Source organism: Panthera pardus, unplaced genomic scaffold (genome assembly GCF_024362965.1).
Source record: "Panthera pardus isolate Hobbes unplaced genomic scaffold, ASM2436296v1 HiC_scaffold_24, whole genome shotgun sequence".
NCBI lineage: Eukaryota > Metazoa > Chordata > Mammalia > Carnivora > Felidae > Panthera > Panthera pardus.
This window is the reverse complement of record NW_026526810.1, coordinates 103,212,707-103,499,513: the sequence shown is the minus strand read 5'-3', so window position 1 is coordinate 103,499,513 and position 286,807 is coordinate 103,212,707. Positions and strand designations below refer to the sequence as shown.

Sequence of the window (286,807 nt, the reverse complement as noted above, 5' to 3'; positions counted from 1 at the left end):
CAAGTTTCTTCTTCCAACTTGCCAATCGGCTCTGTCATTCCACCTCCCCTGGGAAGGAGAATGTGAAGGGATGCAGGGAGGGCAGGAGTATTGCACTAACAGAGCTCCTCCCATATGGAAAAATGCACAACAGAAGCACCCTCTTGAGATGTGAGATGAGACTATGGTCCACTTTGTCTGCTGTTTCCTGGTAAACGTGGTTGGAAGTACTGGACCAGTACCCCATCGCCAGTTTCCTGGGTACAGAGAATCAGGAGTGGGCACCCATTTTTGCCTACACAGATCTTGCAGGCGTAGTCTGGCTCCAGAAGTGATTTCCTGATCCCTGCCGGATCCTTTCTGTTTGTAAAGGTAAGGGCTGTGTTTGTTTGAATCATTTTTTAATAGTTAACATAGCTAATCTGTAAACTCACAAAAGCAGGGACTTGATAACACCACTCACCTGTGTATCTGCAGTTGCCCAGCCCATTCTAGATGCCTGGCAAAGACTAATAGATTCAGGAAAGAATGAAGGAACGGGTGATAGAGCACAAGACAAAGTACTCAATACATGCTTCAGATGGAACAGTGTGACCTTCACCTACCCTGTTCACCTTGACCACGGTTATTACTTCCAGCCACGTTCAGCCATTACACCTGTTTCCATGTCATCAGTAGCTTCTGATAATATTGAAAATCCTTTGAGGACTTCCCACCTATGAAAATAAACTCCTGTAATAACAGACAAAACGGTGATTTGGAGGAGAGATAGAACTTTCAAAATTCTTTAAGCCAACATGAGATTTTCTTTTTAAGCATTTCACCTGATGAGCTCCCAGTCCAATGCATGGCAGTGAATCTGTGTACATGATAAAACCTTTCAATGTCAATGGGGGGACACCATTAATATCCAAGGATGTGACTGGGATCCTTTTCATGTAGTATAGGATAAATGGGTCCTAAATACTTGTTATGTGCTGAATTGTATCCCTCGAATTCATAAGTCGGAGTCCTCACTTCAATGTATGAATTCCCTCAGACATCTGAGTTACCTCAAAAGGTAACAGTATTTGGAGATAAGTTTTTAAAAAGGTGATTAAGGTAAAATGAGGCCATTAGGACGAGCTCTCATCTAATCTGGGGTCCTTAGAAAAGGAAATTTGGACACACAGAGACATCAGACATATCCACTCACAGAAGAAGACCATGTGAAGACAGCAGGAAGGTGCCCACCTGAAAGACAAGGAGAGAGGTCTCAGGAAAAACCAAACCAGTCCACATCTTGATCTTGAACTTCTAACCTCCAGAACTGTGAGAAAATATATTTCTGTTGTTTAAAGCAGTCAGTCTGTGGTATTTCATTACGGTAGCCCTAGAAAATTCATACAACACTTATTGCAGAATTCTTCGTTGTGGTGTTACTACAAAGATGTGTTTGTACAACACACCCATGTCCACATTGGGCACTGTGTAATGTGGATTGCATAAGAAAGCACAACTGACAGATAACACATGAGACCAGGTTTTGCAAGAAGGAAGCAATTAGCAAGACTTTAGAAGTCTCAGGAAATTGGACTCTCCTTGACACCTATAGCTAAATTTTCTTACCCCTAAAATTATTCTTTTAAAGGTGTCTTTTTCTCTTCTCTCCCCACATCCCCTGCCTTCCACTCTCCCCTATCAACCACACCCCTACTGCCACCACATCCACTTGCTGTCCAGCCAGACTTGACATCCCTTTCTGCCTTTGAGTCATAAAAAATAAAACAGCTGTTTTGTTTTGTTGGTTGGTTTGTTAAGGCTTCAAGCAGGTTTCCCCAACTGAAAGTTGGGAGCAAATGTAAAAACCTGTTTGTGAGGGCAAGATTTTCAACTTGGCCTCAAATCCGGGAATATGGATCCAGAAACGCAGCCAGTCCTTCAGAGGTATGGAGAGGGATTTCCATTCTGCAAGAAAAGCAATCGCAAGGCTTGGTTGGGAGTCCACAACCCAGTGTCCTTGATTGGGACATTGTTTTGGGAGGACCACCCATCTGGGAGGAGCCCTGAAGATGGCTCCCATGAGTGTCTATGGGAGCTGTCTCCCGCTATGAGGAGCCCCTCGTGTTGGCTCCCTCCCATAACTCAGTGGACTAGGCTTTGCAGGACCTAGAGCAAGTCACTTCCCTCCTCTGGATCCAAACTATAAAAAGTTCCATTTCCTGAACTGTAATTAGTCACTTTCCATTATTTTTAATTGTGGAAAGAACTTTACTCAGACAAACTTTTGTATATAAGTTTATATTAAAAACAAACAACTGTGCCGTTGGCCTAGTTCGGGGCTGGGGCCATGGGGAGAGCCCCACCTGTTCTCACTTTGCCCAACACCTCCTCTGCTTCCTCATTCAGGCAGCAACCAAAGACTCTCAGGGGATCTCCTTGGCTGAAACATAGTGAAATTCGCCAGATGTGATTATCTCTAGGGGCAGTGTGCAAGGAAATGTTTAATTATAGTCTGGGGAGTGGGGAGTGCTGATTTGTAGTGTTTGCTGATTTCTGTGGTGTAAATACTACCACCATGGCTACACTCAAGCCACCAATGTCACATCATTGAATGCAGAGTTGAGCATGCCATAGCATACCATGTGGGGAAGTAATTATGAAGCAATGAGTTTTGAGTATTCATTACCTTTGCTTTTAATATAATTTATTCACCTGTAAGTTTATGTGATGTAATTTTTGATAATGGCTGTGTTAGCAATTGGCTTGTTAAATTCTGGAAAATTTAACAATCAATTCTTACAAGTTACTATGAGCCAGCTCCAGGATACCACTATCTAGAATCTTTTTAGTGCCAACATTCTAAAACTTTATATCAAAGCATAAGCCGTTTAAAGCTGGGAAGGACTAAGTGGAATAATCCTAGAGATTTGGGAAGTGTGCTCAGGAGAGGGGCAGAAAAACATGTTTTCAGTGTAGTATCCAGCACAGCACACGGAACTAAAAAATAGATAGCCAGCCAGTGAATGATTCAATGACCCAATGGGGCAATGACCCAACCCATACGCAGGAGGCTTTGTACTTTGAGTTATTTTTTCAACCAGTAGTGGGGTGGGTTTATATACCCAACCAATCACATTATGTCATCCAGCCTCATGGGACAGGTGGCACCGACTGTGGCCAGGAGGTATCAGCAATGCACTAAGTTAATGGGGTCTTGGAGAGTCTACAATAGGGATGTCATCTGATACACAAGTTGGTCACAGCTGACAATCCAGGCACGTCCAGAGGCCTACGCGGGTTCTACCTAGACTTCCAGGCAGCATGATCCCCCTCGGGTGGGTATGATCTTTTGTAAGTATCTTGTCCCTCCTCCTGGTTACTATCTCCCTGCAGACTGGTGTTTAATTCATACTTTGTCCTTCAGTTCTTCCCAGAGTCTTTGAAAATAGCATGGATGTCCAACAGCCAAGGAGTTAAGAACCCGGAATCTGAACCAAATTCCTTGGAACCAAAATTCTAGTTTTGCACTTATGAATTATGTGACCTCGGGCAAACTGCTTAACTTCTCTGAATTTCAATTTCATCCTAGATAAAATGTGGATGATAATAATACCTACTTCAAAGCATTATTGGGAAGATCAAATGAGTTTCACATATATTAAGTACTTAAAACAATGTTTGACATAGAATATGCTATTTAAATGTTACCTATTATTATATTATGATTATATATAATCTATAATATGTGCACTTATGTATAATTATTACATATATGTACTAGTGAATGAATGTAGGTGAACAAATGCATGGGAAAGGAAGGCCTGGATGAATGTGCAATGAGATTCTTCTGGAAAACAAATGCCAAATATACATAATAAATACTAGCAGCAACCTTAGCTGGCATTTATTGTGTGTTTAAAGTGCATTTTATAAGCATTATTTTGTTAATTCCTCATAAAAATTCTAATAGAAAGGAACTGCCTTTAGCTGTATTACACAGATAAGAAAACCCAGACCTGTTGAAGGCAAGAAACTTTCCCAAGATCACATAGTTTGTTAATGACTCAAATCCACATCCTTTGACTCCAGAGCTTGAGCTTTTAACCACTTAACCCACCAGCCAGCTCCTAACCTAATGCCGTCTCTCCTCAGTGTTGTACCCCACCCCTGCCTTTCTTCCCACCCTACCCCTCCATGTCCTCAGCAATCCCTTCAGGTCTATCCGAGACGTACATGCTTTCTGAAGATTTCCCAGACCGTTCCCCTTAATATGATGCTCGCAGCACTTCCATATACTGTGTGCCCCTCACTCTCTCCTGTCCCTGGCTGTTATCTCTCTGTGTCACACAAGTAGCTGTGTGGAGATTTTGCAAGATCTAGGTTAAATTCATGCCCAAGCTAAGACGTGGTCCCAAGCTCCATGACACAGCCAATTCCTGCTGAAAGCTGCCCTATATATGCATCATGGCTCCCCAGAAACTGCACTTTGCTGTTAGCCTTAGTGTCAGGGACTGTAAAATGGGAACAATGGGAAGTTTAGCTGGCTAGATCAAGCCCTGCTCTAACCAAGCACCCTTGACTTCTCAGTCACGGGCTCAGTGGTTCAGAGAGAAGAATGGAGAGTCGAAGGCAGCTGTTTCTATGGAAGAGATGATCCAGCCTCTACCCTCAAGGTGCCTACTGCATATTCACAGATGCAAAACCCCTCTAAGAGCATCTACAGAACAACTCACAAGAGAATGCAAGTGGAGTACAGAGCACAAAGAAGTGCCTAGTGGGACAGGGAGTTCAAAGGAGTGCTCAGAGTGCAGTAGAACACTTCAGGGGAAATTTCTAGAGACAGCAAGCAGATTTTATAAAAATTAAAAATAATATTGTCTTGGTACAAATGCTGCACATGCCCATGGCAAACAAATCAGAAAATACAGACAAGCAAAGAAAGGAAATTCTAAAAACCCACCTACAACCTCGCCCACCCAAAGACAACTTCTATTAACACCCTCAACACCTTGACAACCAGTTTTTACAGGAGGCAATGCACAGAGCTGAAGCACAGGTTGTGTATGTGCGTGTGTGGCTGAGGGGTGGTGGGAGAACAGAGACAGTCCTGGCATTTCAGTCTATCCTGGGGAGTAAGAGATGAGAAATCTATCTGATAGGATTGGGAAGTAGATGGTTGAAGAAGAGATCTCCAACAGATCTCTCAGACCAGGCAGAGATTTGAAGCAGGCAGCCATACCAAGGAGCCTAGCTGAACAGTGACCCAGTTAAAATAATCATAGCAGCAATAACAGTGAACTTGTGTTGAGTGTTTCCCATTGCATGATATTGTACTAAAGACATTACATTCCATCATCTTATGTAATCCTCACAACCATGCTATGAAGTGGATATTCTCATCCATATTTTATGGTGGGTAAGGGGTTTGCCCAAGCTCACCAGCCCAATACACAGAGTTTCTTAGATCGTGTACTCTATAGGTTACCTGAATCAGAATTCCCTGAGGTGTTTGTTAGACCAATCAAGACAATAGGAGTCAAGAAACCCCCGACTTGTTGGCTCCATGGTTTGATTGAAGGTCATCTTCAGGCTGAAATGCTTCTGGTCTGAAAGTCACCAGTGAGTATGCCCAGAAGATACCTGTAAACTGAGAAATGCCCAGAGCTATCTTCTGAGTAATCCATAGTCCCATTTCTTTCCAAAAATACTCTGAGGATGACAGTGAGAAGGAGCAAGGACCCAGCCCAAGATCTGAGTCCCGTGGGCTCTGCATGCCTTTCTTCTCCTTGGATTAATCATCTTACAGCCCCAAAGCCTGGAGAGAGCCTTCTGAAGGAGGTGTGCTGCCCTCAAAGGCAGCCACAAGATAGTGTTGGTCAATCATTCGAAGGCACCAGAGGGGACAGTCAGGATCAAGGGGCAAAAACCGTATTGGGAGATTAGGATGACAAGGGAAGGCTGGGAACAAAGAGCTCACACCCTAATGTTGTCCCTTTATGTCTTCACCTGACTTTAGCCAAGTCCCCTGGCCTTCTAACCTCAGGAATCTTATCTGTAAAATTAAGGAGTTGCCCTTAATGGTCTCAAAGGTCCTTTCAGCTAGGTGGGAAGATACTGTCTAAATCCAGCATGTACTTCTGCTGGCCTTGTTTACCTGGGGGCAAGTCCAGAAGCCCAGGAGTCTCACAGCCACCTGGAGGGCCGTGGAGGATACCTGCTGATGGGGACCACCAGGGCCATAAGAAAGGTGACCTTCACAAAGGAGGCTGGGGAAGACCAGGAGTGGCTCCAGCCCTGGGTGAGATGCCGGCACCTCCATACCTGTTGAACAATTCTAAGACCTTTCATGTACATTATCCCCATTTGATCCTTCCCACTCCCTCGTAGGTGAGCATTTATTGTAGCTCCATGTGTGATCACAAGGCAGACAGAATGCTTTGGGAATGAAAATGTATTTTCAAGAACACCCAGGGACAAGGTAGAAAAGTGGCAACTGGGAAGAGGCAACTGGTTGCCAGGGTTTCAATTCCAGACTGTGAGGCAGGTTTTGCAAGTTACCAGGAAAGTTTCCCCATCGGTGCTCAGGATCCACCTTCTTTCTCTTTGTCCCACTCTCATTGGTTGGCTGGCTGCCACTCAGCATGGAGCCAGCCCTCTATTGGGCTGAGTTCTCCCCTGTCACCTCTGAGGTACCTGTGACAAGATAATTGCCATATTAATAAATTTGCTGTATTTTTCCACTGCCTTCTCTTTACAAGCAGGCACTGCTAGTCAGGCTTTTTGTTTTTTCTTGCCTTAGGAATTCTTGCAGGACTGAAAACAGAAGCTGCTTAAAGCTAATAGATCTTCTTGTCTTTGCTAAAAAGCCCTGGCTCATTTATGAGATGGTGCAGACACCCTGAGGGAGAAGAGGGTGGACGAAGGAGGGCTTTGAAGGGCAAGGAAAGAGAAAGCAGTGTGCTCAAAGACCAGAGAGTTAGAAAACAACTCTGATTATGAGAACAGAGTCCATCAGAGTCTTGGGTAAGTGCCAGATCTCAGGGGATGCAAGGCCTTAGGCATTGGGTTTCCAGCCTCAACAAAGATCCCTGGGCCCTAAAGTATGACTCAGAAACACTAAAATCACCAAATTGGATGAGACCTGAGGCACCAAAGTGTGGACTATCGGCCGATGAGTGAGTGAGATGCCTCTACACTTTTGCCCAATTAGGCACAATTTTTCAAGGGGTTGAGCTCCCACAATGACCGATTAATAATCTGCCCACTGAATAGGATTGGGAGTTTAGAGTCAGATTTACTTTGATTAAAGGGAAAAAAGCAGAGGAGTACAATATTCCTAGCTCAGCTGGGCTGTACAGTAAGAGTCACGCCTGACACGTATAGAAGCATGAATGACCCCACTGTACTGGTGCCACCAGTCTGTGAGGATACCAGTTACAGCTTGTTAATACTCAAATCTTATTAGCTCTAAGCTCTCCTCAGCTAATGTAAGAATTCCAGTCCAGTTCTTGGACTGTTGATTAGGATGCATTAGCCGCAAGTAATAGAAAACCCAGATTCAAACATATAAGGAAATACATTATTTCACTACAGGGAATTGCAGCAGTTGTGGGCTCCAGGTGCAGTACAATGAGCAGCTCAAGGTATTAGGGACCCAGGTTGTCTTTATCTCTCTGATTTTCTGCCCTCAAGATGTTGGCTTTGTCCTCCAGCTGGTCCCCTTTGTAGTAATAAGATGTCTTCACCAGACACAATAATATCTAGAGGAAGAAAAGGACACTCTTTCTGTATCTGCTTCTTAGAAGCACAGAAACTTTCCGAAAGTGTCCTGTAGAATTCCATTCATATCTCATTGGCCAGAATTGGGTACATGCCTATTCTTAAGCCAATCTCTGGCAAGGAGAAATGAGTCGCTGGCTTGATGGGAAGCTGAAGAGTCCATCACAACACTGATACTTTCCATCTCTCAAATACAGGCTTGCTCACTGCAAGGTCACACAGACACCTCCCCTTCCCATGGTTGGGTTTGGGTCTTTCTTCATTTATGTTAAATGCTTTCTCAGGGACCCTAGCATCTCCTACAGAATGGAAAGCTCTCAGACTTACTTATCTAATTCTGAATCCCAAATGCGAATGCTGCTCAAGCTTTGGTAGAAATTCAGAATTCTTTGGTAGAAACAGGTTCTTAGAGGAAGTGGGGAGCTGGGGGACCCATACTCCTTTTGCCAGACAAATCCAACTTCAGCTCTGGCCCAGCCAAGGCCTCCATTGTGTGGTTGAGTCCAGCTTGTGTCCCAGACCTTATCTTGTCCCAGACCTTATCTTGACTCCCAAGGGAGTCCAGTTGGGCCACTAGCAAAGTATGCTGCACAAGGCATGGCAGCCACATTGGGGAAAGACTAGTGGTGCTACTTTTCTCAGAAGGAGGCTGTGTATACGGCATTTTGATTTCCCCTTCAGATTATTCACCACATTGATATTAATGCCATTTTACTTTAGAGGAAAGAGGTACAGAGTGGTAAAGTACAGGCTTAAGGTCACTCAGCTAGTTAGGCAGCAGAGCCCAGAACATTCTTATATAAGTCTTTTTGTGGACATATGTTTTTATTTCTCTTGGGTAAATGCCTAGAAATTTAATTGCTGGTTCAGAGTATGAGTACGAGCTCCTCTATGAAAAACTGCCAAACTGTTTTCCAAAATGGTGTATGAGTGTTCCAGTTGCTCCACATCCTCATCAACATTTGGTGTTGTCAGTATCTTGTTTTTAGCTATTCTAGTGGGTGTGTTTAATTTGTTTTAATTTGTATTTCCCTGCTGACTAGTGACAGTGAGCCCTTTTTGATGTGCTTACCAGCCATTTGTATATCTTCTTATATGAAGTATCTGCCCATTCTCTTTAATTGGGTTACTGTTCTTATTAAGTTTCAGAAATGTTTTATACTTTATTGATAACATTCTTTGTTTTGCAATACTTTCTCCCAGTCTGTGGTCTACCTAGTCATTTTTCTCAAGGGCGCAGAAATTTTTAATTTTGATATGATCTAATAGATTGATATTTTTCTTTTATAGCTATTGTTTTCTGTAAGCTGTCCAAAAACACCTTTGACTACTCAGAGATTGTGAAGATATTCTCCTATTTATCCTTCTAGAAGCTTTATGGTTTATCTTTTACATTTAGGTCTATGATTTCTCTCAAATTAATGTTTATGTATGGTGTGAAGTGCTGGTCAAAGTTCATGGTTTTTTTAAAAATTTTTTAATGTTTATTTATTTTTGAGAGAGAGACAGAGCACAAGTTGGGGAGGGGCAGTGAGGGAGAGGGAGAGGGAGACAGTACAGAGCCCGATGCAGGGCTCGAACCCACAAGATGTGAGATCATGACCTGAGTCAAAGTTGGATGCTTAACTAACTGAGCCACCCAAGTGCCCCAAAGTTCATGTTTTTAGTATGGAATCCAACTGTTACAGCATCATCTGTTGAAAAGCCTATCGTCCCATAGAAGTGAGTTGGCCATACTGTCAAAAATTACTTAGCCATAAAAATATAGGTCTTTTTCTAGACCTTCTTTTAGTTTTGATGTATATACCTATCCTTACCCCAATACCCTAGCTCCTCAATTACTGTAGCTTTAAAGTAAGTAAGTTTTGAACACAGCTTGAGTTCCCTCATTTTGTTCTTCTTTTCCAATATTGTTTTGGTTATTCTAGATGCTTGGCTTTCTTATACACTTTAGAACTGGTTTCCATACACACATACACACACACACACACACACACACACACACACATACACACCCCTACTAGGACTTTGGGATTTCACTGAGCTAGGTAGGCATAAAAGGAAAAACCCAATTCTTCTACTATGTCTTTCTTCCCTGTGAGTCTACTTTACACAGAACACTTCATGTCTGACACTTCTGGTCACCAAATGTGTGGTTTTTTTCCCCCACAATAACAAGCAAGTCTTGGATACCAGCAGAGTATCCTACAATTTAACTCAATTCTGACACTACCTACCTGGAGATAACATCAGGTAAGGGCTCAATCTCAGAAGACTGCCCCCCCCCTTCAGATGCCAGTTAAAACCTGTGCTTCTTAGTGACCACTATGAATCAGAGCTTCCAAAGACCCCTTCTTCAGGTTCGATTAATTTGCTAGAACTCAGGGAAACACTTACTTACATTTACCAGTTTATTAAAGGAGACAGATGAACATCCAGATGAAGAGATACTTGGCACAAGATGTGAGAGGGTCCTGAGGGCAGGAGATTCTGTCTCTATGGAGTTGGGATGTGTCACCCTCCTAGCATGGACATGTTGGCCAGCTTAGAAGCCCTTCAAACTCCATACTATTGGGATTTTATGGAGGCTTCCTCACATAGGTATGCTCAATCATTAACTGTTTCTAGCCTGTCTCCCCTCTCTGGAGGACAAGGGATAGGGCTAAAAATCCAAACTTCTAATCAGGGCTTGGTCTTTCTGGTGACCAGCCCCCACCCGGGAGACCACCCAGAATTGCCTCATCAGAACAGACAATGCTCCCAGTTTTCTTATCACTTAGGAAATTACAAGGGTTTTAAGAGCTCTATGCCAGGAACCAGGATGAATTCCAAATACATATTTCTTATTGTAAATTATAAAAACATGCTTCACTTCAGTTTGTTTCTCTGCTTGTATACCAATCCTCTCCAGCTTCTTTCCCGTCACAAAAGGAAGGATTTCTCCACATTTTGAGGGCTAACTCCTCTGCCAAACTTTTGATTTCATCTCAGTCTGGCTTATCTGTCCTTTTGTTCTTTCTCCAACATTTCAAGCCCTCCTTCACCAGTGGCTCCTGCCCTGTCTTCACACTTTCCTGTGTGTGTGTGTGTGTGTGTGTGTGTGTGTGTGTTCTTTTTAATCTTGAATTAAATTCAGGGGTGCCTGGGTGGCTCAGTCAGTTAGGCACCCGACTCTTGATTTCATCTCAGGTCATCATCTCATGGCTCATGAGTTCGAGCCCCACACTGGGCTCCGTGCTGAACCTGCTTGGTATTCTCTCTCTCTGCCTCTCCTCCACCTCTCCTCCGCTCATGCTCTCTCTCAAATTTTGAATTTGAATTATTTATTCAAAAATAAATAAATAAAATTTTTTTACAATCTTGAATTAAATTCAAATGACCTTTAGTACCCTTCCACCCCTGTCTTCCCCTTCCAGATTCTCTCTGGTCACATATAACTGCTGCCTTCCCTTCCCACATGTCTGCTTATTTCTTTAAACCTTGTAGTAGAGGGTCCACCTTCTATCAGTTTCCAGAAGTTCTCAATTATGAATTCCAATCTACCAGACCCAATGATTCATCCGTCTTCAGGTTCTCCTGTCTGTGGTGCTGTGCTCCGGTGACTTGCTCTGTCTCCTTGGTGGCCCTCTCTCTGCCTGTGACTGCTTCTCCTTCCTTTATAGCCATTCCTGCCATTGTTTGGTGGCTTCAAGAGAGACTAGAAGCCATCAGACAAATACCCCCAACTTCCCACCTGCAGATCTGAAAAACCATCAATTTCCTGGTCAAAATGGAACATTTGTCTCTTCCTTGATCCACAGCAGTTGCTCCAACTTGAAGGAAATCCCATCTTTTCCCACCTTCTCAGGGACCTCTCTCTAACAATTAGCTTCACTTGTTCTTGAATCTTAAACCTCTGCTCTGCTGTTCTCTCTCAACATCACGAAAACACTGTCTCCATCTCTTTTTTTAAAAATAGCCTTATTTTCACTTCCTCTTATACCTAGTTTACAGCGAAACTTTCTAAAAGAGTTGTGTGCGCCCACTGTCTTCTCTTACATCCTTTTTGGTCACTCTTCAGTCCTCTAAAATGAGACCTTTGTTTCCAGTGTGTCAGTAGAAAAACCTCACCAAGGTTGCCAATGATCTCCTTGTTGTGAAAATCCCTTGGACCTTTGTGGCCCCTTGACTTATTCTTGATAGCGTTGACATTGTTCACCACTTCCTCCTCCTCCTGCATCCCCCCTCCCATGACAGCTTCCTCTCTGCACCATGGACAAGTCTCTCCTTTGGATTCTGTCCTGGGCTTCCTTCTTTTCTCAGTTTCCCTGAGTGATCTCACCTATTCCTTCACTCCACGACTATTTATTTAAAAATTATTTTTCATTTTATTTATCCGAGAGACAGAGAGAGGGTGTGCACACAAGAAAGAAGGGACAAGAGGGGGAGAGAGAGAATCTTAAGCAGGCTCCACACTCAGCTCATCCCATGACCCTGGGATCATGACCTGAGGCAAAACCAAGACTCAGACACTCAACCAACTGAGCCACCTAGGCACCCCCACAAGTATTTATTGAGCACCCACTGTAAGTCAGGCACTGATCTAAGCCCTAAAGATACACGAGTGCCTGCTCTCATGGACTTGACAGTTGCCAGTGGTATCAATTCCATCTGGATACTGATGACATATAAATTGGCCTCTAGCCCAGATATCTCTCTTTTGTCTACTTGGTCTGCTTGGCTATTCCACATACATCTCACATTCAGTATTTCCAAAGCTAAAATTTCTATCCTCAGCCCACCTCCAGACCAGCTCCTCTTCCTATCTCAGTCATACAAGCCACAAAGTGCTCATCATCTTTGTTCACTATTGTTGATTCTTCACTTTCCTTCTCCTCCTAATATAATTTATAAGCAAGTCCTATCAATTATACCTTCTAATCATCTGAGGTGCCTCTGGAATCCATTCACTGATCTTCATGCCCAACACCATTGCTCTAGTTTAGGCCAACATCCCTGCCCCTTTGATTCCCAACAGGTCCCTCCAGTCTTGATCATCTCCTCACCCCACCCCATCTTTGATCCATTGTCTGCACTATGGCCAGAGTCATTTTCTAGTGTAACTCTGATCACAAGACCTCCCTGCTTAAAATTCCTCGTTGCCTTTAAAATAGAAGCCGACCCCTTTAACATGGCCCAGAGAGCTCCTGCCTACCTCTCCATCCCATCTTTTCCTACTACCCTCCTCCATCTCAACTCTCTTGCCACACAGACTTTCTCTCCCAGGGCCTGGGTATGCCATGGTCCCTCACACCTCCTAGACTTCAGAAGTGCTCCACTGCTAGCCTGAAACACTTCCCCACTCAGAAGCCCACCCCTTCACCTAGCTAACTGCTACCTACTCCAGTCTCAGTTTAAATGTTACTTCCAGAACACTTTCCTTAAAATCTCTAGTCTGTATTTCAGTGCCATCCTGTCCTATCCATCATAGGATGATTTTTTTATTTCTTTTGTTGTTCTCTGTGCCCTTTCCCCTCCCCTATTGGACTCTAAGCAACAGGAAGGTAGCGACAAGGTCTATGTCACACATGTCGTGTTGTATTCCCGACTTTTAGAAAGTACCAGTCAACACATATTTGTCAAATGAATGAATAATTTCTTGCCCTTCTCCTTCTGCCTTCTAAATACAGACATTGTTTAAGATTCATGTCTTAAACATGAATCTTTGCTCAATTTTCTTCTTTCTCGCTGATTCCTATGACTTCAATGATCAGGTCTGTGTGAAGAAGTCTCAAATCTACCCACATGCTGGATATCTCTGAGCACCAAGTCTGCATTTCCAACATTATGCTAGACATTCATGCCTGTAGGGTTTTTTCATCACCTCAGATAAAGGATATAAAACATTAAAAGCATGAAGGATATATATTCAAGGATGTGTAATGTAACACTGTCTATAATATTGAAAAATTGGAAGCAACACAAATACCCATCAAGAGAGAATTGGGCAAATAAATTCCAATCCTACTGTAGAGCCTTAGAAAGACTAAAAAGATTTATATACTGACATGAAAAGATGTCCTTGATATACTGTTAAGTAAAAAAGCAGGTTTCAGAATGATATAGTTTCATTTCATCTTATTCAATTATTCAACATGCATAGATCGAGCATCTACTACGTGCCAGTGTCTATTCCAGGTGCTAGGGGTGTACAAAGACCAAGACAATGTCTTTGCATTTAGAGAGCTTTCAAGACAGACAATAAACCAATTATACATATATGAAATGTCAGGTGATGATAAGTGCTATGAAGAAATAGCATTTGGGGCACCTGTCTGGCTCATTCAGTAGGATATGTGACTCTTGATCTCAGGATCATAAGTTCAAGTCCCATGTTGGGCATGGATCCTACTAAAAAAAGAAGAAGAAGAAGAAGAAGATGAAGAAGAAGGAGGAGGAGGAGGAGGAGGAGGAGGAGGAGGAGGAGGAGGAGGAGACAGAGGAGGAGACAGAGAAGGAGAAGAAGGAGGAGAAAAAGGAGAAGGAGAAGAAAGAAAAGAAAACAAATAGTGTTATGAGATGTGCTATTTTAGGTGGGTGGTCAGGGAGGGCCCTTCTGAAATAGTGACAGTTGAGCAGAATCCTGAAAAGAGTGAGGGCAGGAATCTTGTGAATATTTGAGGAAAGGACATTCCAATCAGAAGCTCAGCTACCATGAGGCCTGTCATAGTAGCAAATTTAGGTGGCCCTAGAAATAGCCAGGAGACTTGTGCAGCTGGGACAAGTAAGGGGAGGAGAGTAATAGGACATGGGGCCACACAGCCAACCTGGACCCAGGCCCAGGCTCTGGAGTCAATTCTAAGTGTGATGGAAAGTCAGTCTTTGGAGATGTGTCTGTTACAACATGTCGGTGTCTCATTGAAAAAAGTTAGGAAAATATATACCAACTGTTATCAGAAAATATTTCTGGGACATGGGATTACAGGACACTTTCATTTTTCAAAACCATACCCTGTTGTGTTTGAATATTTAATAGTGAGTATATATTAATTCAGTAATCAGAAAAGGAAATGATGATTTAAAACATTTGTGCATACCCTTGACTCATCAACTCCCTTTCAAGATAAACATCCTTTAAAAAAGTTAAATTCATAAAATGTATGTATAAGGATGTTCATTAGGGTATTTGGGTGGCGTAGTCAGTTAAGTGTCTGACTCCAGCTCAGGTCATGATCTCATGGTTCGTGAGTTCGAGCCCTGCGTCAGGTTCTGTGCTGACAGCTCAGAGCCTGGAACCTGCTTCAGATTCTGTGTCTCCCCCTCTCTCTGCCCCTCCCCGACTCATGCTCTGTCTGTCTCTCTCTCTCAAAAATAAATAAACATTAAATTTTTAAAAAAGGATGTTCATTATAGTGTTATTTACCAAAAACTGGAAATAACTTAAATGTTCAACAATAGAGAAGTGCTTGACTAAATTATGGTAAATTATACAATGAAATAGGATTCCCTGACAAAGTACATCAGAGAATATCACCCCAGGCTCAAAGCCTAGTTCAATACTCAACTCTGAAATCTTTTCTGGACACATCTCCCTAAAACGACTTCTTCCTCCTTGAACCTTATTTGTGCCTATTGTCTATTGCACTCTTCTGGCCCTTCCCACATACTATTCCATTATGGAACAACAAATTTAGTCCACACTTGGCTCACCATAAGCTTTGCTAATGGAAGGAGAGCAGGCAGAACAATTCCAAACAAAAGATAATTCATTCCTTTATAAACACATCACACCATTTATTTTGCAGTAGATTCACCATTCTAATTAGCTTTCCTTATGCTAATATGAAAAGTAATGAGCTTCTCCCAACACATACACAGGTGGCAAAGACCAGAGACCCAGAAAAAGACTGAAGAGTGAAGTTCTTCTGGATGGGCCCCCGGAGTCAACAACCAGCCCTGGGGTCCAGAGTGTTGTCAGGGCCCTTCCCCTACACAATCACCATGCCCAAATCACTGAGAGACTGGAATACACCCTTCTCCTCAGGTTTTTGTGCCCTGGGTTCTGGGCTTGCAAGGCTGGGCTACCTGAGCTCAGTGATGAGCCCCCGTGTGTGTGTGTGTGTGTGTGTGTGTGTGTGTGTGTGTGTGTGTGTGTCTGTGTGTGTCTGTGTTTCTCCTGGCCTGGCCTAGCCTTGGAGCAGTGAAATAGCCCCTACTGAGTCAGGGGCTCAGTCAGGGGCAGGGGGAGAGGGCTTCTTGCACCAATCTGTGTGGCCTCACAGCTGACTTAGCAGCTCCCACAGAGGCGAGGACACAGTCTTTCCACCCACCCCACAGTGGGCAGGGTGGGAAGGGGGCAGGACTGCCCTCAAGAAAAAGGAGCCACAGTAACTCGCTTATCCCACAGCCATCCCAAACTTTCTTTTGTGTGACATGAGGGCATACTGGGGAAGCCTCTTCCTCCTGGCAGCCCTGAGAGGCAGGCAGGATTTACTACCAGGTAGGGCATTTGAAGGGGCCTGTCCATAATACCCCTCTTTCCTGCCCAGGCTTCTGCCAACTGACAACTCATGGGTTACACAGGAGTTAACCAATTGAGGGCATATTTATTCCTGCTGAGCCCTGGCACTGGTGGTTGTGTTTTTCTTAGGGTTGCCTAATTGTTGTTTTGTTTTGTTTTGTTTTTTAGGGCTGCCTAATTCTGAAGCCCAGAAAGGTCCTCTACATGGATGGTTAGTCTCTTAAACTTTTTATTGATCCCAAAATGAGTGGTTGGGTGCCCTGTTCAACACCCTGTGCACTAACTCATCAGCTCTTGTTGTGAAAAAGAAGGGGAAGATATTTGGGGTTTGTGGGTTTTTGTTTTAGGGGGTTGTTTGCTTTTGAAAATTCCCAGGAGAAAAAAAAATCTATTGCTACAATGAATCTTTTTCCTTTGCCTCTCTCCCCCCACCCTCTTCTCTCAATCCCTCCTTTCCCTTCTCACATTCCTACCTCTCCTTCCCCATTTGCCAGTTCAGCCCAGAAGTTCTCTCTCCCCGCTCCGGGCTTCCTATCTCACCTCCCCACCCAGACAGGAGATGGGGGTGGTTCTAACAGGAGAGGAAGGGCTATAATGCCCCACAGATCCAAGGAACCAGCACTCTTGTCTCTTGTCACCTGACTTGGGCACCATCACATGGTCGCAACTCCCTCTGAATAGAAAGAATTCTCAATTATTTTAAACTCCTTAAGAAGGCAGAGTTCACAGCCCCACTGGCTGAAGCACTCACAATCAATCCTTTCCATGAGCCAACATGGTGCCTCTCACAGTGGGATCTGGGAGGCCAGAGTTAAAACAAAACAAAACAAAACAAAACAAAACAAAACAAAACAATACAAAACAAAACAAAGCAAAACAATCCTTCCCTCCATATAAAAACAAAACAAAACAAAACAAAACCAAAAACCCCTCATTCCAGAGTCCCTTTGTTCAGCTAAACAAAGATTTAGGTGCCAGACTCTATGCCTGGGCAGAAACCCAAAGGTACAGACATCTTGCTCCGAGGGAGTTCAGTCTGGCTTCTCATAGCTAGACTTTTCTGGCGCACACCTGGTCACTGGCCAGCAGCATGAAACCACCTTCCTGCCTCAGCCTCCGATAGAAATGGCAATTCTGCTTTCTTGCAGAGTCATAGGATCTGTAGACATCCCAGTAACAAAGATGGAAACTGAGGTCCAGAAAGGAGAAACATCCCGAGCAGGTCGCACAGCTGGTGGCTGTGTTGGGCCTGGGCCGGGGCCTGTTTCCTGTTTCCCCGACATCACCCTGCCTCCTGGGCATTCCTTTGAGCCGATGAGCCAGGCAGAATCCATGACAGCTGGCTGCTTCTGGGTTTGGCCTGATTGTACCCTCCCCTTGGAAGTTGTCCAGATAAACTTCCCAGCATGCCGAGAGGCTCAGCAACTCCCAACTTGGAAGGACAGGAGTTCTCTGTGAGGACCAGAGCCAAAGAAACTCAGTCAAGTTAGCACTGATAGTGGTTTTTGGTTATGTATACAGATACATAAATATTAGACCATGGTTAATGTACTGCACTGAACCAGCAAAATAAATGTGTTTTGAGATGTGCTCAAAACTTTGAAAGGCACTGATGTAGTTAGAGCGTGATTCATCCAAGGGGAAGCAGCCATTCCTGGAAGAACCAAAACTGGAATCCAAGCGTCCCTGGCCAATGCTCCCTCTGTCATACCACACTGCTTCATGTAGTTAGGAAACATTAATTCCATTTCTTAGAGGAGAGAAGAGTAGAAAAGAGATGGATTATCCTGGTCAAGTCAGTTCCTCCTGAGTCAGGATATGGCCACCTCATGACATTCTTCTTTTGTCAGACGAACCATTCCCCCTGCTTCAAGTTCTGACTCACTATATGGTATTACTATGGGTTAAGTGCTTTGCATAAATGATTTTGGTTAATTCATGCATCAAGCAAATGAAGCAGACATTAATGCCGCTGTTTTCCAGATGACAAAAATGAAGCTCTGAGTTCAGCAAAACACACCCGAAGACACAGAGGTGGTAGTGGTAAACGCAGGATTCCAACTCATGCCTGCTGAATTCCAGTGCCTGAGTCCTTCACCCCATATTTCTGACCCCAGATTGTGTGGGTTTCCCACAGCAAGTAATTCTCCAGTTCTCTGGGGATATCAACTGGGTGTCCTATAATTCAATTCAATTCTAACTCTCACTACCCAGGTCAAGTACTCAGTCCCACAAGACATCCCCCCACCTCAGATGCCACTCACAAGTAAAGGGTCCCCAGGTGACCCACACTTCTGCCCATGTGGCAACAAATCAGAGGTTCCCATAACCCTCGATTTCAAGAACTTGCTGTAATAGCTCACAGAGCTCAAGGAAACACTTTAGGTACTATTAAGTGTTTATTATGAAAGATACAAATGGATAACCAGATAAGAGCGAGGTCCAGATCTGTCCTGAGTGTGACACCCTCCTGGCACCCTCCTGGAACCTGGAGCCTGGATTCCCCAACCCGGAATCTCTCTGAACCCGTTCATTTAGAGTTTTTATGGTTCCATTACATAATCATGCTTGATTAAATCGTTGACCTTTGGTGGATAACTCAGTTTCCAGCCCCCGGGCTCCTGGAGGTCACGAATGGGGCTGAAAATTCTGACCCTCTGGTCACTTGGTCAGCTTCTGGGGTTTGCAGCCTCCGCCCTGCAGGTGTCACCTCATTAGCATAGCTCAGCTGTGGTTGGATGGGGCTTATTATAAATAACAAAAGACTCTCCTGCCACCCCCATCACTCAGGGAATTTACTAAGCTTTTTAGGAGCTCTATCCCAGGAACTGGGGATGAAGACCAAGTATAAATTTCTGGTTATGCTGTAGCCTGGTGCAGGTGTGCAAGAGCGTGTGGCTCCAGAGGTCCCAAACAGACCAGGTTCGGCCGCTCTTCTGCTGACAAAATCCAAAGGCAGAGAGACAAGCAGTGGTGAAACCAGAAAGGAATTTATTTCAGCAAGGCCAGCACCGGGAAGACTGTGGACTAGAGTCTCAAAGACTGTCTCCAAAGTGCCGAAAACACTTCCAGGTTTATATGAGGAAAATGTGGGGCAAAGGTCGGTGGGAATGTGCAGGCGGGCAGTAAAGGTCAGGTCGGCCATTGTCTTGGGGCCAGTCAGGCAGGGTCTTGCTGGTTCAGTGCGGTACTTAACTGTTGGAGGGGGTAGTTTAGTTTCCTATCAAGGGATGCCTTGCCCACAGGGTCTTTTGCCTGAGTTAAAAGATAAGCCACAAAGAAGAACTTAATCAATTAGAAAGTACAGACTGAGGTCAAAATGGAGTTAGTTGAAGTCCTCTTTCAATATTACAAATATCACAGCTGTTAACTACTAAGTGCACTGTGCCTCACAGAAAATTTCTCTGCACAAACTCAGACTTTGTGGCTGGGAAATGTCCTAGATTGGGGGGAATCTACCCACAGATGGTAATACATAGCTAATATTTATTGAGCATTTATTCTATGCTGACCACGGTGACGGGCACTTTACATTCATGACCTCATTAAATCTTCACAACCCTATGAGAGTAAATACTAGTATTATCTGCAATTTACAGATAGCAAAACTGAACCTCAGAGAGAGGTCATCAAGAAATAACTTATTTGAGATTATGCTGGAAATGTGAGGATATGTCACTATTAAATAATCCGTTCATATAAAGCACCATTTGAACGGGTCTAACGAGAAAAACATGTGATTTCACCCTAAATGATAAATAAAGCTTTCAACGAAATCCAAAAAGTGGTGCAACCATCGTGGAAAACACCGTGGCAATTCCTGAAAAGGCTAAAGATAAGATCCAGTAATTCCACTCTTCGTATAGACTCAAGAAATCAAAACACCCAGGGGTGCCTGGGTGGCTCAGTCGGTTAAGTGTCCGACTTCAGCTCAGGTCATGTTCACACGGCTCATGAGTGTGAGCCCTGCGTCGGGCTGGGAACCTGGAACCTGGAGCCTGGAGCCTGCTTCAGATTCTGTCTCCCTCTCTCTCTGCCCCTCCCCAGCTCATGTTCTATCTCTCTCTCTCTCCTTCAAAATAAATAAACATTAAAAGAAAATTTTAAAAAAAGAAATCAAAACATACATCCACACAAAAACTTGAACAAAGATGTTCATAGAAGCATTATTCATAACAGCCAAAATGTCGAAACAATCTAAATGTCCACCAACAGATGACTGGGTAAGCAAACTGGGAGATCACCATGCAGCGGACTATTATTTGTATATAAGAAGGAATGAAGTTCTGAGACACAGTACAACATGGATGAACCTTGAATGCGTTATGCCAAGTGAAAGAAGCTGGTCAAAAAAGACCACATATTGTATGATTCCATTTATATGAAATACCCAAAATAGACAAATTCATATGGACAGAAAGTGGATCAGTGGTTGTCTGGGGCCGGAACAGGCATGAAGCCTGCCGCAGAATGAGAAATGACTGCTAATGAGTATAGGGTTTCTTTCTGGGATGCTAAAAATACTCTAAAATTAGATTGTGGTGATGGGTTTGTACAACTCTGATTGTACTGAAAACCACTGAACCGTGTGAACTTTAAATAGGTGAATTTTATGGCATTTGAAAGCTATCACAATAAAACATTTAAAAGGAGAAGAAGGGTGCCCGGCTGGCTCAGTGGGAAGAGCATGTGACTCAATGTCCAGGTCTTGAGTTCGAAACACACATTGGGCGGAGAGATTACTTTTAAAAAGAGAGAAAGAGAGATAGAGAGAAGAAAAAGGAAGAAAAGACAAAGAAGCAATCCAGCTCCCCTACTGAAAAGACCAAATGAAGAGGCCCCATGGAGAGAAGAGGACCTAGAACTACATGTGGAAGGAGAGAGGCCTCCCCAGTATCCAAATCAAGCCTTTTTTTTTTTTTAAGCTGTATTTATTTATTTTGAGAGAGAGAGAGCAGGGAAGGGGCAGAGAGAGGGAGAGAGAGAATCCTAAGCAGGGTCTGCACTACCAGTGTGGAGCCCGACTGGGGGCTCAGAACTCACTAACGGTGAGATCACGACCTGAGCTGAAATCAAGAGTCCAACGCTTAACTGATTGAGCCACTCAGGCACCCCCAAATCAAGCCTTTTTAAACAACTCCAGCCCCAGCCGCCCAGCACTGCAACCATACAGGAGGACCCAAGCAAAAATAGCAAAACTGCCCAGCTGAGTCAAATCTACACACGGAACTGTGGAAGCTAATAAAACAAATCTTATTTTAAGCCACTAAATTTCAGGGTGGTTTGTTATCCATCCATAGATAACCGAAACAGCCACTTGGGAAAAGGTATCACGGACTCCAAATGGGGCAGAGATCCGAATGCCAAACCTGAAACATGAGTACTAGAAGAAAACACGGGCACCACCTTCTACAACCTGCGTATGGGGAAAATCTTTCTAATTATGTCTCCAAATGAAGATGCAATAAAAGATTGATTCATTTAATTACTTAAAAAAATTTAAGGTTTCGCAGGGCAAACAAATCAACAAAATCAAAAATCAAATGACACATTTATGGAACAGATTTACATCACAATCCCACAGATAAGGCATCAAAATCTCTAATATATCAATGGTTTTTTCAATTGAGGGAAAAGGATCAAAAATCCTCCAGAAGAATGGGCAAAATTAACAACAGTAAAAAGATACAAAACTGATCCTGAAACAGGAACAAATGTTCAACCTCATTCATAATAAGGGAAAGGCAAATTAAAACCATACTAAGATAGCATTTCTCCCCCATTAGATGGGCAAAAATTCAAAATCCTGACAATATTTTCTGCTGATGAAACAGGCACTTATCTATTGCCAATGAGAATGAAAAATGGTACAATTGAGGGGCATCTGGATGGCTCAGTCAGTTAAGTGTCCAACTTTGGCTCAGGTCATGATCTCACAGTTTGTGAGACTGATCCCTCCATCAGGCTAGGCTCTCTGCTGTTAGCATGCAGCCCACTTGGGATCCTCTGTCCCCGTCTCTGCCCCTCCCACACTCGTTCTCTCTCTCTCAAAATAGGTAAATAAACTTAAAAAAAAAAAAAAAGATACAACTCCCATGCAGAGGAATTTGGCAATATGTAACAAACCAGGATACACTCTTTGACAAAATCGTCCCACTCCTAGGAATTTACCCTGAAGGTACACGTCCAACAATTTAAAAACTATTCATGTACTAGGTTGTTCGTGCAACATTATTTGTAATTTCAAAAAATATATATATATTAATACCTTAAATACCCAGACATGGAAGATTGGTTACATAAACGATGACATCTGGAGTACTATAGAGTACTATTTAAAAAAAAATGTGGTAAACTCTACGACCTGATTTCCAGAATATAGTAAATGAAAAATGCAAAGTGCAAAAACAATTGTAAATAATATACTTCTGCACAGAAGACCAAAGGGAATAAGAAAACATAAGTGTTAAATTTTGAAAAGCAAAAAAAAGAAAACCACACACACACACACACACACACACACACACATCAAACGCAAATCGGAAAACCATGAAGTGGAATACCTACAAGGGGTGGGAGGTACCGGGTAAAGGGGGGGGGGGGTGAGGACGCCTCTCTGGGTATACCTTTGTGGACAGTTTTTATTCTTGCGAAGTAGGTTAATGTGCTACATATTTAAACAAATGAATTATATAAAGGACAGGAGGAAGGAACACAGGCAAGGGCAAATAAACCCAGACGCACCTGTTACCCTCTCTCTCGGTTCCAAACCCACACTTTTCTACTCTGCCCCTGATGCTGGAGCGGAGGCTCTGCAAAGCACATTTCCGCCACGCCTGCTGCGCCTGGGAGCTGGTGACAGGCCGGAGCGGGGGCTGCGGGGCTGGAGGAGGGAGAAAGGGCCCGGTCCTTCCCGCTTGCCCCGGGCAGCTGCCCTTCCAGGGGCGCCTCGCCCCGGCCGCCGGTCATCCTGCTCACAGCAGCAGCCAGATGCAGCTCACGGTTTTCCCAAATGTCTCATTACAGCACTGCAGACTCACGGGCACGGACCGGAAGTACCCCTCTCGGAGCTCTGGTTTCCAGCCCGAAGGGCCCCTTCCTCTGCACCCACGGAAACCACCCCTCAGGGAGCACCTTTTCCTCAGAGGGGGTCTGAGACTCCACAGCTCCCTTCTGAGTTTCTAAGTTTTAAAAATTCAAACTATTTCCTTTTGTCCTCTCCAACCCTAAGCGATTATCTCAGAAGAATGAAATTTTGAGTGGATTTTTTTCTTTTTGCTTTTCTACCGTTTCTAAATATCTAAGTAATGAGCGTGCGCTACCTTTATAACAAGAGAAAGAACGATGCCCTATATTTGCGTGCCCCTCTTATTTGATGACACTTCATTGTGCCCTAGTAAAAATGCAGAGGCCATGGGTGTAACTGATGGCTGATGGTACTGAGCTCACCTGGGTGATGGCCAAGTCCTGCCCCTCCTCCACAGAGAACAGGCCTATTGAATTCAGATACCCTCCCTTCCCTCCTTTCCCCAACAAAAGATTATTTGAAGACTTTCCTTGTTCTCCAAGCAAATGATATCAGCCCAGAAAAACATTTCTCTCAGAAGCTTTTCCAGAAGGTTACAACAAAGCCAAGTCTCCCAAAGTAGTGCGAGTCAAGGAGCCGGGAGAAAGAGTAGACACTGCCGGGGTCCACAGGGGCATCAGAATGGTTGTGCCCTGGGCTCCTCCGCCTTCTATCTCCTTCAGCGCAGGCTAAGGACAGGCGGACAGAAAAGCCCTTCTGCCAGTGGGACTGACAGCCGTCTGCCCCCACCTCCCACTTCCCCTTAAAACAAAACAAATAAATAAAAACACAAAATCCGATCCTCAGAATCCAGACCAGGAACTCTGGAGACATTGCATATTCTGGCAAGCAGCCTGATGGCTAATAGATAACAGGTTATCCAGGAAATAATTAGAAGCCGGAGCCTACACAGATCAGTTGCAAACACTGACCTCTGTCATTCAGGATATGGCCCTAAAAGTAAAGAACTCTTTCTTCTTTCACTTCCACGCGGTGGGAAAACGTCAGGGCTCTCTCCCTTCTTTTAAACCTGACAAATTAACAAGTGTGGGATCCTCGATAGGCACTTAAGCCTGGTGAGGAGCAGACACCAGGGTGTCTCCTCTCCCTGAGCCCCCAGGGTGGGTGAGGAGGGATCAGTCCATAGGGCACCTGCCTCAAGGTAGGAGGCCAGAGCCGGGTTTCTTTTTCACCATTACTTGACTGTGTCTTCACTCTTCTCACCCTCCTCACCCACACTTCTGCCCCTGCCCTGCTCCTTCCAAAGTCCACGCCTGGCTGCCTGGGGCGATCATTCCAGCCCCGCTGTCTCTTTCTGGATTCAGCACATTGCATTCCCTGCTCCCTTCCCCCAGACACTATGCTTGTTTCTTTGTGAGGAGGGAGCTAGATTCAGAAATAAAAGCTTTGTTTATGTTTAAGGAATCCATGTGGGTTCACGGCTATAGATTATACTTTTGTGTTACATCATTGTTGCTTTTAATAATGGTTTCCAAAATTGCTTCCTCTTCAAAACTTCTTTATCATTTTCTCCAGCAAGATATATAGAATTTGAAAGTAAACAGGAATACAATGACAGATTGAGGCTTTCTCACTTTCTCTTAAGTAGATGGAAACAGTTAATAATTCTCTTCTTATATATCATGTCAAATCAGCCCTTTTTCTTCCTGTCTCTGGATGGGGCTCGAGTTTTTCTCTCATAAAACCCATAGTAACAACAGTAGCTAGCATGTTTTGAGCACTGGCCTGTGCCGGCTGTAGTAAGCTCTTTATGTGCATTGTCTAGTTAACCATTTCCACAGTCTTGTTTATTATCCCCATTTTACAGGTGAGAAAACAGAGGCCTGGAGAAATTAAATAACTTGTCCAAGATTACTTCCAAAAAGAAAGTAAAGTAGAAACAGTAAGGATTCTGAGATTCGAATTCGTGTCAGATTCCAGTTTCATCCTCTGCCACCCACATCATAGTAACTCCTTCAGGGAAGCAGCAATGAGAGCCCTGGGTCCTGGGAGGTGGGATAAAGGTGATGGTGAGATCTGTAGAGGACAGAGTTGGGAGCCTGTGGCCAATATCACAGCTTCGAAAATCGCCCATCAGGCTCAGAGTTTGCCCCAGGCTCCACAAGTGCCCTCTCATTTGAAGCTCAGCACCACCCCATGACTCAGACATAAGTTTTGTTTCACCAACCCCCCCACCACCCACATTACACGTAAGATTTAAACTGAGGGTTGGGGGGTGGGGGGGCGCCTGGGTGGCTCAGTCGGTTGAGCGTCTGACTTCAGCTCAGGTCATGATCTCGCGGTCTGTGAATTCGAGCCCCGCGTCGGGCTCTGTGCTGACAGCTCGGGGCCTGGAGCCTGCTTTGGACTCTGTGTCTCCCTCTCTCTCTGCTCCTCCCCCGCTCATTCTCTCTCTCTCTCTGTCAAAAATAAATAAAACATTAAAAAAAATTTTTTTTTAAATAAATAAATAAACTGAGGGTCAGGGAAGTGATTTGGTCAAGGTCACTCAGCTGGTAAGTGGGGTGGGATGTGGCTTTGATTTCAGGCTTCCGATCTCTGATCTCCATTCGTCTTCCTAGACCCTCTGTCTCTCAGCAACACTTGAGTTAGGCCCACCTCTCATGCACTGGAGAGTCTGCTCTGTCAGTGTTCAATAGTTCAAAAAGCACAGTGAGGAGACACGAGTGTGGTTTCTAGAACCAGATTACCAGAGTTGCAATCCCGGCTCTGTTGCTTGCAAGTTATGTGGCCTTGCACTATTCACTGTGTCTCAGTGTCCTCATCTATAAAATAAGAGAAAATAACAGCATCCACTTCTACAATTGCTATGAATGAAGTGTGTGAAGAGAGCTTAGGACCATGAAGGAAGCTATTAATACCTGCAAGTTATTATGACCACTTAACAATTTCTACTCAGTAGCAAGATTTACCGAGAAGCTACTATTTCAGTTAGTATAATTTACATTTTCCTGCCAAAGATAAGCCCTCCGGGCTTTTCTGCCTTAGCTTGAGTCACTCCCCTGAAAGCAGACTCGGGCAAAGATTCAGGTTGCGCGTAGTTGAGGTGGTGATCCCAGAATGCTCTGTGAGAGAAGGAGGAAGGTGAAGCAGGAAAGGGAGGCAAGGGTAGTGAGCTGGCTACCACTGCCAAGAGGGGGGCTCGATGCCGCAGGGACCCTCTGAGAAGTTGGAACACATCTCAGAATGGCCCCTGGGGACCCTCACACCCCCATGGGGTAAGTGTTGCTCCTGGAGCATTCATCCCTGCCAACCTCAGAGGCAGGCATGCTCCAGAGGCCAGAGAACACCTGCAGGCAGCAAGAAGCAGGAAGCTGTGGGTCACTGGGGAACAGGTGGCAGGTGACCCTGGGGTAAGCCAAGGGCATATAGGTGGGGCTCTGCCTGCCAGCTACACAGTAATCTCCCAATGTTGCTAATGTATACTCTAGGTGTATTTTTTTTTTTCCTCAGAAACACTTGCCAAATAGCCCCATTGTTTGCTCTGGATTTAGTTTTAATGAGCAAAATTTCCTCTTTGAACTGGAAGTGCCTGCTTAGAACTGTCTTGAGAAATTCTAGCTAATCAAGGCCCCCTTAAAGTATCCATAATCATGATAGCCCCCTGCATGTCCGTGCATCGTGCCTTCTGGTTTACCAAATTACAAAATTCTTTTTGCATATATGATCTCATGTAATCCTCATGGTAAGCCGGTGAAGTAGAGGACAGTCCTCTGGTGCAGTCCCAGAGTGCTCCCCCCTTTTACAAGAGGTTAGAAACAGTTCCGTGATTTCTGTTGGGAGAGGATTCCGAGGGCCTGAGGGAAGTTTTGCAGTATCTCTGCTCTATCTGAACAGTCCCTAACGGACCAAAAAAGACCCATCCCAGCCATTTTACTCAAGTTTGGAAACTTTAAGAATATTGATGCTTCTAGAATAATCACTCAGTTACTTTGTTCATTTTTCTTAATGTACACATGTAACAAGATATCACAATAGAAATTTCTGCCAAGACCTAAAGACAACAGAGATTACATTCCAAAATGGGATGCCAGACCACCAAGCAGGCTTTGGAAGGCAGGCAGGGAAAACCAGTTTTGTGACTGCTGTACCCCTCAATCATGAGGATAAGAGTTTGGAGGTGAGAGAAAAGGGTTTTTGAACAAAGTTTTTGATGTGCTGTGAGTCCCATTCTTACCCACAAGTGAAAGAAGGGAATATAGGGCCCTTGTCGCAAGCTTAGAGAAAGGGGATCCAACATGTCCCCTGAGAGGTTTAGGAGACACAGTGCACAGGTATCCAATATTTCACTTAGAAAATCTGAGGGACGAGTGGCCGGCTGACTGTGGCTTTGACCGTGGAGTAAAGGGAAGGCCAGTGACAGCTTGCACTCTCCAAATTTGTTACAACAGCGTGAGTATCTGGCTAGATATCAGCCTCACCCAAAATAGGGTTGGCAGTGAAGGGGATCAGAACATCCCACCCCAAAATATGCCTCTGTAACATAAGGGTTATTTTGAGCTGAAGGCAATGAAGAAATGACACACACTGGAGGAACTGTTTGCCCTCTCTCTTTGTAAAAGAGAGACGCCTTTCCCCTGTGCTGTGCCCCTTCCCCTCTTCGCATACTTGCCAGAGGCACTGAATCTAAACTAAAACAACTCTTATCTTCCATTAGTTTCCCCTGTACATTCCCTTCCATGATTTACCACCCCTAGAAGCCCAAACCCCTTAACTTGTCTTGTCACTTCATGATTCATCACTTTTTGTTAAAATGGTATATAAGCCCCCAGGCTTTGGGGGATTTTTTTCACTCCTTTTTGTGAGAGCCTCCCCCACCCCCCAGGCCAAACATAGACCATCTCTCCTGTTAATCTATCTTTTGTCATTTTAATTTGCAGGTTCCGGTCACTGAATGTAAGAGGGTAGAGGAAAAGTCCCCCCTCTTACTCCCCCTCCACGTTACTCCCCACAGCAGTGAAAGATTATCTTAGATCTAAGAGGGCTGCAGGGGGGACAAATAGATCTTCTCAGAGAGAAGCCTGAGGTATCACCACATTCACAGAGGCTGAAGAAGAAGTAAGCGAGTGGCTGGAATAGAGTATTTGTCCTATGAAACAAACTTTAGGAAAAAGATCCTCAGTAATTGGGAGTAAAGATCATCCAAAAGAGTCTGTGAGAGTCAGCTTAAAAACACCTGCCAAGTCCAAAGAGAGCAGATGATATAAATCACTAGGCCAAGACCAATCAAGCAAGAACTCCCCCACTCCTCTTACCTCCTCTCAATTCCAGAACTCCAGCCCTGAAAGAGTCAGGACTCATAGTTAGTAAGTATACTTAGCCCCCTTTCTCTCCATCTTTCAATAATCCCGAGGTGGGACAGGGCAGGGAGCTTCAATTTTAAAGCAAGAATATTTCAACTATTAAATTTATACTATACATTTTGAAGTGACTAGAGGAATCTTGGGTATTACTAAGTGTGACTAGAAAGTCATGGGGCTCGCCCTAAATTTTATCTGGTGCAGGGGAAGAGCTCATTCCCCTGAATGGATGAGAATGGACAGTGGGAGACCAAAACAAATTTGCTTTGATTACACTCCATGAGTCATGTTTTCAATGTTGGGCGATTTCCTAGTGCCCAAGGAAAGAGTGGGTGGGTGGTTGTGAGTTGGACTCTGGTTCAGAACCCCAGAAAACATCACTGGAGAGGTGACACCAACCACATACATAGGCCAGTGCCCACAGTCGCCATGGGGCTATGATCAAGAAGTACCATTGGTCCCCATCCGATTTAGAAACCCATCCTGACCAGAGATTATAAATGGTGAGAGCCACCACTGCTCCCGTTGCTGCACGACCACGGTCTAAAAATCCGCTATATATGCCCCCAGAAACCACCCAAGGATGAATCTATTAAGAGTTTGAATCTCTTGGGACGAACAGATTGGATGATGCCTGTGAATATCACAAGAAACAAAATGTTTTAGGAGACCTTTAGAACTTACCGTCTCTCAGATCCAAACCTGCCCTTCCGGGCTCAGCCTTGTGCAGTTCAGACTCTGCAAACCACATTGCGGGCTTCCCTGTGGGCTCCCTGTTAGCTCTTGGATGGGAAGCACCAGAGGGAGACAGCAAAGCTGGAGGAGAAAGAAAGAACGCGTTCCTTCCTCTCTGCATCCCGTGAGGTGCCTGTTCCTTGGTGGTCACTCTGATGTCACCTCTCCACCCCGGCACTGGCAGTTCCCAGCACTTGTACACAGTGCGGTTTTTCCAACGCTTACCTCACGAGCTTCCTTACACTTCCCTCTCCCCGGAGACCCCAGGTCCCCACGGGCCCCTCTCCAGCTCAGAGGTGCCAGCCCAGCCAGCCGTGCTTTCTCCTCAAAGTCTGGGTTTCAGGTTGCTAAGTTTTTAATAATTCCCACCTGCCCTCACACCTAGCCCCTCAGACAGCGGCTGCTTTTCCTGCAGTTCCTACCTCCGTGACACCCTAGTGTCCTGGTTTTGATTTTCAGTTGCCAAGTTAATAACTTCGCTCCTACTGAACAACTATTATACTACCTTCTCTGTTCAAATACCTGACAACGTTTCCCTCTCCTGGCCAGTCCCTGACTGGTACGCCCCTTGCCGAAAAAGTGAGAAGTGGAGTCTCTCAGGGGCCTCACTGGGGTAAAGAATCAGTGGAGCTTCAGAGCACCCGGCTGGCTTAGTCAGTAGACCGGAGCATGTGACTCCCAATCTCAAGGTCCTGAGTTCAAGCACCACGTTGGGTGTGGAGTCTACTTAAAAAAAAAAACCATAAAAAACACACAAAACAGTGGGGCTTCTAGGAGGGAAAGCTGCAGTTTTTTAGAGTAGTTTTTTAGTTTTAGCATTAGTTTTTGAACCGTTTTTGAACCATGGAGCTCTCTGAGAGACAGATGAAAACAATGGGCTTTCTCTCTAGGAACTGTAAATATCTATCAGCACACCCCCCACCTTCAACCCTTGAATACAGTTTTACACCCACTTACAGGGGTTGGTGGACCCCAAAGCCCAGATTAATCATTCCTGTGGTAGAATGCTGGCCAGGGTGGGTCTTCTTCTTGGAGGAAATCTGGTTGGCTCTCGGAGGCTGTTGTCTAAGCCTAAGAAAAGTCGAACAAAAGGACTGTCAGTACTGGGTTGCCAAGGAGCTGTCCTAGATTTTCAAACTCCCTGAATTTGAGATAAATTTCCTGACTGTGGACCTGCCAACCGTCCTGGATTCCTAGTCGCTCTGGCATCTGAAGCCTTAAAAATGTACCTTTTTCAGCAACAACTATTTTACTCATGGGGACCAAGCCAACAAGAATGAGGTCTTCTGAGGCAGAACCCTGTTTGGGGGGCTCTCCTGCCTAGGGGCCCCTGGTTGACAAGCCAGCTGACCTGGCCAGGTCCCCAGTTCTCTGCCCTTCAGCACCTGCCTAGAGTGTAGCCCTCCTGGAAAGAAAGGCACGTCGCCATCTCCTGGCAGGCCCTATTATCGCACGCCAATGTACCAGGAAGCAATCCAGGGTGCCCCGTTTGTAAGCAAGTGGAAGAACTCTTTTATTGTTAGTTATCCGGATGTGTTTGTTGAAGGATTATGCTCTATCCCATTAGACGGGAGAACACAGTTTGGGAGAAGTTACTACCTCTAGACCTCAATTTTTCCATCTCTAGGGCAAGGCCATTCTCTAAATGCAGAGGGGTCTACCGCTGATTTTCCTTTCTCCATTAAACTGCACCAGAGAGTGGAAGAGAATTCTTCCTCACATCACTTACAGTCAGATAGCCACCATCTATCTCTGCAAAGCTACCTGACATATAGTTGCTTTCTTAGCTGAATGTTGATCCTTTAAGTTAGTTAGACATTGCTCAAGATACAGATGGATTTTTTTCTCTGTTAATTAAAAAAAGGAAGTTTATTCATTCAATCTGCAAAATTATTCATTCATCCAACAATTTTTACTGAATGCCTACTATGTGCCAGGCACTTTTGAGGCACTAGGGATATCACAATAAACAAAACAAACAAACAAAAAATCCTTTCCTCATACAGCTTCTCATCTAGTGGAGGAGACAGACAACAAACAAAATATGTAAGTGGATGCATGCCAAGAGGGTTTTTTTTTTTTTTTAGCTGTTGCTCTTTCTTTATTTTTACTATCATTTTTACCTATTTATTTATTTGCTTTTTCAGACAGGCGAAATTATAGCATGTCTGTCTGCTGATGGGAATGATCCAGTAAAGGGGGGCGGGGGGATACTGACACAGGAGAGAGGAGGGAGAATTGGTGAATTGTCCTTGAGGAGGTGAGATGGAACGGGATCTAGTGCACAAGTGTGAGAATCTACTTAGGTGCTGGGGACACAGCAGAGAAGAAAACAGGCAACATCCCTGCCTTTCTAGAGATTTCATTCTAATTAGGGCAATGAACAATTTAAAAAAAAATGGATCTATGGTACCCATGGTTTGGGATAAAGGCCATGACTGAAAGACAGCAGTCATAGAAGTTCTCTTTGAGAAGTGACACTTAAGCTGAGTCCTGAAGTGTGACACGTGTCCATGTGAAGAGCCTGAGGGAAGAGGATTCTAAGCAGAAAGAACGGCAAATGCGAGACCTGGAGGAGGAAGAACTTGGCCCATTTGTACAGTTGTAGGAGGTGAAGCTGCAGGAGGGTAGTTATCAAGAAGAGCGAAGCATGAGATGAGGTTACAGAGGTTGGTCACTGATGGCTTTTTTTTTAACAGCCAACAAGTTTTATGAAAAAATTTATGGATAACTCAAGGCAAAGAAGGACAGCTAACATTGTAAAATGACAAAATCAGAATTAAGGCACATTTCAATAGATGGCATGTAACAAATCTCCATGTCAAATCTTACGTTTAGGTTCAAAAAATCAATTGCAAGAAACAGTAAAAGGAAGATCATACATGAACAGTTCTTATGAAAAGGGTTTTCGGCTTGCAAAGAGCAGAGTCTAGGACAGAGGCCTAAGTGCAAATTCCTTCCTGGGAATGTGATCAAAGGAGCAAAGGAGAGGAGGTGAGGCGGAGTGAAGAAGGAAGAAGAAAAGAATCAGTACAGAACTATGTTATGGAGGTGGCCATGTCTACAGGCATCTGTGTGTACAATCCCAGGAGGTCATGGCATTGCTGTCTGAAAGGTGTCTCAGCACCGACCCAGGGGGGAGGAAAGAAGACAGCAGCTCTCCATTGCCCTCATACCACTGGGCAAAGGTTCTTTGCATGGTTGTCTACCTTGCCCGTGTGTGAGTGACAAATGGGCTTCCAGGGGGGCCCCACCCATAACGACACTCAGAGGCCCAAAGGCAGAAAGCAAGGGGTACAAAAAGCGCACCTGAGGTGGGTCAGGGTCAACTGCACCTGTGCGAACTGGCTGGCACCCCACAGAACTGGATACAGATGGAATAAGGGACAGGAGAGACCTAAACCTTGGAAGCGACTCATGGGAGGTGTCTCACGCACATACATTGGTAAAGGAGGACGATTTCCCTTCCTTCGGCATTTTACCTCGGTCTTTTTAGGTTTTTTGTGGAGACACATGTATATAACTGAATCTCACTGGCAATGCTTTCGTGAAACTTGGGCCCTAAAGGCAAAGAGGTCCCCCAGAATGCTGTCCCAGAAGCCATAATAATCCCTTCTTTAATACTTCGCTAAGTCACAAAGCAAGCAGTCTTTATTAAATATTATCTAAGACTCCTGAGTCTTCATAAAATGTTAACTTATATAAACTATTTACTTCCGCTCCACCCAGGGCTACCATTGTGGGGGGAGGGGGCAGTGTGTTATGTTGAGGAAACCATTTATTCCATTCATCCCAGGCCAACCAAAGGCCTCAAAATTAATATTTTGACTCATCTCCGAGTGAGGTTCTATGTACAGTCTCAGGGCCACACTGACAACAACATTGAGGAAGATGCCGGTCTTCCTACGGCTAAAACATGTATCCCCACTACCAAGTCAGACTGCCTGCAGTACATTATAAGTTAATATTTTTCAAAACTCCTATAATTATCTTGTGAATAACTCAGTGCCTTTGGCATTAAATTATACCAATGTATTAAATGCAGAGTTTCCCAAAAAATCATAATTTTTGTGATTCTGTTTTGACATTCTTTTTAAAATATACTGGGAGCTTTTAAAAATGAAAATAGCCCATGTATTTCTTGATTTCTGAGAGATCCTGCCTAATCCCTACCAACTTGCTGGAAGTACTGTTTATGGAAGTTCCATATCCCTCCCCGCCCCCCCCCCCCCATTCTGAGGGCTTATTAGTCCTGCAACCTTTGGCTGCACGGGGGGGGGGGGGGGGGGGGGGGGGGGGGGGGCGGGAAGCAAAGGAGAATGAGCTAGAAGGTAAGTAAGGAACCCGTGCTCCTTTTCCCAGCTCTGAAGGTGTTTGTAAGCATCACCCGAGGCACTCTGGTATTGCACTGGAGATTGGTTTATTTTTCATTTCACAGTGTTAGGAGTCCCTTTATATAATTGTCGCTGCGGGGAGCCAGCACTTCTAGATACGTCTCTGTTGGGTCCCCAAAGGATAGTCTTCTCGCAGAGTTTCTTCAACCTATTTATTCTCCCCGCCAAATTTAAATTCAAAACTCGGGGCTGAGTTCTCTCCTCATTACATCCCTGCTGGCTCTCCAATGGTGCCTTTGGGGGAGGCCCTGTAAAAGTTCCGGGATCACTTATCTCTGCCCTGCAGGTGCTCAACTAGCTGGCTGCTGGCTGTGGTACGCCATTGTTCAACCCCTCAGTGAGCTCCTGGGCCTTCGCTCCCTGCCCTTTAGGTTCTAGGTACATGCAATTCAAAGAGGCTAACATGGGCTTGCAGAAATACCACCCAGGACTGGGGTGGGGAGTGTCCAGAACCTCGTGGTAGTCTGAATACTGCCTACCTTTAATAATACCTCCATCACTAAGAAGAAGAATGGCAGCGACCATCATTTACTGAATGTTTTCTAATCTCCAGGCTCTATGTTAAGTGCTTTACAAACATTATCCTTGTATAATCTTTACAACTGCTTTACCATGCAAATGGTAGTATTATCCCCATTTTATAGATGAGGAGGCTCAGACTTGTAAATGTTATTTGCCCATGTGGATAGTCACTGGTGGAAGCCAGGCTGGAAGCCAAACATGGACTCCAGAGCTGTCACATTTAACTACTGTATATATTATTGCACAGTCCTTATGTATGTCTCTGCCCGATTAGCAGTGGATGCTACATTTGTAGAGGATGGATTTACTCATCCAACTGTCCTCTGCTCTTCTTGAACTGGGGAAGCCTAGTTCAAGTCTCACATTCCCTCTGAGATCCTCCCCAACCGTCCAGCCTTCACAGAACACCTCTCTCCCTGAATTCCCCTAGCAAGTAGAATGTGTGCCACTGACTTGGCATTTTGTCATCCAAGGTCTCAGGTCATTATCTCATTCAAGTGGGAACATCTTTTCTCCCCAACAAGAATGCATATAACCACAGGTAAGGACATGTCTTACTTTTCAAGGCAAGAGAAGTACCTGTTGAGTAGGATTGAGTAACTCCTCTTCCTCCAGATCCTTCCTGTTGGCTCAATGGCAGGCCAGCAGCATGCCTTTGAGAGGGCCCTGCTCCAGACTTGAAGACTGGGGTGTTGGAATCTCAGTTATCTTGGCTGTCCGCCCCTCACCATATACCCCTCCTTCCTTGTCCCGTGTCAATATCCTCACTTTCTTGCCCTTTCTTACCTGGCAGTCATAAATCTGGCAGCTTCCCACTACCTTCCTGATGAGGCTGACTCTTTGCTGTCCAGAGAGGTCACGGCAGCCTATTCCCAGAGAACTCTTGGCCCTCCTCTAGGACCCTCACCTGGGCAAGAAGTGGCCTCCCCAATGTGCTGCCCTAGAATGTCATTGTGCAACATCTATTGTCCCCACCTCCTCAGTGTTTTCCCCGTAAACTGCCATCTCTGAGGAGGAATCAATCCACCCTGTAATCATTTTCTTGGAGGGCCCGGGGACTGATTGATGGGTCTAGTTGTTTTATTATTAGCCAGTGTAAGTTAAGTAAGTCCAATCAATAAACTTTATAGGTCTCCCCAGATTGCTCCAGAGGTGAGACCCAGTCGCTTTCACCTCAATAGATTTAGACCCCTGCCTAAATAAAAAGCAATACTCACCTGGAGAAGCAGTTTTATTTCCTTTTGAAAGAATCTCTTAGTGCCCTTGAGCCTGTCATGACTTAAATCAATAACCTTAACAGCTTCCAAGAAGAAATCAGTTGCCTTTGGAGTGTCTCCGTGCCACCGCCCTCTCTGCCTGACACACGACGATTTTAGACCCCTGAACCGAACCAGGCAAAGTGGTGAGGACTAATACCACCGCCTGTCACATCCCTGGGCACCGGGCCCCCCACCAGTGCTGGCAGTCCAGACCTTCCCCTCCTACCCTTCTCTCCCTCCTGTCCCAGACCTCTCTGTGCCTAAGACTCCTCGTAAACACATCCCTGCTCTGCATCCCTGGCCTCCAGGGCCCTGAGTGACTAGACTGGTCTGAGTGACCAGGAGCTGGTCTTCCTTGTCATTTTGAGGGTGAATGTGGTAGTCCTTCCAGGTGGCACTTTTGTGCATTCACAAGAGTATCTAGGGAGCAGAGTAAAATGGTGGTATTAGTAACAGGAGGAGGAGGAATAATACCTTGACAGTGAGAATTTCAGGACTTATGGGGGAGAAGAGCACCCGATCTGGGCCAGTGACCTTACCAATTATTCCTCGGAGAATGCCACCCTCTCTGCCCATTTAGGGCTGGCCACAATAGGGCTGATTTAAGGGTGATCCTCACTGTCTTCACTCTGCCCCTTCATCAGGCTGGCCAGTCTCCACTTCCAAATTCTGCAAAGACAACCATGATGGAGCCAACAGTGATATGGTCTGGCTAGGAGCCAGGAGCCAGCAGGAGAGGAAAGTCACTTCTATCTCTCTGCCCAACGTCAGAGCACTGTGCCTATGAAAGCCCCATATCACCTATCTAGAATGGTGGCTAGAAAGCCCCTCACAATATTTTCATTCTCAAGTGGGAACAAGACCACCCTCCTTGGCCATGAGATCAAACTTGCAAATTCCAGGATTTCCATGGTTGCTCCAAATCTCATTCTGTGCTGCCAAGATGGACTCTCCAATCAGGCCAGTAAATATGGGATCAGGTTGTCTCAAAACCATTCCTATATTGGAAAAAGCTTTTGTCTTTTTAATTTTTTTAATTTAATTTTAAAATTAAATGGAAGGTGTTTAAATGGAAGTTCATTTATTTATTTTGAGAGGAAGAGCATGCTAGCAGTGGAAGGTCAGAGAGAGAGGGAGAGAGAGAGAATTCCAAGCAGGCCCATGCTGTCAGCGCAGAGCCTGATGCAGGGCTCAAACCCACAAACCATGAGATCCTGACCTGAACTGAAACCAAGAGTCAGATGCTCAACTGACTGAGCCACCCAGGTGCCCTTAAGTTTTATTTGAGAGAGAGAGAGAGAGAGAGAGAGAGAGAGAGAGAATCTTAAGCAGGGTCCACATTCAGCATGAAGCCTGATGAAGGGCTCGATCACATGACCCTGGGATCATAAACTGAGCTAAAATCAAGTCATACACTCAACTGACTGAGCCACCCAAGCCCCCTGGAAAAAGTTTTAAATGAAATACTGGGATGGGAGGGAAACCCTCTCCCTATATATATCTATCCCAATAAAAATATATAAATGTTAAAATATAAAAAAGAGGAAAAGTAATGGATTTTTCTGTTTTAATTACATCAATACTTTTAAAAACTGGAACAAACATACCTACATATTGGTCTGTTGCAGTAACGAATAATAGTTTCTGTTTTCCAGGCTTAACCTCTACAAATTTGTTAATGACATTGTCAAAACTCATCTTCACATAATTCGTGTTCAATGGACAGTTCGTTGTTCAATAGACAGTCTTCACTCATGGTTAATTTTCATTTTGAAAAACTTCTTCTACATGAATCAACAAATATATAAATAGAAGTCTTAAATACAACAATAGGTTTGTCAAAGATTCATTAAAAATCCCATGTCACAATTCACTTTAGAAGTTGCAATACTGTCCATGTATTTGTTTCTTTGGGATCAATTTTAGATGCTTTCAAATGTCTTTGTAGTAAAAAAATTTCTGCTAAAATATGTCCACCAGAAAATTTACCATACATTTTTATTACAGTTGGTAAACTTCTACGGTGTTTCTTCTGTAAAAATCAGGGAAAATGGTTGAGTAACAGTGAATATTGGCATTATTTGATATGTTGCTTTAGAACAAGCATCCAGCTCTTTGAATGCCTTGAAAACAAGGCATTTAAACATTGCCCTTTTGATACAGGAGTACTGATGCATAGGGGCACTTGTACCCCAATGTTTATAGCAGCACTCTCAACAATAGCCAAATTATGGAAAGAGCCTAAATGTCCATCAACTGATGAATGGATAAAGAAATTGTGGTTTATATACACAATGGAGTACTACGTGGCAATGAGAAAGAATGAAATATGGCCCTTTGTAGCAACGTGGATGGAACTGGAGAGTGTGATGCTAAGTGAAATAAGCCATACAGAGAAAGACAGATACCATATGGTTTCACTCTTGTGTGGATCCTGAGAAACTTAACAGAAACCCATGGGGGAGGGGAAGGAAAAAAAAAAAAAAAAGGTTAGAGTGGAAGAGAGCCAAAGCGTAAGAGACTGTTAAAAACTAAGAACAAACAGGGTTGATTGGGGGTGGGAAGGAGGGGAGGGTGGGTGATGGGTACTGAGGAGGGCACCTGTTGGGATGAGCACTGGGTGTTGTATGGAAACCAATTTGACAATAAACTTCATATATTGAGAAAAAACAAAACAAAACAAAACATTGCCCTTTTCGGGCGCCTGGCTGGCTCAGTCAGAAGAGTGTGTGACTCCTGATCTCGGGCTCGTGATTTCGAGCCTTATGTTGGGTGTGGAGATTACTTAAATAAATAAAACTGTTTGAAAATTATAAATAAATAAACACTGCCCTTTTGAGTCCTTCTGGCATGGGCACATGGAATGACAAAATCCTACTAACTCTTAGTCTGTTTCTTCATGTTTGCAATCAGGCATTATCATTGTTTATTTTGAATTTATGGTTTAAACATAGGAATATGTGTTTCCACAGGGTTTGGAACTGAAGGGTTCCAAATCATTAGGTACTTATTCTGAAAACAAACACTTATGGGTGAATTCACTGGAGTCAGGGGTTAATTCTCAAATTAACTTCCATGTAGAATACAATGCTTGTTAATAGATAAGCTATTTGAATGTGTTCATTGAAGCTTACATATACATTAGTGAAACTCAACAGCAACCAGAGCGATTATGTAGAACTTAGACCGACAAAAGAATCTTTCAAGGAGGATATTTTTATCACTGACATTGTTCAGATTGGCCGGCACATGTGAACAATAAAAAAAAAACCAGACTGAATCTTAATTTTATGGTTGTTTTAGAATTTGCTGAATAATGCACCCCCGATAGCCTGCCTTCGGGATGGGTGACCCCACTGCCCTCACACCCCTGGTGTCCCACCGCTCACGCGAGGAGGGGGTGGAATTCAGCCCCTGGCAAGCCACGCTCTGAGTCTGGCCTTCTAAACCTTGCCAGGAAGCCTTGCTGACAAAACTCACAAAATGGAGGCCCGTATCCAGGTCACCGACCTATTTTGTTCGGCCTATGATGTTAACAAGCAAAACAAAAGAAGCCACGACCCGCCAGTGTCATTTGGCGGGGTGTGTGCTTACAGTTCACCACTGTGGCCGCCACTCCTATTTTTCATGCTTTGTCTCATTTGCCCACCTCAGTCATCTGCCCGGCGTCTGTAGCCATCTGACTTTACGGCTTTGTCTCTAGAGCTGTCCAGACAGGAACCTAAATGTTGTCCAGTCAGTTAGCCTGATGGCTCTGCTCTCTGCTCTGCCCTCACTGACCACAGCTCACCAGCCTCGCCCTAACGCCTCAACTCTAACGCTTCAGAAGCCCCTTTCCCTCTGGTTGAACCTGGTGTTTCTCTCCTCTCACCACCACCGCTCTGCTTCAGAAAGGAGAAGCTTTGCCCGGAAGCTTTGGTCTTCAGCTTCGTCTTTGATGCTCAGGAGGCCAGGGGGAGTGGCGAGCATGTGCGTACCTGTCATCCGGGGTGCCGCAAGGGGCTGGCTCCCCTGGTTAGCAGGTGGTGAAACGGAGGGGAGAAACCATTTCCAAGCCCTGAACACACGCGCCGAGTCCCGCCCTCGGTTGGCTTCACTGAACGAACTTCATGCAAAACGCATTCTTGGCCAAGCGGTGCCACACGGACACGAACAATTACTTTCAGCCGGGGGTGGTGGAGCCAGCTCGTGCCAACTCCTGAGATGCAGTTGCTAAGCACTCAGGAATTTAACCGGCGCGGTGTGTCTTAAAATCAGCCAAGGGAGAAGTATTTACACCAAGGACATTGGCAAGTGTTAGAAACAAGGGCTTTCTGAGGGGGGTTGACCAGCATACCACTGCCTTCGGCCCAACCCAACATGCCCTGCCCACGGACAGTGACTAGAAATTCTAAGTTTTATTTGATTTCTTTTCGTCCCTTATGCTCTAAGAGAAGTTGTCTAGTGCAGGTAAGAGGTGGGTTCTGGAGCCACCCATCTGGGTTCAAGTCCACATCCTACCTGTGGGACCTGGAGCCACTGCTTAATCTCCGTGCCTCGTGTTCCCATCTCTAAAGTCAAGGTGGTCCTAGCACCTTCTCATGGGATTTTTGTGGGTTTATACAAGTCAATAAACATGAAGTACCTTGAGCAGGGCCTGCACCTAAAAAGTGCCCCACAAACATTAGTTGTTGTTCTAAGACTGAAATGTCCTGTAGTTCTCTTATTTTAGCTGTGTAGTTAAAAGATGCAAATATCTAGTAACCAATTTAAACCGTGCACTGCTCTGACTATAAATATCACTGATGTACCATCTTTTCAATTGGGTATCTATCAGGTTAACCCAAGTCCTCTTCCCCTCAAAAAGAGAGCAATGACACATGGCAAAAAGCCTATCAACACTGTTATCCCAAAATGTGGGTGTTGGTTTTGCATCTCAACCCCAGAATTAGGAAAAGTCTCCTCTTGCTTTATTTTTTTTATAAATTCTTTTTTTTTCCCCTCAAAGTTTATTTATTTATTCTGACAGAGAGAGAGAACGCAGAAGGGGCAGAGAGAGGGAAAGAGAGAATCCCAGCAGGCTCCACGCTGTCAGCGCAGAGCCTGGTGCGGGGCTCGAACCCACGAAGCCATGAGGTCATGACCTGAGCCGAAGTTGGACGCTTAACTGACGGAGCCCATTCGGGTGCCCCTATAAATTCTGCTTTAAAAAAAAAAAAAATCATTTTTTTTTAATTTTTTTTTTTTTTTTACGTTTATTTATTTTTGAGACAGAGAGAGACAGAGCATGAACGGGGGAGGGGCAGAGAGAGAGGGAGACACAGAAACCGAAACAGGCTCCAGGCTCCGAGCCATCAGCCCAGAGCCCGACGCGGGGCTCAAACTCACGGACCGCGAGATTGTGACCTGAGCTGAAGTCGGACGTTCAACCGACTGAGCCACCCAGGCGCCCCCCCAAAAAAAATCATTTTTAAGGTGCACTGTATTTTTCAAATGCTCACAGTCCTGAAATCAGAACAGATGTTAGAGTTGATGTGTGCATTGGATGTGGCCGTGTGTTTCTTTTTCTGTCCCTAAAAGCAGTTAATAAATTGTTGGTGCATCTTACAATTGATGGTGCCTTAGAATCTGAGAAGGGTAATAATAATTGCCAAAGGCATAATCAGTTAAGGATGGGGATGCCAGCCTCCTTGTCTGATGCTGTGTCCCCAGGATCACAGTGTTTCCAGGGTGGGGTTCTCTTACTTGAGGCCGCCCGTCCCTACCCTGAGGCCCAGTGTTGGTAGGGGTTGGCCCAGGTCCAGACATTTTTTTTTAAGTGTGCAAAGTTGCTTCCTCATTCTTCAATTAGAAGCACAGTGCAGCCTTCCCCTGGGGCTGGGATCTGACCGCCAGCAAGGAAAGCACTAAAGCAATGTGAAAGCAAAGGTGGGGTAGGAACTGGGCTGCGGAATAAGAAGCAGGCCCAGCTGTGCCCAGCAGAGAACATACCCGCAGCACTGACATTCTGAGTCATCCCCTTCCTGGTTCCACATGGTTGGTCCACATGCCACACTTTCTCTATAATCTCAGTTTCCCCACCTGCTTTCTTGCCCCAACGGCTCGTGGAGTTTAAGAAGAGCAATCAATAAAAGGCTTGAAAGGACTATGAGAGAAATTCTGGCCATGGAGACTCCGGGGTGGGGGTGGGGGGCCCCTCCCCAGCTGCCCCCTGAGCCCACGCTCTCCGCAGCCAGTGCCTCTGGGCCCCGGAACTGTCCCTGAGCCAGAGACTCTGAGCCATAGCCCCTGGGGCTCCCCTGTGTGAGGCTGGGGCCAAGCTGCAGGGACCCCAGGGGAGCCGCAGCTAGAGCAGAAGCCACAGGAGTGACCCTTCATAGGAGCTAAGCTGCCATCCACACCCTGACCTCCTTTGTTCCTGTTTTGTCCCTGCTCTGTCCTGTGTGCGGGAGCCCTTACAAGGCTGCGGCAGGAGGGGAGCACAGTCTGGGCCTGGACCTCAACTGCCACTGCTGTGTCCAGAGCCCTGCGCAGATCCTTTTCCTCTTTGCAGGAGCCACAAGGCTGGGGGGCGGGGAGGGGGGGGTGGAACACAAACATGTCAGGCAAAGAAGCCTTGCAGGAAGACGGGGGGTGGGGGGGGTGGGGTGGGGGTGGAGGGGGACAGCTTCACCCAGCCGCTGCTACTACCGTCCCTGTGGCATGAAGATGACAGCCGCCACTCAGCATTCCTGCTATGGGCTCCACCCCCACATTCACACCGAAGCCACACTCCCTAGGCCTACACCCAGCCCAAGCTGAGCACTGGGGAACCGGGGATGGACTAACGCAGGTCATTCCTGAGAGACCCAGGACTCCTCCCAAGCAGCTTTGGCTCAGGGCCTCCCCGTGTATCTGCCTGAACATTTCTCGTACTACTAAGACTCTTCCCACTTGTGTAATAAAAAAATTAATCTAGCACAAAAGAGATCTGACGTTTACCCCTAACTCCTGGGAGATAATCTTCATTTGCCTGGGGGGGCATTGGGCTGGCCAAATAACAGCAGTGTGACTCAGGGTGGGGGCTGGCCACACCAGGAAGAACAATATGGTTTAGGGTGCAGCTTTGGGTCACCCAGAGACAGAGATCCCCTAAGTGGACAGTCAATCAACCATGCCTACATTACGGAGCCCCAATAAGCACTCTGAACACCAGGGCTTAAGTGAGCTTCCTGGGTTTACAACACTCCATGCATAGTCTCAGGTAGATTCCTGGAAAGTAATATGTCCTGACTCCATGGGGGAGGGGACAAGGAAAGCTCTGGGTCTGGTCCCTGGACTCCATCCTATGTGTTCCTTTCCTTGGCGGATTTTAATCTATATCCTTTCCCTATAAACTAGTCATGAGTCTAACAGCTTTCAGGGAGTTCCATGAGTCCTTCTGGCAAATCATGGAACCCTGAGAATGGTCTTGGAGACTCTGAACTTGCAGCTGGTGTCTGAAGTGAGGGCAGTCTTGTAGTCACTGTTCCCTCTAATCTGTACAATTGCCCTGAGTCTCCTCACTGCCTATTCTTCCCCTTCACTGGGGCCAGAACTGCACTGGGGTCCGAGCTCACCCCCTTCCTGGGCTCCCACCCTTTTATCCTTCATAGACATTTCCCTCCAAAATCTCCTTTACAGCCGATCCCATCTTGGCATCTGCTTCTCAGTGAACCTGAATGAACACAGGTGGTCTGTGAGCCATCGGTAGACTCCTGGACCCCACCTCGCACCTGCTAAGTGACACTCTCAGAGGCGAGGCCTAGGGATCCACATTGTAGATGAGGTGCCCACATGATTCAGGTGCACACCAAACTTGAAGGGCCACTGGCCTGGACGGTGGGTGGTTTCTGAGCCACTGCTCAGGCTCAGATGAAAGGCCGCCACCAGTGGGAGGTGGGCATCCAAAGCACCACCAGGCTGCTGCCCTGGGTGGGACGCTACGCTCCCAGCTGCAGGGTGGATGTGTCCCGTGATGGTCTCATGGGTGGCAGTGAGTGCAGTCATTGTAGGAGCTGGTCCCACGCATGAGACCAGGTGCTTCCTGCTGCCTGCACCCCCACCACCTTGTCGGAGACATCAGTCCATTATCCTCACACCCAACCTGGCTCTTTGAGAGCCCAAGCTTTAGAACATTTCCCTGCAGCATCTACTGCCATCTCCTTTTTCCACCAGGATGCTGGGATCCCTATTCCTCTCTAGGGTTTCTTGTCATCACAAAAGCTCATCATCACAAAAGCTCAATCGTTCCAAAGCCTGACAAACAAGGGCCACTTCCTCTTTGCATTTCCTTCTATGTATTTCCACTTTTGACAACGCTTCCATTTATTCATTCATTTATCCAACAAACGCTATAGAATGCTTAGTACATAGCATATACGCACTGGAGTCATCGTACCCATAACCCCCAAATGGGATCAGCCTAGACACAATGGACTGAAGAATCACAGATCTTAAGACCACAAAGTTACTTGATGTTATGCTAAGAATAATAAGGTGGTCAGACTAGTCAATTACAGAAATCATCTTAGAAATAAGCTGCCATGAAATACAACATAGGAATGTACCGCTCATGTGATTGAGGCGCCTCCGAACCTTCCCCGGAACCTTGGTTGGTGCGAATGTGTGCTTCTGACCTTGATGACCACATCTCCAATCCCTTCATCCAGGACCTCATCCTGGGTGGCTGAGGACTAGATCTTAGACAAGCAGCTCTTAACATCTTTTGAATTAGGAATCTCTTTGAGAATTTGATGAAGACTATGGACTCCTTTCTCCACAAACAGACTCCCCCTCCCCACCCCCCATAGAGAGCGTGGGCGTGCACAAGCAGGGGAGGGGCAGAGGGGGAGAGAGAGAATTTTAAGGAGATTCCACACTCAGCACAGAGCCCAATATGGGGCTGGATCTCATGACTGTGAGATCATGACCTGAACCGAAATCAAGAGTAGGACCCTCAACCGACTGAGCCACCCAGGCACCCCCAGCCTTTTATATATGCAAAATTGTGTACACATTCCAAAGGGTTCCATCCTCTACTCACATATTTAGCTACAGTAATGTAGCTAAATATTTGGTACAGTATTACTAATATTAGCAATTAAAAGAAAAACTATTTCTCTACTCACAACACTTCTGGCACCAAATATGGGGGGAGGGGTTTCCACATCAACCGATTCTCCAACTCTCCATGCACCAACTGTTCTAATTCTGACACAAACTATGAGAGTTGGCACGGACCACACAAGCTAAGGGTTCAGATCCATAAGACTGCTTCCACTTCGAACACCAATTGCAAGTCCCAGGCTGTGACTTACACTTCTTTTTTTTTTTTTTTAAGTTTATTTATTTTGAGAGAGAGAGAGCGCATGTAAGTGAGCATGCATGTGAGCAGGGGAGGGGCAGAGAGAGAAAGAAAGAAAGAGAGAGAGAGAGAGAGAGAGAGAGAGAGAGAGAGGAGAGAGAAACCCAAGCAGGCTCCACACTGTCAGTGCAGAGCCTGGTGTGGGGCTCAAACTCACAAACCATGACATCATGACCTGAGGCGAAATCCAGAGTCGGACGCTTAACTGACTGAGCCACCCAGGCATCCCATCACTTACACTTCTTTTTTTTTTTAATTAAAAAAATTTTTTTTTAAAGTTTATTTATTTTTGAGACAGAGCATGAGTGGCGGAGGGTCAGAGAGAGGGAGACACAGAATCTGAAACAGGCTCCAGGCTCTGAGCTGTCAGCACAGAGCCCGACACGGGGCTCGAACTCACGGACCGCGAGATCATGACCTGAGCTGAAGTTGGACGCTTAACCGACTGAGCCACCCAGGCGCCCCCCATCACTTACACTTCTAACCAACTGCCTATAAATCCAGGTTCCCATAGCCCCTTCCTCAGGCTTGATAATGTTATCAAGGCTTACAAAACGCAAAGAAACATCTACTTACATTTTTCTTATATTATTATAAATAATATTATAAAGGATACAAATGAACAGCCAGATGAAGGGGAACAGGGTGAGGTCCAGAAGGGTGCCAGGCACAGAAGCTTCTGTCCTTATGCAGTTGGGTGTATCAGCTTCCTCGTATGTGGATGTGCTCACCAATCCAGAAGCTCTCTGAACCCCGAAGTTTAGGGACAGAGGCTTCATCTCGTAGGCATGATTATTGACTATCGTTAACTCAATCTCCAGCCCCTCCCCTCCCTGGAGGATGAGAGGTGGAGCTGAAAGCTTCAGACTTACAATCATGACTTGGTCTTTCCGGTGACCAGTTCCTCTTCTTGAAGCTATCCAGGAGCCCACAGAAAATTACCTCGTTAGAACAAAAGAGACTCCTATCAGGAAATTTCATGAGATTTTGGGAGTTCTATGTCAGGAACTGGAAGCAGAGACCAAATATATTTTTTATCATGTCACAGTAATAAAAAAAACTAGAAGAGATCTAATAGTGGAATTAAGGTACAATATGACCAAATAATAACACATTATGCAGTGATTGAGATATTTTTTTTTAAATGTTAATGTCTATTTTTGAGAAAGAGAGAGACAGCACAACCCAGGGAGGGACAGAGAGAAAGAGAGACACAGAATCCAAAGCAGGCTCCAGGCTCTGAGCTGTCAGCACAGAGCCCAATGTGGGGCTTGAACCCACAAACTGTGAGATCATACCTGAGCCAAAGTTGGAGAGTTAACCAACTGAGCCACCCAGGCACCCCAAGATTTTTTAAAAATACCCTTGCTGACATGATGAGCCAAAATATACTGCCTATCCCGTGATGGACATGATTATAAGTTCTTTAAATGTATTAATTCATGCTTGTCACCAATGCCTTGTAAGGTATGCTTTAATTTTACTCTTATTTTGTAGATAAGGAAACTGAGGTAGAGAGGTTAAGTAACTTGCCCAAGATTATATAGTTACTAAGTAGAGGGGCAGGATTTGAATCCAGGAGATCTGAGTTTATAAACACAAAAATGTAGAATATGAAGTCCTCCATACCATATGATCCCATTTTAGTTAAAAAAAAAAAAAAAAAAATTGGACTAGTGACCCCTGTGGTGGCTTTACTATATACCCACAAGTTCTTGGATTCTCCTCCTTTCCAGAGTTAGAAGTTAAATCCTCTCCCCTTGAGGGTGGTCTTCACTTACTATCTTTCTTCTAATGAATAGAATGTGGCAGAAAGGACTTCCAAGACTAGGTCACAGAAGACATTGCAACTTCCTCCTTGTTTTCTCCCAGGTCACTTGCTCTGGGAGAAGCCAGCCCCTGTGCTGTGAACATTGTCAAGCAGTCCTGTGGAGAGTCCATGTGGGGAGGAACTAAGGCCTCCAGTCGACAGTCTCAGGAATAAGCCATTTGCAATCAGGTTTTCCAGTCCCATTCCAGTCCCAAATGAAGGTTTCTCATCTGTCAAATGGGCATTAATTCTGCAGAATTCATGAAATTAGATATTGCCAAATATTTATTGTCTTAATCCATTCAGGCTGCTGTAACAAAATGCCACAGACTAGGCAGCTTATGAACAGCAAAATGTTATTTCTTATGGTTCTGGAAGCTGAAAGTCTAAGATCAGGGTGCCAGCATGGTGACATTCTAGCAAGGGACTACTTCCTGGTTCATGGTCAGTCCCTCCTCACAGCATCTTCTCTTGGCGGAAGGGGCCAGGGATCTCTCTGGAGCCTCTTTTATAAGGGCACAAATCCCATTCATAAAGGCTCCCTTCTCATGACCTAAGTACCTCCTAACAGCCCCACCTCCTAATACCATCACATTAGGATTTCAACATATGAATTTAGGGGTGGGGGGAGAGCACAAATGTCCAAACCATAGCATTTACATAGAACAAATAACATGATTATATACAATGTGAGGCAGATTATGTGCAGTATAAAAGAGAAACAATACTTCCCGACAAGAGTGATTCCTGCAACCTATGGTCTTATGAATGTAAATTTAGGGACTGACAATTCTCATTTTATAAATTCCTTTTTTTTTTTTTTTTTTTTTTTTAATGCTGAAGTATTGGGCACCTAAATGGCTCAGTTCGTTAAGCATCCAACTCTTGGTTTCGGCTCAGGTCGCCTCACAGTTTGTAGGTTCGAGCCCCGCATTGGGCTCTGTGATGACAGTGTGGAGCCTACTTGGAATTTTTTCTCTCTCTTTCTCTCTCTGCTCCTCCCACATCTCTCTCTTTCTCTCTTTCAAAATAAATAAACGTTTTTTAAAATGCTGAAGTATTTTATTTATTTATTTTTAAGTTTATTTATTTATTTTGAGAGAGAAGGGGAAGGGCAGAGAGAGGAGATAATCCTAAACCGGCTCTGAGCTGTCAGCCCAGAGCCCTGACAGCTCAGAGCCCCACACAGGGCTCGAACTCACGAATGGTGAGATCATAACCTGAGCCAAAATCAAGAGTCAGACACTTAACCGACCGAGCCACCCAGGTACCCCAAAATGCTTACATATTTTAAAATAAATTATAGCATCATAATATTTCATCCCTAAATACCTTCTCCAAAAAGTGAGAACATGTTCCTGCATAATTGCCTGACCTTTGGCCAATGATACTGCAAGAAAATTCCCCCAATCAGAATTCAGGAACGATAGCAATCTCCTCACATGTACCTTGCATATAAGCCTCCACTATCAGGATCTTGTTTAAATGGCAGTAGCAATAGATCGGCCCTTTGTAAATGAATTGAAGCGGACCGATTAAAATGGAGAAATGTTCATACCTAGCAACTTACGATAGAATAGGTTTCACCCATCTACAAGGGAGGGAGAATACTGTGTGGATGGGTTACGCAAGAAATAGCCGTGAGCCAGAGACTTCCAGTATCTGCCACGTTGGCAGACCAGCAGGGCCACTGGCTCCCTTTCCCAAATTTCTGCTGGAAAAACTACAGAGGGAAACTGGGATTCCGGGAACCAACACCAACAACAGTAACTATAGCAACAAGGCTTGAGAAGCCCCTGGGAAGGTGGCTCACACCAGGGCCTTGCCTTGTGCACTCTCCGGCACACAGTACAGGACAGAGCCACCAGCGCTTCTGGGGAATGTGTGCTTCCTACCTGGAGCGCTGTTACTCCTTCAGAAGAACAACAGCAAACCACACAAGCCACCCATGTGATTTGAAGCAGAAGGATTTGAACAGGGACAAACAGACCAAGAATCTAAAACAAGCCTCAAGTAGAAATAAAGAGACAAAAGATATGCGGGATGAAGCAAGAAGTGTAAAGAACGGGGCCCCTGGGTGGCTCAGTCGGTTGAGCGTCCGACTTTGGCTCAGGTCATGATCTTGCGGTTTGTGGGTTTGAGCCCCGCGTCAGGCTCTGTGCTGGCAGCTTGGAGCCAGATTCTGTGTCTCAGATTCTGTGTCTCACTCTCTCTCTGCCCCTCCCTTGCTCATACTCTGTCTCTCTCTCTCAAAAATAAAATAAACACTGAAAAATTAAAAAAAAAAAAAAAAAAGAAGTGTAAAGAACACGTAGAAATATTAGGTATGAAAATGCTAACCATGAATAATAGACACAGGGCCAGGCTAGGACTGAATGACACCCAAGGACAAAGCAACGGAGAAAACAAGGTAGACCTGCACAGGCAGATACTGGTCTCACCACCCCCCACCCCTCCTGCCCCAGAGTCTGGGGTTTGCCTGGAGAGCTTTCTCATAAAAGGGACTGGTGGAGAAGTTGGATCCTGTCTCCTGTGCACCTGCTACACCACGCTTGCTGTCGCTGGACCTACAACTTGGAGGTCCCGGTCCCTTCCCACCTGATCCTTTGGCCCATTGCCTTCAGGTGGAATTTCTCCCTCTAATACCCTACGGATGGGACCGGCTACACAGTGTGCAGGTCCCCATGCAAAAGAAGAGTGTGATGCCCCTTGTTAAAAATATATGTATGTATGAAGACTTTCAAAATGGTGACAACACAACATTAAACCAGTGGTCCAGGAAGCCTACTCAGTCTATAAGGGTCTGGGGCTCCCCAGCCTGCCCCCAACCCCACCCTTGCAGGTGGGGGGTACATCAACGAGCTTTGGGTTTGTTACAGAGCTTCCTTCACCCCTTCAGCCACCCACTGGGTGGGATCTGTCAAAATCCATTCCCAGGCCATTTCTCCACACGGGCCTTGGGCTCAACCCCACCAAAACTCATTCCTCATCTCACCAGTGTCTTCCCATCAAATGAATAACCTTAGAGCAGTTTCTTTGGGAACCTCTTGAGGCCCTGAATTGTCCCCAGGCAGACACTCAGAGCCGCTCTCCCTTCAACCCCAGCAACAGGGACAGATGGCTGCTGGCAGCCGTTCTGAGGTGGGGTGGGGGTCTCAGTGCCAAAAAGGAAAATAAAATAGGATTCATCCCTTCCCCAGAGCCATCAGTCCACAAAACTGCACTGTAGGTGGCTCAGTGGGTCGAGTGCTTGACTTCAGCTCAGGTCGTGATCTTGAAGTTTTGTGAGTTCGAGCCCTGGACGGGGCTCTCTGCTGTCATCACAGAGCCTGTTTCAGATTCTCTGTCCCCCTCTCTCTCTGCCCCTCCCCCACTAGTTCTTTCTCTTTTTCTTTCTCTCTCTCTCAAAAATAAATCAGCATTTTTTTAAAAACTGCGTTACCAGAAAAGCCATGAGGCTTAGAGGGCCCCAGGGAAAAATTTAGAGTCAGGCTAGGGAATTTTGTTTTTCTGTTGGTTAAAAAAAAAAAAAGTGGATGATGAGGTAGTTCAAAGAGCCATTAAACCCCACAATGAAAACCTAAGAGTTCTGGCAATCTGCATCCTCTTAGAGCGAGTTCTGATTTGGGCAGTGGGAAGGCTTGTGTGTTGGGGGAAAGGGGACATAAAATATACATAGCATAAAATGTTAACCATTTTAATTATTTAAAAAAAATTTTTTAATGTTTGTTTTTGAGAGAGAGACAGACAGACAGAGCATGAGTGGGAGAGGGGCAGAGAGAGAAAGGGACACAGAATCCAAAGCAGGTTCCAGGCTCCGAGCTGGAGCCTGACGCGGGGCTCAAACCCACAAGCCATGAGATCATGACCTGAGGCGACGTCAGACAATTAACCGGCTGAGCCACCCAGGCACCCCACCATTTTAATCATTTTTAAGTGCACAATTCAGTGACATTAAGTACATTCACACTATTGTGCAACCCTCACCCCTATCTGTTTCCAGAACTTTTTCATCGTCCGCAACTGAAATTCTGTACCTGTTAAACAATAAATTAAACAATAGTTCCCCATTCACCGTCCTCTCAGCCCTGGAAACCTCTTCTCTACTTACTGTGTCTATAAATGTGTCTGTTCTATGTATTTCAGGTAAGTAGAATCCTATAGTATTTGTCCTTTTGCATCTGGCTTCTTTCACTTAGCATGATGTTTTCACTTAGAATCCATGTTGTAGCACGTGTCAGGATTCCATGCCTTTTATGGATAAATGATAGGGTCCCGGGATGGGTCTGAAAATTAAACTGACAAAAGACAGATTGACAGGAAAAATCATACAAAAACTTTTTCAAGTATGCTTCACACCCAGTGCAGAGCCCAATGTGGGGCTTGAACTCATGACCCTGAGATCAAGACATGAGCCGAGATTAAGAGTTGTACGCTTGACTCACTGAGCCACCCAGGCCCCTCCAAAATTATGTAACTTTTATTAAATTTTTACATGCACTTGGAAGCCTTCGCAGGAGACAGAGACCTGAAGAAGTGAACAGAACAGGAAGCTTTATACCTTTCAGACAAAGAAGCAGTAAATTTGTAAGGATTTGACAAGACAAATCCTTAGGCTAGGGGGAGTTAATGGTGAAGAAATCACGAGGAAGATAAGGGTTAATTTAACAAGGTTTGTTTCCACAGATTTCTCAGTCCCAATCCCCTGGCCTATAATGATAAGAATGTCTTCCTTCCTCCTGGTACAGGGAGGGTACCTTTCACATGGGGGTTTTATGACCTGTTTTAGAGAAGAAGGGCAAGGGCCCAGGGGCGGTCAAAGTAACCTTCCTCCTTCTCCTGTTTCCTCAAACTCCTTCAGCCTAAAATATTCAATCTGCCAAGGTGCTGTATTTTGGGGTCGCATGTTCTGAACACAATCACTTGCCCACACCTTTGTCAGGGGCCCTTTTGCTAAACTCTCCTCAATTACTCCATTAGAGTATCTCCTGCCAGGCACTGACTGACAAGAACAGAAACCCTTTGGAGCCAGGAAGACAAGAATTTAAATCTTGGCCTTTTTTGCTCAATCGCTCAGATGGGTTCATCTCTCTGAGCCTCCCCTCCTTCCGTGGTCAAGTGGAGATAATGACATAAATGGGCTTGTGGGGTGGATAGAATGGAAGAGCAAATGTGAATGCCCAGCACACTGTGTGTGCCCGGTAGTGCCAATCCCCTTTCTTCTGCTGAACGGAGCTAGTCTTTGGTCCCTCTCACAGCCTCCATTGGCTTCTCTGACTCTGCTGCCTGTGACTACTTAGAGTGCCCAAAGTGGTGCTCCAACCCTGGTCTGCTCAGCCCTCATAATCCACATCTCTTCCTTGCTACCTGAGTAGCCCCAGAAGCATCCTCGAAGACCCCATTGAAAACCAGTGCATCCTTTTGTCCCATTCCTTGGGAAGTCTTTTTGCCCCTAAAGTAGGTGAAAACATGTTACCCAACAAACTCATCTCAAACTTTTATTCACCCAAACGTTACAATCCCAGGTAAGGAACTGGCTTGACTCCATTAAAATTTACAGCTCCTTGAAGTTTGAGGCTGAAAACAAATACTCGGGACACTTGGCTAGGAATTTCCCCGTGGGCTGACCACTTAGCTTCTGGAATCCTGGAGTGGTGGGAGGCAGCACGGCAAAGAGCCAAAGCTGAGAGTGTGGCCTCTGGAGTCAGTCTGCCTGGGCTTAAATGTCAGCACCCCCACTCACTAGTTGTATGATTTAGGCAAAGAACTAATCCTCTCTGATCCTAAATTTCCTCATCTATCAAATCAGAGTATACATGCCAACTTCACGGGACTGGGGTGGCGACTACATAAAATAATCCAAAGTACTCCGTACATTGCTGGGTACACGATTCATACTCAGTGAAAGTTAGCTATTAATAATTTCATTTCTACTCCACACTACTATACTTAGGACGATCCACGAGTGCACAGCTGGAGACAAGGGCCCCAGGCAGATGTCTTATCTATTGTATGTATGTATGTATGTATGTATGTATTTAAGAGAGGGCACAAGTGAGCAAGAGGCAGAGAGAGAGAGAGAGAGAAGTGGGGCTCACTGGAAGCAGGGCTCGAGCTCACCCAAAGGGGGGCTTGAACTCACCCGATGTGGGGCTCGAATTCACGAACCGTGAGATCATGACCTGTGCCAAAGTGAGATGCTTAACGACTGAGCCACCCAGGCGCCCCTATCATATTGTTTTTAAATCTTTTTTTTTTTTTTTAAAGTAGGCTCCATGCCCAGTACAGAGTCCAACACAGCCCAACACAGGGCTTGAACTCACAACCCTGAGATCAAGACTGAGCTGAGATCAAGAGTCAGACACTTAACCAACTGAGCCACCCAGGCACCCTCATGTTGTTTTTAAAATAAGATTCTTTTTTGTTTTAAAAGTCATGACTATTCATTGTGTAAAGTTTGGAAACTAGAAAAATATATAAAGAAGAAAATAAAGGTCACTTGTAATCTTACATACAATTACAACCACTAATTGTTTTTGGTGCCTTTTCTTCCAGATTGATATACATTTATGTATATCACATGTATTTGTATTTATAGATAGTTTTTATATACCAAGAATCTGTGTACTGATTTAATCACTGCTGTGCCCTTTTCCTTGTGCCATTGGTCTCCTAAAACATGATTTTTAACTTAAAACCATCTGTTAGTTTAGCTGCACGTACATCTTTAAAATCATATAGTGTATAAAATAACATTCTAAGGGAGGAATATGGCTTTTTCCCACACTCACATTGCATGACATAATTCATTTGAATTCTTCCCATGTCTCTTTCACGTTATGATTTTAAAGATCTTTTCTCCCCGGAGCCACTTTTTGAGTTCTCTGTCAGTTTTCTAGAGGGTGTTACCTTCCCTTTCATGTAAATTGTTTGCGTTTCAGCACTTTTTAAACCTATTTGCAGTCACTGGAAATTTTATCCTAAACCACAAGTGAATATAGTTAGTTCTACCTAAAACAATTCAGTTTTTCTTTTTGAATACAGGATTCAATAGTAGAAGGTAGATTTTTCATGTGCTGTGTGATCCCTACAACATAACCATTTAGTTTGTTTCCTTTATTTTTTATAGCTCTTTAAGAGTTTATTTTTAAATTTTTTTTCAACGTTTTTAATTTATTTTTGGGACAGAGAGAGACAGAGCATGAACGGGGGAGGGGCAGAGAGAGAGGGAGACACAGAATGGGAAACAGGCTCCAGGCTCCGAGCCATCAGCGCAGAGCCTGACGCGGGGCTCGAACTCACGGACCGCGAGATCGTGACCTGGCTGAAGTCAGACGCTCCACCGACTGCAACACCCAGGCGCCCCTTAAGAGTTTATTTTTAAATAGTCTCCACACCCAACGTGGGCCTCAAACTCACAACCTCAAGGTCAACAGTTGCCTGCTCTACTACCTGAGCTGGCCAGGGGCCCCCGCTCGTTTCCTTTAAATGTTACATTTCTAACAAGTTTTACATGATACAATATTCAAAAGGAAAGGTAATTTTTCATTGACATTTAATTTTCCTTCTTAAAACAGAATATTACCTACTTAAGCTGTTCCCTATTAATGGATACTTAGAGTGTTTTTTAATATCTCATGAAGCTGATTTTTGAAATGGCTTGGCGAGGAACTAGGAATGGGGAAGAAGTCAAGATCCACTTCAAGAGAGAACCTATACTTTTGATTGTACTTAGCAGCATCTCTGACTTCTCTGAATACTAAGCAAGTTCCTTCCACCCCCTTTAGAAGCAATACTGTTCTTTGACTCTGGCTGGTGTTCAGGGGGCTGAAGCCCCAGGCCCAGGCGCCGCTGACAGGCGGGGAAGGAAGGCACAGGATGAGATAATTCTTCAACCAGCCCCTGTTTGTTCCTTGCTAAACTCCAGATGCCTCAGGCTCTACTGGCAGCAGGGACACAGCCCAAAGGATACGCCTTCAATCCAGCAGAGAATTTGGCCATCAGGCCACCTGCTCAAGCCTACACACCCCATGGTTTCTGCTGGCCAGTGTCCCACCCCTTTGCCAGTTCCTTACATTACATAAATCAAGGCCCGAGACCAGCTGAAGACAAGTCAGGACTGAAAAAGGAAAGAGAATTAGAACAGGGGTAGCCAAACAGAGGCCTCTGGCCCAACAATGTGACATCTGGTATTGGAATTATCCCAACAGACAAATGCACCCTTGATGGGCGACTACGAGAGACATTGACAGTTGATACTTTGGGGTCTGGGGATGTACAGAAAGAAAAGACCATTTCTCTTTTGAAAATTCTACCCAGTTGCCTAATACCTCAAGAAGCTACCCAGTTGGTTTTGCAGAAGTCATCCAAACCTGGCAGAGGGGTGAGTTTTTCTTGGTGATTGAGAATTCAGAATGTTCAGAATGAAGTTAGAGGCAAGAAATTGCTGAAGAAGTTGGATTCCACCCAGTGGTATGCTGGTAAATGTTAACAACAGGTTCTCAAATGGGGGATGGGTGGGCAGCAAGGAGCCCTGATCAGTAGAGTCTCCTAGTTTCCATGGTGTCACTGAATGCAGAGTTGTAAAGGTGTGAATTGAAGAGTATTTCCACCATACAGATACAATACATAGAAACAACTTCGAGAGCATAGATAATAGTATCGAGTAGTAAAATAGTTAAGATGTGATGTTTTAAGTAGTTATTTTACTCTGCTTTCAATATAATTTATTTAATTGCAAGCTTATGTAATTTAATGTTTAATAAGTGTTTAACTGATGGCATGTAAAATTCCTGAAAATAAGTCAGCTTTCATAAGCCACTATAAGCCAGCAAATCATTAAATAAATAAATAAATAAATAAATAAATAATCCAGCACACCATTTGGACTTCCAGCCTCTCCTGTCGCTGACATGACCTCTCGGTCCCCACTCCAATGTAGAACTAGCAAAGAGACCTTGGGCAGAGTAACAAAGCCGTGTTGAATTTGAATCGCATTTGAACTGTTCCCTCGTTTCCCCATTTCTCTGATGACCCAACCTATATTAGTCAGGGTTCAACAGAGAGACAGAGTCAATAGGAGATGAGATAGGTAGGGAGGGAGGGAGGGAAAGAGAGACACAGAGACAGAGAGAGACAGAGACAGAGAGAGACAGAGAGATTATGGGAACTGGCTCATATGATTATGGAGGCAGAGTCCCACAAAAAGTTGTCTGCAAGCTAGAGAACCAGGAAAGCCAGTGGTATAATTCAGTCAAGAGTCCCGAAGGTCTGAGAACCAGAATCTCTGAAGTTCCAGGGCAGGAGAAGAGGAACATTCCAATTCTGTCTTGTAGAAGAGAGAATTCCTCCTTCACCTTCACCTTTACTTCCATTCAGACACCCAACAGATTGGATTAAGTCTGCCCACATTGGTGAGAATGGGTCTCTTCAGTCCTCCAATTCAAATGCTAATCTCTCTCTTCACAAACACCTAGAAATAATGTTTTACCAGCTATCTGGGCTTCCCTTTGCCCCGTCAAGTTGACACATGAAATGAACCTCACACAACCCTAACCTTTCTTTAAAATTTGTTTTAATGAGGGGCCTCTGGGTGGCTCAGTCGGTTGAGCGTCCAACTTTGTCTCAGGTCATGATCTCGCACTCTGTGAGTTTGAGCCCCGCATTGAGCTCTGTGCGGACAGCTCAGAGCCTAGAGCCTGCTTCTGATTCTGTGTCTTTCTCTCTCTGCCTCTCCCCTGTTCATGATCTGTCTCTCACTCTCTGTCAAAAATAAATAAACATTAAAAATTTTTTTAAAAACAATTTGTTTTAATAACATTTGGCAGATGTGCATATAACCAAAGCATAGACATTACTATAATGAGCACCTGTGAACTATTCAGTTTGAAAAGTAAAACATTACAGATTCACCTGAAGTTTCCTGTGTGTCTTCTTCATTATGTCCCCCTCCCTCTTCTTCAGAGGTGACCACTGTCCTGAATTTGATGTTTACCATTCCCATGCTTATCTTCCTAATTTTAGTAATATGTATTTATCCATGTGTTTTTGTGCGTATGTGGGTGTTTACATATGTATATGTGTATATGTATTGTTTCCAGTCTCTTTACAGACAGGAAAATTTAAAACACTCAGACTCCAACTTGCTTGAATAAAATACCTTTCTCATTATTATTATTATTATTTTTTCTGTTTCTGGCTCTGAAGAATGAAGATCACCAAAAACAGGCTTATGGGTAAAACTGGCCTCTTTATTTCTAGCCTAAGGATAATTTAGAAGGATGGGTGCATGGCTGGCCTGCAGGACTGGAATAAATGCTAATGAGCAAAGAAAAGTTGTTGTGGGGTGCGGTTTTTTTTTGTTTTTTGTTTTTTGTTTTACTTCCAGATAATGGCCTGTCTTCTGTTTCACTGTGAATGCCATAGGTAGCAAATCATGGTTGTCACTTGAATTTCCATCTGGCTTTTCCTTGTCATTCTGTATAAATGCCGCTGTGAAGACGTCTTATTCATTGAATCCTTTACTAACCATAATTTTTATCCAAGAGGTAAGAGTTTACATAGCATTTCTATTTTACCCCTTTCTTAAAATGACAAATATTGACAAACATCAAGGCAGGGAGATGTTTTTTACGCAGATTGTCGTAAGCTAAAAATCACAAGATGGAGATTTGTGATTCTTTTTCGAACTTGATTATAAAAGTTTTTATCGAGCACTGTCAGACGCGTAAGCTGGGGAGAGACTTCAGATTTATAACTTGGTCCTAAATGGGCAACAGCAGATATAAAATCTTGGAATTTAATATCAGCTTTGAAAATGTTAAATTGAGAGTTCGAGCCATTGTTACTTTATGAACTGGCACATTGTAGAATGCACGGGCTGTATTGATTTCTGACAGAAGAGGCTGTCTCTAAAATGGATTTGAGCCTTTTCATATTCCATTTCATCCTAAAGGCACATTTTAAGCGATGTCCTCTTCATTTCCATTTAGTGTGTGTGACTTAATTGAAGAAGAAAGAAAACAGCTTTACGGAGAAGGACCTTTTCCAAGAGCCTGTTGGGGTCACGACAGGGGTGGAGAATAAAATTAAGGAAATCTGCTAAATGACCTGAAGTTCACGCCATGGATTTTTTCCCCCCCAAGTATTTCAGTTCAAAGCAGATTCAAAACCATTTCCTTGGGCTATTTTTGAAACAGAGTGACAAGAGGAAAACAAAGTCCTTTGTGTCACTCCTCAAATTTTTTGGCCACCATCCCTGCCTGGAGAGGTCTCCTCACCACCTCTGCCTGCCTTTCTCACTTTCTGGGAATGCAGTTCTGGGCTCAAAAGTCTTGGAGATGGGGACCCCAAGCAACCTTGGCCTGGTGAGCAGTGAAGGACAGGGCTGGGAATATGCTTATCAGGGCAGAAACCATGTTAACATCAGTTGCACATGTCATGGGACAGTTAACTAGGGTAGCTTTTACACTCAGGATTCCAGCCCACTGGTGTCTGTACAAAGACCCAAGATCGGTTGGCAAAAATGCCACCCTAAGCAAGTTTTGGTATAGCCTGTGATTAAAGGTTGTTGGAAAGGAGCCTCTGCCCCAAGATATCCTCTGTGTTGATTTTCTATGATTGCTGTTACAAATGACTGCAAATTTAGCAGCTTAAAACAACACAAATTTATTCTCTTACAGTTTTGGATGTCGGAAGTCTGAAATGGGTGTTGTGGGGCTGAAATCAAAGTCCATGTTCCTTCTAGAGGCTGTAGGCAAGAATTGTCACCTTTTCTAGCTTTTAGAGGCTTCCTGATGTCTCGGTTCATGGCCCCTTCTCTTTCATCTTCAAAATACATCAATCCAACCTCTGCTTCTGTTGTCACAGTTCCTCTCCCAGCTTCTGACCCTCCTGTCTCCCTTATAATGACCCTTGTGATTACATTGGCTCTATCTGGATAATCTAGGATAATCCCCACATCTCAAAACCTTTAATTTAATCATACATGCAAAGACCCTTTTTCCACATAAGGCAACATATTCACAGGTTCTGGGGATTAGGACGTGCGCATCTTTGAGGGAGGCATTATTTAGCCCACCGCACTTAACCAATACTAAACTGAAATGCTGCCTTTTGAGAGACTTTCTTTCAGGCCTTAAATTTTGTATATTTAAGAGTCTTTTTAAAAATGCAAACACTCCTGGTAAAGTGATGGCAAGACAGCCATCTTGAGAGAGCCCTGGCCCGCTCTTGAGTTCTTTCTGCCCTTAATTCTTCTATCTACTGGGGCTGACTTACGTTGGTTTATGGAAGCCCCTGTGAGGTGCGCCCGCCCTAGCCCTAAAGCCATGAGAAAACAAAGAAAATAAGATTATAAGATTACATTTATAAATCCATCATTTACCTGATCAGAACAGAGATACCTAGAGTCATCTGAAAGAGAGAAAAATAGCTCTCACAGCTGGAAGAACACTGAGTAACCAGATGAAGGGGATTATTCTGGATGGTCTCAAGCAGAAGCAGGGTGGCCTGGAAGGAAGTGTGGGAAAGAAAAGGCGTAATGCTTGCAGGCCCATGTAGCAGGGATCTCTGCCCATCTAGAGCTGTTCTCCTTCTTCCCTACATTGCTCTGTGACCCGAGAGGCCAGCCTCCACAGATTGTGACCCAAGAGGCCGGCTTCCACAGATCGTCGTATCAAGCTCTCTGGCTTCTACTTGGGTTCAGCCAATGGGAGGCACAAGCAGAATCAAAGGACAGGAGGAGCAAGAAGCCCAAGTATTTCTTCCTCAGTTCCCTCCCTGCTAGACAGCTTTGGCAATGATGTGTTTATTCCCATACCGAGGCCTTGGATCCTGTGGAAATGCTCTCTCCCTCAGGGCCGCAACTACCGGCTTCTCCAGCTTCTGACAACTGCTTCTTCCTTTTGCCCTGGAGATGGTAATTTCTCCCAAGGTTGCCAGATTGGGGCTAGATCAGGGGTGCTTCATCATCTCTTGTTGGCTTCAAAACACATTGGAAAAGAATTCCTTCTTCAGCTCTCTGCAATCACTATACTCTTTGGAGTATGCTGTTTATCTCCTGGCCTGATGCCCGCCATATTCCAGCACTGCCCAGAAGAAAGTGAGTATGCCGAGTTTGATGGGGGCATGCGTCCAGCCGTTCTGGCAGGTACTTCTTTCTGGTAAAAGTAGTGGCCCCAGACCTTAGCACTCAATGCCGTTAAATTCTGGGCTTCTCTGCCTGACGCCCTCGCTGCACTGATTTCAGAAGCCCTGAACAGCCAGTTGCTGCTTTGACTTCGTGCAGCTTCTCATTCTGTGTGAGAGAAAGCACTGAGTGGGCTCCAGTCACTTCACCAGCTTTATGTCTTATTGTACATTAATAAATTGGCTTTTTTATTTGTATTGCTCCCTGAGCTTTGTTCCTATGAGTGATCATCGCTCATCCAGTCAAACTGAGGGCATGAGAAAATGGAGCGTCTGGAGTAGCAAGGCTGGGAACAGACCAGGTGCTGGACCATAGTGAATGCCCCAAGGTAAATGCCACCTTGCCAGGCTGCCTGGTGGCCAGGCCCTCTGGCATCTCTTGCAATATCTGTCCCAGCACACACTCCTTGCAGACTTCTATAACCTCTAATGTCCTCCACTGGGCCAACATTTTATGATCCTCCCCCAAGCTGTTATCGTCTAACACCTTGCAGGGATTATGACAGCTGGCTCAGAGCCGGAACACGTGGAAATAGGACACGGCTCAATGCCGGAAGAGGATGGGGTGTGGGAGGGGGACAGGTGAGGTGATGAGGCAGGAGGAGGTTGACAACAGGGGGGCTGTCAGCTTGACCTGCTTCACTTTTCTGCAGCTGCCCCCGGGAGCTCTCATTCCCTGCATGCCCTCTATGGGTCCAGGTTCTGGTCTCAGTTCTGCTACTACCTGTGTGAACTTTATCTTCTCTAGATATCCGTTTCCTCAACTGAAAAGCGAATGCTACAAATCCGTGAGTCCATTCCACCTGCATTTGTCACGTATGTTCAAGTATTGCGAAACACACGCATATCCTAGTGGCATTTAGCTGGGAAGTAGAGATTCAGTCTGAAGTGGGCTCTTAAGGCTTTAGGTTTAGAGCCCAGGAGGTCACATGAATTTAGGCTTAGAATCCAGCTCCACTACTTACAAGGTCTACTATGTGACCTTAGGCAAGTTATTTAACCCCTCTGAGCCTTAATTCCCTCATCTGTAAAGCAAGAACAGTGCTGCCTACCTTACACAAAGGTAAAGATTATATGAGATAATATATGTATGCCCCAGACCTAAGCCAGGGTCTCCCGCCATCCAGTCTCTGCATGAAGTTACATTTGAAGAAGATAGTCCTAGAGGCGAATGTAATTCGTACTGCTTTCTGATCACAGAAGTATCACTCAAAGATCATAAGAGAGGGTCCAGTCTATAACCCACCGTAACCTTTCATAAAATATCTTTTATTCTTCTGCCCAATTGCCCTGCCCCCACTAGAAATCTCACAAAACTCTCCCAACGGCACTTGACTTACCGAGTCTAGCCAAACAAAACGAAACAAGCAACAGAAAAGGATGCACAGTTTAATTTGATTTTCAGATACACAACAAATCTTTTTTTAAGTACTAATATTTCCCATGCAATATTTGGGACATACTTATACTAAAAAACATATACATTACACTACAAAAATTACCGGTTTATCTGAAATTCAAATGAAACTGGTGTCCTGTATTTTATCTGGCAACGCTCCCTAACACCCATCTCACAGATTTTGTTTTTCTGTTCTTCATTTCTCCCCATCCCATATTTGCGACACAGGTTGACGGAGCTAAGTTTCTCCCACTTCATTTTCAGATTTCATCTACGCTCTGCCCAGTACCGACATCCTCCACAATGAGGGAGAGCTTTAGAGGGGGCCCAGCAAGAAGAACCTTTCCCTTTTCCCCTGCTTCCCTGATCCTCCCTCTACAGCCACTCCCCCAGTCCTACCTTTGCAGAAGCTCAGTAGCCAGGAGGACCTGAAAGGGTAGGAGAGAAGAGAAGCTCACCGGCAAAGACCAAATTTTTGTTAGTGGTAGGGAGTGAAGGTATCGCTCACACGTTAACAAATACGGTACTTAGCTCAGGTTCTGCAGTACGGTAAACACAGACGGCCTGCTCTTCGTCATCCTTCTCCTCCTCGATATTCGGAGCGAGACCTCCTTTCCCAGCCTCCTAGACCAAATCCAAGGCCTCATTCTCCATAGAACACTCCAGAGACCTTAAAAGAGGCCCGCCCACCCTGGGGCTCCTGCTGAGATGCTGCAGGAGTCCCAAGCCCCCTAGTTCTGGATCCACACCAGCCCGTGGTAGCCTCCGCTCCAGGATGGTCTCAGCTCCATTACTTTGAAGGCCCAGGTGGTCACAACATCGCTTTGTTCTCGGGGTCACGTGACCCACCCAGAAAGCTCAAAATTCCCAAAGGCCCCTGATGAGCCAAGGGGTTCCTTCTGGGACGGCGGCCTTGGTTCTCTTTAAAGGGGCCGCCGTGCTGCTGTTGCCAAAGGCAGTACTCTTCCTCCATCCTGGGGCCACCTGAAGGAGTTAAATTCCCATTTCAAAAACAAAGCCCACTGAACTGGAATAGTGTTGGTCCTGAGTGCCAGCCAGAGCCTTGCCTCATTCCCAAAGGGGTACTGGGTCCATTAAAGCTTTTCACAGCTGATTGCTCACCTGTTCTTTATTTTCCACTTCACTCGGTGCACTAAACAGTGTCCCGGAGAGAAGGACCCAGCAGAACACATCAATAAAATTGAACATTTCCCCCTCAATCCTCTTTGAGGCAGACCCTCCAGGCTGTCTCGATGGGGAGATACAGCTTCATTTCTTTCCTTTTTTTTTTTCCTTCTTCTAAGAGTGGGAATCCAATCTGGGACAGATCAGACCCAGGGCTTTAAAAAAAAAAAAAAAATGGCACCACAATCATTTCTCCTTACAACTACCAAGGGGTTTCTCTGCCGTTCTTTCTTCCCATATCATTGCTACTTCCCAAAAAGCATCACATAAGAAACAGAAAGAATAAAAGAAGAAGGCTGGGTGGCATGGTACACTTCCTAATTTCAATTCATTTCAGCAAACATTTGGTCTGAGGAACCAACCCACCACAGGGGATACAAAGCAGGGTAAAGCCAGAGCCTGCCCTCCTGAGGCCCACCGTGTGGGAGACTCAAGACATAAGCAGCACAAAAGCAGCACTGAGAGGGGCTCGTGCACAGGAGGAACAGGGCAGGACGAGGGATGGCTAGAAGGTCTCAAAGAGACCTTCAGAGAGGAGCAGCGCTGTTGTTTGTGTGTGTTGTTATTGCTGTGGCTTTTGTTTTTGTTTTATTTTCTCTCCTTTTCTGTTCCCCCTCTGCCTTCTAATCAAGCCCATCCCTAGTCTACTGGGTTGGCTGAGCTTGAACTTGGTAATCCTCCAAACCCTTCAGTATTCCTCCCACCTTGACTCTACTTTTGTCTAGCTTTTCCTATAGATGTTTCTGTCCAGAAGAAGTGTAGCATGCAATATATATATATATATATATATATATATATATATATATATGTATATATATATATATATAGTTGTTGTTTTGGGTTTTTTGTTTTTTTTTTTTTTAACTGAGCATTTACTATGGTAAGCACTAAGAAAATGGTTCTGGAAAATAGTCATGAGCAAAAACACATAGAGGCTCCCCCCTCCCCCCCCCGTTCATGGCGCTCACAGAGCAGTGGTTCAGCACGGAGTTAAGATTACAAATGCACATACTTTGGAGTTGAAAAGAGCCGGGTTGTCTTATCGCCCATGAGACTGTAAGTTAATTAAATTCTCTGTGACTCAGTTTGCTGATGTGTAGATCACGGACAATAATACCCGGCTCATAGGTTTGTCAAGAGGTGTTGGCAAGGTGTGCGAGGTGTGGGCACATGGCAGGAGCCACTGCTAGTGGTAGACACGGTATTCTAGTGCCACACATTTTGGCACCTCGCGATAACACTGACGACACGACTGTGCTTTGCTGTTTTCGCATTGCGTCCCGTGTGTCTGTTTCATTTCACCCACAGCATCATAAGCCCCTTGAGGACATAACAACAACCGAGCAGATCATAAGTACTCAACAAATAGCCATTGAGTTCGGATTGTGGGAGAATGTGGAATTTTTCTGCAAAGCCACGGAGGTTTCCATTTTAGGCAAGAGCAAAGAGGGCCGGAGAATTTCCACGGCTGAAATGCCGAACGCACTTGCTTGGCGAATAGGGCAGAGGGAAAGGCAAAGTGAATTTCGACGGTGCTGTGACGGCGTCCTGTGACGGAGAGCCTGCAGAGCAGAGGAGAACACAGCTGAACAAACCCGGGGCATAGAGGCGAATGCAGCTCCACAGGATGAAAGATAGCAGGAGGTCCGTATGAGACTGAGAAGGAAACTGTATTACTGCCCAGAGAGAGGCCAGGGCCGCTCTCTAGGTGGGTGGTGCTCCGGGAATCCCACGATGTGGGATCAAATGGAGCAGCCATTGGGGACAACCACCAACTTGGAAGGCAGGAAAGGTAGGTGATCAGTAAACGAGTAATTGAGTCAAAAGATGCTTCTCTCCCCCCCCACCCCCCTACCACCTCCACCCACTGGCCCTGGAGAGGTGGCTGGGCTGCAGCCACCGAAGAATAACCTGTGGGACACTGAGAAATTGGAAAATGTTTCTTGTCCTGAGAGATCCCTACAGGTTAGCTGGCAGAGAGAAAGTGGTCAATAAATTTTTGCCAATGATCATTTGAGTTCTGAGCATCAGAAGCCTATAATGTAGCTTTTAAAGGGGATTATTTAGGCCCATCTCTTTGCTTACATGTCTGGAAACCAGTCCAGAGAAGTGAAGTGACTTGCCCAAGGCCATACCGGTAGTAAAGAAGTTGGGAATCCTTGTTCAGATCCCCCAGGTCTGGGCTTATTGTTTATTCTTTTTTTTTTTTTTTCATTGCTCATTCTTTAGGCAAACCAGTCTACAATGAGCAGCAGTTCTGTTTCTTGCGGTCAGGGCCCCAGCCACACCTTGACCTCCATTCAAGCTCAGATGACTTCAATGTGGAATTTTCTTTTTCCCAAGTTCTCTTCCAACTGAGTAATGTGGTTGCGTCAGCCTTGTTTTTTCTCCTGTAGTTCTCAGCCTTGTTCTCTCTCCTGTAGCTCTTTAAAAAAAAAAAAAAAAACAACAACACTTTTTTAAATGTTTATTTATGTTTATGAGAGAGACTGAGACAGAGTGTGAGTGGGGGAGGGGCAGAGAGGGAGACACAGAATCTGAAGCAGGCTCCAGGCTCCGAGCTGTCGGCACAGAGCCAGACGTGGGGCTCGAACCCACGAACAGCAAGATCATGACCTGAGCGAAGTTGGCCACTTAACCCACCAGCCACCCGGGCTCCCCTCCTCCCCCGTAGTTCTAAATATGTCTTTCAAAGCTGGAGAAACCTCAGCGAGGAAACCAACGTGACTCTCTTCAGACAACAGAAGCCTTAGTAAAGCTCAGCTATTATCAGTTATTAATATTGTCATTAACATTATTTGGTCGCCAACTGTTGGCTAGGCCCAGGCGGTGACAAACCAACAGCTAAGGTGGCCCCCATGGCGCGCACTGAGAGCAGGCCTGCCGCTCTGTCCCTTGTCAGACACCGCAGGTCTCCGGCAAGCCCCCACAGCAGGCACAGGAAGAAAATAAGCAAGTTGATGCTGGCCTGAGCTGAGTCATCAAGGCTCAGATGGGAGAGTCTGAGGGAAGGTGGCTGGAGCGTCCTGGCTCTGTGAGCAAACAGCTCAGATGGAGGTTGTAGAGAAATCACTCCCTACCCCTCCCATGGCTGGAGCGCCACCCAACCCCCCCCCCCTGCCCCCCCCGCAAGTGATCCGCGGAGCCCAGGGTGAGCCAGGGCCCCTCAAATTGGCATTTTACTGCTGAATTTTAAAAGGTATCGGTCATTGCCAATCTTCTGTTTTGTATCTTTTAATCGTTTTAAAATTGCGCGTTCTGTGCCCTGAGGTGATTTGAACACCAAGGGCAGCACTTTATAAAACAAATAGATAATGAGCTGTATCCCCCTTCCCAGCAGGATGGAGACGTAGGCAGCAGGGGTGGGGTAGGAGGGGACACAGAGAGAAGCCTTCTGAGGGTTTTCGGCCTGCAGGGCCTCACTCCTGCTGGTCGATCCTTCCCTTATTCCTCCTATGGTTTCACGCTGGGCTTCTGAGCACCAGCAGGAGCCAGAAAATTGGAAGCTAGGAAGTTCGGTGCTGCCCAGGCCAGCCCGGCAGAGCCAGCTTGAGAAGGCGGGATTCCTGCAGGGACTGTGTCTTTACAGAGTTGTAGAGAACACAGCCCCACAGTCATGGGGGGAGAAATATGACTGAAAGGAAAAATTGAGATCTGGGGGCTCCTGGGTGGCTCAGTCAGTTAAGCATCTGACCCCCCCCTTTTTTTTTTTAATGCTTTTATTTATTTTTTGAGAGACTGTGAGAGAGTGTGAGTAGGGGAGGGGCAGAGAGAGAAGGGACAGAAGATCCAAAGTGGCCTTTGCACTGACAGGCTGACAGCAGCAAGTCCCATGTGGAACTCAAACCCACGAACCGCAAGGTCATAACCTGAGCCAAGGTCAGACACTCAACTGACTGAGCCACGCAGACGCCCTATAAACATCCGACTCTTGATGTCAGCTCAGGTCATGACCTCACGGTTGTGAGATTGAGCCCAGAGTCGAGCTCTGCGCTGAGCATGGAACCTGCTTGGGATTCTCTCTCTCTCCTTCTCTCTCTCCCCTTCTCTCAAAAAAAAAAAAAGGAAGAAAGAAGGAGATATCGGACAACAGATGTCCATAGCACACAGGCACACAGATTTGGCTACTGTGTGTTCTGGCAGGATGTAGGAAAGAGAAGTGAGAGCCAGACAAAAAGTCCCAGAGAACAACCACACATTTCACATTTGCTTGGTGCTCTGTGGTTGAATCAACACTTCCCTTCCCTGGAAAATTCTGCCTAAGTAATATGGCTTCAGGGAAATGAAGTCCTGGGCCATTTTAGGAAAGGAGACCTACTCTTGCTGAGAAACACAACTGTGAGTGATAAAGGGAAAGAGAGCCCTATTTCCTGACTCATGAAGGCAATACAGTATTTAACAAATACCATTTGCTGATGAAGTTCTGACAAGGCCACTCGATAACCCATGATTCTGACGACTCCACTTAAGAATCTGCTTGAGCCCAGACTTCAGCTGCTATTAATAGAGGTCATGTTGTTGGCAGGCTGAAGCAGGTTCTGTGCACAGGAGAGCAAATACCAAGTGGGGGACCCAAGACACCACAGGTATTTCAATCTAAGTCACAACATCATTTCAGCCCAATTCCACTGCCCTCGGGGGCCTGGCCGACTTCCTGCCATCCCATCTTCATTTCTACCTCCTAAATAATACTTCTTGTGCTGTTTTATTAGATTATGAAAGGTATATACATACTTATTTCAGGAAACTCAAATAAAAGGACAGAGTCCCCATATCCTGCTCAACCTTGCTACAAACCCTCATGTCCTTTTCTAGGCATGTATGCATGAATATTGTATATGATTTTTAAGTGGAATTACACTGTTTTATAACATATATTGAAAATACCTCTCTATGCCTATGATACATTTCTATAGCATCAGTTTTATTAAAATCAAGGCTTTTTAAAAATTATATGGATGTACCATAAAGTATATTTACCCAATCCCTTATTGTTGGACAGCTAGATTGTTTACAAATGTTACTATTATGGGGTTCTCTGGAGTCATGTCAAGGTAAAACAAACACACCCCTGGATAATGGGGTTACTGTAGGGTAGTGTAATGGCCAGAATGTTAGGGTAAGAAACAGGGGCACAGTACAGAAAAGGGGCTATGAGAGAGAAGAACTGCCCTCAGAAAAATATTATTTCTGTCTGACATCATGCAGACCACAGCTGGAACCCTGGAGTTTTTCTGGGCTCTTCTCCCAGTTCAGTGGAGATTTTGCCATTTGAATGACATAAAGAAGCCTTATCCATATGGGTCCTGTTGTTTCCATGTGGTGGTGGTAGATGGGTCACTAATTCCATTAGCTTTGATTATGTATGTTTCAGTAAATAACTAGATAATAAATCACCCCACAACTTACTGGCTTAAACCAATCATCATATTTGCCTGTGATTCTGTGGCTCAGCAAACAGGGCTGTATCGGGTAGTTATTCTGTTCTACAAGCCATTTTCTAGGGGCAAGCACTTGGCTTCCTTTTACATGGTGGCTGGGCAGTAGGTCTAAGCAGAACATTCATATGTCTGGCACCTCAGCACTTCTCTACATGACCCCTCTCTCTCTCTCCATATGGTTAGCTTGGGCTTCCTCACCACATGGAAGTCTCAGGGTAGCCAGACTTCTTACATGGCAATGGTTTCCAAATAGGACAAAATTGGAAGCTACTGATGTCTTTAAGGCCCAGCCTTAGAAGATACACAATGTTACTTCCAGTGCATTCTATATGTCAAAGCCAGTCTCGGGGTCAGTCTTTTCCAAAGAAAAAGGAAATAGGCTCTGCCCCTGGATGGGAGGTGAGGCAAAGAATGTGCATCCATCTTAACCTACTACAGTAAATCTGCTGAAGACAAAAGGGTTACGAGGTTCTTGCATAATTAAGAAACAGAACACTATGGCGCTGCAAATCACTAAGACCCAAGTGTGGACTCATCCAGCGGGAAGAGATTCCCCCAGTTCTGAGCAATAAACCAAAAGAGACCATTACCAGATGGCATGTGGGAAATGGAATCTTTGGCAGAACTCACACCCAGGAGACGGTAGTGACGCCGATCCTGCCCCACGGCCCCCACCCACAGTGCTGGAGGAGGGCTCTTCAGCCCAGCTCCTTCCTCTGCTATGGAGCTTACTTACCCCTGGGTTCCAGCAAGGCACCTGCTTCTCCTTTTACAGATTCCTCACTCCTTAAGTATAGTAATTCTTTCCCAAGCCTGCATTATATGGGTTTTGAGATCTTCGTGAGATCCTTTGCACTGAAATTACAAATACTGGCTCTGCAAATGTTGATGTGCTTCCTCAGACTGGCAAAAGAAAAGAAGACATAGGTTGCCTCGTGAAAATAGTGAATTTACCGTGTAAGAGTTGATCATTTCTTTTCATGTGGGGGCCTTGAAAAAGCTAAAATCCCTCGCCCGTCTTGGTCTCTAGAGGTCTGTGTAAATCAGCCACTCACTCAGGGAAAGACCCTGACTGCCCCCCTCACAATTACTGTGATGCCACAGGGAGTTTCTTGGTCACACCTACTCCCATCTGATTGTTGGTTCTATAGTTTCTTACAGGCTTGTCCAAGTGCTGGGCTGGCCCACACTTAATATCAAGTCATTCATTGCCTGATTCCCACTGGACTGATAAAAAAGATGCTGCCACTTGGGCAGTTCCTTGCCACTTTATCTGAAATGAAGCCATCTGTGGGATACTATGCAGGCAAATGGGCCACATCATGGGCAGGAAGTTGCATCGTCTATTGTCATCTACACACAACCTTGGGCCAAGCCATGGAGGTCTACTCTGCAGAAATGTACAGACCGTGGCCTCTTTAATGGGGTCTTAGACTTGGGGCGCCTGGGTGGCTCAGTCAGTTAAACTCATACTCTTGATTTCTGCTCAGGTCGCAATCTCACGGTGTGTGAGTTCAAGCCCCGTGTAGGGCTCTGTGCTGACAGCAGAGATTCACTGTCTACCTCTCTCTGTTCCTTCCCTGCTTACTCTCTCTCTCAAAATAAATAAATAAACTTTAAAAAGGGGTGGGGGGCTTAGACTTAGTGTCTGTTTGCACTCCAAACTGATCAGATAAGGGCTGACCAGCTCTTTAATATTTAAAGTTTCTTTTTCACAGTCCAGCCTGAAGTCTTGTGCCCATTCGATTTGTACTGCCACATACCTGGCTGATGCTGGTGAATTGAGACAAATATCATCTATTCAGAACTGAAAATGACTCCATTTTTCCCTGTGCCTCCCTCCAACCATAAGGCAGTGCTCTAAAAGCTGGGGGTGGGACAGATGCCTGCTTCCCTGGGAGAGGAGAATTCCGCCCCCCACCGCAGTCCCTTAGGCTTCTCTTGTTATATCGTCCCTAGACCATTGGGAAGGAATCAAGACATTACTTTATTCGATCAGGATCATTTATAAATAGCAGAACCACTTTCTGCTTCACTGCAGCTCATGATATTGAGATGAGTGAATTAAAGTAAACGGCTATTAGAGAAAGTAGGGGAGTGAATTTTAATGTAACATATGGCAGACCTTCCTTTGGAATCTTTGCATATTGTAACCATTGTGTAGGCAACGGGGCAAGCACTTTGGGGCTTGTATACTTGGTCCTCGCACCTGGATACAAGGCTCTGGATGGGCCAGACCAAATGTAGGCGGATGGGGCACTGGCCTCATGTCCCTCCCCACCTCACCACCTTCTGAGCCTGAAGTTAGCAGGTTTCCTGCTGAGTCCTGAGTTTCATCTGTGGCTCCAGAGAGAGAAAGTGCCCCCTTCTGCAGAGAAATGTTTTGTCTCTGATAGAAGAGGCCCTTTCACCAGGTGCCAGGGTGTCTGGAAAAAGTCTAGGAAAAAAGAGGAAAGAGGTGTGTGTGTGTGTGTGTGTGTGTGAGAGAGAGAGAGAGAGACAGACAGAGACAGAGACAGAGAGAGACAGAGAGACAGAGACAGAAACAGAAACAGAGACAGATTGGAAGGGACGGAGGGATTGAGAAAGAACATGAACTCAGTCCTGGGCTTTCTTACAGTGTTGGCTCTCTGCCCTCACTGAGCTGGGTCAGTACATCCTGCTGAGAACATGCCCTCCCTTCCCTCAGAAACCTAAAAGGACACTTTGACTCCATTCACCGGTCTGATTTGGACATTGTAACAAATACGTTTATCCCAGCTTTCTGTTTGGCCTTTTGTGACACCCTTGAGGGGGTAGCTGTGCCTTTTCGCTCTCACACACACCCGCGCCTCCTGCATTAAGGTTGGATTCTCTTGCTTAACGCAGAGAGCCGTGAGGACCTAAATACTAAGGTGTAGCATCAGAGTGAGGGAAAGAAACGAGTGGGAAGAAAATTCACTCAATAGGACTTTGCGTATGCAGATGGGGCTATTTTTTTTAAACTTTATTTTGAATTCGTTTCAGGCTACGGAAAAGCACAAAGTTGTTTTTTTTTTTTTTTACAGAAAACTACAAAAAGTGCAAAGAATTCCTGTATACTCTTCATCTCGTTTGCTTATCATTTTCTCTCTTTATATACTTTTTTCTGAACTAGTTGCAAATAACTTGAAGATATGATGCCCCTTTATCCCTAAATACTTAAGCATGCATTTCTAAAAAAAAAAAAAAAAAAAAAAAAGACATTTTCTTTCCTAACCCCAATACATTATCAAAATCAGGAAAATAATATTGATGTACTATTATCTAAACTACATATCTTTTTCAAATGTTGTCAGTTCTTCACACAATGTTCTTTATAGCAAAAGAGAAAATTGTTTGGCTCCAGAAGCCAATCCAAGATTATACATTACCATGTCTCTTTAGGTTCCTTCAGTTAGGATACTTCCTCAGTCTTTGTCATTCGCAACGCTGATATTTTGAAGAATCTAAGCCATTTATTGAATAGATTGTCCCTCATTTGGAGACTGTCTGATGGTTCCTCACAATAAGATTCGGGTTGTACATGTTTGGCAGGAATACCACAGAGGTGATATTATGTCCTCCTTAGCATGTCACATCAGGAGATCAGGATATTGATCTGTCCCCTTGTGATGTTAACTTTGATACCTGATTCGGGTGGGGTCTGCCAACCCTCTCCACTCTCAAGCTATTATTTTTCTCTTTGAAATCAACAAGCATTTTATAAGGAGACACTTTGAGATTGTATAAATATACTGTTTCTCATCAAACTTTGACCCTCTATACATCCATTGCTAGTTCTTGCCTGAATCATTATTGCTACAAAAGTTGCCAAATGAGAATTTTCTAACACTGTTATTTCATCCATGCTTAGTAGTTGAAATTTTACCGTACGAAAGGGCTTTTTCTTTTCCACCATTTATGTATTCGTTTATATCAGTATGGACGTGTATTTCTTATTTTATTCCATAGATTTTAAACCACTACTGCTTTTTTTTTCAAAGTTCAAATGGTTCCAGATTTGGCCAGTGGGAGCTCCTTCCAGCTGTCTCGTTTTGTCCTTGTGACATGTCCAGGCAGGGCTATTTTTGAGGGCAGATGCTCCAGAACTCTGGCCCAGAATATTTCTCTAAATTGTGGAAGTTTAAGTCACACACAAGAATGTCATTTTTTAATATTATGATAAAACACACAGTATATGCCAATGACGTTTAGAGTTCCAATGGAGTAACAAAAGGCTTATGAACAGACATTTCATTGTCTTTCTATACACCAGACTCATTTTGTAAGTCAAGGCTTGACTCCTTCTCCCACCTCCTGGTCTCAATGTGAGGCCAGTCCACTTCACAATAAACCCACTAAGGAAATAGAGGAGAGAGAAGAGTCAGGGAGGTGGAGAGAAACAGGAAAGGAAAGGAAAGGAAAGGAAAGGAAAGGAGAGGAGAGGAGAGGAGAGGAGAGGAGAGGAGAGGAGAGGAGAGAGGAGGAGAGAGGAGGAGAGAGAAAAGCCTCTTTTCTTGTCATCCTTGAGAGTGGTGTGGCACCTGCAACTTCCTCATGTCCCCCTTGCACACTGACCCCTCTAGGGAGCAACCCTCTGCTGTCACAGGCATTAGTGTGGACAGAATGCAGGACATTTCGTCAGAGGTTAGAACAGTCACCTTCATCTCAGAAAACAGCCTGGGAGACAACACGGACTGTATGGAAGGAACTCAGGTTTCCTCACCACAGCAACACCCCTGGAAGGGATGGAAAGAAAGGAGAGAAAACCCTGGGTTTGTGATGTCCCCTCCCTCTCCTCACTGGGTCTCGCACCACAGGCTGGAGGAGCTTCCGGCAGAATTGAGTGCTGGGGAAAGCCTGTGATAAATCAGCTCTGTCTTCACTAGCCAGGGGGTTGCTATGGCAATAGGAATACACTGTGGGTTTTAAGAGATGTAATTTTCTGTGATTCACTGTATATTTTTAGCCATTTTTCTTCCTGTATTGTCTCCCTGTGGCAATTGCCTATTAATGCTGGCCTGCACCAAGACTGGACTAAACGGTCCATTCTCAGAAGTGATGAAAGCCCTGGAGATCAGTAAGTACAGGAGGGTTATGGCCCGTGGATTTAAGGGTAACCTGGGGAAACAACCGGCTTGGTCAGGACACGGATTAATTAGCTTGGGCCATGCCGCATCTAAGGAAGAGTAAAGGAGAATGAAAAGCCCCAGAAATATGGTACCGGGTTGCTTGGAATGGGAAACTGAGTCACGCTCCTCACTGCAGTCAGGGTGCTCACACGGTGTCAGGGGCAGTTCCCTAGCAGCAGAAAACCCCCTGAGCGAGGGAAACTAAGATTCAGGTTTCTGAGCAAGGAACTATAAAAGCATACTGACCTCCTGTTGATTTGTCATTCTTTCCTTTTCTTTCATCCCTTCTGCTTTCCTTCCTTCCTTTAATTTTCTCATCTTTTTGCCTTAAAATTTGGTGGAGGGACCGAGCGGAGGTGAACATTCAGTCAGTCCACTTGGCTCTTTGTGAATAGTTGTCTCAGGAGCCTTTCCATCTGGAGCAGCAGAAAACCCAACCTAAACTGTTAAGCACAAAGAGAACTTACTTTCTCTCATAACTGAAAAGTCCAAGGGCTGGTCTCAGGCACAGCTGTTCACGGGGGCCAGTGACATCATCAACATCTGGGCTCTGTGTCACACCAAGTTCTACTGATGTCTTGGCATTTGGGCTGTCATAACATAAAACTCAGCTAATGGAGGCTTCCGTGAAGTGCGGTTTATTTTTCTCACGTAAGAAGTCCAGGGAGAGGGGTTTTTTCCCCCGCATATAACAGGTAGCCCAGGATAGCCACCAGTGACATTACTATGCAGCAGCTCATTAATGTTACCAAGAACCCAACCTCTTTCTTCATTTCAATTCCACCATCGTTAAGGTCACAGGAGGACTGCTCTGGCTGCAGGCATTCAAGGCAGAAAGAAGTAGCTGTATCTGATTCTTTTATCTAGAAAAGCAAATCTTTCCCCAGAGCCCCTAGTCGATCTCTGCTTCCAGCTGATTTGACACATCAGTACCACCAGAAGGCTAGGAAAGCATATTTTTAGTTTTTCCTGGCCCCTAGAATAGAGGCCATTTTTTATTTGTTTGTATGTCAAAGAGAAGCCATACCCAGGAATGCGGGATGGGTCAGCCCCTTCACCAGAGGATCTGCTTTCTTACTCCATTGTTGTCCTTTCCCAGCTGGGAGGGGAGAATAGAAGAGCAGGGCAAGAAGCTTCCTTTTAAGGCTGTGATACAGAAGTTTCGCTCATCATCTCTTCTGCTCCCGTCCCATTGGCCAGAGTCTAGTTACGTGGTCACAACTAGCTGCAAGGGAACTTGGGAAATGTACAGTTTGCATAGCCATGTGCCCAGCCAAAACTTGGGGAGTTCTGTTACTAAAATGAATAAGGGGAGGAGTATGGCAGGACAATTAGCAACCTCCTCCAGCACAGTTATTAGAGAAAGGATGTGAATGGGTGTTGGGTTAGCCAGCCAACCTCTTCTGCATCGGCCTCATTCTCAGAGAGGCTTACCTTTGTGGAGATTAAGACAACTTCAGCAAACCAGCCTCACACCCTCCAAGTCCATTAGTGAAAGAGCCCGTCGTCTTTGCAGTTGCCCCAGTCAGTCTCATTACATCTGATTGGATCTTCTGCCCATCCTTGAACCATGGGGATGCAATGCAATGCTCTGATCTGTCATACCTGAGTCACTTGCTCCACCAAATCACAAGACCTTTCTGAGCCTCAGTTTGCTCATCTGTACAACAGGCATAACAGTAGAAGCTACCTCACAGGGTCGGTGGGAGAGTGCCTCCAGGGGCCATTGTCCATAAATGCATCCTCCCTTGACCCTATGACCAGACTCACCTTAACAATGTCATTTTAGAAGATATAACTGCTACAAAGCAAAGGAAAGCAAAGGCTGTTGGGTGGCTGGCCTGCATTTCATCTCCTAGTATGTCCCAAAGTAAAAATATTTATCCAGAACTTGCGAGGTGTTCAGCACTGTGTTGAGCACTTTCCTAAATTCCATCATAATCCTCAGAGTAGCTCCATGGGAGAGACACTTTCACTATTTTCACTGAACAGGTGAAGAAGTTCCGGTCCTTGCCCTGAGGTCACAGTCAGTGCAGTGATGGAGCCACAAACCTAGGACTAACTGAAACCCCACGCTCTGCTCCCTCTTCTTGTGTAGAAACACATAATATCACACATGTATGGAATCGCGGGAATCTGGCTGGCTGTGGCAGTCATGAGAGAGCACAGCTTAGGTCTTCCTTGGAGAGAGGATGTGCTACAAGGGTGTGGTGAGCTAACAACCACCAGCCATGGTGCCTTGGGGATCCCACTGAGGCCTTGCTCTCCCCGAGCACAGCAGCAGTCCAAGAGCCCAGCCAGGCCCGCCCAGTGGGGACTCCTCGGCTCTTGGGCTTCCCAGCTGCCTGGCCATAACTTTCTTGGAGCTGTGCTTTCTTCCTATCCAAGCCTCTTTCATGTCCTCTCTCCTCTGGTGAGTGTGAGGCCTGCATGGCTGCCTGAAGGCTCTCCTTACCTAGCCCTCCTCCCTCACCCTTCAGCCTTCTCCGGTGTTCTTCCAGGTACGTGTATTGCATACCTACCTTCACCTCGGCATCTCCTTCTCAAAGGACCTGAAATGACACACTTCTTGTACCCGCCTTGACTCACCGCATGGGCTACTCCGCAGGTATGTATGTTTCCGAAGGTTCTTGAATGTTTAAGAACAAATGAGCAAGGAAAACACTAACTCAGATTGTGGGGGTGGGGAGATCTAATGTAGACCAATTAGGAGGCTTCTGGCCTGGCACTTAGAGAGCGGGGTCTCCTTCTCTACACAAGACTCCAAATAGACGGGAGAACGGCACTGTTGGTCTTACAGGAGTGGAAACCCAGTTGCATAGTGTGTTGGAGGGAGAGTAGGAAGGGTCTGAGACTGGTCTGGAGTCACATGACAGGGTTGCAGATAGATTCCAGTCATTCTAATCCTCCATCCAGAAGCATCCAATGCTACTTACACAAGGAATTGATTCTTTACAGAAAGAGCAAAGACAGCTACTTAACTCAGCCGAAGGGAGAAAATGATCAATTGAGCAAAATACACTGGCTTTAGACAAGGATCTCCAAACTGAAGTGGGATTACTCTTGCTGCTCCTGGGAACACTGCCCTTGGGCCACAACAACCTGTCCCACCCCCAGGATGGTGTAGGCTGAGTACTTTTTGTAAATCGTATGCAGTGATTGCTATCTGGTGGCCACAGAGCCGGATACAACCTACAAACATGTTTGCTTTAGTCCCCAGAGTGTTTTTTTATAAAACTTAAAATTCATTGACAAGATTTATCGATTGGAATATTTTACATAAAAATCTGGAGGCCATGGGGCACTTGGGTGGCTCAGTCGGTTAAGCATCCAACTTCGTCTCAGGTCATGATCTTGCAATTCGTGAGTTCGAGCCCCGCGTGGGGCTCTGTGCTGACCTCTCAGAGCCTGGAGCCTGCTTCGGATTCTGTGTCTCCCTCTCTCTCTGGCCCTTCCCCTCTTGAGCTCTGTCTCTCTCTCTCTCAAAAGTAAATAAACATTAAAAAAAAAAAATTTTTTTTTAATCTGAAGGCCTTGCTTTTCCTGAAAAATCAGCAAATTTAATCATACTCTGCCTGCATGTCCACTTCCTGCTTCAGACAGGATCCGAATCCCCACCGCTCCTATCTTATCACACCTGAAGTCATTTGAGTTCATAAAGCCAGGCTTAAACTCCCCAGGACAGTCAACCTCCCTGATTTTGAGCCCTTGGATTCAAATCATGAGCCCTGGAGAGGCTGGGCTGCAGGTAACTGTGAGCTCTTTAAGAAAAGTGAGTTACTGCACCTGGGTGGCTCAGTTGGTTAAGAAAAGTGAGTTACTGGGGCACCTGGGTGGCTCAGTCGGTTGAACGTCAGACTTCAGCTCAGGTCATGATCTCCTGGTTTGTTTGAGACCCACGTTGGCTCTCCTCTGTCAGCTCAGAGCCCACTTCTAATCCTCTGTCCCCCTCTCTCTGACCCTCTCCAGCTTGCACTCTTCCAAAAATAAATACATCCTTTTTTTAAAAAGTGAGTTACGAAGCAAATTAATAGCATAAATAGGATTTCAAGATGGAATCCTTTAAAAAGTGGTTTTTAAAGCACTAACAGGAACGAAGAGCATTATTAGCACAAGAGGTTTGTCAGCAGTGACAGCTGGGCACAGGTAGCAGCCAGAGGCAGAGACCCTGGGTTGAGAAAGATGGGCCTTCTGTCCTGGCTTTGCCCTTACTGGTGATATCACCTTGAGTGTTTCCTTCATGTTCAGATCAGGTGCCTGGTGTTGTGACCAGAACCATAAGAGCTAACAGCTGCAGAGTGCTTATTACCTACAAAGCAGCCTGTTAAGTGCTTCGTGTGCATCCCCTCATTTCATACCAAGCCCGGAGGTCAAGTACTGGTGTTATCGCCAGAGCACAGGAAGGTTTTGTGACCTGTCCAAAGTCAGAGAGTCAGGAATTGCAGGAGCCAGGATCTGAAGCCCAGATGCGCTGACTCCAGAGCACACACGTGTATTTATCTTCCACCTGCCTGGCAGGATCCTCTTGAGAATTACACAAGGTGATGTAGGCCAAGGGCTTTTTGTAAATTGTAAAGTGGCCCAGCAATGTTCACTGTGATCACTTGAACACTACAGTTTTTCCCCCAAATCGGTGCTTTGTCTAAAAATCACAAATTTAATTTTTTAATTCATTCAAATTCATGGATTTTGATTCTTTGAAAGAGAGCGTAGAAGGAAATTGGGGCTCAAGACACATCATTAGTCCTGCAGCGCCCCCTGCTGACAAGAGTCCTGAAAACTATGCAATTCTAACTGCAGGTGACATTGACCGCTCTGACCCCTTGAACAACTATTTCTGGAGCACCTTACTTTGTCCTGGGCATTGCACTAGCCGTCACATGGTCTAGACTATAGAAATGGAGGACAGGGAAGGTCCTTTTCCAGCCAAGCCTGGATTTAGATATAAGAAGATATAAGCTGATATAAGGCTTAGTTAGATACAAGCCTCTATGACTTAAATATAGGAAAAGAAAAGCAGAGAAACCACAGGCGAGGGTGACCCCACTTCCCATCATGACATCACAGAAAGGAGACCAAAGCCAGGTGCTGCTGTCATCATCTCCTTCAAAAGAGCACAGGATACCCCAGATCATGAGGTCATGGTACTCCCGTTCATGGGCATGTGTGTAAATGTTTAACAACCAGCTCTCTGACACAGGGAAGCCTTGGTCTGTAGTGTTTGCCAATTTCCGTGGTGTAAATACTCCCACTATGACCAATTTCAAGCTACCAACATGATGATTCACAAGATTCTTGAAAATTTAACAACTGGCCTTGCACAAACTGGTAGGCGCTGGCTCCAACATACCACTTCTTTAATCTCTAGAGAAAATATACCCTCTCATCTTCCTTCCCAATCAACTAGACTCCAGAATTCTTCCAGCTGGTGCACATCAATGAGTAGGGACAGATCAGCCTTCCCCCCACCTAGCAAGGCTGGCCCCAAACAGAGAATGAGGGGTACCAGCCAAGGTCCCCTCAACATCTACAGGTGGCTCCAGCCAGAAGTCCATTTCTCCTTCCATTCCATCCCTCCCTCTTTCCAGGCCTTCTCATTTCTTTTTTTTTTCTCTATAATTTATTTTATATATAACAACTTTAAAATATTTATTAAGTATATAATCAGTTCAAGTCACTTCAGGGTAACAAAATGAATCAGACCTGTCAGGACTCCTACCTTCCTGGTAACAGTAGCCTGGTAGATGGATAAATGTCTACAGATTATTCAAATGCAAGATAAAAAGTGATACATGAGTCACAACTAACAACATAAGATTTAAAAAGTGTGGTTACTAAATGCAATGTAGTATCCTGGATTGGATCCTGAGACAGAAAAGGATGTCAGTGGAAAAACCAGTGGACTCTGAATCAAGTCTGTAATTTAGTCAATAGTATTCTACCTTTGTTAATTTCCTAGTTTGGACAAATGTGCCACCGTTATTTAAGAGTTAATCTTCAGGGACACTGAGTGAGAGGCATGCAGGCATTCTCTGTAATGTCTTTGCAACTTTTCTGAAAACTGAAAATCATTTGCTTAAGAACTTGATTACAGAGTGCAGACATTTAGATAAGAAAGGCCCGGGCGGAGGATGGCTATAAGGGAAAACATCACAGAGCAAGCATAATTTGTATTGAGTGGATACAAAATTAACACACAAAACCAAAGAGGAGGTATATTTTAAGCAGAGTGAAAACATTTACAAAGGAAAGGAGGTATAGTTCTGACTAACTGGAAAATACCAAACGGCAATAGCTCTTCCACAAAATGGTTCTAAGTGTAGTTTAGATCCATTTCCCTGTTAGTAATTGGGGGACCAATTACTACATCTAGGTTTTGCATCGTGTCCCAAATTTCTTGTCTATCACTCAACCCAGTTCTCGCAGAGACTCAGGCTTTCTCATTTCTAATCAACCAAAGAAAGAGGGACTGCCCTGAACATCATGACCAGCCCTGAAAGAGAACATCCTTCTGACATCACCTTCCTGTCTTCGCCTCTAAATTCCCTCCCCAGAGACTGGATTCGCCTCAGCCCAGAAGCTCCCACCCCAGCAGAGGGCACCTCCCGGCTCCTGGCTGAGCCCTGGATTTTCTGGTGTGAAGAGGGTGGCCTTCCCTGGACCACAAGCCACTCACTTTATTATTTTTTTTTTAACGTTTACTTTTATTTTTGAGAGAGAGAGAGCACGCGCGAGCAGGGAGGGCCAGAGAGAGAGAGGGAGATACAGAATCTGAAGCAGGCTCCAGGCTCTGGGTTGTCAGCACAGAGCCTGATGGGGGGCTCGAACCCACAGACTGTGAGATCATCAACTGAGCCCCAGTTGGATGCTTAACTGACTGAGCCACCCAGGCGCCCCTGCCACTCACTTTATATAAAGCTCAAGGAAGAAGGCCTGTCTTGGGCCCAGGAAAGGAGGAGGAATGCGTGGGTCCACGCATGGCCTCAGGGAGCAGCTCTCAAATGTCCCCAGCTAGAGAGGTAAGCCCAGCTAGCTGCCAGGAGTCCCAGAGGACCCAGCTGCTGAGGGCGTGCTTTCTTCTCCTCCTCCTTCTCCTCCTCCTTCTCTTCTTCCTCCTCCTTCTTCTTTTTAATGTTTGTTTGTTTTTGAGGGGGGAGTGGCAGAGAGAGAGAATCTCAAGCAGGCTCCACACTGTCAGCACAGAGCCCAGTGCGGGACTTGAACTCACAAACCTTGAGATCATGACCCGAGCTGAAAAGAGTTGGACGCTTAACCGATTGAACCACCCAGGCACCTCTTAAGCCATGCTTTCTACTCATCCCAGAAATAATCCTGGAGCCCACCACATAAACCCCAAAATCTCATGACCCCAGCTATCTGAACACCAGCCCCATACCTCCACCTCCCATGAGATTAGCTGTTCCCCTTCCTTTCTCCCCCAATCTGCCCTCAATTTCTGCCTGCAGCCTCAGTCCGTCCATTCCAAGACCCTAGTATCTGAGCAGACAATAAAACCAAAGGAAGAAGACTGGCTTCCATTCTGACTCAGCCACTTGGAGTTGTATGTCCTTGAGAATGTTTCTAAACCTCTTGAGGCTTGTGTTCTAAAGCCTAAACAGAAATAGTCATCAGTGCTGTCAAGAGAACGAAATTAAAATGTGTGCGAAAAAGACTTCATAAATCAGAATGTTAGATAAATGGTTATTTTCCTGCTGAAAAGAGGTATTTACTCTGTTTTTTCTCCTTTTAAAAAGAACATGAATTCTTTGTGGACAGCTTGAAAAATACATTTGAATAAAAAAAATAAGTAAGAATCACTCAGAGTTCACCACTATGCACATTTGGTATTTTCCCCAGGTCTCCCTCTCCTATCTGTATAGCTATGCCTTGGTTACCAGAGAGGGTGGGGGCACTTATGGCTCAGGGCAGTGCCCTCCTCTCTAACCTACCCTCAGACCTGCTACAGTATCTCTCTCCATCCTGGCCATAGGAAAGAAGGCAGACTTAGTCTCTCACTAGAAACAAGGCAGAGGGGCCTGTTAGCTCCCCAAATAAGGAGATCTTAGAAATAGAACCTGTTCTTCCTGATAGAGACCTTCAAACTGTGTACTCTGCAAACCAATTTGGAAAGATCATACACACTTATGGATCACCTTGTTTGCCTGGCCTCCTTTACAAAATAAATTTTTAAAAGTTAAAAGACAGGGGGTGCCTGGCTGGCTCAGTTGAGTCTATCTTTGTGCATGGTGTAAGAAAGTGGTCCAGGTTCATTCTTCTGCATGTCGCTGTCCAGTTTTCCCAACACCACTTGCTGAAGAGACTGTCTTCATTCCATTGGATAGTCTCTCCTGATTTGTCAAAGACTAGTTGGCCATACATTTGTAGGTCCATTTCTGGGTTCTCTATTCTGTTCCATTGATCTGAGTGTCTGTTCTTGTCCCAGTCCCGTACTCTCTCGATGATTACAGCTTTGTAGTATAGCTTGAAGTCCAGAACTGGTTTTCTTTTTCTGGATTGCTTTGGCTATTCAGGGTCTTTTGTGGTTCCATACAAACTTTAGGATTGTTTGTTCTATCCCTGTGAAGAATGCTGGTGTTATTTTAATAGGGTAAAATAGAATGGTTTTTAAATAAAAGTGATTTGAGATGAAATAGTAAACATCTGTGCTGATAGCTCAGAGCCTGGACCCTGCTTTGGATTCTGTGTCTCCCTCTCTGTGTCCCTCCCCTGCACGTGGTTTGTCTCTCTTTGTCCCTCAAAAATAAGTAAATGTTAAAAAAATTTTTTTTAAGTTAAAGGAGGGAAGCTTTTGGCTTAGTAAGGCATCCACTGCTACAGCCGTATTATTAAACCGCTTGTATTCAGGCCCTTTACAACGTGGAACTGCATTTGCTGTAGGAAATACTTTTGAAAACCTCACACATCTTTCGGTGGCTGGCCCATGAATCACCAGAGGAACCCATGTAGAACAAGAATGCAAATTTGCTCCTCTGGGCTCTCTCGGTATCTGACAAAATGTCATCTTTCCATCCACGTTACCGAGATTACCTCTCGCTTCTGCCCTAAAACAGGTGTTTCTTGGCTGTCAGAAACTGTCTGGGTCTCCTCTTGTCTGCAGTGACGGTGGCAGGCAGCTGGCGCCTCCTGCCCGAGCCCACCTCACCCTAACTTCTTCAGTGTTCCAGCCCAACCTAGAGACTCAGGTCTCTGAATCCCTGGGCAGGGACAGATGCTCATGGGACTTAAAGTGCATTGTTAGGAGAATGTGTCCCAGGAGCCAAGTCCCAAAAGTCACTTCCGAGGGGCTGTAGGTGCTAGCAGAGCTCGTGGCTAAATATTTCCACTCCAGATGTTTCAGGCTAGATGGTGATGAAAACCAAGAGTGAGCCCTCTTCCCTTAACTGCATACGACAAACAGGGGCACCTGGGTGGCTCAGTCGGTTAAGCTTCCAACTTTGGTTTAGGTCATCTTGCAGTTCATGAGTTCAAGCTCAGAGCCTGGAGCCTGCTTCGGATTCTGTATCTCTCTCTCTGCGACCCCGCCCCCCAGTCCCGTCCCCCCATTCACACTTTGTCTGTCTCTCAAAAATAAATAAACATTAAAAGAAAAATTTTTTTTTTAAATTCAAAAAAATGCGTACAAGTGCAGCAGCTTCTCACCACTTCTCTCCAGATGCACTTAAGTGCGAGGGGCAGAGAGGGACACCCATTCCGTTGGTCTTCTCGCTGCGCAAGAGAAAGGTCTCGGTGACTCCTGTCTCCAAAAGGAGGGTTCAGCCCCACCCAGAGGACAAGTCCAGTCGTATTCCTTGAGAGTCCGTCATGTGTGTGGGAGGTCACTAGTGTCCACAGTATAAAACCTGGGCCTTGGACCCAGGCTGACTTCAGCTTGAATCCCAGCTCCATCACTCCCCTGGAACTTTGGCCTCAGGCAAGTGCCTCTACCTTGAGCTTGAGGAGGGGGCTGTGTGTTCCGAGGACGTTTGTAAAAGAAAGCTTTGCAGGTGCTTAGGGAATGGTACTGAGAGACCAGGAGCTCCTGAAACAGGGCCACACTCAAGAAAGCTGCAGCAGCGACAATCAGCTGGGCTTGGCAGAGATGGTTCTCGTTGGTCTCCTACCCCCCTCGAAGGCCCTCTCTTCTCTAAACTTCCATGGTCCTGCAGCAGCCCTTCCAAACTCAGCGCCCACCAGCCAGGACCGCCCTTCCCTCAGCGCAAGCTAGGCTTCCAAGTGGCTAATCCCAAGGCCTTTTCCCATCTCTTGACCAGGATCCCCTCATCGAGTCTTCCATCTAGGTGAGGTGTTGGGCCATCTCCGGCTTTTGATGAAGCACATCACCTTCTTGTGATATCGTCTTTCTCTGTAGGCTCATGTCCCAGCACCCAAGAACAGCATTCTCCGATTCCAGTCCAGGGCTCCAGAACCTACTTCAAAATGGGACAGGATCCCTCCAGCTCCCCCACCATAACCATGCACACAGCCCTCCTCTTCCAGGGGCAGAAGTCAATGTAGACACAGAAAACCAATCCAAGGACAGAGACCACCGGGATAATTTAATTCTATTTTTCAGCGGTCACCACCAGAACCCAGGATGTCCAGCTCATCCCTTATCTCCAATTCTCTTCTTTGTACAGCTCAGATGTCACCTATCAGTGAGGCTACCCCTGGAAAAGTACAGCCTCCCCACCATTTCCTCCTACCCCCGCCCCGCCACACCCTATTGAATGCAGTCTACTTTTCCGCCAAGAAAAGTTTCAGAAAAGCACTTCTTCTCCCAAATTCTCTTGAGATGTGACTCAGACAATGTCACCCTGCCAACTTCTTGGAGTCCTTCCTTCAGGAAACCAGACTTCCGGCCCCTCCCCCAGTTCTTGGAGCCAAGGAGCTCTGTTGGGTCAGTAGGATCATTGTGGGAAGCAGCCATCATCACATCCCTCATGTGGGGGCCAGCACAGCAGTTAGGACAAGGCAATTGTCAAAGATCCCCATCAGCCAAATTCAGAGCCCTTTGGACGTGTGGAATAGTAATGAGGTATAAACCTCTGCTTGTTCCCCCAGTCTCCAGCCCAGGTTACAGAGGACCCACAGACCTGCAGAACAGGAAAGCTGCAGAACAAGGGAAGCAGCTTCTGATTGGGAAAGTGAAAGGCACCACAAGCCAAAAAGCTCCAATTACTTGTAGGGGCTGGCCTGGGAGGCCACAGCCAACTGCTTTCAGCTGGGAGACATTGGAGAGCATGTGGAGACATGGAAAGTGAAATTGGACCCTTCTGTTCCTCTGGCCTCCCAGGCTGTTGGCTGCTGCTCATTCAGTCACCCACCCCAAGGAGGAAGTCACCTGCTGCCCCCGCCACAAACACTTCCTAGACCCAGGGATCACAGAGTAAGACCATCACTTCTTCCAGGCCTGCTCACCTGCTGCTGGGAAGGGGCCTCACCTACCTCTTTGGCCCCTTTTCCCTGGTGCCACCAGAGCCCCAGGCTGAAAGCTTCAAGCCCAGTAGGCACCCGGGCACTGTGGTGGACATTGCCAGACTGCTGATGGAGCAGGAAGAGGCAGGGTCCTTGCTCCTCAAGGTCCATCAGAAGCACCTGGAGGACATAAAGCTGTTGGCAAGCACCAGGAGGCCCACACTCTGCAAGGTTTGCCCAGCCAGCTGAGCAGAGTGAGTGTCCCCATTCACATGGGTCAGCACACGTTTGGGGGAAAGGGATGGACTAGGGGGTTCTAAGCTGGAGACAGGTAGAGATAGGGGAGGGAAAGGAGGGAAGGAGGAGGAAGAATGGAGGGGGAAGGAAAGGGACTCTCGAAGGCAATGCCCAGTGTTAGTGGAGTGGAATACCTTCCAGCATAAGCCACCAGACAGCTGCCCATCATGTTCACAGAGTTATCATTAAAAGCTTTACAGGAGGGGCACCTGGGTGGCTCAGTCGGTTAAGCATCCGACTTCGGCTCAGGTCATGATCTCAAGGTCCGTGAGCTTGAGCCCCGCATCAGGCTCTGTACTGACAGCTCAGAGCCTGGAGCCTGCTTTGGACTCTGTGTCTCCCTCTCTCTCTGACCCTCCCCCGTTCATGCTCTGTCTCTCTCTGTCTCAAAAATAAATAACCATTAAAAAAAATTTTTTTAATAAAAAAAAAAAAAGCTTTACAGGAGAAAGTCATTTTTCAGGTGGCCTAGTGGCTGAGGGATCCAGAGTCTGTAATACTTAGATTCAGATCTGTGCTCTGTATCTTCCCCTAGGAGTCACCTTAGATAAATGTCTTACCTTCTATAAACCTCCATTTCCTCATCGGTAAAATGATGACAGTAGTTCCTACCTCTGAGCGTTGTTGTAAGGATTAAGTGAAGAAACGTTTATAAAACCCTTAGCACCTTGCCTGCCACACAGTGAAGTCTCGATAATTACTCCCCTTTTAATTTATTGCCATTGTCATTAGCGGTGGCTAAGCATCTGCCTTAACAGAGCCCCACATCCCACGGCCAGCCTTTATGAAAGATGCGTGTCCAGCCCTAAAACAACCAGATCTAGAAAACCGAATTCAAAAACTGCTTAGGGTGTTGTACTAATGGTTCCATTTACAGGGTTCAGTGGACACTTCTTGATCTAGGAAGTGTGTAGCCAGACCCACGGCCAACATGCTCCATTGTGACAAAAGCAGACAATTTGATTTCCCTATTTCTTCGTTCTTTCTTTTTTTCCTCATGGTAAATTTTCTCTGCTTTCCTCCCAGATGGGATCTGCAAGTACTGGGGAATCTCACTGAAAGCGTGGCGAAAGCACGGACACAACATGGCTGGTCCCCCCCCCCCCCCCACTCCGGGCCTGCTCATGGCTGTACCTGGGGCTATAAGCCTTCCTGCTCCTCCCCGAAATATGCACAGAAGTCATGAAAATGCCACAACACATTTCATGCCTCGGGGCTGAACTGTGGGGTCTGGAGGTGGGCCCAGCCCTGGCCCCTTGAAGCCCTGCCTTGGAGCTCAGTGTTCACAAGGCGACCTTCACATCTGCCAACTGGGAGAGGATTGCAGTGTCTCGAGCTCTACAGTTGGGATGCGGCAAAAAAGGAGCCCCGAGGGGCGCCTGGGTGGCTCAGTCGGTTAAGCGGCCGACTTTGGCTCAGGTCACGATCTCGCAGTCCGTGAGTTCGAGCCCCGTGTCGGGCTCTGTGCTGACAGCTCAGAGCCTGGAGCCCGCTTCAGATTCTGTGTCTCCCTCTCTCTCTCTGCCCCTCCCCTGTTCATGCTCTGTCTCTCTCTGTCTCAAAAATAAATAAAACGTTAAAAAAAAAATTAAAAAAAAAAAAAAAAAAAAAAAAAGGAGCCCCGAGCTCTGTGGCATGAGTTCTGAGGTGCTGCAAGGACTGCTCCCCAAATCTCCCCTCCACACCCTTGTCCTGACGCCCAAAATGTAGACCAAAAAGGTCACTCTTCGGGTTACAGGGCTGACAAGTGGGTTTCACTGTAAGCGCCAACTGCAAACAATTGAGAGTAGAATTTTTTCCAGAAAGGTTCTGAGACCTTTTCTGGGCTTAGCAGTAGGATGTTTGTGATCAGTTAGCACTGTCATTCGTGGGCACTGGAAAAGAAGAGCCAGGGCTTTTGCTACAGAATTGTTATCCTTAAAATTTTTTTTCGACATTTATAGTTTCAGCTCTATAGCCGGGAGAGAACACACAGGAACTTGTTATGACTAACAGCCATTATCAGCAGGGCCCTAAGGGCATGAGAGTCAGGACAGCGAATTTTCTTTTTTTTATTAAAAAAAATTTTTTTTAACATGTATTCATTTTTGAGAGAGAGAGAGACAGAGTGTGAGCAGGGGAGGGGCAGAGAGAGAGAGAGAAAGAGACAGAATCTGAAGCAGGCTCTCAGCACAGAGCCCGACACGGGGTTCAAACTCATGAACCATGAGATCATGACCTGAGCTGAAGTCAGATGCTCAACCACCCAAGCCACCCAGGCGCCCCAGGACAGAGACTTTCTGATGAGGGGGTTTGAGGATGGCAGGCCGCCTGAGATCTGGTGTTGCCAGTGGAGGAAGACAAGCCCAGATGGGGTGCAGATGGGAAGCTGGGATGGTCTTGGAGCAGCCCCATTCCTTGGGTTTCTTGGGAAAATGGAGCGCCTCCAGATGGGTCACCAAAGCAAATTCTAGTGCAGCCCCGTATTTCCTGCCTTTGAACCCTATCCTCCTGCCAGCCTACAGCACTCCCATGCCTTTTGCCTGGAGGGGATTCTAACTCCAATGTTAGTAGCAAGCATCATGCACCTTCTATCTACCAGCTTTAAGCTTGATGTCTTCACACACATTTAATCCAATCCTTTATGGTAGGATTTTTTAAGTTCTCTAACTTTATATAATATTGATGTAATTATTTTTAAAAAATCACGTGCTCATAGTTTAAAAAAATTCACATAGTACAGAATGGTCTAAAGTGAGGAACATCAGTACTCTCCGAGCCCTGATCTCACTTTCCAGAGATAACTACTCTTAAAAGTCTCTTAAAGGAAACCCACATTCATAGCAGCATTATTCACAACTGCTGGAGAGGTAGAGGCAACTCTAGTGTTCCCCAACAGGCAAGGGGAGAAACAAAACGTGGCATATATGTACAAGGGAATATTACTGGGCCATGAAAAGGAATGAAATGCCGACACAGGCTGCAGCATAGATGAATCTTGAAGACATCATGCTCAGTGAAATACGCCAGACACAAAAGAAAGTGTTGTACGAATTCCACTTTGTAGAAAGTCCCTGGAATAGGCAAATCCATAGAAACAGAGAGTAGAAGGGTGCTTACCAGGTGCAGGGAGGAGGGGTAGAGGAAAATGAGGAACTATTGTTTATGGAGTAGAGCGTTCGTTTGGTCTGATAAAAAAAAGTTCTGGAGATGGATAGTGGTGATGTTTGCACCACACTGTCAATGTAGTCAGTGTCATTAAATTGTACACATAAAATGATTAAAATGGTAAATTTTATGTCATGTGTATTTTAGCCCAATTTAAAATAACAGGAACGGCAACCACAAAAGTTGGTCTGTTACGCACTTTTCCATGAGGAAGTACAGGAAATCCTCCTCCCCAAAAATGGCCACGTAAGCTGCCACCATTCCAAGTGACCTCAGTAGTCAGTGGGAAAAATTATAATTGTTCTTCGACCTTTAAAATTTTTTGGTTGCCAAAACACGAAAGGCTCTCTTACTATCAGTTTTAAATACAGAGGAATTTTTTTTAAAACAGTAATTCTAAAAAAATAGTAACACTAATACTTATATGGTACATCTGTTATTTAAAACAGTAGGAATCTTGGGAGTAATGTGTTCTATTTCTTTGTAAAGAATTTATAAGAAGAGTTTGAACAGTGCTTGCCTTCTTCTTCTCATGCAACTTACAACACAGAGCAGGCATCATTTATACGCTTGGTAACTTTTCATGCTCCTTTGGATCTTAACCTCCCTGTACCTCAGTTTCCTTACCCAGTAGAAGGAGGGGAATGGTACCTGATTCTGAGTGGCTTTGTGAGAATTAAGTATGTTAATATGGGAATTCAGGACAGTGCCTAGGGCACAGCAAGTCCTCTATATGGTTGTGGCCCTGAGTCCTCACCCTGCGCTGAATGCTAATCTCACCATGCGGATGAATTCATTTAACCCTGGAAAGGGTCCTCAGTATTTCTGCTTGGCGTGGGAGGAAACTGAGACCGACCCACGTCTCTCACCCCTAAAGTGAGGAGGGAGACTTCAGTTCCAGCCCCCAGACCCATGCTTTTGCCACCACACTGTATGCCACCAACATAAGTGGCCTACCGCGAGACAGATGCCCTAAAGTAAAACAAACAAACCCTTGCTTCTTTGTGGCTTCACACTGTACCCCGTGTTCACCCGGTAGTGCCTCAAAACCCCTTCGGTTGCCTCGATCCAATTGCTTCTCAGTATCAGCCGCCACCTTTTTATTTCAGAAATATCACACCCAAATGTGCAGGCTGCATTGGAGCATGGGGACCAACACAGTATTTGGACTATGGGTGAAAACAGGAAGAATCGATGAGAAAGGGAAGAAAGGGACAGGTTCAAGAGATACTCAGACAATAGAACCTAGTGACAGGTGCACATGGAGCTTGAAGGAGAGGACAAATGCCACATTTCTGGCCTGAGCCTGAATGACTTCTGTATCCTCAGTGAAGTAACAGGCGAGTCAGTGTGGAGACTTGGGTAGGAGACCTAGACTGGAGGCTTGCCCCCTGCAGAACTGTTACCTTGCTATATGAAGAAGGTAATCTGGATAACTTCTGTTTTAAATGTTTACTATTTCATCTCAAATCACTTTTGTTTAAAACCATTTTATTTTACCCTATCAAAATAACAGCAGCATTCTTCACAGGGATAGAACAAACAATCTTAAAGTTTGTATGGAACCACAAAAGACCCTGAGTAGCCAAAGCAATCCAGAAAAAGAAAACCAATTCCGGACTTCAAGCTATACTACAAAGCTGTAATCATCAAGATGGTATGGTACTGGCACAAAAGCAGACACTCAGATCAATGGAACAGAATAGAGAACCCAGAAATGGAGCCACAAACGCATGGCCAACTAATCTTTGACAAAGCAGGAAAGAATATCCAATGGAATAAAGACAGTCTCTTCAGCAAGTGGTGCAGGGAAAACTGGACAGTGGCATGCAGAAAAATGAACCTGGACCACTTTCTTACACCATGCACAAAAATAAACTCAAAATGGGTGAGAGACCTAAACATAAGACAGGAAGCCATCAAAATCCTTGAGGAGAAAGCAGGCAAAATCCTTTTTGACCTCAGCAGCAGCAACTTCTTACTCAACATGTCCCCACAAGGGAAACCAAAGCAAAAATGAACTTTTGGGACCTCATCAAGATAAAAACTTCTGCATGGGGAAGTAAACAATCAGCAAAGCTAAAAGGCAACTGATAGAATGGGAGAAGATATTTGCAAATGACATATCAGATAAAGGGTTAGTATCCAAAAATCTATAAAGAAGTTATCAAACTCAACACCCAAAAAACAAATAATCCAGTGAGGAAATGGGCAAGAGACATGAATAGACACTTTTCCAAAGAAGACATCCAGATGCCAACATGCATGAAAAAATGCTCAACATCATTCATCATCAGGGAAATACAAATCAAAACCATAATGAGATACCACCTCACACCAGTTAGAATGGCTAAAATTAACAACTCAGGGGGCGCCTGAGTGGCTCAGTAGGTTGAGCATCCGACTTCAGCTCAGGTCATGATCTTACAGCTTGTGGGTTCGAGCCCCACGTCAGGCTCTGTGCTGACAGCTTGGAGCCTGGAGACTGCTTCGGATTCTGTGTCTCCCTCTCTGCCCCTCCCCTGGTTGTGCTCTGTCTCTGTCTCTCTCTCAAAAATAAATAAATGTAAAAAAAAATTTAGGGGGGCCTGGGTGGCTCAGTCGGTTAGAGCGTCTGACTTTGGCTCAGGTCACGATCTCACAGCTCTGTGAGTTCGATCCTGGCATCGGGCTCTGTGCTGACGGCTTGGAGCCTGCTTCGGATTCTGTGTCTCCCTCTCTGCCCCTAACCTACTTGCATTCTGTCTCTGTCTCTCTCAAAAATAAATAAACATTAAAAGAAAAAAATTAAAAAAAAAAACAACTCAGGCAATAACAGATGTTGGTGAGGATGCGGAGAAAGAGGAACACTTTGGCGTTGCTGGTGGGAAGGCAAACTGGCGCAGCCACTCTGGAAAACAGTATGGAGATTCCTCAAAAAAAATTAAAAATAAAACTACCCTATGACCCAGCAATTGCACTATAAGTATTTATCCAAAGGATGCAGGTGTGCTGTTTCGAAGGGGCACATGCACCCCCATGTTTATAGCAGCACTATCAACAATAGCCAAAGTATGGAAAGAGCCCAAATATCCATTGATGGATGAATGGATAAAGAAGATGTGGTATATATATACAATGGAGTATTACTTGGCAATCAAAAAGAATGAAATCTTGATGTGTGCAACAACGTGGATGGAACTAGAGTGTATTATGCTAAGCAAAATTACTCAGTAAAAGACAAATATATGATTTCACTCATAGGTGGAATTAAAGGTACAAAACAGATGAACATAAGGGAAGGGAAGCAAAAATAATATAAAAACAGGGAGGGGGACAAAACACAAGAGACTCTTAAATATAGAGAACTAAGGGTTGTTGGAGGGGCTGTGGGTGGGAAGATGGGCTAAACGGGCAAGGGGAATTAAGGAGGACCCTTGGGAGGAGCACTGGGTGTTATATGTAGGGGATGAGTCACTGGATTCTATTCCTGGTATCATTATTGCACTATATGCCAACTAACTTGGATTTAAATTTTAAAAATAACAGTAATAATAAAAGAGATATGGCAGAAAAAAAAATTAAGAAAATAAAAAACTATTACAGCCACCGGTTATCGAAGATTATGTTCTAAGCATCATACCAGGGTGGGGGCTTTACATATATTTTATTAAATTTGGATTAAATTTCAAAAAAAAAAAAACCATTTTGTTTTAAATTGCCCATTAACAGGGCACCTGGGTGGCTCAGTCAGTTAAGCTTCTGACTTAATTTCCACTCAGCGCATGATCTCACAATTTGTGAGTTTGAGTCCCACACTGGGCTCTGTGCTGATGGTGGGGAGCCTGCTGGGGATTCTTTCTCTCTCCCTCTCTCTCTGCCCCTCCCCCATTCATGCTCTCTCTCTCTCTCTCTCTCTCTCTCTCTCTCTCTCTCTCTCTCTGTCTCAAAATAAATAAACTTTTTAAAGAAATAAATAGATAAATAAATTACAGATTAACTCTTAATAACAAATGATCGCCAAATTTTTCCTCATAAGTTATTATCTTTCCTAAAACAGCCCTTTGTCATGTTAGCTACCAAAAGCTTCAAGAAGACGATCAACACTCTCAAGGTTTCTCTCTGAGCATTATGTTCCTTAGTATTTGAGTGACTGCTATGCATAAGACTTTGAAGATAAACTGAGGCATGAGAGAACTGACCTCAGCCCTCAATCTTTGGTGTAAAATACTTCAAATCGAAAGAATGGTGTTTGAATAGTAATACCACCAGTCCCTTCCACTGACTCTGGTTTATATCCGGTGTTTGGAAAAGTGATTTATCTTAGGTTATAACTATTAACAAATCTTCAAAGCAGCTTCGGGACCTTCTGGATATACACATTTAAGGGTAAGAAGAGTTTCATCTCTTAGCAAAAGACATGACTGAAGAGGTTGGACTTTGCAAGCAGATAGACATGGGTTTAAAGCAGGGCTCCAGCATTTACTGGCTCTACGTATAAGTGCACCCCATTCTGAGTCTCAGGTTTCTCATTGGTAAAATAGGGAATAATCCACCTCATAGGATCAGTGTGGCAATTAGGTGAGATAACACACGAGAATGACTTAGAATGCCTGACACTTGGAAAGTATTCAATAAACAGTCACTGACATCAATCATTTATTCCTTATTCATTTAAAGCCTTCAGCCTGGACAGGTGAACTAAACTTAGTTACTGCCTCCTTTTCCCCATGTTCTCTATCACTTTGTTCTGATCAGAGCCAGGTTGATCAGGCAGAAGAGATTCTATCCCCCTTTGTCTTGAATTTTTTCCTGTAAATGATGCATTATATATTCTTTATTTGGTGAGAGTGCCTCTTGGCATATGACCAACTTCTCCCCCCAAGTCACATGGCCGCTGAAGCATGAAGTAGGAACCAGAACTTGAGCTAAGATCCATTACCATCCTTGTTTGCTGATTCCTGTCATCAGTGATTAATAGTGACAAATTAAGGGAGCATAAGACCATAGTTAGATTTCCTTTTAGCATAGAGAAATGCACACAGTAAAAATTGACTGTTAAATTTCCCCAGATGATTTTTACATATTTTCAACATGCTTCCCGTAAAGCATAAGTCATGCAACGGGGAACCCAAGTGTTGGCCATCTGGCTGTCTCCAAATCCTCCACTTGGCTCTGGTCACTTGCGTGACTGGAAACCCAAAAGGTCCGCATGCTCCCAGTGGGACTATGTTCTCACGGCCACCTTTCATCCGATTCCTTGTTTATGCTGAAATCTGAGTCTCGTTCTAGCTTTGCCTCCTTACTACTGTTTCATTCCCTCAGCTGGCATAAACCCAAACAAGGAAAGCAGTCCCTTTTGCTTTTAATTTGCCAAGGCAACGTCTGGCCCAACACAAGGCTGTTCGTGCAGCAGCTTTCTACCAAGGGTATGGAAATAAAGGTGTGGGGACGTTTTCTTTTAAATAAAAAGAAGAAAAGTGATTATGCATCAGGAGAGCTGGGTTCATGGGTGTGCAACTAGTGAGGTTTCACAGGGCCTTCTGCTCAGAGGGGTCCTGCACTTGGGGTTTCGAGCTCCATTGCCACTATCTTGAAGTCTTAATAGTTTTACCTTTGAATTGGTGTTTGTAAGTGAAGTCTGATAGGTCAGTGGAGGGTGTGCCCGGGACTCAGGCTCCATCTTGCCTGTCACCAACTCCCTGCCTTTCTGGACCAGGGAGACCTTTCTGGACCTTTCTCAGCTGACCCACAATGATCTTTCATCTCTGCCTGGTGTCCCCAGCCTCCTCCCCACCCTCACTCACTGACCTGCCCTCCACCTCCTACCTCTCCTCAGTCCACCATGCATTGGGGCAGAGGGGCACCTGGGAAAGAGAGATGCCTGGTCCGACTTCCCCACTCCTGCCTTGGGCATGACGCATGTGGGTCCTGAGGCTGGTGTAGGGGGAGCCTTCAGTCAGTGGACTTCGTGCACATGCACCACAGTCCCAGAAGTAGACCCCTGCTGCCAGCAAGCATCTGTGTTAGTGGTTTCCCTATGCCCGACTTGACATTACATAGCAAATTAAAAACAGCATGACAAATAAAGAAAGAGATTATAGTTGAAAGGAAACAGCTTTGTATTTTGGTACCTCTAACAGCAACCTTTGCTGCCTTTTGAACACTTTCATCTTGCAGTGGGCTCCACCAATTATCTAGCCAGTCCCCGCCATCATTGTTCTGATGTCCTGTAGCCCTCTCTGCCCCCGTCAGGAGTTTCTGGTCCACTTCCCTGCCAGGTTACTTTGATGCTTCCCAAAGTCCCATAGACCCTCCTCATCTCCCTCTTTTTCTGTCCTGTTCACCTCTCAATCCCTCCTCCTAGGCTAGCCCCAAACTCCAAATCACCCCCACAGCGCTATGCAGAATTACTTAATGCTTTCTTTGTTTTCATTTTCCATCTTCCAGATCAGCTCCTGGAACCTAACGTGTCATGACCAGATGACCCACTAAAGTGCTTTGTGAAACAAAAAACAAGGTTCCCTCTGACAGAAATTCTACTACGAGTTTGGTTGTGTTTGTTTTGTTTTTTACTTGAAATATCATTAACATACGGTTTCAGGTGTACGATATAGTGATTCAACATTCTGTACATTTCTCAGTGTCCATCATGATAAGTGTACTCTTAATCTCTTCACCTATTTTCACCAATCCTTCCCATCCACCTTCCCTCTAGCAACCATTGTTCATTCTCTGTATTTCAGAGTCTGGTTTTTTGCTTATCCCTTTTTTTTTTCTTTGTTCATTTGTCTTCCTTCTAAAATTCCACTTACGAATGAAATCATACGGTATTTTTCTTCCCTTGACTTATTTCACTTAGCATTACACACTCTAGATCCATCCGTGTTATTGCAAATGGCAAGATCTCTTTTCTTTATAGCTGAGTAATACTTCATTATATGTATGTATATATACCACATCTTCTTTATCCTTTCCTCTGTTGACGGACACTTGGGTTGCTTCCTTATCTTGGCTATCATAACTAATGCTGCAAGAAACTTAAGGGTGCATACATCTTTTTAAATTAGTGTTTTCATTTCCTTTGGGTAAATATCCAGTAGTGGAATTGCCGGATCATATGATAATTCTATATTTAATTTTTTGAGGAACCTCCATACTGTTTTCCACAGTGGCTACCCCACTTTGCATTCCTACCAACAGTGCACAAGGGTTCCTTTTCCGCTTTTCCCCTACATCCTCACCAACACTTGTTATTTCTCATCCTTTTTATTCTAGCCATCCTGACAGGTGTAAAGTGATATCTGCAAGATTTTTAAGTAGCAGGATTTTTCCCGATTGTCTAGATGGAAATCACCAATACTTTTCAGCAGGATTTATTAATAAGTTATATTCCCTGATGGGGTTCCTGGGTGGCTCAGTCAGTTAAACGTCCAACTTCAGCTCAGGTCATGATCTAGCAGTTCGTGAGTTTGAGCCCCGCATCGCACTGTGTGCTGACAGCTCACAGACTGGAGCCTGCTTTGGATTCTGTGTCTCCCTCTCTCTCTGCCCCTCCCCTGCTCACGCTCTGTCTCTCTGTCTCAAAAATCAATAAACATTAAAAAAATTAATAAGTGATATTCCCTGAAGCATTAGTCCCACGAAAGAGCCCACCAAAATAAAGTGAAAGAAAGAAAGAAAAAGAGATTCCATAGCCAATAAGTTTGGGAAACACTAAATACTCTGCTTTCCTCCTTCCTGACACTTTTTGTCGATTTCCAAGTTGCATTTGCTTATTAAAAGAACTGTTTTTCTTTTTTATTTAAAATAGTATCTCCCAACTTATTTGTCCATGGAGCTCTTCTCCCCCCCCACCCCCACCCCCAGGGGATAGCTACTAACTACCCACTTTGCAAGCATCCCCATAGAACTGGCAAACTTTTTCTGAAAACGGCCATTGTAAATATTTTAGGCTTTTAGGGCCATACATTTTCTGCAACTACTCACCTGTACCCTTGTAGCTCAAAAGCAACCATAGACATTGTAGACAATGTATAAGCTGGCTGTGTTACAAAAAACTTTATTTATGGACACTGAAATTTGAATTTCCTATTATATTCACATGTTACAAAATACTCTTCTTTTGATTTTGTTTCAACCATTTAAAAATGTAAAAACCATTCTTAGCTCAAGGGCCAAACAAAAACAGGCAGTGGGTGGTTCTTGGCCAGCAAGCAGTAGTTTGCTAATCCCCAACTTAGAAGAAGACCAAGGAAAAAGAGTTACTTGGAAACACAAGTTGGATACAGTTTTCTACCTTAACTGTTACTGATTTTGATTTTTTTTTCTAACTAATCATTTTATATTTTGGCAATTTTTTTTACAGCATTGTTACCATTTCCTGCTCAGATGGTTTCAGCTCCTGGTGGTTAATCTTTAATTATCTCACGTCTGCAGCTATCACTCAGCACATTCCCTCCTGGTCAGAGCAGGATAGCTGTTTGGACGGCCTGCCTCTGCCTTTCATGTCCCCTCTTCCTTCTAGCCCTGGAGCTGCTCTGTTACTTGTCAGGAATAGAGTCTGGATGCCGCAGAACTAGTCTTGTTCGTTGATCTCTCCCCATTTGCTCATCTAAAGATAGGTAACTCCCCGAGAGCCCAACACCAGGGCCAACAAAGCAAACCACAAGGCAGACAGCCACATGCTTTGTGGAGAACTCGCTCATTTCCAGTCTTTTCGTAATTACGCCCACAGACACGTGGTCTTGACTTCATGACACATTCCATTCTCCTCTTAGTAATACATGGCACATCTATTTTTGAACCAAAATGAATTAAAATTAATTTTCTGAGAAGTTCATAATTAAGATGATCCCCTAAGATAGCTGGAGATGTCCTTGAAGTTGCACAAGCTCAGTCTGACATGACACTGCATGATATACACTGTAAAGTGCTTGAGTACATTTATGTTTTCTCTCATTTTAATTTCCTTATGGTGGGTATGTGATGGGAATAAAATCAAACACAGAGGAAATTATAGGGCAGCATCTTTGGGCAGGATGAAAAGGAAAGATGTATGTGATTGCCTTAGTGTTCACGCAGCATCTTATCTCTATTTTTTTTAATTTTTTTTTAACGTTTATTCATTTTGGAGAGACAGAGAGAGACAGAGTATGAGCAGGAAAGGGGCAGAGAGAGAGAGAGACACAGAATCCGAAGCAGGCTCCAGGCTCTGAGCTGTCAGCACAGAGCCTGACGCGGGGCTCGAACTCACAAACTGTGAGATCATGACCTGAGCCGAAGTCGGACGCTCAACCGACTGAGCCACCCAGGCGCCCCTATCTCTACTTACTTTAGACACCAACAGCAATTGAATGACAGAAAGTCACTCGTGAGTTTGAGAAACTCCATCAATTCCTGAAGGATGCAGAACAAATCTGTCCTGAGAGGCATTCACAAAGCCATTTTAAGAAACCAGCATGAAAATGTGAACAAAGACTTACATGAGAGGTGTCTCCTTCACTGCCCGCGCTCAGTCAATAAAGTCTTAAAGGAGGGTGCACTGGGGGACTGAGAATCAGGATGGCAGCAGTGGGTGGGTGGCTGGCTGGTGACACTCACTATCTTTAGGCAAGCATGTGGTTTGGCTGATCTGTGGAAAGATATATGAGGGAAACCATCAAAGCAATACTCCAGGAGGGAAGCTATTGGTATTATCCATGTTTAAAGCTCCCTGAAGAACTTAGACCTCACTCGAAGGAAGGAGAATTTGAATACCTGACTCTTTGATCACTTTTGACATAACACTCTCAGAATAATTACATCTCAGCACAACCACCGCTGTGATGAGTGGCTGGGGCATTGGGTGGTGAATCTGAAGACAGAGACTGTCATCTTAACCGTGCCACTAACTTGCTGGCTAAGCTTGAATTTTCCTAAGATGCTTATTAGCATATCAAGGCCCTGTAGCTCAGTGGTGGAGACCATGGGCTCTGACGCAGACAGGTTCCAAATCCTGTCTTTCACCTACAAGCTGGGGAGCCTTCTTCACATTACTCAGCCTCTGTCTCTGGGTTTGGTTTTTCTCTTCTGTAAGCATTTGACAAATGTTAGTTATTCTTGTGGAGATTAAGAAATGCCCTCCTAGCCCTACCTCAAGGGGTAAAGAGAGAGCCAGGTCTAGCCCAGGTGGAATGAGGATCTGGGAATTGGGGGGATGCGAGCAGAAAACTCTCATTAGATGCAATGAGACACTGACAACAAGGAGGAGACAGCGTGCTTACCGAGAGTTGATGATATTCCTTTGAGGGTGGTATTATGTGCACAGAACAAACGTGTGAGGGCTGTTGTTCTGATTCTTATCAGCTCCATTTTGCAGATAAGAAAAACAAAACTTGAAGAGATCAGGCAAATTGTTCAATGTCCCAGAGCCGGTAAGGGGCAGAACCAGTATTCCAGCTGGCGTTCTCTGACTCTAAAGTGTATTCGCTTAAACCCTACACAAGCTAGGGACCATGCCAGGGTTGGGAAGTTATTGCCTAGAGGGTACAGAATTTCTGTTTCAGGTGATAAAAAAGTTCTGGAAAACAGTGGTGATGGTTATACAACATTGCGAACCTACTTAAGACTACAGAATTGTTTACTTAAAAATGCTTACAATGGTAAATTACACATCACATATATTTTACACAAGCATACACAAAAAATGCCAGGCAAGGCGTTGAAAGGGTTTCTCAGCAATTTGAGGTCAAAGACAGATATGGACGTCAGGAACCAAGCTGGAGTTAGCAACCGAGAAAAACGAAAACTAGAATGTACTTTTGTCCCTCCCATGCAAAGGAGATAGTTTGTAAAACTCCGGAGCAATAATAAACTTGAGTTTATTCCTTGAAGAAAGCTTTTTGCGGCCTTGGAAGCCCAGATTCAAATGTACCACATTTAGGAGCCATTTCTAGAACTTCATAGAGAAAATATATTTAAAAAGCTGAAGAACTATCAAGGAGGGAGAAACCCCACCTTTTAAGTTAAGAAAACCTTAATCAATACAAGAAGAGCTGTGTCTGTTGGACGCTATTTCTTTCTTATATAATTAAGACAGAATACGCAATGTTCTTGCAGAGTAATGAGGGAAGTTAAATAAACATGTGAAAAAGGAAAATAGAACAGATAACACCTCTGCAAATCCCACAAGAGAAACTTACAATAAGCAGGTTATTTCCAGTCATAAAAGAGACTATGAAGCAAAGGCACAGGATGAATGCTGGTTTACTTCGTTACGAAGGCTGTGGATTATCTAGGAAAAATCAGGAGGTCTCATGCAAAGCAAGCCTGGGGTTGCCACTGGCAGGTACCTGAGCCTAATATGTTTTCTTTATTTTTCGTTTTTTGCTTTTTAACTTTTTGTAATGTGTATTCCTGAGAGAGAAAGAACGCAAGTTGGGGAGGGGTGGAGAGAGGGAGACACAGAGTCTAAAGCAGGCTCCAGGTTCTGAGCTGTCAGCAGAGAGCCTGACACGGGGCTCGAACTCGTGAACCGTGAGATCATAGCCTGAGCTGAGGTCTGGTGCTTAACTGACTGAGCCACCCAGGTGCCCCTGGCTTTTTATTTTAATTCCAGTTAACATACACTGTTATATTAGTTTCAGGTGTGCAATGTAGTGGTCCAACACTTTCGTACTCATCTGGTGCTCATCACAACAAATGCACTCCTGAATCCCCATCACCTGTTCGCACCACACTTTGCTCCCCTCTGGGAACTATCAGTTGGCTTTATAGAAGAGAGGGAGCATCTTAAATAGGTATTGGCGGGGGCAGGGCAAGGGGGAAGGACTGTGGTGTCATCAAGATGTCATAATTGCTTTTGCTTCCCAATCTAGAGAGTGAAACAGTCTGAAAATGAACAATTAGGCTGGCAGGGCTGCGATACGATTAACAACACCTCCCTTGTCTCCTTTCCATTTAAGGCATCAGACCGGATTCCATAGAACTTGGGAATGGCCGTTGTTCCACTGGAGTAGTGGCTCTAATCCAATGTATTGGTCATTATCAGCCGCTGGAAGCCTGGAGCTGATAAGAAGATGGTTCACTGAATTCCTTTTAGACCGGTGTCCATGTGGCATTGAACTCTGGACCAGGGCCTCCTTCCGGACTTCTGTGGTAGTCCAGAACACATGAGTGTAAGAACCTGAAAACTGTGGTCTCCATAGAAGAGGAGGTTCTGGAAGGGGAGCTGTTTATTCCTGGCAGGGACTGCCCCCTCTGGCCCCCTCTCTGGCCCTCCATGGGCAGCTGCTCTCCCTCAGAGCCAAAGAGATATGCTCATCATATACCCAAGACCCAGCCCTCTCTTCTAGAAAACAAACCCAGAATTACCTGCCCAAACTGCCCTGAGCCTGCTTCCAGGACCTGCATTCACCCCTTCTCTGGGTCTGCTCTTCTAAGGATAGAACTGCACTCGAGCAAATAGTCCCCCAACCCAAGGCCACCAAGTGGTGGCCAAGGAGCTTGGACATGTGGGCTGGGGTGTCTACAACACATGTACACAGGCCCTCTCACAAGGCAGAGCAGAGCCAGGACGGGGTGGTGGGGGGGGAGAGAAGGAGGTGGTGGTGTAGGACCTGGGCAGGCACTCCCTGGGCTGCTGTGTCCCGGTGCAGAATCCTGAGAAGTCCAAGAATTGTTTCCATTTGAACCTGACCTTCTAGGTTGTTATGAAAGTATCTGTGGCATGAATACGTATTATTTTGTGAAGCAGGTCGCCAGCTTGATGTATAACTTTTAAAGAGGTAGACATATGGTGTGTGGGCCCAGAGAGGATCTCTTGCTCTGGGCCCTGCAAATGTGAGGCCGGGGCTGTTCCTCAGTTGCACCCCTCTCTTCCGTATGCCATTTCTGGAAGGCAGAGTATTCAGTTTGCCTGTCTCCCTCTTATACCTAAGAAGAAAATCAGCTCATCCTTCATTTTTAAGAGGTACTCCCAGGGGTGAAAACATTTGAGCTAAACCATTATTTCCCAAGTTAACCGGACTGGGCCAGAGGACCAACACTTTGGAGTAAACAACTGTGTCAGAGCAAACAAGTCAGTCATCTCCTGCACAAGTTCGAAGGTAATGAAAATTCCTCCTTGCTCTTGGGGTGGCCACTGTTGATCTAGAAACAGAGAAGGGAGGCCAGACTTCTCACTGCAGCTGGGAAGCAGCCCTGACTTTTTTTTTTTTTTTTTTTTTTTAACTCTAAGGGAAGATACATGTGGAAGGCACCTGTTGGCTGGAGCTCAAAGCATTTCCCTTTTTCTGTCCCTAGAGATTGCTCAGGATAACAAGCCCGGTGAAGCTATCTAAATGGGCACTAGCCCTGTGCTACTTATGGAAGGGAAGGGGAATAAAATATCTGGCAAACCCTGGAAATTAGGACAGGTTTGACAGTAGTCTGATGCCCTGAGTATGCAGAGAAGGCTACAGGCAGGCCTCCTGCTCACATTTCTTACAATCCCAGAGTGTCCCGAAACCCTTCAGAAAAGCACCTAGGTTATTGATACTCACTGTGAAGAGGGACAACGCAGGGAATCAGGCCCAGGGAGAAGGAGTAGTGAGCAGTGGGTGCGGGCACAGCGGTCAGGCCGAGCTGAGCCGTTGGCCTCAGGATGGCAGTAAAGATCAAGCCCAAGAAAGACTGGCTCCTGAGGACGCAGCTGGGAGAGGAGCCAGAACCCAGGGGACGTGGGGCACTTGCCCAACTCCCAACAGTGAACACCTCCTTAAATTCCGTGCCCTAGGCACCCTGTTTGCCCGTCCTTGCCTAACAGGTGTTTCTGAGACCCTACGCTGACCACACACCCCTGGATTTCCCAGGTGTGCCCTGTCCTGCGAGAGGAAAAGGCATGGCTGCCGCAGAGAAGCAGTCCTCTGACAGCCAGCGGCTCCTGGAGCCTAAAGCAGGCCTCCCTCTCCGGAGGAGCACTCAGCGGGCCACAGCCTTGTGGGACTCAAGTCTGCTTTCCCAAACTGACCTCATCCCTACTTTCAGCTGCCTGCCCGGCACTCTGTCTGCTCTTCTCTTCCCAGGGGATGTGATCCCAGCCCCAGAAACAGCCAGTGTGTACCTCAAGTGGTGGGTGACCTGAGCACAGTGAACACAGGGGCAGACTCCGTGCCTTCCAACCCGCAGTGCTACTCCGGCTTCTTTGCCCTCGACACTATGGGGTCTCCTCACATAGACACTCCTAGGACACGGAGATGGCCTGTGGCATCTCCTGGGGGCTTGGCATGGTCAAAGAACCTGTGTATCAGAAAGACTGTTTGGAGGCACCTCGGTGGCTCAGTCGGTTAAGCGTCCGACTTCGGCTCAGGTCGTGATCTCACAGCTTGTGAGTTTGAGCCCCGTGTCGGGCTCTGTGCTGACAGCTCAGGGCCCGGAGCCTCTGCAGATTCTGTGTCTTTCTCTCTCTCTGCCCCTCCCCCGCTCACACTCTGTCTCTCTCTGTCTCTCAAAAATAAATAAACATTTAAAAAAAATTTTTTTAAAAAAAGAAAGATTTTCAACTAAAACCTGACGAAGCCTGGGGTATAGGGCTCCACGGAGTCATTATCTGGCTCTCACAGACCTCCTCACTGACATCTTCCCAGAAGACAGACCCAGGAAGACTCCAGTGTCTTTGGACTATGAAGGAAGCTACATGCCATTCTACAACGTGGAGAATTTCACCCCCGTCTCCACCTTCTCAGCCACATGTACTGAGGAAATCCTTCCTTTGTTCTGGTTGCCTTCAAAAGGCACCAGTATCAAAAAAAAAAAAAGAAAAAAAAAAAAGGCACCAATATCACCCTCTGCTCCTAGAAGGAAGCCACTTCTGAGCATCTCCCTTCCAGAGAAGCTCAGGGTGTGGGTCACAAGCATCGGGGAGCTGCCCTATCAGCCATCTTTGCTGTTGCCAGGAGAACATGAGATTTCTACTGCTTATGGGACAATTTGTGTCACTGACAGCAAAGCAGAAATAAAATGAGCAGGACACCCCTAACCACGCAGCTTCCTCTATTTTTCTGTGGTAGTCAGACTTCTCAGAGCCCATTCTTTTCTTCTACCTTCATCTTCATGAAATGCCATGTAAAATTCCACTTTGATCTCTCAAATAAAACCCAACTGACCTGCTTTAAAAATTCTCTTCCAAACAGTGGCAAGGAGAGTAGGTGAAGATAATTGTGTAGCCACAGAAAAACCTTTATAACAAAGGCATTATCAATAACCATGTTTAATGCATACCTGCTATTTTCATAGCAAGATGTGATGTGGTGGAGGGCAAAAACTATGACTGCGTTCCATATAGTGTCTTAAGTCTATTCCAGACAGACCGAACCACATGAGTATACCACCAGCTAATAAAGATTTTTCTTTCTAAGTTTCAAAATATGTACAGCTGATATGTTCAGTGTGGCTTTTTTTAAGGACTGGCAAAATGAGAGGCACTGTCCGCTCTGGTCTAGATGGTGCTTTCATTTCCATTTATAGGAATAAGGTGGGCATTATAGAACCTCGAGACAAAGGCTGATCAAAATGCATTAAATGCAACATCCACACTGTTCCCTGTCCCCTGCCTGAGGGTGGGATTCTTCCATTACCTGCACGGTCCCTGGTCCCAAAACTAGGCAGCTCACTGGGATTGGGGGTGGAGGACAAAGGGGGGCAGCCCATACCTGTCAGGAGGGGAGCTGGTCTGCCTCCACTTATCACTTTCCTCCGAACAGAGATTGTCCTCCCATGGTGACTCTGTCAAACTCTCACACCACATTGGGACCTGACGAGCTATGAGTGTCGATTTAAAATATAAGGCATGTATGAGGTCTAAACAAAGAGCTATTTTAACAGGAAATTTGTGAGACGTTGTTTCTCTTTTTTTTATGGCAACTATCAGCCTATCTTCTGGGAAGGGCATTGAGCTCTTGGAGTTCCATGTTCAATCGCAATGGATAAGCACCATAACATGATGCTTAAACAACATAGACTCTGAAGCCTGACTGGACCGACTGGATTCAAATCCTGGCTCGGCCATTTGCTGGCTATGATATTTTGGATACGTCACAAGCTCTCTGTGCCTCACCTGTATGGAACTAATGACAGTCTCGCCTCAGAGGGCTATTAGAGGTTTGCATGAGCTACCATTTATACAATTCTAAGCATATAGTCAGTACTATAAAAGAGTTTGTAAAATTAATATATAATTACAAGTCTATTCATATTATATGCCTCCCACAATAAGATTAAAATCATTTCTTGGTAGTGTTAGGAGGGCTCAGGCCCCATAGGGGATTTCCTAAGGGTCTCCCATAACAGAAGTTCAAAGACATAATGTCAGCCTCACAGAGCTGAACAAAGTCACAGAGTTAAAACAACACCTGATGTAGACCTTCATCTCAGAAAAAGCTACGCAAAAATTACCCTCACATAAGCCCTGTACAAATTGAATTACTCCCTGAAACTACTATAAACAGTAATTATTTTAACAGAAGGAATTTAAATTAGTTGTACTTTGAGGTGGGTTTTACAGATATCCCTATATTGATTTGGACATGAACACAAGTGGGTATTTTTTTAACTAATTTATGGAGATGAAATTCACACGATTGTTTTTTAATCTTTAAACCACCTCGTTGAGAAAATTGCTGGAAACAGTATCTCAAGCTTTCACTTGCTTGCAAAGCTATTCCCAATCTGCCCAACATGAGCCCTCCAGGCAAGATTTCACCACCTCACTGGGTAAATGAGAATGACCATCCTTGTACTATAAATATAGTAATTCATACTGTGTGAATTGTATGTTTACTATGCAGTTATTACCATGTTGTGAAACTGTAATTGGCAGATTTTTACAAGACCCTTCCTTGTGTATTGAGACTTATTTGAGTGAATCATCTCAGAAGACCTAAGTAGGAAGCGCTTAAAGATGACCATCAGTATTGCCAGACAGCTCAGCTGTGAACTAGGTGTGCCCTTATTACTAACTTGTACTAAAAGAGAATGAGAAGCTTCTAGAGGTTCCGCAAGGTTGGGTTTTAATGGAGCTAGAGTTTGTCCTTACATGGAACCAGATGCATTTGTTGGACCAGTTTCCCTGGACTAGGAAACAAGATGGCGACCACAGTGACCACATGGCTAAGTTCAGACAGAGGAACTGGGAGGAGAGGAAGCCAAACCAGATGCCTGCAAAGTGATTCTAAGGCCTTTAAGAATTAACATGACATTATTTTAAGTGCAGGGAACTTTGGGCTACGTACAAATCTCAGATATTTTCACAGAATTTATTTACAATAAGAAACCAGACATGGGTGGCTTGTTTTTATGTTGTATTATCAGACATTATTTTCTTTATATAGTACCTTGTTTTTTTACAAAAAATTTTGTTCATATTAACTCCTTCAGCTCTATTAAGGGAGTTTTGTCCATGCTTCCCTTGGAGTGAAAGGGGTGCATGTTCCCTAGGGCCCTGAACAGTAGGGAAGGAGGAATAAAAAATGAGAGAAATTAAAGAAAAGACAAAAACTGAGGAAGGAATCTGCTTATCATGTCCCCTAAGGGTCTCCCTCTAGCCATCCTCCTGGTTCAAACCTCTGATCCAGGGGCCTAATCCCCAACTCTCAGGAAACAGTCTTCTCTCTGCCTCCTGCGATCCCTTCCTATTCAAAATCCATCTCATAACCAAGACCTTTCCAGTTGTGCCTTGTTTGTTCAGTCCCTCTCAGTCCTCCCATACATCTTTCTTCCTTCTTATATCTTCAAACATTTTTTTTTTTAATTTTTTTTTTCAACGTTTTTTATTGGGACAGAGAGAGACAGAGCATGAACGGGGGAGGGGCAGAGAGAGAGGGAGGCACAGAATCGGAAACAGGCTCCAGGCTCCGAGCCATCAGCCCAGAGCCTGACGCGGGGCTCGAACTCACGGACCGCGAGATCGTGACCTGGCTGAAGTCGGACGCTTAACCGACTGCGCCACCCAGGCGCCCCTCTTCAAACATTTTTTAGAGCTGCAGTTTGCCTCTACATTTGTGTTTTCTCTGTGTTGTTTTTGTAAGTATTCTGTGCCACATAAATAATTTTTACACTGTCCTATTAGATTTGAAGTTCTTTGAAGATGAATAGCTTCTATCTCCTTTGTAAGTCTCTGCCACATCATTTATATTAAAAAGTTTTCAAAAGTAAAATATCTTATTGTTCTTTTTAAAAATGCATCACTGGGGTGCCTGGGTGGCTCAGTCCATTGGGCATCCAACTCTTGATTTCAGCTCAGGCCATGATCTCAGAGTTTGTGGGATCAAGCTCCTTGTAGGGCTCTGCGCTGACAGCACACGGACTGCTTGGGATTCTCTCTCTCTTTCTCTCTCTCTCTCTGCTCCTCCCCTGCTTGCACTCTCTGTCTCAAAATAAATAAATTAACTTTTAAAAATAAATAAATAAAATAAAAATTCACCACTCTTGGGTACCTAAGTGGCTCAGATGGTTAAGTGGCTCAGATGGTTAAATGTTGAACTCTTGATTTCAGCTCAGGTCATGACCTCAGGTTTTGTACTGAGTGTGGAGCCTGCTTTAGATTCTCTCTCTCCCTCTCTCTCTGTCCCTCTCCCGTTGGTGCGCGTGCACCTCCCTCTCTCTTTCTCTATTAAAAAAATATGTCACTCTAAGAAAAACCCAAACAGAACAGAAAAGAAGAAAATTCATAATTCCAACTCAAAGAGATACTAATCTTTTAACATTTCAGAATACATTCCCTTGGGGGCACCTGGGTGGCTCAGTCAGTTAAGCATCTGACTTCAGCTCTGGTCATGATCTCACAGTTCATGATTTCGGGCCCCACGTCGGGTACTGTGCTGACAGCTCTGAGCCTGGAGCCTGCTTTGGATTCTGTGTCTCTCTCTTGCTCTGCCTCTCTCCCACTCAGGCTCTGTCTCTGTCTCTCTCAAGAATAAATAAACATTAAAAATAAATTTAAAAAAGAGAATACATTCTCTTGGTCTTTGCATGTACAAAAGTTGACAGAAAAGGGGTCTTGCTTCATATTCTATTTTACGACTTTCTTCTTTTATTTTTATGTTGCTACACAGACCTACCTCAATCTTCAGAATAACCATATAATATTCCAAGGCACAGATGTTTCATAATATTATTGATCTATTAATAGATACTTAGATTACTCCAAATGGACTTTTAGGTTATAAGAAAGCTGTGAAGGATGACTCCCTTGTTTTAAGCTTAAGTTTCTGGGTAGATAGATAGATGGCAATAATGCCAATTAAGATATAGAATACCAGAAAAGCAGGTCTTGAGTAGACAAATTGCTTCTTTTTCCAGACTATCTTCTCTTTACAATATTATAACCATTAAAATCGCAAACCAACATCAATACATTACTGTTACCTAATTCTCGTGCTCCATTCAATCTTCACTAATTGTCCCAATATCATCATTTATAGCAAAGGGGCTCAAGCCAGGATCGTGCATAGCATTTAGTTACTGTGTGTCTCCAACTTGCTTCAATCTGAAATTGTTCTCCAGTCATTCCTGGTCTTTCACAGACTCAAAACTTTTGAAGATTATAGGCTAGCTGTTTCCTGGAAAGTTACTTATTTTGGGTGTGCCTGATGTGTCCTCAAGATTAGATTTAGCTTATGCATTTTTGCCAGGGATATCATAAAAGAGATGCTTTGTGCTCTTGATTACATTCTGTCACAAGTGCTTAAAGCCCATTCGTCCCATTACTTGTGACGTTAATCTTGATCACTTGATTAGGTGCTCTGTGCCAGACTTCTCCATCGTAAATTTACCCTCTTTTTCCTTCTTAATCATCAAATATTTGTTGGGAGGTATTTTGAAGTGATATAAATCATTCCTCACTCAACTTTCACCCACCATGCATTTCATGAGGGTTCTTGACTGAATTATTTTTATTATTTTGGTTGCCAAAGTGATTTTCTAATTCTATCATTATTTTACATTCATTAGTTGGCATTCCATGATAAAAGAGAGCTTTTCCCTCTCCCTCTTTATTATTCATTGACTTATTTCAGCATAGACTCACTGATTTCCATTTTATTAAATGGATTATGATCTGCAATTATTATTTATCTTGATGCTCAAATTATTTCAGATTTGGCAGGTGGGAGCCCCATCACACTGGCTTCTATGTTCTTTTGACATATCTCCATTATTCTTCTAGAACTCCTTAATTTCTGATGCAAAAACATATTCCAGACTCATCTTATACTTTCCCTGCCCTAGCCCTTAAATCAGTCACTTTTCTAAAGAGCCTAGGTTTCCTTTGGTGGAGAATGTTATTTAGAAGTCAAGATCTGGGTAGTAGGTATGCTTATTGCTATTGGGATGTTACTCCTCCCAGAGGTGCTCTGAGGCTAGAAGCTCGGGAGATCTATATTTCTGTATCTATTGATACATGTGAAAACCGTAAGTTTACACAGTTACCTTCAATTCTATTCCAATACCACAAGATTCATTCATTTTAGTTACCTTCCTCTCCATATCATAATTGTGTTTTCTGATAGAGAAACACCTATCTTTCATTATTCTCAGTATGTTTATTTATTTTATCAAGCCCCATGTGTAACCAATCTTCTGTTGTTACCATCATAGCCCTGTACAGATGCCCTCATCATCTCACCCACTCTGGGCCCACCCTTACCCCTTCCCCTTGCATAGAGGACCCTCCTCTCTCAACTAAGTCCCTAACAATCCTGTTGGGCCCTCACCACTCCAATCCATTGATGCGCCTCACCACATTTGGGCTCCTATGTCTATGACAGGTCTCTGAAACTCCCACTCCCCACTGATGAATACTTTGTTTGGCATAAGCTAATGGCTTTATACTAAATTATTCAAAAGTACTGAAAGGAGAGAGGGGAAAAGTTCCATGGCAACTAAATGGACTGTGGAATCTTAGACAAGAACAGAGCCATTATTGGGAAAGTGGTAAAATTTGAATAAGATATATAAATTAATTAACAGTAATATATCAATGTTATTTTTCTGGTTTTGATGATCATGTACAATGTTAACATTAGGAAAATCTGGGTGAAAGATAAATGGGGAACTCTCCATACTGTTTTTTTGCAATTTTTATGTAAGTATAAAATTATCTCAAAATAGAAAAAAAAAGTTTTAACTATTGCATTCTCTTTAGGCAAGATTCAAATAATGTAGAAGTATTCAAACTAAAAAAATGAGGAAGAAAATAATAAAGAAATAGTACCAATTTTACACAAACCCTCTCAGGAAACAGAAGAGGCAGAACACGTCTCCCTTCATTATCCTGATATAAAAACCAGAAAAAGATATTACCAAAAACTCTGAGATAATATGCTTATGAATCTAACCATGACAATTCTTTTTTTTTTTTTTTGTAGTTTTATGGTTTTATTAACACAAATACGACATGCACATAAGCTGTCTGTTCATTTACTTTGCTGCACAGCCTGGCAATGGGACCAATGGCCAACGGGGCTGCTCTTTCCACCATGGCTTCGTGGTTCTTGGAGGAGACATTGTGAGCAATCTGCACAGTAAGATTTGTTGCACGTCAGCGGCACCTCAATCTCCTTGAGGTTATGGACTAGAAACTTCCAGAAACCACTGGGCAGCATGTGCTTTGTTTTCACGTTGCTCCTGTAACCAACGTTGGGCATCAAGATCTGGCCCTTGAATCTTCTGCACACTCTATTGTCAATGCCTCTGGGTTTCCGCTGGTTGCGCTTCATTTTGACCTATCAGTCTGGTGCCAGATGAATTTCTTGGTCTTATTTTTAAGAATCTTGGGCTTCACCAGAGGTCTGAAGGCAGCCATGATGCCTTCAAGAACGAGGCAGAGATGGTGTCAAAGAGTCCTGGAAGGAGGCTGTCCTGCTCAGGGCTTGAACATTGTTGCAGAGAGTCTTCCAAACACCAGCTACGGAGCAAGCTGGGAATGGAATGGGTACCTCTGCCAAGCTTGTTTTCCCTCTCATCTCCAAAGCTGGCAGAATACCAACCACTCTCCAGACACAATCGTGGGAGGTCTAAACATGAGAATTCTTAATAAAATTTTGGCAAATCAAATCCAGGGAAAAAACATATATATTTATCCAAGCAGAATCGATCCCTGGAATGCAAAGTTGGTTCAACATTCAAAGAAATCAATAGTGTCAAGTCACCATATCAGTAAACTAAAAAAGGAAAAAACAGAGTTATCTCAATAGATTTTTTAAAAAAGCATTTGCCAAGGGGCGCCAGGGTGGCTCAGTCGGTTAGGCATCTGACTTTGGATCAGGTCATGATCTCACAGTTTGTGGGTTCAAGCCCCACATCAAGCTCTGCTGTGACAGCTCAGAGCCTGGAGCCTGCTTTGGATTCTGTCTCCCTCTCCCTCTCTGCCCCTCCTCCACTTATGTGCATGCATGCATGCACACGCATTCTCTCTCTCTCTCTCTCTCTCTCAAAAATAAATAAACTTCCCACACACACACCAAAAAAAAAAAAAAAAAAAAAAAGCATTTGCCAAAATCCAGAACCTTTTCATAATAAAAATACTCGGGTAAGTAGGAATAGAAGATGACTTTCTCAAGCTGATAGAGGACATCAAACTTAATGGTGAAAAAAATACTTTTCCTTTAAAATTAGGAACTCAGCAAAATGTCTGTTCTCACTGAATCAGTGCTCTTTAATAGTACAATAGGCAAAATAAAGAAATAAAAAACATATACTTTAGAAAAAAACAAGAATATTATCATCCATGTAGAAAATCCCAAAGAATCTATAAAACAATGAATAAAATAAGTGAGTTTAGTAAAGTCAGAATACAAGGTCAATATACAAAAAGCATATTTCAAGATACTAACAGTAAACAATCAGAAATTAAAATTTAAAAAATAACATTTACAATAGCATCGGAAAACCATGAAATTCTTAGGAATAAGTCTAAGAAAAAATGTAATACCTATTGCTGAAAACTGTAAAATATTGCTGAGAAAAATTAAAGAAGACCTAAAAAAAAAAAGAGAGAGAGAGAGATATACTATGTTCATAAATCAAAAGACTCAATATTGTTAAAATGTCAATTCTCCCTAAATTAACCTAAAAATTCAAAGAAACCCCAATCAAAATCCCCGCCTTGCTTATTTTTTTTTAAGAAATTGACAAGCTGATCCTAAGATTTATGTGGAAATGCAAAGAATGTAGTCAAAACTATTTTGAAAAAGAACAAAATTGGAGGACTCACATTATTGCATTTTAAATCTCTTATGAGACTATATTAATCAAGACAGTGTGGTTTTGGCATATGGACAGACACATAGATCAAGGAAACAGAATAGAGAGTTCAACATGACTCACACATATTGGTCAATTGATTATGGACAAGGATGACAGAGTAGTTCACTAGAGAAAAGATAGTCTTCAGCAAATGACAATGCTGTAACAATTGGACAGACATGTACAAAAAATGAACTTTGACCCTTACCTTTACCATACATAAAAACTAACTCAGTAGGTAAATCTATAGAGATAGAAAGTCTAGACCTAAGAGTGTGGGAGGAGAAATATGAAGTCACACTACTAATGAGTAATGACATTTCTTTTTGTTTTGATAAAAATGTTTAAAATCAGATTATACTGATGACTGCAACTCTAAATATACAAACAAACATTGAATTGTACACTTTGAATGGATTAAATGAGTGGTATGTGAATTATATCTGTTTAAAAAGCTGTTAAAAATGAACACAAAATGAATCATAGACCTAAATGTAAGAGCTAAAACTATAAAGTTCTAAGAGAAAATACAGAAAAAAAATCTGTCATATTGGGTTAGGCAAATAATTTTTTTAAAAAATTTTTTAATGTTTTATTTATTTTGAGAGAGAGAGAGAGAGACAGAGTACAAGTGGGGAGGGGCAGAGAGAGAGGGAGACACAGACTCCAAAGTAGTCTCCAGCCTCTGAGGGATCAGTACAGAGCCCAACATGGGATTTGAACTCACAGACTGTGAGATGGTGACCTGAGCCAGAGTCAACACCTAACTGAGCCACCCAGGCACCCCTAGGCAAATAATTCTTAAATAAGACACAAAAAGGACAAACTACATACAAAAAAAAAAAAAAAAAAGAATAAATTACACTTCACCAAATGAAAAACCTTTGCTGTTCAAAAGACAACATTCAGAAAAACGGAAAAACAAGTACAGACTGGGAGAAAATATTTGCAAAAACACATTTCTAATAAAGAACTTATATCCAGAGACTCCTCGGTGGCTCAGATGGTTAAGCCTCTGGCCCTTGGTTTCAGCTCAGTTCATGATCTCATGGTTCATGATCTCACGGTTCGAGCCCTGCATCTGCACACCCCCCCCCCCCCCCGCCACTTGTCTCTCTCTCTCTCTCTCTCTCTCTCTCTCTCAAAATAAATAAACTTTAAAAAAAACTCATATCCAGAATATATTAAGAACTCTTACGGTTCCATATTAGGAAGATAACTTAGTTTTTTAATAAATGAAAGATTTGAAGCACTTCACTGAAAATAATATACACATGGCAAATAAGCACATGAAAGGTGTTTGATATTATTAGTCATTAGAAAGATGCAAATTAAAACCATAATGAGATAACACTACATACCTACTAGAATGACTCATCCAAACAACTGGTAATAAATAAAGCTGATGAAGATGTGGGGCACTGTGGGAATGCAAAATGGTACAGTGACTCTGAAAAATAGTTTGCCACTTTCTTATAAAATTAATCATACATTTCATATATGACCCAACAATCTCACTCTTAGGTATTTACCCAAGAGAAAACTTGTATCTACACAATGACTTGTACAAAAATGTTTACAGCACCTTTATTTGTAATTCGCAAAAGCAGAAAACAAGCCACATTGGTGAATGGATAAACTATCATACAATGGAATACTAATCAGTATAAAAAAGAACTAACTACATGGCCAAATCTCAAATCATTAAGCTACTGAAAGAAGCCAGGCATAACAAGCTACCTGCATACTGTGTGATCCCATTTATTGCCATTTTTAAAAAATAAGATTGATGGTCACTCAGGGCAGGGAGTAAGGGCAGGAGATTGACTGCAAGGAGGCAGAAGAGAACTTTCAAGGGTGATGGAAATGTTCCATATCTTGATTGGGATGGCGGTTACATGACTGTATAGATTTGCCAAAACTCATGTGACCACACAGTTTGAAAAGAGTGTTTTTACATATATATGTATAATTACTTGGTAATTATATATAAATTTGACTTCAGTAAAGCTGATTTTATTTTCTTTATAATTCTTTTTTTTTTTAATCCAAGTTAGTTAACATACAGTGTGATAACGATTTCAGGAGTAGAATTTAGTGATTCATCCCTTACATAGAACACTCAGTGCTCATCCCAACAAGTACCCTCCTTAATGCCCATCACCCATTTAGCCCAACCCCGCACCTAACACCCCTCCAACAACCCTCAGTTTGTTCTCTTTATTTAAGAGTCTCTTATAGTTTGTCTCCCTCTCGCTTTTTATCTCATTTTTCCTTTCTTTCCCCTTATGTTCACCTGTTTTGTTTCTTAAATTCCACATATGAGTGAAATCATATGATATTTGTCTTTCTCTGACTAATTTCGCTTAGTATAGTACCCTCTACTTCCTTCCACGTTGTTGCAAATGGCAAGATGTCATTCTTTTTGATTGCCGAGTAATATTCCATTGTCTATATATATGCCACATCTTCTTTATCCATTCATCAGTTGATGGACATTTGGGCTCTTTCCATAATTTGGCTATTGTTGATAGCTCTGCTATAAACATTGGCTTGCATGTGTCCCTTTGAATCAGCATTTTTGTGTCCTTTGGACAAATACCTAGCAGTGAGTAAAACTGACTTTAAAGAAAATACCAAAGAAAATTGGGGGGAGAAAAGCAATGCATTCTCTTTAGGAAAAATTCAAATAATATCGAAGTATACTCAGTAAAATAATGAAAATCCCCACTCTGCCTTCTTCAATCCCATTTGCGTTCTTTCTGATAATTTACCCATGCTCTTTCCTTTGTAAAAAGAATCTACATGTGATGCTATGTCATGTATTGTTTTGTAACCTGCCTCGTTGGAATCACTTTTCACTGTGGACATCCTCCCGTTATTCATCAATACATAAAAATCTCTATCGTCTCCCACCTCAGCACATCTCACTGTGAAGGATAGAGTGGGCTTTCCAGAAATGTCGTTGACATTCTCCGCTTGCCATGAGTCAACTGGCCAGAGAGGGTCGGTCTGACCGTCAAGAGGAACAGATTTACTCCAGCAGCTGTCAGCCTCCAGAGGACACTGTGTTCTTTGGACCCGTTACCAAACCAGCCAGGTCAGTTTCTCCTCCTATTTCAAAGCAAATTTTCTCTCATTCTCCTTGAATTGCCACAACATTTGGCCTGTAATCATGCTACAGAGGTGGGGGAAGTGTGGCCTAGAGAAATACCTTTCTATAAATACAGAACAATTGTTCACACATTATCATTTCTATTTATCTATTTATTTTAATCAGTATGCTTGCAGCCTGAACTATTCAATTGATCCTCGAGAGACTTGTTCAAGGTCACACAGGCCCCGGCAGTGACGGGAAGGAAGAGCGTGGGGTGACTGTGTTGTTTTCAGCCAGCAACAGGCTGTGCCAGTCACTGCCATCCCTACCAAGCCCGGAGCAGAATGCCAGAAGCACGGAGTTCAGCGCTGACATTTGGAAGAAATGGTTGGATTCTGGAAAGTTATATGACAGCTCCAGCAGCATTTTCCCTACTCACCCCTGGAAAGAGCGTCTGAGTGCTCTAGATACCTCAAGATCTCCTTCACAGCTTCAGGGAACCAGCATCTCCAACTGCTGCCTTTCAATACCCTGACACCCCTTGAATGGCCACCTCTGTCAAGTGCATGACAACTTCAAACTACACTGACCACAGAAGGGGTCTCAAGCCACACAAGGAATTCGCAAGCCTTCGCAAGCCGCGCTTCTCCAACTCGCTATTCTACGAACTGGAGCCAGCAGGGAGTAACTTAATAGAGATAACGGCAGCTATGCCATTGTTGATTAAAAAGAATGGTTTGGGGTGCTATGACTAGGTCATTTCCAAGGTTCCTTTCCATTCTAAAGCTCTCTGTTATGTTCCTAATCAAGGCAGCAGTGCTGCGGTCAAGAGCACACATTTCGGCATCAGACAGACTTGGTTTCAGACCCTGGTTCTGCCACCTACCAGCTAAATGACATTGGGCAAGTTACTTGACCTTGCTCAACTCCACCTTCTGTCATGTTCGCTGGGCAGGGCTTAGCATCGCACCCAACTTAGCGGAAATGCTCGGTGCCGTGGCTATTTCGATCTCTATTACATAGTAAGAGCTTCATCTTTCTGGGAGTACACACAGAAAGTTTTTCTAGTTCCAAGGATCCTTTCTTCTAAAACTATCCTGAGTAGAATAAAGGAGGATGTGATCATCTGAAGGAAAGGACTGGTCAGTTTATTTTTTGACTTTAGGAGATCTGAGTGGCAGCTATAAGGAGCAGTTGTCAGAGGTAATCACTGAATATAAGTGAGGGAGAAGTTCAGGGACTGCTCAAGATCACAAAGCTAACTAATTTGCCAATCCATTCTTAGCCTCAAATTTCTCCTGTGTCCCAGATAAGCATCTCATTTGAGGCACCACACAGCCTAACTCTAGCCCTGCTCTGAGAAAACATTGGCATTAGACGTATCCCTTACAGTGTCTGTGTTGTATCAATATTAAGCTATCATTTATTAAGCACTTATGATTTGCCTGCACTGTGGTCTAATCGTTGTTCATTCAGTCCTTAAAACACCCTGTGTGTATCACTTCCCTATTTTATGGACGGAGAAACTTAGGCACAGAGAGGTTAGTCACCTTGCCCAAGGTCACACAGCCAGTAACTGATAGAGTCACAGTTCCACAGTGAATTGATGCTGTGGGTCTGAGGGGTTAGAATGTGTGATTTACAGGGTCCCTGTCAGCTCTAAATTACAGCTAAATGGCCCTTAGGATTCCAAGACACTCTGAGGCAACCACCAATGCAAGGTTGCCCCCCTAAAACTCTGCCTCCTTGTGCTTCTGTGTGGTGGCAGGAATGGACCCACATCAAAGCAGGAGCTGAAGGGGTGCTTGGGTGGCTCAGTCGGTTGAGCGTCAAACTTCAGCTCAGGTCGCGATCTCACAGTTTGTGAGTTCGAGCCCAGCATCGGGCTCTGTGCTGACAGCTCGGAGCCTGGAGCCCGCTTGGGATTCTGTGTCTCCCCCTCTCTCTCTGCCCCTCCCCCACTCACACGCGTGCTTGCGCCCTCTCTCTCTCTCTCTCTCTCTCAAAATAAATAAACATCAAAAAAAAGTTTTAACTAAACTAATTTAATTTACTTTTAAAGAAGCAAGAGCTGGAGAGGGAGAACCAGCTCCAGCTCTTGGCAGAAGACTCTTAGCCTGACCTTCTCAAACTGGAAGGGAAAGGTCATTCCATTGGACTTTGCTGCATTCAACGGCAAAAGGCTTTCTTCCCAGAATATTCTCCAAAGAAATGACGTGTGACTTATAGCATGATTCGGAGGAAGCTGGGAAGGCTGAGAGCAGAGGACTGAGCCTGGTAGGGAAGCCCTGTGGGTTTGGATGGAAAGAACAGCAACAGAAAGGTCTAGAGTTGCCAGGCACAAAACTTAAGTTCTGCCCGATGTTCCTGGGCCCGGTTTTTGTGTGCAAGGAGAAGCAGAAGGGAGACTCTGATGAACGCTAATAACTAGTAATTATAAGGAGCTAAAAGGCCAGCATAAGGGAGCAGTTTTTAGGGTACAGTGTCTGGAATCCAATACACCTGGATTTTATTCCCTGTTAGTTTTCTTATTAGCTGGGTTGCTTTTGTTTGGCATGTCGCTTACCCTTTCTGGGCCTCGTGTCCTGACCTGTAAGGTGGAATAATAAATAGGATCCTTGTGAAGATTCCCGTAGAGCATGAAACCCAAGGCCCTGGGCATGGTAAGGGCTCAATAAATGTCTGCTAGCGTTAACTGTGTTCCTAAATAAACAATATTCTTTGTAGCATTTGCTCCAAAGACTCAGTAAACCTTCTCAGCTGACTTCTGTGGGTTCTGTGGGCTAGTTTGGCAAACCATTCAGAGCTGTCTCTAAGTTGCCCTTCTCAATCCTGGGGAAATTGCTTTCCACCCGCTTTTATAAGTGATACGTCGACATTTTTATTCTTCAAAATGTTGTCATACACTCATCCATTGCTGGTGGGGAAGCAAAATCGTACAGCCGCTTTGGAACACGGTTTGGCAGTTTTTGATACAGTTAAACATACACATACCATGAGACTCAGTGATCCCACTTGTAGGTATACATCCAAGAGAAACGAAAACTGATGTTTGCACAAAAACCTGTTTGCAGATGCTTATGGCAGCTCTATTCATAATCAAAACTGGTCTAAACTGGAAACAACCCAAATGTCCTTCAGTTGGTAAAAGGATAAACAAACTAGTGCATCTTTCAGTGAAATACTACCTAGCAGTCAAAAATATGGGCCGGTGACCTATGCACGAATGAGTCCCAAATGCAAAGCGAAAGAAGCTAGAGCCGACAGGCTACATAATGTATGATGTGATTTCTGTGACATTCTAGAACAGGCAAAATTATAGAAAACAGGTCAGTGGTGGTTTTCAAGGTCTAAGGGGCTGATCAGGAAGGGGCACAGGAGAATTTTAGGGGGTGATGGAATTATTCTATATATTGATTGTGGTGCTAGGTTGCATGACTATACCCATTGTCAAAACTGACAGAAATATATGCTAAAAAGGGCAAATTATACTTTATGTAAATTATACCTCAATTAAAAGAAAATCAGGTGCACCTGGGTGGCTCAGTCGGCTAAGTGTCTGACCCTTGGTTCCGGCTCAGGTCATGATCTCACAGTTCGCAAGATCGAGCCCCTTGTCAGGCTCTGTACTGACAGAGCTTGGGATTCTCTCTCTCCTCTCTCTGCCTCTCCCCTGCTCGTGCACGCACTTTCTCTCTCTCAAAAATAAATAAACTTAAAAAAAAAAAGAAAATATTGGTGCACACATATTCTCATTTTATTCCCACATCCTCATCACCTGGGCCAAGTTCTCTCATTTTTGCTGAAGGAAGGTGAGGCTTATGTAGGGAAGTGGAACCAGGACCCCAGGGCTCCTTCTTTGGAACTGCTTCCATTCTGACTCGATCAGACATCTCAGTTCTGTAGCCCCTGTATGTCTCTCTCTCATCCTCCCTTTCCTATGAATGTCTAATGTTTTAAGCCATCCACTTAAATAACGCCAATAATTAATCAATGAATTTGTTAATTAAAAGTTTGGCAGTGGGTATCTGAATTCCACAAAGCTTCAGAAAATCGTATTTCTTCCAAGGTCTCTAATTTTGTCACGGGGAAGAGACCCAGGACACCCTTTGGAGGACCCACAGGCCCTGGGGCACGCACATTCCCCTGAAGTAAAAGGAACCCGGGGCTTATAGGCAAATACTCTTGCTACGGTAAGCGGCAAGCGAGCAGCAGGATCAAAGCTGCAGAATCTGTCACACTGAAACACTGACTTCCAAACTACCTCTTGGAATACATTTTTGCCTTTTGGAGCGTGTCACAATGGAGACTGATTAAATTATTTAAAATAGGTTATTGTCCCATTCAACCTCAAACCTCTCCATTAAAAACCTGTGATTTTTGTTTGTTTGCTCTTTGTAACTTGGGCTTTCATTACATGATGGAACAAATAATATATGTAAAATCGTTTCATTATATTAAAATTTCTCCTAGAGGATATAAACCCTGAAATCATGATATATGAAAATTGTGAAATAACGAAAATGGTGAAGTCCTGAATATCGCTAATAGCAGCCAAAATGATCAACGAAACGAATTCCAATCAACGAAAGAGCTTCCGATGTCAACGAGGAGGCTAACCCTGGCGCGAAGGAACAAAACACCCCCTGCTGGCTCTTTCTTTTAAAAGCTATGAACCAATGCCTCTGGTTTCTTGACAAAGGAATCAAATTAGTTCAAGGACTACAAGTAAAGTATAGGCTAAACACAGACTGGCCCTCGACATAATCTCCTCCTCTCCATCTTGACCCCTAAGTCCTCTGAATTGTTGAACGCATTCTGAGAAGAATTCAGAGCCAGGCATTATTAGCAGGGACCGGCCTGCCCCAAGCACACTGTGTGGAGTGGAGACCCAAACAGTCTCTTCGTTGTCCATCAACCCAGGGATGTTTAGGTCAGGTAGGGAAGCTCTACACAGCCCCAAGGCTGGTAATACAGATAGTACAATCTTCGTGATTTTTTTTCTCAGACACTTCCAAGAGTGCATTAACATTTATCCATGTAGTCTATAAAGTATGATTGGGTTGAAATAAATTATTACAAGCTTCAGTTCCCATACTATTTGTTGTACCCCCCCACCACTCACCAGCTACGGTGCTGGGTGCTGTGGATATGCGTAGGAACAAAATGGGCATGGTCCCTGACCTCATAAAGTTTATGGTCTAGTGGAGTGAGAGTCCATAAATAAGTCAACAAACACCAAATCAAAACAGATAGGGGATTGTCTTAGTCCATTCGTGCTGCTATAACAAAATACCACAGACTAGATGGTTTATAACAACAGACGTTTATTGTTCCCCATTCTGGAGGCTGAAAGTTCAAGGAACTGAATAGTCTAGTCTACAGGGAAGAAATGTATGGGAGGAATACTCTGGCCTTTCTACTCCCTCTTTTATTCCCCCTGGGAGGAGGAATGACTCATGGGCTTGCAGATTGAGAGGAGAAACTGGCTGCCTGGTTCAGCCCAGTCTCCTAAATCCAGCTTTTCAGAATCCAGGAAGACTTCCTAAAGGAGGTGTTGGCTAAGCCCCAAAGGATGAGAAGAAAAGGAGGGTGAGTGGTAGTAGTTTAGGGGAGGCAACCCTCAGAGCAGAAGGGGCAGTATGTGGAAATCCCTGGATGCAGAAAAAAACATGGCCCTTGGGGGAACAGGCAAGACATTCTGCATGGCTGGATTTGTAAAGGGTGAGAGAACAGGAGCCAAAAGATGAGGCTGGCAAAGGAGCCAGATCACAAAGGGACTTAGGTGCTAAACTATGGAGTCTAAGTTTATCCTGAGGTCATGGAGAGGGATAGAAAGGTTTAACAGAAAGAGTAAAGATACTTCATTTCTGATAAATCCATCTGGGCTGCAGAGTGGGGAATAGGCAAGAAAAGGACTGGAGATTCCAGCCCTCTCTGAAATTGTAAGAAGAGGAATCAAGTGTCCTTTGCAGTGTTAGAAACCTTTGTCTTGACCTTCCAGATCCAGTTGTCCTGGGCCCCGGGTCTGAACTCCTTTCAGAGGGCCCTCTTCACACAGCCCCCATCCCAGCTCTGATAACCACTCATGCTCTCTCCCCTACAGGTCTTGGGTAGGCACCCCAGGGGTTCCGTGCAATTCCTTGTGGTTTCTTTACACCCTGCCCACATATTTGTAAACAACCTTGTTATTAAAAGCTCCTTGAATATCCTAATTTGAGTGTGCCAGCTGGTTCCTGCTGAGCCCCTCAAGGTTATATCCTTTCCCCTAAATAAGGAGAAAGCAAGCGTAAGTGACTCGGGAAAAGGATGGGACAGTCTTCCTAAGGATAATGGCTTGAGAAGTTTGCTGTTTAGGAAAGATAACAGACCTTCCGAGATAGATAGCGGTTGTCTTTTAATAGCCCTACCGTTTGAATGAGAATGATGCCGCTCACTTAAAAAGAAGAGAAAAATCATCGGAAATCCCACCTCCCGGAAACAAATGCTATTAAATGTTTGCTGGCTATCCTTCTACACATTTCTCCACAGATATATACTCCTACAGATAGGTTCAATTTTGAGTGAGTCATACTCCAAATGCTGTATCAAACCTACTTTTTCTCACTCATCCATAAGCCTCCAGTTCTGAATTGCCCGTGGAATAATCCAAGTAGATGTGTCCAGAAACAAATTGAAAATAACAATCTAAAGTTGAAGAGACTCAGTCTTGGGGTCACCATCAGAGAGATGACCGTGAAAGCCGCAGGAGGCGGAGGATCCCATGAGGCAGAGGGTAGGAGGAGAAGAGGGAGAGCCACCAGAGCCACTGTAGAGCCGCTGAAACTCAAACAACAGAGTGGGAGGAGTCAGAGGAGGCAGATAAGGAGGTTTGAGGAGGGGGGTAGTTCTTGGCCTTTGAGAAAGAGGAGTGGTGGATTTAGCAATACAGGGTAGCCGGTGGCCTGGATAAGAGTGATTTTAGCCAAGTGATGGAGTGGAAGCCACACTGTGGAAGAGCTCAGGAGAAAATGAAGGTAGTCTGCCCTCCCCACTGGCTGACCCCCTCGTCCCTCATCAGAGCTTCTCAGACTCTGCTGTGCAGATGAATCACCTGGGACTACTGTCATACTGCAGATCTGATTCAGTGGGTCTGGGGTGTATTTCTAGTAAGTGCCAAGGTAATGTGGCTTTGGCTGCACATTGGAATCACCTGGAGAGCTTTAAAAAAATACCGTTACCTGCTTCTTGCCCCCAGAGGTTCTGACTTAATTGGTTTGGGGTACAGCCTGAGCATCAGAATTTTTAATAGCCCCAGAGTGACTTTAACTTGTAGCCAGTGCTGTCCTATAATGCTTTGCACATAACTGGCACCAAATAATTGTTTGTTCTAGTTTCTAATATGAGTTAGCCCTTGTTTCTAATATCCAGCTAATTAACTCACCCAGAACTACCTTCCCTGTCTCCCTTACAGCCCCTCAGCTCTTACAAAGATCTGCTTTGGTCTGTATTCCCCCACTAGATGTGAAAGGAAGACTAGGAGACCAAAATATTTAGAAAAGATGAGTTTAATTGCAAAGATATTAAGACTTCATTAGGATTGAATCACTAAGTAAAAAACTACAACAGATATTTAAAGGAAAAATGTAAAGGGAAGATTACCATGTTGACATCTTTTAAGCAGTGATGATATGCTCACATGGGGAGATATGTCACATATCTCCAAATTTTTGGATTCAAAGGTTAGTGATAAAATGGTTTTCATTAGGGGATCAGTAACTTAAGGGAAAAGCTCGAAATGTCCTTCATTTTGGACACCGGATGTACAAGAGTAGTTCAGTTACTTTACCTCAGGATTGAAAAGTGTCTTGTTTTTCCTTCCTGTAGGACTTGCTGTACACTCTTTAAATGATGGCGCCGCAGTATTGTTTTTGTTTCTACAGATGTGAGCTGCATGAAGTCAGGGACCCGTCCAGTTTCATACACTATGACATCCCCGTGCTGGCACATCGTAGGTGTTCAATATGATTTTAACTGGATAGAGTGCGGTTTCCCGTTTTGATACTTTTTGCAATTCTTAATTATGGCACTCTGAACTGGGCACTCCCTAATCTACGTGGGCGACAACAAACTCAGAAGGGGTTTTACTTCCAAGTAAACGGTTGTTGAAGGTCGGGGGCCAATGAATGCAGGAGCCTCACGATGAGTAGCAGGCATGGTTACCCCCGCGTGAATGAATACAAGATTTTCAAGGTTGGGAGCGGTCCGTCAGCAAGGCGGTTATCCTGCCTGTCCTGTAACACCACTTAACACCTGCCATTGACACCTCCCCACAGCCAGATCCCAAAGGTACGCACGGGCATTCGGAGCCGCGCCCCCTAGTCTGCCGCAGCAAGATCTGCACCCCCCTCCCCTCCCCCGCCCAACCCCGGCCCTAGTGGGTTACGCCCCAGGGCGCAATGCAGAGCAACTCAGGCACCAAAAAGACAAAGTAAAACTAGTCGCACGAGGAGAGGCATCGTTATTTAGGCAGCCGGCTACTCCCCCAGAGCCTCCACCCTGCCCCCTGGGCCCGGCGCCCAGCGCTCAGACCATGCCCGGCTCCTGGAGCCCCAACTCCCTCCACGTGTCCTATCTTCCCAGCAGCCTCCTCTGCTGCCTTGGGAAGAAAACCTCCTGACAACTCGCGGTCTGCGGACTACGACTCCCAGCAGGCATCGCGCCGCTTCTCTCTCCGCCCCCTCCACAGGACACGCAGGCGCCCTGGGCTCCGTCAACAGGTTGGGCTGGCGACGACTATATGCAGTTCCTTATGGGATTTGTAGTTTTACTGGCTCCAGCTGGGCCGTCAGTCAAAGGGGCGACAACTACAAGTCTCGGCGGCCCCAGCGTGACGGGCCCGGTCACGTGGCAGGGGGCCGACCGGGCGTGCGTGCCGCCGTTGATCCGGTGCTGCAGTGAGGAGGTGGTTCTCGCCCGTGTTGTGTGTGTGTGTGCGTGTGTGTGTGAGTGTGAGTGAGAGAGCGAGTGAGTGAGTGAGTGAGTGTGTGTGTGGGGGGACTCGGCTTGTTGTTGTCGGTGACTTCCCCCTCCCCTGCACCCCTCCCCTTTCCCCGCCGCCGCTGCAGTGGCCGCTCCCTGGGCCGTAGGAAATGAGCGATAACGATGACATCGAGGTGGAGAGCGACGTGAGTCCTGGGGCTTCTTCCTTCCCGTACGGGTTGTCAGGCGGGGACAGCGGCCGGGGCTCTCCGCGGGGCGACGGCGGCAGGGGGTCGGGCAGCCTCCTCCTCTTCCCCTTCCCCCCCCCCCCCCCCCCGCCCTTGACTGGGACCGCCTCTGTCGCGCTCCCGGCTCGCTCCCCTCCGGGCTCATAGCCGGAGCGGCCTTCTGGGACTGGAGGTGGGGAGGAGACACGCGGCCTTTGGGACCCCCACCTCCCCCCGTGGAGGAGGGTGCTGCGGCCTCCCGCTCCCATCCTATCCCGCTCAGGATCCGGGGGACTGGGACGGGGTGCGCCTGGGATCCCATTGTCCGGATCCCGGGTAAGGGGACGACGCTCAGGACCTGCCCCCTGGGTCCGCGATCACCCTCTTCCCGTGACCCGCGGATCCTGGGGGGTGAGGGAGAGCGGACAGGGGTTGGGAGTGCCCAGATACCCCGAGCTGGGTGCGAGGGGGAGGAGACAGTGCTCTAAATCCCCTCCGGCCGATGTCGGATCCTGGAAGGAGGGGCGGCGCTCGGGACCCCCCTGCCCCGCTACCGGATCCCGCTGGGGTGATGTCGGCGTGGGGTGGGGAGGGAGGGAGGGGGGTCGGGCCGACTCCCCACCCGCCGCTTCCTCCGCCGCCGGCATTTTCTTTCTTATTATTGAATGTGAAGTGTAAAAATAACTTCTATATTTTCTATTTTTTTTCTCTCTTATTCCAGGAAGAGCAACCGAGGTTTCAATCTGCGGTACGTCTCCTACTCTCCATTTCATTTTCATTTCCGTTCAGTTCTAGTCCTTTTTGGGGTCAGAGAGAAAAAGAGATTGTTCTATTATTTTTAATATTGTAGTAAACTCTCCTGTTAACCGCTAAGGTGAGGCGGGGCCTTGTTCTGGGGTTCTAGGTGGGGGGGTCGGGTTTGCAAATCTCATCATTCTAGACTCTCAGGTGGTAAGTTTCAGTGGACTGTAGGTGAGTGAAAGGAGCTGTTTGCAAAGAAATGAATCGTTCAGTAGTTTTCACGTGGGTGATCTAGCTGTCACTTTGTAAGTGTAAAATGAGAAATGTGTCATTCTGAAGTAAATTGTATTATTTTGGGTCAAAGTTGTCAGATTTACTTTGGAACAAGTAGGTTCTAAGCAATACATGCGTAGTTGTGTGAGGCTGAAGCCACATGCAAAAAATCATCTTTAACCAAAAGTCATGTGATTTCTACAGGCCTATAGAGTCTAGCACAACCTGGTATTTTTCTAATGCAGAAATTAGAAATGTAGAGGAGCCAAAGGTTGAATAGGAAAGTGTCACAAACAGCTTATTGTGGTCTATTTGCGTTGAAGGAGAGGTATAAAGAAAATAGAAAAATTGTTGAGGAAAGCGTGGCATTGCAGAGACAGATTTGCTAAAAGGTGGCGGTTGAGACCATACAATGTTATCAGTAATTTCTCAGGGTTTTGATATTAATGTTCTCAGTAGATGTTCTGTGGATTTAGATAGACACTAATCTCATGCCTTTCCAGTCTGGGACAGTGCGGTGGGTGTTCCATGAAGAGATTAGAGAAAGAAAAAAAGAATAGACACAAAGTAAATCAGAGTCAGAGGGAGAGAAGTACATCAGAGTGTCTTAACATTTGACAAATGGAAACGGTACAGAGTTTATAGAATGGGGGGTCAAAAATTCAGATGCCTCTGGGGGGCTCAGGCAGTAAGATCATCAGGAATAAAGTAGAGAGCAGAGGTGAGGACTAGGGCTCTGGACAGCACATGTCTTTACTGAAAAGACGGCCATTAAACTCCAGTGGGTTGTTGTTATGTGGGAGTGAGGGCTCACTGTTGCCAGATCTTCCTGTTTTGAAGAAAGATTAGAAATCCAGATTTTTTTACTTTTCTGATTGTTGACATGATGTTTGGGGACTTGTTAGAATTTGCAGGATGCCACTTTGATGCTTCTGTTATCACAGGATAAAAGCATGTCCACTGCCTTGTACCTACTGTTCAGTAGAGCAGACAAAGTTTCTGCAGGTTCTCCAAGCAGAGAGGCATTAAGAAAAATGTTTATTGAGAGCTAATATTTCCATAAAATCTGGAGTATGAAGTTGTTCCATCAGATTTTAAAAATTATCCCTGGGTAATAGTCACAAAAAAGATTTTGCTCTATTTTTCCTTGAAGTATTGTCAGATACTTACCTTTACACATGTATTTGGAAATTCAGTTCCTTTTTTTTAGTTACTATTACCCTTAATGGTGTGAATGTTGAGTTTCATGTTTAGAACCCAGTCTTTTTAAAACATTCCCCCCCCCCCCCCCAAGTTTCCAGTTATAAAATGTATTCCAGGGCTTGATCACGGTTGGAGGATAGGGATTGGTTAGGCCTCCTTTGCAGAATCATTATTTGAATTAGAATTACATTGGCTTTCCAGTGAGAGAGTTTTCTTTGTGAAAGTTTGGCTTACAGTTCTTGAAAGCTTTCTGCTTTTCAAAATATCCATCCACATGGGTATTGATGTAAATTGCTTTATTAAATTATTAAAATGTTTCCACTCTCCTAGAATGCTAATGTCATTGTTTTTCTTAGATATTTTTAGTTTGGTGTTAAGGTGCCTAAGATCTTTCTCTTTGATTTTGGGAGGTGGGCAGTGGGAGTGGATTTGATTCTGTTTTTAATTTGACACATCTATTTGCTGAAACTTCTTTGTTTAATTTTTTTTCATGTTTATTTTTGAGAGAGAGAGAGAGAGAGCGCGCGCGTGCGGGTGGGGGAAGGTCAGAGACAGAGGGAGAACAGAATCTGAAGCAGGCTCCAGGCTCCACACTGTCAGAACTGAGCCCGATGTGAGGCTCGAACTCCCAAACCGTGATATTATGACCTGAGCCAAAGTCGGACACTTAACCAACTAAGCCATCCAGGCATGCCTATTTGCCGAGACTTTTAAACATTATCTGGCACAAAATAATCATAAGAGCATGGAAAGAAGAAGCAACAGATAAATATTTATGGCATATCAAACAATTATCATGAACAAATAGGGTAAAAAGGATTTCGGGTTTTTTTTCTCTGTGAATACATCACTTTATTTCCTGCCGTTTAGTATAGATAATACATTTTTTTTTATTCGGAGGGAACTATTCATAAGCTTTGTATTCAGAAAAGGTTGTGGACTGTGAACAACCAAATATTCAGGACTACAGAAGAACTTCTAACAAGTTATTTGGAAGGTTCTGTGGGTCCTAATGTAAAAAAAGACCCTCATTTGTCTTTTATGAGGTCACTACAGTAGGTACAGCCTTACTGTGTGAGAAATTTAAGATTCTCTGCAAGAATAGTTAGGAAGTGAGGTTAACTCTAACAGAAAGTGAAACTGATTTGGTGAATTTTTTTTTCTGTTGCCTCAGTGCAAACGGAAAACAGCTTCTCCAGTGACCAGTAAGCTTTGTAAAGGAAATAATATTTTTATTACTAAATTTTATGCATCTCACAGTCCCGCTGGTATTATCTTACTCTTTTTTGGAGGGAAAAATCTGCATTTTAGAGAGACTTTTCTGGGACGGGTATGTTTCATACGAAGTAAATCCTTTTGTTTTATTTCTGTTTGGGAAGTTACTTTTGGAAAAAAGTGAAAGTAGACGAGAAATGCAGGGTTAGTGTGTTAGGAAACTCAAGGCTTATTATCCATATCAGCTGGATGTGTTAGAGTTACAGTATATCTGTTAAGGGGCGTAAAAACAGATCTGTGCAGTTTCAGGTGTGGGTCTTCCTCCTATTAAATATTTTTAACTTCGTAGTGCTCTGTGCTTTGTTGGGAATTACAGTCTATTTAGAAGGGAATGAGCTTGGTCGTCTTTGAGATTGGAATTTACTTGGAAGCCACTGTCTGTTTTACCTGGAATTAGTTGCGTAGAAGTGTGCACGCTGCATGTAATTTGTGTGTGCTTCAGAGTGTTGACAGTGGTACAGAAATGCCAGGCTTGCTTCTTAAATACGCCTGTTTGTTAGAGTAAAGGGTGTTCTTATGTTTTAAAGTCCTTTTTCAAGATGCCCGTAATGGGGAAATTGTTGATCGTGGAATCTAACTTGGTTTTCGATTAAAATTTCATGACCAAGGCATTTTTAATTTCTCAAATGGCTGTAGTTTGATAGCATATTTGGATAATAGCATTCCCAAGTTCTTTTAGGCACCAAATGATGCCAAACAAAACAAAACAAAAAACAAAAAACCTCAAAAACACATGTATTTAGTTGATTTTAGAAATGTATCGTAGGCATTTGGCTTCTAGCAGGAGAGGTGTTGGGAACTTGAAATTTATATCTTCCTATTAAGGACCTTAGTGGTTTCTCGTCGCAGCTGCCCATTATTTCATGTTGCAGTTTTCATGTTGATTAAAATGAGTTAAGTTGCTTAGAAATTCAGTTTTATTTCTCCTATTTGCTTCCCATCAGAAGTAATAAATAGATCTTTTCTGATGAGAATTTTGAACCTGTGTATTTTCCATGGTTGTGTTTCATAAGAGTAGCTTATTAACAATAAGCAACATTATCTCTCCTCTAAAATGCAATCTTTGAATTTCTTAAAGGCAGTACGTGTTTAGTGAGCAACTTTCAGTATATGCTGAGAGCATTTTTTGTATTGGACTTAAGAAGATTCTCCTTATAGGTGGGGTTAGATGTCAGATAGCCTGGAAATGGCATCGTTCTCGAAAACCTTGTGCGTCCTTGAATAATGGAGCATTTATTTCCCCCTGCTGTTTGCCTACCTAGAACTTGTAGGAAATGAGGCTGCTAACTGATGTAAGGCCTTGAAGGAAGATACATTCTCTGTGCAGTAAGTTGGAAGGAAATAATTTAAAGAGATTTCCCTCGATTTTGAACACACCTCCTTAGCTTGAATAACCTCCTGCCAGTTTAGCAACTTCTTGGCTAGGAAAATAATGTTTGCTTTCAACATATAATAACACTTAAGATACACGTGCTTGTTAGTGTCAGAGGTGGACAAATTGTAGGTGAAGATTTTTACTCTGGCTGCCAGTATGGAAAGTTTGGTGGAAATAAAACTGAGAGGCTGGATAAAAACCTTGGCAGAGATGTCAAAGCTGGAAGCGATTTGGTGCTGGAGTTCCTGTTGAGCATCTGTGGGCCACTCTTCAGTATCGCACAACCCTTTAGGATTTCTGTTAGCCTGGGATGCCCTGAAGGAAAGGTTTTTTGGCAGAAACTGCAAATTGAGTGTAGTTGAAGAGTGGCAGCATCCAGCCACTGCTCCTATAGGATGTAAGGAGGAAGGCATTTGCGGGCCAGCTGTGTAGCCCAAGAAAACCTCTGCTGTCTTCTAGAATTTGTTTGGTCCCATTCATCTTCATTCTCAAACATCTCAGTATGGGCAACAGAAAGCTGGCTGATTTCTTGAGTTGAGCTTTATTTAAGACACACAGTTGTTTGGCCCTTCCTGCACCCCACTCCCACCCCCTTGTTTTAAACTAGTTTTGAGTTTGTGGGAGGATCTCAGATGCTTGACACTGGAAGTCTTTACCCTGTTTTTCATTCTCAACTCTGAAATCTTGGCTCTTTCGAAAAAGGTTTCCAGCAAGTGAAGACTGTTAACAAAGCAGTGATAAGCCTGGCAACTGGCCCTTCATTTGGATGATTTGGGGCGGGGGGGCTGGGGAACATTATTATCGGGCTGGATGGATCTCTGTGGTTTGGAAATGTTTCCTGAACAGAATTCTCAGCATTGTGTAAAGGTTTTTCATATGGTCTTTCAAGCCACTAGAGGTATCATTTAGTCTAGAGTTGCCTGGAGTTAGGCATGTTAGTTCTGCATATTTTTAATTTGCTCTTTCAGATGAGGCCTAGGGAGGAGACAATACATCATTGCCATTGTCTCTGAGAGCTTTGAAATTGACTCTGGTTAAGAGTAGCTGCTTGGGATGGACATGGCAACAGGGATTGGTCTAAGATTCTACCCTTCTGCTAGTTAAATTGGGCCTGGAACCACCACAGAAATTCCATCCACTACTTCGAGAACAACAGTCCCCAGCCTAGGCTTTCTACCAGGCAGTGGACTGCTGCCTTTCCTTGTTGAGCCAACTTCTCAAACTTGGCTGGCTCCCCAGATAAGAAGCCAAGATTTCTGCTGATGGTCCACAGCCAAGTTCACTTAACAATCCTCTAACCAAAAGACTTGTCCATTTGAGTCCTTTCAAGGCTCAGTGAATGGGAAGGGGTAGTGCATTGTGGGGATGATTTTGGTGTTAGATTATACCTGGCTCCACCTGTCTAGTGCAGGCCTGAGTGAAACCAAGTTCAACTTGATTCTAACCTTTTGAGATATCCAGGACTCTCCCAGAAAGAAAACAGACAATTAGGATTTTATTTGTATCAACGAGAGGAATTGTGGGTAACTCTGCTGTCACTGCTTCTGTGCACAGCTCTTAAGCCGGGAGGAGGGCCAGGAATCAGGGTGATTTAGTAGACAGGAGTATCTTGGGCTGCTGCTGGAGACCAAAGCTGTGCAGTTAATTTGCATGTAAATAAACCATCTTAGGGAGTAGGTAACAAATGCTGGAGAGGCAGATGTCCTCTCCACCTTCTCAGTGCTTTAGGTAGAGTCAAGGTTAGAACCCAGCCCACCTTACCTGTGTAGGTGACTAGAGGGGACAGTAAGTTAGGAAAGGACTGGGTACTTAAATATGTTCAATACTTCCAGGTTATTTCATACCGCTGTTAGAAGGCATCGGCATTCTTGTTCTAATGCTGTGTGGTGCAGCACACCTACCTCTAGCCTTAAGTTATCTGGTGTCCAAGCTTGATCATTCCCTCAGTGTCCCCCTAGATTTCATATGTCATTGGAGTTCAGCAAGCACTCACTTTACCACGAATTCAGACTTTAACAAGGTTAGGAGGGTGTTAGAAGTGCCCAGGCATCTGCCCTGAAGATGAGTTGCCATGCCATGTAGAAAGAACCATGGCCATGATGGGAACCAGGTGTCTGATTCAGCAGAGCTAGAGGCGAGGTGTTGTGCTTGAGACACCAGGAGGGGACTTTGGTTACCACAGCTCCTCCCAGCCTCCTCTTCCTCTGTAATGACTCAGACTTAGGCTTATACAGTAGAATTCTAAGTCCTTTCATTCCCATGACTTGTCTTTATAGATTTTTGCCTGTGCATCTTGTCTAGTACAAGGATTCATTTGAGGCATTCTTGTCTAAGCCAAGTTATTTACTCTTGTTGCTTCATATCTAAAGTGCCCGGTGCTCTGTCTGGGTAGGTTAAAGCTACCCGAAATTTCCATTTACAGACTTGCTCTTTGAGTAGCTCAGCGCAACCTTGTGTATTCAGCGTAAATTCTCAGAGTATATTATTCTCCATAATTCCCAAAGTGTAGAAGTGATCAAGGTTCTTGCTTTAGACTAAGTTAAGTGTCTGTGTTCCATTTGGAGGAAATGCTCTTTTATTAGGGACCTGCTGAAGCTCTCTTGCAGTGCTCTCCAGCACTCTCTTTTGCCTGAAGCCAGTGTATTTTGCCGCTTGTGATTTGTCACCAGTCTTTGTCGCTCTCCAGCTGATAGTTCTTCGTGATTCTAAGCAAGACAGGATAAAGACTTCGGTCCAGTCTGTGGGTATTTAGATACTGCCAAATAAGCTTGACCTGCCACAGGTGCCTGAGGAAATTTATTCAGAGCCTGTGGGTGTCAGATGATTTGCTGTCTAAGAACAAACTTTCTGGCATAGCCTGTGTGAGGGGAAGCCCTTGGCAGGATGGCACCGTGGATCCACTTTAAAAAACAGGAACTCAGAATGTACTTGGTGTCTTTGTCATCTCTGTCATAATCTCAGATTCACGCATCTGGCTTTTCTAGAGGTTTTAGTTTCGATTGTATGATTTGGTGAGCAGGTCTTAAACTAGTCCCTTTTAGCAAGCTGGAGCCCAGAGCAGACTCATGGTGATGGGTTTCACATGAAAAGCACTGCACCAGTGACTTTACTCCTTTCCTGGGCACCCACCATGAGGAATCTCTTACAGTGGGGGTGATCACATTTTATGAAGGGGCCCCTCTGGAGCTTTTCCCTGGTCACTTCCTAACCATGGACTGGCGGCTGTTCTGTCACATAAGTAAGTTGTGGGGGAAGACTGATGTTGCAGGAGAGTTGCACCTTGTCCCCATGAATAACTTTTATTTTACTTATGCATGAGCTGGATGCATCGAGCTACTTTGGATGTTCCTGTCGCAAGCCTTGCTCACCCCTTTCTCCCCCTTTAGCAGATCCTAATTCTGGAGACTCCTAACTGCCCACCTCGACAAATCCTTCCCAGCCCAATCGCCAGGGACAGCGCTGACAGCATATACTTCCAGGCTATTCCCCACCCACCTGTACCAAGCAAAAGGAACGACATTGCTAATGTGCTCTTTTTCCCATTCTTCTAGGCTGACAAACGGGCTCATCATAACGCACTGGAACGAAAACGTAGGGACCACATCAAAGACAGCTTTCACAGTTTGCGGGACTCGGTCCCATCACTCCAAGGAGAGAAGGTGAGTTTATGGAGAAACTGATGGCCACAACTAACTTGGAACTTTCTGTGGGGCTTACCAGGCCACTCACCTATCTGGAAGGAAATTACATGGTTTCCTTACTTTTTGATTTTTTTGGGTATATGACACACCTACTCTGTCCTTAGCAAATAACGACAGATAAAATGGAGCTGCTTGTAAGACATTAGTAGGAGTTCTCTTTTAAAATCAGTATTACTTGTAAAATCAGTATTACTTGTGAATTACTCCTTCAAGAATTTATTATAACTATAGTATAGGGAGCAGCCCATAGAAGTTTGGGATAACACTAAGGATTTCTGAGGTTAGTGATTCCCTAGACCTCCACGAGCATTTCTTTTGTATAGTTCGAAGTTAGTACTTCTTTTAAATGAGACCTCTCAGGAATGTATGTGAACCAACCTGGACACTAGTGATCTCCCAGTTCCAACAGCTGTTATTTCAAGGCGTATAAAGAGCATGTTAAGCCGTGGGACAAAAGACTTAAGGAAAGAGACATGTTCATACGAAATGGAGGGAAAATAGTAACTGATCTTCTCCTGCTTCCCTCCGCCCCACTGATGGCCTTCCAGAAACTAATGTTTTCCCTGGAGAGGTAGGCACCAGCTGTTTCTACATTTGAAAAACAAAGTTGGAAGCTTTGGGTAAAAAGCGTATGGGTTGGGGTCACTTCTTGGAATTTGGAAAAAACATCTGTTTGCACAGTTAGTTATATCCTGAACACAGAACGTAGCCAGCTGCTCTCTGCAGCAGTTCAGTGGTAGAGATGGTGGACTGGAAAGAGGACCTGTGTACTTCTGTTTAGTGATACAGTGTTTAAAAAAACAGCTGTTTTAAGAAAAATCATTGCTCTCAGGTATACTTTCCGTAGCTCTCCTGATTCAGTTCTGTGGGTGGGGGTCCTGCGTTTGGTTATCCAGAGCCAAATTTGGAACCATTACAGTTTCACTTTGTTTATACTGTCACTCTGGTAAATCATGTGCTTTATACCTTATCTGAGGTGTGGCCTTGTATGTGGCTGAAGCATGGAGTAAGTCTGACCTTTATGAAAAAACAAAACAGGCCAGTGAATACCTAGTATTGCAAAACCAGAATTTGTCATGAGTTAGGCCTACTTAACATGGACTTACTTTAAGTGTCCTTGAACTAAGGTGCTTACCTAGGATAACAGCATTCCTAGACACAACACCGTCTAAGCAGCACAGGAAATCTTTATGACGGGGAGACAGACTCATTCTTTTCGTCAAAGTACACACATGCAAAGGATTATCTCTTGTGTTTGTTTGAGCTGTTGACAGTCAGTGCTCATATGCCATGGTATCGATCAAAACGACTTTGGTGAATTAAATGGAATGAGCTCCCTTCTCTTAGGTCTCACATCTAACCAGGAGTGGCACCAAGGCAATGTTTCCCAAGAAGTGGCCTTTGGATCACTCATGTCAGATTCACTACTGATTCTTAGACATTCTTAAGTTTGAGGACACTTTGGGAGAGGTTGGTCATAGGAGCTCAGCTGTACCATTTTCCTTATCCAGCCTGTTTTACATTACCATAATAATCTTCCTTAAGCCCTTAAAATCACAGTATCCTAAATCCTGTTGTCTCCTTTCTTCAGTGAAGTTGATGGTTTGAATTTGGTAGCCTCTTAAACTGAATAGTCATTCATTGTGGCCAGTTCATTTATTCACTCAGTCTGTTCATCGAATGCTTATTTGAGGTTTTTCTACATGGCAGGAACTGTTCTAGATACTAGGGAGACAGCCATGAACAAAACACACAAGCAGAAGCGCTTATTCTGGTGAGGAAAAGATAGAAAATGAGCTAATAACGTAAAATATATATAGCCTTTCAGTTAAGTGCTGTGGAGAAAATTAAACAGGGAAGGCAGGTTTGCAGTTTTCAATAAGCCAGACAAAACTCACTGGCAGGGCAACATTTGAACAAAGGTTTGAAGGAAGTGTGAAAGAAAGAACCATGTACCTATCTGGCGATGAGTAGTCCAGGCCAAGGGAAGGCAAGTGTAGTAGCCACAAGGCAGGAACCTGGGAGCACTGCCGGGCCTGTCCAGAGCCGAGGCCAGAGTGGCCAGGCTGGAACTGCAGGGATGGTGACAGGAAATGAGGTCAGAGAAGTAGCAGGAATAGGGGAGAAGAGCAGTCAAGGGGCCAGGTTATGTGGAGCCCATTAATAAAGCCCTAGTGTGGGAATTTACCAGGTGCCTTTTTAATTTCAGAGTCCTGTTCTGTGTTCTAATCCAGATATTTCACACGGAGCATGAGTAAAGTAACCCTGAGCCCCTCCGCATCTGAATTCCACCGTCTACATTGTTTTCCTTATCTGCCAGCATTGTTTCATAGATGCTGTAGGGAGTCTAGCAGGAAGAGTGCTTTGTCTCTCAGTCTTCCCTGTGCTCATTAAATGTTGTAATTTTTTAAAAATACGGTATTTGAACCTAAAGGAAATTGGCTAATTCTTGATTTGGATTGCAGTAATTAAGGTTGTGACATTGTGTAAATAATCGTGAGTTTGGGTGAGCTTCAAGTGGATTCTTGCAGGAAAGCCTCCAGGCTCCTTTGATTTGAGCATTTTTAACTTCCATGTGACTTCTCACTTAATATTTGAATCATCTGTCACGTGTCCTAAGCCTTTTGATTTTTAATGCAAAACCAGTACTGAGTGAGTTGGATCCTAACCAAGAATGGGGGATACTTGTATTAAAAAAAATAGCTTTAAATGTGAGACCCAAACTCTATCCTCGGCTTCCTCTATTTATACTGTTATCATAAACATTATAAAAAATGATCACCTTCTGTGTAAGTAAAAAAAAAAAAAAAATCAGTAATCAACATCTGTGATGCAATGTAAAAGTAAGCACAGCAGTTCTCTGAGGTATTATGCTAATAGAATTGACGTTTGCTATTACTGCTGTTCCTGCCATCATTACTGTGTCAGAGATGAGGAAGCAACTTGAGATCATGGTCCCTGTCTGTAGCTGAACAGGGACTAGAACTCGGGATTGCCGATTGCCAAGGTCAGTCTTTCTACCATATCTTGTCTACCATATCTTGTTGGGAGCTCCCTCAAGATAGAGCCGGTATTCTTGGCAGTATGTCATTCAGGGGCTATTGCTAGAATACTCTCCTCTGAGGTGGTATATGTAGGTGCCACTGAAGTGCAGACAGTTGAGGATCATTTAACTCTGTACGTTTTTCTGAGTCCACATAGCTTCTCTGAGAAATAGACCATTGTAGTTGGTGGTCCATTTGGGTTTTGCCATAGGTCGCAGCGTTAGCAAGTAGACTCTTGAACTCTGTTGTTTAAGTTTCTTGTTTCCCATGTAGTTCTTCCACTGGACATCCCACAGGGAAAGATGAGATGGAATTAGAACCATCAGCCAGTCAACCAGAGTAAGGGAGTAACGACTGTTCTCTGGGAAGACATTACTTTTCTGGAACAGAATTATTATTTGTTTTAAGGGCAGTAGGCTGGGTGCTAGGGAGGGTTACCCGATGGCTTGCTGGCACTGAACTCATCCTGTTGATGTGGATTCAAGACCTGGTGGCCAGCCCCTTAGTTTGCCTTCACATGGGGATATAATTCTTCCCTCCACCCCATAAGTTAGCCCCAGCATCCAATCACACTGTCTCCTTAGCGTGGTTGACTTTAGTGATAAAAGGTTCTATTGCAGCATTGCCATTTGTAGCTGTATGGTGGTTTATAGAAATTTCTCATCTTTTAAGTCTCTTCCTAAATGTGTTTATCTTAATGTTTATTGGTTTCAGGCGGTTGTGCTATGGATTTCTCCTTTCTGGATACGGCTGTGTTAAAAAGAGAGAACATAACCTAAGATGAAAATAAAATCGGGGTTTCTTTTAGTGAGCATTAAGTTCAGAATTCTTTCCTTTTGGATGAGAACATGAGGGCACCGCCCCAGTCAGCTCCTGCCATAGACTCTGGCACGTGGTAATTCCCAGTACGTAGCTGTGGAGTGAGAGTGCCAGAGGAAACCGTGGGCTTGCTCAGTTCTTGAACAAAAGAACATCAGCCAACATGGTTGTGCTCACCTGTTTAGTTACGACCCAAGACCTATGTGAGTGCTGTAAAGGTTTAAAAGGTATAATAGTGTCTTCTCTTGAGGGTCTTGCTCCCTTGTTGGGAGAGAGGATTATATGTAATACTTAGCAATAATAAGGTAACATGCTGAGCATCGAAGGAGAGGTTAAAATACTGAGCTAGTCTGTTTCATTTCCATGAAAGCCCGCTTCCTTAACATGTTAAGGCGTCTGTCAAATAACTCACTTGTAACAGGGAACCTGACAGTTCTTATAGCTGAAGGTCAGTGTCCTGTTAAAGTCACTCAGCACTGTGACCAGGGCACTTATCCCAGTTCTAATTGTTTGTGTAGTTACCCGGTGAATGTCTGCCCATCCTCCACACTACACCATAAGAAGTACCACGAAGGCAGGGAAAACAGCTTCTGGTCGTATTGCTTTCCCTCAGTTCCTGGCACAGGAACTGTGCAGAGTATTTGTTAACTAAAGGAAAGAGGCCCCCTGTCCATCCACTCCGGCCACGTTATACTGGGAGAGGCTCATTCTGGTGGGCGCCTCTTAAGGCGTGCAGTTCATTTGGCAACACTGTTTCTACATCATATGGGGCTGTTGAAGGGATTATGTTGTAGATGAAAGTAAGCCACATCCCTGCCCTTTTCACCACCTTTCTCATTATTACCTGACCAGACTCCAACCTGTGCAGTAATTTGCTTCACAACTAGGTTTTTCAAAAATTCAATTTTCTACCTTAAATTTATTGTCCGTGGTTGCCTGAGTCTCCATTAATCCCTGGGTTCAGCAAATGTAAGTGTACTGATTTATTGAATTCCTTGTAAACTGTTTCTGTGCTACTGAAAACCTTTCCAGGGCTTTTCAGTGCCCCTCAAGGTAAGGATTGGTATTTTATGTTCTCTAAAGAAGGTGCCCACCTTGCCCTCCTGCTTTTTATCCCCCTTCCCTGACTGTGGAGCAGTGTACACCCTCCTCTTCTCCCCCAGAAATGTCATCTGTTGGAGTTCCTTCCTTCTCTCAAGGCCCAACTCCAGCCTTACCGCCCAGATGACATCAGGGTTTCACAGTGAAGAGACCCACTCACAAGGGCCCCCCAGCCTGTGCACTCTTTGCTGCCGGAGTGCCTCCATGTTCTCTTTGCCTGGGCCTGTCTGCCTGCCTGCCTTCACGGCTCATATCAAGCAGTTCACCACCCAGAGAACCCCACAGTATTGCTCCCCCATCAGCCCCAGTGGTCATGGGCTTCATGGGGCCTTGCCTGTGTCTCCCTTTTCTCTGTGACCATCTTATCACCTAGCTAAAGGGTGTGCTTCTCGAGGGCAGAAGCCTTGTCCATTCTTCTGGAAGTCTCTGCAGTGCAGAGCAGGGGAAGGTTCACTCCTATGGAGAGGACTAGAGAGCCAGGAAACCGTACCTAATGCTTTTCCATCTCGAGATTTGAAGGATACCCAGTTGGTTTCCGGGGCTTCCCTTCAGCATTTCTTTCCTTGCAGCAAAATTACAAAAGTTTAGGAAAAATGGGAAGAAGAAAACCTCCCCTTCCTCCAACCTATAGCTTTCTTTTGTTCTAAGATTTGAAGACAAGTGTTGCCCAACAGATGTTTCATGTGAGCCACAGATACAATTAAAAAAAATTTTTTTTAATGTTTGTTTATTTTTTGAGAGAGTGAACAGGGAGGGGCAGAGAGCGAGGGGAACAGAGGATCTGAAGCAGGCTCTGCACCCTCAGCGAGAGCCTGATGTGGGGCTCAAACTCACGAACCATGACATCATGACCTGAGGTGAAGTCAGACGCTTAACTGACTAAGCTATCCAGGCACCCCTACAATTAAATTTTCTAGTTGACACAGTAAAAAAGTAAAATAACAGATGAAGTTAATTCTAATAATATATTTTATTTAACCTAGTATGCAAAAATAAATATGACTTCAACAAAATCCAATATATTTTATGCTTGCAGCACAGCTTAATTTAGTCTAGTCACATTTCAAGTGCTTATTAGCTATTTGGACGACCATGCAGTTTAAAGACCTGTCTCCCCACTGGACACCCCACTTTAATATGACTGACATTGGGTGCCATCTTAAAGTGAACGTCAAAAGAAACTTGCCTTTTTTAGTTCTCCCCCCACAAGCTGCTATTATGAAATCCATGGAATAATTGATGGCATCTAAGAAGCAAGGAGATGATGGTATTACCAATCTGAGTATTCCCTTCTGGTTTCTTCCTCTGCACGTCTTACATGGGAGAAATGTTACAGCTTGCTGTTTTCACGTACCATGCCTTTTGCCCAGCTGATGATGTATTCATATATTTAGTCATTAGGCATGTTTCTGTTGGCCATTTAGGTTGCTTTTCATTTTTTGATTTTATAAATAATGTAGTGATGACCATTTTGTTGCAGGTGACTGTTTCCATAGAGTCGATTCCAAGAAGTAGGATTGCTAGGTCTAGGAGTAAGAACATCTGGGTTTTGCCATTTGTTGCCAGAATTCCTCTAGAGAGGATTGTTTTCATGTCTTCATTCTTTCCTTTTTTATTCTTTAAAGCAAATTCAAAAGACTAGTCTTTTAGGGGCGCCTGGGTGGCTCAGTCGGTAAGTGTCCGACTTCGGCTCAGGTCATGATCTCACGGTTCGTGAGTTCGAGCCCCGCGTGGGGCTCTGTGCTGACAGCTCGGAGCCTGGAGCCTGCTCCGGATTCTGTGTCTCCCTCTCTCTCTGCTCTTCCCCCGCTCACACTCTGTGCCTCTCTCAAAAATAAATAAACATTAAGAATAAACAGACACCTTATTTAAAAAAACACGAAAACAAAAGACTAGTCTTTTGACAGTGTTTTGAAAGTACCAGTATTACCATCACTGGAATTTTTTTGAAGAGGGGGAATTAATTTAGTAGGCAGAGTTAGTAATTAATTTTGTGTTTTGTTTATTACCTAGAAGATTAAATCCTTTTCCACATGTTTATTTACTAGTTGTATTTCCTCTTTGGGGAATGTGTGTTCCTGTCCTTCATGGTGAAACCTTGATGAGTAAGTGTCACACCCTCATCTCAAACTACCAAGGGCACAACATGTTTGAAACATGATTTGTGTTGACTCTTAAACAAATGTCTGACTCCTGCCTTTAACTAAGCCCCGTAAAGGGTATGATGCCTTCCCATAGTAAGCCACAAAATAGTCTAGGCTGGGGAGGGCTTGGTAGCAGGAAGCTTTGAGGGTGGCTCTGATCCCACAGCCTCCCTTGTTGGCATTGATGGGGGTTCCATTTTGGAATGAACCACTTTAATGCAGGCCCAGATTTATTGTGCAGATTCTTTAATTTTTATTTTCAGAAGATGACTCTTCAAATGGAAATGTATATAGGCTTTGCCCTAGCTTCTCTTTACCTTAATACGTGTAAAAGGTTGTGCAAGGTGTCAGAAAATAAAGGTTTTATGTTTCCTAAAATATGTAGTGCAAAACAAATGTCAGTTAGTGAGTCAGGCAGTAGTTCTTTTTTCATTCCCCAGGATGTGGCATTTTGGTTCTTGAGGGAACAAGGCAGTGGTAACATCTGATTTTGACAGCAAGGAGGGAGGAGGAAAAGTGATGAATATGACTAAGGTGATTACTTCTCCAGTCAGGGTTAGAACCCCAGGGAATAGCAATGGTGTTCCTAATGTGAACATTCTAGCACTACTCTTCTCTTCCTTACCTCTCTCCGCCTGCTTTCTAAAATAACGTGGCTTTTTACACAAATCCAGATTACTGTAATAAGCTTTACATCTCCAGAAACATGTGGAACTGTGCCTTATGTAAAAAGTTTTGATTTAGTAACCTTGGATTTTATCCTAATGTCAGTGTTAACTACTTCAAGAAACATTTGGGGCCTTAAGAAGGTTCTAATTAGAATGAAACTCTTGGGTTTGGATCCTTTTGTGAAATAATGTAGTCACTTCTTGCAACACATGAGGTGGGTGCACTGTGTTCCCAAATGGAGTTCTAGTCAAGTGGGTGCCTCTCGAGGCTGAGTTGACCCTTTCTTCTGTCTCCTTATTGCTGTGGCACAAGCTGGAAAAGGGGCAGGAACCTGCTGGGCCCCTTGGCCACACCACAGTGGGTCTTCTTTGTCCATATTGGTCTTATCCTTGTTAGGTAACGAGGCTAACCGCACTGTAGAGGCTGGTGTTTCCCCTCCTCCGGGGTCAGGTTCAGTCCTAGATAGATGCAAGCTATCTTGCATCCTTAGGCTTTTTCTATTTGTTTCTTCTCTGCTAGAAGCCTGTTTGGTTTTCACTTGTCTTTAAAAGAAAAAGAAAAACAGTCTTCCTTCAATGCTGCTGTTATTACAAGCTACTTTTTTTTCATTTCTTACTTTGCCAACCTAATTTTAAAAAACTAGTCTTCAGCTTCAGCTCTATCCCTGCACTCATTAACTGTGCGGGGATGATTTACCTAAACTCTGACTCCTCCAAGGAAACCATCCTCCCTGGGTCTTTATCGACATCAGTGTAGACAAATCTCATGACTCTTTCGTAGTCCTTTCCCTCCTGCTCAGACTCTTCTCTCAGACCATGCTGTCAATGCATTTCTGTCCATCTTTTTTTATTAGTTCCACAGTTTCCTCTGTGCTCCCAAAATAGAGGTGTCTTGGAGGCCTTGGTTCAAATCCTGACTCTACTACCTGCTACTAGGCAAGTTAGAGCGCTGTGCCTCTGTTTCCTCATTTATAAAATAGGGGACGTAATACATCAGAAGGTTGTATGAAGATACCTGGCATTAAATAAGTGCTCAGTAAGTGTTAGCTGCTGCCATTCTTACCATCGTCATCATTTGTACTGCTGTAATGCAGCTGGGGCTTTGGAATAGGACCTGGCAGGGCTGTCCAGTGCATTTTTGCATGGCTCCCACAGGTGAAGGAGGAACCCGAGGAGCCACTTTACATTGACTCGCACGGTCACATAAGAGGCCCAGTACCTCTTTGGTCCCCCCAGCCACAGTGTGTGCTGTCTCAGGGCTGTGTCCAGACCATTAAAGAGATCGGTTTCTGCTCAGAAAGGCGGAATCGGAATTGGTGCCTCCTGACTAAAACCTAGCAGGGAGAAAATTATCCCAGTTCCTAACAGGTATCCAAAGGCAACAGTCCATCTGTGGACACAATGACTTACCAAGTTCTGTCTGCTCAGTCACTCACTCACAGATTGCTGACTTAGCTAACCCTGCATTTCAAAAAACAGAAACCGAAAGCCCTGGGCCATTCCATAGTCCATGCTCTAAAGCCTGGGGCCGCACACAGTCCTACCATAAAGCCCAAGGTTCTTGTCTGTTTCTTTTTATTGTTCACATAGTAGAAACTCCTAAAGGCGCGAAGGGCCTGCCCACACCTTAATCTTGTGGCCAGGCATGTGATCATATGGTTTGGAAAGTCAGGAAGAGGGGATTTTAGATGTCTAGCATTTTCTCATCTCAACCTTTTGCTGTCCCTCCAGCGCCAACCGCCCCCCCTCCCCCACCCCGGACTAGATATGCATGTAAATTTGGGGGAATTCTGTATTCTGTGCTTTAAGTTTTCTCTCGTTGGATTTTACTTGGTGAGTACTCTGGGAAGGGCACAGTTAATAAATTAATTGAACCATTCTTTTGGACTTGGCTACGAGGTGGCCTGGGACGCTTCTGCCTTCAAGGGATAATGGAAGGGCTGTGCTTAGCCCTCTGGAGGCCTTGAGCCGGGTGTATACCAATCCCACCTTCTGTGGGGACCTCTGTGTTCTGAGCATCTGTGAATTTTATCTTCATGTGAAAACTGCCCTGGAATGGAAACTTGCACCACTCACAGGATCTTTTTCCCTTTTTGGTTTGTTGTGCTCTGCTTACTGCTCACTTTCACTTCATGGTTTCATGTGTCAATATGTGAAGAAGAAACTGGTCGCACACAGGCTGCTACTCAGTGTGGTATTTCATTAAGAGTCCTCACCAAACATTTTCAGTCTTGCTTCTTTCCCCTCGTCCCAGCTGCAAATGAGTAGTTAAATAAGGGCTAGTGTTGCTTTCTGGGAACTGTTAGTGGAAAAAATAGGCAGACTTAAAGAGAGACTGGGATGTGAATATGCACAGCAACTGGATCCTGATGGGGTGCATAGAATTTGGAAGGCTGATTGGGGTCTGAGAGAATTTCTAGTCAGATAAGAAACAGCCACAGAGAGGGGCGCCTGGGTGGTTCAGTTGGTTCAGCATCCGACTCTTGCTTTCAGTTCAGGTCATGATGTCACAGTTCCTGGGATTGAGCCCCGCATCGGGTACTGCACTGACAGCATGGAGCCTGCTTGGATTCTCTCCCCATCTCTCTGCCCCTTCCCTGCTCACTCTCTATCTCTCTCAAATAAATAAGCTTTAAAAAAAAAAAAAGCCACAGAGAGAAAGATTATATCTGCAGTCACAGAGCGCATTAATGACAGAGCCCAGAATGCAACTGTCTCCTGGATGCCTAAACTCTTCCTTGCCACTCTGCCACCTTTCCTACAGTGCTACTTCTAAATTCCATCTCTAGGGGCACCTGGGTGGCTTTAGTCGGTTAAGTGTCTGACTTCGGCTCAGGTCATGATCTCGCAGCTCGTGAGTTCGAGCCCCATGTCGGGCTCTGTGCAGACAGCTCGGAGCCTGGAGCCTGCTTTGTGTCTCCCTCTCTCTGCCCCTCTCCCACTTGCACTCTGTCTCTCTCTCTCAAAAATAAACATTAAAAAAAAATTCCTTCTGTAGTATCTAGAGAAGCAGAGTATTTTCATTACTCCTTTCTAATTATGTGCCCCCCTTTTTTTTTCATTTTATCCCCTAATAATTAGACCTAATAAGTCCCCTTCAGCAGAAATGGGGAACAGCAACTGAAGTAGCCTTGCAGCCAGAGTCGTAAGCCCCGGTGGCACGGTACTCTCATTCTTCCTACAGAAGGTGCCCTATTCAAGAAGCACACCTGGCTCAGTCTCCACTCTCATGCCTATGCCGTGCTGTTCTCCCTGCCCAGAGTGACCCGTTCCCACAGATGTCACCCTGGGTTAGACCAGGCTTCACTGTTTCAGATGGGAGCGCGCACGTGTGTGCCTGCGCACACACAGAGGCCGAGGCCCATGCCTGGCACACAGTAGGTAATCACCCCAGCCAGAAGCCATCTTTTCCCATGGCCTTTCTAATCTGTGCTACTCAAGTTACAGTTGTTGGTGCTGCCCTGTGGTTTGTCTGTGTATAGATATATTTATCTCCTCAGCTAGATAGTAAGTAAGCTTCTGGGCTAAAGAAGTCATGACTAATACATTTTGTGTCCCCACAGTGTCTGCTCAGTTCCTTGCATATAATTTGCACCAGATAAAAATGGTTGAATATGAACAATTTCCTTTTGAGGAAATTGCCTTAAGCATGCTATAAGAGGAAAGCCTGGAAATTCTAGTACTTGTGAGGACTGGTGAATAAACCCAGGCCTTGCAAACTTCTCTGATGCCCAGCCCAGCCCGAGGTATATAAATTGAGATTGTCAGGATTTAATACAAGTGGATTTAGTTTTGCTATCCTGAGTGTGGATGTTTTCTCTGCCTTTTCCCCCCTGTTGTGTTCTGGTTGTCAAGGACCCGCCAGGATGGTAACACAGAATTGTCTGGTACTGCCCTACCCTGAGTAAGAAATTTTGCTACTCCTCAGAAGCCTCGGTGGCCTGAATGCCACACTCAACTTCTAGACTACCCTGCCTTGGGCATCAGTCCTCTTCGCTTTGTACCATTCTACCTGTTTGGCTAGTTGGCTGCTTGGCCGTGAGTAACTCTGGCCATGCTTGCAACCTGGAGGGAATCTTCCAGGCATGTTTGGCCTTCAGGGGCAGAGTAACCTGACATCCATTTTAATGGCTTATCAACTTGTTCCTCTAACAGGGCAGTGCCTAGGCTGCCCACGGCTGTGGTAAAGGTGTGGTTGCTTCCTGAAATGGCCCAATCTCATGCCCTTCCTGTGTTGACATCAAGCTCTGACAGCTTTCACAAAAGCCTCTTTAGCCAGGAAGGCTGAAATGGTGACACAGCAGCACAGCTCAGTTGGAAATAGGTAACACAGTCAGGGTTTGTCTGAAATCTAGGGACCTTGGGGAAAAATTTTGAGCCTCCTCCAACTCCGAGCTGGCTCCCACCGAGATCTTGCTCTTGTCTCACTGGACCAGCTGCCCGTAGTCACACCCTAGCAGAGAGTGAGTAGCCTAAGCTCTCGGCTAAGTAGTAGTTTAATGTTTTCAGACATGGCCAGGCCGAAAGTTGAAAGCAATCTAAAGAACCAAAGGGGATGGGGGGAGTACAAATTCAGGAGTCAGATGGATCCGAGTTTGAATCCAGGCTCTGCCGCTATCTAGCTGTTGACTTTGACTAACCGAGTAAACTTCTCTGAGCCTCGGGTCCCTGGTGGAGCCGCCTCTCAGAGAGTGCTGCTGCATAAAGCACTCGACGCCTTGACTGGCACAAAGAAGGCTCTTAGCAGCGATTCCTGTGTTTCCTCAGCCTTGTCCCACCTCACCCTCCTGCTTCCATTCCCCCGTGCTGCTGTTGCAGAAAGGCATGGTTTCCTCACCGCTTGGACTAGGTCTTTATTTTGTCCCCTTTGCTTTTTTTCATATTGCAACAGGCATCCCGGGCCCAAATCCTAGACAAAGCCACAGAGTATATCCAGTATATGCGAAGGAAAAACCACACACACCAGCAAGATATCGATGACCTCAAGCGGCAGAATGCTCTCCTGGAGCAGCAAGGTGAGCACGTGAGCCGGTGGGGCAGCCGGCCCTGCTGTGCTCTGGCCAGGTCAGGGCTTCGCACCTGGGCCTGCAGAGTCAGAACCAGTCACGGAGCGCGTGCTCATAAGCAGCAGCAGCCCTGCTTCTTGGGCCTGAATAGTTGAGTGTTAGAACCATCCTGAGGAAGGACCTGAGCCTCCAGTGAGGGAACAGTGGAGTCTAGGGGTTGGACATTTGGAGACTTTTTTTCTGACCTGATCTCTCCCCTTCTTGGGGCTCAGGTGCTCTGCCTGTGGTAGGGGTCACACCTGGCATCAGGTGTCTCTTTAAAAGAGCTTTGAGGTCCTTGGATTGGAGTGTGCTTTGTAAGTACCAGAAACTCCAGGTTTTCAGGGACAGTGAGCCCTCCCCATTGTCAATGGTAGTCCAATCAGGGCAGCCTATGGGCCAGGCCCATGCTGTTCTCCAATGCTCACACCCACCTTTTCCTACAACCACAGGGGAAAGCGAGAGCTGATCAAGTTCTTTGTTCCTGGGGAATTCACTTCTCTTCCTCCCTCATGGAAGATGCAAGTAAAAGGAAATGCAAGTAACCACCTGGGTTAGAACACCTCAAATAAAATAAAATAAGATAAAATGAGTGGGTTGACCTTCCAGGCTCAAGATGAGCTGAACCCCGAGGGATGGGCAGCGGGGGGCAGTATCGGGTTGGTTACTGGGCCACGCAGCCTGCATGGAGGGGCTGTGTGTCGAGAGGCCCAGGTATGCTGTGTGCATTGGCGACTTGCTTCCAAGTGTCCAGCTTGTCTTTCCAAGTGGATCTTGTACAAGAGAGCTAAGCCAGAACTTTTCTTTGGCCGACATCTTATGTCATCCTTCCCTGCTGTTGTGTGGCCTTCACACCCTTGTGGAGCCTGGCATCGCCAGGCCATCTTCTCTGTCATTGTGCTGCTGGGTCCCACAGGGAGCTTATGCTCCTGTCTCTACAGTCGACTTCCATGGCAGGACGGTGACATCACAAGCCTTCTCTTTAGGGTTGGGAGGCATTGCAGAGTGGCTGGCCATGTCCACTGGGCCCCCAGGTCTGGCTGGGAAAGGAGGAAGGAAATGAAGTGTGTGGGTGGAACAGGCACCAGAAGGGAGTTACTTCTGAGCCACCCTGAGCCTCGGGGGCCAGCAAGCCCTTCGGAAGAACAGGCTGGACCCTGAGCTGAGACTCGGTTGCTTCCCTAGTCTCCAGAAGGCTGTAACCCGCTCGCTTGGTTGCCTTTCAGTCCGTGCACTGGAGAAGGCGAGGTCGAGTGCCCAACTGCAGACCAACTACCCCTCCTCAGACAACAGCCTCTACACCAACGCCAAGGGCAGCACCATCTCTGCCTTCGATGGAGGCTCAGACTCCAGCTCGGAGTCGGAGCCCGAAGAGCCCCAAAGCAGGAAGAAGCTCCGGATGGAGGCCAGCTAAGCTCCGCGGGGCAGGCCAGCAATACAAACTGTCTGTCTCCTCCATCGTCCCATCCTCCTTTCAGTTCATCCTTAGAACCCTCAGAACCATTTAAGAGACTCTTGTTTTCCTCTTTTCTCTTTTTTTTTTTTTTTTTTTTTTAATTTTATTTTTACGTAGAAGCTCTTGGACAACAGCTCTCGTTCTCCTTCCCCATTTCCACAAGCTTTTTTTTTAATGTTTCCCTTCAGGGATTCCCTGTCCCCACCAGGAATTTTTAAACCAAAATACCCCAACTTGGCAGCTTTTTCTGTGGAGGACAGACGGCCGGCCGGACCTCTGAGCACATGGTGTCCTGACCACCCACCAGCTCCTCCAGCCCCGCCGGGCACATGCCCGGAGGACTCCTGCCCCTCCCAGGCCTTTCCTCCCAGGCCACCCTCACCTCCGTTTGATAGACTTTGTGAATCTGTGGACTGCTCTACTTTAAGAAGATGACCAGTTTGGAGTAATCAGAATTAATCCCCCTTCTTTTTAAGTTTTTGTTTTTGTTTTTTTCTAAAAAGCTATTTATCGCTCCTATTGAAAGGCCAGATCCCTGAAGAAGTTTGTGGTATAAATACAAGTGGGGACAGATTTGCAGCACAGAGTCTTTAGCCTGTTTCACTCCTGCTTCTCCCAGCCAACCTTAGGGAGGGCTGCGTGACACTCGTGTGGTATGTGTGGGGGACAGCAGGCAGCAGTGAAGTGGTAGCCGCCAGGGGGTGGTAGGGGGTGGGACAAGGAGGGAGGATCGGGTCGGGTAGAGGTTTTGTATTGAGGGCCAGTGATGATGTTTTGATATTTATTTCCTGCTACTGAAATTTGAATCTGAGTGAATTGTCCCTATTTCTGATGATGTCGGTATTGCAAAGCGACAGATTCATAAAGTAATGATCAAATCTTCCTTTCTTTCCGTGTGTATTTCTAAGAAATAGAGCCAACTGATTTTGTATGTAAATACCAAGAGCAATTTACCTGGTACTAAACCCGCACCCCAGTGCGGACCCTTCCCCACCCTGACCCCATTCCTGTTCCAACTGTCCTGGAACCCGTTCCCATTGTGTGATCCAGCCCTGGTCCTGGCTGCGGTCAGCAGATCCCAGTGAAGGGTTTTGTGTGTTTAGGCCTCATTTCTTTGTCTTTTTCCTACTCCGTTCCTGGCATTTGCTGATTTCTAGTGTGTACTCTGTAGTCTCAGTCCGTGTTTGATTCCATTCCATGGAAATAAAAAGTATGTTGTACATACTGCCCAAGAATTGTCTTGCAAGTTAAGGCTTTCCCCTTTACTATAAGACTATAAATAAAAACTTATTTTATCCTTCTTGGTGGTGGTGTCTTCTTGCCCTCTCAGGGCTCAGCTCAGCTGGGCCGGCCAGGGAGTGGGTAAACCAGTGGTGGTGACTTTGCTCATTGGATAGAAGCTTTTTTAGTTCCAACAGGGATGGGGTTAACCAGGGCAACATTTCTAGATACAGCTCCTGCTAAATAAATGACCCTTGGGGAATTGGTAGCCCAGAGCTGTGTGTTTGGGTTTCTCCTGGTAATGAATGCCCAGTTCAGAAGTGACTGGTGTTCTCTAGGTCCTTTGGGTTTCTAGAGAGTTCCACCACAGTAAGAGGAGGCAGCAGAGCTGCCAAGCACTAGTGGTAAAGGAGGCTTCAACAGCACCGAGTTAGCTCTACTCGGCCTAGGGACCAACACTGGCCTCAACTCGTTTGACCTCGAAAGGAGGAGAGTTTATGGCCAGAACACAGCTCAGCTTTGGTTTTCCTGTCTGGCTGACAAGAAATACCGCTGTTCCTAGACCAAGGGAGGGAGTGAAGTTAAATCAGTTCTTCTATTTGTCCCTCTCTTTAGAATGGTAATGCTGGGGCTTCTGTCAACCAGATGTCAAACTCAGAGTATCTCTTTTTAGTTAATGGGAGTTGACACGTAGGCTGTGTTTCTACAACAGGCAGTTTGGAACATGACCAAACCAAGCCCCCAAAACCATGATTGCAATTAGGAAACCAAGGATACTGGGAGAACAACATCCCATTTATTAAAGGCACTCCTTTCTAAGATAGGAAAGAGACAAGAATAAGAAAATGGGAATGAAGTCGAGTGATAAGGTCGAAGAGGGTAGTAAGCCCTCTAAGTTAGGATGCCTTCCTCTTTCTTATTGCCCTTTACCATATCTCTTTATATGTCCGGCCTTAATTATAAATCTCAGACACAGCTAGCTTGGTCAGGGTGGGCCTTAGAAGCAAGCTGCAGGTGAAGGAAAACGTGGTCCTGACATGGAGGGAATGTGCAGCTGGGCTCCTAGGAGGTGGGGAACAGGACAAAGACCAGTCGAGCCAGCACGATGATAGGTGATGTCCCTGAGAGCCTGGCTTTCAAAGAAGTTGAGTTTTAGGCTTCTCAAAATTTCAGTAAACCAGTCGGAAGAAAAGGGCCACAACGGATAGCTGGTTCCGGGGAAAATTTGATCCAACTGACTGACATGCCGAGCAGACTGGCAAGTGGTGGAGGAAAGCCGGTGCCGCTGGGAGCAGCTGCCTGGAAAGGAAAGCAAGGTAAGAGACCCAAGCTGCTCGCTACAGGGGATGAACCAAAGTCCCAGCCAAGTTTCTTCTGGTCTGTCTAGGAAGCCAGTGTATGTATCCCCCCAGGACACCGAAGTTTGACCACGGGTTGCTTTCACAGCGAGTCATGGTGCTTTGGCAGGCCCGCACAAAGCCAGAGAACCTGGTGACCTGCCTGGTCACTGCAGCAGGTGGCTTCACTGAGGGTCCTGTTGAAAGCCACCCCTTGTTCTTTTGCAATGGTAAGCTTGATATTTTCCTACCTTTACGATTGCCCTGAATGCAAGGGTTATTTTTTAAAATGGCCCAGTTTTTAAATTTTTTTTTTTTTAATGTTTTCATTTATGTTTGAGAGAGAGAGAGAGAGAGAGAGAACGCGAATGGGGGAGGGGTACAGAGAGAGGGACAGAGGATCTGAAGCGGGCTCTGTGCTGACAGCAGAGAACCCGATATGGGGCTCAAACTCACAAACCGTGAGATCGTGACCTGAGCCAAAGTCGGACGCTCAACCAACTGAGCCACCGAGGCGCTCCCTCAAAGTTCTTGGTATGCTAATCCCATATGTAGAGTAGTTGTGAGTTTAGCAAAGAATTACCTCAGCTCGCAGAGTTATCATCTTAGCTGGGAGAGGTTTGAAGAACGAGACTAAGTAGATGATCGGAGTGGAGCTCTGACCCTGGCTGAAGAAAGCAGAATTCTGTTTCTAATAAGAGAGTACTTTATGCTTGGGTTCTGAAGGCAGACTGCCTGAGTTCAAAATCCTGGCTCTGTCCGTCGCTGGTAGTCTCCGGGAAGTCCCTTCTCCCAGCCTCAGTGTCCTCATCCATGAAGTGAGGAGAATAATAGTGCTACCCTCACAAGGTGGCCGTGAGGGTTAAATGAAAGAATGCTTCTGATGTGCTTGACCTCGGGTCCACAGGAGCACTCAGGTGCTGGCGGTCATTATCTCCTGCGGTCAGCCTCCCCTGGCGTACGTGAGGGTGGGTATCTTGGTGTCTCCCCACCCCCCCAGATGTGCCCTGTCCTTACAAGGTTTGACTCCCAAAAGCAAAATAACGCAGAGAACAAAAAGAAGCTGTTGAGGAAAGAGGCACAGCCGAGCTGAATTAGCCAAGTGGGTGTGAGGCCAGGCTCTTTTTAAGACTGCACTTGGGAGAAAAGCGGAGGGAAGGAAGAGGGGTTTGGGGAGCCATCCACCTGACAGGACTGCCTTGATGATGTTGCCCTTGTCCCACTGGGGCTCTACACTCTTGAGGGCCGGCTGAGGGCTGTCTAGCCACCCACTTTTGAAGCCCCGAGCAAAGTCGATGGCACGGGGCCACACCCGTTTTTATGCCACACGCTGGCGGCCGCCTCTCTGGTTGCCGGGCAGGTCTACAGGCCAGCCAGAGCAAGGCAGTGTCTCAGGACTGTTTGCCAGGCTCCGTTCTGGACAGCCTCCGGGAACACGAAACTAGAGCCTTTCTTTGTTCAAAACAGTTTCTCTAGCCTGAGGAGGAAACCTGGGTAGGGAGCGGGAGTTTGCCAACCTCTACATCGGCCGTACCCAAAACCCATGGTGAGACCTGGGCCCCTTCTGAAGGGTCCTGAAGCGTGGATCATGAACAGGCAAAGACAGACGTCCTTCAGCGTTTGGGGTTTTACTAAGGCACGGACTAATTCGTACAGCGCCGGGCTGTCCTTGGGAAGGGGACAGACAACAACAACAAAAATATTTTCTAGTTAATTCCTGAGGTAGAAGTCAAATTGGCCAAATACCCTATTCCTGGACAAGTTTGGATAAGCAGGCTTAACCGTACCCAGGACCGGAGTGACGGCATCAGGCAGGCCCCCACTTGAGTTTTGGAGGCTCTCCCAGCAAACCATCACCAGCTGCTAAGTGTCGTCACTGCTTCACCAGGGTCAGGGTGGGGCGGGAAGCCCGAGGAGCTTCAGGGCTAGCGCCTGACTGGCTAGGTTAGGCCACAGGCTCTGAACTTGCCCATCTGGATTGGCTCTGGGTGACACTGCCCTGGTTTCCTGAGGCACAACATGAAGACAGCAGTGGCACAAAGTGCCATTGTGAGGCGTAAAGGCCTAAGTGTGAAAGTCCTTGAACTGTGCCCGGCGCTTGGTGAGTACTCCGATATACTTAGGTCTGGCTGCCATCACAGGTCCTGGGCCGTGCAACCATTTCTGTTTGTGTTTTGTTGAAATACGGAGTGAATAAATTCTATCTTTCAGCGCATTAAAATCCTTAAAGGAAAGTAAATTTAAATTTACTTACTTAAATTTAAGGAATTTAAATTCCTCAAAGGAAGTAAATACATGTTGCATACCAAGGGGTGACTTCTGATGGAACTCTAGCAACACCACAGATCTATTCCCTGTGGAAAAAATCTGGACTTGGGAAATGAAATATATCCTTGCTGGCTGGATCAGAACCATTTACCATTACCATACCGGTTACTTCTCCCCGTTCTCCATTCTGGTTTTAATTTGGATTTCTGCAGTGCCTGCTGGCCCACACCATGCCACGCCCAGAGATACTGCAAAAGCCCATCTTGTGACTGCTGGATGTTTCCTGCCAGGGCCTGGTTACGATAGTGGTTGAGCCCTTGTTTTTCAGCCTTCCCTCCCGGGGCACCATGAGCAGAGCTGCCTGGAGGGGTGAGGCGGGCACAGCCTAGCCTGTTGGCTCCACGTGGTCTGACGACTAGACCCCAGGGCCCACGGGCTCCCGCTCACACTGGCTGACACGTGTATACCTTGTGCACACACACACACACCCAGCAGGATGGGCGTGTCTAGAAAAGAGCCGAACAGGTGGCCCTGGACAGTTCACAACCAGCTGGGCAGGCTCCCTCCTGTGCCCTGTGCTGGATGCCAGCTGCACCAGCAGGCCTGTTCTGACTGCCAGGCCCCATTTAGGATTGTTTTCCTCTGATGTCCATGGCAGAAGTGGGGTCCTTTCATACCTATAGAGCCTTCTCTGGGCAAAATTGTCCAGCACAGTGTCTATTAATTTTTCCCAGTAAATTAAAGGCCGTGGGCGGGGGAGGGGGAAGAATCAAGGATCCAACGTTGAGAAATCTGTGCCAGAACCTTCCACCCCAGTGCCGAACATGGTTAAGAGTTTGAGCCTCCCGCCAAGAAAACCAGAAAGCTGACGGCTACCATAGCAGGCCAGTAGAGAAAGGTACATACTCCATAAGCTGGCTCCTGCGAGGGCCCAATGAGCCGTGCAAAGTCTGGTTCAAGAAATAACCAAATGGGCGTGCAGAGCTGCTGCCCACGCCCTCCCTCCTCACCAGCCGGAGGAGTCCAGCTGGCAATGTGGCTCCCATGCACATGCTTGAGAGCTTCATTGTTTCTTATCTCCCGGTGCCATCAACAGCTCGGAGGTGGCAGGGGCAGATCTGGAGCTAAAGGACAGTGGCCGATGGCTTTAGGCCAAAGGCCACGGCAAGGCCAGCCAGCTGAAAGAAGGAATGTCACGTCCACAGCAAATACCTACCACAAAGCCAGCGGGAGACTTCAGCTAGAGGAACTCTGGTTCAAACAGCTTGACTAGGTTTCCCTGCAGGAAATGAGTCCGGGGCCGTGAACACTTAGGCAGGCATTTCCAACTGGGGGCTCCCATGAGGCCAGGGACTGGTCTTAATGCTCGCCGCTGCACCCCTATCACAGTGCCTGGTCTGTCACTGGGTACACTACAAATACACAAATGAGTACATGCCAAGGGACTCCAGCCTCCCAGTGTACGTTCATTTCTGCACACTTTTAGGTCACTTCTGGGGTTGCCTCTACCTGAGTTCAACCCACAGGTGTTTGAGCAGCCCATATCCTCTGCCCAGCACTGTGCCAGGCACTGGGGAGACTCAGGCAGCTAATGAAGCCTGGGCCCTGCCTGCAGAAAGCTCAGAGGAGGTAGAAACCAGACCCAAGCACATGGATACCAAAGGAGTTCTGAAGCTGGGCCCTCGATGAGAAAGTTGGCATGTGGCGGGACAAGGAACAGGGCCAGGCCATCATTTCCCAAGCTCTGGTGTGCTCCCCTTCCTCCCTCCCCACAAGAGCCCAGCAGAGGCTTTGGGTGAAGGGAAGGTGGGCCAGAGCCTCCACTCTGCGGGGACAGGATCACCCTTCACATTCCACCACATTCACTGGCTAGCTTGGCATCCAGACCATGGCCACCACTGCTCCCAAGAGGGAGGGGAGGACTTGAGTGGATGAGCCAGCAAAGCGTCAGCCTTCCCGGGAGCACAGCATAGCTCTCCTGGGTACCCATTCCATCATACCATTGTCATCCCCCTCTGGGGGTGCACTTGCAGGACCCTCCCCACCTTCCTGCCAGGCACTTAGTCCGCATGCCTCGGGGGCAGAGCCCCCTACAGTCCCGGGGTCCCCCTGGCCCTCCCCTTGAGCAGACTATGACATCTAGCCTGCTCTGACTCGGGAGCTGAAGTCCTAGGCTTCTATCACCACCTTTGTCCTATCAGCTCAAGCCATACACAGGTACAGCAGATGGCACGAAGTCTCACATCCAAGATCACCAGCGTGCAGTACTTTTTATTCTGGACAGAATGTAATGTGACCAAAGATTGAAGAGCATAGTATACTGAACCCCAATGCACCCGTCACCCAGTGTCAACGATTATCAACAGGCCCATACTTCTTGAAAGAGAAGGGACGACAGAATGAGGATATGATGATGATGACGCTATTTTATAAGTAAGGAAGTGTGGAGATGTCAAAGGGACACAGGAACCAACTGAAAGAGTTAATGGCCAAAGCTGGAATAATTTGAGGAATAAAATAAACAACATAGTATGGAACATAACCCAAAGCATTAAATAAGTATTCACAAGTCCATACCAATATAAACAAATGAGTAGAAAAATAAATAAATGGAGAAAAGACAAACCTCCCACAGAATTCCAAATAACTTATGTAGATACCCTACCTTCAAGGATGTGGGGCATAGCTCTCCGCTCCTTAAATGTGTACTGTGCACGTGGACTTCCTTCTAAAGGGCACAGTCTGGAAAGGGGAAGAAAGAGGAATCTTGCAGTGCGATAGCCCGACACATGCTTTCAGCCAGGTCTCAAGGGTAAAAGCCCCCGGGACAAGCTATGTGGACCACACGCACCCTTGATAGGATGTGATGAGAGGGCACCTGGCCTCTGTGGCCTTGCCCCCAAAACGCACAGTCCTACCCCAATCATGAGAATGTTTTCATGCAATTTCCAAGTGAGAGGCCATCTACAAAATACCTGACCGGTATTCCTCAAACTGTCAAGGCCACCCACAACAAGGAAAGCCTGAGAAACTGTCACAGCCAAGAGCAGCCTAAGGAGAGTTGACTGAATGTAATGAGGTGTCCTGGATGGGATCTGGGGACAGAAAAGGGGCATTTAGGTAAAAACTAAGTTATTCAAATAAACTATGGACTTTAGTTAATGGTAACGTATCAACATTGGTTCATTAGTTTCGACGAATGTTCCATATTCACGTAAGATGGCAACAGTGGGGGAAGCTGGCTTAAGGGACATAGGGATCTACTATCCTTGCGATTTTTCTGTCCATCTAAAACTATCCTAAAATAAAAAGGTCGTCTTTTTTAAATGCATCGTTATGATTATTTTGCAGGAGCGGTGTTTATGCAGGAGGGGCAGAGGGCAGGGAAAGTTTTCCATTAAGCCAGGCGAGCGATGAGCACTGTGTCCCCGCCTGCCTGGCTGTTCTTGGACGTATGCAAGCAGTGGGAGGGGAGCATCGGCCACCTGGCCTCGTTCTCTGAACCTCCTGCACCAGCTGGTGAAAAGCAGAGTTGCCGGGAAGTGAAAGAGGATGTCCAGTCCAGGAACCGGTTAGGCAGGCCGGGCCAGGCTGCAGGGGGCGGGCTGTCTTCAGAGCTACCAGAAAGACTGACTCACCATAGCCTCGCTCTGCACTGGGGTGGCACCCATTTGGTGTGGGGATCGTCGCTCTATGCTGAAGACTTGGCAGAGCAGGAGACGGGGTAGAAGAGCGAGGCCAGCCTGCCCCGGCCACTTGCTGTCAGCATGCTCGTCCTGGTAAAAGATGGGGGCCGGCCTTCGGGGTCCCTGTCATCCAGCCCCGGAGGTAACCCACACACGTTTCGGTGCTGCCTCCATCCCCAAGACCACACACTCCACCTTCCTTTAGACACCTGGGGGGATGGAAGCTCCTGGGCAGCAGGTCTGGGTTCAGGTTCAGACTCCACTCCTTGATCGCCAGAAACCTTGGGTGATTCACTTAAGCTCTCTGACCTGTTTCGACAGTTGTAAAACGCAGATAATACGGCTGCCTCACCCACCTCATGAGGTTGAGTCAAGGATCAAATGAGGAGAGGCAATAGACCAGGAGGAACTCTCTTAGGGGTTATTCTTTGGGTGGATGTGGCAAGGGTGATCCGTGCCCTTCAGGCAGCAGGTAAGAACTTTCATGAATAGAGTTTTGTATGTGTTAGGATGCTTTTGGTTGCAAGTAAGAGTAAATCCACCTCAGGTTGGTTCACGTAGCTGAAAAACCCAGAAGCAAGGCAAACTGCAGGAGAGGGGTGATCAGGGTTCTGGTCATGCTTCTTAGTGAGTCAGGGAGTCTGTGTGTACTGGCTTCTGAGACTGGCTTCCTTGTAGGTGGGAAAATGGTTGTAGGAGTCCCAGGCCACACATGCTACCATCCCTAACAGGAGAGAGGTGCTTTTCCTCTATAATCAAATGTCCTGGGCTTCTCTCTGGTTTTTGTAGGCCACATGCTCTATTCTGCATCAATCAATGAGGCCAGGGCAAGCCATTTGATTGGTGTAGGCTTCTGTTCTTGCCAAAGAGGGATGGATTAAAATGATTGCCTTAGGCCAATCAGGGCCTGGTCCTGGAGGTCAGAAGGGGATCAAATTCACACAAGCCTATTGGCTGCCACAGTTGGGGAGGGGAGGAATGGATGCCAACCGTGTCCACCACAGGTTTCTATCCCAGTAATAATCCACCGTTGTAGACAGCGGTGGTGGTTTGTCTCTCTAGCATCCGTTTCCCCCCTTTGACTACAACCCTAATTTGGACTCGGGGCTTCGTTCCTTCCCCATTCTTAGACTGTGTGCTTCTGATGGAGCCCCATTTCCCACTCATGCAAGAAGCATGTGATCAAGACTTAGGTCATTCAGTGCACTTCAATCTGGCCACTGGATTGCTTCTCAGAAAAGCACGTGGCTTGATCAAAGGCAGTGAGACGCAGTGACACTTGCTGGGAAGGAAGACTGGGACAGTGCCAGCTGCTCGTGTCTGCTGAACTTCACCCTCAGAGGATGTACGGTCTGCAGCTGTTGCTGCTGCCATTTTACAGTCACATGGAGAGAGCCTGAGGTTGGAGCTGACACAGAAAGACCGAGGAAGCTGCTAAAGCCATACAGCCAAGCTAATTCCTGGACGTCTCAGTTTAGGAGTCAACACGTTTCCTCTTTGTTTTAAGCAAGTTGTAACAATGTCTTAAATCATTCAGTTCTTCCTGTTTCGTGGCAGTGAATGCCCGAGCAGCACACGTGGGTGGCTGGAATATTTGGTACAAATTCTACCAAGCACATTTGCCTTTTGAGACTAGCAGTACATGGACATAGTATTACATTACATCTCAGCCATGAAAGATGTGGAAGAATGCTGAATGAATATGGATGGGATTTGGTCTAGATCACAGGTAGGCACACTACAGCCCATGGGCCAAATCTAGCCCACCACCTGTTCTCATAAAGTTTTACTGGAACACGACCGCACTTTGTCTATGGCTGTTTTGTCCTACCATGGCCGATCAAAGTTGAGCAGTTGTTTGCAAAGCTTAAAATACTTACTATTTACAGAGAAAATTTGCTGCCCCCTGGTATAGATGGTAGACTAATAAAACATTAGCAAATATTCCCCCCACCCCCAAGTGATTCCTGGGCTCCCAAATGGAAGCAACATTGAGTAGCCCTCCATCACAGACTTCTATCTGTACCATTAACCTCAGGCCTGATTATTAGCATTAAGAAAGCAAACTTTCATTGAACTGGATTTATCCCAGACAGTGAATGACAGACATCATACACAGTAGTCCTGGCCAAAGAGTACCTTGGAAGCCTGCAGACATAAAGCACATTTCTTTCCCCACCCCAGACCATTACCCTTCTCTCAGAGTTGGGATGCTGAAGCTACTGGCGACTTCCTGCAGGAAGCCCAGTGACCTACTTCCATAAGGAGGTTGGATGAATGAAAAGCTGGTTGGAAGATGAGACCAGTTCTTCAGTTTTATAATGGAATGTCAGCGTTGTTATCTGTACATCTACCATCTGAAGCCAATGGATTCCACTGCTACCAACAATATGGAGCACTCAGAGCTCCACTCTTAATTCTATCAAGCTCCTGACACAAGTACAGTAGATGGTTAACATTGATGCAGTCGCCAAGGTCACATAAGCAACCACCTTGCCAGGAGTCTCTAACCTCCATCTCTCTGCTAAGTTAAGTCACCAGGAAGCAACATATCAAGATCTAAGGCTAGTCCTCAACGGAAGGCCATCGTGGAGCTGTTATTTAATACTATGGCATATGCTTTTGTGGGCGGTCTTCATGAGAAGTGGCTTCATCAAGTAGAGTACAGCATTGCCCCCAACACAGTGGCCAGAATCTGATTGATGGCTTCTAACTCAGAAATGATGTCGCGAAGAGAAGGCAGTTTAGGAATATCATTGACTGGTATTGTTATCTCAGGGGCGTCTGCTTATCCAGGAGGCTCCCCTTCTGCTCACACGAGGATCTAGCAGGCCTCCCAACTTACACAGGACTCAACGTGGGTCTGAAATGGGTCCAAGGGGGCAGTTGGGGCCCATCTGGACATCTGTGGTAGTTCTGTATTTCTTTATTGGTGAGGGAGATATTTGGGGTAACCCATCTTGAATGCTACGTAAGTGCCTTCTACTTAAGGATACACATGATAAATCTGTTTATCTGAGAATTGATCTCCAGCACCCACTTTGAATGCTGTAAAAGTCAAGAAACCCTCCAGACCCAACTGGGAGCAGAAAGGGAGTCTCATGGTTATGCCAGTGTAACCCCCCTGAGACAAGAATGCCAGGGCGCCTGGGTGGCTCAGTCGGTTTGGCATCTGACTCTTGATTTTGGCTCAGGTCATGATCCCACGGTTCATGAAATGAACCCCATGTCGCGCTCTGTGTTGCCACGCAGAGCCTGCTTGGGTCTCTCTCTCCCTCTCTCTCTGCACCCCCAATAGTGTCCTCTTTCTCTCTCAAATAAAAATTTTTTAAATACCAGTAAATGACCCTCTCTCCTCTACCTAGGCAAACTTCACCTAATCCTGGGGCCAGCTCAAACCCTCTCCCCTTGGTATAAAGCCAACTCATACCGAAGCAATCCTTTCTGTCTCTAACCACATCAATTACTACAATTAATCCCCTAATACCTTGAGGCTGCTGGTGTTAGAGGGTTTGGCCTTTTGTTACAGTCATGGGAAGGATGCATTTCAATGTGCTGCTTTGTGGCCCAAACTGTTTTGTTATCTGGGCAAAAAGAGCACGGGGGCAGGAATTATATTCCGAGATGAGGATACCCTCTTCTCGTCCATGGAGGGTCAGGACACAGAGTATCTGCCTTGTTGGCCTCCCTTGAGAGAGAGTCTCTCACCAGATGAGAAGGAAAGCCAGGTGACCACAGGATTCTGGCCCGTTCTGTGACAGTCCCCCCGCCTCTGGTCAGGACAGCCACCTCCACCTGTTGCTGAATTCTTGCCTTCGGACTCAGGAGCACAGTCTCTGCTCAGAATCAGACAGACACACAGACAGCATGAGACGCGGCGTACAGAGGGCTGGGACAAAAGTAAACAGAACTGGTTTGGGGAACTTGGGAGACAGAGCTTCTCCCACTGCTTGTTGGGCCCACGGTGGCATCCACTGGAGCAGCTGTCTGAGGGTGGAACCCAAGTCAGATCCCTGCAAGGTCTGAAATGTCACACACACGGGAGACCGGCAATCCGCGAGCAATCTTCAGTAACTCCCAACAGTGGACACTCTGAGAGAATGTTCTTGGGACCAGTCACAAATGAGAGACATCAGAGAAAATGTTATTCTTTTATTATTTCAAGGAGGTAATACATAGCCCAATCCGCCAAAGCAATAGGGAATGAGAGGCAGCAGACGGCCAGAGTTTTGAGAAGAGCCTCGTGCTGCACCTCCAGGCTCCTGTCTGCTCGCAGTCCGGGGCTGCGTACATGAAGGCCAGGTCAGCCGCACGGAGTGTGCCGTGACTGTAGCAGCGGACAGATGGCCCAACTCAACGCCCCGCTGACCGAGAAAGGGTTCCCCGTGAGCAGCAGAGGCCCTGCCAGGCTGAGCACACCGGGCGGCACTCAGTCCTGCCACAGCCAGCTGAGCAGCCAGCCTATCTAGCACTTGATTTTATCTCTGTGAGACTAGAGTGGGCAGGATGTGAATAAATCCTGAGTCAAATTAAGGTGAAAGACTTAGTAGTGTTAATACTCCAGATGAGAGAAGACAACACCGTCTCTGAGGGTGATGGGCTGGGAGTCTGATGGAAGAAAGATGGAAACACGCACAATGGCCACAGGCTGCAGGTGCGGCCTTGAGGACACGAGAAGGGTATTTCACATACATGATGGGGGGCGGGCACTGGGGCTGCTTCCTCAGACACAGAAATGAACTAGAGGTTCATTTTCCACTCATAATTGGTTTCCTGGGTCTAAGTCACCACCCCTGTGGCTGAAGCGAGTCCCGCCCTGGGGAGAAGTGTGGCTCAGTTCTCCAGTGCGGAGGGGGAGGGACTCACAACTCAAGGAGATCTTTCTCCCCCACCCCCAGCTCCTTTCCCTTGCAAATGACTGAGGTGGAAGGTGAGAGGTAGGGCACCTCCTAGTGAAGTCCCACCATGATTTTTTTCTAGAGAATTCACTGTGATGGGACCAAAGCTCCCCCTCCCCCTCGGCACGGAATAGACTTATTTCCACTCAGGGGAGGGCACCTTCCTGGTGACTTAATGGTGGCGTGCAGAGGGGAATCGCAGCAGTGACTCATAGACACCGTTCATTTCAGTACGACTGTCCGGGCCGGAGAGCTGGCGGCAAGGGACTGGTCCTGCCCAGCATGCACCGTTCCCCAACAATCCTGGCCAGGCCAGAGCCGGGTTTAGATGCCGCACGGGCTGACAGATTTTTGGTTTGACGGAAGTGGAAAGAATTTTTTAAAAACCACGCCACTATTTTCTCCAAACCCAGGGCCATCAGTTTTGTTTTGTTTGACAAGAAAAGGACAAAGGACCACAGCTCCCTAGTGGCCAAGGCTTCTGCAGCACAGAATGCAGTATGTATCGAAATGCATAAACCTGGGTCTGACCGGGGAGGTGGGTGAACATAGAGCCAGGGGCCCTGGGTCTTCTAGTCGGTGGCAGTCTCTCCTGGTGCCTCGTCATGTTCCTCAAAGCCCGGGACTGGCTTCTGCAGGAAGTGCATGGTGGCCTGGATCACCTTATCTGGTCCAATATTGTACACAGGGTGAGTGGGCTGCTGCAAAGAGAACAGATGCCGATCAATCACCCCAGTGGTCCTTGCGACCGTGCACAGACTTGAAACCTTTACATGGACTTGTAAGAATTTATCAGAAGAAGGAATCATCAGAGATACACAGGGAGATTTATCACCCCAGGCCCTGATGTTCAACAACCAGGTATTAGTAAAAGCATTTAATGCTACATGGGATGCAAAGGAATATTACACAGCCGTTTAAAAACATGCTTTCAAATATTTAATGGTAAGGGCAAATGCTTATAACGTATCATGTGAGGAAAACAGTATATACAATGTTATCCCAAACTTACTTTTTGCAAATGTGTTTGTAGATGTGATTTATAGGCAGAAATTGGACATACACCAAAATCGGTCCCGTGATATTTTCTTATACTTTTGTATATATTCTAATTATTAAAACATACATGCATTTATTTACATTTGTAATCAAGGAAAAGGACCACAACGCGATGATGCAGTAAAAGCATCAGGCCATATTTAAACTCTTTTATAGTAGTCTGCTACATCATAGAAATCCAAAAGAAACTTCAGGTCTGAGACAGGGCACAACTGGAGGCCAATATTCAGGACTCATCCACTCTGGGAGAATGAAGGAGGGGACAGAAATGCAGGAGAGGTTTTAAAACTACTTTTAAAATACTATGGGGGCGCCTGGGTGGCTCAGTTGGCTAAGCGTCCGACTTTGGCTCAGGTCGTGATCTCATGGTTCATGAGTTCGAGCCCCACGTCGGGCTCTGTGCTGACAGCTCAGAGCCTGGATCAGGCTTCAGATACTGTGTCTCCCTCTCTCTCTGCCCTTCCATCATTCACGCTCTGTCTCTCTGTGTCTCTCAAAACTGAATAAACGTTAAAAAAAAAAAAAGAGAGAGAATACTATGAGCAACTCTATGCCAAAACCTATAAAAGTACAGATAAACTGAATAATTCTATAGAACAATATAAATTTTCAAAAGAAATTCTTTAAAATTTGTATGAATACATTTTTTAAAAAGTTTTTATTTATTTAGTTTGTTGGGGGGAGGAGCAGAGAGAGAGGGAGAGAGAAAGAATCCCAAATAGGCTCTGTGCTATCAGCACAGAGTCCAATGCAGGGCTCAAACTCACAGAACCATGAGATTACGACCTGGGGCAAAATCGAGTCAGACACTTAACCAACTGAGCCGCCCCAACTTGTATGAATAAATTAAATCAGTAATAACAGTTGCTTATTCTGCTCCACCATTCCTCCCCCAAAATATCAGGCAGGCCTGGATGGTTTCTCAAGCAAGTGCTACCAAACCTACAAGAAACATAATCTCTAACTTCTATAAACTTTTTCAAAGTCTAAACAAAAGGCAGGGGTGGCGGTGGAGAAGAAGTACCCATCTAATTTTATGAGGCTGTGATATTATCCTGAAATATAAACTGGAAAGAGCAATACAATAAAACAAAAATTCAGATCAGCTTTTCTTATGAATACCATGCAAAAAAAAAATCCTAAATAAAAATACTAGTCAGGGACACCTGGGTGGCCCAGGTAAAAATACTAGTAAAATACTAGTCAGTCAGTTAAGCATCTGACTCTTGGTTTCAGCTCAGGTCATGATCTCGTGGTTTCGTGGGTTTGAGCCTCGTGTTGGGCTCTGTGTTGGTGGCGCAGAGCCTGCTTGGGATTCTCCCTCCCTCGCTCTCTGTCCCTCCCCCACTCGCACTGTCTCTCAAATTAAAAAAAAAAAAAAAAAAATACCAGTCAAAAATGCTAGCAAACTGGGGCACCTGGGGGTCTCGGTTGCATGTGCAACTCATGGTTTTGGCTCAGGTTACAATCTCACAATTTGTGAGTTCGAGCCCTACGTTGGGCTCTGTGCTAGCAGTGCAGAACCTGTTTGGGATCCTCTCTCTCCCTTTCTCTCTGCCCCCCCCCCCAAATAAATAAACTTAAAAAAAATACTAGCAAACTGAATCCAGCAATGTATTAAACACACACAATCACGCTGTCCTCTGACCATAAGAAGGGCTGATCCTAGGAATGTAATGTTAACATCAGAACACTTATTAACAAAATATAGCACAGTCAAGGAGAAAAACCAGATGTAGAAAAAGCCCTCAGTAAAATTTAATATTAGATTATGATTGGAACAAACAAACAAGAAACAACCTGGCAAACCAGGAAGAGAGGGTTAAGTAACATCCTTAACTTGATAGGAGGTATTTATCAGAACCCTGCAGTAAGGATCCTACATAATGCTGAAATTATAGACACCTTCCCATTACAACCAGAAGCAAGACAGGAGCGCCCCCCCATGACCACCTCTAGTCAACACTCTATAGGGGTCTTAACCAACATCCCAAGGCAGAAAAAGAAATAAAATTCTTAAGAATCAGAAAGAAAAAGGCAAAACTGTCCTTATTCGAAAATAACATCACATGCTAAATAAAAAAAATCCAAGAGATTCTACAAACTATTACAACTATTAAGTTCAGCAAGGTGGCTGCATACAATTAAAATATAAATATCATTTCTGTACATTAGTAACAACCAGTCACAAATATAAAAAAATATTCCAGTCACAATAGACACAAAAAGTATAAATTTCCTAGACATAAGTCTAACAAAAGATGTGTTAGTCTTTTATAGAGAAAATGATGTAAGACCACTGAAGGACATGAAAAATAATCTGAAAAATCGTGTTCACAAATGGAAAGCCTTAATATTGAAATGAAGTCTGTTCTCTCCCATTAATCTTAAATCTAATGTGATTCCCATAAAAATTCCATTATAGTTTGTTTTTTTGTGTGTGTGGAACTCGATAAGCTGATCCTAAAACTCATAGGAAAAAGCAAAAAGAAAGAACAGCAAGGCAATTTTGAAGAAAAAGAACAAGGGGATGGGACCTGCCTACCTGCATTTACAATTTGCTTAAGAGAGTACAGACAGGCAAACAGACCAGAGGAACAGAACAGAGTCACTTCATATACAGAAACTCGAGTATGTGACAGACATGTGACACACATCAGTAGGAAAGTTGTAAACTTCCATAATTGGTATTGGTCAATTGGTCATCTACATGGAAAAAATATAAAATTATATCCAACCCTCACCACAGACAGAAACCAATTCCAAGAGAATTAAAAATCCAGATGGGAAGAGCAAAACTTTAAATGGTTTGGAAGAAAATATACGTATGACCTCAGTGTAGGGAAAGATTTTTTTTTTTCTAATGTTTTATTTTTGAGAGGACAGAGCATGAGTGGGGGAGGGGCAGAGAGAGAGGGAAACAGAATCGGAAGCAGGCTCCAGGCTCCGAGCTGTCAGCACAGAGCCCAACACAGGGCTCGAACTCACAAACCATGAGATCATGACCTGAAGTTGGATGCTTAATCGACTGAGCAACCCAGGTGCCCTGGAAAGATTTCTTTAAAAAAAATTTTTTTAATGTTTATTCCTTTTTGAGAGACAGAGAGACAGAGCATGAGTGGGGCAGGGGCAGAGAGAGAGGAAAACACAGAATCCAAAGCAGGCTCCAGGCTCTGAGCTGTCAGCACAGAGCCCAACGCGGGGCTCAAACCCATGAACTAGGAGGTCATAACCTGAGCTGAAGTCAGATGCTTAACCAACTGAGCCATCCAGGCACCCCCGGGAAAGATTTCTTAAGTACCCCTCCACCATCAAAAACCAAAAAGGCAGTAAAACTGTTCACTATAAAATTAAAAGTCTTCTATTCAACAACCAAAAAACCCACTAAAAGTGAAAAGACAAGTCACAAACTGGAAGAGATTTACTACACACGTCACCGACACAGGATTAGTATTGAGAACACACAGAGAACGCCTTCAAATGTGTAAGAAAAGGGCAAACAATTAAAATTACAAATCAGCAAGCAAGCAAGCAGCTGGCAGGCAATTCACAGAAGACATAACACAAATGGTCAACGAACATTTGAGAAGATGCTCAACCTTACTACGAATGAGGGAAATGTAAAAATAAAACTGAGATACCATTTCCCATCTATCAAATGGCAGAGAGGAAAAGTTGGACCACAGAGCAACTCATCTGAGTACTGTGCGAGTGTAAAACGACACAAGCCACATGGGCATTGGGGGGGGGGGGGAGGGTGCTGTCTATGAAGATGAAGGTGTGTGTGCTCTTCAACCCAGCAAGTCTCTCCTAGAGAAACTGACACAAGAATGTGCACTGTGACTCCGTTTGCAATAGCACAAACCGAAACCATCTCAACGTTCGCCAACAGGAGAAGAAAAATCAGTTGGGGTACATTTATACAAGGGAATACCATATAGTTGTTAAAATGTTCAAGCAGAGCAACATATGTGAACGCGGGTAAACCTCAAAAGTGTAACGGTCAGCAAGAACAGCAATGCACAATAAGTGATCCAGTAGCTACTGTCCTGAAAGGCATGAAAACATTCTCTGTCTATATTGTTTATGGATACATACATATGTAGTGATAGCACAAAAACTTATCTGCAGGCTTGCCAAATGTCAAACTTAGGACAAGGTGATGCTGGGGATGGAAGGAGACTGACAAATGGAAAAGGGGTGCATGGGAGGCGAATATGGAAACATGTTAAGACTTGAAAAAGCTGAGTGGTTGCAACTCCGATTTTGTCTGGTTATCAGTGAGGCTGAGCATCTTTTTATCCATACTGGCCATCTGTGTTCCTTCTGTTGGAACTATTCTGTGACAGTCTGCACGGGCCCCGTGATTTGATGGCCGTGGACGGTGTTAGTTGGATTCACGTCACAGGCTCACGTCTAGGCTCAGGGGTGTTTCCCGCGGCCAGGCTGGTCTAGGGCTGGATGTGGGGCTGAACATCCTGCCCGCAAGGGGCTAACAGCTCTGGGAGGCAGCAGACAAAACCAAGTTAAACACACGCTACAAACTGCAACTGAGTGCCACGAGGGGCACAAACAAGGCGCGGTGGTGGAGCACTGTAGGGAGGCCTCCTTCACAGAGGTGGTCTGGGAATCTTCTCTGGAGAGACGGCATGTCACTGTAGGCTCCAGAAGACAGCCAGCCATGCAGCGAGGACTGTGTGGCTGCAGATTCCAGAAACCTACTGCCTCTTAGTACATTTCCTCAATGGAACTATGAATAGAAGTCTGGGTCTGAGGCAGGGATAAAGGCACAGAACCTCTGTCTCAGACTGGATGCCCCCACCTGGAACCCTGAGTTTGCCTTAAGATAGTTCCCTCCTAGGTCCCAGGCTCCCTCCGGGGCGGCTGCCAATGGAGGGAGGGTGGGGGCTGCGTGCTCACAGACCTGCCCACAGGAGGCACATGGATAGTTGTGCAGGACACGCGTGGCTGCTCCCCTCTCCTGGTATGCCCCCATCCTGGGGACCCTGTGGAGAAGCGCCATCAAGCCCCCCACCCGGCCTTACCAGAGCATTTTCGGGCACACCCAGGACCACATCGTGCAACATGGCTCCACTGCCGAAGTGCTGGGCTATGGACAGGCCGCTCAGGCAGTAGCAGGTGTGGTAGAAGTCCCGAGACCTACAAAGACAAGGTAGCTCTGAGCAGGGACTCCTCCATTCCCACAAATCCCCCCAGGCACAGCCTCCAAGAGGAGACTCAGGCCTGGAGCACACCCCCACATCCCAGGCCCAGGTCAAGCCGTGGCATTTCTCAGAGCCCCACTCTTCAGCCCTGCACCCTTGTAGTCTTGTAGACTTGTAGTCCGTCCCCCCAGGGTCTCCTCCAGCTGTCTTCCAGAAAGGACTCTCCAGGGTAGTGCTGGTGCTAAATTAATGTATTTCTCAAAAAAAAAAAAAAAAAAATCCTACCAAAATGCCTAGAAATGAGCCAAATTCTCCCTGACAAACTGCTAGGGACCAGCCTTCAGCTGGGCCTTCCCCTGGATGCTGACAGTCACAGGGTGTGTGCTGGCCCAGTAGCAAAGGGAACAGGACTTATCTGATTTCCCTTTTCTTTTTACTGCAGCGCCTCAAGGTATTTAATCTATGCTGCAATAGTTGTGATTATAATTTCTGTTTATGACACTCAAGGGTTTTAAAGTCCTATATCCTGTTCTATTTAAATCAGTTTCGTTTAAAAAAAAAAAAAAAAAGGCAAGAAAAGCCACCAACTTGGCAATCTATGTACCTACCCAGAGAGGGGGCTGCATGGAAGCTGGGGGAAAAGATGGGCACTGGGGGGTGCCAGGATGGCACTGGAAGGGGTGCTCCCACTGGGAGGCTTCTTCCCACAACACACTAGCACCAAGCAGCTGGATGGAAAGGGAGCCCCCTCCCCCCTGCCCCCCAGGCTTTTAAAGGTCAGCGGCTGTCACCCTCTGGTTCTGGGGAGGCTTGAGTGGCACACCATCTCTCCCCTCCCTGCCCCTCCCTCTCCCAAGAGAAGGCACTCACTTGCCAGGCTTATCCAGAAGCCCCCCGGCGGGGCACTGGCAGCACATAAGAATGTACTCCTGCAGGGCCTGCTGATGAAACATCCAGTGGCTCATGCTGAGGGCAGGGTCGCCTGCAGAAAGGCATAGCGTCAAGGCATGCCCGGTGGGCATCCAGCACGGTATGAATGACGTCTTTGTATTTTATTACCCACTGGGGACAGTTAAGGTTTCCCTCTATTATTCCTGGACTAATTTTGAAAATTACATTCTTGGGACACTTGATATCTTCGCCCACGTCCCATGATATGTCCCTTCTCCCGACCTTTGACTTGAGTCAAAGAGCAGCAGTGCAGAACGATACCTTGGGGTAAACGCCCTTACTGTGAATGCCTGTCCTAAACCACATCACGGACAGGCGTGGGCCAGCTGGCTATCTCTGCCTTCCAGATCCACCCTCTCACTGCTCCTGACTCAGTCCACAACTCCCTCCTCTGGGCCTCTTAAGACATTTCCTCTAGCACATCCCTGACTCTAACTGGCTAAGAGAACTCTCAACAGGGGTGATGTCTGTTCCTTCTACTTTTCTAAACCTCAACTTAATGTATCTCCAAAGGGCATCCTCCAACTCCTCTCTTGGCCTCAAAAACTGTTCCTAAGAAGGATTACTAGTAACCGCCAGGATTTCTGCATCATATAATAGGGTAGGGCACCTGAGTGGATCAGTTAAGTGTCTGACTCTAGATTTCGGCTCAGATCATGATCTCACAGCTTGTGAGTTCAAGCCCTGAGTCGGGCTCTACACTAACAGCAGGGAGCCTGCTTGGGATTCTCTTCCTCTCCCTTTCTACCCCTCCCCTGCTTGCGCTTTCTCTCAAAATAAGTAAATAAACTTAAAAAAAAATATGGCAGCAGGAGCAGAAACTGGCAGTTCTGGTAATAATGCTCATGTATGAACAAGCAACTGGCCTTCTTCATTCTGAAGCTGAATCAGTATGGTCGGAGAATTCTGTGGGCCGCATAGTTATCAAATGCAGATGACAGAGACTGCCAACAGATGGATGCTTCCAGAAGCATTTATGTGGGAATTTTTTTTTTTTTAAATATACACATGCATTAAGTCCTTGGTCAATTTTATACTTGGATACTCGGGCTACTACAAAGATAGCAAGTAATCTGTGAATACAAATTAAAAGCTAATTTTTCCTTCTTCCAGTCTGTTTCTGTGCATTTTTCTATATAGTTATTATAATTTTTATATTTTGCATTCTCCATTTAACACTATAGGCATACATTTTTCTATGCTGTTATCATACTGTTGATTTTTCCTTTGTAATTTCTTCTTTAAAGAAGCAAATTTAATAGCTACTGGGATTTGAGGGGGGTAATGATGAAAATTCTACAATTGATTATGGTCATGGCTGCACAACTCTGATTACACTAAACACCACTGAGTTGTATATTTTAAGTGAGTGAATTGTACGGTATGTGAATTCTATCTCAAGAAAGCTGTTACTTTTTCTTTAAAAAGCAAATTTACTAAACTTTAGGATCACTGCATTAAACATCTGTACAAAATATCCTTTTATTCTATATCCTGTAGGAAATAAAAGACTATTATTATAAGGTAAGTGCCAACCTGTCACTAAAAGCAGAATCTGAAAAGAAATTGCTATGTTTATTATCAGACAGATTACAGAGTGGGTCGGTTGCCTGCTACCTTATGGAAATCTACAAGCTCCGAGTCCACAAACTCCACCAGGAGCTTCCAGGGGTCCTGAATCTGCACAGCAGCTCACACAACCAGAGACGAAGGCAGGCGTGATGACGGGTGCTGCTTGTGCACCACAATTGGCCTTTTAGTCCTTTATACCTCTCCCTTCAATTACAAATCCCCATTATTATGTCATTTTGCTTTTCAAAGATTCCTTTTATCTAAGAAATCAAAAGCTTTCCCAAACAGTAACTGACAGGTTCAGCCACATGCAGCTCAATTTCACAGGTGGACAAATCCAGGCCTGGAAGTATGTCCCAAGGAACACACAAGCAACGAGTAACCATCAGTCTAAACCCAAACTCACGGGCCTGCTGCTTTCTTACTGCTCCACAGAAACCAAATAACTCACTAATTTAGTCAGCATTGAATATTTTTAAGATATTAATAATTCGTTCTTCTACTCAACTGCTGTCTTCTACACACATAAGGCAGCCACCTGCATGGAACCACTAACGGCCACTTGCTCAGTGAGGTCGTGTGTCGGTCCTTTGTTATCTCTTTAGCCAGCAACGTGATCATCGCCTTTACAAAATCTATTTGGTCATTTACTAAGATAAAAGCAGTAACGCACATGGTTAACAACAGCAACAAAAAAGGCAGAGTGTAGTACAGAAGGAAAAACAATTCAACACGTATGTCTCCCTCCCTTCATCTCCCACCCTCCTCCCAAAGGTGCCCATTGCTAAAGGGGTTTTGCTCACTTCCAGGAAAAGCTGTGGAGAGGTCGGTCCGTGTGCACAGAGACCACTCTAGGCCTGGCCCTTTACACTTTATGTTGTGTCCTGGAGAGTTTTCCAATTAGCTCATTGCGTCTAACCACGGGATGGGGAGATCATAATTTATTCAACTATTAAACTTTTAATGAGCATTTGGTTGTTTGCCATTAAAACTCCACTTCGACACACGTCCTTTGCTAATATCTCTGCAGGTAAATTCCCGAAAGTGTACTTGCTGGGTTTAAGTAATGTAAACAAATCTCCAAACTACCCTCCAAAAAAACCGATACAGCTATTTACACCCACACTGACAGTACAAAAGTGCCTGTTTTTCCACACTCTCCCCAACATCGGGTACCGCATTTTCTCCTCTCTGCCAACGTGACAGTAAAAACGACCAGTGTCCCACTGATTTTATTCACATTTCTTTCACTGCCATCTTTTCGTTTCATGCATGCCGCCTGTGCTGGTTAGAAGCAAGGCTCTGACGGAGGCGTAGGTGGCGACCAGGCATCGTAAGGCAAGTTGCTCACCCTTGCTGGTCTTTGTTTCCTCATCTGTAAGATGGGGATAACAACAGCACCTATCACAGCACTGCTCAGAGGATCAAATGAGAAAACACCTGTGGAGGACTCCGTTCAGTCCCTGGCTGAGGCTGAGCGCTTGGCAAGCCTCAGCGGCCAGGAGGAGCGGTGGTCATAGAGGGGGTAACACAAGTAGTAGCTCTTTCCTGCCCGTCCGGAATCTGCCCGTTCAGATCCTCTGCCTGGTTTTCAGTGGGGCTGTTCATCTGTTTCTTAGTGATTTAGGAGCCTCTCAACTTAAAGAAATTTAGCCCTTTGTCATTTGTCACAAATAATTTGTCCTACCTTGCTACTTGTTTTGTTTATAGAATTTCTCTTCTTTTATAAAAGAATTTTATTTTTCTTTTTCTTTATGCAAGGAATACAAATTACTTGTAGAAAATCAGAAAATACACATAAAAAAAGAAAGAAAACAAATATTGCGTGTCGCTTCACAGTCCAGGTGCCTTCTCATAATTTTTTGGAGTCAACTCTTCGCTAAAAATGGAATTATATACAGACTGCTTTGAAACCTTTGATCACAGTGTATTACGAAAATCTTTGCACACATCGTCTCCTTGAGACTCCCAACGTCAGTATTCTGCCCACCACTCAAGACACTGCCCTTCCCTTCCCACTGCTGCTGAGAAGTGGGTGAGCTTCAAGCCCAACACAGGCCTTCTCCTGGGCCCTGACAAAAGCTGCAAGGTCCACGATTCACAGGCAGCGCTTTCCACAGGCAAAGCTCTGAAGGTCATTTCCTCCAGGACCTGTGCTACAGTAAACAGAATGTCAATTGGGGCTCCTCTGAAGATGCTGGCAGGGAGCACTCTTCTCACAGCTCTCCTGGATTTTCCTGGCATCTCATCCCAGCCAGGGACAGGTTTGTGAAAGGCTGACCATTTTACCAAGGGCTTGACCTCACTAGTTTCAAATAAGGAATCACTAAAACCCTAAGTTATTTTTGCTTTGAAAACACTGAAGTTTCAGGGAATTCTTGACCTCCCAATCATAGTGGTCAAGCCAGAGACCGTGCAGGCTCCAGAGTCAGGGGAATGATCTATCCTAACGCCCTGAGACCCTAAGCCCAGGGGCCCAAGGCAAGGAATCGCAGGACAGACTGAGACCGGCAGAATGGGAAGCCAAGGGGGCGCCTGGGTGGCTCGGTTGGTTAAGGATCCGACTTTGGCTCAGGCTCAGGACATGATCTCACAGTTCCTGGGTTCGAGCCCTCATCGGGCTCTCTGCTATTAGTGCAGAGCCTGCTTCGTATCCTCTGTCTCCCTCTCTCTCTGCCCCTCTCCCACTCAGGCTCTCTCAAAAATAAAATGAACATTAAAAAAAGAAAGAAAGAATGGGGGGCACCTGGGTGGCTCATTCCATTAAGTGTCTGGCTTTAGCTTGGGTCATGATCTCACAGCTCATGAGTTCAAGCCCTGCATTGGGCTCTGTGCTGACAGCTCAGAGCCTGGAGCCTGCTTTGGGTTCTATGTCTCCCTCTCTCTCTGTTCCTCCCCTGCTCACACTGTCTCTCTCTCTCTCAGAAATAAAGATTGCAATGTCTCTCTCTTTCTCCCAAAAATAAAGATTAAAAAAATAAAAAATAAATTAAAAAAAGAAAGAATGGGAAGACAGGGCCGAGACTGCGTTTACTTCAATTCAGCATCCAAAGTGGCCACAACTCAGACGAAACGAAGAGACTAAAGAAAGGTGCTCAGAAAGAACAGCCAAAGAAGGAAGAAAAGCATGGGTCAGGGGGCCAGACAATAGGAAAGAATCTCATCTTCCACATTTGAGCTATTAATTACCCAATTATTAAGTCCAAAGAAAACCTTCTCTCTGGGCCAAGGGCTCTCACTCCAAGAACACATCAGCACCCAGCGGGACAGCCATGACTTCCCCTCCCCCCACCAGTTTCCTCAGAGACACGCTGCTCTCACATAAAATAAATAAGAAAGATGGTTCAGGAGTCAGCGGGCGACCTGAGATTTCAAATGATCAAATAAAGGAAGGCGCTCCGAAGTTGTGCTTGCTGTCTAACTGCTTTGGTTTTGCCTTCTGATCTGCGACTCCAGAGAAACGAACCCAGGTCTCTCCGCTCCAGTGGTATGGGTGGAACAGCCTTGCATTTAGGATTCTTCAATGAATTTAAAATACAACAGTGCTCGCGGCAGCAACTACAAAGCCAGTCAGACCTGGTGGATCTCTTCTCCTGGGGTTCTGCCTCTCTGCCCCTTTGTGCCATCGCCTTCTCAGTCACTGTTGTGACCGCGACGCACACAGTGTGGGTTTTCAGTTCCGATATGACCGATACGGGACGCTGCATTGGAAACTGTGGCTTCACACCCGGCTGAGGTGGCAGTCACCCTGGGACCCGGACACGCACCTACCTCCTCCTAGCCACAGACAGTTTGCAGCAGCAACTGTGACTCAACTAAACCACTGGAATTAAAGCCTAGTCTGCATGTGAGTGCAGGAGACATGGCGGGGCAGGGGGGGGGTGTGCGGTTCATGCAGGGCACTCAAAATCCAGGACAGACAGACAAACACTCTGGCTACCTGACTGGGGTTAGCAGCCAGGGGAAGTCACCCAGCCCCTGCCAGCAGCTCCCTGGGCTCACCTTGAGCATGCAGTGCGCGGTGCAGCAGGGGCAGCAGCCCCGCCTGCCAGAAGGAGTAGCAGCCGTCCACCAGCTTGTTGCAGCGGCCCTGAAATCCACCTTCGAACCGCATCTGCCGGCTTGTCACCCATTGCTGAGAATGAGACAGAGAAGGGAAAGGCGGGTGTAGGCCAAGTTCCCATCTCTGGGCTTCTTGGCACTGGAATTCTAGTCCTGGGGCTGTTCCTTCCTTCCCCTCACTGCCGCGGATGCAGACTGGACCATCTAAGCTGGACTCTTGGCAGGGCGGCCAGTACTGATCTCTGCTTCGTGCCCAATGGACAGCTAACCACCTTTTCCTGGGTTTCAAGTGGGTTCTGATGCTGACAGAATAAAGACATCAAGTTGGCCTATAAGGAGACCTGCAAATGTCTCTCAATAAACAAGGCTTAATGAGGAAATTGAAGGCAAGTGGCTCATTTCTAACCACTTCTCAGGGAAGTTTATTAAAAGCAGATAAATGGAATTGTGTGCTGTGTCTCAGTGGATGATCTCAAACTGTTCCTGACTTTGACTTGGCACCTGAAGAAATTCATCCAAGGTTTCTTAGCAAGTTACTTGCAGGACCAGAAGCAGAAGCCATTATCCCAACCGCCAAGGACGGCTCTGTCAGCTCTAGCCTCTCTGCGTCTCCAGGGAAACCTGGTTGGCTAACAGAAGACAATCTTTTACTCTGAACTTGTAAGATGGTTCTTGATGTCACTCAGCGGTCACACATGATGCTGCTGCCCATCCCTGCTTATCTCCAAGTTTTCTAAACACACTCTGCTACCAAGATCAAGATAGCCAGGGGTTTCGTCCTCCAGAAACGAGCAGAACCGACTGGCTGAGCAGATAATGACATCTCCATTTCCCTCCCAGGCAGTTCCAGACACCAGCCACGGGCTTTCACAACTGAAAGGTGCAGAGTAGGATGTCTCCCCCTCCCCCCACCCCTAGGTTCTTACTTGACTGAGTTCCTGAAAGGAGCTACCGAGGACCCTTTTTGGAAGGGGGAGGGGATGTCTTTAAGTTACCAAGTGTGGAGTTTAGATTATATCCCTGTTCAAGGCCATACTCACCCATAAGAGTCAAATCCCAAATTCTTAGAAGAAAGACATAGAAAAAACTACACTGCAGGTGTAGGCACTAATAAATCACCAGCGAGTCTTAAATGAGCCAGTGCTTTAGGGATGATGCCATTTAATGAAAGCGGTGAAGCATCACTCAAGAAAAGAGAAAACAGGTACTACAGTGGGGAGTCCATTTTTCATTTTCTCTTACACCACAGACTAAGGTTTTTTTTTAATATTTTTTAAAATGTATGTATGTATGTATGTATGTATGTATGTATGTATTTATTTATTTATTTATTTATTTTTGAGAGAGAGAGAGACACACACACACAGCACAAGTAGGGGAGGGTCAGAGAAAGACACAGAATCCAAAGCAGGCTCCAGGCTCTGAGCTGTCAGCACACAGAGCCTGATGTGGGGCTCGAATCCATGAGCAGTGAGATCATGACCTGAGCCAAAGTCAGATGCTCAACCGACTGAGTCACCCAGGTGCCCCCAAAGGTTATTGGTTTTTGTTTTTTTCACCCAGACTAAGGGTTTTTAAGCTGGACTACATAATTTTTTCCAGTGTCTAAGCCCATGGGTTTACTCTGCTTCCTTCGGCCATATGAATTCATAAAATCCTTCAGATATGGGTCCTAGTTCTCTCAAAGCAAAAGGAGGGGACGGAGTGGTCTGGGTAAGAAGGACACTGGCATTCATTGAGCACCTACTATATGTTATCTCCTTTAACCTTCAGAGTCCAGAGTTCTAACCCCTCCTTTAACCTTCAAAGAACTGTTATCTCTACCTTACAGAGGACCAAGGAAATTGAAGTTAAAACGGACACATTTCCTAAGGTCGCGTGGAACTGGGAGAGACAGGGCCCAAATCTAGAGTGTTGCCATTGTAACCGAGCCTCCTGCTGGTTATATTCCTCATTTCTTCCCAGGAAATGGGGCTTTTCAATTTCATGCCTTATTGGTAATCAGTCTCTTAAATGTCTAGCTGGCCATTTCAGCATGAACCTTCCAGGAAAGTATGCTATAGGAGGCATCCTGCGGATGAGGACAAAATACTACTGGTAGTATATCCGTAGAGTCTAACAGAAACTTTCTTGGAAGCTCATGATGGGTCTCATGACAGTTCCTATGATGAGCAGCTGACATCTGAGCTTGGGGAGAAGAGATGAATGTCCACTGCAGCTGGTTTGCTTTGAGGTCATGGCTGGGAGTAAATGCTTCCCAAAAGACGTCTCGGTGGCACTGCATGCGTGTATGTTTGTACACTAGGCCTCTGATGATAAATTAAGAATAATCTAGTGAATCAGAATGCAGTCAGCTTTCCTTCTCGATATCTATCAGGAGCTTAGAGTCCAGACATAAATGCCTAAGGCTACCTGCTCAATGCAACCACTCTGCTCTGCCCAGCTCATTTGAATGTGGTTACTAAATGTTCACATATTGCAGCCGGTAATAACAGCTTGGCTTCAAAAGGCCTGAGAGCACTTCTCATGACTTTTTCTCTTAGCAGATTCCTTCTAAGATACATGATGACCTCCAAATTTAAGAGACTGAAGCTACGGTCTCGGAAGCAGGAGGAAGGTACTCTGCCTCATTGCAGATGTTTGAGGGACTCAGGAAGACTGTGGAGCTGGCCTAATATACTATAGAAAGTTCAGAGCAGGGAAGATGGAAAGGCAGGAAGAAAGGAGCCAAGACCCAGGCAGACGCCCACTCCTCCCACTTTCTCCGACCAGTGCTGAGCGCCCCAGCAATTACGTTGAAAATCTTCATTACGGGTCATTCAGTTCGTGGGCTCAGAGCAGGAACTCTGTTGGTCCTTCCCACAGCCAAACAGTCCCAAAGCACTGTGAGTCTGACCAGTCACATCACCAGGAGCCTGGGGCCTGAGAAGAAGAGGAGTCAACAGACACTTACCAATAGGCTCTTCAAGTTCAAGGAGCGTTCCTTTTTGAGGATGACCAGTGCGGCCAGGCCGCAGAAAGTGTAGCCGCCGTGCGCTTCCATCCCTGGAACCCCACCAATTCCACCTTCCCAATTCTGACACCTGGGAGGAGATGGAGAAGAGCAGATTGAGTGGTAGGTGTCAACCCATGAGTGGCCGGGTAGAGTGGGTGGGCACAAGTGCAGAAGCACCCAGGTTGGCAAAGAATGAGTTTGTTCAGATAATGACATGAACCATCACAACTATGAATGGAAAGATGCCAGCTAATTAACTTTTGGAAATGCCTTTTCCTCCAAAAAAAAAAGCGGGGGGGGGGGGGGGGGGAAACTCAGAGAAACAGTCTACTTATGCACAGTACCTCAAATCTCTTAGGAAAAAAGTAATAAAATCATACATACAGTATGACAACCACAGGTTAGAATAAAAATGAAAAATAATTGCTATTTAGGGCAGGTCTATTGCTGGTATTTTTTCTCTTTATTCTTCTGTATTTTCAAAAGCTTGCTATAATAAACATATAAAACTTTATTACTATCGAAGTAAACTTATTTTTTAAATTATAACCTATATATTCAAATTACTCATTTACTATTATAACAATTATTATTTTGGGGGTTAGACTATATATTAATAGTGTATTCTCTAGTCATAAAAACACGCCTCATCTTGCGACCAGCAATATAGGGTCATTTTTAGGAATTCATCCTAGGAAATAAGTTAAAATGTGTTCAAAGATAAGATTATAATATAACAGTGAAATATTAGAAACAACTCAGGAACTCAACAGTAAGGGACTGGTTATATAAATTATGGCCTATCTGTACTATAGAAAACTACACATTTAAAATGATGCTATGGGGGCGCCTGGGTGGCTCGGTTGGTTAAGCATCCTACTTTGGCTCAGGTCATGATCTCACGGTTCATGGGTTCGAGCCCCACATCAGGCTCTTGCTGACAGTTCAGAGCCTGGAGCCTGCTTCGGATTCTATGTCTCTCTCTCTCTCTCTCTCTCTCTCTCTCTCTCTCTCTGCCCCTCCCATGCTCGCACTCTGTCTCTGTCTCAAAAATAAATAAAAAACATTAAAGTAAAATAAAATGAAATAAAATAATGCTACAAAGGATATTTAAAGATGTTCCCAATCAAAAAAAGTTACAAAATGGTAAGGTACTGTATAATTTTCCCGGAATTCTAGAAAGACATACACCAAAAGAGTGGCTGATGGTGGATTACAAGTGGCTTAGATTTTCTTCTTTTTGCTCATCTTTAATAAATATGCTTTTCTGTGCAATAAAGACAATTTTTCTTAGTATATATTCATATGACAGTGTAGGACTTTACTTCTGATGATCTCCGAGTATGTACACACTCTACAGGCGTGTCTGCCTCACAATCCCAACCGCGGTATAGGTGCACAGGTGGATGGGCACATGATCCAAGAGCCAGCAGAACCTCCGGATGGCAGAGAAAACAAGCAATGATACCGCCTGTCTTTCAGGCACCTCTCCCTGGAGGCCTTGCATCTTGCAAACTCACAGGCCTTTTTCAGAGCAGTCCGCAGGCCCAGGGACATCACAGAGCAGGGCGCCAAGTCAAAAACTGGCTACCACCCCCTGTACGGATTCTTTAGCACCTCCATCCCATGACCCTGCTGCTGCCTAAGTGGCGAGTTTTCCTTCCAACACATTTGGCTATGTGGAGCAGAGGAACAGTCAAGTTTGAAAAGTCTGATGGGTGAAGAACAGGCAAGGCACCTCTTAACATTTTCCTTTTCCTTAACTTTTCTGAACTTACCTTTAAAAATTTTTTTTGAATAAAAAAAAAAACAAACAGATAGTGTTAACAAGTAAATAATGAAAAGTAAATCTCCTGCCCAAGCTGGCTTCCTAGTCCCTCTCACCAGCAGTGACCACTGTCAGTTTGTCTCCTCCTCTCTCTCTCTCTCTCTCTCTCTCCACACACACACACACACACACATGCACACATGCACACACGCACACATGCACGATTTACATTCCGCTTTCCCTCCCTTTTATACGTGGGAGCAACTTCAATAATTGTAAATTAGTAATTTTAGTAAAATTCTTTGGGAATGTCTTCTAGCTAACCCTAACAGACTGAGCACAAGCCCAATAAAATGAAAAGAATTTAAAAAGGGATAAACCCACAAGGGTAAAGAGCATAGGAGAAGATATGAATACAGACAGGAAATAACAAAATTTCGAAAGCCAGAAAAGGGGAAAGATAAGAACTAACGGACTTAACAGATTAGAGAAACCTAAACCAGCCCGGGGATAGGAGGCAACAGAAAGCAAGACGACATGCTCCAGTGCAAGGCCCAGGAACTAGAGGCACCACGATGCCTCAAGAAGTGGGATGAGTTGGAAACAAGTTAATTGGTTGCAAACATACATAGGAATCAATGAGACCTCTGGGTATGCAGCAGAGGACAGGAAGTTTCAGGAGTTTAATCAAGAGGATCTGAACTCCAGGATGTCCAGCACAGCAGAGCAGGAAGGAGGCACCACACTGAGCAGGGGATTAAGTGAGAATCTATAATCTGAGTACAAACACCCCCTACCCCTTTTCCTCCTACTACTTTACAAAGCTGGCTGCCAACTTCATACCCCAACCAGAAATCTGGAAGATCCTTCTCAAGGGAAGCTGATAAGCCCAAGAGAAAAACCCAATGGGGTGAAAGGCTGAACCTAGCCTACTCTGGCACATGTAGCTCCCCATCAGCTTTTTAGCCCTTGGCTTCCAAATATGAATATGAGACATTTCAACAAAGTCTCTGATATGGAAGAGAGAGACCAAAACAGATGAACAAAAATACATTGGAGAAATAACGTAGGGAACAGAAGGAAACTTTTTAAAATTGTATCTTTAGATAAAATATTATATGAAATGAAAACACTTTAAGAATAAAATGTGCCTGAAACAAGAACAGGAAAGTATGTAAAAAAGAAGTATTCCTTTTATAAACGAGGATAAAATAAGCTCTGGAAATTTAAAATAGAATGGCAGAAATACAAACTCAACAGAAGGATTAGAAAATAAAAGGTAAGGGACTCTCCCAGAAAGTACAGTACGAAAGATTAAGGGTTAAAAAATAGGCAAAAAATTGTGAAAAATTAGAAGACTAATCCTACTGCTAGGAGGTTATAAAATGAGCAAACACTGAAAATAGAGGGAAAGAAATTATCAAGGAAATCATATTGTATAATAAAGATTCTGGAACTAAAGTATTTGCAATCCCAGATTGAAGATACATACTGGGTACCCAAAAAATGAAGAAAAAAAAATCCGTATCATGGTTCATCAGCCTGAAGTTTCCAAACTTCAAGAATACAGATTCCAACAACTTCTAGGGAGGGGGATAAGGTGGGAAAGAGAAAAAGAGAAACAAAACCAAAACATACAACGGATTGGGAACACAATGGCACTGGGAGGCAGTAAAGCACAGTGGTTACCATAACAGATTTTGGTCACCTAAATTTCTTGTAATTCAGCTTAATATCAAATTCAATATCCTGCCATTTGACATTTAAGGAAACCATGACATGGAGAAGTGAAATAATTTGTCCAAGGCACAAAGCTAGTAAATCACGAGACTGGGATTCAAACCCAGAGTTTTCTCCTCCTGCAAATAACAGCTACATGCTCTGGACACAATACACAGAAACAATTCCTGAGGGCTCAGCAGACTGACAAAAGGCAGGCAGATTCTGGTGGGGATTTAAAAGTTGGAGCAGACAACAGCAGGCAGGCAGTCTCTTCCCTCCCCTCCCCTCCCCTATTTTTTTCTTCCCAGTCTGCCCTGAGGATGGCTGTGGGCCCCAGTGGTGGCAGCAGCAGGTCAGAGGGGTCAGTGGAAGGCAGCCGAAACTAATGGAAAGCCCACCATTTTTCTGATAAGAAGAACCAGGCTGAAAGAAACTAAGGAGAAGTACCAGAAAGAGCCAGAGAAGGAAAACTCCTAATTCCATGTTTAAACTTCAACGAAGTTTCTACATGACTCCCAATCACACAGGTGCTGGGCAAAATGAGAGCAGCTTCTGACCCATGAACTGATCAAAGAGCTGAACCACAGCCCAGTGCAGGTGTGACAATTCACAGTTTGCATCTAACCAAGTTGATTGCCTGCTTAAACAAAAACAACACTCTTTAGAGCAATCTAACAGAATCCAGTCTCTATAATGTAACATCATAATGTCCAAAACACAACCCTAAAATTACTTGACATATGCATAATCAGGGAAATGGGACATGCCAACTCCAAGATACCCAGATGCTGAAATTACCACACAAGAATTTTAAAGCGGATGTTATAACTATATATTTACCTCAGGGAAGTAGGAAAAAAATATATATACTTATAAAGAATAAAAAGACGGGAAATCTTAACTGAGAAACAGAAAGCATAAAAAAGAAACAAATCCAGGCAGGTTAGCTCAAAAGCCTATACTCTCAATCTCTAAACTACCTTACCAATCTCTAGCTACCTTACTAGTGAGTATTACATATCAGGTCTTCAGCAGATGTTGGTTATTAGTATTATCAGCCTTTTTAACAATGACACTGGAAGCCAGAAGATAATGGAGCAATGCTAAAAAAAATTCTGAAGGATGTCAATTTATACAGTTTCCAATTTAGAAATCTCTCACCAAATAAACTATCAATCAAGTGTGAGAGTAGAATAAATAATCTTAATCTTAAAATAATGCATAATCTTAAAAATTCATCTCCCAAGTGCTCTCTTTTGGAATCTACTAGAGTATGTGCTTCATTAAAATGAGTAAGTAAGCCAAGAAAAAAGAGGACAGGGGCTTCAACAAAGGAGAGAAGTGAAGTGAATTTCATGCTGAAAGGAAGCTTCTGGATGCCTGCTGTGCAGCAAGCTGAGAGCAATCTGTCCAGACTGAAGCAGGAGAGCAGGGGGCTCCAGGAAGGATAACTCAGAACACACACACACACACACACACACACACACACACACACACACAAAACTGATACATCACCGAAAGTGTTTGTATTGAGAGTAACTTTATAGCTCTGGCAGAAAATCTGGGAATAAGTCCATGGTCTATACATTTAAAAAAAAAGGGGTAATGATTAATTCCAGGAAAATAAAAATTATGTAAGACAGTAAATCTGATCATATTTTACCATCTGATTTACCTGAAAACTATATTTTCACAGTAATAGGTACTACTTTGATAAGAATAAACGTGTAAAAAACAAAATAATACAGCCTGGATATCAAGTACATAGGTATCTACTATACATTTTCTTTACTTTCTTTTAAATTATAAAATATTTGAAGCATCTAGGAAAGTCTAGCAAATATATAGAACATCCATGCATCTAACACCTAGCTTTAACTTAGCCATATGTGCTTCAAGTCTTTCTTTTATTTTAAAGAAATAAACCATTACAGATACAGCTGAAGTCTCCCGCGGAGATGTGTAAACTTCCCTTGATTTCATGTCCTCTGCCCTCCCCCCAGAAGTAACCGCCATCCTGAATTTGGTGTTTATTCTTCCCAGGCATGTTTTTATATTACCACATGTGATTCTTTCCATAAACAATATAGAATTATTGTGCATGTTTTCAAATTTTAAATAAATGTGCTAATCCGCATGTTTTAACATCCTTTATTTTAACTCAGTGTTGTTTTGGGGATTTATCCACATTGATGCATGTAGCTCTGGTTTGTTCATTTTAACCAATTTATACTGCCATGTGACTCTACCACACTTTACTTCTCCATCTCGTGCTTATGAACATTTAACCAGTTCCTGGGTTTCTGCTATTACAACCACGTCATATGTTTGTGTCTTTCATGCCTATGTGTGAGTTTCTGTAGAAGTGGGATTGCTGGGGCATCAGCAAGGGCATCTTATTACCGAAATCCTCCCCAAACTGGTTAAATCCACTTAGGTGCCCACAAATACTGCTCGCCCAAGGTTTTGAGCCTTGCCAATCCATACAATTACACAACACTGAAGAAAGTTCGGAAAAAAGGAAACTTTTAACGTATGTTTGAAATGCACAATCCTACAACCCTAATCCATCTCCTGTCATTTTATATTCCCTTCCATTCCTTTTTCCACTTTCTTTACTTTTTCAGAATCTTCACCACCTGCTTTCTAAGAGGCCAGGACAGACCCCAGCATCTCTCACCTCGCTATCCATTCGGCGGTGCCCTCAAAGAGATCTGGGGTGATGATGTTGGTCAGAGAAGCCACGGAAGCAGCACAGTATGCACTTCTGTTAGGATGGAAACACACGGGGACAACGTGAGGCTTTAAGAAAGGGATGAACTAAGGTTCACGGAGCTTCTCAGGCGGGTTGCCCTCTGCTTGGTAAGCTGTAACCACCTCCTGTCCTCACTCTTGGCACATGGTCAGTCCTCCTGGGTCTCCAACTGAGAGGTGTGACATTCTATTTGGATAGGGCTGCTCACAGCGTGGCTTCAGTGAAAGAACATGACATTCTAGTCTCCCTACCTCCACATGGTCAAATCTACATCAGAGGAAATAGTAGCCAAAGTGAATTTAGCTCTTTCAAAGACCTCCAATGGTTCCCAAACTTCCACGGTGTCATTCAAGTATTTCTGATACGGTCATTTATTGAGATGTCAGTCATGTTTTAGATCCAGGATTTCTGTTTATAGCGTGGACACATTAAAGGTTAACTATATATTTTTTCTGCAACAGACACTCCAAAGCAGGGCACCAAACCCTAATGGCCAGAAACAGATGAGTCCACTCAGATACTTTCCTTAGGCCTTTAAAGGGAGAGAAGTGCTTTGATTTCAAGCAGTACAGACACCAGTACAGACACACACACACATTTTTAAATGAAAAAGAAAGAGGGGCGCCTGGGTGGCTCCGTCGGTTAAGCGTCCAACTTCGGCTCAGGCCATGATCTCACGGTTCGTGAGTTCGAGCCCGGCATCAGGCTCTGTGCTGACAGCTCGGAGCCTGGAGCTGCTTCAGATTCTGTGTCTCCCTCTCTCTCTCTCTGCCCCTCCCCTGCTCACGGTCTGTCTCTCTCTGTCTCTCAATAATAAATAAATGTTAAAAAATTTAAAAAGAAAGAGAACATCTTTTTTTTTTTTTTTTTTTTTTTTTTTTTTAATGTTATCCTACTTGATTTGGAATAATTCTTGCCACTCTGCCCTCCCAGCCCTAATGCTTCCCAGGACACATGTTATTTCAGCTTCTCCCTCTACTATCGAATATAGCTACAAACTGTCTTTTCTTCCCTTCTATGCCCTTTTCCAATGTCCAGCATCTCAGCTCCATTTTACACTGAAGACAACTGTTTGTTTTAATTCTGCATACAGATCCTGTTGCTAAGGGCTCCTAAGGAATACAAAAGGAAGGAAAGAGAAGTGTCTAATGTCCGTTACTGTTCAATATGGACACACTACTAAGCCGAACTTACAGAGGTATTCCAAAAAGAAATCTCTGCAGAAGCTGCAAGCACTATTGTGCGACCAGCATCTTTATCAGCCCGCTCATGCTGGCCACAGCACAGCAGAGGCTGAGTTACCCCGGCAGGCCTCAGAAGCACACCAGAGTCCCCCATGCCAGATGTTCTCATCTGCCATAAGCTAACTTCAGAGGCCTGAGCTAATTTCTTCCAGCGTTTCAGCCTCTCAGAGGGGATTCACAGCATTTGCTCCTGACCCCTAATGGAACCTCTGAGGTAGGGAGGTGGCCAACAAAGTGGTTTGCTTCTCACAAAGGGAAGAACTGAGATGTGAAGCCAGCAGCCACAAGTCCCCCACTGAAAAGGGGAGGGAACAAACACACCTTTTTCATGCAGTTTCTTCCTCTCTCCACCCCTCTGCTCATCACATCTCTCAAATTTGTCCACTCCTCTCCATATGCTCTGCTGTCCCCCAAATCCAAGTCACCATTACCTGGGTCAATCTCCTGCCTGGTCTTTCTCCATCCAGCCCTGAAACCGGAGGACTTTTACTAAAACACCACAATCTCTTCACTGCAACTGGAGAAGTTGTCATAAAATACAAACCAGATCAAGTCACTCCCTACTTAAACCTAGTCCGTGGCTTTCCACAGCTCTTAAAATAAACTCCCTGGCTCTTAAGGAGATCCCAGGACCCCTCAGTCTGGCCCCAGCCTGTTCTTCCAGCCTCACTTCTACTGCCCCCCATGCCCTCTGTACTTCAGCAACACTAAACTGCTTTCTCGAGCACACTCTTGAACACACTCCCTGTCACCTCAACTTCTGCAAATGCTGGGTCCCTGTCTCCCTACTATCCCCAAAGAATGTTCCAAGTTATAAAACCTGGATTAGGAGGGCAGTAATAAATAATTACTGCTCTCTTAAGAACCGGGAAAAAAACTGTACTTGCTAGGAGTTCACTGCAATCTGATTATCGGCAGCCCTCCAGTGCCATAAACACTTGAATAAGCTCATCCCAGACACTATTAGGAGCTGTGACAGACAGGAAAGATCAAGAGACTCCTCTGTCTAAGCCAGGATAAGACATGCTAGCCTCCAGATGTCCATCACTGCTGCTTCTCTCCAAGTCAAACCCACTCAACAAGCACTCTGGAGTCCTGGCTGACACTTTCAGGCAAAGGACAATTAAATAACAAGCAAGAAATGATGGGAATTGGGGTACTAGAAACCAAGCAAAGCACGGAAGCGTTCACATCTCTGAGTCTACGCAAGTGGAGAGCATGGCTGGAACAGAGCATATTACTGGAAGAGCATAGGTACAGGGTTCCTTGGTGGCACAGATCGATTCTAGTGGAGAAGTTTCCTAGCATTTGTCTAGCAGATATAAATAAGAACACAGAAAAAACTGGAGCTAGAACAACGAAATTAGAAAATAATTGTATCTGAAAAGGTATGTGATATAATGCCAAAGCAATCTCGCTTTTGTCTAATAATTTCAGAAATTTTAAAAAAGCTAAATTTCGAGACTGTGCACACTCAGTTGTACCATCTGTAGAACAGAAATGAAAATGTAGTGTCTTTTGGTGGTGGGGGTGAGACAACTTTTAGCTTTTTCCTTAAGAAGAGTCAATTCAAGGTGTGCTTGGGTGGCTCAGTTGGCTGAGCATCTGACTTTGGCTCAGGTCATGATCTCACGGTTCGTGGGTTCGAGACCCACGTCAGGCTCTGTGCTGACAGCTGGGAGCCTGGGGCCTGCTTCCAAGTCTGTGTCTCCTCTCTCTCTCTCTGCCCCTTCCCTGCTCACACTGTCTCTCTCTCTCAAAAATAAAATAAACATTAAAAAATTTTTAAAAGAGTCAACTGAATACTGTTTTTCTTCATTAGTTATATTGGCTTTGTTGGCATTTTCAGGGTTTAAAAACACAAGACAACAGGTCCCAAAGGGAGTCACTTATGCTGAACTCCACATCTTAATCAGTTTCAGCTCCCCAGAAATGAAATCTTAAACCAGCCAATCAGGAATCACCTGATGAGCACTACTTAGGTCACTGGCCTGACAGAACCCTGCTGTCCCCTAAAGGAAAGTAACCTTGCAATAACTGGCCCACTTTTTTTGCCTAGCATAACTTCCTTTTCGCACTCCTTTCTGCCTATAAAAATCTCTCGTTTTGTATAGGTCCACAGAGTACATTTCTATCTGCTAGATTACACACTGCCTGATTAGAATAGATTTTGCTCAAACTCTTACATTTAACAAAATATGCTTCAGTTTGTTTTTACAACAGATACTGGGATATTATGATATAATAAGAAACATACACAGAAAAACCTTGGATTGCGAGCAACTTCTTCTGCGAGTGTTCCGCAAGACGAGCAAACATGTGTAATAAATTTTAACTTGATAAACGAGGGATGTCTTGCAATACAAGTAGTACGTGACGCCAGATGTCACAGGATCACAACTGAGCCAATGGTTCTTGAAATTAGCTTTCATATACAAATGCTTTGGATTACAAGCATGTTTCTGGAATGAATTATGCTCTCAAACCAAGGTTTTACTATACTGGTTTTCTCCCAGATTCCTGGAACAAAACTTCCAAAACCCTTGGAATTTCCTGAGTGACAGGGGTGATAAGAGAGTCTTTAGTTATTCATAATAACTGCATCTGGGTGGCTCAGTTGGCTGAGCATCTAACTTTGGCTCAGGTCATGACCTCATAGTTCGAGCCCCGCATCAGGCTCTGTGCCTGGTCAAGCACACCTGAGTTATGCTAATGAGGTGATTCCTGGAGGATGGACTGCCTGCCAAAGGAACTGACCACATCATCAGAGGGTTGGAACTTTCAGCATCATCGCCCCCTTGACGAGAGGGGCTGCAGATTGAGTTAATCACCAATGGCCAATGATTTCACAATCATGTCTACACAATGAAACTCCCATAAACCGTAAATGCAGGTATTTGGGGAAGCTTCCAGGTTGGTGAATGCATCCGTGTACCTGCCAGGAGGGTGACATACCCCAACCTCACGGGTACAGAAGTTCCTGCGCTTTGGACCCTTCTCGACCTTGCCCTATATACCTCTTCAACTGGCTGTTCGTTTGTATCCTCTATAATATCCTTTGTAATAAACCAGTAAGTAAAGTGCTTCCTTGCATACTGTGAGCCATCCTAGCAAATTATTGAACCTGAAGAGGGCGTCATGGGAACCTTTGATTTGCAGCTAAGTCAGACAGAAGTGTGGGTAACCTGGGGACACACTACTTGTGACTGGCATTTGAAGTGGGGGTGATCTTGTGGGACTGAGCCCTTAACCTGTGGAATTTGAGTTAAATCTAGTTAGTTCATGTTAGAATTATTTAACATGAGGGAAAAAGCACCTGTTTGGTGTTGGAAGTGTTGTAAGAAACAGTTTTTCCAGTGAAGAACTTATTTTAGGTTCAAATAGACACATTACATGTTTTTTTTCTCCCCCTTTACTTTCAAACCAATGGTTAACCCAGAAAATTAATCAACTTGTGTAGAAGCTAAACACATTTACAAATAAGGCAATAAGATGGCTTTGCTATAGAAAGCTCAAAAACACATATTTCTCTAAGGATTTGGTATAAAACCTCAGTGATCCACCGCCTTTGAGAAATGACTTAGTGAATTTCGTATATGCTTCAGCAATCTCCCACCAGATGAGTGAGCTTCTTGTGGGGTATGTTGGACAATTCTAGAGTAAAATAATAATTTTGGGCCAACCAGTTCCAATTAGTTACTGAAACTCTATTTTGCTGCACTCTACTGGTCCCCAAAAATTTGTGCACCTCCCAAAGCAATTCTCATTCAGGTGATAAACATTCTCCCGAGTTCATCAAATTTATTCAGAAAATATTTACTAAGTTCCTACTGGGCTTCCTTCTTCCTTCCTATCCCAGAGAGATTAAAGATTGTATTACACTATACCGTTATTATATATTATGTATGGTATGTCATTTTATACCAACCAAATATGTTTTTGATTTTTAAAATAAAAGCATTTGATTTTGTTCCTGTCTTGCTTATATTCTGACACTTACATAAAAGAGGTCAAGTGACAGTGACACCTGAGGACATCTGTGTCATGTTTGCAATGATTATGAGCTGTGTCACTGACACGCCATTCTACGTCATTCTGTGAGACAAAGCAGCAGCTTTTCCATGTTGTTCCTTGGGTTTGGCATCTCTAATGACAGAGAAGATCTAGAATCTACTGACACACTGGCCTGAGGAAAACCCCACTCACCTCACATCCACCTCACCTCCAACGTGCATGAGAAAAGAGCCATCAGGTTGCTTCAACGAGTACAAATACTGAAGAAGCTTCTCTCTGAGACACAAATAGGGGAGAGGGAGGAGACAGCAATGGTCAGTGCAGCAGCAGCAGGCGGGGACCCTTTGGGGGTCTGGCACTGCTGGCTTTGGCTGTACCTGTTAATGACGTCATAGGCTTCCTCGGTGCCAATGATGCATAGTGCATTGACGGCTGCATACGTGGGTGCAAGGTGTGGGTACTGGCCAGGGCCCCCTCCAAAGCCACCTTCTGGACTTTGACACAGCTCCAGGAACTGACACACGCTAGGTATACAGCCAAAGGGAAAAACAAAGTCAGAGAACATTCATTTCAAAACACCAGACTCCACCAGAGTCTATGCCTTTTCCAACATCCCCCTCCCTCCCTCAAAAGGGAAAAAAACCTCTCCTCCCACTTCCTGAACACATATTGAATATAATTAACCTTTGAAAAGGGCCTCTCTGCCCTATTTTGAATGCCCATCTTTCTGAGTTTTGTATTTAAGCACCTGTCTAACCATAAAGCAAGGGATGTAAGTCAAGCAGAAACAAATAGACTTTCATGGGATTGGGATTAAGTCTCATACTTCTTGACCAAATTCTTCCCATACTTTTCACTCAGTTTACCACCCTGGATCTGTGGAACCAGCCCCTTCTCCTTGCCTTTGGGGTCTCCCCCAAGCTTTGAATTTTGCCCAAACTGTGGTGGTGCCCAACTACTTCTTTCTATGCTAACCATCTTGGTCTAGAGACACCACCTAGGCTTACCCAGAATATTTAAAGAGATGTCAAAAAAAAAAAAAAAAGAAAGAAAGAAAGAGATGTCTTCTCACTCCCATTGCCCCTAAGCCCCAGGGGCTTCTGACTTTTCTTCCTACCGCCACCAAGAAACCAGCTTTTCATGGATTCTGCCCCCACGGTTAAGAGAGCGAAACAGAAGTGGGCTTCTGTCACGCTCATGCCAAATGTGGCAAACTGCGGCACTGCTGACTCATGTCGTAAAAATGCATCCCGGCCTGTAGGCTTTTGGGGAATTTTTCACACTAATCTACAGAAGCTCCAGTTTCCTCACTGAGGGAAACTGTTTATTGAGGGTTTGCCTCCAAGCATGGCATCAGGTTGCCCAGAAGTTACATTTTTGCCTTAGGTCAAACCAAGGGAGCCCCTATTTATCCGAGGTCCTCTGAAGTTCACCAGGAAGGGGTGCCCCAGGAAAGCCCTGGTCATCACGCTCTCTCCCCACAGCTCAGCTGGGCTCACTGGCTTCCTGTTAGGACAAGCCTCCATTTAAGAGAACATGTTGGAAATCTGCGCCCTAGTGCTCAGGCAGCCTTCTTTTCTTGGACTCCTTCATCTTATTCTTTCTTATCTACTGCAGCCAGAGGGGCCAAACGGAGTCTAGTGAATCTCCACTAGGACACAAGTTTACTATTGCTTTTCCACATCATATCTGATTACTTGATTTCAGACCTTCCATTATCTGGCAGCGACGGCAATAAAAAATGCTGCTGACTCGCTGCTGGGGTCCTGAAGTTTTCCCGGGTCTCAAAAACAATACTCATTCCCTTGTACCTGCACCTTTAATTTTACTACAGGAAACACAAGGACTGAAGCTGAAATTGATCATCAGAGAAGAAAGACAGTTCTGTGGCCTATTTGCAACAGCAATTAATTTTCATGGAGAAAATTAATTTGTTCCTAACATATTTTCCAAACCTTCATCAATTCATATCCTATTTCCCGGAAACAAATAGCTAATAAACTCATGTCCTGACAAAGGTTGGCTGCACTAGCGTGCAAAAAGTTCTCTGTATCACAAAAACAAAAGGTTTTAGTTTATATAAAACTTAAGAGCACATTTAAAAAAATGAAAAGGATAAGAGTCACCTAGTTACCCATTCTCTTTCCCAGTTCCCAAGATAGAATCCTGCCAAATGCAACACCCCAGACCCTGTAGCCTAAGGTCTGGTGAACTGGGATCTGAATGTACCAGACACCTTTAAATCATTCCTCGATGCCAACCTTCCTCAGCTGATATGTGGCATCTGACTGGCCGTGGGGCTATGCTGGGGAGCAGGGCTGGGCTTTTCTGGACTCTGAGACGCTTCCATATTACAGAACATTCTGCTCCAGAGGCTTTCCAGCTAACACCTTAAGGAACTGGCAAACTGACCACGAAGCTGCCAGCCGTCATTAGCAGAGTTCTCAGCAACTCTGAAAACCAAAATGTGAATGAGACTTCTACTATCAAAAGGGGAAGGAAAAACTTATCTTAGAGACCAGAAATTCACCAACTAGTAAAAAAAAAAAAAAAAAAAAAAAATTCACAAGCAGGAGACATGGTGCAAACACGAAGAGCAGTCGACTTTGTAAAGAGCATGCATTATGCAGTATTTTGTCACACGACTAAAAGATCTAGCAGATCTGTGTTCTTTCAAGTCAGCAAGGCATTTTGTTCTAGCAGAGTGGGAAACCATCTTTTATGTTAGGGATTTCCAAACCCAAAATGTGTGCATCACAATCATGGGCGAGCTAATAGAGAAAAGAGAGGCCCAGGCTTCTTGAAGCAGGAACAAGCCTGGGCCTCTGTATTTTCACCCAATTCCCAGATGACGTGTGTACACACACAGTTTGAGAACCCCAAGTCTTGGCTGAGCAATTAGAATCACTTGGGGGATGTTTTTTAAAACCCAATGCCCAGGTCACACCCAATACCGATGAAATCAGGATCACTGAGGGTGAGACCCAAGTGGCCACAGTTTTTTTTTTTAATTCCCATGTGACTCCAATGTACAGCCAAGTATCGGTGCCTCTCAAAGTTGAGTGCGCATGGAAAGCACCTGAGAACCTGCTGAACTGCAGTTCTGGCTCAGAAGGGCTGGATGGGCTAGAAAGTCGGTACTTCCAGCAAGCCCCAGTTGATGGCAATGCCACTGGTGTGGGGAATCGCATTTTTGGTAGGAATGTGAAAGATCTGTGCTGTCCAATAGGCAGTGACGAGCCACGTGAGGCTATTTAAATTTTAAATTTAATTAAGTTTAAGAATTAATTTAATGTTTAGCTCCTCAGTCATACAAGCCACATTGCAACTGTTCAATAGCTACGCGTCCCTAGTGGCTACCACAGAATAGAGGACATTTCCATTGTTGTGGAAAGTTCTCCTGAACACCAACACTCTATCATTCAACTATTAAAAAGTATGTAAAACCTGTAAGAAGATCAAGTTCAAAGCAAGAGTATCAATGATTTACTTCTAAGGAGTTACTCGGACTTTCAGGTGATGGCTGAAGATTATGGGCATTGCTGTCACCAACTTGAATGAAGTACTCAAAACCGTGTACAGAGAACAAGCAAAATAATACAAAAGGAGCAGAGAAACACCGCCAAGGTGAGAATTAAAGTCCGGAATAATATAAGACAAATCAGAAGCACATAAGAATACAACAAACGAAACAAGTACAAGTAATAAATAACATACTCAGGGATGGCAGGAGTGGGGAGGAGTAGAGCATATCAATATACAACGGGAAAGGACTAGGAATACAGGAGAAAGAGGACCAGAGATTAGGACCCATGAGTTGTGGACAAAAACGACAACACTTAAGAGCATCATAAACGCAGCGCTGGTCACAACTGTATTTGGCTCAGACCTCCATTTTCCAACTAAAAGGAGGTTCAGGTTAGAATTATAAAATCACAGGTGCCTGGGTGGTTCAGTTGGTTAAGCGTCCGACTCTTGATTTTGGCTCGGGTCATGATCTCACGGTTCGTGAGTTCGAGCCTGCATCAGGCTCTGCACTGTCAGCGCCCAGCCTGCTGGCATCTTCTCTCTCCCTCTCTCTGCCTCTCCCCCACTTGCTTGCATGTGCTGTCCCTCAAAATAAATAAATAAACTTAAAAAAATAATAACTGTAAAAATGGCCAAATATTAAAAGGCTTAATATTACAGGCAACCACCACCATGAGGAAGCTACCCAGCAAAATACCTCAGGTATACAGGAGCGCCTGGGTGGCTCAGTTGGTTGAGCATCTGACTTCGGCTTAGGTCATGATCTCAAGTCTTGTGGGTTCAAGCCCCACATCGGGCTCTCCGCTGACAGCTCAGAGCCTAGAGCCCGCTTTGGATTCTGAGTCTGCCCCTCCCCCACTCACACTGTGTGTGTCACTCTCTCAAAAATAAATACTAAAAACAAATTTTTTTAAGTTTAAAAAAATACCTCAGGTATACAAAGGGTAGGTACGCAAACTTTCTGGTAGAGAAACAAACACTGAAGCTAGTTTGCAGCAGCAGAATTTAGATAAGATTTAAGAAAACCTTCAGCACCACAGTAGGTTACCATGGACAGACTGAAGGCCGAGAATAAGTTACAAAGATCACAGCTTTGGGAAAGGAATGGTCATCCTTGAGCAGGACGGCTTGCGGGGAGATGCCAATAGAAGATGGATGCATGGACATCCAGCTTCCTCTAGTACTAAGGCTTTTGAATTTCATACCATAAAACAACTCCAGCTTAGTACGAGGGAGAGAAGAGCTCCTTCCCTAGCAGAGCACAGCAGTGAGCAGGTGGAAATGACAGGCTCCTCACCGATTCCAGGAGGCGGGAGCCGCCCATGGAGTCTGACACATTGTCTGACTCCATCAAGCACAGTCATCCTCTGGAACCTGCTGTTCTGGAGGGAAGGTCAAGTCTAAAGTTGGTTATTGTAGAGCAGGGTTTCTCCACCTTGGCAGTCTGACATTTTGGACTGTGTGGTTGTTCGTTGTGGGAACTGACCTGTGGAGGAAATCTAGGAGCACCCCTGCCCTCCTCTACCTACTCGACACCAGGAGCACCTGGCCAAAAAATGCCCAGAACGCAGAGGACTAGGTAAGGTATCTTCACAGAAAGGTAAGGCAACAAATTACATTTAAAAGTTAAAAGGAAAAATATTTGGGGCGCCTGGGTGGCTCAGTCGGTTGCGCTTCCGACTTCGGCCCAGGTCATGATCTCACCGTCTGTGAGTTCGAGCCCCGTGTCGGGCTCTGTGCTGACAGCTCAAAGCCTGGAGCCTGTTTCGGATTCTGTGTCTCCCTCTCTCTCTGACCCTCCCCCACTCATGCTCTGTCTCTCTCTGTCTCAAAAATAAAATAAAACATAAAAAAAAAAACCCATTAAATTAAAAAAAATAAATAAATAAAAGGAAAAATATTTGAAGAGCTATTCAGGGGATCAGCTATGAATAACTTTTTGAAGGGGAAATAGCAAAACAGTGACACACGAAAATTTAAACTAATGAACATTTGGAAAAACTTTATAAGCAGAAAAGTCTTAAAACAATGAAGTTAAAGACAATTTTCAGATCTTACAGAAGCTAGAAACCTAACTTCAACAATGCAGCGGTCTCCCTGTGATTTCACTTTACTCTGTGTGTTATGTTACGGTACTTTTCAATAACGAAGCATGGGATTCTCATTAAAGGACGCTTCCTTCCTTCCGTTAAAATCGTTAACAAATGTACTTAGTCTGGTACCAAAATATTAATTTATTTCAGGTAAACATACATATCAATTTGTGGATACAACCTCTTAGAGAGGCAAGCTACGTTCCTACCTATGAATATGTTGTTTTTGAAAGATCTGAGACCAGCAGTAAAAACCTGGTCTTGCTGGCTTCTCTTAACAGTGACAGTAGCTGAGAAGGTGATTTTGTCCACTAGAGGGAACTCAGCTTGCCATCTTGTTCCCTAAACAGAAGCGCAAAGGTGAACGAAATAGGAGAGAGAAATGTGTGTGTATGTGCGTGTCACCTGCACTAAGTGGCAGAGTGGGGAAAGAAAAGGGCAGGAAAATAATAAAACTCCAGAGCTAAACTCTGCACCTTAATAGTTATATGAAGAAGAAAGGGACAGAAAGCTGACCATAATTTCAAAGCATTTCCTTTCTCTGTGCAAAATACATCCGATATCAGAGAGTCTTTTAAAAATCCCAATATTTTTACAGAAATCATTAAGATTTCTCATATCTTACTAAAAATAGTTCATTTCCTTATAGGTCAGAGCTACTAGGCTCTGTTGATAACAGATATTATCTGGACCTAGACTGAACTGTCTGCTAGGCATGAAACAAAATACATTGTTGTTGGAAAGCCTAAGTAATTCTTTAAAAGTCTGTTAAATCAGAAGAACCACACGTAAAGATTTTAAGGCAGCTGTGAAAGCAGAAATTCTTAAGTCATTCACTACCAACTGGTTCGTGAAATTAGAACAAAGTAGCTTTTTAGTTTTAAAACATTCTTTTAAGTACGAAACAATAAATAAAGTTTTAGAACATGGAAATAGGCTTAGGAAAAAAAACAGAAGAAAATTCACCTTTAACTTCACCATCTAGAAATAACTATTACCAAGTGTGTATACACCTTTCTGGTTTTCTCTATGCATATAACCAGCCATATATACATATACGCATACATATATATGGCTGGTTATATATTATATATTATATATGTATTATATATATTACATATTTTATATATCATATATATTTATATATTATATGTTTTTATATATTTATATATTATATGTAATATTATATTTTTATTATATATTTATGTGTGTGTATATATATATATATATTTTTTTTTTTTTTTTTTTAAGAAAAAGAGTGCATTAATGGAGTGGGGCAGAGGAAGAGAGGGAAAAGAGAGGGAAAGAGACAGAGACAGAGAGAGAAAGAGAATCTTAAGCAGGCTCCTCGCTCAGCACAGAGCCTGACTGGAGCTCCATCCCACGACCCTAGGATCATGACCTGAGCTGAAATCAAGAATTGGATGCTCAACCGACTGAGCCACCCAGGCGCCCCTAACCAGCTATATTTTTAATCTACAGAAGTTGAATCTTTTTAACTATCTATTTTCACTTAATCCATGGGTATCTTTCTATGTAAATACATGCATTTTTATATACAAATATATACTTCATGTGCATTTGGTTTTTATTAAAGTAAAATCGATAAACAACATTGTGTTAGTTTAGGTGTACAACAAAGCAATTCAGTATTTGTACATACTGTGAAATGACCACTATAATAAGTACAATTAACGTCAAGTTTTTAAATGGCTGCACAGTATTTCACTGTATGTATTGTACCATATTTTACTTAAACTTCATATACACTTTAACACATCCCTACTGTTGATGTTTAGGTTGTCGCTAGTTGTTCACTGTGAAAAGCCCTTTCGAGGGGGCCCTCTCTTCCTACCTGATGTTGCCACGAGAGCTGCTCTGACACTTATTTCCTCAGCAAAGTCTCACCTATCAAACACTAGGTATACAACCTAGAAAGAAACTCAAAATCGATGCTGACCCCAGTTTGACCTGAGTGCTTCCTCTTCAGCAACTACGTCCTCCTCGGGGGCCCACCTATACTTCCCTCTTCCAGAATCTTCCACCGCTTTTTTTCTTCTTTCGTGTACGACTCTCCCATTTCCCCTAGCGTGCATCCTGATTGTGTATGTGTGGGGGAGAAATTTTCTAAACAATCCACAACCCCCAACTGGTATTTCAAAAACACATGGGCCTTTATTTTGACAATTAAATTCCTGTTATTGCAGAAACTGTGTCCAATTCTACTTCCAGAGCCAGAAGCACCCAGGCTTGCAGCAGCCGCATGATGAGGACAATGCATACTTTTCCTCTCTCTCAGAAAGCTCCGTACATATCACAGGGGTTAATGGTCTAATTCTTCATTATCTTCCCTATCCATAGTCATCACAAGACACCCTGCCCAGGAAGGCAAGAATGAGAGGTTATTGTTAAGGCAGAACGAATGAGACAATGTGTGGTTCTGTTCTTCTGACCTGACAGTGTGACCCCAGGCAGGGGCAGGGGGACCAGAGGGGGGGCCTGGACTAGCCTGCACGCACCCTTGCACGGCTGTCACTGGTGCTGTGGAAAAACGGACCTGGCTCGCGGGCCTTTCCTCCCAGACTCCTCTCCTTCAGGAGCACCAGGGGAGCAGGTGAACTCAAGATGCCTCCAAGGGAACGTGCTTATTCTCAGTGAGACCGGGAGCATTAGATTCCATTCCTGGCTGCCCTTTCCCACCCCAGGTATCCCTAAAGTTTCTTCTTTAAAGTATAAATTGTGATGAGCTTCTAAAGATGAGGTGCCACACTCATTCCCAGAACAGTTTGGGAAGAATCTTAGTTGCTTAGATCTCTACTCATAAATCAGAAGTTTGAGAATATTCGAGTCAAGGCATTTGGGCACCAAGGGTGTAACCCATCTAGGACATCAAGAGCTACACTATCCCCCAGGCACTGGTGAAGGGGGATGCCTATGGAGGTGTTTATGAAAGGCAAAGGCATTTTTGCTTATTGGCTTGGCACATGCTTCCTCACAGAAGCTATTCAAATGCATACTGTACTTTCTAGCAAAATCACGTCTCTCAGAATTGATGATGAGGAATTTTCTCCAAGACCAGAGCAAGAGCCAAAAGAAAAGGCCACAGAAGAAACCAGAATCCTTCTCTTGGGAGTTCAAAGTCTTGTTCTACCCACGAGCTCACAATAGGCTTCTAGAGTGGAGGAGATTCAGGAAGTTACTGGGGTCAAGAGGAGGGCAAGGATTTCTTTGTAGCATGATGTGTTTTTCATTCAAAATCAATAAAACGGAAACAAAACACAAGGAACCCCCCAACTCAAAACAGAATTTCAGAGAACAGCCCAGGTTCCCTGAAGCCAGACTCACTCTGTGGCCACCATCTGGGGGATGGGTTCGTCCAGTAGCTCCAAGCTGTGCAGAATCCAGTAGCAGAGCCATGGGCGGCTGGCATCCAGACACTGTGAAAGGCACAGGGGAGAAAACACACCCCTCGTTCAGAATCATTCCAAGATGCTGCTGACAAGGCAACATCTGTCTCACCCCAGCAGCTTAGAAAGGGGGAGGAAGGCACCCTATGAACAATAAACGAATGAAGGACACTTTGCTTTGTGGCCCCAGCCAGCAGCTGAAATGAACACGTGTGCAGAAAGGACAATGGGACAAAGAAGTTTACCTTGCCCCCACTGGGTCCTTCCCTGACAGGCACCTAAGGAAGGCTGAGCAGAGGAGTGCCCACATGCTAGGAAGTTAAGTGATGCTGTCTTCTCAGTGCAGACCCAAGTCGATATATACTCTCAGAAAGGGATTTCCTGGGATTAACTCACTCATTGATTCAACAAATATTTAGCATGTCCTTGTGTGGGCCAAGCATTGCATTAGATACTGCGGGCAAAATAATGAATAAAATTCAGTTCCTACTGTTGAGGTTCTTCGGATATAGAATGTGTGTGTTTATCTGCAGAGGAAGAGGGCTCTGGACAGATGCATTTAAGCACAAGTTACCTTATCGCTTTACGGAACAAGATGGCACATATCACATGTATACATGTACCTGAATAACGGTATATGCTGTAATGGGCAGAAGCAGAGTCCTGAGGGAGCACACGAAGAGCCTAATTCTGCCTGGGGGGCTGGGAAAGGCTTCCCAAGGTCATATGTGAACAGCTTTGGATCATGATTCAACCCACAAACCTGTACTGAGCATTCAAGGCTAGGCAGGCAGGTAGTATTATTATTCCAGTTTTCCAGATTAAAAGTATATAAATAAGGTCCAGAGAGATGAACTTTTCCCAGAGAAAAGACATCAAATGTCAAAGCTGAGACAGGAAGTCAGGTTTTTGGGACTCCCACACCAGTGCTCTTTCCAGTGGCCCAAGCTGCCCTCCTCAAAAATGTGCTGACCATTCTGGCTGTGGTGAGGCCGCCACCTGGGGAGCAAGTGGTGTGGTTCTGGCCTGTCTGGGTGGCAGTCCCAGCTCTTCCGCTTACAGTTACGTGTTTTTGAGCAGTGACTTAATCTTCCTAGGCCTGTTTCCTTATCTGTAAGAAATACTCACCTACCTCACCTAGCAGCTGTGAGGATTAAATGAGATAAGGCATGGTAAGCTTTCAGCCCTCTGTTCAACTGTTCCCTGGTATGGTATTAACTGTATCAGGGCTGACTGCACCCTAACTACAGAAGACTCCCAGCAAAGATTGAAAATGTTGAGCCAAGGCCAGGTCTAGCCCGGGACCTGTTCTGCTTGCTCCCTGTAGCGTGTTGTTTTTTTAATTAGAATTAGTTGCAACATTTAAGCATTGGGAGATTCACACAGAAATCTGGCTTCGTTTGAAAAAAGCAAGAGAGAGAGAGAGAGAGAGAGAGAGAGAGAGAGAGAGAGAGAGAGAAAGATCTGGCACGCCTGGGTCTGCGTTCCTGGATAGCAGCACCTGGCAGCAACACAGGAAAAGCACAGGGCCTTTGGTTTGCCTCAGTCTCCCTCCCACCTGCCCACTTCTCTTATTTATGCTACCTGCTTGGGTCTACCGGCATTTCAGTTGGACAATCCCTGCTGCAAATAATCAAATGTAGACCCCCAAAAATAAAAAGCAAATGAAAAGCAAGGCTGCTGTGTGTAAAGTAAGGCAGAAGGACTGGAGCCCTCCTGTTGACATTTGTCCTCTGCCTGCCACCTTCCCAACACCCTCCCCCCACCACCTCCTCCACCACCACTGCCCTCCCCTGAGGCCCCTTGGTAGAACCCCAGAGCTCTGGGGAATGAGATTTAAAATGCACTCTAAGCGTGGGCATTTTTATACTGCTAAACTGTGTTAGCCCTCGCTGGGATTTATATGCTGATCCTTTGGCCAGCATAGGAATTAGATTGGCTTATAGGGCAAAGGATTAGCGATGGACAGGTAACTGCCTTTCAGCTAGCTGGCAAGGGGCATCCAGCAGAAAGCACGAGAACCCCTCACTGTGATCTAACGGTTCAAGAAAGCGCCACCCCATCTAGGGTGCTCTGTCTTTGGGTTGGGGGTGGCGGGGGGGTGGGAAGGAGAAGACTGGAAGAGACCTGGTTCTGCCCTTTCAGAAGTGGGAGTCCCAGCCCTGTGGCCCAGGCTCCCCACTCCCCATGAACCTACTTCCTGCCACAGCCACGTGGTACAAAGAGTGACTCTGCAGGAGGCCAGGCTGATGGGTGTTTTACATTCCAACAGAAAAAAGGAGGACCGTCTGGCTGACCATCTGACAGAGCTCCTGGGCAGTATACTTACCTCATAGGCGTCGGTCAGCTGTCGAAGGCCTCTTTTCAGGTAATGGAAGTGCTTCTCCCTCTGCAAAATAAGCCTGGAAAGACATGGAGCTTGAAAACCTCCACCCTGCTACAGAACACGTGTGCACACACATACACTCCCAGCTTTGGGACAATCCCCCACCCCCCTACCACCAACAAGTACGTAACCAGCATCCCCTTCAGCTCCCAAGGGCAGCCAAACCAGAGAGAGGCGGCCAGCACCTGAATGTCCCTAACACATCTGAAAACGTGCTGGCAAATGTTCTGGGTGAGTTCCTCTCCTTCATGGTAGGTGACTCTGGGCTAAGTGAAAAGCCACAGTGAATACACAGGCCAGGCGATGACAAACCGTCCAGAAAGCTCCTGCAGGGTTTCACTGTGAACACACATCTTGTGGCTCCCCACCCTGTAAGCAATTCCAATCTGAGCCTCACCACTTTCTTGACTTGGTTAGCCTCTGACATTTCAGTCATTTCTTCTGGGGTCACTTCTCCAAGGTGGGTCGTTCATACCCTGCCTGCCCCTCAGCTGTGCGTCTGTTATTCCCTCCCTGAAATTCCACCTCCTGCGTGCTGACCCACTGCCCTGGCCAGGGGATCATAATCGTATTCTGCAGCCAGCTGCTCTCCTTGGCACTGACGTCAGCAACACTGGCCTATAAGGTGGAATGTGCCTCCTGTGGCCACCTGCATGAGCAGGGCAAAGGACAGGGGCTGCAGGGGGCCACACTTCTCGCTTGGTCTCACAGAAGAGGCCTGTGTGATTACAGAAGGAATGAAAAAAGAACAGAACGGCAAGACGTCCCCTGTGCTTACTGATAACACAAATTAAAAAAGAACTGTTCTGTTTTCTAGGTGATCCATTCCAAAATTGTTTGGGGCACCTGGGTGGCTCAGTCAGTTAGGCTTCTGACTCTTGATTCGGCTCAGGTCATGATCTCATGGTTCGTGGGTTCAAACCCCAAGTCGGGCTCTGCACTGACAGTGCGGAGTCTACTTGGGATGCTCTCTCTCTCCCTCTCTCTCTCCCTCACTCTCTGCCCCTCCCCCATTCACATACATGCACGCTCTCTCTCAAATAAACTTTAATGAGTTTTTTTTTGTTTTGGTTTTGTTTTTTGAGAGAGAGAGACAGACAGACAGACAGAGCCTGAGTGGGGGGCAGGCAGAGAGAGAAGGAGACACAGAATCTGAAGCAGGCTCCAGGCTCTGAGCTGTCAGCACAGAGCCCGATGCGGGGCTTGAACTCACGAACTGTGAGATCATGACCTGAGCTGAAGTTGGACGCTCAACCGAGACATCCAGATGCCCCTCTCAAATAAACTTAAAAAAATAAATAAATAAAATAAAATAAAACAAAAATTGTTTATTGAACTCCCACCGTACCATGCTCAGAGTAAAGCCATTAATGTAGTCTTCACCTCAGAAAGTCTCTCAGTTCAGTACTGGAAATGACTTAAAGACACAAGTGGCTACGATATAAAAAACAAATGGGTAGATTTCATGAAGGAAACAGATAAAATACTACCAAGGCTCTAAAGCCAGGGGCTGGGGGCGTCTCATTAAGAAAGGAACGATCAGGAAAGGTCGTGTGGAAGAAGAGGAGTATAAGGCGGGTGGCCACGGTAGAGGGAAAAAAATGTTTACTGGTAGAGAGGGTGAGGAGATGGTAGCCAGAAGGAAAAGAAACGAGCAGGTTCAGACGAGTGCTGTCCAAAAGAACTTTGTCAGCAATGATGGGAACGGTATCTGTGCTGTCCAACAGGCAGCTACCAGCCACAAGCGGCTACTGGGCGCATGAAGTGTGCCAGTGCGACTGAGGAGATGAATTTCAAATTTTGTTGCATTTTAGTTAATTTAAGTTTAAATAGCTGCGGGAGGCAAACGGCCACTGTATGGTGGAGCGCAGGTATAAAGTGCGCAAGAGGTGTGGGGGAATCTGGCCTGAATATTAGGAATAAAGGACAAATGGCCAAAAAGGCAATGCAAGCCCTTTTATAGGGGTCTGGGATGCCAGCTAAGGAATTTCTACTCAATTTTAGTAGGCAGAGGTAGACCCTGGAGGTTTTCTTCTTCTTCTTTTTTTTTTTTTTTCCACTTCAACTGTGTTTATTTTTTTATCGAAGCATAGTTGGCACACAATGTTAACATCAGTTTCAAGTGTATTACCTAGTGATTCAACAAGTTTATGCATTATGCTGTGCTCACCACAAGTGAAGCTACCATCTATCACCAATATCTCTGTCTGACTTATTTCACTTAGCATAATACCTTCTAGGTCCATCCATGTTGTTGCAAATGGCAAGATCCCATTCTTTTTTTTATGGCTGAGTAATATTCCATTATGTATATATACCACATCTTTATCTATTCATCTATTGATGGACACTCAGGGTTGCTTCCATATCTTGGCTATTATAAATTTTTTTAATGTTTATTTATTTGGGGGGGGCACAAAAGTGGGGGAGGGACAGAGAGAAAGGGAGACACAGAATCTGAAGCAGGCTCCAGACTCTGGGCTGTGAGCACAGAGCCTGACATGGGGCTCAAATCCACGAACCACGAGATCATGACCTGAGCCGAAGTCGGATGCTTAACCGAGACACCCAGGTGCCCCCGTATCTTGGCTATTATAAATAATGCTGCAATAAGCACAGGGATGCATATATCTTTTCAAATTAGTTTTTTTGCTTTCTTTGGGTAAATACCCAGTAGCGGAATTACTGGATCATATGGTATTTCTTATTTTAAATGTTGAGCAACCTCCATACTGTCTCCCACAGTGGCTGCATCAGTTTGCATTCCCACCAACAGTGCAGTAGGGTTCTTTTCCCCCTACATCCTCACCAATGCTTGTTATTTCTTGTCTTTTTCATTCTAGCCATGTATAAGGTGAAGTCCTGAAGGCTTTGAGCTGAGAAAAAAAATGAAAAAAACTAAGCTTTTAGAAAAATTATCTGGCAGCAGTAGGCGTTCAACATGTGTTTACAAAGGAGACTGAGTGAAAGCACTAAGCATGGAGAGAGATGAGGTGGGAACACTGGGTAAGGCGGGTGCCAAGAATCTACCAGAGTAGAAGTCCTTAGAGCACTTGGGGCTTAACACCATGGTGACCCACGGGCAGGGGGGCTGTATGGCACGGGAAGTCTATGTGGGTGAGGACGTCAGTCGCACTGTTGGAAACACATGTGAGACTCAGGAGAAGGCTCCAAGTGACACAGACAGACTAGGAGTCATTTACCTGCATGCAGGTGACAGGTGAGGCTGCAGGAGTAGAGGACAAAGCAGAGAGAAAAATCTGTATGCTGAACTGGGGGAGAACCCATCTTTAAGGGCTCAGAGGCTGAGGAGCCAGAGGAGAGAATTAAAGAACGCTGCATATGTGGGAGGAGGACAAAGGCAATGTTGTGTCCCAGGTGAAACAGGAGGAGAGACCTCCATGGAGGTATTTAACAGTCGCAGATGATGCGGCAAGACTGAGGAAAAAGAGAACAAACGATAAAGTGGCTGGTGACCTTAGGAGAGTTCAGGGAGCAGAGAGAGCAGATTCCAGATCACAAAGAAGAAGAGAAGGACAGACTCACTTTCTCTTTCAAGGAGCTCCAAGGGTCAGGACTCAGGGAGTGCCCACTCTGTGCGGGCCGAGCATCCTGCACGGATCAGTGGACACTGACCCTGCTCCCCAGAGCTACAGCCCTGTGTCCAGAGGTGGACACCGATGAGCCACTGGCAGCCGGGGCCCCATCCGACAAACAGAAAGCCTGACGGGCTCTGGCAGCACACAGGAAGGCACAGAGGATCAGAACTAACTTCCCAAAGGACACAGCACTACGTCAAGAAACGAAGGAGACCCGGGACATGAGTTAGCCAGCCAAAAAGAAGGGGATGGGGCAGGCGCTTCAGGAAAGGAACAATGTGGCACGTTTGTGTAGGGTCAGTTCAGCGGGAGCAGATGTACAAGGTAGTGAGCCATGAGCAATCAGACGGGAGAGGTACGGAGGCGTCAGACCACGCAGGACTTATAAATGCGTGGGGAGTTTGACTTTAAACCGAAGAGCAAATGGGAGTCACTGTGCTTCAAGCATCAGATGGCCCTTGAAAAGTCCATGCTAAGTAAAAGAAGCTGTCACAGAAAGACCACATAGTGTATCATTCTGTTTATACGAAATGTCCAGAAGAGGCAAATCCACAGCTGAAGTGGTTGCCAGGGGCTGGCTGGGAACAGAGGGATGGGAGGGGGATAGCTAAGGGGGACAGAATTTCTCTGCGCGGTGATGAAAATGTTCTAAATTAACCGTGGTGATGGCTACACAACCCTGTCAATAGACTAAAAACCACTGAATTGTACACTTTAAATGGGTGAATTATATGATATCCGATATCTGAATTGTATCTCAAAGCTGTTACAAAAAAATAAAAGGCAAGTAAAAAAAAATTCTTTTTTTTTTTTTAAGTTTAGTTATTTTGAGAGAGAGAGAAAGAGAAAGTGCAAGTGGGGAAGGGGTAGAGAGAGAGAGAAGCCCAAGCAGGCTTCTGTCAGCATGGTACCCGACGTGGGCCTCAAACTCACGAACCTCGAGATCATGACCTGAGCCACCCGGGTGCCCCCCAAGTAAAAAAATTCTAAGGCAGTGGCTGAAGTATTTTAGGCATGGGAAAGACATGGTCAGATCTGCATTTTCTAGATGGCAGGAGTGGCAGCAGGCTGAATGGGCTAGGGTAAGACTAGTGACAGGAAACCAAACCCACAATCTAAGTGTGTCTGTGGTGTGTGTGGGGGTGGGGGTGGGGGGAGAAAGACAACAGAGTGGCAGCCTGATGGGGCACTGGGGGGAAGGCAAGTGGTTCAGCCACAGAAGAGGTAAAAAATGCTTGAGAGCCAAGATGCTGAAGATGCAAAAGCCCAGAGAAAATCCACCAGCAAAGACCCCCAACGAAGAGGGAGGAGGGTTGGGGTGGAGAGTTCTGGGTTCCTTCTCCAGGCTTCCTGTTTGTTTTCCCAGGAAGAGGAGGGATTTGCTTAGGTGCGCAGTCTAGGAGAGTCTGGCAATAAGGAAGGACGCTCCATTCTCAGAGACAGACATCATGAGAGTGTGACATTAGACAAACACAGGACTTGGAAGTGGGGGAGGGGGGAGGAAACTCATGCGGGACAACCTGGAGTTCTCAGGAGTCAGGGGCAGGAGCAGGGGAGAGTTGTGGCTTGGCCACTGGGGGAACGTGTTAGGAACCGTACAAGAGGTGAGGATAAGAGGAGCGCGCGGAGGTAGTGAAGGCCTCACTGGAGCGGGTGGGACCACTTCTGGTGAAGCCACACGGCAGGCGCCGTCACAGCACTTTGCTCCTTGGAAATCTCAACGGGACCCTTCAGCAGAAGCAGGGAGACGGATGCCATGGGAAGGACCAGGAGGGTGGGACGAGAAGGAACGGAACGAGACCAGGGAACTGGTGAAACAGCTCACAGTCATGCTGGCCCAGGCAGAGAGGCTGGGGGCGGGGGGGGGGGGGAGCAGGATGGAGTGCAGGCGAGGAGAACCCCAAGCCAGGTGGGGGCAAATACAGAAAGTGGAGGCAGATCGCCCAATTTCTAACTCGGAAAGGACTGACTCACAGTGGGGTTTTCTACAGGTCAGCCCTCTTCTGTTGAAGAAACAGTCACGGGAATTTGAATACGCCAAATACCTTGAGATGCTAAGCCACAGAGCGAGGGGAGAAGGGAAAGCCGAAGAGATCACCAGCCACCTCATTCGGAAATGGGAGGCCAGAGAGCATTAAAGGTCTCCTGTAAAGAAGGGTCTGTGACCCTGAGCACAATGCGGGGGAAAGGGGCCAGGTGAGAAAGGGATGTGTGTACTGCGATTCCCCGGTCAGTAGGCCTCCCCACTCCGATCCATGTAACTCCGAGGAGAGCTCACACCTGGCTTCAGCACCTGTGCCCAGCACAGCGCAGGCTCTCAACATCTGTTTGTCAAATGAACAGAAGAAAGAATAAAGGCACCGTAAGGACAGTTTCCGATGGACCTAATGAGACTGTTCTCCCTGGATATATGTCCCTTCAACTTAAAAGAATGATAAACCTCCAGGGGAGTTCAGGTTCACTCAGAGACAGCAAGGAGAGGGGAGGCTAGACTGGCTCAGCGGTCAGCTCTCGCTCATGCTCACACCCACCGTGCTGAGGAGACCCGCCGGCCAAAGCTGACCTTCATGGTGGGACTGAGGATTCTGAGAGAGCCCAACTAGGCACCTAAGCGCGCACCTAAGTAAATCCCTCCTCTTCCTGGGAAAACAGGAAGCCTGGAGAAGAAACTCTTTTCCTTGTCTTCTCAGCACTCCTCACTTGACAAGCAAGGGGCCTTTCAGTCACTACAAAACGAAAGACCTCAAGGGCAAATGCTTCCCTGCTGAGTCTGACTGACTCTTCAGGATCCTGCCTCTGGACACTTGGAACCTCACATGCCCAGAAACACCTAATTGAAGGGAGTCTCACTCACCTTTTATGCAGCACTGGGTTGGCCCCTGTGGGCAGGTTCCCCCACAGCGCCCTCCTAGCTGACCCTCACTCACAGCCAGGCCCTAGCAGCCCTACCAGGAGGGAACTGATAAGTTCCTCTGGCTTGTTTTATCTGAAGACCAGCCACATGCAGGAAAAGAGGAATTCTATGCGGAAAGCATTTCCACCAGGGAAACTACTCTCTTTCATTTTTGTCCACTTAATCATAAATACACACACACAGGCATGCACCCACATACATGCTAATGCCGATATGTATAGATTACTCTAAAATCTTGCAAAAGGTTTCTTTGTTGGGGTGCCTGGGTGGCTCAGTCAGTTAAGCATCCGACTTCAGCTCAAGTCATGATCTCATGGTTCGTGGGTTCAGGCCCCACATTGGGCTCTGTGCTGACAGCTCAGAGCCTGGAGCCTGCACTAGATTCCGTCTCTCCCTCTCTCTCTCTCTCTCTGCCCCTCCCCTGCCTGTGCGCTCACTCGCCCTCTCTCTCTTTCTCTCTCTCTCTCTCTCTCAAAAATAAACATTTGAAGGAAAAAAAAAAAAGGTTTCTTGGTTTATATAGAACTTCAAGGGCCACAATGCTAATTGACTGAATTTCAACTTCTCTGAGGCTTATGATTGTTTTAAATTAAAGGGTCATATATCCAACTTCTTTTGGCCAGCCACAAATTGTATAAGAGCCTTACTGTTTTGCACTCAACTGTGTCCCCCAAAATTCATATGTTGAATCCCTAACCCCTAGTATGATTGTATTTGGAGACACAGTCTTTAAAGAGGTATTTAAGGGGGCATCTGGGTGGCTCAGTCAGTTAAGCATCTGACTCCTGGTTTCAGTTCAGGTCATGATCTCATGGCTTCGTGGGTTCAAGCCCCGTACCAGGCTCTGCACTGACAGCGTGGAGCCTGCTTGGGATTCTCTCTCTCTCCCTCTCTCTCTGCCCCTCCCCCACTTGTGCTGTCTCTGTCTCTCTCAAAATAAATAAACAAACTTGAAAAAAAAACAAGAAGTATTTAAGGTTAAATGAGGTCTGGTGACCTTATAAGAAGAGGAAGAGACACGAGGGAGGAGCATACACAGGAAAGGCCACGTGAGGACGAAATGAGGAGGCGGCCACCTACAAGCCAAGGAGACAGACCTCAGGAGAAACCACCCCTGCTGGCACCTTGATCTTGGACCTCCAGCCTCTAAGACGGTGAGAAAATAAATTTCTGTTGTTTAAGCCACCCAGTCTGCGGCATTTCATTATAGCAGCCCTAACAAACTAATACCCTTGCCATTCCTTTATTCTCAATTCACCTCTTCCAAAAATCTTTTCTGTGTAACAAGTTAAAACTGAAAAGCTAGGGCTCCTTCCCTTTCCTTCCTCAATAAGTCAGCCCTAAACCCGTGCAATTAGGTGAAGCAGAACAACACAGGCTCTGTGCAGGAGTGGGGCGGCGGGGCAGGGAATCCAAGTGGATGAGAGGGCCATCTGTGTGGCTGTGCAGAGGGGGACAGGAGATGGGGACACACAAGAGAAATGATCAAGTAAGTAAACATGTTAAAGATATTGGGAGTCCAGTTCCGCTGTCCAAAAAGGAACTTAGAAATATATGTAATTGTATATTGTAAATACAACATAATTTCTTACTATGGCTTGAATCCCATTGGGTTACAAGACCCTTCATGATGTGCCTCTACCTACTTCTCTCCAACCTCAACTCATGCCCTCACCAAGCTCCAGTCACACTGCCTTCTTTGTGCCCTTTTCTTTGCAGTCTCAGGACTCCAGCTAATGCTGTTCCCTCTGCCTGGAACACTCCGACCACCTCCCAAACTGACCAACTCCTACTCTCCCTCTGGGTCTCATCCTGAGAGCCACTTTCTTTGAGAGGCCTTCCACTATAGACTGAATGTTCGTGACCCTTCAAAATTCAGGTGGAGATCCTAATCCCCAGTGTGATGGTATTAGGAAGTGGCATCTCTGGGAGGTGATTAGGTCATAGGAGTGGAGCCTCATGAAGGGATTAGTGACCCTATAAAAGAGGGTCCAGAGAGCTCCCTCACCCCTTCCTCACGTGAGGACACAGTAAAAAGATGGTCATCTATAACCAGGGAGTGGGCCCTCATCAGACATCAAATCTGCTGCTGCTTTGATCTTGGGCTTCCCAGCCCTAAAAATAAATGTTTGTTGTTTAAACCACTCAGTCTATGGTAAATTGTTGTAGCAGATGGAATAGACTCAGACACATTCCCTAACTTCCCAACCTAAAATACATCCTCTCTGTTCTTCTCTCAGAGCCTCCAATTCCCTTCTTTGACACTCACCCCATTGGTAATTCTGTATTTGCATTTGTTTGTTTAATGGCTACCTGCCCCATGAGGCTGAGAGCCCAGTAGGGGCAGGACCTGGGTCAGCCTTGACCACCCTGTTTCCCAAGAGGAAAATTACATGTGAATATGTGTGTGTGTGTGTGTGTGTGTGAGAGAGAGAGAGAGAGAGAGAGAGAGAGAGAGAGAGAGAGAGAGAGTGTGTGTGTGTGTGTGTGTGTGTGTGTGCTTAGTTGATGCATCTCAGATTTCTCACTAAAGCTAATGTAGTAAGTGGAAAAGAGTAAATTCACAAGTGTGTGGAATAGTGAGAATAACCACGGGGAATGAAAAATTAACTTTCACGGGAAAGCAGGCTACTGGCAAACAAAAGTGTTGAAAGCATCTCACTCCAGGACAGGATGCAGGTTTCACAGTTTTAGAGAAGGAGGGAAATCATTTATAGAATAGGGAATAATTGTAGGATGGATCAACATTCAGCTTCAGCCTTGAACTTCAGCCAAATCTGGTAGATATCTGGCTGTGGCACTGGAAGGTTCAATAGGCAAATGTCTCCCTCAGCATCATTCCTAGCATCCCTGGACCTGTGCGTGGTCAGTGGTCCTGAGTGTGTGTGCGATTCTATCACACGGATCGGTATCATAGCCTCAAAGACAAACAAGCCATGCCGTTTAGATTTATTGCTAATAACAGAATATTCAGCTCAGCTAAAAAAGCAGCTTTGTTCCTGCATTGTGTCACGCTTTTTACATTTGACATCTAAAACGCTGAATATTGAAATTGTGAGAATATTTTAAAAATTTGCTAAATTTTCAGGTTTATTCTTTCATCCTAGAAGTTTGTTCTAGGATGTGATATCTGGCTTTAGCCTTCTATTGATATGTTGATTTATATCCACCATTCACTCAGCCATTCAGCAAAATATGTAACATCTCTAACATTAATTAGCGTGCTGTGACATAATGAAATGTTTACTGGCATCCTTTAAAACACTCATTTTTAGAGGCAACAATGACAAAATGGGAAATGTCAGATTCCTGAAATAAACCCAGAGCCCTGATATATTCTCTTTCTAAGAGGATCCAAACCCAAGAGGAACATTTTTGTTTTCCACCCACACCTGACCTAAGACCTCTGAATTCAGGGGATTTAATGGTTTTTATTGTCCTCCACAACCACTTCCAAAACACAACTTCTTCCTTCCAGACTATGTAACCTCCCATTCCCCCTCAGAATAAAAGAAAAGTCCCAGGGCTCTATTCTGATGGTGGGTGGAAAGGGATGTCAAATGATCAAAGGTCCCTTTGGGGACCCTGGGGACATGTATGTGTGCACAGAGCCTTAGACAGTAGACAGAGACTCAGCCCAATCAGGTGAGTCACCGGGGAAGCAACTGCTAAACACAAAGACCCACTGAAAGCAATCACGCCCCTCACCACCACCAAGTCCCTCCGCCTCTGGGGAAGCCTCCCCTGGACTGGGCAGAGTTGGTGCCTACCTGCCCCCTTCAGCTGTTTATTTACTTTTCTGTAAAAATACTCTGCTGTATCTTTAGCACAAATGGTAGATTACTTCATATATTTTTCTGTATTTTTATTTTTCCATTTAATGTATCTTAAGAGATTATTCTAAGATAGAAACCATATTTAAATAAAAATCTGGAAGAAAATAAATGTTTTTTAAAACCTACTTTAAAAAAATCTTTGGATTAAAAAATTTTTTTAAAAAGTGGGGGTGGGGGGGGCGGGGAGAGCACCTGGGTGGCTCAGTCGGTTAAGCGTCTGATGTCAGCTCAGGTCAGGATGCCATGGCTCCTGAGTTCGAGCCCCGTATCAGGCTCCGTGCTGACAGCTCAGGGCCTGGAGCCTGCTTCGGATTCTGTCTCCCTCTCTCTGTCCCTCCCCTGCTTGCACTCTGTCTCTCTCTCTCAAAAATAAAAATAAAGGTTTAAGAAAAAATTTAAAAATTTTATTATTTAAGTAGAGGTGACATACTATGTTATATTAGTTTTAGCCCCCGAGCTGTCTAAACAAATGAGCTTCATTTCCTAATCTCCAGCTGTGGCATTCATTTATTGAGGCCTGACCTTTAGGTTAACACAGAGATTTAGTTTAGCAGTTAGGGAAAACGCTCCTTTCATTAGTTGGTAATTTCCCTCTTTCTTTTCCCAGGGAAGAAAAACAAAGATAACCTTCCTACCTGCCTTTCCCTTTTTTCCAGTTTGCCTTTTCCAATGATTTTCTGCCTTGGCTCATCAGAACTTGCAGAAGAAAATCTCTTTTTCAAGGAAATAGTGGCAAACTACAATGGTGGGGAATAAAAGCCACAAGGTTCACTCAGGCTAGAACCATGTGTCACGCTTCAGTCAGTGAAGGCACCCAGGCGCAGGGGCTTGGGCAGGGTCACCTGCCCTCCGCTCCCTACAGCCAATCAGCCAGCAGCCCCGCTCGCCTTGGCCCAGAGGTGGTCCAGACAGCATGCTGTGTCACTGAGGTAAAATGATGGCCACACACAGCTTCAGACTACTGATCCATCCTGATGGCTGGAAATGTGATACAGTCCGGTTCTAGAGGAACAACCCGTGACAGGAAGAGGCATGCTAATAAAGGGAGGCAAGAACCTCAGGAAGCTCTAGTGTGATACGGTATAAGCTAGAAACAAGAGAAAATAAAGGTTCAACTTAACTAATAAGTTTCTGCTTATAATCCCCTTTTTGGAATCTCTGACATCAAATTGCTTAGAAATCTTTAACTTGCTAAGTGCCAAGGAAAGCAAAAAGGCGCTGTTTATTTTCTCCCCAGAAACTGAATCCCTGGGAGCAGCTGCACGCTTAGCAACAGGGGCCAGGCTGGGAGAAGGCGCAGCTCGGCCCATCCTCCCATCAGATCACAGCATACATCAAGAGAATCCATCCTTTGCTGCCCCCTTGGGCTCTACATCTGTTTCAAAGCATAATCTGAGAAAGAAAACCACCAGAGTAGCAGGTCACAACTGAGCAGCAGAAACATGAATTTCCTCTCCCCGTCTTCAGAGCTCAGAGTTCAGGCCTTGAGGGGTACCCCCACATAACACAGGCTGGCTCAGCTTGAGGAGAGCATCTCCTCTAAACCACTAACAGAGGAAGGGCTTGGGGTCACATGCTTACCCAGGGCACTACAAGGTCAAGAAACCCGTCTCATGGCAGACTTATCCCCCAGGTTGAACAGGCTCATCATGGAGGAAAGAAGAAAGGCTCACAGAGGAGGGGGTGTTCTCCCAGATCCCCTCAAACTCCTAAATGCTTACCTTGGTACAAGGTGGTTGAACTTGTAAGAACTGAAGACGTCTTGGATCTTTTCTTCTACTTTTGCCTGGTAAGAACGCAGGAGATGGGAGAGAGAGAAAACAAATACCAATGAGCCTCTATCAACTTTTTCTTCCTGTTGCCACAAATGCCCATTGGTTGCAGTTGCCTGGTGTGGTTTTGTACTTCACGATACTGTAAGACTAGAAACAGGGACTCGGCAGGGTGACAGGCTCAGGACAGAAGAAACAGAGAATGATCTATACCAGGCTGGCATTACAATCGACTTCTGAAGTAAACCATCCAAATATCCAAACTAATGGCAGTTCTGGAGTTTGGCACACTGGCATCAGTTACTTAGGAAGCAGACAAGGCATTTTGCTTGAGAGATTTATGCTCACCTGCTCTATGAAGTTCTTTAGGTGTTCACTTAACTGGCCATTCACAAATACAAAATTAATTCCTACCAAGGGTCATACTCCTTATTGGCAGATCGAACCATTTAAATACAGATTGAACAGTATTAAAATTCCCTAAGGGATTTACAAGAACATCATCGATCACTGAAACACCAAAGAAACAGCACATCTGGTCATTGGTCCTAAGTCACAGAAAGGACTCCACAGTCCCATAACATGAAGGATCTCGGAAAATCAGGTCACAAAAAAAAGCGGATCCCCTGTTTCCCCTGAAGACCTATCACAACACGGTCACACAGTTCAGCTTCTGTAAGGAAAGGGTCCAGCAATGCAGGAGTGGATTGGTTAACAGGATATAGGGTTTCTCCTTCACTGGCATCCCTGTTCTTTGTAGTGAGGCATGTCCTCATTGAGATTTCAAGATACATAATAATGTCCTCTCTGGGAATTTCAAAATATATTCTTTATTTCCGAATCATCCACCGAGTTAGAGCATCTAGTCCCTTGACGTGTGTGCAAGAATTATTTGTGATGAGGAGGGGAGCGCTGATGTGAATCATCTAAAATGGCAGCCAGTCTCAAATCATTTATACTTGGTTTTAGGATATACTTTGGTATTTGACTATAAGCTGAAAGGGACAGAAAAATATACAAAAAACATACGTCAGTAAGATCATAAAGATTTGCCTACAATATACTGTTAGAGCTAAGTGAATTGATGAGTTCTGAATGAAACAAAACCAAGTGGGAGGAAAACTCACTTCCTTTACCCCAGTACAAATCCACACGACTTAGTAATATTGCAGGGCAAATGGATCACTTCCTTAGCATTCTGACGTTGAGACCCCTAGGAAGAAAAGCATTCAGCCAAGAGACCCACCTCAGCTCCCCCTAGTACAACACAGCAGCCAAGTACTAGATGAGGAAAATGGAGGTTTATCGCTAAACTTGAACACCTGACAGACATAAAGCAGAAAGTGCTTAAAATATTCCCAACACAGTGTCATTTCTCTTCGGATTTCCTAATCACTCTTCTGCAGAATGAACAAGTGATATTCCAATGCAGTTAGTAACGAACTCATGCCTGAAAATCTAAGTTATGAATTCTAATAAATACCTGAGTGTTATAGGTCAGCTGTTCATAAAAATGGACAAATAACAATTCCCTTTATCTTCTCTTAAGAAATGGCATATTTTTGGGGTGCCTGGGTGGCTCAGTCAGTTTAGCGTCCGACTTCAGCTCAGGTCATGATCTCGCGGTCCATGAGTTCGAGCCCCGCGTTGGGCTCTGTGCTGACAGCTCAGAACCTGGAGCCTGTTTTAGTTTCTGTGTCTCCCACTCTCTCTGACCCTCCCCCATTCATGATCCGTCTCTCTCTGTCTCAAAAATAAATAAACGTTAAAAAAAAAAAAAGAAATGGCATATTTTTTGGGGCGCCTGGGTGGCTCAGTCGGTTAAATGGCCAACTTCAGCTCAGATCATGATCTCACAGTCTGTGAGTTCGAGTCCCACATTGGGCTCTGTGCTGACAGCTTGGAGCCTGGAGCCTTCTTCAGATTCTGTGTCTCCCTCTCTTTCTGCCCCTGCCCCATTCATGCTCTGTCTCTCTGCCTTTCAAAAATGAATAAATGCTAAAAAAAAAAAAAAAAAAAAAATCTTAAAAAAAACTGGCATATTTTTCTTTTTGAAAAAAAATTTGTTTTAATGTTTATTTTTTTTTTTTGAGAGAAAGACACAGAGTGTGAGTGGGGGAGAGGCAGAGAGAGGGAGACACAGAATCTGAAGCAGGATCCAGGCTCTGAGCTGTCTGCACAGAGCCCAACGCAGGGCTCAAACCCACAAACTGTGAGATCGTGACCTGAGCCAAAGGCAGATGCTTAACCGACTAAGCCACCCAGCACCCAAGAACTGGCATATTTTTCTAATGGCTTCATTGAGATATAATTCACACATCATTTGATTCATCTACTTAAAGTGCATGATTCAATGGCTTTTGGTCCACTCACAGAGTTGTGCATCCATCACCACAATCAATTCTAGAACATTTTCACTACCCAAGAAAGAAATGCTGCACCCATCAACAGTCACCCCCAACCCTCCACCCTCCCCAGCCCCTGTCAACCACCCATCTACTTTCTATCTTTATGGATTTGTCTATTCTGGATATTTCATATAAATGTAATCACATGATATACAGTCCTTTGTGACTGTCTTCTTTCACTTAGCATGTTTCCAAGCTTCATCCATGTTGTGGCATGGACCATTACTTCACTTCTTTTTATTGCCAAGTAAAATTCCATTTTATGGATATATCACATTTAGTTTATCATTCATCAGTTGATGGGCATTTGAGTTGTGTTCCCACTTTGGGACTATTACAAATAAAGTCACTATGAACATTCTTATACGGGTTTTTGGATGGACATATGTTTTCATTTCTACTTAGATACAGGCAGAGACCTAAGGCATGGAATGACTGGATCATATGGTAACTCTAGGTTTAACTCTTTGAGGAACTGTTAGGCTGTCTGTTTTTTTAAAGTTTATTTATTTATTTTGAGAGAGAGAGAGAGAGAGAGAGAGTGCCAGAGGGGAGGGGCAGAGAGAGGGAGAGAGAATCCCAAGCAGGCTTCTCACTTGTCAGCGCAGAGCCTGATGAGGAGCTTGAACCAAACTGTGAGATCATGACCTGAGCCCAAGAGTTGGATGCTTAACCGACTGAGCCACCAAGGTGCCCCTAGACTGTTTTCCAAAGCAGGAATACCATTTTACATTTCCACAGGCAATGTATGAGTGTTCTACTTTCTTCACACCCTTACCAACACATGTTATTCTTTTTTTTTTTTTTTAACGTTTATTTATTTTTGAGCCAGAGAGAGACAGAACATGAACGGGGGAGGGTCAGAGAGAGGGAGACACAGAATCTGAAACAGGCTCCAGGCTCTGAGCTGTCAGCACAGAGCCCGACGCGGGGCTCAAACTCACGGACCGCGAGATCATGACCTGAGCCAAAGTCGGCCGCTTAACCGACTGAGCCACCCAGGCGCCCCCCCAACACATGTTATTCTCTGTGGGTTTGGTTATACCCATCCTAGTGGCTGTGACGCAATGTTTCATTGATTGCAATTCTCTGATGGCTAATGATGTTGACTATCTTTTTAGGGGCTTATTGGCCATTTGTATATCTTCTTTAGAGAAATGTCTATTCAGATACTTCATTCTTTTTTTTTTATTATTGTTGTCCTTTTATTACTGAGCTGTAATAATTCCTTATATATTCTAAACACAATCCCTTATCAAACACATGATTTACAAAAATTTACTCCCAGTCTATGTGTTGTCTTTAGGAACTGGTATATCTTAGAAAAGGATCGCTAGAGCTCACAGTATGGTTTCTAGAGTACAACTTTAACGTTTATTTATTTTTCAGAGACAGAGAGAGACAGCACAAGCAGGGGAAGGGCAGAGAGAGAGGGAGACACGGAATCTGAAGCAGGCTCCAGGCTGTGAGCTGTCAGCACAGAGCCCAATGCAGGGCTCAAACCCACGAACCGCGAGATCATGACCTGAGCTGAAGTCGGACACTTAGCCAACTGAGCCACCCAGGCACCCCTAGAGTACAACTTTAAAAATAATGCTTAGCAATTAGCCTGCAAATGTTTTGACAAACAGTAATGGATTAATATAGAAATTAAAAAGAACTCATCTGAGGGGGCGCCTGGGTGGCTCAGTCGGTCGTGCATCCATCCGACTCTTGATTTCGGCTTAGGTCATGATATCACGATTATGGGATCAAGACCCGCATCAGCTCCATGCTGGGCGTGGAGCCTGCTTAATAAAGAACTCATCTGGTGTAGAGAAAAATCAAAGTAATCTCCACAACATGCAACATCCTTTTTTGCCTTCCCTTCTCCCCACATAGCCTGCCAAGTGTTATATAAAATCTGAGTAAATTTGTTACCGAGAAGACGTAAGCATTCTTTGCTCTGATTTGTGTAGCAGAAGGAAAGCAGATAAGCTATTTGTATACAAAGGCATTACCATAGCAGGCCTGAGGCTGCTATCCTTAGAAAGTCCAGCTTGAAAGGTTGACCCTTGGATGCTGTCTGGAAACCTGAATTTGGAGACACTCCCCACCATTCCCAGAACTGATGAGTGGCTCACTGTCCTGAAACTGCATACACAATCTTGTTTATGCTCAACAGCTACTTTCTTTCTGGGAGTCTGGAATGTGGAGACGTGCTGAGCAGAAGGTATGTATGTGACGAACCCCCACTAAAAACCATGAGCCCCAAGTATCTAACAAGCTTCTCTGGTAGACAGCACTTTGCATGTGTTGTTACAATTTGATGCCCGAGAAATGAAGCACGTCCTGTGTGACTCCACTGGCAGAGGACTCTTGGAAGCTTGTGTCTGGTTTCCTCCAGACTTCACCCTGTGAGCCTTTCACTTGCTGATTTCGCTTTGTAGGCTTTTGCTGTAATAAATCATAACCACGAGTACAACCTATATACTGAATTCTCTGAATCCCTGTAGTGAATCAACTAGGGGTAGTCTTGGGGACCTCCAACACATTAGGAGATTTAGAAATTTAGCCTTTGGGATAGAATTAAGGGAAGCAGTCCTAACAACAGTTTAATATATACAGGCAAGATCTATAACCAAGTTCCTTTTAAAAATTTTATCAAAATCCTCACTTTAAATACAGGAAAAATGACATTAACTATTAAAAAAAAAACAAACCAAAGTTACCTCAGTCATGAAAACTCTGAATATATAGTTCTCAAATCAGAATTAAAAAAAAAAAAAATCAGCTTCAATACTGCATAGGGATGCTGAAGCGTGCCCACTTTCCCTGAACTCTCACTTTATCTTGGATTTCCACACTTCCTTTCTACCCCAAAGGAACAGACTATTCTATTCTAGTCAATCTCTCCTTTCAGCATGAGAACCCCAAAAGGCAAGGCAGTTACCAACGGGGACAATACAAAGGCTGATTAACAGCCACATAACAACAGATAATTTTCTTTTGCATAAATAGCAAAGGGCCCATAGGTTCATCTCCCTTGGGCACAGGGCACACAGTTCATGACCATGTTAATGAAAGTGATATGACTCTTTTGGGAGGAGGATGACGGCGTAAAGCATCTGATCTGTTTCAGAAACATTGCTATATGAAACGTTACAAGAAACGTCACCAGGATTAGTCACCAGAAGATTTAGTTTTAAGGGATTAGCTCTTCAAAATTTTTAAATAGCCTGGAAAAAAAAAATAACTTTGACTAATTCAAATCACACACACACATACACACACACACAAAGACAGAATCTTGAGGAGGGGGTGCCTGGGTGGCTCAGTTGGTTGAGTGTCTGACTCTTGATTTTGGCTCAGATCCAGCCCTGTGTTGGGCTCTGCACTGACAGTGTGGAGCTTGCTTGGGATTCTCTCTCTCTTTCTCTCTCTCTGCCCCTCCCCTGCTTGTTCTCTCTCAAAAATAAATAAATAACTTAAAATAAAATAAAATAAAATAAAATAAAATAAAATAAAATAAAATAAATCCTTTAATCATCTATATGACAGAAATTAGGTAGAGGGTAAACAGATGCTATCAACTGTTCTGTATACTTAATATTTTTTATAATAAAATGTTGGATGACGTGATTAAGGATCAAAACAAAACAAAACACTTAATACCCAAATTTCACCATGACTACTTTATCCAAGCATAAGAAAGATTTTTGAAAAGATAAATACATTTGCAGACACATATACAATGCATCCATATCCTAACCTGGCCTTGACTTTTGTACTTCTGTGGCCATCTTTGCCTCACCCCATTTTAGCAAGAATCCTACAAATTGGTTTAGCCAGCATCCCCCATCCTTTTTTTTTTTTTAATTCTGAAGTTAACACACAGTGTAGTCTTTTTTTTATCTAATAATTTATTTATTTTTTATAATTTACATCCAAATTAGTTAGTATATAGTAAAGCAATGATGTCAGTAGATTCCTTAATGCTCCTTACCCATTTAGCCCATACCCCCTCCCACAACCCCTCCAGCAACCCTCAGTTTGTTCTCCATATTTACGAGTCTCTTCTGTTTTGTCCCCCTCCCTGTTTTTATATTATTTTTGTTTCCCTTCCGTTATGTTCATCTGTTTTGTCTCTTAAAGTCCTCATATGAGTGAAGTCATATGATATTTGTCTTTCTCTAAGTTCACTTAGCATAATACCCTCCAGTTCCAACCACGTAGCTGCAAATGGCAAGATTTCATTCTTTTTGATTGCCAAGACATAGAGTGTAGTCTTGACTTAAGGAGTAGAACCCGGTGATTCATCTCTTATGAATCCCCGATCCTTATTATCTGGTCATCCTCAGTATCTGACTGGGTTCCTCATCCTCCACTGTCCCCCAGTGATGTCTGCTTACCCTGGCCTGCCTTGAGGAGGAATCCTGCTAAATTGGGTTAGCTAGAATTTCTTTCTCCTGACGAGTCCTCTTAGTAGGTTTCCATCCACCAATCCCTCCAGCTTGCTCCCTGACTATAAATTCCCACTTTCCCTTGTATTCAGAGTTGGGCCCAATCTCTCTCCCCTACCACAAACATCACCGTGGTAATAAAGTCTTGAATACAGACTTCCTTTTACAAGTGTCACAAGTAATTTTTCTCCTCATAATACTACCTATTGGGATGCCTGTATGGCTCAGCTGGTTTCGGCTCAGGTCATGATCTTACAGTTTGAGAGATCGAGCTCCGCATCAGGCTCTGTCGCCTGGTTGGGATTCTCTCTCTCTCTCTCTCTCTCTCCCCCTCCCCCCCGGCTTTGTCTGTCCCTCCCTCGTTCACGTGCGAAAGCACTCTCTCAAAATAAATGAACATTTTTTAAAAACAAAAATAAAAACAAACAAACAAAAAGAACACAACACCACCCACACCCACCAGCAGAGTCACTAAAGTTGAAAAAACCAACAACACCAAATGTTGGCAAGTTGTGGAGCAACCAGCGCTCTTATTATACAATGTGGGTGAGGGTATAAAATGTACAACCACTCTGGAAAAGGCCAGCAGTTTCTTATAAAACTCAGCATACACCCACCGCATGATGCAACAATTCCACTTTTAGGTCTCTCCTCAAGAGAAATGAAAATATATGCTCACAAAAAGACTTCTACAAGGATGTAGCATTGACAGCAGCTAATATCCAAAATCTAGAAGTAGCTCAGTTGTCCAAGAAGAGGGGAATAGATCTTAAAAATCAACAACTGTGTTAAAAAGAAAACCACAGGCCCAAATAAAGTCACTTATGCTAGGCCATGTCGCCAACCTGGGGCTTAATCATCTAACCTAACTGCACTTTCAACCTCCCCTAGAAACGTAATCTTAACCAGTCAAGCATTTTCTGGTCAGTGCCAATAAGGTAACTTGTCACATGGGGCCTCTCCATGGACGTGGCCATGGAAAGGGTGACTGCCCAAAATAAACCTTTCTTTCTGTGTATGACTTCTTTGTTCTACTTTTAAAAACTTCTCCCTTTCTGTAGCTCTTTGGAGTTCCTTTCTACCTGCTGGAATGGATGCTGCCCAATTAATGAATGGTTTAATAAAGCCAATTAGATCTTCAAATTTATTCAGCTGAATTGCGGTTTTTACCAGATCAAGTGGGATCCAAAGAAAAACCTGTGATGGCATGAGGAGACAATGAGAAGCACAGGTGTGGTGCCCTGCAAGCCCTTTTGAGTTCATGGTCTTTCTCACCATTCCTGAGGGCCACTGGCAGGCTCCTCTCCATGGAGCTCCCCATCTGATTGGCTTCCCAGTCTAGGGTTACTGGTCAGTCTAGCCCCAGTCCTTAGCCCTTGGTTCAATCCGCAATTCCACGTCAGAATCCCTTCCCTAGTTCCAGTCCACAGTCTCCATTAATGGAGTCTGCTGGCTTAATCCAGACTGGACGTTACCGGCGGTGTGCACAGGGCCTGCTATGAGCCAATCTGCAGTAACTTCTAAACCCCAGCCCTTGGTTCCGTCTTCAGATTCCATGCGGGGAACTACTGGTGGCAGCTGCAAGTCTCCCTTTGTTTGGAATCAGCCCACAGCCCCCATTCTTTGAGGTCTGCTGGTTCAACCTTTTCCCCAGTCCCTAGTTCTCTGGTTACTGCTGGTGTCCACAATTCCATTTCCTCAGTACTGTTGCTTTCTGTTATGGGCACATGAAGTAAAAGCTTAAGTCAAAGAAAAATAATAAATAAATAAACAAACAAACGAAGGGGATCCTTAAGATCTAAAGAATTGAGTGCTCACCTTCTGGTGCATCTGCTTATTTCATATCCAAGAACTATGGTCCCAGAAGCCATAAATAGATATTTATGTTTTGAGTCCTAAAGAACTTGGCTTGGTAACTGTTAGGAGCCCCAAAATAATGCCAGACAGAAAAAAAGCCAGTCAGAAGCACAGAATACTCTCCATTCATGGATAAGTGGTAAAAACCAACTAATGCATTTGGTACTTTGTCTTCCACAGCTTCCATCCAAAGCCGGTCTAATGGTGCACTAACTTTCATATCATGGACTATCAAGCCCCTTCTTCCACATCTCTCCCTCTCTCCCAGAGGAGGACCCTTCCAAAAAGCAGATTTGCTGCCTGAGACTCATGCTGATGCTGCAGATACAGTGAGTGAAAGAATTATTAGATTAAATATAAGGCCAGGATTTCCCGGAAAAAAAAAAAAAAAACCCTCAGGAAAAAGAAGTCATTTTATAAGCAATCCTTACAATGTACCTCTTCCTGTAAGAAGTCCTCCCAATCCCTTTATTTTAAATACAAAATACCAGTTGGGGTTGATGTATCAGCCTAAAACAACCTCAGTCAAGGTCTGGTTTGGGCTGCTTATCAAAAATAAGCTGATGGTACCAAGGAAAGATGACAAATTAAGCACAGATTTAGCAATTATTCCTGAGGCTACGAACTCACACTAAGCGCCCACTGTAAACCCTTTTAAAGATCATTTTAAAAAGTAAATAGTAGCTGAGTTGCAGTGATCACAGATATACACCTACGGGACACATTGTAAAAGAATTCTACTGTTACAAAATTGGGTAGTTGTAACTTGGGATAAAATTATTCTTACCCATAATCAAAAGGGATTTATCTCAAAAACCTGAAAATGTGGTCTGGAAAAATACATTGGTTGATCCAAAATGTGGCTCCAGCAAGATAAAAATACTAAGGGCAAAAACGTATGTGAAGATTTTGGAGAAAAATTTTTTATAAATAAAGAGGAAAAACACTATTTCTAAACTACTGTGATTTTACAAAGGATGTGATTCTAAATAGGTACATGTATCTAAATTTAAAATGTAAATTTTGCAAGTAGGCATTCGATATGTTCACCTACATACTTAAAAGTACACGTATTTTCAGGGCGCGTGGGTGGCTCAGTCGGTTAAGTGTCCAGCTTCAGCTCAGGTCATGATCTTGTGGTTCTAGAGTTCAAGCCTCATGTCAGGTTCTGTGCTGACAGCTCAGAGCCTGGAGCCTGCTTCAGATTGTGTCCCCCTCTCTTTCTCTGCCATCCCCCACCCCACCCACTTGCACTCTGTCTCTCTCTCTCAAAAAAACAAAAAAAAAATTAACATTAAAAAAAATACACATATTTTCAAGTGGACCAAACCTTTTTTTTTTTTTTGTCCTTTTTAATAGGAAAAATGGAGGAGTTTGATATTTGGAATTGTCTTATAGTTGAGCAACATGGTACATGCTGAATTTCAATAAAGCAAAACTGATTCACCACAGCTAGCCTACTAACCACATAACCAAGCAGAGCTCTGGTTCCTTCTATCAGAAGCACAAAAAACTAATAGGTTTGATCACATTTAGTGACTTGTTTCACCCCCATTTCATAATCGTTCAGAGATTATAACTTGAAACAAGTCAACAGTAGGTGTCCAGGATTCATTCCTGGACCCTTGACGTCCCCTCCATCAGGATCTGCAGTGGCACAAGGCTCAACACCTGAAGCCAACTCCTCTGCCTATCTCTGCATCCCTCCCCACCACCCACCCCCAATTCCATTGGCCTCACCCACCCAGCTGATCTAATTTCCTACCACAGCCAACCTGCTCCCTCCATCCCCAGTAAAGTGGAGTTTTCCCTCCTAACAGCTCCTCTGACTGGAATAGCTATCCCCCAACTTCATCCTTTACAACCCAACATTCTCCATGAAACTGTCCTGACCACCTCCTTAGCCCACAACACCCTGGCTTCCACTCCCCAAACCCTTGTGCAACGCAGGCATAACTCAGCACTTACGTGCTCTTGTAAATTATTCTGTGGTTGCTTCAGGTATATTCTTTTTTCTAAGAGAAAATAATTGTGAGAGCAGGAACTAAGACCAATGATCCTTCCAGATATCCTCCACAGTTGATTGTTACTTGACTGAATGTTGTCTAATGACCTCATGCCATTTCAAGTGGAGGATGCTTTGGTCCCTGTTCAAGGACAAATTAAAAGAAAAACAGGAGTAGTGCCTTCTGTAAACAACTCTTTTTGGCAAACCTCTGAGACTGTGCCAGTATTAACCTATGGCCTGAGTCACAGAGCATTTGCCATGGGGTGATTGCGGATAACACAAAAAAAGGAAGAAGACCACATCCTGCTTTCTAGAGTTGCAAAAGGTTCTCCATCCACCCAACCCATCAGTGAAAGAGCTTGTCAAAGTAGAAATCTTTAAAAATACCCAGAACTTGACCACTCCTCACTGCCTCTACTACCACAGCCCTGACACCCATCACCTGGAGTACTGCAACAGCCTCCTACCTGGTTTCCCTGCACCTGTCCTCACCTCCTCACAATCTCCTCTCAACAGGGACCTACATGGGCCTGTTAAAACACTGGTCAGATTGAGTCAAAAGTCTCAGATCATAGACCAGTCTGACTCCTGGCAGGAAAATAGAAGGCACATTCAAAGTGGGTGATTTGAGGAGAGTTTATAAAGGAACTAGTTACAAAGGTGTGGGCAAACACTCCTTTCCTAAGGGAAACCATAGGAGAGTGCAGTACTCTGGGGCAGGCAACACAGGGCTCCTCGGTCCCCTGCTAGGCATGGAAGTGTGAAGAGAAGGAGTGAAGAGGGCACCAGGGAGCTCCTATGGAAGGTGTCTGATAAGAGTTGTGAGTGCCTCCACTCTAAACACCCTGCAGACCGTGCAATCCTGCAGGAAAGGAGTAAATGTGCTGATCTCATTCTCCCTCCCTCTCATCCCCTATCAATACAAACACAGCCAAATACACCCAGAAGACATAAGGCCAAGGGAACCTGTCCATGCAGGTGACCTCTTGGGGCACATTTGTAGACAGGGTGGAAAAGGGTAGAGTGGATCTGGGGAGGTAAAGAGAAAACTATCCAGCCAAATGGCTTCCCATCACAATCAGGGTATTCGAAAGTATACTTACAGTGGTCTGTAAGGCCCTACAAGATCTGACCTTATCTCCTATTCTCCTGTTTACTAATCTCTCTCCTCACAGTGGCTCTCCACTCACCGGGCACTAGAAGGCCTCAGGTCCTTTACCACTTACTGCTTTCTCCGCCCAGAATGCTTTTTCCCCAGACACACACGGCTTGCTTCCTTACTTATTTCAGGTCTCAGTGCAAGTGGCAGGCACATCATCAGAGGCCTTCCCTTACCTCCTTATATAAAACTCTTCTCCTACCCGACCCTTTCCTGGCATACTCCATGTCTCTTATCCTACTTTCTTTTTCTCTACAGCACTTCTAAGTAAATTAGATAGATACATAGATAGATAGATAGATAGATAGATAGATGGATGGACGGATAGATTTCCCCCCATTTTGTTGACTGCCTCCCTGGCCCAGAACAAAGTTTCATAAAGGCACCGACTTGGCCTCTTTTGTTCACTGCCTTATGTCCAATGCCTTGAACAGTGTGTGGCACATAGAAGACACCCAAGTAGTTGTTGAACAAATAAAAATGTGAATGAATAGTACAGAAGAATCCATAGCTAAGGGCTCTTTATTGTTTATAGGTTTAAATTCCTATAATCAAAGTGTTGTTGAACAAATAATTAAGTCTCCTGATAATCAGATAGGAATCAGGAGACAAACATTTGTTCCTATTGGCAGTGGCACAAAATTGAACCCTGTTGGTAAATCCCTATGAATAAATGGACAGAACCGAAAGAATAACAGTAGTATCTTCTGTAGACAACTCCTCCTGACGAAGTTTCTTATGAATATATATCATCATTCACCTACCAAACTAGTACTTCTCTAAGCCTCGGTTTTCTTGTCTGTGAAATGGAAAAGGATTGAATGATACAATCTATATGGAGGGCATTTAGCACAGAACTGGGACCCAGTAAATGGATACTACTGATTATTAGTGCTGGCACTGAGGTAAACATTAGTATGAGATACTATATCATCTTCCTACTCTCTGGAACCGTTTATCCCAGACTTTTAAAATGTGAGCTGGAAGAATGACATGGAAAAGACATATAAGATGCTCTATTATCGAACACACAGTAGAGCCTAGATTTGAAAGACACCATATTATAACTATGTTCCATATCAGAAACCTAGCTTCCACACCCAGCCCAGGTCTTGGCTGACCCTTTGGCAGCCCAGAATCTTGCTCATCCATTTAAAAAAAAAAAAAAAATTTTTTTTAATGTTTATTCATTTTTGAGAGAGAGATACAGAGCGTGAGTGGGGGAGGAGCATAAAGAGAGAGAGGGACACAGAACTCGAAGCAGCCTCCAGGCGCTGAGCTCTCAGCACAGAGCCTGATGCGGGGCTCAAACTCACGAACTGTGAGATCATGACCTGAGCTGAAGTCAGATCCTCAACCGACTGAGCCGCCCAGGCACCCCTTGCTGCATCCATTTTTGCATCACTTATTATGCCTAGACATTTAAAATATAAGTGCTAGTGTTTCTTGGCAGGAACTAAGCAGGGGCACTTCACTGGGAAAAAAAAAAAAAAAAGTAGTACAGGAAAAAGAGAGCAGATCAGTGAAACTCCTGTTAATGTTCCTGTTTTTGGCTTGCCCCTTAAACATGGAAGTCTGTTCTGGTCTCTAAATGAACAGACCAACTTCTGATTCCCTTTTCTCCGCTAGTATTCTATCCATATTCTTAAGTGCTGAGTCAGTTCAGTTAACTACATAAAAAGTAACTTAATAGTGTTACATCACATACCAAGGAACAAGCTTGACCTGAATAAACTCTACAGTCTGTTACTTAGGAACACTGCAAAGATCCTGTAGGTTTCATTGGTGGAAGATTTCTTTGCAATCTTTACAAAAGGTTTCTGTAGAAAGACACACTGGTGGGCTAAGCTGGGGGGCTAGATTCAAAAGGTAAGGGTTTCCTTTCAATCCTAAAACCTATGTAGCATCAATTCCAGTTACAATATTCTTTCTGCTACCATGTGTATAATTGTCTATTCAAGTCCTTGTTTTTTTTTTTGTTTTTAATTTATAATTATATTTATAGTCATAAATATACAATATGATAACTATCACTATGAATTTTGCCTAAATACAGGATTCCAAACTCAGGTATGAAAGTCAAAGCAGGTCCCTCCAAGGTTAAGCCTGGAGACTGATCTTAATAGGAGATCTTATTTAGAAAGCAGCCTGATGCTTATTTGTTAGTGCTAAAAAGAACCATCTCAACCACTTCTAAGGACAGGCAAACATTTCCACAAGAACTTGGGAACAATTCCAATTGCAGAAAGAAAAGGAAAACAAAACTAGAGTTCACTACTCGTTCCTCAAGCGCTTTTCAAAGTGATAGGTTTGAGGCCTCAATGAATGAAGGATAAGTCGTCTAAAATTTCATTTTAATTAGCGCTTTTCAAATAGTGCTGTTTTCCTGTCTGTTTTCCTCAACCAAGCTGTGCCATGCCCATGGTCAGGAAAGGTTTTATTTCTTTGTACTTCCAGCGTTGAACATCGTGAGTCCAATACTTTGCTGATGCTCAAATAACATGCCCACCCACGAGGTAGGCCCTACAGGATCTGGCCCCGTGGGTCAGTAATTAAACAGATCATGGAATGGCATGATCATGGAACGGCAGTCTGGCCGCTCCTCTTCCCCTCTATGTCCCCAAACTACGAGCAAGGTGAGGAAAGTGCACTATCCATCCGAGAACCTCCCAATGTCCCGGCGGAATGAAACAAGCTGCCTGACCCGCCCGGGGTGCTTCAGTCCTCCAAGGCACAGAACACTATTCTCTCCGCTTCCTTAAGCAGAGAGGACCCAGGTACTGTCCTCTCCTCCAAACCCAGCCCTGAGAACGACCCCTCCCCAACCCGGCCGCACAAATGCTCCATCCCCAAGCCGAAGCCTGGGCGCCCAGAACTGCCCAGAGCTTCCCAGAGGGGAGGCGCCGCGGTGCACTGTGGGAGTAGTAGTTCCCCGGTGAGTTTCGCACCCCGACGGCCCTGCGGACCGGACTCTCGCTCCCAGAAGCCCCCGCGCGGGCGCCTCGCTCAACCCGGCCGCCTCACCTGTTCTATGGACGTGACTGTTTCCACCGAGTCGTCCTGCAACCGCTCCCGCGCGTGCTCCGGCCTCAGACTGTACAGCGGCTCTGACCACACAGGTGAGGAAGATGGAGGGCAATAGTAGGTGAAGGAACTCGGAGAAGCCATGATCAGGAGAGCAGCGGGCGGTGTATAGTACTCCCTTCGTCAAACAACAACGCGCATTGAAACTCAAACGGGCTAAGGCGCTACGGAGAGCGAATAGAGTCAAAAAGTCTTTGAACGCGAATTTCTCTCCACCCACCTACACATCTTAAAGGAGAGAGTTATTGGGATGCTTCCGCCCCCCATTGGGCAGAGTTGCTGCTGCAGGAGACTCAGCTTCTTGGCGCGCAAGTAAGGGAGGACGTGTCTGTCCATCTGGATTTCATTTCAGAGAGATGGTGTAGGACGCCTCGATTCGTTACGCAAAGTAACACACGCACGCAGGCACACTTCAATATTGTGCTAATTGCCACTTAATTGTAATGACAGTAGTTCGCAGTTTCGAGTGCCCAAGAACTGTGAGTGTAACCGTAAAAACATTTGACAGCTCTCCTGACTCAGACACTCTATCACTAACAGCATTCTGGACACCTTTGGGTGCATGACAGCCGCCCGGGGAGAAGCCGGTGGCTTCTCAACAAGGGAATTGCTTTCTCGTTACTGGCGCGATGATGGAGGGAAGGGGCGTTGTAGTTGTTTCCTATCTCCCAGGGAGTTACGATGCAGTAGTAGGAAGTAAAGTGCAGTAGCAGGAACAAGTATAAGTGAAACGACAAAGGAAATATTCAGTAGTTTTTTGGGGAGCACCTACTCTATGTCAAACACTGCGCTAGGCCCCAGGAATACAAAAGTGAACAAAACAAACAAGGCTCCTGCCCTTGGGAACCTTACAGTCTAGTGGAATAGACAGAATTAATGAATGAACACAATATATGAAGACTTGTGATAAATGGTATGAAAGAAAATCACAGGGTCTACAAAAGAGAGGAAAGGAGGAGGGGACTAATTAGAGTGAGTGGTCAGGCCCAGCCTCTTTGACGTCTGTCTGAGACCCAAAAGATGACAAGGAGCCATCCACATGAACCGTATGAGCTCCACTAGAGGAAGGAACAAGTTTGAGAGAACATTGCCACGAATATACATATGTATGTTTATTAATTCTGATAATTTAATCTGAAGGTGTTCAGAATAAAATTCTTACTGAGTGGGATTAATCATCATATACACCTCCATAAAAATGTTTAAAGTTGTGATTTTAGGAAAATCCTATTTTGGACAAGGAGTAGAAGAGAATCTCTTTAAGGGCCCACATCAAAAGGACTACATCAAAATTATAATACCAAGAGTTGCAGCAGGGCAGAGGTGCTATATTAACAGACTTTCCAGATAGACTCAGACAACCTCCTGCCCAGAGTACTTTACTCTGTTCCCACTCATTTCCAAGTCCCATGTCTTGGACCCAAGGAGCTGCAGTGTGGTATTTCACAACCAAATATTCCCCTCTTATCTGTCTCTGGTGTTAAATAGATGTGCTCAGAAAGATTCTAAAGCTGAGGCTGGGATGGCCTAAAGGCCTCAGGCAGGTAAACTATCACCATGCCCATTTCAGTGGTAGTGTTGCTGAGTTAAATCCTGTTGGTGGCAGGATGTTTCTAAATCTGAGAATAAGAGGCTCTGTGGGTTAGGGTCAAGGATGTGGCTGCACTATACTTCCCTCTCTATTGGTATCTTATTGTCTTTCCCTTAGTTCTGTTTTGGAAAAAAAAAAAAAGGTCTGATAAGGTCTGAGTCACATCTAAGGATTCAGCCTTTGTAAAGAGTTGCTTTGCAGGCTAGAAATTTAAATTGAGCTACTGAAAGAGTCGCTGGAATTGTTTTGTAACAAATTGTTTTACCTGTTACAGGTGCACCTAAAGCAATTGCAAATTGTATTTGAGAATAGAAATCCGTTTCTGAAATGCAGTCTCCTCTACAATAGGATCCGAAAGGGACATGGCAAGAGTCTCCTGCAGGATGCTGTCTATTCATTCAATAGGTATTTATTGAGTACCCATTATGTGCTGGGCACTGAGTTAAGTGCTGAGGAGACAGTGGTGAAAAAGCCAGACACAGTCTCAACCCTTACAGGGCTCATGATTTACCAGAAGAAACAGACATTAAACAATTGTTACAAAATTGACCATTTCATTACAGTTGGGGGAAATGGCATGAGGGGGAAAAGAAGCATAGGCCATTGTGAGATTGTGTAACAGGGGAAACTTACTACAGTAGCCTGGAAGATCAGGAAAGACTCACATGAGGAACTGAATTAATGAAGGCAGGGTAAGGGGACATCCCAGGCAGAGAAAATTCAGTGACAACCAAAAAAATCAAGTGAAACATAGAATGAAAAATATGAGGACTTTGTACTCTACATAGCCCTGAGAGGACTCTTCAGCCTTGGATCAGCAGTGGCCCACCAGTTATTCTTCCTCTAGGTTTGATAAAACCACTGATTCAAGAAGCAGAATGAACATAAATACTGGCAGTATGGCAAAGGATGATGTACTTAGAGGAGAAAATAATGATAATTAATAGCAACTCCAGCTTGGAATACAGATGGTTTGTGTTTATTTTACTCAAATGCCTGATCTCTTTCTAAATTAAGCTGTGAATTATAGTTGTTTCTTTAAAAATAATATAAAATGTTGATAGTACTGTTTTGTACTTTCAAGAGCAAGAAAACAAGAAAAAAAATAATGACCTAAATGAACCACTAGAGGTCGCTCCTGACCCTAGAGGAAGCTTCTCCAGTAGGCTTCAAAACTGCTCTCACTGCATTAGTCACAGAACCCCGTATGTCGGCATGAATTGTTTCTTTTAATATAATATCTTGTGAAAGTATGTGATCATACACATCTTGGAAAGATTAGAATATGGAAATAACTGATCCATTATCCTGCTAGATTATTCAATTTCCTCTCCACATTTCCTCCTCTACCAGCATTTGTGACCTCTTATTCTGTCCTCCCTGGTCCTCCTGTTTCCCTGGACAGAATGACTGCCCAGCTCTTTCCTACATAGGGCCAGCCCCCCCACCTCTCCTCATGTGCAGCCCCGCCCCTCATGCCCTACAGGGGTGAGAATGCCCGCCCAGGATGTCACTCCAGCAGTTCTCCCTTGCCTCTCTTAAAACATCATATCCCTGTACTTGATTATGTCCATCACCCTCAAACAGGCTACTTCTCCATTTTGGGGGAAGTAGGGGGAGATATTTTTAACCCTTTTGCTTCCACCCTCCTTCAGCTACCTTCCTATTACTCATTTCCTCCCTACCAATGTCTCTAATTCCTCTTCTCCAAGTACCTCTTGAACCCATTCCCATAGGACTTCCCCAGCAACTCTTGTCAAGTCCCAGTTAAACTCCATGTTGTTAAATCCAAGGGCCAGTTCTCAGTCCTTATCTGTCTTCCTGCTTGACTTCCTAGCAATATTTGTTATTAACATTCCCTTCTCACCGAAATATTTTCTTTTCTGTAATGTCTAGCACTAGCCTTTGCTACTGCTTCATCTTCCTGACACCTTAACTTTGGAGCACCCCAGGGCTCTGTCTACACTCATCTCCTGTGAACTCGATTAGTCTCAATGTTTTAAATACCACCATTGGGTTGAAAATTGCCTCATTTATATCTCCAGCCTGGATCTCTCTCCTGAAGTCTGAGTTCATATCTAATATCCTGTTTTCATTTTCACTTACATAGCTAACAAGCATCTCAAATAGTATGTCCGCAACAGAGCCTTCTGACCTTCCCTTCCAAACCTACGCACTCAGTCTTCCCCATCTCAGTTATGCTAACTTCATGCTTCCGCTTGGAGTCCATTCTTGATGCCTCTCTTTCTCTCACTCCCCATAAATCCTGTTGACGATATATCCAGAATCTGACCACTGCTTACCGATTCCATTGCTAGTGTCCCGGTCCAAACCAGGTTACTGTTACATGGATTCTTACACTCATCTCTTAACTCCTCATTTTCCTTGTTTGTGCTCTTGCCCCCCATGCAGCCGAGTACAAACTCAAAAGCCAGACTAAACCTTTTCAATATAAGCAAAGTTACCCTTTTGCTCAAAGCTTTCTTCTCATCTCACTCAGAGTCAACATCAAGGTCCTTAACCATGGCCTAAAGGGCCCTAATGAGCTGGCCTTTTCTCCTTGTACTCTCCTACTTGCTCACTCTGTCCCCCTGCAGGGGCCGCCTTCCTTTCTTTGTACACTCCAGGCACATGCCAGCCTCAGAGCGCTTATGCTCGCTATTCCCTCTCTGCAATGCTCTGCCCCCAGGTATGGACGAGGCTTGTCTGCCCACATCTTATAGTCTTCACTCAAATTCTTCACTTAAATTCCTTTAACTTCAGGCCTTTCCTGACCTCCACATATAAATTGAAATGCCATCATCCTGCACTAATACTGTCTTTATTTTTCTCCATAGCACTTTATCACCAGCTGACAGACCTTATGTTTAATGCATTTATTTTATTTACTAGAATAAAAGCTCTCAAGGCAGAGATTTTTGTATTGTTCAGTGCTTATTCTCTGGCACATAACAGGCATTGAGTAAGTTAAATGATTTGAGTGATTTCCAGTCATTATAATAAACAGTTGAATATTCATTTCTGTAACATACTATAGAAGATAATAACAGTGAACATAATACTAGCCTTATCTTTCAGGAGCTCACTAGCTAATAAAAATAGATACTGTATAAATATAAGATAAATAAATATATTTAAGCAAATATAAAACATTTAAATCTATAAACAAAATAAGACAGTATATATACAAGCTACACTGGGAGAATAGGAAAGGAGCAGTTAATTTTAAAGTTTTTTTAAAGTTCATTCATTTATAATCTCTACCCCTAATGTGGGGCTCAAACTCATGACCCCAAAATCAAAAGTCACATGCTCTTCTGAGTCAGCCAGGCACCCCAGGAGTAGTTAGTTTTAATCTATTTAATGAGGATAGCACTTTAATATGTAACATTTGCATTTAGTAATATTTTCAGTAGAATAAATATTCTCTGGTAATAATTTTTTAAGTTTATTTGTTTTGAGAGAGAGAGGGAGAGAGCACACCAGCACAGGAGGGGCAGAGAGAAAGGGAGAGAGAGAATCCCAAGCAGGCTGTGCACTGTCAGCACAGAACCTGTCGAGGGGCTGAAATTCATGAACTGAGAGATCATGACCTGAATGGAAATCAAGAGTTGGATGCTTAACTGACTGAGCCACTCAGGTGCCCCTCTGATAATAATTTTTAAATGACTATGCTAGAATTTGGAAATTGTGAAATTCTATTTTTTATTCTTATTTCCTGTAGCACACAAAAGGAAATATAAAAGGCTTCAAATCATTCATAAAAGAATAGCTTTCTGAGTACAATGATTTTATGGCACAGGGAACAACTGCCCTTCTCAGAAATCAATAAATCGCCAGTTACACATACCTGCATTATTTTATTGTGTCATGTGTTTGATATAAAATTAATCAAATTATATATTATTCATCATTACCTATACTCTATTACTGAAAACCTGTATGAAAGAATTGACTCTTAGTCCTGGTTGATCATGGCAAAAACTATTTGACCAGCAGATACAAAATTGAAGCCAGTTAAAGAGCACTGTTCGCAATGACAAGCCTGAGACCTGACTTGAAAAACTGTTGAGAGATAATGCGAGGTATACACTCCAGAGCGTACTGGTGACTCTCAACCCAGGCTGTGCCTTTGAAAACACAGATTATCCCAGGCACCAGCCCAGACCCACTGAGTCAGAATCCCTGGGGCTGGAGCACTGGCACGTGCATTTTTTAATGCTCCACACGTGATGCTGATCCACAGCTGGGGTTGGGAGCCACCAGGAACCTTTCTGTGTGGCAGAAATGCTGGCTGTCCACCAGAGTTCTGCTCCCCTTCCATAGCAGGTAGTCACAGCTGGGCACTGACTGCCCAGCAGTCCCCCTGGCATTTAGGCAGGGCTTTGTAAGTGAGTTCTGACCGGTGGAACGTAGGCAAAAGTGACATCCACCACATCCAGGCCTAGCCCTTTAAAACCTACTTGACCGTCCACTTCCTCTCTTTCCCTCTCCCCCAGCAGGATGTCAGTGCCCAGGGCAGCCCTCCATGTTCAAAAGAGCCTCATGCCAGGTGTCCTCAAAGTTCAAAATCTTAACAAAGAGATCCTTGGTGTTTTACTCTGCTGGACAAATGACCATAATCCCTTTATAGTTATTTTCTGGATAAATATTGTGACCTCTTTCAAATGCATATTAAACAAAATTTTTTTTAATGTTTATTTATTTCTGAGAGAGAGAGAGAGACAGAGCGTGAGCAGGGGAGGGGCAGAGAGGGGGAGATACAGAATCCGAAGCAGGCTCCAGGCTCTGAGCTGTCGGCACAGAGCCCGACACGGGGCTCGAACCCACAAACTGTGAGATCATGACCTGAGCTGAAGGCAGACACCTAACCGACTGAGCCACCCCGGCGCCCTCAAATGTGTATTCTCACTACTCCTTTCAAATAGCCTTTTTCAAGTTTGCTAACTTATGAGCACAGGGTCAACTCTCTCCTTCCCTGTTAAGTGTCCCACAGTTTTGTCTTCCCTACAGGGTGTCACAAAACCCCTCCTTCCCCTGCTGTGTACAAGACAGTCTTAGAGGGGGTCTTAGGTGTATAGTTAGAAAAAGAAAACCTGTAGTCTTGAAGTGTGAGGGCCCTGGAATGTGGTACTTCCCAATCCTTAGTTGGTGAGCACTTTCCTCCATCCTTCCTGCAAGGCAGATCTTACAAAATGCAGTGTGTTGCTTTTAAATTGAGTCCACAGTGGGGGTCTTTATTGAAGGTAGCAGATCTCTGCCACCCTGGGTGCCTAAATGACTGTGGAACACAGCCATCCCCGCTCCCACCTCCTTGCTGCCCATCAGACTTTACCTAAGAGGAAAGTCTTTATATGTGAGCACCTGAGATTTAAGGGTTTATCTGTTACAGTATCCAACATTACCTTAACTGATACATATAATGACCCATTCCTACATAGATTCCTAACTGCAGGTTGTATCTTGTCCTTCCCAAACATAGCTTTGACCGTAAAAGTTGGGTATGACATACATTGCCTGGTTGGTGGTTACTAGTTATATCTCTCAGTTCTAGTCTCATAAAGGGAAGAATCTTCTGAGGTTTTCCCGTCATGAAGTCCTCCACATTGACATGCCAGACTATTAGGAAGCCACAGGAAAGACAACTTTCATGTCCTGTTCTGAGATAATGAAATCACTCCTAAAAACTCTGTGCACAGGAAATATCTGATGAGGCTTGTGGATTTATTCTTTGTCATGGGCTGATTTGTGTCTCCCTATTTCATATGTCAGAATGTGACTATTTCCAAAGATAGAGGCTTTAAAGAGGTAAGTAAGGTAAAATGAGGTCCTTTGTTTGGGCCCTAATCCAATGTGACTGGTGTCTTTGTAAGAAGAGGAGAGTAGGACACAGAAAGGCACAGAACATATGAACATGAAGATGGCCAGGTGGAAGGAGAGAGGCCTCAGAAGAAGCCAACCCTGCCAGCACGTTGACCTTGGACTTCTAGCCTTGAGAACTGTGAGAAAATAAATTTCTATTGTTTAAGCTACCCAGTGTGTGGTACTTTGTGATGGCAGTCCAAGCCGACTAGTACAGTCTTGAAGGTGGTGGCCAGGACAGCAAGGACAACCTGAAGTGGTACTGTGGGACATTTTGTGTTAGCTTGAATTAGCATCATGTTTCTTTCCTTTGGTCCCCAACCCCACCCCACCCCGCCCCCCACCCATCGCTTCTCGGCCTTTTGGCTAAGATCAAGTATGGTCCCCAACCCCAGTATGACAACTTACTTTCTCCCCTCTTCTATTATTTGATTCTCTTTCCCCCTTTCTCTATGAGAGAGAGAAAGGAAAAAGGATGGGAGCATCTGCCTGGCCCAGTCAGTAGAGCATGAGACTCTTGATCTCGGGGTTGTAAGTTCAAGTTCCTTGTTGGATGTAGAGATTACTTAAAAATAAAACCTTAAAAAAAAAAAAAGGAAAACGAATGTGAATGAACAGAAGACAATACTGAGATGATGGGGAAGGGGAGCTGTCCTGTTTCTTCTAACCCTGAGATAAGGCAGAAATCCTCCTACAAGGTGATCACATCACTTATGTCACCCAAAGTTGGAAACGTGTGTGAGTCTGGAAGATGCATAGGGTTGTGCTAACCAGGAGTCTCACGGTCCAGGTGTGTTGGCCTCAGCAGTGGGCTGCCTACTGGTACATCTCTCCAGTTATTCAGCCGTTGCTATGGCAGATCCCACAGTGGTGCCCCTTCTGGCTGTTCAGGGAGCATGCTCAGTGTGATTGGGTTGGGGGTGGCAGGAAGCAGGGGCAGGCACTTGTCTCTTTGGTGAAAGAATGAGTATCACATAACTGAGAGACTGATTCTTTTTTTTTTTTTAATGTTTTTATTTTTATTTTTGAAGGAGGGAGGGACAGACCATGAGAGGGGGAGGAGCAGAGTGAGAGGGAGACATAGAATTTGAAGCAGGCTCCAGGCTCTAAGCTGTCAGCACGGAGCCCCGATTCAGGGCTCAAACTCACAAACTGTGAGATCATGACCTGAGCTGAAGTCAGATGCTTAACCGACTGAGCCACCCAGGCGCCCCCTGAGAGACTGATTCTTGAAGGCTTCCTGTGGGAGAGACATCCAGCAACCATTCCTCAAATGTCTCCCAGTTCTACTGAAATCTGTCCCAGTGCAAGTTGACCTCAACTGGGGAGGATGCCCGCATGTCCCACTGAGTGCTGAGGTAAGAAGGTGGAATTAGGTGTTTCATTTATAAAGTCCCTGGTTAAAGCAAACTTTGTTGTCTTCAGTAGTATGTATGGTTATTTTGCTAATGTTGTCCTAAAATTTCAGCCCTTCAATCTCACAAAGTGTGTGAAACACACTCACATGCACACACACACACACACAAAGAGAGAGATGTATTTTTTTTTCAATATATAAAATTTATTGTCAAATTGGTTTCCATACAACACCCAGTGCTCTTCCCAAAAGGTGCCCTCCTCAATACCCATCACCCACCCTCCCCTCCCTCCCACCCCCCATCAACCATCAGTTTGTTCTCAGTTTTTAAGAGTCTCTTATGCTTTGGCTCTCTCCCACTCTAACCTCTTTTTTTTTTTCTTCCCCTCCCCCATGGGTTTCTGTTAAGTTTCTCAGGATCCACATAAGAGTGAAAACATATGGTATCTGTCTATCTCTGTATGGCTTATTTCACTTAGCATCACACTCTCCAGTTCCATCCACGTTGCTACAAAGGGCCATATTTCGTTCTTTCTCATTGCCATGTAGTACTCCATTGTGTATATAAACCACAATTTCTTTATCCATTCATCAGTTGATGGACATTTAGGCTCTTTCCATAATTTGGCTATTGTTGAGAGTGCTGCTATAAACATTGGAGTACAAGTGCCCCTATGCATCAGTACTCCTGTATCCCTTGGGTAAATTCCTAGCAGTGCTATTGCTGGGTCATAGGGTAGGTCTATTTTTAATTTTCTGAGGAACCTCCACACTGTTTTCCAGAGTGGCTGCACCAGTTTGCATTCCCACCAACAGTGCAAGAGGGGTCCCGTTTCTCCACATCCTCTCCAGCAGAGAGATGTATTTTTGAAAGTAGCTGAGCCAGGATGTGATTGGACAATCCAGATGTCTAGCAGCTTGGACTTCTGGATGATTCCTTTTTTCTTTTCTCTTTCTTTCTTTCTTTCTTTTTACTCAATGTAAGCTACTGAATTTGAGGTCAACCAGGCATAATGAAATATCCTCTTTTTTTTTTTTTTTATGAGTATGAGTATTTATTTCCCTACATTCATTCAGGAAACCTCATTCCCTTTCCCATCTTGCCTAAGAAAAGCCATTTTCTTCAAAGTGGAGTTTCTTCTTGCACTAGGAACTTACCTCAGGTTGCATCTTCTTTCCTGTTTGGTGGACAGAAGCAAGCAGAGAGCCACTAATGGTCCCACTAAGCAGGTCTGTGGAGAGTATCTACCATTACGATGCCAATCAGTGGGAAGGCAGCTCAAGTGCCCAGCATATCATGTATGCATAAGGAAAACATTACGGTGTGGTTTTGTCCCTCAGCATTTATTGAGTACTGTCAAGTGCTGAGCTAAGTCCTTTCCACACATTATTTCGTCTTTCCAACAATCCTGTGAAGATATCCCTATTTTACCGATGAGGAAACTGAGGTACAGAGGGGTACAGTAACATGTGCAGGGTTGCAGACAGTGAGTGGCAGATCTGTGGCTGGAACCCAAGTGAGCCCAACTCCAGAGCCCCAGCATGCACCTGCAACCCAGCGTAAACCCAGTGAAGAGAAATACACCTGGAAATCTTAATGGAATTCACAGGGTCTATTTTCTTAACTTTTAATGTCAACAAAGTAGCTATCAGGTTCAGGAGTTTTTTCCTCTGTATTATAAATTTAGACACATTGCCTGAAATACAATTCTTGAAGTGAAGAAGATGGCTTTCCTTGACCTATTTCTGAAAAATACATTCTCTATCGAATACTCAGACACACACCTTTCATCATTTTTTAAAGACCTAATGGGTTGGGCTTGTTCACCCCTAATACCCTTTCTTAGGAATACACAATTTTGTAGACTCCAGAAAACATGTATTTGCCTCTTTCCGGCGCTAACACTTTCAGTGGTAGTAAATCGGTCTTGAAAGAGGCCCATTCATTCTTTGGTGCCGTTGGTATACACCAGCAGAAATATTTAGTGGTCTGAAATGATGGATTGGCGTCCTGAACACGTTACCCTAAGCAGCTTAAACCCAAAACAGATACTTTTGCCTGTACGAAGGATTGTGCATTCGGAAATGTTTTTATGATCATCTATCTTCTCTTCCTAGTGAAGAAGGTCAGCAGAAATCTTTACTCGTTTAAATTAAAACTGGGGTGAGGGGTTGGGGGCGGGAGGGCACAATCACACAGGGTTACGGGGAAGCCAGATGTCAGACACAGAATTCTGGCAACACGGTCGAGTGTTCCTGGAGACGGTGCCTTCAAGAATAGACGGGTGTTTGAATGCAGACCCTGATCGAGGCCTTCAGACCCGGGGCGAGGCCAAGCAGAGGCCAAGCAGAGGCCAACTCTGCTCCCCCCTCCCCCGACCCGGGAAGGGGTGGGGTACCGGGGTTGGGGTTAGCGGGGCCAGATTCGGGATGGGATTTGGGGAGAAGTGATGATACTCGGAAGCCGAGTTTGGTAGAGGTGGGCTGGGTGGGAGCTCACCCCAACTCCCGCATTTAGAACAGCCGCACTGTTTCCCTCGGGTCCCACTGTTTACCGTGGGTGGGACGGGGCTGGGCTGCAGCCCCGGCCGCGCACCCTCCGGCGGAGGAGCGCGCCCGCCTCGCCCCCGCCCGCCCCAGCCGCGGGGTCGCCGCGCTCCGGCGCGCGCTCCCCGCCCCCTCTCCCGAGACGCGGGCGGCGACAGCGGCGCAGGGGAAGGGGCGGGCGGGGGCCGCCGTCGTTCTCTCCTCCCACCCGCGCTCCCGCCGCGCAGCGCTCCCCGGCCCGGAGCGAGCGGGCGAGGCCGGCGCGGGGGCCGGCCCGGCTTCCTCCTCGCCGCCCGCGGCCGTCCCCGGGCGGGCGCGCGCCGCGATGGCAGCGGCCGAGCGGGGCTGAGCCCGCCGCCCGCCCGCAGCCCCCGGCCCGCGCCGGCCCCAGCCATGGCGAAGCAGTACGATGTGCTGTTCCGGTTGCTGCTGATCGGGGACTCCGGGGTGGGCAAGACCTGCCTGCTGTGCCGCTTCACCGACAACGAGTTCCACTCCTCGCACATCTCCACCATCGGTAAGGGGCGGTGGCCGGAGTGGGGGAGGCCACCCTCCCCACCGCCGCCGCTGGGCCGGGCGGCCCCCCTGCCCCAGCCCGGGAGAACTGGCCGCCTCCCCGGCTAGAGGCGTTGGCGCGGGAGGCCAGGACCAGGGGAGAGATCCCGGTGAAGGGCCACCGCCTGGGGACTTGAGCCTCGGGTCCTGGAGGTGAGGGCGTCCCTGCTGTTGCCCGTGATTAGGGATAGGTTCTCCAGCCTTGCGCTAGGGAGCCTTCTCATCGGAGCCGAGACCACCGGGGCGAGTGTAGGCCTGGGGACCCCGAGCTGGGGCAGCGAGAATCGCAGCCACTGAAATGACTTCCCCACACCCGCAGGTGGAGAGGGGGAGGGGAAGTAAAGCCTGTGCTCCGGAAGAGGGGTTCAGGGTGGGGAGCCGCGTCACTGAGTCACTGGGTACCCTCCGTTCAGGGGCGACCCAATGTGGAGCCTGGCGGGGAAGACAGGAGGAAGGGAGGGGCCAAAGGGATTGAGTTTCCAGAGCACAGTTGTGAAGGTAAGCCACAAGGTGGGACACCTGGAGGAGGGCGTACGTTCGTTCGGTGAGCGTGTTTGCGTGTGGAAGGGGCACTTTTTAGCCAGCTCCAGAAAAACGTTTGGATGAAGATATGTTTTGAAGGAGGCCGAGGAGGAGAAGAATGTCAGGATTACTGGTCCACACCTGGGGATCACATGGCTGGCAGGACCCACCTTACAGTACATCTCTGATCTGGCAGTGCCAGATCCTGTGCTTAGAGGGACAAGACCTGGTGGCTTCCCAGACACGACTGTTCTGGGAGGGAGGGAGTGGCCTCCCCTCTGAGGGAGTTTCTGCGCCTTGGGCCTTGAGGGGCCTCTCCTCTGGGAGGTCTGAGTTGAGGCAATTCCACCACAGCTAGCAGCTTTCCCCCCTTCCGTGGGAGAGGGCCCCAGCACTCAGCTCTCACTTGAAGCTTCCACCCCGACCCTCCCAACACACGTTCCTTGCCGGGAGAGAGGAGGGAGCAGGTAGAGCCAGGAGGCACAGAGCCTTGTGGTGAAGAGGCCGGCTTTGTTGTCACATGGACCTGGAGACCTCACTTTGGGACAATGTGACCTTGAATACCACTTAAGCTTCTGAGCTTGGTGCTTCTTATCTGTAGAATGGGAGTGATAACGGTCCCTACCTCCTGAGGTGTTGTAAGGGTTGAATGAGATCATGTTTGTAAGAGCACTTAGCACAAACTTGGACACAGGTGATGCTAGGTGTTACTGTTGTCATTGTCCTTGAGCTCGCAGGGTCTCATCCTCTCTTTGCTTCACTATCTTCAAGGGACCTAGGGTGAGGGAACAGATAACATCCTTCTTTCTCGGGGGCTGTGAGGCAGGCTCCTAAGAGTTCTGGAGCGTGGGCTGGGCCACTGCTGGGATGAGAGATATCTCAGAGGGATGGGCGGGGTACTGGAAGCCAAGGGAGGGCTGCATGCCTCTAGGGAAGGCTCAGGGCAGAGGAGGCATTGGGGAAAGGCCTGGGAGTGAGCAAGGGAGGGGCTGAGGAACGTGATGGGATATGGGGACAGGTTGCAGGCTTGGGGACAAAAGGCAGGAGGTTAGCACTTAAAGAAACTTCCCGTGGCTATTTTTTAGATGGAGTTGGTGCCAGGAGCTGCTGAGCTATTTCAGAGGGCTGTGGGCTGCTGGGGGGCGGTCCCCAGACTTTGCCTGATGAGCAGTAGTTTGCACCCTGTGTCCTGGCCACATTTCAAGTCCTAGGAGTGGCCTATGTTTTTCCCTGGAGCACTTTATTCACCCACCCCATTCAGAAGCTCTTGGGCTCCTGCTCAGTGTTGTTAGGGGAGCTAGCCTCCCCTAGGAGACGTGTCCCCCTTTCCCACAGACACGTGGGAAATGAGGGAACTGATGTTTCAGAAGGTGACCCTTCTAAGGCTTATGTTTTCCTTAAGTCCCTTGCCCCCACATGGCTAATCAGCAGCCCTTCTCATGTCTCTTCCACCTCGTCTTCTCCCTTCTTAGACACCTCCTTCCTGCTAGATAGACAAATGTGCAGTTTCCCCACACAGGTCACAGGGACTTGCTCACAGTCCCCCTGGGGCCAACCACTTTGGAGGCAGAGATGAATCAGCAAACCGAGTGGGAGTCTCTCTGTGGCACACTCCCCACGCCACCTCCTCAAGGCCCTTGGTGTATTGACCTAAAACCCGAGCAGGTTCTCTCTTTGCTTCTGAGGGTTGGGTCTACCTTTTGCCAGGATGCAGTGGACTGTTTAGGAGTTTGGATTCCCTGGAAAAGAAAGAAACCTGTCTTTCTTCACACCAGTCTTTTAAAATCTGCCCACTGGGCATTCTTTTTGAAGCTAACCTAGGCACTTGTGAGATTCTACATCGTCTTGGGCATGTTTTTTCAGCATTAACTAAGACTTAGGGAGAGAGTTGGATGGTCAAGAAAAGCTTTCCCTTCAGTGATACAGAAAGTTTCCCATGGAGTTGGAAAGGGCAGCCAGGAGACAAATTAAGGAGCCAAGAAAATGGGTACTACCAATTCATATTCAGTAATTTGTCCATTCAGAAAAAATGCGTGTGTCCTGTAGCTGGGATCAGTGCTGGAGGCTCCAAGGTGAAGAATACACATCATCACTTCTCTCCCACTGCTCCTTGTCTGAGACACATTCTCATACCATGCTGGACCTTGATCTAGGCACCTTTTGCAGAGCTACTTTTGTGAATGGGGAAAATGAGGCATTTCACCAATTATTGCCAAGACAGAGTTCAGATTCTTGGATCGTGTGAATATCACCTAGGCTGGCACTTTTGTGATTTACTGTTTATGCCATTTACTGTCAGCCTGACTGACATTCCAGAGAAGGGCCTGCCAGGGAGCAGTGAAGAGACCTCCCAGGGAGGCCCTTCTTCTTTCTAGTCAGCAGGTGGCCTTGAGCTGGATGTGTGCCCCGAGCAAGCCTTTCCCTTTCCCGTGCAGCTGTGCCCACCCAGATGGGGGTCGTGTACCAGTGCACAGCTGATGCCTTAATGTCCTCTACTGTGTCCTCACCTGTTAAACTAATTAATTAAGGATTCACTACAAAGCACCATGCCAGGCATTTTAGAGACCTGTTCAGTCCACCTTTTCCTGCCCACAGAAGCCCTGAACCTAGCTGGGGAGACAGCACACAGGCAAAAAGAGGTCTGGCCACAATGAAATCTGGAAGCACTTGATGAAGCACTCGTCAAATGTCAGGGATCAGTTATGATCATTGTTACTGTTAACCAAGGTCTTGCGGGCATTATCAGCAACTAAATATCGATGCGAGGGTACAGGAGACAGGCAGTGGCTGGTGAGGGGACCGTGAGTGCTACCACTATTACAGAGGTGCTAGAGGAGGCCAGATGAAGAGGCCCTGCTTGACTAGAAGCTGCAGGGAAGGCTCTAGAAGGAGGGAGGCTGAGGCCAGCCCTTGCAGCGTGGGCTGCTTTTCAGTTCCTGGAGAGGAAGGAGCAGATGGAGTAGAGACGACAGAGGTGGGAATTCAGTGGGTGTTCATGGGATTCTGGGCAGTCTGGCTGGAACCGAAGGGAATTTTTAGGGGAAGAGTGACAACATTCCTCCGTTTATTTTCCTGTCTCCCAGACCATACTTTAAGTGCCTTGAAGGTGAAACCAAATCTCATTCCTCTTTATTTTCGTGGTCCTAGTACAGGGCCAGACTGGAACTTTGTAAATGTTGAATGAATGGATGAATGAGGGCAGAGAGTACTGAGGGCCTGGCTGAGGAGGTGGGGCTTGGGCCTTCACAGTGGCAGAGGTGTCTGAGCCAGGGAATGACATGGTGAAAAGGGCCCTCGGGATACTGGCTGGGAGAGAGAGTTGAGACCTGCAGCAAGGAAACCAGTCAGGGGCGGTGGTGGGTGGTGCCAGCGAGGGGCCCTCCCAGCTCCTTCTCTCTGCCAGACTCCCTTCCTGTGACACTCCTGCCAAACCGCACACCATCTCCTGCCCTCCTTTCCCTCCAGGAGTGGAGAGTCCTTTGAACCAGTCAACTGGCAACTTCTGAAAGGGCCTCATGTGGTCGGTGCTGCCCGCCCAGGCAGGGAGCCGGTATCATCTCCTACATGACACCTACGTGTGGTGGGGCCCTTGGGTTCCTTTCTGCATTGGTGGCCGGGAGTGCCGTGTAAGCCACTAATCAAGCTGAAGGGGCGGGCCTTCTGTTTGGTTTTCCGCCTCCCACCCTTGGTCTTCCCCAAGTACATGGGTCACATGGTCTCTGGACCTTTTTGTTTTAAAGGCCACCTGGGTTCCAAGGTGGCTGCCCCGTGATTTTCCAGTTTGACTGGTTGAACCACCCACCGCTGTGGCCTCAGGGCTGATTCCTCAGGCGGGCTTGACTGCTGCAGGATCCCCTTTCTTGGAAGTTCGGTTTGAACTGGCTTGGGCTGCCTGGGGCCAGGGCTGTGGGTGACTGAAAGGGAGGGAGAGGGCTGGGGAAGACATGGCGGGGGGGAGGGGGGGGCGGGGCGGTGCAGGGGCATGGAACCTAACAAACATGGGACAGTTGCTTGGGCACTCAGGGGTCCCCACACCACAAGGAGCCTGGACCTGTAGGGACCGGGGAGGGCTGGGGTGTGTCTGTGTGCCTCACTGCAGGGGAGGGCAGGAAGGGGAGAGCAGCCCAGGGCCGAACAGAAAGAACTCTGACAGGCATGAGCGTCCCCATGGCCTTGCTAGGTTCTGCCACCTTCAGACACTTATTCCACATCTTTTTCCTTAGTCTCCACATCTGTGAATTGAAGAGAGTAACAGAATCTTTCTTAAAGGTCATTGTGAAGATTACAGAGGCTAATGGATCTAAAGCACTTGGCAGAGCTGACAATAAAATGGTGGCTGATTATATGATTATTACCATTATTATTCTTATTATTTGTTATTCCTAGCTCATGAGAAAGTTGTCAAGATTAATATGCTGCCAGTAATGTGCTTTGAGGCCATCCTCTTTGCCACTCACCGCATTCAGGGGTTTGGGCACTGTTGACTGAACACTAGGTGCCTGTGAGGGGCTGGGGATACAGCAGTGAACAAACAGGAGACAGGGCCTCGGCTCATTCCCTGGGGTCACAGGAGTAGGCTCTGGGTTTCATCGCTGCTTCCATGCCAGCCCCCCGCCCCCCCCACCCCCACCCCTTGCCCCAGCAGCTCCAGGCTCTGGGAAGGAAGAGTGAGTTGGTGAGGAAGGAGGTGGGGAGGTGGGGAGGTCAGGAGACAGGTGGCCTGAGAGGACAGCAGAAGGGCTCTGCCTCAAGGCTTGGGCCTCTGCCTGGTATCACCCTGCCTCAGGCCCCCATTCCACACACCCCGTCCCCCAAGAATGTGATCCCTGAGAACAGCTCTGAAACCCTCAGAGGCTTTCCTTTCAGCTGCTCTGCACATCTGTGCCACCTTGCCGGCTCTGCAGAACCACCCCCAGCTTTGAGGGCCCTGGTTCCTGCCCCCTCCCCCTCCTCCTCTTCTCCTCCGTCCTACCCCGCTCCCCAGACAGCTTGGTGATGAGCTGTGTAGCATGAAAGTCGATATTTGGCCATTACCCTTCTATCCTGATTGCCAGTTCTTCTCAGAGTGCCTTCTTCTGTAATCTAATATTTGTGCCTGTTTCCCTGTAAAACTGCCAATTTTCTGCACAGGCCTCTGACCTCTTGTTGGCTCTCCTGCCTGGGCAGTGTGCTTTGTCGGGGGTGGGAGGCACAAAGCTTCCTGGACATTTAATTCCTCCCACTGAGGAGGAGAGGATTAATCATCAGCCTCCTGTTTTACAACAGGGGAAACTGAGGCCCCGAGAAAAGCGATGGCCCACATCTTGAGTGCAGGCCGCCCAGACTTGAAACACCTCTTCTGCAGTTGGCTTATCCCAGAAGACCCTTGCACAGCCCGCCAAGGGTTGGCTGTCTCCAGTGAGCCAGACCTGTGCCTCCCCCACCCACCGAGGGCTCCGGGATGGAACCATGTTCATGCCCCTGCTGTTGGCCAAGTCTGCCTCCTTGTCGTGACCCTCTGGGGAACTGTCAGGGGTGAGGATTGAGGAGTCTGGCTGGGGGACCTTTGAGAGTGAGATCTAAGGGTTGCCCTCACATTACTATTTTGATAATAGATTTCCTGAGAACTGTGACTGGGGCCCCATAATCTACAGAGAAGGCTGACAGTTGGCTTCCAAATGTGGGTTGTTCCCTGATTGCTTTGCCCTTATTAAAACTTGTTCTCGCTGATCTTATCTCCTGGAATGTACCGAACTTCATTCATTCACTCATTTATTTACTCACGCACACGTTCATTTTTTTCTCTCCTGTATTCAGTTTTGTTGACTAATATGTATTATTATATCTGCTTTCTGCCAGGCAATGAGAATATGAAATGAATAAGATGCTGTGCTGCCCTCTGGGAGCTCAGAGTACAGACAGTTGGGAAGTCAGGCATCCAAACAGACAAGCAGTATGCAAAAGCCATGTCAAAATGCTTTGGAATCACAGGTGATAAATTCCTCCTGAGTTGGTTGGTAAAGGCTTCACAGAAGAAGTGACATTTGAGTGGTTTCTTCAAGACTAAGTAGGGTTCCCCAGGGGGCCAGGGGTGGGGGAGGAGGTGCTGTGGAAAACACCTCACGTGGGGCTTCTACTCTTCTGCCTGGCTGAGCTCACTGGTGGTGGCCAGACCATGATTGTACCAACTTCAGTTCCACCACATCCTTGCTAGGAGTTTCCTTCGCTGGCTCTGTGTGAAGGCAGACACATCTGGAGGCCTTGGCCCCTGTAAGATGTTTGCTCCTGAGGCTCCCAGCCCCCGTTTTTTTCTCTGGGAACCTTCTGCTGCCCGTCAACATGGCCCTGCCTAGGAAGAGGCTCAGGAGGGCGGAGGGGTGAGTGCTCAGTAGCCTGGCAGATATTGGCTACCTCAGCTGTGCCCACTGACCATTCAGCAGCAGGCTCTGGGAGGCAAGGCCAGGTCAGGGGTCTGCCAGAGGGGAGCAGGACAGGGTTGGCTGGAGCACACAGCTCATGTCACAGAGGCCCTATGTAGGTTTGTGCACATGGCAGCGGGAAGGGCAAGGGCTAGGGAACTGCTGTGTCTCGAGCACCTGCTCAGTGCCCCTACCATGTGCACAGGAGCAGTGGACTTTACACACATGAGCCATTCAGTATAGAGATCTCATCATAAAGTGGGGTGAGGAGTCCCCAAGTTGGCCTTGTTAGCGTTTGAGAAGTTTCTTGGTACATTCTTCAGGTTAGATCCTATGTGCATGTGCACACAGGTGTACATGTGAGGCTGGGTCCCCATGAGATCCCAGAGCAGGGAACGGCCTTGCTGTGTTTTCCCCCTTTATAACAAAGAAAATAATAATGGGGCTCCCTCTTCATTTTCTCTTCTGAGGAACTTCTATTTTGACTGAAGTGTGTACCTGCCTGGGGCCCCCGGTCCCTCAGATCTCTGTTGTGTTGGTCTCTTGTCACACAGGGGTCAGCTCAAATGTCACTTGCTTTAAAAGGTCTTCACTGAGGAGCACCTGGGTGGCTCAGTTGGTTAAACATCTGACTTTGGTTCAGGTCATGATCTCACAGTCTGAGTTTGAGCCCCGCGTCGGGCTCTGTACTAATAGCTCGGAGCCTGGAGCCTGCTTGGGATTCTGCGTCCCCCTCTCTCTCTGCCCTTCCCCCACTCACACTCTGTCTCTCTTTCTCTCCCTCTCAAAAAGTAAATAAACATTAAAAAAAAAAAAAAGTCTTCACTGACCAGCCAATCTAAAGCAGCCTGCACATGGGTCTCCTCACTCTGTGCTCCATTATTCTGCTCCTGCCTCTTAACATCACTCTGAAAGTATTTATTAGTTGGCTTCCTTATTATCTGTTCTTCCTCCCTAGAATAGAAGCTTCCTGAAGACAAGGATTTATCTGTATCATTCACTGCTGTGTCTTCTAGTACCTAGCTCCTGGCACATAGTAGGCATTCAATACCCATTTGTTTGAGTGAATGCATAAATGAATGCATGCATGCATTTTCTTCCGGAGGAAGTTGTAAGTAGTATTGGTGTCTTGGGACTCATACAATGGGAAACTCACTATGCTGCATGTGTGTCTGGGACTGAGAGAAGAGGGGGAGAATTCTGCAAGGGGTGAGCTGCTTCCAGCAGCGCCTAGCTTTTCCGCTCAGATACGTGTCCTGGGGGGAGCTCAGACATAGCAGGGAGCAAGGAAGCGTGAGCGGGGTCCTCCTTGGTGAATACAGAGACGAGAGATTGGGATCTTCGACTGAGGTCAGTATTGCCTGTCACTCAGAGTCACTGGGGGTGTCAAATGGCTGCTGGAGCGACCTTCCAGGGCCATCTCACTGCTGGGGGCTCTGGAATAGAGAGTTCCTAGGGCTCAGGCACTGGGAACATGCATCCCTTCCCAGCCTTGTGGGACCCTGTGTTCGACTGGGAAGCACTTCTACACGATGACGGCCCCTGGGGTTCTGGGCCCTGGGTTTCCAAAGATCGGTCCTTCAAGATTTGATGTGAAGGTGGTAGCCTTTAGAGTTGTTCTGGTCCCCATATCACCTCTGATTACATTGAGGGAGTGTGTGTGTGTGTGTGTGTGTGTGTGTGTGTGTGCACGTTTGTTCATGTCTTTGAAAAGAAAGGAGGGATAGAGTATCATTCTAAAATCTGCAGACTTTCTTGCAGGTGGCATCTGAATCAGAGCCACTGACTCAATGTCCTGGAGGTTAAAACATGGCCTTGGAGTTAGAGGATCAGGATTCTGACTGCCAAAGACCAGGGCTGCCTCTTTTATTTCTGCTTCCCATCCCTCCCAGAGTAAGACAGTGCAAATGCTGAGTAATGCATTTGCCCAGAGAGCCTGGTGCACCTCCCCAGGATGAGGCCAGCATGAGGGGACCATCAGTCTGCAATTGGGTAAGAGGAGGAAGTCAGGTGGTGGCGTGTGGTCCAGCAGACAGCGAGGCTGTGTCCCTAGAGGGAAGGAAGGAGAACGCAGCAAGTGGCAGGTTTGGGGCAAAGATGCTCTCCCCACTCCCCTCACCCACCTGGTGTGACATTGGTGTGCCAAGAGCCTTTGTCTTGACTCTTCTCTTGAGATTTGTCTCTTAGGTCACCTTCTGTATCATTCTCCCCCATTTGTCCCCTTACGTGTCACTCAGGGGGAAGATGGCGTCATTGGTCTCTTGCTATTACGGGTCTTCTCTGTTGCTGAGAGAAGGGGGTTTTCAGATGGGGATTATTCTGATGCCTTGTCTGGAGTGGCAAAGTCAGGCAGCCATCACCCCCTTCCCGCCCCCGCAGGGTCTGCCTTTCCCTAAAGCTTGTTTTGGGGTTGTTCAGGGTGACCTCTTTGGAGGTGACCTCCTGCCACAGCCCCGTGAGCTCCACATGTCCAGCACATGCTGGTTTCCTGTCGAGGAGGGGCTGGGGGCCTTCCTGAGCCTTGGGCTTGGTAACTGGAGCCACCCTGGCTCCAGGGATTGGGTGTCTGCCTTGGGTTTCAGGTGTATTAAGTTGTTCCTGTTGTGGCATCTCATTGCTAATGAAAAGGCTCAAGTCACGCTGCGGGTCTTTTGGGCTGTGGTTGATCACAGTGATAACATTTGGCATCCAGAAGCGCCTTATTTCCACTTGAAACATGTGGCCCTTGGCAGGCAGGTAGGCTGGCACCTGATGTTAACCCATGAGGTGCTGGCCTGCCAATACGCGCACCTCCTGACTTTGCCAGAATTTAGGTGGTAGGCAGACTCGGGAGCCATCCGGGCTCCGTGGTGGGTGGCATTTTCTCTTTTTGTTGGAACACTGTGGCTTAGTGCTGGCCCCTTGTCCCACCTCCTGCCCCACTCTCCTTCCTCTCCCAACATGAGCCCAGAGCTCCTTCTGTTCCCCACACTGTGCCCCTGGGCTCCATGCTCTCCTCATTCCCTAGGGAACTGATAGCTTCTACAGCTAACATTCATAAAACTCTATGGGTCAGGCCCTGTGTTACTGGCTTTACACCTTCTCTCACAATAATCACAGAAACTCTCTGACACGAGGGATTGTCATTCCCGTTTTGCAGGTGAAGAAACAGCATAGAGAGATTAAGAAGCTTTCCTGAGAACACACAGGTAATGAGTGGGAAAGGCAAGATCGGAACCAAACTCTGACCACACCAGTGTATTCTGACTGACCACGCCCCTGTTCCTCCCTTCCTCCGAGCTTCCCAGCGCTCTCTTTGGAGGCAGGTGGTTATGGGAAGGAGTGTTCTTTCCCCTGAATGTGCCCCGTTCCCTTCTTTCCACAGTCTTCATGGCCCCTCACTGCTAGACCGAGGGGGCAGTAAGCTCGCCCCCCCCCGGGTCTAGCAGTTCACCACCCATGGTGAACCATCTCCCCTGTCCTGTCCCTTAGTCCTATCCCAGCCCCCAGTACTCAGAGGCCAGCTTTGCCCCTCCTCCTGTTCTCTGACAGCAGCCCTGTCACTGTGCTCCAGGGCTCCGGGTGTGGCCTGACAGTCTCTGAGGGTTGCTGCTGGAGAAGCAGAGGCTGTTCAGACAGGGACACAGCAGGAAGAGCCAGAGGCCATCGATGTAGTGAGGGCAACACTGTCCACGGTCCTAGGCGGCAGTCACTTAGCTGAGGAGCTTTTCTTGCCAATGTCCGTGACGCATGCACATGGCAGGACACACGTCCCTGCTCTTGAGCCACAGGCGCCCATCCTCCTCATGCTCCCTGGGGCAGGAGGATGCCACTCATGGAATTACTACTTTATGTCCGGCACTCTGCTGGAGTGGAGGCAGAGAGATTTTAAAAACAAACAATTTATTGTCAAATGCAGAATATACTGTCTTCCCCTTAGGTACTTTGCATCTAGTTGGGGCTGGAAGACAAAAAATAAGCAGCAACAAGCACGGAATTTGGGGGGCGTTTTCCTCCCGGCCCTATTGTTGAAACATCTTGCCTGCTTGCCTTGGGGGCAGGGGCGCTTTCAGGCTTCGCTAGGAAAGGGGGATGTGCTCTGAGGGTTCCCGTGGGCTGGAAGGCGGGGTCTGTGCCAGGATCCAGCACCCCAGCCCCCACTCTGGCCAGTGTGCTCTGTCTCGAGGCATCTCTGCTTCTCTGCACATCTGCCTCATGTTCCTCTAGTTGCCAACTGACCAATCCTATCTGCACCATCTGGAGGGGGCTGGTTTGATCGGCTTAGCCAGATTCCCTTGTCGCTGTTGGCCAGGTCACCTTGGGGGTCACCAGCAAGCCCACCGATGGGCCTCCTTTGGTCAGACACCCACCTCTGGTCCGGTTAGGAACTGCTTGTCCACAGAGAGCACACTGCACCCAGCCCTGCGTCCCTGCAGAGGCTTTGGGCTGGGCGGTTCTGGCCGGAAAGGGATGCTGGGTGTGGCAGCCACCACGACTGGCATCTCTGAGATGCTGAATAAGAATGATGAGCTTCACCTCGTGCTTTAGGCACTTGGTTGGCAGAGGGCCCCCATCTCCCTGACTTTCTCGTCCGGGGCTCCCGGTGTTCCCAAGAACATCTGCCGGAGCTGCGTGGAAGCGGTGTGCTTGTTTCTTCACACTACAGTGTTCCCTGGGCCTGGGAAAGGAAGCCAGCTCTCCTGTAGGGACAGTGATGTGGCACCGTGCAGGGTGATGCGTCTGGGCTTAGCGCAGTCCTCAACCGTGTCAAGGAACAGGGGTGTCCTGAAAATAGGTTTGGGCAGGCTTGCTCCACGAGTGCCCAGGGCCTCACTTCCAGATGCCTCATAATAGAACAGGTACGGGGGGCATGCCAGGGTGTGACAGAAAAGGCAGTACGATTCTGCAGCCACTGGTCAAGGGAGCAGTGGGTGGGTGTTAGGAGGCCAGTTTTCCGGTTCTGGCTCAGCCACAGGGTGTGGGAGCATGAGGACGTTATGTGGCTACTCTGTGCCTATGGTAGTAATCACCGCTCTTACCTGCCTCTCAGGGCTGGCACGAGAATTAAGGGCTCTGGATTCCCTAGCTAATGGGTGTGCAATGATCATAAGTGTCATTATGAGCCTTGGGTGTGGCTCTGCCTAGAGATGGGCTAGACAGTGGTTGTCAAACTTTAGTGTGTCTAAAATTTAGCAGGTCTGGGTGCACCTGGAGAATTGCATTTCTGATAAGCTCCCTGATGATGTTGATGCCGCTGGCCCCTGGATTAGCAAGGGCAATGGGGTAGTAAGGGACTAGACCATGTAACCGTTTCCACACCAAAGGCTCTCTGGGTTTGTTTTCCTGGCTGCTCTCCAGGAAGCTGTTATTCTGCAGAGGGATGAGAGAACGACCTCCTACTATGCGCACGACCTCCTACTATGTGCACGTGCTTCACATCCACTGCCTAATTCGTATCCCACAACAGCTCTTAGGAGGCCAGTGGTATTGTCATTCTACAGGTAAGAAAACTGAAGCTCAGAGAAATAGAAAGTTGCCCAAAGTCACACAGCCAGTGCCAGAATCAGGATTTAGACCCAAGTCTTTCTGATTCCAACACTAGTGGATAGCTCTTTCACTATATCGTAGCTCAAACTTTCCTCTAAAAATCACCCATTACCCAGTTAAAAATATACGTTTCCGGGCCTTGCTCTCTGAGTCTCATTCAGTGGGTCTAGACAAGTCAAGGTAGCGGCATTTAAAAAAAAAACAAAAAAAACACCCCAGGTGATTCTAAGGCTGAGCACCTGCAAAGCACACCTGGAGAATGGGAGAACACCCGTGCTGCCTCACCTGACCCTTCAGGTGCAAAGCGTTAGTCCAAATCTCAAACTTCAGGATGTGTTAGAATACCTGGAGAGCTTGTTGAACTACAGATTCGAGGGCCCCCCACCCACAGAGTTTCTGATTCCACAGATCTGAGGTGGAACTCAAGAATTTGCATTTTCCAACAAGTCCCAGCTGATGCCGATGCTACGGGTCTGGGGACCACACCTTGAGAACCACTGTCTAGAAGCCGGCTTTCGAAAGTGTGATCCATGGGCCAATAGCATCGGCCTCACTTGGAAGTTTAATCCAGCATCTCGGGCCTCACCTCACAGCTACCGAATCAGAGTCTGCATTTTAACACAATCCCCACGTGATCTGCGTGCACCTTAGAGTTTGAGACGTGCTGCCCTAGAGGACCCGGAATGAGGACACACAGGGGATGGAGGTGGATGGAGAGTATTTCTCCTCCACATAGAGTTTGGAGATCAGCAAAGAGGGGCCAAACTGTTAGGATGAGCACCCAGAGGGGGCTGATGAGGAGCTGAGAGGTGAGGCTTGGGAAGGACAGAGGACTCTTTCCCCAAGGAAGATAGAACAGAGGCACACTCTGAAGAAATGAGGTAGGCCTCAGGAATGGCTTCATAAAGCAGCATTCATCTTGCCCCTGGAGAGTGGAGAAGAAGTTCTGTGGAGTGCATGGCACCAAGGAGGGGGGGCTAGGGGGCTGAAGCCTTCCGCGAAGGGACAGTGGCTGCCAGGCAAGTGATGGGTGAACCCACCTCCGTATAAACGGGTGCCGAGCAGCTATGAGGGCCCCGCTAAGGTGGGAAAGCAGAGGTCTGTGAGTGACCCAACAAAGCCAGTGATTTGAGTGCCCCGCAGTGCTCAGCAGCAGAGAAAACCAGTAGCCACACGGGGTGGAGGGGCCACGCATGGGCACCGTCATGGCAGGCCAGGGGATGATTGGAGGGTGGACACAGTGGGAGGTCCAGGCTATGGGACCAGAGAGAGTAGAAAGAATAAATTCCACTAGAAGATCACTGAGCAGTTCATCTTCTTTAAATTAAAAAAATAAAAATAAAAAGGGGCGGGTGGGTGAGTGAGGAAGATCCCTCAAAAGGACTAGACTTCCTGTTTCTTCCTTAGTGCATATGAATAGCCAAAATTGAAGCATTTCGCTTCTCTGAACTCCACAAATCTTACTGGGTGGTCAGGAGGACCTAGGTTGTGAGACGATGGGGGTAGGGATGCTGTGGGCCCCCAGCACTCCTCAGCCTCGGTCCCTGGCCATGCAGCTAAGAAGTGAGGGAAGCTGGAGAAGGAATCCAAGCCCAGGGCTCACTCCCAGGATAGCTGCGTCTTCGTGTCAGTGCTGCCTCTTCTAACAGCTGCTCACATTCTCACACAGTGTCCTCCTGCCCGGCTGAGCCGGGGACCCACAGCTCAAGGACCTACAGAGAAACCAGTACGGTACAGTTAAGTCCTCTGTGTTTAGTCAGTACACAACTCTCGTTCCCCGAGAAGAGTGCTAGGGGTAGTCAGGGCTCTGACATCAAACAGGCCTGCCAATTTCTACCACCTGCTGTGCTGACCTTGGGCTATTTATCTTACCTCTCCGGGCCTTTGTTTCCTTTCCACTAAGCTCTGTAAGGTTAGAGACCATTTGTCTTTTTTTTTTACCACTCTGTCTGCACCTAGCACTGTGCAGGGCAAGGGCACATAGTAAGTTCCCTTCTCTCTCCCTCTCTGGTACCTTGTGACCACTTTGCACAAGGCACTGTCCTTGGCCAGGCTTGCTGGGCTAGCATGAGCTGGTTTGATTGTAAAATGAACAAAATTGCCGGGTCCTCCTGCGAAGCAGGCACTACACCATGAAAGAGCAAGAATTTCCTGATTCCCTTCCATGCCAGGGATGGCGAGAAGCAAATTCTTGACAACTGTTTGTCTGGGGAGGCGTGGCATGCCACTGCCCCCACCGAGGCCAGGTGCCCTCCACCCTCGCTTTCTCAGCACACTTGGAAGAATGGCTGCCAGACATTGCCCATTTGGAAAAGTACAGCTCAATAGATATGAATCAGCTTGGGCAGGCGGAAAATGATTCACGTCTGACCAACTTGATTCAGTTTGGGCTGTCCATTCTGGATCTTTTTCTCTCCTCTAGTTAAATGATGATTGGCCTCGATGGTGAGAGGGAAGGGCCTGAATGTAATCTGCCTGTGTTTGTGGAAGCCTGGGGACAGGCTGGAGGAGGGGAGAAACATTCCCATTGGTTAAGAAGTAATGCCGAGGGGGAATAGCGGCGGTGTTGGGGACTCTGGTACCTCTCGGGTCTTTGGGGCTGTGTCTTTGGTGACTGCTGTCCCTCTGGAACTCTGCCTTTACCGTGTTCTCCATCGGAAAACTGGTTAATGGTGCCCATTCCTGACCTGTCTCCAGGGAGCACACAAAGACTTAAGCTTAATTAACCTACTAGATACAGCTCTTGAATCACCGGGCACAGTTAGGGCTGGGAAGAAGCATGGTGATAAAAACGTCTCCCTCATCCCTGTCATCTCTCAGACTCAAGCCTGTGTGCTGGTGCTGCTGACTCCTGCAAGTGTCCCCAAATGTTTCTGCCTTGGGCTGGTTTGCCAAATGCCTTGTTTCCTGTGTCTTGTGGCAGCTTAGCTCCTCAAGCCCTTGGGCAGATGAGCCTGAGAACCCTATTTGTCCTCCCCTCCCTCCCCCAGTGACATGCTGTGGCACTGCCTCTTCCCCTGGTCACTGGTAGTCATTTATAAGCACCCATTATGGATCAGGACTGTACAAGGTTATGATGATAACTGTAGTCAATTGAATAGCTGCCAGGTGCCAGGCACCGTGTCTCATCTGGTCTTCTCAGCCACCTTCTGAGATGACTGGGAATGTCGCCATTTTACTGATGAGGAAATGGAGGCTCAGAGAAGAAAGGTGTCCAAAGTCATAGCTATGAGTTAAGTGGCCAGAGTCAGGATTCAAGCTCAGGCCTGACTTCAAAGCCCATGCTCCTTCTAAATAAAGAAGTAAACAACAATGCCTCCTCCAGTAAGTGGGGCTAGTCAACAGCAGATCCACCAGGCCTTGGTGGGACTTTGCTAGGTGCCGAGGGCTGTATACACAGTCCTCTCTCTCCAGGGTCTGTATGCCTTCCCCACATTTGTGACAGCACCACATTCCCTCCTGGTTATTAATAAGCAGAGAGGGGCACCTGGGTGGCTCAGTAGGTTAAGCATCCGACTTCAGCTCAGGTCATGATCTTGAGGTTCATGGGTTCAAGCCTGGCATCGAGCTCTGTGCTGACAACTCAGGACCTGGAGCTTGCTTCGGATTCTGTGTCTCCCTTTCTCTCTCTCTGCCCCTCCCCTGTTCATGCTCTCTCTCTCTCTCTCTCTCTCAAAAATAAATAAAGATTAAAAAAATTAGGCAGAGGAAGAAAAAAAAATAAGAGGCAAATTAGGTGGGTTGCTATTCCTAGGCATTAGAGTTCCAGGGAGGATAAGTAAATACCTGCAGTTCTCTCCAGAAGGATAAATAGGAAGACTTCATACTGAGGAGAGCGAGACACATTTGGGGGCTGAGCGAGGCAGCGATGGAGTGGACTCCCCCATACTCACTCTGCCTCCTCCTGCACTGCCTCACCCCTTTACCCATGGCAACTCTCATGTCAAGGAGGAAGGGAAGCTCCATTCAAAGCCCTGGATACTTTCTCAGCCCTGGTCAATTTTTGGTTCAGGAAGTCCCTCCTCATTTCATGCCACTCTTTCTGCCAAATTAAGCCATAGGAAATCCCTTCCAGTGTGAGTGCCCTGGGCCTTTACCATTCAGGTCTCAGTGGTACCCTTCATAACTTCCTTGCTCTCTTCCTTTCCCAGGCGTGGATTTTAAGATGAAGACCATAGAGGTAGATGGCATCAAAGTGCGGATACAGATTTGGTGAGTTGAGTAGGGGGAGGAGATGCGGGAGGAGAGCCCCAGGCTTCCACTGCCATGTGTAGAAATCCCAAGGCTGCATCTGGGATAACTGGCCACCTCTTCTGTGGAGAGAAGCAGATGTCGCAAAGCCCATCTCTTGCTCCTAGGAGCCTTAATCTCTTTTTCTTAAGAAACCTTATGAGATTGGCCACAAATCACCAAGGGGCAGGAATTAGAAGGAATTGGCAAACTAACCGGTGTGGCTTTGTTTTCCAAAAAGGCTTTGCCCTTGGGCCATGCTGCAGTGTGGTAGGAGGGAGGGCTACCTGGGACCCTGGGGAGAGAGCTCCATCTAGCATGGTGCAGTTCCCACCAGTAGCCACAGGGGGGCCGCTGTGGCTCTCTGGCCTGACGCTCCTGCAAGCCTGGCCTTTGCCAGCCTTTGGAGCTGCCTCCAGGTTGAGAAGGGTACATGTGTCCACCCTGTCTGAACACAACGGCCAAATTCTACAGAGTTGTCCAAGGCCCAGTTATGTTTGACGCTCCTGGCGTAGCTGTAGTTGACAAGACCCCATCAGCCCTGTCAGCACCAGATAATCAGGCCTCTCTCCCGCAGGGTCAGATATGCTCAGACCCCCTTGGGGATCCAAGCTCCTCTGATACTTCACCCTGTAGCTCCCCAGTTTTTCCTGCAAGGGCACAGGGTCTCCCAGCTCCTGTTCCTCCCTTCCCCCTCTGGTTCCATGGTCCCTGCTCCTCTGAGGGACTGGCTTTCTACTACAGGGACACAGCGGGGGCAGGAGAGATATCAGACCATCACAAAGCAGTACTATCGACGGGCCCAGGTGAGCCACCATTTTCAGGGTTTGGAGGTGGGACGCTGCCATCCACACTCCCCACTCTGGGTGTTTGAGATATTTATGTCACTGACTCCCAAAATAGGGCCCTCAGATCGCCTGCTGGCAAGGGCAGTCTCAGGCAGTCTTGCGATTATTCATTGATCATTCATTCAATTATTAGTTATTCTCTGACCACACACTACAGGCAAGTCCCCCACCGTCATCCCCAGCTTCCACCCTCCACCCTGGGCCAAAGACCCCAGTCAGGATATTTGGTTCCTTCCCACCTCAGAGAGTTCCGTGATAGGCCTAAGGTGCAATAGCTTTCGGGGTATGAGAGAGAAGGAGAAGTTTCTGGGTGCTGAGGGATCCTCAGTATGCTAAGCAGGGAGAAGGGAGAGTGGGACCCAGCATTTAAGGTACCACACCTGCTTCTGGCCCCATGACTGTGCACGGTCTCTGTGTGCATCTACCTCCCCCATTTCTCTCTCCTTCTCTCTCTCTCAGGGGATATTTTTAGTCTACGACATTAGCAGCGAGCGCTCTTACCAGCACATCATGAAGTGGGTCAGTGATGTGGATGAGGTAGGAGATGCTGCCTCATCGTTGGGGGCGGGGGAGGGGCACCTCAGAGGGGAAGGCAGAGCGAGGGCCAGATGGGAAGGGCCGAGGCTCTCAGGGTTGGTGAGCAAACACCCCCAGGAAACCTTGCCTTCCACGGCCCTGGATGAAGACCTCTGGGTGAGTAAGAAATGGGGAAGGAGCCCAAGCTGCCATGCCATCCATGCTCTGTGCCCAGCCAGGACTCCATGGCTGTTTCGTCCTTGGAAATGAGTTAGGCCAAAGCCTACCCTGTGACCAGCTTCCTTCCTGAAATCGTGAGACTGGGGTTCTAGTCCTGGCTCTGGAGCCTCGGGCAAGCCATTTGAACTCTCTGAGTCCCCAGTTCTTCATCAGTAGAATGAGGGGCTGGACTTAAGTGCAATGCCCTTGCCAGTTCAGATACCAGTTGTCCAACTCCAGGAAGCACCAGTAGTAGTCAGAGTGCCTCCTACTCTAAGCTGTCCCCATAACAGCCCTCCGGGACCCCCGGGGTCGGCCGTGGCACTTGGGAAATCCTTGCACCTGCACCCCATCAGCCTGCTCTGTCCCTAGGGCTCTTCAGCTTGGTGCTGGTATAGAGGCCAAGAGACTGTAGGGTGGGGAGATAGGAGGGAAAGGCAGCATTCACTGGCAGTTCTGCTTGTCCTTTGTCCCTAGTATGCACCGGAAGGTGTCCAGAAGATCCTCATAGGGAATAAGGCCGATGAAGAGCAGAAGCGGCAGGTGGGAAGAGAGCAAGGGCAGCAGGTAAGTGGAGCGAGCTGGCCGAACCCATCCCTTGGGTCTTCTGCCGCCTTCCGGGGCCAGTCCTGAGGGCTGGGACCCAAGATTCTGTGCCTGTCATCAGGCACCCTGGCACTTTCCAAAGTTCCCTAAGGCACTAGGGGAGTTGCCATCCTTGAGAATTTGCTTTCTGCCCTTCAGGACTGATTTGGGGTCCACCCTGAAACAAAGACCATCCAAAAACAAAGACTGTCCACCTCTAAGTGCCCCAGAGCAGGATTACCCTCTGCTAAAGAGATCACCCCAATGTTCATGGTGAGGAAGGGCTTCAGGTCGCTGGCTTCTCCAGCAGCATCCAGGCATGGCTACCATGCATCCCACCCCATCCTTCTGTTGGAAAGGCATCCCACCCCGTCCTTCTATTGGAAAGGAGTAGGAAGGAAAATGAGGGAATGCAGGGCCCACGGTCAGAGAGAAGCCATGGGGCAGAGAGGTCAGGAAGGTGGTGCCAGGGGAGACCGCCCTCCCAGAGCACAGAAGGATGGATACCACGGAGACGAGAGTCATCTACCTGCTCCAAGGGCCTCCAGAGCTTTTCTCTCCCTCTTTGCGTCCATAGCGCTTAAGAGAAAATGGATCTTTTGGTATGCAAAAATAACACGTGGTCGTTGAAAAATCTGAAAGTAGAAGCAAATCCTCCTAGAGCAGTATTTATCGAACACTGTATGCGTGGCCAGCGCTAAGCAAGTGCTTTGAGACGCATGACCCCTTTTAGTCATTCCGTGACTTTGGTTGAGAGACACCCTCTCCCCTCTTTAACAGATGGCAGAGCTGGGCTTAGAGATATATTTGTCCACAGTCGTACAGCTGCTGAGCGGCAGCGCTGGTGTCTAAGTCTGGGTCTGTTTGATCCCAAAGCCCGTGTTTTTTATTAATTTGACATCTTGCCCAAGATTTTGATATATTTGTCTCCTGACGTATGAGCTGTGTGCACCGGGGGCAGGGGTGTGTCTGCATGGAGGTGGGGAGTGCGGGAGGGTGTTTGTGGAACGTCTCCATGCTCCGCTAGCCTGTGTCTTAGAAGGAGCTCCGGTTGGTCTGAGAAGCGACCTACTGTGAGAAATTGTCACGACACAGCAGGGGCTATGAGGGCAATGGCAGAAGTATGTGCCAGGTGCTGTGGGCACCTCCCTTCCCTTACTGACTCCCTTTCAGGAATGTTCTTTTCTTGCAGCTGGCTAAAGAGTACGGCATGGACTTCTATGAAACAAGTGCCTGCACCAACCTCAACATTAAAGAGGTGAGCGCTCCGAAGCCCAGCTACCCTGCCTCTTGGGCTGAGTCCAGTAGAGTGGGGAGACGAGAGGAGGCAGCGGACAGGACGGGAGCCCGGGTCAGAGGAGCCCCCGCCCCTGGGACAGTTACAGGGCTGCCTGGGGAAGAGGAGGAGGAGCCCGACTAACCTGTGACCCTTGGTTTCCCAGTCTTTCACGCGGTTGACAGAGCTGGTGCTGCAGGCCCACAGGAAGGAGCTGGATGGTCTCCGGACACGTGCCAGCAATGAGTTGGCATTGGCCGAGCTGGAGGAGGATGAGGGCAAACCTGAGGGCCCAGCGAACTCTTCCAAAACCTGCTGGTGCTGAGGGTCCTGCGTGGAGCAGCCGCCAATCCCCCTCCCCTCAGGAGGCCTGTGGCAGACAGGGAGTCCGGGCTTTGCCCTGCTTCTCCTCTCACTCGGGTGACCCTGTGGAATACCAGTAGCTGCTACTCCCCTGCCTGGCCCTGAGAGCAGCCCCGCTGTCATCTTTGAGCAGCCTCTGCCCCCAGCCCCTCCAGCCTGGAGTGGCTCCCTTCAGCCTGTTTCCCTGCCACGGGCCTGCTATGAGCCCCCAGTACGCTACGGGCACTGTCTCACCGCCCCGAGCTCCCCGGACAGTGGCCCAGTCTGGAGTAAGGCCACTTTAAGGCCCCTTCTTTCTCAGTGCATCTTGCCTCCTCTCTGCTTTTTCTCTCTTCCTCCCACTTCTCTTTCTTGTCCCCTTCCCCTCCAGTGTGTTTTGTATCAAAGCCCCTCACACCTCTTTCCCTGTATGTCCTCCTGTGTGGCTGCTGGTGCAGCTTCTTTCTTTCCTTTCTCCCTAACCCTGTCCAAGGGAATGGACTCAGGCTCATGGGGATGTTCCATATTCTTCTTCTGGGAGAACCCCCCCTGCTTTGTGAAGGGGCCAAAGCCTACAGGGTACTTCTTCCTATCTTCCCTCCCCACCATCGCTTCTCATGCCATGGGCCTGCCTCACCAATGGTCTGGGGAAATGTACATCAAGGCAGGAAGGAGACGCCAACCTGGTGGTCCTCAAGACTGGGGCTGTCCCACCTTTCCCTGCCTGCCCCCCCCACCCCCCAGCTTGGGCCTTGCTTGGCCGCCTGCCCACCTGCCTCTTGGGGGAAGTGAGCTCAGAAGCAGGTGCTTCAGAGAAGAAAACAAAATGTTGTGGGGAGGCAGGGATAAAAAGTCACCTCCGTTCTCTACCTCCCGTGCCCCTTGTACGCAGTTTCTCCCCACCTGGGCTCCTGAATTTAAAGACATGCACCGAGGCCTCAGGGCACTGCAGGGGCAAGGAAAGCGGGGGGCCAGCGATATTGACAAGCAAACCACACACCCCCAGAAAGAGGAGTGCCTGGAGATGAAGGTCTAGCCCCTATATATCAGGTTAAAGCAAGGGGGAGGAGGCCAGAGACGGCATTGTGCACACCAGAGGGGAATATGGCAGGAGCAGGGCTCCCTGGGCCCCGGCTTCCCTTTCTGTGTAAGAAGGGCCTTTCCCCGCAACCCCCTGGCAAGTAGGAGGGGACATAACCACCCAACCCAGCCTTCAGCTCTCAAGGTTTTGCTGAGACTCAAAGTCTGTGGGAGAAGAGCTGTGACTTCATGGGGAGAGAGAAAGGAGGCCCTGGGTAGAAATGCTTGGTGCTGTTCTCTTCAGCCTTCCAGACAAAGTGCTCATCTTGCCCCTCTAGCTCCTGGAACAGGAGCCACCGGCACTGTGGCTACAGGAGGAGGGAAGTGGACTCCCTCCTCCAGAGCTCTTCATTCAGGAAGAAGTTCCTTTAACCCCACATGGCCCAAGAGTGGCTTGAAGGAGGTGCTTTAAAGAAGGAACAAGTCAGTTAGCAGCCCTAGTAGGGTTCCTCCCCACCTTCCCGAGGAGGAGGTTCATTCTTAAGCTACATATTAGCAGCATCACATGGCTAGGGCTGGAGCTAAGACAACACTGAACATTCATCAACTAAGGACCAAAGTTCAGGGCACACACAGGTGAAGGATTAAGAGCCCCACTTCCTTATGCCTCCCCCCCCCAAAAAAAAAAAAAAAAAAAAAAAAAAGTGGGGAAGAAATGACCAAACCTTTCCTTCTGACTCTTATCAGAGTAGGAGAGGGTAGCTCAGGATGTAGGGACAGGGATAGGTTAACCGTAGTGGAAGGAAAAGGAGGGCAGGAATAGTTATAAATTGTTAGCTGATGAGAAATTTAGATAAAGACTCTTTAGGATGAAGTCCTGACTATGGCTGGGATGCTTTCTTGAGGACTGACTCCTCAGGTGTTAGACACAGCATCACACTGGGGGCAGGGAGATGGTTATGCCAACCCACAGTGTGCCCTCTGCCAGGGACTTCAGGGCACTGGCTCCAACCTGGATCAGTATTGCAGCTTTCCCTGAGGATCAGGCAGAGCACCATTGCCTTTCTCTCCTAGCCCCCTTGGGACAGAGGGACTATATTTTTACTGTACACTAGGGGTTCTGGAAGGGAAAGCATAGGGTGGAGATTCTATGAACTGATGAGCCCCATCCCCAAGGGCCACAGCTGGGGAGAGGTATGGGAGCCAGAGGGTTGAACTTTTAGGGTGCAGCTTTGCTCACAAGGAATTGGAGTCGGCATCTCACCCCTAAACTTCTCCAGTCCAAGAGGTGGCCTGGGATCTGGCATCAGGCCCAGAGTTTTGCACAGGAACTTCTGCCTGTTTACTTACCACCTCTGCATCTGCTGTCTTGAGATTCAGCCCAGCCCCAGGCATTTCCACCTGCTCCAGAGCCCCCACCATCTCCCTGTGACGGGTGAACTTTGTGTACTGTGTCTCAGAACCAATATATGACTTGTGAGCAGGGTTCATCTATTTTAAACACAGATGTTTACAAAATAAAGAATATTTCAAACCAGAGGTATGGCTGCCTGTATGAGCCCCCGAGTAGTTTTCACCTGACCCTGTCAGATAAGGGGGAGAGGGAGAGGCAGTGCCAGTAAAAGAGGCTCCAGAACCGTATAAAGCAACAGTAGTAGAATGACAATGGAAGCAGCAGACCGTCATCTTCCTTATTGTACCTTTCCTGATGCCACCTGCCGGGGAGCCCAGCCATACCCGCAATGCTCTCTAGTGGGCCTACAGTGCAGAAATAAGATTGAGTCACTGGGAGGATGCTGAATATCTATGTCTGAAGGAGCCTTTAAAGCCAAGAACGTTCTCCTCTGTATGGGATGGACAGGAACAAGCCTTCCTGAAAGCATGAGGAGGGATTAAGTAATCTTTCAGAAGTTTGTCCTAGTCCTGTGATTGGATACTCCAAGGAAGCAAGGCAGACTGTGATCTTGGGGACCTGGGGGTGCCAAATACTATACTTTGGGGCACACAATTGGTGGAGGAGGTAGAAAATGGGAGTCAGGATACAATGAAGAAGGAGTCAAAAAAGGCAGGCTGGTGGTAGCTTAAGATCTTCACCTGCACTTCATAGTTTATAGAAAACTTGCAATACTTGATCTCTTCCATCCTAACAATCATACCTGTGGGAGATCAGGAGAGTGATTATCTAAATTCAGCAGATAAGGAAACAGGTGCCTAAGGGCCTCATCTAACAGTGGCAGAGTCATGGCTGGAAACATTAGAATTGAAATCTCTGGAGGGGAAAGCGTTAGTATCTCTATGTAGAAAAATCCTGATAAGTAATTCTCATTTGTAGCCAGAGTTGAGAACCATCACCTACCTGGACTTTTTGCCTTCTAAGCCAGTGCAGTTTCCAGAACAACTACTGCGGAAAGCCATGGGAATCACACACTTGTTAGTGCATGTCCAAAGTAATAAGCTTCTTGAGTTTACCTCCAACTCAAGCCAGTTTGAGGTAAAGTTGGAAACAAAGTATTTTAGGAGAGTCTCATCAGTTTTATTCAATCATGAAAGGTGAGAGCCTGCATGACAAAGGGTCCTAAATTGTACTTGGAGAAAAGGGATGGCGTGTCCCTAAGGAAGAGGGAGCCCCCACTCAGCTCAGGAACTTCCATGGTCTTCCTGGACAGAGGACCAGAGGGGCAGCCAATAAGAGATGTCCAGATGCCTAGAGAATACTGGGAAAGCTCCAGGCATGCAGATAAGCCTGGCAAGTTCATGTTGAAGTTCAGCCCACTGTCAAGGCCAAGTTCTTCTGACTCCGTGGCCTGGTAGGAACATTTATTGGGCTGTTTCTAGGAACTCTACCCAGTCTCGGCGGGGGGGGGGGGGGGGGGGGGGGGGGAAGGGCAGGGGGGCGGGGCAGGGGGGCGGGCGAGGAGAGACACACTTCACTCTGCATTTCCTGCCTCCTTTAATGGCCAAAGATTCCATTCCCACTCAAGTAATGGAGGCTTGTTCTTAGGGAGCAGCCAGTAGAGACACAGGTTCCCATGGGCTCTAAAGACCTATGGAACAGGCCACAAAAGCCAGAAAAGCTGGACACTCCCTGGTGACTAGTTCCTCCATCTTCTCAGCAAATCAGATTCTCAATACCAGCTGCTCCCAAGCCTTGCTTATTTGTTCTCGAAGACAGTTCCCAATGGACATGTACCTGTGAAAACACTCTCTAGTAAGCATTTGCATTGTTATTGAAATAACACTCTAAAAATCCCAAAGCCAGGTAGAGTCTAATTACCAGTTTTACCGGTAGAGAAATCCAGACATTAAAAAAAAAAAACAAAAACAAAACACGAATTTGTTGAGCTGGTAGGTGCTTGGAAGAATGAAGCACACTAGCTCTTCCCTTAGGTCCTCACATGTCCTGCAGTACACTGCATATCTGGGGCTGAAAACATCATAGGTGGCCCGACTCGGTCTAGAACCATGGAAGCTTTGGCTCCCTGCACACTTCCTTCCGTGGGGGAATGACCAGCACCAGCCTGCTGTGAGCAGTCTTTGGGACTGAGTGTCTGAGAGAAGGCAGGTGCAGCTCATGCCCTTGGAGCAACTCACCTGCTCTGCGACTCCTCACCATTACCCCGACCATGACTGATGTCAGCCGCATGACCCTGTGGAGGCAGAGTGGAAGGCAGAGGTATCGTGGGCAGTGCCATGCAGGGGGGCAAGGGCGCAGGCGGTCTCCAGCACCGGTAATATCGCTCACTGAAAGACTTTCCAAGACAAACTTCATCTCTTCTGCCTGGTGCAAGCTGAGCCACTGAAAGCCATTATTTCTAGAAAATCACACTGTCCTCCTAAGGGTCCCTTTGATTTTGTGCCCGTGGAAGGCAACAGCCAAAGAAAAACACATGCACAGTAATATATAGGTTTCAGTTGTAGTCTGAGTTGAGGGAACATGTATCCCAATTCTCTTCCTCATCTTTCAGATCTAGGCAGACCCTGACCTCTCAGTGGCACAGTTCAGAGCCTGGCCCTCCGCAGACAATAAACGTCTGTGCCAAGTGAGAACAACTTGCTGGGGCAGGTCGGAGTCAATCCTGCATCCCTCCCTCCCTTTTTTCCTCCCCATTTGACCTTTGGGGCTCTAGTTTCCTGCAAGTAGTGAATTATTCATGTTTGCACATAGATATCAAATTGGCCCTTCCCAGGTTGCCAGCAGGGTGGGGCAGGTAGGTGGCTTTGTTCAGAGTCTGTAAATAGGAGGAGCAACCTCCTCGTTGAAACAGCACTTACAGGTGGGTGACTGTTTTTGCTAAGTCATCCTGGGGATGCTCAAAGCCCCATTGTGAAATCCTTCCTGTCCGGCCAGGCTCCTCCTTCCTCCCCACCCCTTTAACAGACCCTTAAGCGGGCGCACACCATTCTGCAGGTCTCAGTCTGCACCTTCACCATGGCTTACATAGCCAAGTCTTTCTACGACCTCAGCGCTATCAGCCTGGATGGGGAGAAGGTAGATTTCAATACGTTCCGAGGCAGGGCAGTGCTGATTGAGAATGTGGCCTCTCTCTGAGGCACAACCACTCGGGACTTCACCCAGCTCAACGAGCTGCAATGCCGCTTTCCCAGGCGCCTGGTGGTTCTTGGCTTCCCTTGCAATCAATTTGGACATCAGGTGAGGGGTCCCTTGCATTGTACCCAAGGAGGTGGGATGGTGAAGCTTTGGTAGGCTAAGGGGAGGGGGAGGATGACCGTGTGTTGGAGTGTCTGGAATCACAGGTATGTTTTGTTAATCCAGGTCTTTAGGTACATGTGAATACCAAGGGGAAGTGTATGTGGTTCTAACTATGCTTAAACACTGTTTATTGTCTTTCCATTACACTCCATGAGGGCTGGTACCAGGTCTGTTTCTCTCTCCACTGTAGAGAGGGCACTGATTAAATATCCGCTGAATGTATGAGTGGAGGACATAGATCGACAGTCAAACTAGGATTGGACTGACCCAGGGCACCTTAGTTCCAGCTAGACGTGGTTTTGCTATTTAGTGGCTCTGTGCCCTACAAAGAGTCACTTGATTTTTCTGTTTTAGTTTCCTCATCTGTAAATGGGGGATAGTATCATTTCTCTCACAGGATGACTGGGAGGTTCAGAGGATAAGATACACAAAAATACCTTGAAAAATACAAGGTAATATGCAAGTGTAAGCAACTGTATTATTTAGATTAAAGGATTTTGTTTTAAATCGGCCAAGTGGAGGGTGATTTTGGTGGAAAGCTAAGGGTTTACAATATGCACGTGTTTCCTCTGGGCATCACATGCACCTCTCTGGCTCTGATTTGTGTGTGTGTGTGTGTGTGTGTGTGTGTGTGTGTGTGTGTCCCATTTGGATCGAATCTCTGTTTCTGATTACTGGGTCAAGTTATAGATCTTCAGCCCACACACTTCAAGTTCTCTTCTATTTTCACTTATTATTTTAACAGCAAAAGCAGGCAGAGTGTCCTCAAGTGAACCCTCTAATTATAACCCCCTTAGTTCGATTCACAGCGGCGTGAAGGCAAGGAAGAAATTAGCAGGGATACAAGCAGGAAGGCTGAAGTGTCTTTGGCTAGTGACAAATGTGAGCTCGAACCATCACGGCTTTCATTGTTCCTTCCCTGTCTCCGTCTGTTTCTAGGCTTGGCCAGGGCAGGCGAGAGAAAGGGCAAAACCTCTTTAGGAGTATCTCTTCGGCCTGAGAGGTGCCTCCACCCTTTACACCATCACTTCAGGCTAGCTAGTGGCTGGAGAGAATCCATAACCTACCCGGTAGCCAGTCAGCCATTTGCATGAAGAGATAAGTAGTCTAATAGAGATCACCCCTGGGCTCAAGATGTCATGATGGCCTGGAACTGACTGTACCGATTGGTTCTAGCAGGTCAGAGGCAAGAACTTTCTCCCACAGGGAGATATCTGACTCCTAGACTCAGGGGGAGGGGTGGAAAATAAGGGTTTCTAAGGGCCTTTGGAGTTGTCAGGGGCGGGGAATGCCCAGTGGGAATAGGACAGGGATGGCCCTGGGGAGGGAAAGACGGGTAGCAGGTTCAGAGCTAAAGCATTCACAGCTGAGTACAGTGAGTGTGGGGGGCAGGAGTCTTAGGATAGCAGTCTAGAAGCAAAAAGAATGATAACTACACATTCACAACCTTTAGCCCTCAAGCACTTATTTCCTTAACTTCTCTTCCCCTGGCCTATTCCAGAACCCTAAACACTCTATCCTATTTAATTCATCCCTGTTTGTCACTGAGCAATTCCATTTAGAGTACATTCATTATTATCTCTAACTCGCTTCGCCTTTGTGGCACCTGAAAGCCAGATTTCCTTGGATGGCATCTTCACCAAAGCTTCCTCCTACTTACACTTCAGATCTAGGACAAAGCAAGATGAAAGCAAGAAGCTATAAATCCCATTTATATGAGCAGGATGGAGGCAGAGGCTATCACACTCACATATAACTAGGAGAAATGGAGGCAAATCAGGGCAGAGGGAAAGGGAAGGTGGTGGCAGGACGTGTGTGTGAGTGCCTGTGTGTAGGTAGTGGATGGGAGAGTTCTAGGTGGTAGGACTTGAGCCTTCTTTCCCTTTCTGTCTCCTGCTCTGAACTCAAGGTTCCTTGAAGTTTCAGACAGATACCCTAAGAACTGTCCAGGGTAGTTTGGAGAGAGAAAGAATCGTTCAAAGTGCTAAATCACTGACTTTAACAACAGCCAAGCTAGGAACCGCAAGGACTTTCAGGAATGGCCTAGCAAACCATCAAACAACAGCTGTGAGTGGGAAAACTCCAAGTCAAGAGTAGGACAAAGCCAGTGAAGAAGGAAAGAGAAAGAACAGAGGAAAAAAACGCTACATAGAAAAGAATAGTCCTGGGAACGGCGTATAGGAGGGTGAAAGATTTTTTGTGGATCCTTCATTTCCCCCTTCCCTCTTCCATGCTCTTTGTCTTTTTCCTCCCCCAGGAGAACTGTCAGAATGAGGAGATCCTGAACAGTCTCAAGTATGTGCGCCCTGGGGGTGGATTCCAGCCCACCTTTACCCTTGTCCAAAAGTGTGAGGTGAATGGTCAGAACGAGCATCCCGTCTTCGCCTACCTGAAGGACAAGCTCCCCTACCCGTATGATGACCCATTTTCCCTCATGACCGATCCCAAGTTCATCATTTGGAGCCCGGTACGCCGCTCAGATGTGGCCTGGAACTTTGAGAAGTTCCTCATTGGGCCGGAAGGGGAGCCCTTCCGCCGCTACAGTCGCACCTTCCCTACCATCAACATTGAGCCTGACATCAAGCGCCTCCTCAAAGTTGCCATATAGACACAAGCTTCTCAGCACACAGACCTATTCCATCCAGCCCTTAGGTATCTTTCCTTAGGATTCAGAATGCCCTCAGGAGATACTGCTGGACCAAAGCTTTCCCTTGGGATCAGCCCCTTTCATTGAAGAGCCTTGCCTTTCCGGTCTGCCTATCTCCCTTCCCTCCCCCCAACCTTCTGGTTGGTGATTCTACTTGGAGCTCAAGACTTGGGTGGATCTGGGCCTTCACAGAATGATGGCATCTTCCTAAACCGTATGGGCGGTGTCTGAGGAGTGTGAAGGGCTCGGAGCCAGCCTGCTAGATGAGTCCAATAAAGGGCAGGTGTGGAAATGGCCGGGCTCTCTGTGTCTTCTTCCCGGACAGAGGGTAGAGGGATGGTACAAAACCACAGGTGGGCCAGACAGCTGGCAGCACACAAAGGCTTGATAGAGGGAGGCTCTCTCATCAGGGGGACACCGTAATAACTGTCTGGTCAGGGTCTGCTGTGGCAAGTGGAGTTGCGGGAAATCTGAATTATACTATTACTCTATGGCTCCTCCAGAACTGGGCAAAGGGTGGTGATGAGAGGTAAAGCAAAGGAAAAGTCAGCGGTCCTTCCGTGCGGTATACTGGGAGGTTCGTTAGAGGACTCCAATCAGGAAGCTGTTGCTATCAGTGTAGGTTCTGGGCCAACTATGCATGACCTGCACTTTGAGATGTTGCTGGGACATTAATTTGGTCAACTTTAACTGACAGCAAGGGTATGGAGGGTGCAGTTACTGGGAACACAAAGAACACCTACCCTTTTCTCCTTGCCTTGCTGAGTAACATTTGCTTTTGTTCCTTTGCTCCTTTAAAAAAATTTTTTTTAATCTTTTTTATTTTTGAGAGAGAGAGAGTGCGAGCAGGGGAGGAACAGAGACAGAGGGAGACACAGAATCTGAAGCAGGCTCTAGGCTCTCAGCTGTCAGCACAGAGCCTGACAAGGAGCTCGAACCCGTGAACCACAAGATCATGACCTGAGCTGAAGTCGGACACTTAACTGACTGAGCCACCCAGGCAGCCACCCGATCCTTTGCTCCTTTTTACAGTTCACATGCCACCCTTGTCTTTCTCAAACTCACATGTTCACAAATTCAGGCATAAGACAAACTGGTTTAGACGTGAATGATCTCATTTTCAATTCCATGAGGGTGGGAATGGAAGAGGGCCTCCCTTCAGACAGTCAGACTGTTCATAACCTGCCAACATGAGAGCTATTCTCTGTGAGAACAGGGGTCTGCCAAATGGCTTTGTAAGGACGGTGCCTCAGATTCCTCAGCTAGCACAGGCATACTCAAAAGGCACCAACACCTCCAAGGCCAGGTCCTATCATGTTCTAGAAAAGACACCTGCTGAAAGGCCACTGCCCTGTCACTTTGCCTTACAAACGTCTTCCTGGAAACTTCTCACGTTACCTTTCCTTCTTTGACCACTAGATGGAACATTTTACTTTTTTCACTGAAGCCCTGAAGGGACAGTTCTCCAAACTGGACACACTGCTTAAAAACCCCAATGCTGAGGGGGAAATCCCTTTCCTGTTATGTTCCCTACACTATTTTCTAAGCATCTGCATCATCTGAGAAGTAAATGTGGAATACAGGCTAAAGATCCTCCCTGTCTGACCTTCAGTTAAAGCTATGTCATCTGCAGTGCTTTATTTCAAAAAGGGTAACCTGAGCATTACAGTGGGAATCCCCTGGCATGCTTTTCAGGGCCTTCTGCTAAATTAAGGCTACCCTTACACTGACTCTTGGAAACGCAAGCCTTTCAAGATTCCTGTTCTTAAAGCCAACAGCTGGGGTATGGGTTTTTTGAGGGCAGGACGAGGCACTGATTTTAGAGGAATAACTGCAGGGATACATCACTTCTCTGAAGAAGTACAGAATACATATTGGAGGCTAGTATGATTTGTGCATCATCTCGATAGTGCTATAGGTTATTGCTATGTCTAGTAACAGAGCAACTATCCTGGATGTTGGCATTATGCCACAGGCAATTTAGGGCCTGATATGCCTGATATGTGTTGGGTCTTTTCCTTGAGGCTCAAGTTGAAGGAATTATCTAAAGATTCCCAAAGGATTAGGAATTACAGAAGTGATTTTGCAGAGAGAGTCAGTAAGGGCCATAATGCTAGGAAAAGGGCTCCTCATTTGGGCAGGGGAAATGCTCCCTGCTTCAGAAGGGACCTGACCATTTTGGCCCAGGAGGGAACAGGGAGGGCCGGACTGGGGGAACTTGTCTTACAAGGACATTTCATTTTTACTAAATCTTTAGTTGTGCTGTTGTTAAAATGAAAAGAAGTGAGAAATTGTTTCCTTTATTCCTCATCTTGCTTGTCTCCTTTTACAGCCTCAGCAGTATCAGCTTATGGTCATAAACAGACATGGCAAAGCTTAATATAATCAACCACTTTCAATCTTTTAATCAAATTTCCCTAGAGGCACTCAGGAGGCAGGGAGGTGTGTCATAAACAAGCTTTCCCGAAGAGCTGAGGTAATGCCACTCCATTTAGAGGAGGGATAGAGACAATCGCTTCTCTGAGGACTTGAACAAAAAAATAAAGCTTGGGAGTAAATGATTTTAGGGAACCAAGGGACAAAGACTAAAATTCATTATTTCTATGACTATGTTCCCACAGCTATGTCTCCTTAGTTTAAGAAACACTGAGCCAAACTCTAATTGGTGACATCAAATCTGATTTCTCATAATCACCATTACAACTGTCATCCAAACTATCATTTATTGAATATTTACTATATTCACACACTGCACTGAGTCCTTTGTATATCTTAGGTTACTTAATTCTCATACTGATTTTATGAAGAATTTTTGTCTCTATTTAAAGAGAAGGTAATTGAGCAAGACACCTGCCAAGGACAAAGGGCTCTAAGTAGAAGAGTTGAAAAGTTAAACCCAGGTCAGTCTGACTATAAAGGCTGTACCCTTTATTTCTGAGTGAGAGAGAGAGAGAGAAAGAGAAACAGAGTGCAAGTGGGGGAGGGGTAGAGACAGAGGGAGACACAGAATCCCAAGCAGGCTCTGAGCTATCAGCACAGAGCCCGATGCAGGGCTCAAACTCATGAACAGCTAATCATGACCTGAGCCAAAGTCAGATGCTCAACCAACTGAGCCACCCAGGCGCCCCTAAAGCCTGTACTCTTAATCACAACATGATAGTGTTTCCCTCCATCTCAAAGTGCCTTCATAAAGACCACTGATAGTTGCCTGTAACAGCATTGCACAACTTAAAATCATTTTCATCATTTTCACTTACATTATATCATTTGATTTAAAACTCTCTGGAGAAAGCATGATTATTTCTATTTTTCCATCGGAGAACCAATGTACACTCAGTGACTTGCCCAGTGTCCCAACATGAGCAGGTGGCAAAGCTAATTTTAGACCTAAGTTTCCTGGTTTCCTTTCTATCCAACCACACTGTATCTACCATAGAGACTGTACTACAGTCAAGAAACACACAGCCTAAAATTGAGAGTCTCAAATTCAGTGAAGTAACTTAACCTGGCTCACAAAAAAGATAAAACAGAAAGAATTCTTGATACCTTGATAAAAAACACTAAACATATAACTCTTAGTAATTACTTATAAGTAATGAATCGTATCTGGTTGTGCCCAGAATATATCATATATGAATTAATTAGTACTGTCAGAACCCAAGACCATTGGAGAAAGACTTGGCCAGCTAAAACAACACAACAAACATGTTGAGCTTTGAACTCCAAGAGCCTAAGTAGGCAGACTCCAGATCTATACATCATGGAACAAGTAGACCAAGAATGAGGGGCCAGAACAAGCCCACTTTCCCAATTACATCTATAGGTGATTTCTTTTCTTTCTTGTATCTCAGGAAGGAAAGTAAAGACTGATGTTTTTGCCTGGCTCTCCTTTATTTGAACAGAAAAGTACGGATTCAGTGGAACTGGGTTGAAGAGGTCTTTATTTGATTAGACCCATAGAAGAATTCTAGAAGATAAAGAAAGTATCACAAAACACAGCACAAGGTTGGTTTAATAATGACATATGTGGATAGGATCTTATGTTTTAAATTTTGTAGGATATAGTCCAAAACAGATAGATAATTATACAGTCTGTAAAAGACAAGGATATCAGTAGGGGCTTATAAAGTCATACCCTTGAACTCCAAATGACTAAGTTGGAAGCATTAGCAAACTCCAAGAAGGGACAATTCAGAGGCTATAATGGGCTTAGTGCTGCTATTTAAAGTAATGAAGCATTTTCTCTGCTTTCTGGATCCATTTCACCAAACGATTTCCTCAGCAGGTCAGATATAGATTTGCAGAAAAGTGGAAAACATCTTCCAGGAATAACACAACTGATCCCTGAGGAGCAGATGACTTAACTTTGCTGAATAACAAATCTTGGTCTGATGTGCCTAGATTCCGCAGAGTGCTGTCACTGACAGTCTTAACTTGTTCCTAACCTTGCCAGACCCTTAGACTTCATGTGTGTACCGAGCAGGAGTGTTGACAGGGAGTCACTGTACTAGTTGTGTGACCTTAAGCTCCTTTAACTTCTTTGTGCTTTAGTTTCTTTGGCTCTAAAATTGGGATAACAATAGTACCTACTTCATGGAATTGTTAATGAGGATGAAGTAAGCGTTTAAAAAGGCCCTGGCATACAGTAAGTGCTCAATAAACCTCAGCATTAGCGTTCCTGTTATACAACAAAACTTCTCTGGTATCAACAATGAACACCTTGCTCACCTCACTTTAGCAAAGCTTTAGTTCAGAATTTCCAAATTTCTTGGGTATGAAGAGGAAACAATTTTGTTTCTAATGCCTGACCCTTTAAGTTTTGGTCTCAGACTGAGAAGAATCAACCAAAGCCATCTCATTGCATCTAGTACTTTATATGCTTTCCAACACATTTTATATTCATTATTCATTTGGATCTTCTAACAATACTGTGAAGGAAGTAAAATATCAATTTTTATTAGCCTAATCTAATAGAAATGGGACAATAAAGACCAGAGTAACACTTTGCTTAATGGTTATACTGTTACCAATGGCAGAGAGGCCTAAATTCCAGGGTTTATAACACCCAAGCCAGTGTTCTTTCAACTACACAAGGTGAGATATTCTAAGATCTCTTTGGAGCAGCTGAAATCATTCTATTTACTTATGTTAATTAAAGTCTACACTTTATTCAGGTTTTGCTAGTTTTAACCAAACGCACTTTTTCTGTCCCAGGATCCCATCCAGGATACCTCATTACATTTAGTTGTCATGTCTCTTTAGTGAGAGTTTCCCAGACTTGTCTTTAATGCCTTGACAATTTTGAGGAGTAAAGGTCAGGTATTTTGCAGAATGGCTCTCAAGTGGGATTTGTCTGATGTTTTTCCCACGAATAGACTGGAGTTATGGGTTTTTGGGAGGAAGACCACAAAGGCAAAGTGCCCTCCCATCATATCACATCAAGGGTGCATGTTATTATCAACAGGATGATCACTGAGGATGTTAACCTTGGTCACTTGGCTGAGCTAGTGTTTGTCAGGTTTTCCCACTGTTACTTTTCTCCTTTTGCATGCTCAACTCTACCCGATTCTGCTCTACAGTCGGGAGTTGCTATTTATAACCCACACTTGAGGAGTAGGGAACATCTACATAACATTATTTCAAATTCTTCTGCATGGGCAATTTGTCTACTCTTCCAATTCATGTAGTTACTTATTCAATCATTCATTTATATCAGTAAGGACTCATAGATATTTATAGTTTGGATTATAATCCAATACTACTTTATTCTGTTGCTCAAACTGTTCCAACTTTGGTCACAGGGAGCTCCTTGAGTTGGCGTTTTTGCCCCTTTGACATACTCCCAATCATTGTGTTTTGTGAGGGGTTTTTTTGAGCACTTTCTTTGTGACACAAAATGCTCCAAGCTCATCTTGTATATTTACTGCCCTCGTCCTAGAATCAATCACTTTTCCAAGGAGTCCTGGTTCCTTTTACTGGAACCAAGATGTGGGCATTAGGTATACTCCCATTCTAGTTATATCTTCCAGCTATATAACTTCTAACAGAGATTCTTCATTCTGGCTTCATTCTGATGTGAACTGGGAACTTTAGCAGAGGAGCTCAGCATAATCCCCTAAATTACTTTTTCTTTCTAAGGAAGTTAAGACTAAGCAGAAAAAAATATGCAACTAATTTCCATTATAAACTAAGTAAGACAAACCATCAGGCTTGCTATATTGTAAACCAACACAACATAGTTACTACAGAACTGCAGGGATCCTCAGAATAACAGAGTCATTTGTCGAGGGTCATCAGGGAGAATACTGATAGTATCTTCAGCTTTGCCACATAACAGACACAGCATGGTATACTCCTAGAACAAGATAAAGTGCATAATTACATTGAGGAACAGGGAGAAAGACACTCCATAACTTACTCTGGTAAAGCTATTCTCTACAAATTGGAGTGGATATTCCTTCTGTACGTTCTATCAGTTTCTTCAACCCCTACCAGGGATGTCTTAGGTTTATTCTGTGTATCCTGAAGTCTTTTGTTTATATAAATTGAATACAAGCTGATGCTCTATTTACTACATATACAAGAATGTCATCTTGGAAATGTATGGCTATATCTTGGATTTAAAACACATATTGGGCTTGGTTAGAAGTGCTGCTATTTAAAGTGGTAGTGAAGCAATCTGATTCCCTAAAGACAAATTCCTGTTTTTAGAGTTGTTCCTTTCTAGATTACTTAAGACTACTAAGCAACAAAAACGATTTTTAAAGTGAAAGAAAGGTCCCAAACTGAAAAAACTATTTTTATCAACTCTAAGAAAATAAATAATTATGTTATATCCACTAGTATGTCATGCCTCATATTTAGATAGCTAACTGTCTGGAATTTGATCTATTTAAGAAGTTTATGTTTCTTGGGCTTAACAAATGTCCAGGCTGATAAAAAAGAATGAAATCTTGCCAACTGCAATGACATGGATGGAGCCAGAAAGTATAATGCCAAGTGAAATAAGTCAGTCACAGAAAGACAAATACCATATAGATAATTTCACTCACGTGTGGAATTTAAGAAACAAAACAAATGAGGAAAGGAAAAAACAGAGAGAAATCAAGAAACAGACTCTTAACTACACAGAATAAACTGACGGTTACCAGAGGGGAGGTGGTGGGGGATGGTGAAATAGGTGACGGGGATTAAGGAGGGCACTTGTGATGAACAGTGGGTGATGTGTAGAAGTGTTGAATCACTATATTGTACACCTAAAACTAATGTAACACTGTATGTTAACTTATACTTGGATTAAAATTTTTAAAAATATCCAGCCTGGTGACAGAAGGGATTTTGTTTTAGGCAAAACTCTTAGGGCAAAGTCCTGTTTTTACAGTTATCTCTTTCTAGAATAAACTATATAAACATATTTCCTTTCAAACCTTTGCTTAAAAACCTCTTTATCTTCTTTAAGAAAACAAATATTAATGCTAAATCTATTAGTATTTCCACGCTTCCAACTGAGATTGTTAAGCTGTCTGGGAATTGATCAGTCAAGGCAGTTTGTGTTTCATGGGTCTAGACAGTCACTAGAGGGTCACAGAGATAAACAATGACGGTGGTTCAGACACTCAGACCTAGACAACTGGATTTCCATTTCCTATGAGTGAGTTCAGCAGGGAGCTTAGCTGTGGCAATGGAAAGATTGTTTCTTAAAGACCATACTTAATTTTGAAGTCTACTCCACACACACAATAGAGACAGAGGCCAGAGCTTAGAGAACAAATACAGGTCTCATAAATTAAAAAATGAAATAAAAATCCACCCTCTACAAGGTCTTTTACTGCTTTCAAATACTTCTGCTTTCACCTGCCAGACATTACTAGTAGTAGGATGTCAACCTATCATTGGAAATGAAGAAGAAAACAATAATAAAGTCAAAATGGGAAAATGGGCAAAGCTAGACAAACATCTTGAATTTTCAACCAACGTATCCATTGACAAGTTTTTATTTAGTGCTTAAATGTTTTGCAATGTGTTAGGTGCACTGGCAGACATGAGAGAAAACAAGGACAAGGTCTGACATTGCAAAATTTACAATCTAACTTGGGAACAAGAAAAAACCTAGCACGTGGTATAATCTGGAAAGATTATTAAGTAAGTAACACTGATTACACCTATAATCTTTAATTTATAGGTAGTCTGGAATCCAAATTTCACCATAGGTCAATTATTTGGAATTCAAAAGCAGTTTCCCATAGAAGTAAATGTTGTACATAGCAGTTAGGTTCCCAGGAAATTCCAAGGAGTCTTTTAAATTCATATTGCACAAGACTACAGAATCTAACCATACAGAGCAGTGCTTCGGTGGGAAAATACGTCTAGAATTCTAGCTTGGAATGCCAGGAACACATCCCCCTGTGCTGCCAGGGTCAGGACACCTTTTATCAAAACTGGCCAAGTTGGGAGAGTAAGAATTCCTCCCAGTCATTCATGGAGACCCTCAAAGGCTCCACCTGGGCAAAGCATAGAGGTAGAGATTCGGAAGAAAGGGTGCATTGTGGGGAATTACCTTTGGGTAAAATCAGATCCTTTGTTTTATTCTGAGGGTCCCATGGCTCTTTTCTTCTATTACTACCTGCTATTTCTGACCCCAAGTCCTCCCATTCCCTCGTCCAAAGAGGAACAGAAGGCAACCTCACAGGTGCCCTTTTGTTTCCTGAGGCAAACACACAGTCCTTTTAGTGGTTTTTAGGGTGATATAAAAAAAAAACAAAGGATACCTGTAATCATTTACAATGTCGTTTCCATTTTAAAGTCTGTACTTCTGTCTCTACTTTCCCCCACTACTTGTGCCATCAGAAATCACTTTAACAATGATATTATGGTTATTTTAAAAACAGAATCCTTATCTTTTAGAGATATGTACTGAAATATTTAAGAAGTAGTGATATATTTGGGATTTGATTCAAAATAATCCTGTAGGGATGTGGTAATGGTGAGATACAAACAAAGCAAACTGAAGCTGGGTAGTGGAGGTTAAAACACTATCCTACCTACTTTTGCCCATAAGACATTTAAAACAAAGCAAAACAAACAAAACATTACCAATGGTGGGAATCCCACCTTGAACCTGAACTATTGCTTGGGTAAAATGGGGGCTGGCGTAGGGTGGGGACAAGGAAGTAGGTTACTGAAGCAGAGAACAAAGAGTTCTTGTGCCAGGCAGGCTAAGAAGGAAGTTCCCAAGTGGCTATTCACATGAGTCAGTCCCCGTACAAGGAAAGGGAGAAAGCAGTATGGGTTGGACTATCGTGAACAAGGAGGAGAGAGAATTTAAGTTCTGCTTGAAAGAGGTAAGATTTAGTTGATGTGAAGGTAGAGAAACGGACTAGTCAAATCAAGGAAAAAGCATGAATAAGGACAGTGATAGGGAAAGAGCAAGCATATCCCATACGGAGCAGCAGGAGTGACAAGACAGTATGTGTAAGCAAGATTAACTTGAGGGCAGTGTGTAGAACTACAGTTTGGGGGCTGCTGCAGTAACTTAGGTTTGAGCGGGTATGGTCCTTGACATGAGGTATGGCAGCAGGGCCAAAAGGCAAGAGAAACAAAGGAAGAAAGGAGGGTAGGCAGGGTGTTAGGGTTACAGAAGGACATTTGGGAGACAGCTGATGGGTTTCAAGTGAGCCTGCGCGTGCATGTGCTCACTATTTGAGAAAGTAAAGAGAAGGTTCCAGATAAGAGACCAAAATTCAGGGGGAAATCAGTGAACAATAGGAAAGGAAACCAGGGAAAAAGCAAGAGGATTCAAAATTTTTAAAATTTTTTTCTTTTTAAATCTTTTTTAAAAATTTTAAAAAGAAAGAAAAAAAATCTGGCACCATGAACCTGAAGGGAAGAAATCCTTCAAAAACAACAATGGTTGACAAAACCAGACCCACAAGAGATGTCAAAAGAGCTAAGGACTGACGTAAGGTCACTTGATTTGGCTACATGATAAGAGACCTCTGAGAGAACGGTTTTAGTGAAGTGAACATAAAAACTCATTTGTTTTTTGGGGCGCCTGGGTGGCGCAGTCGGTTAAGTGTCCGACTTCAGCCAGGTCATGAACTCGTGGTCCGTGAGTTCGAGCCCCACGTCAGGCTCTGGGCTGATGGCTCGGAGTCTGGAGCCTGTTTCCGATTCTGTGTCTCCCTCTCTCTCTGCCCCTCCCCCGCTCATGCTCTGTCTCTCTCTGTCCCAAAAATAAATAAAAAACGTTGAAAAAAAAAAAAAAACTCATTTGTTTTTTTTTTTTGTTTTTTGGTTTTTTTTTTAATTTTTATTTATTTTTGAGACAGAGAGAGAGCATGAACGGGGGAGGAGCAGAGAGAGAGAGAGGGAGACACAGAATCCGAAGCAGGCTCCAGGCTCTGAGCTGTCAGCACAGAGCCCGACACGGGGCTCGAACTCACGGACCATGAGATCGTGACCTGAGCCGAAGTCGGACGCTTAACCGACTGAGCCACCCAGGTGCCCCCATAAAAACCCATTTGTAGGTGGTTTCAAGGAGCACAGGGAAATAAGGAAAACAGGTTAAAGACCTACTCTAGTAGGTCAAAGATGTAGGTATGGGAAATGAAAACATTTTAAATTTATTTTTAATAAGTGAAGAATCAAGTACATTTAATGTAAGAAATGGTTTACATCCCAGGAAGACAAAGATGATGCTAGACAAAGAGCAGATTGATGAAGACATGTGGAAAGGGTAGCCCTTAGAGAGGAATAAATAAGAATCTTCCTCTCTAATGGGACAGAAGGAAGAGTCTGAATTAGGGCAATGATGTGTGTGGTAAGCCAGAGACCAGAGGAAATAAGGGAAGGGAGCATGGGCCAGCCCCATGAGAACCTTGAAACAAGGAGCTTAGATATTACACTGTAGCTAAAATGAACTATGGAAAGGCCAAAGAGGTGGTCTCAAGCATTGTTTTCAGAAAACTAATCTGATTGTAGGACACAGAATACAGGTGGAAGGAAGCAGGTGTTGAGAGAAGATGAGGTAGCCTAGTTTGAGTTGAGTTTTTTTTCCAAGAGAATTTCACACTGTCCAGGCATTGTGAATACAAGCCATCTTCCTCTATCTTCTTCTTCCTACCCCAGAGTAATTTCTGGGGCAGCTTTGAAAATGGCTGTGTTCAGTCATAAAGGAAAATCAGGTAGAGCAAAGTCTAGCTATGATAGATAATATCTCAGTCAGGGCAATCTTCATATTCATTTAGGGCTCTAAAAAGCTCACAGGGACTCCAGGAGCCCTCTTTTCTTCTCATGAAAGGACAGAGCTTCTCCTTTAAACCCAAGATATGCTCCTTCCTCTATTTGGCCACTATGCATTCATTGAGATCTTGATTTTGCCCTAAGTTACATATACCATATAAATATTTTTTGAGGCATAATTTTTGGATGCTGAGGAGACATGGTCAAGATGTTGTATAGATTAAGCAAACATATGAGACCAGATTCTGACAGGTGAGTAAGTGAATTAAAAAAAAAAAAAAAAAAAGAATGAATGAGAGTGGTTATACTGTAAGATTCTATTACGGAAGATTATTATTTTTTTCTAATTAAAATACTACCCAAATTTGAAGCACTTAAAATTCCCTTGCTTGTTAAAAGGTCTAACCTGATATTTATGTCTGATAGATGAATATGTAGTTCACTTTAAATAAGTAACTCAACCTGAAGGCTTGAAAATGGAGGCAGTAAGGGACAGACACAGGTTCGTGTGTCTTCATGATTTCCAGTTTACCCTTGGTTTTTCCCCACTGTCTAGCTTTTCTTCCTGACCCTCAGATCTGTGAATCTTTAGCAGCTCAGGCATTCAGAAGCCTTCTGGACAATCCTTCGTGTGCTCTCACAACTGTACAAGGCCTCATCTTTATTATTCTCTACCCTTACAGTGGTCCAGGTTCTTTCCTCCAACCTTGATACATCCATCCTATCATTTTACGATGAATAATATTAAAAGGTCTTACCACAATTGAGACTACAGAGTTGCTCAACTCTACATGCCTATTGGGGAAGACAAAGATAACCTCCTTATCAGAATTTCCATGCTCAGCAAGTATGGTGGCAATGGGCAGGCTAACACTCATAAAGCCAACAATTGTGCAATTACATAACTGGACAGAAAAAAAAGACACAATAGTAACCTCAAAAGAAGCCACAATGTACTGTTCTTTATAAACATAAACGACAGGCCTGAGATATCATTTGTAAGGCATGCATTTTGATTTGACTCTTGCGAAGACAGGTTTGAACAGATATACTCACATCTAAAGGGTCTCTCTTAACATACACAAGTAGAAGACAGGGATGGTCTCCTTTAATACCTGCTAATATTTCATTTATTAAAACTATCTAGATTTATAAAAGTACTTTCATTATCCCCCTCCCCCACAATAACACACTACATTTATATATTTACCTGAAATTCATCCATGATACTGAATGTGTACTCATGCCTGGCTACTACGTGATGACAATTCTTACACAGATCTGCCAAAACAGAGAGAGACTTAAATAAATTAAGTCTTGGAAGATGTCTTAAGACAGTAAAATTTCTATTCTCTGCATGGTATTACTTTAAAAGAATCTTAAGTGATATATTTAACAGAGCAGCTGGAAACCCATTATAATATCTACCTTGATAAGAAATCCAAAATTTGTCACATAGCAATACTACATAATGAAGGGCCTCAACTCAGAGATTTAACAAGCATATATTAATTCCCATTCTCAGAACCTATAGAAACTGCTACTAAAACCAATCATAAATAAAAAAGTCAATGCTAGACATTATAAAGTGAATTTAATGGCAACAAAAGACTCTACTAGAAACATGATAATAATAATAACTATGATTTTTTGACTGCTTACTGTGTGCCAGAAACTGTTTTAAATACTTTTTATCTGTTTATTTAATCTTCTCAAAACCCAAAGAAGTAGATACTTGTTATCACCTTTTTAAGGATTAGGAAACAAAGACACACCATGGTTAAGTAATTATTAGCAAGACTGCCAAGCTAGGAAGTATTGGCAATAGAATTCAAACCCATGCATTCTGGCTCCAGGGCCCTTGCTCTTACATACTATGTCCTACTACCTGGTACAAAATAGAGTTTAAAGGGTTATGTCTAAAAGAAAGAAAAAGTTTTTTATACTTTAGAACACTTTTGATAGTCTGATTCAATTCTAAAGGCTTAGTGTCTTTCATAACCTGTTTTCAAAATATCATTATTTGTACATTTATTCCTCATATTCAGAACATACCAAAGCACCAAGAGAGAAGCAAAACGGGGATGTGAACAGTTTAAATTCTTGTCACTATACCCTAAAATGTATATGGGCTTCCTTACTAAGTTAAATGGCCCTAAAATGTATATGCACTTAATTTACTCATAGAAATTCTTAGTGCCAACCTCAGAATTGATTCACGTTCATTATACACAGTTGATTGATTTGGTTTCCCAGTACTGAGGATGAGGAGCGGCATATGAAGGTAGCACAGCAAAAGAAATAACCAACTGACAATGAGATGGGAGACAAAAAAAAAAAAAAACAAAAAAACCCCACGAGAAAGAAACAAGACAAAAAACCCCATTACATCCCAGGGTTATTTAGTATAGCAGCAAACAGCCCTAAACACTTTAGTGGCTGTTGGAGGACATCACTGTATTAGACTACAGTAAAAAAGAAAAAGAAAAAGAAAAAGAAAACACACGGAATGACCCTAAGGTTAAAAAAAGTCTCTATATCTTGTTTCAGAAGGCATAAAGGCTTTAAAAACAAACAAACAAACAAACAAAAAATGGTACCTGAGTCATAGGCTTCATTTATCTGCAAAAATCACTCAGGCAGAGTATCTGATGATGCTATCATCATCTGTATTTTCCTCTTAAAAGACTAACTAGCATCTCTATGTTACAATACAATATTGAAATAGGCCTCATAAAATAAAATATATCAACAGGCACAACGTACCAGCTTTTAAAAGCTGGTATCTCCTATCAGACTTGCATGAAAATAAAGAATCTACTTACGATCATAGGTAACTATTTCTTCTCCATCCTCCTCCTTCAAAGATTTGTTTGTGATCAGCATAAAATCCCGCTTATTGCACACTGCACAGCCTGTAAAGTTCAGCAAGAAAGATCCATTCTCCAGGCAGATGTTACCCTAAAATATTAAAAATAGGAATTTAATTTTCTTCTATTTCAAAACCCTTGGTGAAAATAATTAATAGACTAAAAATTTCTAAAGGCAAAAAAACATGGCTAGAATTTACTTGCTTGAAATCTGTACCAAGTAATTTTTGAAATTACTAGCTTTCCTCTAGAAGGGCTATTTATGGCAAATAAAACTGAAGCAGTGTTAAAGCTGTTAAGTCTTTGAGGACAGCAACTGTATCCGAGGACTAAATGCATGTGGATTTTTAGACACACACCGAAGCTTTAATATAAAATATGAAAAAGAAAAATTAGAAAAATCCAATAGCCAACAATATTTAAATGGGGCAGATCCTAAAACTAGAATTAAAATTGAATAATAAAAAATGATCTTATACAATGTGTTGCTCAGTTGATTGTTGAAATAACATTTTCTGATGCCTTAAAAATAACACAAAATAAGCAAACAAGAATAAACCCTCAGCTCTATAGATGTCAATCCTTAAGGGTATGTGTGATTCAGGCAGTGAAGATAAGCTCTCAACTCATCAGCCTGACACCATGGCATTCAAGAGAGAAAGGGTTTTGCTTCATCACTAAGAAACTGTTAACAACTTATGCTCCTGGCTCAAGGGAGTTCTTTTCTAGAGGCTTACCAGTAATTGTTCAGAAAGTCATTTTATAAATAATCTAATTCAACCTCATTCTGACCAATAGGGTATTTTTAACAGTTGATGTGACTAAAAACCAGTCAAATCAATATTTCTCCAATGCAGCTATGTGTAACAGTTGATGTGACTAAAAACCAGTCAAATCAATATTTCTCCAATGCAGCTATGTGCCCGATACTGTGCAAAGCACAGGGAAGGATTAGAGGGTGAGTCATATCTTTCCACCTTTGAGGAGCTTATGAACTCTCAGGAAGACCAACTTTAAGCGATGCCACAAGTGAAGCCTTCCTGGATTCCCAGCACCACAGTTAACCTCTCCCTTTTGAGCGGCTCCTTGAGGCTATGTACTAAGAAAGAGATTTACTCTGTTGGGGCAAGGGGGGTGGAGAAGTGAGGAAATCAATCTATGTAGTCGGGAGATACTAAATCATAGACACAGCAACTTAATTACTAAAGGTGGAAAAAAAGGCCTTGAGATTAAAGTATAAATTTCCAGCTATTAAAAACAGGTGCTTTGCTTTTTTAAAAAATAAACTTCACTGAAGTATAATTTATATACAATAAAATCCACACATTGTAAGGGTATACGTGAACGACTTATATACCAATATATATAGGCATATATTTCAACGTAACCACTACCTCAATCAAGATATAAAAAGTTTTATCTTCCCAGGAAGTTCTTTTATGCTTTGCAGTCTATCTCCAACCCCTTCTCAGGTACCCCTTGATCCAATTTCTATCTCTAGTTATTAGTTTTGGTTGTTATAAAATTTTATATAAATAGAATCCTGCAGTATACTCTTCTGCATCTAGTTTCTTTTGTTCAACATAAAGTCCATGTTAATCATTTATGTTGTTGTATGCATTGGTAATTTATTGCTTTTTACTGCCAAATCTATTACATGGATTCATCTGTCAATAGACTTTCAGGTCCTTTTCAGTTTGGGGCTATTATGAATAAAGCAGCTACAAAGATTCATTAAGTCTTATGTAGACATATGCCCTTCTCTTGAGTAAACATCTAGGAGTGGAATTGCTGAGTCATATGGTAAAAATATGGTCCATACAAACTTTAGAACTGCCGGTTAGTTTTCCAAAGTTTCCCATTTTCCATTCCCACCAGAATTGTGTGAGTTCCAGTTGCTCCATATCCTCACCAACCCTAGATACTGTGTCTTTTCTTATTTTAGCCATCCTAATCATGTAGAGGTATCTCATAGTTTTTATTTGGCATTTCCCTCATGACTAACAACGTTAAACATCTTCTCAGGGTGCCTACACATGTGTCTTCTTTTGTGGAGTGTCTATTCAAGTCTTGTCCATTTTTGTTTATCTTATTATTTAGTTACAAGAATTATTGAGTTATAAAAGTTTTTTTTTTTTTTTTAAGTTTACTTATTTATTGTAGAGAGAACACAAGTGGGGATGGGGCAGAGAGAGAGAGAGGAAGAGAGAGAATCCCAAGCAGGCTCTGTGCTGTGAGTGCAGAGCCCAACACAGGGCTCGATATCATGACTTGAGCTGAAGTCAAGAGGCAGATGCTCAATTGAGCCACCCAGTGCCCCATAAGAGTTCTTTATATATCTTAGATACAAATCTTCTCAGATCGGTATTACAAATATTTTGTTACCGATGTGCTGTTTTTTAAATAATGTCTTTTGAAGAACAGTTGATTTTTATGAAGTCTAATTTATCAAAGCTTTTCTTTCACTATTTGTATTTGTCTTCTAAGTCTAGTATTTTTCATCTGTGAAAAATATCTACAAGTCTCCAGAAACATTTATGAAACCCAAATAAATAATTAAATATTTAGGGGTGCCTGGGTGGCTCCGTCAGTTAAGCGTCCCAACTTAGAGCTTCTCAACATGCTAATCCATTATTTTTCTCTGCCACGGGTAGACTATTCTTGCTACCACTACCTTATTGTCCCTTTGCTAAGTTCAAAGTGACTTCTGTTCTTACTCCCCTCAGAAATACCTCATGACTTCGATAACCCCCAGAGTTGGAAGGACCTTTGAGATTTCAAATGGTCAAGTTAGCTTCTCCTGAACAACAGAAGAGAGTTCAATTCCTCTCAGGGTTGCCCGTTCCATTTTGAAAATCTGTTAAAGTTCTTTATTCTGATTCAAAGCCTAAACCCAATAACATCCACCCACTATTTCTAAATCTGCCTTCTGAAATTCCAAAAAGTTTAATTCTTCCTCATGACAGCCCTTTAATTATTTTAGAACAGAATAAAGTCAGAAAAAAGTGCTTATGAAAGGCACCTTCCTGGTTTTCCAATCGCCTCATTCCTTTTCTCTACTCTTTTTCTTATACTTTATTTTCATTTTCTAAATTAATTTATTCCTTGAAGCCCAGTCTTTGATTCTACTTGATTCTCCATTCTTTTTCTAAGAAAACAGATCATTTCTATTTTGACACTTTTATTTGGCTAACTCATCTGTTTGAATCTTGCACCTATACTGCAATCTTATATTTTCACTTGACTCCTCGGGTGTTACATTCTCAATCTTGGATGAAACATGATAAAAACAATCTGACCATGTGCCCCCCAATTTTGGTTCTCTCTCACACATGCCACCAATTTCTGTAATGATACTTCCAATTTCCCAATTGCCTAGATTGAAAACCTAAGATCACCTGTAGGTCTTCCCTCCATTAAATTGGCTGAGTCCTATTAATTCTTTCTTCGAAATGAGGCTTTCATTATCTCATGCCTACCCTACTGTTTTCATGACTCCCCAAAAACTCTGTAGGGCTCTTCCTTTTACATTCCCCCCATCCCATAACCTCAACATACAGCCACAGACTCATTTCCCTAAATAACAGATTTCAGAATTATTTTCCTATTCACTTTTTTTGATGGGTGCTCAATGCCTAAAGTGTAAAACCTAAATTTCTTCATACAATTTTAAAATCTTTTGATTGGCTCAATTCTTAAGAACCCAACCTAATCTCTTTAATACTCTTCACTACAAACACCTCCTTCACATGGTCCCTGAAAAGTGCAGTGTTCATTACTGGATTCACAAAAATTTATTTTTAAACTTTAAAAAAAGTATGAAATAGAATGCAATACAGAAAAGCGTATGAAACAGCACAATGCCTCTAGTTAGTAGTCAGTAGTACCCCCAGTTGTGACAACTAAAACTGTCTACAGATAGTGCCAAATGTCCCCTGGGAGGCAAAAGTCACACCTAGTTGAGAACCACTGCTCTAATTCATTCCATTATTCATTCATGGTGTTCCATTCTATGGCTATATCCCACTTTTCCAGTCTACTCCTACAAGTGATGCTCTTACGAACATTCTTACCCAAGTTTCCAAGAACATATGTACATGCATTTATTTCCCTAGAATGAGAATTGCTGGGTCTTTCAGTATGCAAATCTTTGATAATACTAAACCTTTTCCCCAGGAGGCCGTACCATGACTGTTCATGTTACACCTCCTTCCCCAAAGCGTAAGTATTACTCAAAATATTAAGAGGCAGAAGCACCTATAGATCTTCTACCGCCCAACCATCACAAGAATCCTTGTTCTTATAGTCTTCAAGCCTCTGGCTCCTCCTTACCTTCTTTTCTACCCTAGTCACAACTAGCCTCCAAGTCCCAAATGAAGTCTACCTTTCTTTTGGGAGAACAGCGCTATTGCTCGCCCCTTTCTCTAAAGTTGAATATCACTTATGAACTGTACTACTCATTTTTTGTTGTTAAATCACATACTCTGAACCGTAAGCTCTCAGGAGGCAATGAGGCTGCCTTTTATTTCATCTTTGGTATCTCTTTCTGGTCTAGCTACACACATAAATGTTCAATAAGTATACCTTGAATAAATGAGAGTAAACAAGCTTCGGCAACCTCCGGAGATTGAGAGGAACAGATATTTTTTTTAAATACTCAGGAAATCTGATTTCTGGCCTTGACTCTTAGGTTAACAGAATGTGAAATTTATTTCCCCTCTCTGGGCATTAGTTTCATCTGCAAAACCGTGTTAACGACAGATGACCTCAGAGGTCCCTTCCAGCGCTAGACTTCAGTAAGAAAAGTGAATTTCACCAAATCAAGCTTGACAATGTCATCAGCGGTGGCGGGAGGGTGTCCCTTTGTCGTCGACTGGATTGTTGGTGGTGTGGGGTTTCCTTTGTTGTACCCTGGAACTTAAGAGAAGTGGGGCGACGGCTGAGATCAGCCCCCAGGGCGTGGACCGGCGGGCAGAACCGACGGCCACCGGCCGTCCCCGCCATCAAGTGCCTAAATACAGCTACCGGGTCACCGGAATGGGCACGGCGGCAGGGTCGTCCCGCGCTCGGCCTCTCAGGGAAGGCCGGCCCGGGGTATGAGGAGCCTCGGGGGCTGGCCACGGGCCAAGGGGGCGAGAAGTTCTCGGCGCCCACTCGCTCACCCGGTTGGGATACTCCTTCTCCACACAGCCCCCACACATCCCGACGCCGTTCACAAGGGCCGTCCTCTAGTGCTTCCGGAAAGACGAAGCCTCGCGAGAGCAAAGGCACGGTTGCCGCATGCGCCCCAAGCACTCTACCCTGGAGTGTTTGCTTTCGGGAATCTACTCGAAGTCTCCGCCCCTTAGCCCCTGTTGTGAGGGCAGGGCCTGGTCTCCCAGGCAACAACGGCCGGCCAAGAGTGGGACTTCGGAAACCTTCGGAGAAAGGGGGCGGGTCCGTGGACCCTGTGGCGGGAACCCGGAAGGGAACGCGGAAGAAACAAAGTTCTGATGTAGGCTCCCTCCTAAGCCTAGGCTGACAGAAAGGCGAGTGACGATACACACGAAAGGGAATTGTTTCTCGCTGCCTCGGCTTACCCCATACAGAAAGCTGAAATTATAGTAATTTAAATACCTTTCCATACCAGTGAGACAGGTGAATAAGCAATAACCGAAGCGTTGGCCAAGAGGCACTTAGAGCTCTGCAGAGAATCTCCTAAAACTGCTAAAAAAAAAAAAAAAAAAAACCCACAAACATTTGAAATGTTAATAAAAAATGACCATTATTTATCCCATTAGCGATGGGAAACGCGTCGCCGAAGCACCTCAGAGGCTTGCACACGCTGTGCAAATAGAAAATGGCGAGGTCCAGCCTATGGAGCTCAAAATGCTTGTGGTTGGTGCCCTGCCTTTTCCTTTTCCTCCGTATTGAAAGCATCTTACTTTTCATAGTGATGTAATTAACTTGAATACGAATATCCAAAAATCTGTCTTTGTGCTTCTGAACAACCTGTCATCATACCCAGCTACACCAATAGAGATATTTGATGGGAGCATCAGCCTCCTTCCTTAACCCTGCCTATCGCAGTCAAGTCAGTGAGGAAATCAGGGAGCATATGAGACTCTGGGATCCAGGTTCTTTTTTGTTTTTTTAAGTTTATTTATTTATTTGGGGGGGGGGCGCGGAGAGAAGCAGGCCTGGCAGCCAGAGCAGAGCCTGATGTGGGGCTCCAACCCACCAACCCTAAGATCAACACCTGAGTTGAAATCAAGACTCAGATGCTCAACTGACTGGGTCACCCAGGCGCTCTTGGGATCCAGGTTCTTTAAAGAAGAGATTAATAACCATTTCAAAGTTCACTCTATTCTTGGAATAATTGCAATGCCTTCCATCTGTATGACATTTTCAACCTTTCAAAGTGTCATCATTTCAGTTTCTAATTTTATGCCTTTACAATCCTATAAGA

The 286,807-nt window shown here is 45.3% G+C and overlaps 5 protein-coding genes, 5 long non-coding RNA genes, 1 other non-coding gene and 1 pseudogene across 15 annotated transcripts; 5 read left to right on the top strand and 7 right to left on the bottom strand.

The window, feature by feature from the left end:
* Positions 1 to 72,909: 72,909 nt before the first annotated feature.
* LOC109268197 (uncharacterized) lies at positions 72,910 to 84,778 on the top strand. The gene is made up of 3 exons (XR_002080511.2): positions 72,910 to 73,004; positions 75,606 to 75,664; positions 83,426 to 84,778. It is a non-coding gene; the product is annotated as an uncharacterized LOC109268197 (long non-coding RNA).
* A 24,501-nt stretch (positions 84,779 to 109,279) lies between these two features.
* LOC109268173 (60S ribosomal protein L32-like) lies at positions 109,280 to 109,714 on the bottom strand (annotated as a pseudogene).
* Positions 109,715 to 109,786: 72 nt separating this feature from the next.
* Positions 109,787 to 109,926, bottom strand: LOC128773340 (small nucleolar RNA SNORA7). The gene has a single exon (XR_008417607.1). It is a non-coding gene; the product is annotated as a small nucleolar RNA SNORA7 (small nucleolar RNA).
* A 13,228-nt stretch (positions 109,927 to 123,154) lies between these two features.
* MAX (MYC associated factor X) lies at positions 123,155 to 147,586 on the top strand. Of its 3 annotated transcripts, XR_008417228.1 has the most exons (6): positions 123,155 to 123,420; positions 124,163 to 124,189; positions 131,860 to 131,967; positions 144,677 to 144,800; positions 145,283 to 145,367; positions 146,057 to 146,170. XR_008417228.1 is itself a non-coding variant. In XM_019451542.2 (5 exons), exons 1-5 carry the CDS (start codon positions 123,385 to 123,387, stop codon positions 146,242 to 146,244), a joined length of 483 nt encoding a protein of 160 aa, XP_019307087.1. In that variant the 5' UTR covers positions 123,159 to 123,384; the 3' UTR covers positions 146,245 to 147,586. The 3 variants fall into 3 exon arrangements, 2 of the variants coding, with proteins under 2 accessions (XP_019307087.1, XP_019307088.1); XM_019451542.2 differs by lacking the exon at positions 145,283 to 145,367 and having other exon boundaries at positions 123,159 to 123,420; positions 146,057 to 147,586; XM_019451543.2 differs by lacking the exons at positions 124,163 to 124,189; positions 145,283 to 145,367 and having other exon boundaries at positions 123,159 to 123,420; positions 146,057 to 147,586.
* A 695-nt stretch (positions 147,587 to 148,281) lies between these two features.
* Positions 148,282 to 151,522, bottom strand: LOC109268323 (uncharacterized). 2 transcript variants are annotated; one of them, XR_002080588.2, is made up of 4 exons: positions 150,632 to 151,522; positions 150,362 to 150,507; positions 149,428 to 149,797; positions 148,282 to 148,806 (listed from the first exon to the last, which is right to left on the bottom strand). It is a non-coding gene; the product is annotated as an uncharacterized LOC109268323 (long non-coding RNA). The 2 variants fall into 2 exon arrangements; XR_002080589.2 differs by having other exon boundaries at positions 150,379 to 150,507.
* A 7,413-nt stretch (positions 151,523 to 158,935) lies between these two features.
* FNTB (farnesyltransferase, CAAX box, beta) lies at positions 158,936 to 225,685 on the bottom strand. The gene is made up of 12 exons (XM_019451547.2): positions 225,437 to 225,685; positions 210,488 to 210,552; positions 198,361 to 198,433; positions 195,970 to 196,061; positions 187,381 to 187,527; positions 187,196 to 187,279; positions 181,671 to 181,757; positions 175,459 to 175,588; positions 172,446 to 172,578; positions 166,791 to 166,902; positions 165,801 to 165,915; positions 158,936 to 160,397 (listed from the first exon to the last, which is right to left on the bottom strand). Exons 1-12 carry the CDS (start codon positions 225,578 to 225,580, stop codon positions 160,269 to 160,271), a joined length of 1,311 nt encoding a protein of 436 aa, XP_019307092.1. The 5' UTR covers positions 225,581 to 225,685; the 3' UTR covers positions 158,936 to 160,268.
* A 1,483-nt stretch (positions 225,686 to 227,168) lies between these two features.
* Positions 227,169 to 234,359, top strand: LOC128773020 (uncharacterized). Its single transcript, XR_008417227.1, has 2 exons — positions 227,169 to 227,492; positions 233,981 to 234,359. It is a non-coding gene; the product is annotated as an uncharacterized LOC128773020 (long non-coding RNA).
* Positions 234,360 to 236,811: 2,452 nt separating this feature from the next.
* Positions 236,812 to 260,429, top strand: RAB15 (RAB15, member RAS oncogene family). Its single transcript, XM_053889501.1, has 7 exons — positions 236,812 to 237,370; positions 254,006 to 254,066; positions 254,809 to 254,890; positions 255,392 to 255,469; positions 256,145 to 256,234; positions 257,445 to 257,510; positions 257,695 to 260,429. Exons 1-7 carry the CDS (start codon positions 237,247 to 237,249, stop codon positions 257,851 to 257,853), a joined length of 660 nt encoding a protein of 219 aa, XP_053745476.1. The 5' UTR covers positions 236,812 to 237,246; the 3' UTR covers positions 257,854 to 260,429.
* LOC109268325 (uncharacterized) lies at positions 246,158 to 257,785 on the bottom strand. Its single transcript, XR_008417225.1, has 2 exons — positions 257,674 to 257,785; positions 246,158 to 246,614 (listed from the first exon to the last, which is right to left on the bottom strand). It is a non-coding gene; the product is annotated as an uncharacterized LOC109268325 (long non-coding RNA).
* Positions 260,430 to 261,823: 1,394 nt separating the features above from the next.
* LOC109268324 (uncharacterized) lies at positions 261,824 to 263,020 on the bottom strand. The gene is made up of 3 exons (XR_008417226.1): positions 262,633 to 263,020; positions 262,482 to 262,537; positions 261,824 to 262,080 (listed from the first exon to the last, which is right to left on the bottom strand). It is a non-coding gene; the product is annotated as an uncharacterized LOC109268324 (long non-coding RNA).
* Positions 263,021 to 263,183: 163 nt separating this feature from the next.
* Positions 263,184 to 266,540, top strand: GPX2 (glutathione peroxidase 2). Its single transcript, XM_019451555.2, has 2 exons — positions 263,184 to 263,541; positions 265,859 to 266,540. The coding sequence occupies exons 1-2, from the start codon at positions 263,320 to 263,322 to the stop codon at positions 266,207 to 266,209; spliced, it is 573 nt and encodes a 190-aa protein (XP_019307100.1). The 5' UTR covers positions 263,184 to 263,319; the 3' UTR covers positions 266,210 to 266,540.
* A 3,632-nt stretch (positions 266,541 to 270,172) lies between these two features.
* On the bottom strand, positions 270,173 to 285,654 carry CHURC1 (churchill domain containing 1). 2 transcript variants are annotated; one of them, XM_019451556.2, is made up of 4 exons: positions 285,522 to 285,654; positions 280,315 to 280,450; positions 278,700 to 278,770; positions 270,173 to 272,603 (listed from the first exon to the last, which is right to left on the bottom strand). In XM_019451556.2, exons 1-4 carry the CDS (start codon positions 285,558 to 285,560, stop codon positions 272,511 to 272,513), a joined length of 339 nt encoding a protein of 112 aa, XP_019307101.1. In that variant the 5' UTR covers positions 285,561 to 285,654; the 3' UTR covers positions 270,173 to 272,510. The 2 variants fall into 2 exon arrangements, with proteins under 2 accessions (XP_019307101.1, XP_053745475.1); XM_053889500.1 differs by lacking the exon at positions 270,173 to 272,603 and adding an exon at positions 278,219 to 278,284.
* Between the last annotated feature and the right edge of the window lie 1,153 nt (positions 285,655 to 286,807).

What these genes read in the sequence shown, in the direction of transcription:
- MAX (XM_019451542.2), top strand. Translation starts at nt 123,385, where the DNA reads ATGAGCGATAACGATGACATCGAGGTGGAGAGCGAC. An exon ending in AACCGAGGTTTCAATCTGCG is followed by an intron (nt 124,190 to 131,859) that starts GTACGTCTCCTA and finishes CCATTCTTCTAG; the next exon opens with GCTGACAAACGGGCTCATCA. An exon ending in TGCTCTCCTGGAGCAGCAAG is followed by an intron (nt 144,801 to 146,056) that starts GTGAGCACGTGA and finishes GTTGCCTTTCAG; the next exon opens with TCCGTGCACTGGAGAAGGCG.
- CHURC1 (XM_019451556.2), bottom strand. Translation starts at nt 285,560, where the DNA reads ATGTGTGGGGGCTGTGTGGAGAAGGAGTATCCCAACCGG. An exon ending in AGAAATAGTTACCTATGATC is followed by an intron (nt 278,771 to 280,314) that starts GTAAGTAGATTC and finishes CTGTTTTGGCAG; the next exon opens with ATCTGTGTAAGAATTGTCAT. An exon ending in GTATCATGGATGAATTTCAG is followed by an intron (nt 272,604 to 278,699) that starts GTAAATATATAA and finishes ATCTTGTTCTAG; the next exon opens with GAGTATACCATGCTGTGTCT.
- RAB15 (XM_053889501.1), top strand. Translation starts at nt 237,247, where the DNA reads ATGGCGAAGCAGTACGATGTGCTGTTCCGGTTGCTGCTGATCGGGGAC. An exon ending in CTCGCACATCTCCACCATCG is followed by an intron (nt 237,371 to 254,005) that starts GTAAGGGGCGGT and finishes TTCCTTTCCCAG; the next exon opens with GCGTGGATTTTAAGATGAAG. An exon ending in GAAGAGAGCAAGGGCAGCAG is followed by an intron (nt 256,235 to 257,444) that starts GTAAGTGGAGCG and finishes CTTTTCTTGCAG; the next exon opens with CTGGCTAAAGAGTACGGCAT.
- FNTB (XM_019451547.2), bottom strand. Translation starts at nt 225,580, where the DNA reads ATGGCTTCTCCGAGTTCCTTCACCTACTATTGCCCTCCATCTTCCTCA. An exon ending in TTCAACCACCTTGTACCAAG is followed by an intron (nt 198,434 to 210,487) that starts GTAAGCATTTAG and finishes ATGTCTTTCCAG; the next exon opens with GCTTATTTTGCAGAGGGAGA. An exon ending in ACCGCCGAATGGATAGCGAG is followed by an intron (nt 175,589 to 181,670) that starts GTGAGAGATGCT and finishes ATCTCCTCCCAG; the next exon opens with GTGTCAGAATTGGGAAGGTG.